The sequence below is a fragment of the Coturnix japonica genome, chromosome 4, assembly GCF_001577835.2.
Source record: "Coturnix japonica isolate 7356 chromosome 4, Coturnix japonica 2.1, whole genome shotgun sequence".
Lineage (NCBI taxonomy): Eukaryota > Metazoa > Chordata > Aves > Galliformes > Phasianidae > Coturnix > Coturnix japonica.
In genome coordinates, this window is record NC_029519.1 from 10,075,629 (window position 1) to 10,328,420 (window position 252,792).

General features: G+C 43.5%; 2 protein-coding genes and 3 long non-coding RNA genes across 9 annotated transcripts; 4 read left to right on the plus strand and 1 right to left on the minus strand.

Moving 5' to 3' along the window:
* Positions 1–17,707: 17,707 nt before the first annotated feature.
* LOC107312851 lies at positions 17,708–171,879 on the plus strand. Of its 2 annotated transcripts, none has more exons than XR_004306914.1 (7): positions 17,708–18,544; positions 20,365–20,463; positions 101,139–101,236; positions 102,190–102,274; positions 104,414–104,604; positions 124,531–125,001; positions 171,783–171,879. It is a non-coding gene; the product is annotated as an uncharacterized LOC107312851 (long non-coding RNA). The 2 variants fall into 2 exon arrangements; XR_004306915.1 differs by having other exon boundaries at positions 104,417–104,604.
* LOC107312850 (transcription factor SOX-3-like) lies at positions 35,351–38,972 on the plus strand. The gene has a single exon (XM_015860643.2). The coding sequence runs from the start codon at positions 37,303–37,305 to the stop codon at positions 38,251–38,253; it is 951 nt and encodes a 316-aa protein (XP_015716129.1). The 5' UTR covers positions 35,351–37,302; the 3' UTR covers positions 38,254–38,972.
* On the minus strand, positions 168,543–230,096 carry LOC107312849 (gamma-aminobutyric acid receptor subunit beta-4). 2 transcript variants are annotated; one of them, XM_015860642.2, is made up of 9 exons: positions 229,766–230,096; positions 226,141–226,229; positions 204,817–204,884; positions 188,735–188,955; positions 177,445–177,527; positions 172,883–173,020; positions 171,821–171,973; positions 169,767–170,011; positions 168,543–169,215 (listed from the first exon to the last, which is right to left on the minus strand). In XM_015860642.2, exons 1-9 carry the CDS (start codon positions 229,843–229,845, stop codon positions 168,838–168,840), a joined length of 1,455 nt encoding a protein of 484 aa, XP_015716128.1. In that variant the 5' UTR covers positions 229,846–230,096; the 3' UTR covers positions 168,543–168,837. The 2 variants fall into 2 exon arrangements, with proteins under 2 accessions (XP_015716128.1, XP_015716127.1); XM_015860641.2 differs by having other exon boundaries at positions 169,755–170,011.
* LOC107312852 lies at positions 171,904–219,600 on the plus strand. Of its 3 annotated transcripts, XR_001554655.2 has the most exons (5): positions 171,904–171,965; positions 172,110–172,320; positions 176,482–176,599; positions 195,610–195,717; positions 215,378–219,600. It is a non-coding gene; the product is annotated as an uncharacterized LOC107312852 (long non-coding RNA). The 3 variants fall into 3 exon arrangements; XR_004306917.1 differs by lacking the exon at positions 215,378–219,600 and having other exon boundaries at positions 195,610–197,061; XR_004306916.1 differs by lacking the exons at positions 195,610–195,717; positions 215,378–219,600 and adding an exon at positions 182,693–186,182.
* On the plus strand, positions 221,091–230,240 carry LOC107312853. The gene is made up of 2 exons (XR_001554656.2): positions 221,091–225,560; positions 230,091–230,240. It is a non-coding gene; the product is annotated as an uncharacterized LOC107312853 (long non-coding RNA).
* Positions 230,241–252,792: the final 22,552 nt, after the last annotated feature.

Genomic DNA, 252,792 nt, shown 5'->3' on the forward strand with positions numbered 1-252,792 from the left:
AATTTCAGGAGCAGGAAAGGAGCTGACTCATTGCTTTTCTTTACCTATTTCCCTTTCACTTGAAACTCCATAGACAACACACTGACCTTAGGACTTATTACTTGAGAAAAGCTGGTTAAAAATAAGGCAGCAGGAAGTTGGCAAGGTGAGGAGTTTCCATTTCCCAAACATTAAAGACATATCAATAACCAGATAGCTATTTTGAAACATTAGAGAAAAATATAACATGTTGTGACTGTTATATTCATATGTGGCTCTTGGATATGGCACTGGTCTGGGACATGGAGACAGACTTTGTTTCCTGTTTCACTTTGTGACTGCTGACAAACCCCTTCCCTCCTTGAGCTGATGCCCTATTTTTCCTGCCCTGCATAACCCGTAGACTCTTCCATAACAGTCTTTCTCCTGTTGTTCAATTGTATGGCATCATTCACGGTAGGATTTGGATTTTGGTAGAAGAATCTTTAGAAAAACAAACAACAACAACAAAACAAATCTATTGTAATACCACTAAGAAGAAGAAATAATAAGGGATACTTTGCTCCCTGGAACTAAAATAAGAGGTTGCTACAAATTCACTCCATTCAGATGTGTGTCCTTTGCAAATTGACAGAACACAAATAACATTTTTCCTGCTCCCTCTGACCTATTTTCTAATCTGCTTCTGCTTTCAGAAAAGACATAATAACTGTCTTATTTTTACTCACCTTCCTGACCTTGCTTCATCTGTGCTATGTCTTTTGTCCTCAACAGTCAGCTTTCATATTGAGAATGAGTCCTTAAAGAGAGGACATGTCCTGTATGTGTTGCTTTTTCATTTCAGGCTGTCAATTCTATGGGTTATCCCGTGTATGAGTGTATGCCTCCATCACCTTGTCTGTTAGAACAGTTAATTACTTTTTTTTTTATCAACAGACATCAGAAATATCAATATCAGTATTTATAGGACTTATATAATCTAATGCTTCTCTTAATTTTCACGATAGCTGTTAATTGTCACCAGACTACTCATCTTTTTGAAGATCATTTACTTTGATGAAAACATCAATATTACATGGCACTTTCCTAAGTACTGTGTGTCATTTTCCTCTAAAATATAACTTTAGATACAAGAACAACAATAAAATACATGGGATGATGATGGGTGAAAAAACTCTGAGAGTTTGAGGTGAACATCAGTGGTAAGACTTTGTCTGCCTTTGTGCAAAGGGAGGGATATGCCTTTGTGTTTTGTGTTCTATTAGTCCTATCTGACATAACTTCTGGAGGAAAAAAATTTTTTTTTCCAGATTTCTGCAACTTTTCTTCATTTTTTCTTAATATTATTGAATTCTAGAAAGATACTTATGGATATAGCAGTTGATTCCTTGCTTTGGAGCCAGAGCAAAAGGATATGGGGAGGCCAGAAAAGATTCTAACTTGAATTTTCTTATGAAAATTAGATCCCAAAGTATTCCAAACCTTCTGGCTGCAGGTCACTTCCCACAGTGGTGGTCTTTTCTTAAGCAAAAATAAGCAAAAGACAGAAATGTTGTAGCAGCATACACTGCAGAAGACAGAAAAGAGTTGATATTAAGATAATACTTATCTTCGTAACTATTTTAAAGCAATTTAAACATGGATGTCACTGTTTCTAAGGCTTTTCCAGTTACTGATTGTCTTTTGAGATCACGGTCTTAGTCCTCTAGAAAGTATGTATGAGTTTATTTCTGGTCAGGTCTAAAACTGTGAGTGTTACCTCCAAATAGCACAAGTCAGAAGTTTGCACACATGTGTGTGAGTTAGGCTTTATTTGAACCAAGAGATCAGGTAGATGAGTGTGTTGGTACTGGTGTTACTTGACATAGATTATAAAAGCACTAGAGAGCAATTAAGAGGAGATACCCTAGTTTTTACGGGAGACTTGAGGGAAATTGAAGAAATGTCACCAAAGTGAATTAATAGCTGCCTCGTCAGATGCAATACCATGTATTGCACTTAGATGAGGCACATTACTGCAGGTGACACTTGAAATTATTTATTTGTAGGCAAAAATTTAGGGAGTTTGGTGCTGTTCAGTCCTTACCAGCACTGATGCATTGCCTGTGCTATCTTCAAGTGGAAAGTTAATGGAACTAATGCATAATCCATGAAACCTTTGTACATCATTTCAGAAAGCTAGGCCATCAAAAAGTTCATGCTAAGTAGACTGCTCCATTCAACAACAAAGTCACATAAAGCAGCAACTATTCATTCAATACAAACACTTAAAACAGGGGTCAAAAGTGTTACAGAAATACATATTTTGCTACAAGCAACTATAGCCACGTTTTTCATCTTTCACCCAAACCTTTATCATCAGTGTGAGTACTATTTAGCTGTTATAGGAGATTGGCTCTTTCCTGATAATGTTTTTTTCAGCCTCTTTGCTGATGTCAAGAACACTAAGCTGCAATATCTCTCTATTGCAGCTTGGATGAGGTGAAAGACAATAAAAGCTTGGAGTCAACCACTTCTGGTGAAAAAGAAAAAAACCCAAAACATACACATTTAAATATTCTTTTATTTTAAAATGATCTGCACTGTATTAATCACCGTAGATGCTTCAATTTAACTTTCCATATATTTACAATAGCATTTTTATTTGACTTTCCCGCGCTATATCAAGTAAAAGGAAGGACTTACAAAAGGGCTAAATGACTCAGAGTCTCGGGGAGGTTTTGTTTCTAGGTTTGTAGGAAAGAAGAACTATGTCTAAGTAGAATGAAAAGCAATTATCTGAAATGCCGCTGCAAAATGAATCCTTCAGGTTCTCAGAGCATCTATCATTCTGGGAAACCCGGTGTTCCTACACAGAAGCTGAGCCATACTCTACTCTTAACACCCCATCGAGTAGACAGTTGGTCATTTGAAGTGTTCTGTTTGGGTAATGCCATCCTTTTGTTCCATTTTTTCACATGTAGTCTGGTACCTTTCCCCACAGTTTAACTGCAGAGAGAAATGAAGGGGATGCAGGCACTCCCACACTATAAAGATTTACAGAATGATTAGTCAACATCAATTGCTTTTCTGAATTAGGTATCAGCTTCTTTGATTTTGCCCTCAGTCATTCATGTTTTCTTAAAAAAGCTCAGCAGATATGAAAGAAAGGCCCATTTTCAAAGGCAGAAGTCAAGAAGGAAATAATAAAAAACATAATAATAAAAAAAATAATAACAATAATCATAGTTGGTTAAAATATTTTGCAGTCCTTAAGCTGCCATTCCCAATGCATTACCTAAGCTCTGGCCCTAGGTCAGTAATGCTTGAGAAGTCCTCACTTCGTTAGAGTCTGTGCTGTGCCCCGTATAAAAATGCTGGTGTTCCCAGTTCGGTGCTTAATGGACAGGTGTTTGCAGCACAAAACCCTCCATAACAATTGGCCCTAATTAGCACCTTTATCAGCAGCCTCCCCAGAGAGGCCAGAGAATGAACAGACTCGGAAACTGAGCCGCCAGCCCGGCTCATCGCTAGAGGTGAGCCCTGCAGGTCAAGGTTGAGGGGCAGTGTGAGGAAGATTTGCTGCTACAGCCCGGGTCTAGCTGTTCCATGAATAGAGGACTTCAGACTCAGAACTGTCAATCTGGCACCTTTCAAAAGCACTAAATTCACTTAATTAACAGACAGGGGGGGAAAAAAAGCCTTCCCTAGCAACTCTTGCATCAAATGGTACTTATGTTACCTTATATTCTGAGCACCTAACCCTATTAGCATTGCATTGTGTGTTTCCATTGGAGTGCCTTTATGTAGACACCAATCTTAACATATGCACTAATGTATACTGGGAGATTTAACAACATTTTAAATTAAACCGACATCATAAAGTACAATTTATGTCTTTTTAAATTTTATTTCCCATTAGCTGTTACACCCCAACATGCTATAATAGTTCCACAGAGGTTTTTTTTCCCCCATGTTAATATGATTTTTACATGCAATTAAAATTCCTTCTCTTTTGCATTTCGTGTTTTCATATTTTTTTTTCTTTTTCCTTCTTTATTTTCTTGTCATGACACAAGGCAGTGTTTTGCATTCCTGCTCATGATTTGTCAGTCTATTGTACATTAACACAGCACAAAAAAAAAGCCTATGCTTACCTTATTTTCAAGAGATATGGGATATGCTGATTTGTACAATTATGTAAAATTGAGATAGAAATGAACCATTTTTAACCATACACTGTATGTTACTGTGTGTAGTTGTGGCACTCAGAGAAATTACAGGGCTACCTTTATGGAAGTAGGGAGTTTCACTTCACAAATATAATATATCAGCTCTCTGTAGATAAATTGAGTTTTCCTAGTACAAAACTCTGATTTTTCCTTCTTGGTATATTTTTAAGTTCCTGTATTTATTCAAGTAGATCAGGAAAATGGTTCCCATGTGATAGTTTATTCTCCACTGTAGGATAGGTGATTATGATCTACATTAGCTCCCAGCTAGCCAAGGTGTACTCAGAAGTTTTGATTTTTCATGTTAGAACATCCTTTCACATCTCCATTTTTGTTTCACTTCTTAAAACTCTCCCTGGATGATCAAGACCATTCCAGGCATCCCAGAAATAACTGATGAGGTCTTTCTCAGCTGTCTGTGACCTTTATTATGTCACTTCTTTATTCTGCATCTCTTTCTCTGGACGTAATAATAATAATAATAATAATAAATGGTAATGCTCACTCACTCTGAAAGTTTTAGGTAAAAACTATTTGGAGTACACAAATAGTTTTATGAGGCTGGGTGGTAGGGACAGTAGGCATTCAATGAGGTAAGGTTTACTGTCTAACTACGTATCTTTGGCTTTTCCTGCTCTGGAGTCTCGGTTGGTTATTTTCTATTGGTAGTTCCATGGAGTAGAAACTCCCTTGCTATCTCTCAGTAGAGGCAGCCACAACAGAACCTGGGGTCAGTGGGCCCTTAGTGTTATATAATCCAAATTCATTCAGTAGAACAACGCAGTACATCAGATGAGATGTAACAGATTAGTTACCCATCTTTCTTTCTGAAAGGAATCCAAAAAGGCAGCTTACAAGTATATTGTAGCAGCAACTCAGATATGCTTCTCTGATTTACAGCAGATGAAGGAGGTTTTCCTCCAAAAGAGCGAGGTTATCTCCCAGATATGTGTGATAGTTTATCTTAAAGATTACAAAGTAATTCTTTCTCAGTGAAACTGTTTGCTTTTACAGCCAAAAAGCAATGTATTTTTTGCATTGTTGTCTTAGATCTTTCAAAAGTTATGTGATTATACTTGGGATAGGTAACAAGATATTTAGAAACGTGAGCTGGATTTGAATTCCAATTAGAGCAGTCCTCAATAAGAAACAGTAAAAAAAGGAGGAAGAGAAAACATGTAAGATGGCTAACAGGTCTACATGGAAGTTTCCTATACTTATGACTGCCTTTCAGCAAATAGTTTCTCTGTTCTCTGTTTCTGACACTATATGTAGCATTCTAATCCATCACAAATCAAGCAACATACTGGCTAAGGTCGGTGGATTAACACTAATACCCTGCATTCATCTGAAGTATTAGTATATAATTATTGATACGTCTACAAATGTGTTGGATATCTGTATTAATAACACTACAGCTGCAGTTCAGAGGGGACTTGTCAAGTGACAGCGGTCTTTCGTGTCCCCAGTAGTTGCCTGCACTGCAGCTAGAAATCCAGTGTGACTTCGTGACCAAACTGCTCTGGCTCAGGAGCAGGAAAATTGACTAAATGACTTGGAGATAAGTGAATGAAAAACAACTGGGCTAGAGGCTGCACATTGGTGCTCCATAAGGCCTTGTTCCCAAGACTTATTGTTTTTACCTTGTAATACTTAACAAATATCTGATTTGGGGGGGGGAGGGGGGAGGGTAGAAAACAAAATGAGGCACACTCATCTGACTTTGAAACAAACCCAGATATACCAGGAACTACTAATGAGTCAACTCAGGGACTTACCTTGACCAAATTAATCCCTCATGTTATTGATGTTAATGAACTGTCTCCATTTTTTCCCTTCAAAAGAATATTATATTAACTAATATATTTATTACTTTGGTGTAAAAGTTTATTTTTAAACAATGAAGAATGGCTTCAAACTACAGCACTGCACTGCCACTGTTACTACCCATCTCCTTCCCTGGGATTTCAACACAGGAGACATTACAGTACTAAGAACAAGATTGTTAGAAATAAACTGCCAAATTCCACTTAGTGAGTTTTGGTGTCTAATTCCTGAGATGATTCCAGTGCCTCTCAGTTTCAGTTGATGTTTCAGTGAATGGCTATCACCAGCTCATTCAGAAATTTGGCCTCGTTACCCCTTTATGTTCCAATTTCATAGCTGAGCATGTCAGCAATAAGTCTTTTGTCGCAGAACGGGGTGACAGCAACATTTACATTTGCAAGAGAATGATCAATGAACTCTGAGTGGCATGCGGCAGTTTCCCCAGAGCTCCCCATCGCAGGCACATTTCCAGGGGAGGCAGCCAGTCTACCTGTCTTCCCCAGCAGCAGCGAGAGGTATGCATGCCCTGCAGCAACAAGAGATTTCCTGCTGAGTCCGAGGACTTGTTCCTTTCAGGCACAGCAGGATTCCTCTGTTAAGGTCACAAGCAGGACTTCGGGAAGATATAGTTCTGCCTTCTAAGATCGGTCTTTTCTCAGCAAGTCTTAACTTCAGGTGCCCAGTGGCTGTTATCCCTCCTTGTTTCTATTTTTTGCCATCTATGTTGTGTTCAAATGGGGCATGGTGGGAGCCTCTGTTGCCCTGTTTCCTTGCCTCCATTCTTTATTCTGTTTACTTGCCTTTCACAGTTCTCTTTCTTTTCTCTTCAGTTCATGTTAGTGAACGATAGATGGTTCTTGGAGTGAAGGAGATAAGGCATGTAACTGAAAACACTGCTACCATGAGTTTAAAACATGACGACTACAAAACAGAACTAAATTTGCTGAAGACATGATGTAGTATCATTAAATATCTCAAAATGAGCAATTAGGCAGAGAAAGCGAAAAGCATTTTTGTGAGATACATGGAGGGAAGTTTATGAACACAACAAAGTAAAAACAATGGTGATGAAGTGTTTATACTTCACCAATATCTGAACCAAATGTATATTGATAGGAAAACTGGAGAATATTTTTGATTGCGCTACCTATTATCTAAGTAGCTGCAAAAAGTCATAAATGTTCAGCAACCATATTAGAGGTAATATGTACTTTTGTTTTAGGTTCTTTTCTAAATTGTGTTGCTATGGGCTAATTGAGAGCATTCTGGACTCAATACCATCAATCACTTCAAGCACATGAATTTTGGTTAATACTTTTCTTTGTTTTTAACTTAATTTGTACTTGATTTAAAGATTCTAAATCTAGGTAATGTAATAATTAAACAATAAGGCATAGATAAGTCGTTTTACTACTAGCATAAAATTTGTATGACTGACATAATTGTAGAGAATTGATCACTTGTATAAAACTGGGAATGATGAGGAAACACTCTTCTAGCTAAAAGCACAGTTCAAGCACTGAAGATCTTGAGAGCCAATCTTTGCTTGCTACATTTACTTGGTAAAGGCTGAGGGCATAGATGGTTAAATGAAGATACATAAATGGTTAACCCAGCTGTACAAGGCAGAGCATACTTTTATATCAAAACGAACCGTGGCTGGTTATCTGTATCAAAAGCTGACTGATTCCTCTCCGTGTTAGCTTCCCTAACTGTCAAAGACAGGTTACCTTCTAAGTCTGTTGCTTCATTCAGTACTGCAACTTTCAGTAAATTGGGAATACAGTTGATAGCACAGGATATGTGCATGTTTAATCGTATCTGTATGCTGCAACTTACAGAAAAAGGGGTTCTGATTTATCTCTCATAGAAGGATTAGCAGAATTCAACAGACCTGCATGTTGCTTTCAAGTGCAGTTCTCTTTCTTTAAAGCAGAGCAGAAAGTGAATGCAGTAACTGAATTTTGTAACTCTGGAAATTATTAGAACTTTTCTTTAAGCAGGGAAGTCTAAGAGTGACCAATAAAAGATTTTGGAAAGCGTCTGATCAGCTGAAATTACTTATAACTTTTGTACTGTAGAAACCCAAGAAATGAGATTTGATGCCCGCTGTGGTCTTCTCTAGGGATGAAATTGGATGCATTCTTTGATTAAATGGGCCCAAAAAGAAGAAAATATGTACGCAATTTTGATAAACAGCTTATTCTTAAGTCAGATTTGTGAATCTGAATTCACAACTGAAAACAAGGCCGCGCTGTGGGTGCGAAGATGAATATTTAACAGAAAGTCAAAAATAGCTTTCTGAAAATAAGAGAATGTTGAAGTTATGATGAACTTGCTCAAATTGCAAAATATCAGCAAGTCTTCTCTGCTGCAAACTGATCTAAAGCAGCTTTGCTGTTTCCCCAGCAACCTTAAGCAATGCTAACTTGTTTCTTTGGAAGTAAATTAAATGTGACTTTCAAGTAGTTCATTATTTCAGTAGCCACAATGCCCTTCGGAAGTAAGGACATTCGATAAATCATGTTAGGATTTGCTGCATTTCTGAAGGGAGGCAGATAAAGGAATTTTGCAAAAATAATTTTCAAATCTGGTAAATTTTTTAGAAATTACAAAAAAAAATAATTGTTTTTATTGGCCCAGGAAGAAATAATATTATGTTTTGGGTGTGTAAATAAAGATGAATGTTGTCTGGTGCTGCACTAAAAGCTAGCAGGACCTGAGATTTACATGCATATGTAAATCTGGTGCATGCTGGTTTGTGGCTCCTAAATACAGATCCACTTGGTTGTTTGAAACCTCTGCAAAAATGCTCTGATAGATGCAGTGTCCGCACTCAACCCAGGTTTTGCTCTGTCAATATACTTAGTAATCCCTGGGCTCTTCCTTCCCCCAGCCTGAATATGTCTCTCTACAGAAACTACAGTTTGCCTTGCACATCCACTTGAATTTCCTCATTAGCTGCCACTAATCTGTAATTGCTGAAAGTCAAGCTGGTGCATTTTTTATTTCAGATTTGAATGTGACTGAAGTTGTTTTGGTTCAGCCGTGGGTTCAGCAGAATTTGAGGACACTGATTCAGATTTAGGCTTAGGTTGGAAAAAAGGGTTCAAACTGGGTCTTGTTTGGCTTAAGTAGTTCACCTGTGCAGTGATGTTCAGGAAGGCAGTAGAATCATGGTAGAAGGAACTATCGTGGAACCCTCTGCTTTGGTACCTGATTTTAGTGCAATAGCAGGCTGTTAGAAACTAAACAGGCTTTTTGGTTTTGTTTTTGCCTTCAACAAATGTTTGTCCTTTGTCTTGGCTGTGCACATTTTGAGCTAAGATACCAGGTAAAAGTAAGTCTCATTCTGATATGCGGTAACTGAAGCACCAAGGCTGTGTTGCCACTTGACTGGTAAATTTGGCCATGGAAATGTCGATGGAAACAGGTTCTCTCTGAATGACACTGGCAGGTAGATGGCAGTGGAGCTGCCCTATTCCCTCCCTCAGTCCTACAGAAACCCCAAGTCTAGCAGTGTCCCAGAGTATGAATATTTTTTCATAGTGTTCTTATAAGTGATTGCTTGTGGCATCTTATAGTCTTATCTCAGCTTGTGCAGCTCCTCATGAATATTCTGTACATATGGAAGAGTTTTCTATATCATTGCCCATTAACAAGGAGGATAATCACTCATTCAGTTATCAAGAAGTCAGAGAAGGCCTTTCCTTGAGCCCTCGGTGCAAAGAATCATGGGAGATCAAAGGAGGTTAAATGTGGCTGACATTAGTATCATTACTTTTTTCTGTGTAATTATTGTATTATAATAAAGATGGTTTAAGATACGGAAAAGGCATATTGAAGCCTTTTAGAGCTAAAAGACCAAATTAGTGACTCTGCCTTTATGGGACAAAATGTGTATTTTGGCTGATACAAATAAATGAGTCTTCTTTCACTGAAAGTACAGTAAAGTCATAAGTGTACATATAATTCATATATATTTTTTTACTTTTTAATTGATTTTAAGGGAAAATGATCCAAAAGGGAAACAGAAGCTGTAATGTTGCATTGTTAATAAAAACAGCAACACTGAATTCTAAGTTGAAGCTGAAAAGTAGCTTTCACAATCTTTAGAGAATCTGAAACTTAATAATAAATTAATTTTTGGGGTTTCTTTTCTCTGCACTTTCTTGTCTATCTTTATCACAATTTAATCCTACTTGCAGTGAAAGAAGATGTATTCATGCGAATCAGAAAAAAAACTATTTTTATAAAAGAAGCATGTCCTGTCCAAATGGTATGAATGTGGCCTGTGAAACAGCTCCTTTACTCTTCTGTTTGTTCTAGAGGTTACCACCACTGCAGCAGAGCTGGTAAAGCTGGCTGCCCTAACCCACTAAGGGTTGTAATGCAAAATCAAATTTTCTTTAAATTCTGATTCCTGTCCCGCCAAGAAGAGCAATAGTATCTAGTACATAATTATCCTGTAGTTATTCTGCATTTATCTGCAGAAAAGATTTCCATCTTGTGCTTATTTTTGATTATTTTTTCTTTACTTGTGAATGGCTGGGTAGAAATTCAGGTTTTGAAGTACAGGGTTTGAACTCACTTTGCAGGATGTCCCTATTTCACAGTCCTTAAGAAATTGTCACAGCATTTTAATTTGGTCTCTTGCATTTGAAATAATTTTCCAGTTTACTTCAGAAGACAATAGGCTGCTGATTTCATGAGTCTCCTGCTGCAGCTGCCCACCGCCCACTGTTGCTATTTTTGAGAGCATTCTGTAGGGCACATAGGTTATGCCTGATTACAAGATGCGTGGATCCTGCTGGCAAGAGGCAAAGGGGAAAAGACAAGAGATGGATTGAATTTGCCAGAGTTGAATACTTCTAACATCTTAGAGCAATATACATACTATTTCACTCTACTTCATGTAAAGGCTTCATCTGGGAGAGACTAGTCATGTGTTGTCTTCTTTCCTTGACCCATGTAGGTTCAATAAACTCTAACTGCTCGTAGTCTCTATACACTGGCAGAGGGAATGGATTTTAGTTTTATATTTTGTTTCACTATACCCAAAATGCTTTATTAAGTTTATTGGATTTTCTAAATTTATTTATTCCTGAAATTTTTCTTCTGATTCAGAAATCACTGCTAATTTTGCTATTTTTTCTGCACATAATAATAAAGCAAAGCAACAACAAAAATCCTTCAGTAAGGTAGCAAGACCTTCGTAAGGTAACATTTAGTAAACAGGGAAGGAAAAAATACAAGACCACTGAAACTAGATGAGTCAAAAGTATCAGCTATGTCATCTCTTAGAAGTTCCAATCCAAGAGTTACTAAGACAAAAAAGAAAAATGTGAATATTTTCAAGGCTCTTGCTGTGTGAATCAGATTAACAATGATTTTCTCAAGTACGTTGTGTCAGGTGTCTGGTCAAAGGTGAAATGTTCTTGACTAGTAAAGTTACAATTTTCCATATATAAGACAATTTTGGAGAAACTGTGCTGCCTCTGAATCTATTCAGTCATCTCCCTTTTCAAATATCTGAGCAAATCATGCAAGAGCCAAATTTTACAGCAGATTGAGCACACCTGTGCAAACTGTTTATGTTATAAAAAATATACAAAAATCAGTTTTCAGAACTGTCTTCAATTTTGAGGCTCCAGGCATAGCTGATAGAAAACAGGACCCTTTAACTATGTAAGTAACCTTCATGTTTGGTTGTCATCTGCAGAGTTGTTATTGAAGAGGTTCTTTATAAAACCAGGAAAATGTGTACTATGTGTTTGTGAGCTGGTTAAGATTTCTGACTAGAAAACAGACATACCTGAACACGCAATTCTAGTTGGTAATGTAATGATGAGTAATGACTTTCCAATAATAATCATAATCATCATCAGATGTACACCTAACCCTAGAGGTCTTATAAAACCTTCATCAAAGCACTCTACTGTCAAAAGTGAAGCACAGGAGAGAGATTTTTTTCATTAATGTCGAATCTTTCCTGCATTTCTTCACTGTTCTCATTCTACACTCAGGATTGAACTACATTTCCCATCAAGCAACACAGTCTCCTCCCTGACTAAGGTAGGAGAGCAGGACAACAGTCACTGAAAAGGTTTTTTCTGTTCTTTTGTTAGAGGCTGGAATTTACTTTACAAACTCTCTTGAGCTTGACAATTTATTTTCTGCATTCCTTTATTACATATATATATATTTTTTTTTTTCCCAGCACTTCTGGGCAGCTGCACACAAACATCTATTAAACTAGATGAGCAGGACAAGGAAACAAAATGTGTGTAGCTTATTAATTCTGCCATTAATGTTAATGAGGACAAGTTGGTATGTTTCGTGGGAAGATAAGTGCCAGAAAGCATATCGTGACAATGTATGCAATGAGTTCTTCAGTAACTCTTCCATGGGAATTATATTTGGTCAAATATATGTTTATCACATTTAAAACACTGTCACGCAAAACTCCTGTTGCTAAAATAATCAAAGGCATCTGGCCTGTTTGAAGGATATACTAATTCCTCCAGTTTTAAATCTCATGTTGCATAGGAACCTTTGGAAAACAATATAATAAAATGAATATTTGTCAGTAACGATTGCAGGATTTGCTGAGTATCCATTAAATCATTTCTATTACCATTTCTGTAGCACCAATTGCTGTACTGTTGAGGTGCATTTTATTTTTACTTGAAACTTAAATTTACGTAGTCCAAACTATTTTTTCCCTGTTTTGTCATTATTTGTTTATTTCAATCCCATTCTACTTCTGCTGTACTTCTGTAACTTTTCAGTCTGCGAGCTGAGAAATATGTACAGCATTGTACAGATTCCTGTACTCACCTGCAGCAGGCAGCAACTTCCTGGGGAGCTTTACTTTTAAAAGTCAGTGGGGCTGTACTCATGTAAGTATTCCACGAAAGCAAGACAATCTGATGGAGTGGTCTTCTTCAAATTCTACTTCGAAACGTTAAAAGTTAAGAAACATAATTAAACTGCAACTGCATTAACATTTATATAAAATATAAACCAAGTGCTTATCCTGATTCACCAAACAAATTACAGTTTGAACATTATAGAAAAAAAATACCCAGCTACTTATCAACGGCACCATTTGAAATTATTGCTAGTACTACAACTCTAAATGCATAAGATGCCTTAAATACAAACCCTGAACATTTACATACTGATTTCATGAGCAAAGCAAAAGGTATTTGCCAGTAACAGTACAGGACTCAGCATTTTTATTGTCTGAGTAATCCTGGCTCGCTCTGATATGAAAATTCAATTATTTTAGAACTGGCCGTCTCATTAAATTTTGACAAGGAGCACAAGCTCAGTACCCGCTCTAGCTCTGAGAAGCTGTGGGTGCCTGACAGCTCCACGGTGAATTTTAAAATGTAGTATTTTTGCAGGACAAGATTATCTGACAATTTTATATTAAAAAAAGAAAAAATTAATCAAATACATTATAACAACCAACACTGGTAACTTGGCCTTTCCATAGATAGTTTTATGAAAATGCATTGCTAAAAAAAAAGACTCCAATGTTTATTACATCTTCTCCCAAAGCCCACCTCCGTGTCTTACACTCTGTAATTGTGCTAGAAGAAAATACTTGTGTCTTTATGTGAGCAGCGCTATTTAACCACTCATTGTTAGCGTTTTCTGCCCTTCTGCAATTGAAATGAGTTTGTAATGATTTTTATAAATATGATTTCTAAACCCAGAAAAATTTAGTTAATATATTTATATTTAGCACCTGCAAGGAATCTTTAGACAAAATATTTTTTCATCAGAATATTCCGGTTTGTTGAAACTAAAACTTTTCACATTTTGGTGATACTAACACTGGAAAAGGCTACTCAAGTTTAAGATGACTTATTAGAGAGCAACAGAGAGTCCCAAGACTGTTGGGCTATTTAAACTTTGAAACTGAACCACTTTTATGACCCAACTTTCACCACCTGGACAATGACAACCTGACTATGAGGCTCTTGCTTATTGTGTCATAGATTTCTCCTACTCTTTCCTGTTGGAAGTGCTGCACTCTTTATAGTCCACACAAAGCAGCCAACTGTGGATGGACACCATGTTAAAAACTGCACTGGGGATTACATTTGTGGGGGTGTAAATAATTACATCATCTTTTGGTGCAGAATTTTTCATGCTGTGCTTAGATCATTCTCTTTGAGTAGTAGTAGATTTATGCTCTAGTTAATATGGAAACAATATTTGATCAGTTTGAAAAGTAGTATTCCTGTAAGAAAGATGAAAGGATGCTGTTTCTTAGACTCTTAGTGACATGTTACTTACAGCACTCAGCTAAGGTATAGTGGGCTAGGAAAACTAAGATATGATCTAATTCTCTAGCATAAGTAAGCACCCTAATACCAGTGTTACTTCACAGTTCTGGAGTGTGCATTTTGTTTGTTTTATTTTTGGTTCAGTAGGATTTTTTGGGTATAGAGGTTTGAGTGGTCATTTGTAATTTGTTCTCTCCCAGTCTAGAGTGTGTAATCTGTGGATATTGAGCACAACCACTCTGGCTGCAACTTTGCAACCAATTCCTTATCCACCTACCCTTCAATTCCTTATCAACCTACCCTTCAAATTCATATCTCTCCAATTTAAATAAGGATGTGGTGTAGGACCACATCAAAAGCCTTGCAGAAGTCCAGATAGATGACATCTATCAGTCCTCCCTTGTCAACTAATGCAGTCAGTCCATCATAAAAGCCACAAGATGTGTCAGGTACGATCTGCTGTTGGTGAAGGAATGCTGGCTGTCTTGGATCACCTCCTCATCTTGCATGTGCTTTGACATAACTTCTAGGAGGACTGGCTCCATGATCTTCCCAGGCACAGGCATGAGGCTCACTACCTGTAGTTCACTGGATCTTCCTTTTTCCCTTTCTTAAAAATGGGAGTGATGTTTCCCTTTTTCCAGTGACTACAGACTTCACCTGACAGCTACCACTTTTCAAATATGATGGAGAGCAGTTTGGCAAACACACCAGCCTGTTCCTTCAGGACCTTGAGATAAATGTTATCCAGCCCCATAGATTTGTATACATTCAGTGTCTTGAGATGATCTTGGACTTCTCTTACAGTAGGAGGGATTTTTTCTCCTCAATCTTTGTCTAGTGATTCAGAGACATAACAGGTGTGAGAAGCCTGAGTGACAGTAAAGACTGAGGTAAACAGCTTTTTGAGTACCTCAGCCTTGTTCACAACTGTTTTGTGCTGTTTCTAACAGTTGTTTATACTGCTGTAAAAAAATAAAATTCAGTAGACCAAAAAGGCTGTAAACTGATTGCTGCTGATTGAAACTTGTGGCATGAGGAAGATAATCAATTGTTCTTCAAGGCCAACACAAACTTTCCACTTGATATCTACTGACAGTGTCTTGAGAACAGACAAAATGTAGTGTCGTATGTAGGCTAACAAGAGATAATTTCCTTCAAACATGTGAAAACTTGAGCAACAGAGGGCATCCTCACTCTGACAACCTCTAGAGGGAAATTATTCAAGGGGACCTTGTACAGCAGATAGCAGATACATTGGACTGTCCTACCTATTAGTTAGGGTCAGGGACATTTGAAATACAGGCTTCTTAGGGAAAAAAAAATATCAGACTGCTTTTCGCTGTATTTAATTAACTTATGTGAAGGTCATACATATCTCTATCTCTAAAATGCATAGCGTGTCAGTCATTTAAAAATCTGGATATTTTGCATTATCTTACTTCTACAGTCCAACTTTTTTATTCAAAGTTTCATTTTGGTGATCAAATTAAAGGGACGACAAGCTCCTTGTCCTTACAAGCTAAGCATTTTGTGTGTTACACTCAGATATACTCTGTGTGATATAAGATGAGACTTCATAATGGGATTCAATGCAGTTGAGTGCTAAATTATAGCAGGCTTATATCACAGAAAATTATAACAATGAGAGAAGAATTCATATCATGGCTTTAGTCAGAGAGGAAAATTAAGACTTTCCAATTAAAGTAGTAACCTAAAACTTTAAAATAATTTAAGCATTTACTGAATACATGTAATGTTCTGTACTTATCTGGAAGCAGAATTGGCAGTTGTTTGAAAGGATCCAAATGAAATGTGGACAAGGTGTATGTTATGTCCTCAGAACACAGATCTGTCATTTTCTTCATTGTTCACGAATACATTGGTATTGAATATCTCTTTCCCACAAATTCACAGGCTCCATGCAGGACTAGAGAGAAAAACAGTGTAATGTTATCGTTAAATTGATGTTGCATACAACTTTATGATAATCCTGACAACTACAGCTTGTGAATTTGCCAAGAGCAACCTAGTAAGTGATTTTCATAGATGAACACTGAACTATGAAGTAAAATAATCCTTTTCTTCAGGAGGACTAAAACTGCAATTTTCTTGTAGACGTAATTTACAGAATTATTACTGACAATTTTAGAATTCCACTGGGTGAAACACTGGGGGCTTGAGAACGGAATTTCTTGTGCTTTTAAGGACAGGCAAATTTTAAATGGACTGTGTCTATAGCGTCTTTCTAATAACACCGAAGGAATCTGACATGGAAAACTAGCGGTGGATTCTTTCCTTTATTCAAATGCTCCATCTGTTAACAAAAGCCAGGGTGTGCTGTGATTCATAACTTTTGATAAGGTATAAAAGGAGCTTAGTGCATATTCTGATTTCCTCTTGCATACCTTTGGAACACAGCATATAATGCGCTTTAAACAAAGCTTTTATACAAGTGCTACTTGAAAAAAAAGTTCTTGCCACAGCCAGTTAGCATGTTTCCTTTTGTTCCTTCAGATGTTTATGAAATTGTTTAGACTGCGAATCTCCTTGAAAAGGAATAATTTTAAGTGACCAGAAGGAAGAAAGACTTAAAATGAGATGATACTTTCTGGCTGCAAGTTGTTGTAGGATTCTCACAGGAATAAGAGGAAAAGCAATAGCGTTCAATATAGATGTCATACTCCTAGTGACAATCCTGTAGACTTACAAGCATGTGAACATCTCATCTGACATGAGTGTTAACTGAAATTGGTTGAAGCAAGTAAAATGAAGTAAATATATCTGTGCTACTTTGACTTGAATGCCCATTGGAAGGGTCCTTAAAGATCACTGAATTCCAACCCCAGTGATGTGGGCTGGCTGCCCCCCACCAGGTCATGCTGCCCTGGGCCCCATCCAACCTGGCCTTGAGTACCTCCAGGGATGGGACATTCACTATTTCTTTGGGCAGCCTGTGCTGGTATCTTACCACCCTCTGAGTAAAGAATTTGTTCCTAACATCTAACAAAAATGTGCCTTCTTTTCTTTTAAAGCCATTCTCCCTTTTCCTATCTCTTTTAGACTGTTTAGAAAGTGGGTCTCCCTCCTGCTTATAAGCTCTCTCCAAGTACTGGAATGTAGCAGTGAGGTTTCTCTGAAGCCTCTTCTTCTCCAGACTGAGCATCTTCAGCTACCTTAACCTATCTTCATAGGAGTGGTGCTCTGGCACTTTGATCATCTCTGTGGCCCTCCTGTGCACCCACTCCAAGAGCTCTACAACCTTCCCGTGTTACCCACAGCTGGAGGCCACACTGGCAAGGCCTGAAGCCATCTACCGGTCCTATAGAAATGTGTATTCAAACCCACTCTTCCCTGCTGCCTTGCAGTCTGTGCATAGTCATCTGTTGATCAGTCCCTGCATTAGCCATACTCACTGGCTCTGGAATGAGCAAGGCTGCGGGGGCAGACAGTGTTTGCAGACTCATCATCATAGACATAGTTGTATGATCTCTTTTAAATGAGTGAATAGAGGAGTAGGAGACAATAACAAAAATAGAAATATTTTTTTCATAAGAAGTATTTCACTTTAAACGGAAAAGATGACAGAAATGTACGATCTCCTCAGTGCAGCAGATGGATCTCTAATAGTTAATGAGATGAACTTTCAGTGATTTTTCAAATTCTGTAATTTACATTAGTGGATGCTGTATATGAACCATGGAAGTGTATGTTTCAGTGCCAGTGTTTAAAACTGCACCTAGACTTTAACAGACTAGGAGAAAAAAAAAGACCGTATTTTATTCTTCGTTTAAAAGGTGCAGAATTTTAGCTTTGTAAAGATTGGTTAATTGCCAAGTACAGGGGAATTAAAAATGAGAATTGCGTGTTTATTATCCATTTTTATGTTTTTTTTTCCTTTCTGAACCCAGACTCCAGGCCAGCCTCCCATCCAAGTTTTCCTTCATGCCTTATTGTCTATTCTGTTCAGCTATTTAAAAAATGTTGAATATCAACAATGGCTTTCAGTAGGGTATTGTCAACTTTTGTATGAAGCAATCTTGGTTGAATGAGAAGATCCCAGAGCTTATAGTTCTATCTACTGTGCTGCACTGGGTTTCTGCTTGAATGTGTGTGACTGATAACAGGACAAATTTCTACCTTCGTTATTACATTTCAGCTACATAATTCATTTGCCAAAATCTTTTAGGAAATATCTTTATAACACATTGCACGAGACATCAGGTAAGTGCTTGCAACATAAGAATACGTAAAGATCCAGCAAATGCCTTGTCAAATTTGTTTGTTAATTGTAGATGTGCTTCTACTAGGTTGTTTTGCAGACTTGTAGTGTTTCGTGGACTGCTGTGTGCCCTGAGACATTTCTAGCAGAGCATCTTCTTTCACATAAAGAAATTCATGCTGGATCTGCATTGCTTTTAAAGTCCAAAAGCAATATTCAGAAATAGCTGGGAAAAATGTTGCATATATGCAAATAGCTTCTGAATTTTTAAGTAACGGATGTTGCGAATGTTATTGTTAATATATGAGCTGGTTTGGGTCTAGAATTACAGCACTAAATGCTTTTAAAACATTTTTTTAACTCCTTGTTATTCTTCATTGTCTAATATGCTTTAATTTTGTATATGCGGTAAATGTAATTTAGCTTATATGCAGTCAGTCACGAACCTATCTTTAAATGAAAGATAATTTCCTAGGGGCTGTTTTCAGGAAATCTAAGAATTCCTCAACAGTATTCAGTTTATTCACACATTTCTCTTAACAGGTGGTAAAACAGGTAAAACATAAGAAAGAATTTTCACTTTTCATCTTATTTGTTTATAGCCAATGTCACTTTGAAAATAATTGAGAGAGATCACATCTCTAAACAGTTTGATTACTAAAATGACATGAAGAGATAGTGCTGTGTAACACCTGATCCTGCTGGAGTAACTGAAGAAAATCTCCATTGCAACAACTATTTTGTTGCAATTAAGAAAGCAGGATCTGGCCCATCATACTGTATAACAGATTAATCAGTGTATTCAACAAGTATCACATTTGATATTCTTTACTTAAAATTGTTTTGTTTTGTTTTGTTTTTCTGTAAAATAATAAGTGATCTGAGAAGCAGTGTTCATGGAACAAATTGACAGTACTGAGTATAAGAAAAGACATTACTTGTCAAAATGGGTACTGTAGCAATACCAGCTTTGTACATAAAAGAAAAAAAACTTAGATGTGGAGTATCCTTCTGGAGAGAATATCTAGCTACTCACACAGTATTATCAATTTCCCATTAATTCATTTGCTTGCCTCTTTGTCCCAGTTCCTGGGCTCTTTTCAATGCCTCTGTCCACATTGTTTGGATACTGTCAGCAGAAAAACAATGACCATCTTGCAATATATTTGTGTGTATATGTGCATATAATTGCAGCCTCTTCAGTAGGCACGTAAAGTAATACTTCTTAAGGGGTATTTACATAATTATATTCCTGTAAAATACACTGAAGATTTTTTTATTTCAAAAAGTATCTCAAAATCTACTTAAAAGTAAATTTATTTAAGCAGAAATTAAAACTTTGGAGGCAAAAACTGCCATTTTTACACCTGTCCTCTGATGCTGGGGTGACAATGGAATTTTTTGGAGCAGTGTACTAACAATACAAGTTTTCTTTCTCATTTGCTCATTGATACCAGGTTATGTTTGTAGTTTTAATAGTATTAAAGCATTATGCAGGTGCTATTCCATACTACAGTTAAACTGGCTACTTTAACTATGCTTCTCATGTAAGAGGATTTAATGAAAAATTCATTTAAACAAATTTACTTCTACCTGGAGATGTGAGAATTTGCATGACACTGATGGCATATGCAGTGTGATAGAGTCATTTATAGGACTGTTTTACACCATAAATTAGGAATCAACATCTTCCAGATTTTGCAGAGGAAAATGATTTAATTGCAGCTTCAAGTTTTGTTGTTTGAATGACTTGAACTGAGCTTTCCTTAGGAAAAAAACAAATATATTTGATTCTAATAACTGACTTTTCTTTTTATTTCAGTCTTCATCTTTAATTAAAGAAGATTAAAGACAAGAAAGCCTTAAAGAAATGTTTGATGGACATCTTGAGGAAGATATGAAAGCAGCAGTAAACAAAAAGGTACAGTGCCCATACAACTATCAGCGTTTTCGTACGCGAAGTATAAAACATTGCCTTTGCACAAATGCCCAACTAACAAGCTAATCTCGTTTATTGCAGAACTGTATTTCTAGAATTAATTGATTAAGATTTACAAGTTTTTGAGGCAATATCTTAGCACTTAATTAGCACTTTGAAGTCATTCTCATATTTATTGTGAAATATGGGTTTTCATTAGGTGGTTAGAAGAGAAGACTACAACCTCCCAGTGATATTTGTGATGCAGTTTTGATTCTTTGAATATTTATGATTTCTGCTGTTGAAAAATAATAGTCTCTTCAATGGCCTTCTGCTTTTACAGGACACTAGAACTTTACCAAGAGAGTAATATAGGTATTCTTGTTGGTTCCGCTTTACTCTGTACAGTATAAAATTAGGACAACTTTCTAGTCTGTTTTTTCACTGTTGTAAATCTTTTTTGCTGTGCAATGACAAGTTCATTCAATCTCTTTCCATAAAAAAGAAGAAAAGAAAGAAAAAAGTGCTTTATGCAGTAAATGAAGTTTAGGAGACATTCAAGTTTTAATTAGAAAGAGATTCTCTTGTTGTCTTTATCTGGAACCCTACATGAGACCAATGTTAGCTGTCCTGGCAATATAATCAAAGATTGTCCTTATTTAGACACTACACATATCTAGAAATGATCCTGTTTAAACTGTCTGTGTAGCCACAAATATTATAGAAGTTCATCTCTCTAAAGGCACATAATCCATGTTCCCAGTCTCTGCAGAGACAGGAAATGCTGTATGCTGTAAAATTCCTACTGCTTGCTGAGTAAGTCTCTTCAATAGTATTTGCAAGGAGCCCCAGCAGGGCTACTATGTCAGGGACAACTTCTGGTACACAATGCTGTGACATTTTACACAAGTTGAACCAAATGTTTTCTGTTTCTTTTTCTTCCAATTTCTGCACCCTTTGAAATAAATCCAGTACAGTGTTTATTTTCATCCCCACTAGGTGTGGCAAGCAGGACAACCTACCCACCACATTGTCCTTCTGATGTGGTTGGTCAAGGTTACTGTTTTGCTCTTCTGACACATTATCAATTATCCTGCCAACAGACTGATACTGGACCTGTAGTTTTCTTATAAAATAAAAAACTGAGTTTAATTAAACCATCAGTAACTTGGACCTAATTATTTCAGACAGTATTTAATTAATGTTTCATGGATACCTAATGTAATTAGGGTTCCTTTAATAAGACCTTCCGTGACATTAAAATATATGACCTTTATCTTTCTTATCTACCGTAGTCTGACAACTCAGATTTGTCATTTTCACTAAAAGGTATAGTTTGATTAAATAGAACAGAACGTAAATTAATCTAGCAAATTATACTTGTTTGTTTCTTTTTTTGCTTCTTAAAGACTAATAAGTTAAGTCTTTTAATTAGCAATGTCGGTACAAATGTTCATTCAAGCGTTTTACCTTTGTGGCTTTTTTTCAGTGTGTTTCTTTTGTATATCAATTTTTATGACAAAAGTAGATAACAACCAGACTTTATTAATCAATCTTTTAGATATGAAAACAGAGGTGCTTTTCTTTACAGTAGCAATGACTAGTAATTGTTTAAGACAGTTCTGCAAAGAACTTAACTTTTCTGGTAACAAACTTCCCCAAAATAAGCCTGTAGTTTGAATGGGAGTAAATGTCAGTGAAATTTTAGGTTGATACAAATATTACATGTTTGCTTTACTGACCTTCAGGTTCTCTCTTCTTGAGTTCTGTTACTTTCTGGTGTAGATCCCATGAAAGAGCAATTTGTCATCCACAAAACTTTTATCATATTCTCTTTCTCTAAGGAATATTATGAGCTTCCTTGGAATAACAGCCATCCAATCTTGTTTCTTCACTCCCCAAATAACTTTTATGTCTTACCTTCAAAATTAGAGTGGCTCTGCTGACATCACTTGTGCTTAAGTTCTATTTCTGAATAAGAACTTGCTAATGTGTGTAAATCTTAGGTAAGAGTTTTGATCAGTCACAGCACTGGCATTCATAATACCATTAATTCAAGTGAAGAGAATGATAGCTACCTCAAGGTATTAGACAAGCAGAGTAGAATCTGGCTATTTGATAAGCCAACATAATTATTCCATGTGCATCAGATTTATATGTAGAAAGTACAGCATTCTATAAAAGAAGTAGTTTCAATTTACATCTGTTTACATTTTGGTTATTTTGAGTGTTAGATCAATGGAACATGGATAGTTTCCAACAAGTGTGTGCCTTTAAAATAAAATAAAAAATAAAATTTCTTATTTTCATTTGTTCAGTTGAAGTTTTAGGTAAATTTGGAAGTAGAAAAACAATACAGATCTTAAAGTCATCAGTGAAATATGGTGTTCTTCTTTTATTACAACAAGAGGAAATCAAGCAGTGATCTGCAGAAGTTAAACTACTTATTTAGTATTTCGTTCCTCCTCTCAATAAAATCTGGAAGGAAAAAGAAACCTCTTGGTGCAGAATCTGTACAGGGGCATAAGTGGAATTATTTTGTTTTGTTTCCAGAGGAGAATGCAAAGAAATGAGCACTTTACTGACTCATACTTTTATTCTCTCCATAGCAGAGATATTGTCCAGAGAGACACCATATTAGACAAGCACTACAAAACAGATTTCAGAAATAGTCTTTGAGAAAAACTTCTTCTCTGCTTCACTTCATAGAAGGACACAAACACACACTGAATTCTAAGCCTGTGAACAGTGTCACCTGTGATGACATTCCCACACTTAAAATTTAGTATACACTGAAGGGCTCTGCAGGCAGCAAACAGGCTTAGAGAGCTACCTGATCTACCCATGGACTGCTGGGGTGATAAGGAAATAACAGGAAAGTGCAGTAGTTTTGGTAACCAAGGGTGGGAAAATAGTCTGAACACCTAAAGGAATAAAATTCCAAGTTAACTCTGGGTATCTCATTCCCTTGGATGAATTCCAATCTTCTGCCCTAGCTACCTGGGCACTTTGCAGTTTAATGTGTGTGTAACCCAGAATTTAACCCAAGGGTTGTCGAGCATGTTCTTCTTCACACTGAAATTAAAACTGTTATGTTTGGCACACAGTAACCCCTGATGTTATATATTAAATAAAATTATCATGTTAATGTAATAAGTCTCAATCAGTACTTATGTATTTTTGCTGATTGCAGACTGTGATAGATGTTGCTAATACAGCCACCAACCAGGACTCACGGTATTCAATTAAGATTTTTAAATGTCATAAAGACAGTGACCAAGATTCAACCCATTTGCATAAGTTCCCAGTATGGGAAGAAGATGTGAAAGGGTTAAGTTCAGAAATTTACCACTACACAAGCAGGCAGCTGCAGAACTCCACTCCCATCGCTGTAGTGAGTCTGTGCTGAGCAAAGCCTCCCGCTGAACAGTGTCTTAAGGATAGGAGAACAGAAAAAATATCTCCCCTAGCCCTTTTTGATTTACCCATCTTACAACCTTTTGCATTTGACGTTGTCCCAATCAGCTAATGACCCGAAGATTCTCTCCTTGCAATCACTTCTTTAATATTTTACATCACAAATCCTTAGAGTCACCACACAGTTAGATTTCTCCATTTTCTTCATTAACACGTTGAAATTTGAATTACAATGAACCTCTATGTGAATAGGAAAAAACCTAATCGATCCAGAGATATTCAAGTGAAATACGATTAATATAGAAAAATCTACTGGATAAAAAAATCTTGATCCAATCATGTAAAAATAAATTGATCTGATTACACAGATTACTGAGAACTGGTCACCTTGGCTACATTAGGGACTTCAAAAGCAAACACGAATCAGTGAATCATTTTAATCAAATTTAATTTAGATTATACACTTTCACATAAAATCTAATTTAGTTGGAATTACTCGGTCATGACTTGTCTGCTCCCTACAGGACAAGGTTAAAGAGATTACATTTGGGTTCATGTCAGCAGCATCTGCTAGTTAGCCCTCTGAATGCTGATTTAATGAGAGAGGTTATGCTTAGTCTCTCAGAAAGACTTCTGGTTTAGGCAGGTGCTTGAGATATGTTATTAATTTAGTGTGATACAAGCAATGATGTTATCGTACTTGCAAAAAACCTTGTATCATTATTTTCATTTGCACAAAATACCCTGGCATTTCCACGTCTGTTTAGCAGATTTTTGAGGGTTTTCCTCTGATCTGTCTTTAATATACTGCTTTTGAGAGATAGAAGATTCTATTAGAGAGAGAACAGACTCTTTAATATGAGCAATTATCTCAAGAGTTGTTTACAAGACGCAGTAAGTGAGCTTCAAGCCACAGTATGAATATACAGAGATCTAGAAGTTAGCAGCTTGATACGTAGGCAAATACTTACAGTCTTTCAGCTGTGCAGTATCTACTCCTGCAATTAGACCTTTCACAAGATCATCTTGCATGGTATCCTTCTTGCTCTGCAAACAGACTTTTTATTTCTACATATTTAACCTATGCAGAGCCAAATTTGGTCCTCATGCAGTGAACTACGCCAAGCGAGTTTCTAAGTTGAAAAAAGTAGGATGTGTGACAGAGTTTGATAATAATTGATAAAAAAAAAAAAGATATATAAGGGAGTTAAAGCCTTTGAGGGCAATCTCCATTCTGATGTAGCGCTACTTTACAGCAAAAACAGATTCTTGGTTGCTTTATTCTTCAACCCTGCCACAGAAAATAAGGTCAAAATAAATGTGAAAACCTGTTGCTCAGTTCCAATGACGTGGTGAATCACCACAGTTGTCAAAGCTATGTCCATGATCATCCAGGCTGAGATCAGTGCAGCGTGCAAAATGCAGTGTGCAGTAGGTGTGCTTGCTCAGGTATCTGCCGCTGCTGTAGATGTGCAGATATCAGAGAGAAAAATGGCTTCAGAAATTCCTCATGGAAAAGATTTCCATAAGGAAAGAAAGGACAGACTGAGCATCCATGGAGATGTGTTATCTTGACTGATTCCTTAACCCAGCAGGCAAACAGAGGACTTAGACAGCCTTAACTGTCCTAAAGAACCTCTCTGCATATCCAGGAGCCTTTCACTTTAAAATAGTTTTCTCCCCATACATAAAAAAGATGAGCTAGGAATTCATTTGGGGTAAATCAGCACCATTTCAATGAAATCAATAGAGTTGCATCAATTTTAGATGTACTGCATGTTTTCTGCTGTTTTTTTAAGCACTGTTTGTGGTTTCTCAGAAGAAAAAAAGTACCAGAACTATTAATCCCTGAAGTTCTGATAAAGAATTTTGAATAACAATTGAAATTCATTACAAAATTTCACTATTTCAATGCATAATTTTCCTGGTGGAGGGGCTTAAAACTCCTTCTGTAATTACCATAACAGCATAAGGGTAGAGCCATTAAAAAAATCTCTGGCAATTCTGTGTGATTCACGTTATTTATGAAGAATGCTGCAGACACAATGTTCCTTGCTGCACCGTCTGTTTCTGTCTCTCTACTCTTTCTCTTCCCCTAGGTATAAATGGTTAATTCTTATATATGTACTAGAGGGATTTACATCTCCAGAATTAATAAATCCACCCAGAGGAAGTAGCATTTGTATATGAAATCTACAATAATATCAAAGAAAACTGGGCAAAATTGAGAAAATGGAGACATACCTTATTGCAATTACCTTTTATTCTAGCATATTTTTCTTATTAACGGTGCAGACAAAAGGTAACCCTCCTATTTGATTTTAAATGAGCCTGATAGAAGGATCTCATCCACTTCATTTTCATATAAAATTGCACTGTGGAGCCTGATCTCCCTGCCTTTCCTCAGCCAGAATGCCTACTGCAGTCCCTGGAAATGGCTGTGTCAAGCTAACGGGGCTGGGAGATGGTATTTACACTTCTGCCCTCGTTAACCACTGTTATTCACTGTGTTGCACGTGGCATTCCCAAATGGCCTTTCAAAGAGGGAAATGTACAGGTAATGCACTGAACTTGGTTGGCCTTTGCTAAGAACAAATATAGGCACACCAGTGTTTTCTTTAAAACAGCGTGGTTCTGTCACAGTGACTAGATAAACAGGCCGGTTAAGCCTATGTGAATGTCCATTATTTTCTGAGATGTTACTAATGTTGAAATACCAAACATATTTTACATACAAATTACTGAATTAATTGTACGGGAGTTTCACATTCACAAAATGAGGGTACTGAAGTTCTCTGTTAGCATCCTAGAGATAGACAGCCAAATGTTTGGTAGGTGGAAATCTGTGAAGAACCAGCAAGTAGAACAGAACGTGATACTTCACGTAGAGCTTAGGTATAGCCAGAGGCAAAAGCTAGTGAGAATTTCTAATGAAATAATAAAGTCTGAATGTGAGAAATAGTTTACAGACATGTTACATAGGCTTACTTAGCTAACACAGCTATCTAGCTTGCACTGATGTTCTCATTATATGTGTGGAAACAAACTCCAACGTGGTTCTGTTTGTATAATCCTTACAGTAAGTCAATGCTGCTCTGAAATGTGCTTCTGTGCCCAGAGTTCAGCCAGGAGACGTTCAAACAGATAAAAAGGAAGCGAAATTTTGCCAATGTTATATTCTAAACTAAGGATCTGATTAATTGATAATCGTTTTTGACACATTCTATGTTTAAAAGATAAATTTCCATGTAAGAATATGGAGAACAAATTGTAATAGATAAAGCCAAAATACTGACCCAATACTAAGTTCAGAACTTCCTGATCTGAATTTCCTTCTATTAAATTACTAGACAATAACCCCCGCAATAAACACACAGCCGAATCCAAGATGTGCTACAGATGCCAAATAATCCTGATTAGTTCACACTCATGAAGGAAAAATTAATAGCACTGCCATTTATCAAAATTAAGGTTTTTTAGAAAGCTGGGAAAAAAAAGGGCTGAGTTTAATTACCCCTTTTAATTGGCTCGCTAGATAGTTATTATATTCCTGTGACTACAGAACAAGCACAGCCCTTTGCGTACAGTTTTTGTCAGAATTCTTCAGATGCACAAAAACGATTTTTCCTGCTATTGCATTCATTTTTATTTATAGACCTTTTTTTTTTTTTTTTTAATGCAAATACTGCAACCAAAAACAAATGCTGAGGAAGCTGGCTGGCTTGGCAATGGAGATGGAGTAGGAATGTAAAGGATTAGAGTGCTTAATGTACTGGAAAGAAGTTTATCAATACTGACAATTCTCACAGTGCTTAATCAAACATTTAAGACAAGTGGAGAAGCAGAGAGTAAAGACTTTGGGGCTTTGGAACAATACGTGCAAACAAACTTGTCTTGTCAGAACATGTCAGTGTGTGGAGGAATAAAGAAATGCCTATAATTTAGTTACTGTTTTCATATAGATAGCTCGTGGTTTTAGCTTGGTAGTTCGAGCACAGTGGCCTTACAATGACAGCAAGCAATTCCTGAGGGAAATGAAATATAACTTCTGCCGCCATATTTTAAATCAAAATTTACTGTTAAGTAACATTTAAAGCTTCAGGAGCTGTAAACTAAGGATGATTATGGATTATTTTGTTTTGTTTTGTTTTTCTTAAAGCAATTTATTAATTTATTTATATTATTGTTAACACATATTAAGGGGTATTAGGATCTGATCCTTCAGTAACATATCCTGTGTTATTGATCCTGGGCTTTCCTAGAGCTTGTCCCTGTGCTCAGACAAGGCTGGGTGGCAAATGCTGCTCCGCATGTGCCTGCAGGTTAATGTGAGTCTCAGACACCTGAAGCTCCTGTGCTAGATCTTCTTACCTAAGAGTCTGCAAATTCCCTGTATGTAATTTTGCTGTTGATTCAGGAGATCAAAATCCTGCCTAAAAGGCCTGACTTAAATCCTACTCTAGTTTTGAGTCAGATTAAATTCTGAGAAGATTAAATTCTGAGCATAAACAGAATGTGTATTTGAATTTTCTTGTTATTGCTACCAAACCTTGAAGATATACATCATAGTATAGGTATAGGTAGTTGTGTTTACACCAGCTCTTACAGCTTGGAATTTGATACTACTTCAGCTATGTCACAGTTGGACCTTGACAATACTCAAAACTGTCTAGAATACATAATGACTGTGTAGATGTAAGCTTAACTTGTGTGTATGTTTACCATGATCACATATGCAAACAGACAACTACTGTGATGGCAGTTCACATCTGCTAATGGTTCACACCCATCCACAGTCATAGTAATTTCACAAGCAGATTCCACACATTGTTGCATATGCACTCATGTCTTGAACACCCATTAGTCCTGTGCAAGTACTGCATCTATTACACCACTGTACTATAAAAAGTAACACCATTAAACATTCTTATTTCACAGAATTCATACCAAGACACTGACATTTGCTTCCTTCTGTTCTTTTTTTGTCTTTAATTTCTGTGTTAGGGAGTCCTATTTTTTCAGAGGGAGTATGTGAATGGACTTACCTATTGGTTTACATGGTTTTAAGCAGTTAGTTGAAGCCACTTATAAAGTCATACCGTAAATGTTAATCCCAGTGACTTCAGTTGTCATTTTTCTATCCATTTAAATAGAAGTATTTTGTATTTTTTTATGCTGTAAGTTGGAGGCACAAGAAAGTTGGTGATATAATGACATTTTAAAACTTACATCAACAGATGTTCACTGAAGGCTTTATGCCATACCATCTATGGTTTCAAAGTTGTATGTCTTTATCTGCCCTTTCCCCAGAGTCATAGGAGGGAATAATTCACCACACAACAGAGAGTGTGATCAGATCTCTATTTGATCAGTGCGTTACCTGTATCTGCCATCAACATCTTTTACGTTACATGACCTTGAAATACATAAGCTGTCTCCATCATGACTATGAAACAACTGATGGAGCAAAATGTGTGACCTGGCCTGATGCCAAACTGATAATGATTAAAAAACAGAATTTCAACAACCTTTCTTTTTGCAAACATATAGCTGGCCAAAAAGGCAGGGATGTTACTAGTAGAAGCATTTCAGCTCTATTCTACGCAATCAGCCCAAGGTCAGGTATTTCTTCAGGGTTTCTAAATAGTTGCTAATTGTCTAACTACCTCAATGGAATTGATCAAGTGTGTCCCTACAAAGAGATGGAATACAGCTCTGGAAATACACACAGTGGTAGCAGGGTCAGAAGCTGATCGATGGGAAGGAAAGAATGAATGTTATTTAACAGTGTGGGACTATGCTATTTAATATTGTGGGAATTTTTCTGGTTTATTTCTGAGTGTGGAAATGTTACTTTTTATGTGTGTGATGTTGACTCAGCAGTAAGGAAAAATGCCCTGTTGGTAACATTTTCAACTTGGAAGTCCTCTATTTTGCCACAGATTTAGTGGTATGAACAGAAACAAGACTTGAGAATCTACACTTTCTTGGCAGTTTAATTTGGAGGGCCCTTTATGTGTAAGGGAGATATATCACTGTAAATTTAAATATGTTCTATGGCTTATGATTAATTTTGAATAGGAAAAATAGCAACAATTTTCTCTTGCATGACAATGCTCCACCTGAAAGCGTGGAGCACCTGAGAAGCACCTGAGCACTGTGGGAAGCACAGAGTACCCTCTTCTGGGTTAGGAAATAATCAAATCAGTGAAAATGCACAGGTGCTGTAGGAGTTTTGATGAGGAGTAACATCTGGTTACTGTCCCCTCCCTCTTACTTTGACTGACCCATGAAAGTGTAGAGACGGAATGTAGACAGTAGTGTCGACAGGATAGGTAACACTTTCTCCACACTCTGGGTTCTTTTTTCTTAGCATTTGGTTTGGACTTTTTTCCAGTAAGTTACAAAATCTAGACCTGAATCTTCCCTCCCCAGAAATTCAGCTTTGTCATAGAGCACATAAAACATCCTACAGAGTGTATGGTCTCCTATGTGGCTTCTCTGCCACAGAGTTGATCCTTTAGAAGCCTTTTTCTTCCGTAGCATCTCCTGAATCACACAGCATCTTCTTTTTCAGCTGTACTTGCCCTACTAGTAGAGCTGTTATCTACAGAGTCAATGGAGATCTTGACCACAGCTTTGAGCATATTCTTATTTTTACATAGCTCTAACCAGTCATTGCGTCTGTAAGGCAGCAGTAGTTGGTGGAGAAGTTTGTTGGAGATTAGTCACAAGTCTTTGTGTTGTTCAGTGAGGGTGGTGATTGACCAGCTGTTGGGAGATACCTTCAATATCAAGTAACTGGCATAAGCTATTGTAGAAGTAGAGGATGAATGTTGGATGGGAGTTTAGATTGTGTAGTTATCTGTGACTCTTGCTAGATCAGAAATTGAGTTTGAGCCATTAAGACAGTCTGTATAATAACTAATTCTTCAGTGAATTCCATTTCTGTTACTTTGTACCTGTTGTATATGTATAGACATAGATATATAAACGCATTTGCTTTACGAAAGGTTTCTGAACCTTGACACTGAATGGAAAGCTGGTGTTCACCTTTCACATCAAAACCACAGACAAGTATGATTAATTTTTTGGATCAGAGAAAGCAATTTTTAATTGAACACTTACTTGTCTGTGGGTGAGAAAGGCAATTATAAAACATGCTATCACAGCAAAATCAATCTGTGTTAAATTTGGTCTTCCATTTAAGTGTATATGTTCAGTCTTTGAATTAACCATGGAGGCTTGTTTGTAAGCAAATAGTTTTTGGGGGGAGATAAATGGTAGAGAAAAGGAAGGAAGGGGAAAAGAAAGGAGGAGAAAGGGAAAAGGAGGAAAAAGAAATAAGAGGAAGAAACTCTGTGATTTTATGTTTTATTTCTAAGGAGATGTTTATAGTCCCACAGTTTAATATGAGAACAGGACTTGTTCATAATAAAGCTTTGTAGCTGTTACCTGTTCAAATAATCACAGAAAGGTTATTTCCATACAATGTAATGCATAGTCAATGAAAATTGGCTTCTATTTGCATCAAGAAGGTATGAGTAGGGAGAAGTTCTGGAGGATGAAAGGTGTGTTTCTGTGTTTTTTTCTAAGACTAATGGGAAAACATATGTTTTATATCGAAGGAAGAAAAACGGTGTTCAGAAAACCATATCCAAATGTGATATTTTGGAAGATAATACATTTTAAAGTTATTGAAGTTGTTGGTAAGTTTTAAAATGAAAGTAAATGTAGGATTGCTAAAATAAGCAGGATGCTTGTATTAAAAGGGTTACGGGGAGAACAAGTCTAAAATAATTGTTCATTCAGGGGTGTAATGAAAGAATGCACATTTCAATTCATGGGAAGTGAAATTAACTTTTCTGTAACCAAAATGCAGCGATGTTATTCAGCAGTTCATTTTCCTCAAGCTCTTCATTCTTGTTTTGTTTTCTGCAAGAAAAGAGGACAAGGATGTGATGCGTGTGCAGAACACATTAGTTGGTGTGCTGAAGAAACATCCAACTACCCAAATTAATGCTCCTTTATTTAATGCTTCTTTATCCATCTCGATAGCTTGTTAGACCTAGAGAACGCTATACTGGATGCTTTTGGTGTCATAAAATATACAGTGTTTGTTAACTGATCCTACCAAAATGAAAGGGAAATAGGAAGACTCTCCCCATCCCTGCTTCGGGCTTCTTGGTGCAACAGAGTTTATATTCCCTGTGTTTTTCCACTTTTCTTCTATGAAATGAACAGCTGTAATTGAAAAGCAAGAAGCTCCATGGTTTATAGAAATAGGTGTTGTTAAGAGCCTTAGCCATCTAATTTTCTTCCTATTGCAGGGCAGGCTTCCTATTGTCTGTCCTTTAGAGCTAATTTCTTTTCTGATCAAAAGGCCCACATCATTGAAAAGGTAGTAATGACTATTCATTTGGTTGAAACCTCCATTCTGCAGCCCATAGAGCTTTATTTAGAAACTGCTATTTATTTCTAAAAGGAAAACCTCATTTGTGTCCTCTATAATGTCAATTAAAGGAGAATATATTTTAATTATTTGTCCTGAAGAGAAACCTTTCAGGATCTCTATTTGCTGCGCCAGTGATACAGGCAGCAGTTTGAAACAATATGTGCCTGCAGAACTGTGTGTCAGAGAGGAGAAATAAGATGTGTTTTGATTTAATTTGCCACTAATTAATAGTTTATTTGCAGCTAATTAGCAAGTTCGAGTTTTGCAATTAATGTCACATTTCTAATATGACTCATAAACAAGACTCCCCGTCTTCATTGCCAGCAAATGAGTTGCGTTACGGAATCCAAACAGGAAACGGGAAGGATTCACCATGTTATCGATGGGTGAAAAATAGGTGATTGAGTGGGTTTGTTTTCATGGAGAATGAGTTCTGCGACAGCTGCGCTGTCACTGGAGAGTGGAGGAAAGGGTCGGTGAAGCGCCGCGAGTGGGGATATCCCAACCCCTGGGGCTGCTGGGGACATAAGCGGCAAAGGATGCTGTGTGGGCACCAGGGGCCGCTCTGCTCCGCCCCGCGCTGTGCCCGCACCCCTGGGGCTGGTTGGGACCGGGCAGGACACGGACGAGCTGCTGCGCTCGGGGCGAGATGTGGGACTGGGAACAGTGGGGGGAGCTGCGCAAAGTTCCTGCCGCCGTCTTTATTATCGGGTTTCTTGCTCGTTTTTTCTCTCGGTGTTCTCTTTTCTCGTTTCCGCGGGGTTCCACAGCGAGCCCGGGAGAGATGTCCTGTGCTGGTGGTCTCCTCTGCAGCTCTGTAAATTGGTAACTTGGAGATGAGGGGAACTTATTAGCAATCCCCCCTCCCCCGCCGCATCCTTCCCCTCCCGTAGAAGCCAACCCTATGAGGCGATTACCAGGAGGAGCTGTTTGTCAGAGGCTAATAAACAAATTCCTGGCGAACACCTGAATGAATGAGCGAGGGCCGGGAACAGCCCAATTAAGACACGGAGCTCCTGGTTGTTTTTGTGGCAGTGGAAACAATTCGGGCCAGAAAAGAGTCTATTCAGTGTCGCTCCGAGAGGTCTGTTTGCAGCCCGCTATTGTTGGTAGAAGCCAAATAACAGTTCAGCTGGGGGGAAGAAGTGATTAAAAACAACATTCACTGCTACCTCCTGAATGCGATGGGAGGCTCAATTCAAAGCAACTGGGCTGCACCCAAACGACTGCCCGAGTTTTACTCACTGCTCGTGAGATTTTTGTTTTGAAATGTTGCTGTTTTAAAAGATGTTATCAAAGGTGTTCCTTGTGCTTTGGGGCAGATGGGCAGCAGGGATGCTGCAATCACTGTAGTGTTCTGCAGAAGGTACAGGTGAAGCTGCAGAAGGGATTGGGGACCCATTCAGGAGTGTGGTGGTTTGTGCCCCCAGCTGAAATGAGAACTCAGTCCGAGGCAGCTTGAGGCTGGCTTGACGTGACACCATTGGTAGGGGAATAAAAACAATTCTGTCTCAACCTAGTGAGCTGCAGCACCAGCCCGATGTGACCCACTTGAGAGCTGTGTTACTATGTGGAAACTTTGGGGAAATCTTAAAACAGAGTCCAAGTGCAGAAATGTGTGAACCTTTCTTTTAAGTATCATGTGGCTATTTTCAGGGAATCATCCAAGCGAGGGTCAGGAAGAAGCAAACGAATGGGGCACAGCTCTGGGTCTGGGCACACTATGAAGGCTGAGCCCATTTGGGACTGATACTCGGGATCGGGGGGGATGTTTTAATACTGGGATTAAATGGGGCTTTTTTGGTGCACATCATCACTTTAAAAGCCAGCGATCTTCCCTTCCAAGAACCCCCCCTCCCCAAGTTCTACGGAGCTGCAATTAACAGATATTAATGGCTTTTGCTTATTAAGTGCTGATCACATATAAAGCAGATTGTCCCTTGTCAGCCATGCGCTTTCTCTCACGTCCAATTCGGAGTGTGCTGTAAATTCCTGCTTTTGCCTCACGCTCCTTTGTCCCCAAAAAGAGAAAAGAAATTAAAAACCAATACAGAACTGAGAGCTTTTTTGGCTGACAACAGTACTTCCGTACCTATGAATGCCTCCAGCTCCCACAGGGCACAGGGAGCTCTCAGCCCCGGATGGCTTTTCCTCATCCCAGCCACAGCCGATGAGGGAATTTAGGAAAATGGCTCCATCCAGACGTGGCGCTCCCCAGCCCCGTGCCGGGCGCTCGCTGCAGCCTCTTCTGCTTCTGCCCCTTCCCTGTTTGTCAGCAACTCACGGGCAGGACCGGGGACCAAGATGTGTCTGAGATCGGACCTTTTAAAGCATTCGGCAAGGCATTTTTTGTTAATAACAGCTTGAATAACGGGATTTGCCTCGCTTCCCTTTCCTTCCCAACTCTGCCTCAGGAGCGAACTGTAGCTTCCAAGTTAGGAGAGGATCCCTTGCCTTAGCAGAGGGATGCCGGCCGCGGAGCCACGGCTGAGCCTCACTTCGCTCTTCCGGGACCCGCGCCCCCTCCTCCCAAGCTCCGCTCCCCGGGGAATCCAGCCTCAAGTTCTCCCCCGGTACAATGCTTGGGAGGAACGCGGCTCCCCGGGACAGCACCACTCTGAGGGCAGCCTCTCTCGAGAGTTCAAATCATAGCAGAACCATTACCGAGAGGCAGAGGTTCCGAGCTGGGTGCCCTGCTCTCCCCCCCCCCCCCCCTCCCCCCCTCCTTCTTTTGCAAATAGAAAAAGTAGGTCTCATCAAAACCGCAGAGCTGTGAGAGCACTTCGTGCACCCGTGAAATCTGGAAATACCGACCTATACTTACACTTCTTATTCATCAGTGAGGAGATGTGTGATGTTTCAAGGGAAATACCGCCTGGCTTTCAATAACGTGGACTGTGAGATGCTAAATGATGTGTCCGCTGGGAGAAAAAAAAATAGAATACTTTCTAACAATGCAATTGACGCCTCAGGCCACGGGAAGACAAACTGAAAGACTAAATAAGAGTTTGAAGCTTGTACTATTTATTTAGATCACTGACAACGCTTGCAGGACTGTCGGCATGCCCCAGTTCTATACCGCACCGAGTTGTTCGTTTCATGTACGCGTGCTCGTTCGCTCCGACAAACGCTCGTATCGGAACATTTTAGAGCAGCCAGGACATAAATTAGTCCTTTTCCCACCCCTGCCTGGTAAGGTTTAACCCTGGACTTAGCGGTCACAATGCCTGGACGAGTCTGAACTTAAATAGAGCTCTTCAAAACTCTCCCGATGTGCCGCAGAAGTTCCTCCCGTGGCACGCTTTGCGCGACAGCGCCATAAGTAAAACCCGCTGTCTCCCTGCAAAGCGTTCGCTTCGTCCAACACTACTGAGCAACAAACCAAACAGGCGATGCTCCTGTCGCACCGTAGCTTGTCCAAGCGGCGTTATTTCCCCCACTGACTTTTTTTTTCAGATGATTTTGTCAGTAAGGAAACGCGGGCAAAATGAGCGACAACTTTGCACTGTAGTGTTCCGACCCACCCCGATAAAAACCCCACCCAGCACACCGGGTTGGTTCCCCCCTTCCAGCACCGCCGTTTGTTTGCAGCCTGCACGTTTCTCGTTCCCCCGCAGGACGCGGGGCTGTCGGCACCAACCTGGGCAGAGCCCCTGATTGCTTCCTCCGTGTCCTCCCCCCTCCCTGCCAATCAGCGCCGTAATCCTTAACGCTCTTCTCTTACCGAGGGCTGCCAAGATGCAGCTTCCCTTCTCGCCGGCCCCCCTAAGACGGGACGGGATGCCCAGGCTCCGCGCTCCCTGCCCAGTCCCGCGCCCCCGGGGCAATTAGATCGGAAAGAACCGGCGGTGATGGATGTCGCCGGTACCGGGCAGTCCCGTGAGGAGCTGGAGCGGGACACGGCCGGAGGACGAGGAAGGAGAAAGAGCACAGACAGGCTGTGTGCCTTCGGGAGCTCCCGACCCCGGCCGTGTTGGTGGGGGCGTTCGCGCCTCCGAGGGAGGAAGGGAAGGAAAGGGAAGGGGAGGGGAGGGACGGAAAGGAAAGGAAAGCCCGTGATTGACAGCTGCTGGGAGCTCCTCTCCGGTCACCCCAGCCTTCCCAAGTTTTCTTTCACACGGAGGGAACTTCGCTGTTGCCATGAAAACGGTTTTTACAAAGCACCATCCTCCCTTCCCCCCTCCCTCTGGGGCAGCCGAACGGAAAAAACTCAAGTGGCCGAGGTTCGGAGAGGGGCTGGGGAGCCGGGAGCGTCCTGCCGGCATCCAGCCCGGCCCAGCAACACGAAGGGGGGCACAGTGCTGCAGCGGGGCACCAGCCCGGCATCAGGGCGGAGCTTCAGGCAGCTGGTGCCGGCAGGGTAGGGCGGCTTCCCTACGCAGAAACAGCTTCGGAGGCTAAAGTTTAGTTCTCGTCCCCTTCATCCGCTGTGTGAGTTACAGGAACAGCTGTACAGGCGGCGGATCCAGCCGGAAACCTCAGATTTCTTTGTGCCCACCAAACTCGTTGCGGTCCTCCCCTCCGCTCCTCAACTCCCGGCTCCCAGCCCCGCCGGCAGCTGCACCATCCCCGCTCCGTGCCCGCTGCTGGTCCAGCACCTCGGGGGTTGCGGCAGGAGGGGCTCGGTCACAGCAGTCCCCAAACACCAACTTTTTGCCCATCCCCGTCCGCTCCAAACCGACCCATTACCGGCGTTGGGGCTGTCGGGAACCACTCGCTGATTGGCCGCCCTCCGCTCATTTATAGCCCGTCAATCAAATGCCCCCGGGAGAGGTGTACGCGTCGCTCAGCTCTGCCCGAGGGATCCTCTGCTGCACCTCGGGGAGCGGCACGGGAAAGCTCCTTCCTCCTCCTCCTCTTGCAGCCGCCGTCCGGACCGGTTCTTTCTTTCTTTCACTATTTTGAACTTCATTTCCTCGAGCTGTGCCCGCCCGTCTGCCACCCTGGCGCATCTCTTACCGGCCCCGGCCATGTACAGCATGCTGGAGACCGAGATCAAGACTCCGCAACCCACGCCGGGCAGCGCCGGGGGGAACCCGGCCCCGGGCAGCAACGGCAAAGGCGGTGGCGGAGCCGGCAGTGGAGCGGGGGCCGGGTCGGACCAGGACCGCGTGAAGCGCCCCATGAACGCCTTCATGGTGTGGTCGAGGGGGCAGCGGCGGAAGATGGCCCAGGAGAACCCCAAGATGCACAACTCGGAGATCAGCAAACGGCTCGGGGCCGAGTGGAAGCTGCTGAGCGAGGCGGAGAAGCGGCCCTTCATCGACGAGGCCAAGCGGCTGCGGGCCCTGCACATGAAGGAGCACCCGGATTATAAATACCGGCCCCGGAGGAAGACCAAGACCCTGCTGAAGAAGGACAAGTACTCGCTGCCAGGCAACCTGCTGGCCCCCGGAGGGGGCAACGCGGTGAGCAGTCCCGTCGGGGTGGGCCAGAGGATTGATACTTACGCCCATATGAACGGTTGGACCAACGGGGCTTACTCCCTAATGCAAGACCAGCTGGGCTACGGGCAGCACCCGGGCATGAACAGCCCGCAGCTGCAGCCCATGCACCGCTACGACATGCCGGGCCTGCAGTACAGCCCCATGATGTCCACGGCGCAGACCTATATGAACGCCGCCTCCACCTACAGCATGTCCCCCGCCGCCTACGGCCAGCAGCCCTCCACGGCCATGAGCCTGGGCTCCATGGGTTCGGTGGTGAAGTCCGAGCCCAGCTCGCCTCCGCCGGCCATCACCTCGCACTCGCAGAGGGCCTGCCTGGGAGACCTGCGGGATATGATCAGCATGTACCTGCCCCCGGGGGGCGACGCCACAGACCCTTCGGCCCTGCAGGGCAGCAGGTTGCACAGTGTGCACCAGCACTACCAGAGTGCCGGGACTGCCGTGAACGGCACCGTACCACTAACTCACATATGAACAAACTGGCCTCCTCCGGGCGGCTACTCATCGCAACCCCAGCACCGGGACGTGCGGCTCAACAGACTCGATATTAACTTGGGAGAAATTTTAAACAGCAAATCCGTTAGTTGTCTTCATTATTATTATTTTTTTTTCCATTTTCTTTTGTACAAAAATGATTTGGTCAATCTGTTCTTTTAACAGAGCACAACCGCCACCTAAAGCCCCCGGCAAGTTCTTAAACCACGGCGACTCTCCCGGTCTCCGCGGGGTTTGGGCTGGGCGTAGTTTTGTTCGCTTCCAAGTCTTAAAGACGGTGCATCTTCTCGTTCCATTTTGAGCGTTGCAATGACGAAACGAAAAACCGACCCGGCGGGTGTTGTTTTCAAACAGTTGTTCCGTTGTTTACATTTTCGTTGTGGTTACTGAAAGTGTTGTTCTTCCCACCTTGCCGAGTGCCGCTCAGTTTGTGGCCTCAGTTCGTAGAGTTTTTAACTTTTAGGGTTTTGTTCCTACGGAAAGGGGGCGGTGGGAGAGAGCTGTGCGGGTCGCGCAAACCCTTTCTTTTATTTATAGCAAGTTGTGTGTCTGGGTTTTTTCTTAAGCTGTAAACTTATGTAAATCGGTTTGTGAATTTTACTGTGAACGGTGTTTTGACATATCAGACGAAGAAACGTTTTATTATTATTTTTGTTTTGTTTTGTTTACCGAATTTCTTCCAAAAAAAAAAAAAAAAAAAAAAGTGATCGAAAATCCCCTTTCCTGTGCCTCGTTTTCTTCTATCTTTAAAACGAAGGGCGCTCCGTACGCTCTACACGGTGGTCGTGCGGGGGCAGCTCCGCCGCTCCCTGCGTCCCGTCCCGCACAGCCGGTTCCGAGGCCGTCGTTTAGCCGTGTAACTTCATTCCTTCTCGGAGCCCCCGGGCTGTTCCCGAAGGGACCGAGGAGCCGCTTTGCTCCCGCACGGCGGCCACTTGTTGCCGCTTCAACCGACGGGAGGGAAGGGCTGAAACTGCTCCTCGCTTCTTCTATTACGTTGTTTTGTTGGTTTTTTTTTTTTCCTCTGGAGGGTTTGTCCAGAAGCTCGAACTCATCTGAAATATTTACGAAAGTAAAACCCTCTGGGGAACTCTTAATTAGGCTCTATTAAAAATAAATGGTTACAGGAGTCCCCAGAGGAAATAAATAATTCAAACTTTTCGGTGTGTTTGACGAATGTGTTTTAAGTCTGGACAACTTTTTATTTTCCTAGAAGCCCACTTTATCGGAGTGCGTTGTTGAGGACCGGCCCCGCTCCCGTCGGGCCGCATCCTTCCCGCAGCGCTCCGTATCCCACCCGGCTCTGAGCACCGACGCTCGGGGTCACCGCATCGCAGCGCTTCCCCAAAGCGACAGCGCGTTTCGCGGCGCGACTCCCCCCAGTCCTTCTCCGTCTTTCTTTTCATTCGAATGATGGTTTCGCTGTTTGCATTTCTACGGAAGGGAAGGGAAACGGAGGGTGTTTTCGCTGTTTGCTTTGGTTTTGCTCCCAGGGCACCTCCAGCTGACGCTCACTGTCGGGAAGTTGAAGCCCTATCCTCCCTGCTTGCAGTCTCCCGGGCCGGGCAGGTCTCCCTGCCTCCCGCCGGCTAATCCACCTCGTTCTCCGGCAGAGGTCGGCCAGGTCCTTCGTCTGCCTCCTCGGAGCGAAAACCGAGTGTTCTTCAAGCCGTACACCCAGTCCCCGGTGTGCTGCCCGGCTCCCGGCCTCTTTGAAAAGGGCCGATGCGGGGACAGTTGTTGTGGGTCTGCAGCCTTGGGAGGAGACCCCGAGGCTGCCAGGTTGCTCTTCCTGCAATCCCAGCCCCTGTGCTCCCCACTCGGTGTGGTGCACTGAGGCACACCTGCCTCTCCACACAAGAGCAGCCGTGCAGGAATCCAGTGTGCCCAACACTCTGCTCAGCTCCTTCTTAGCATTGCTGGTTACATATCTGGCAAACTGAAGGCTGTGCTTCCTCGTGTTGGCTCTGCCAACCCTCAGGTAGGAGCGTGCCCTCTCTGTGAGAAGAAGCGGCCCTATACCCTGAGATCAGAGAGGAGAGATGGGATGAGATGGTGAGGGTGGTGCTGCTGTTCATGGAGCCGTGCAAGGGCAGCATCTCGGCACCGGCTGAAGTTCTTTCCCCAGAGCTCTCCCAACAGGCAGTGCCAGGGCAGCTCTGGGAGTGGAAGTGAGGCCATCCCATTCCAACAAACTGCTCTCCCTCAGCATTTCTAGAAAGTTGTGCAATGGAAGCACAAAAAGCCAGGGCTTCTGGGCAGGTGAACTGCTGCTGTCGCTGCTGCCTTCAGAGCTGAACTGCATTTGCATCACTCTAAGTAGTTGCTCTCTTCACCTGAGCTCCCTAGAAGTGGATTCTCTGTCACGAAGTGGGAGAAACAGCACTCTTCAGAAGGTTTGCAGCGTGTGAGTTCAAGTTATCCCTCTTTCTGTCAGGGCCTAAGGGCAGCTTCTCAACAAGTCCCTGAGGTGTCAAAGGAGATTCCTCTATTTACTGATGTATTCTCTCTGAGTTTACCTCGGTGTCTGGCATGCAGGTGCTTTTCCTGAGCTGTTAGTTTTAAGAGCCAAAGCCATCTTGCAACTTTCAGCACCCTGAGGCTGAACTTTATCATAATCCTCACATTGGTAGTTTGTGGGAAGTACTGGGAACAGGCGCACACCTCTGCCCAGAGAGAGACCTGCTGCAGGCTAAATCATGAACCCATCTGTGCTCACAGTCACAAGGACGGCTCCAAACACAAGTGCGTTTTCCATCAGGGAAACATCTGAAAGGTAACTTCTTTTCTGAGTCCACCACTATGTCCTTTGGGGAGCAAAGGCAGAAATGTGCTCTTTCTAAACTTAATGAAGGTATGCTTAGTCTGTACTGCTTTTGATTGCAAAATGTTTGGTTTATTCCCGATATGGTGGGCATGCATCCTGCATCTATTAAAGCCAAGAGCCTTTTGAGCAGCGCTTGTGAGGGATTTCACACTCCTGCTGGTGTGGAACGAAAGTGAAAGGAGCCATGTTGGTGTTGGGGAGGGCAGGTGAGGTGGCAGCAGCAGCAGCCAGGTGCCGTGCAAGAACCCTTCCCTCCCAAAGCCACAGAACCCAGAGCTGCCAGTGGGATGCCCAGCTGTTACATGTGCAAAATCAGAAGCAACTGTTTGCACAACTGAAGCACTGCAGCCTATTCTGGAACACCTAGAATAGATGCAAGTGCATTCCCTTATCCTTAGAAATACTGAACTGGCAGTGAAGCTTTAGTAATGTGTTAATTATGTTAACATTTAAGTGTAAGGACAATATTTAGGCTTTTGCATTCACACTTTTTAGAATGGAATAATGGGAGATCACACTTGGCGCTAGTGTTAGGCTGTTGTAAAAACAGCAGCTCTGGTTATACTATGGTGGTTCCTTCCTTTACCAAAGAGCATTAAAGATCATTTATCTCCACAGGAGTTGGTAAGTAAAAACATTTTAAATCGGACTTGAGAGGCATTCTGGTTGCAGCGTCAGTTTGAATAATCAGCAGAGGATTTTGCTTGTGAGAATATTTTTTAAACAATTATTTCTTTTTCTTTTCTTGCTATTAAAAGACATGAATTTTGAAAAGGCGTATGTCTGACACAAGCACTTTGTGAAAGCTCTGATGCATCAGCACTTCCCTATATCAAACGTGAGGCTAAGGTACACTTTCCAGGCACATTAGAAAGACAGTAACGTATCTAACCATCTCCCAGTGCTAATGGAAAGAATTATTTCACAGGAAGGAAGAAAGCTGAAAAGGTGAAGTAATGCTCAGGACTGGGTGCTGCTGCAGCAACCTGTATCTGCAAGTTAGAAGTTCTATGTGACTCCTTTTGTACTTACATAGAGCTCCTTCCTCTACTTACTGCAGTCGGCTCCAGGTGGTTTACGTGGTGCACTCAGATTCTTTCAGTGATAATCCTGAAGTAGCAGAAAGCAGAAATCTCAGAGAGAGATGTGGCACTTGGATTCATTTGCGTTACCATTTCTTAGGAAGGAGAGCTGTTACGGCAGTTCTACTTGCATTGGGTCATTTAGTGATTAGTGCAGATAAAGTATTCCAGAGTAGTTTTCTATTGTGACTTTTTATGGATGCCACTGGATGCGGTAATAACTGTGACACGGTGACTTTTAGTTCACAACAGAATATCCTCTGGATGAGGAATTAATTATTCTTTGCCATGAGTACCATTCCCAGTGAACTTCTTTGTGCTGCTGGTCGAGCAAATGGGCTTTCAGGTTTGCCTCCTTAAAAGACATTCTCAGAAGCTCTTTAGTCATTTTATACCTCAGTCTTCCAGTTTTTAAAATGAGATCTATGCTTGCTTGGTGTAGTAGGAGAGCACAACACTGTGAGTATGAAAAGTGTGTCACTGTGATTCCATACTTGAGTAATTCCACTCTTGAGATGTATCTTGGATTCAGAGATGTATCACCTCCATGTTACTTACATCTGTGTTATTTGCAGGATGTTCGTCTCCATGAGAAATCTTTTATTGCTGTTGTTAAGTTCAATTAACTCTTGTTTATCCCTGAGCACTTCAGTTGCACATTAGCTAAGAGGAATCACTCTGACCACGATCTGGTTTAAAAATGCTTGTGTTCCTGTAACAGAAATTTCAGATCCATCTCCACATGAAGCAGTTGTGGGGTTTGACACATCACTGCCCCAGAGCTGTTTGCTCATTTTCTCTCCTGGAAGTCTCTCCTGGAAATCACTACATCTTGTTCCATGTTTGGGCAGTCACAGTTCACACACTGATGGCTCAGCGCACTTACTTTGGTGGGGAGAAAAGAATCATGATACATAAACTAAAGCATAAGCTGCTCTGAAATGCAAACTGAGCCAAGTTCTCAGAGCACCAAACTGCTGTGTGTATGCTCCACATGCACAGCAGCCCAGAGCTTGAAATGTGTTAGGCATAAGGGGGGAACAGCTTAGGAATAAGAGGGAAATTAAGCAATGTTAATACCTCATGAGCTTCTGTCTTCCACTTATCTCTTCCGGGGCTTCTGATTGAGACTTCTAGACTTCTGCCCTCTGTGAGCTTTTTTCTTTGTCTCCTTGAAGAATATTATGCATTTTTTTTCTATATAGGCCACTGGAAATAGTAAAGTGGTGATTGCACCCAGCCCTCAGGATTTCCCCTTTGTACTACACTCAGCTTATTCATTTCATGCACCATCATTCACAGCTTGCTGCGCTGATTTCAAAGATTCTATTTGACACAAAGGGGAGAGACAGAACGTAGAGGTGGACGCAGTTTAGGTGCATCTGACGACCGTTCTTGAATATCATTTGCAAGGGAAGGAATCCTGAAAGTCAATGGGAACTCTGCCCATTCAGAGTTCAGATTCTGGCACTTGGCACTGATTTCATTTTCATTGTGGCTGCCGAGTCAGAAAAGCTTCTCCACCAAGTTAAGAAAAGGAATTTTAATCTAAATCACTCTTCTTTTTTAAAAACCTTTAAGATTCATCGAACGATTCACATTTTATAGACTGTAAACAGTACATATGTGATAGCAGCAGTTCCTTATAAAAAGTAAATTATACATTTATTATTGGGCAAATTTATACTGTTAAACAGGTGAACACTTGTGAAACAGTCATGGAAGTTTGATGAGCATAGCAGAGGTGGGACAGTAACAGGAACTGTCATGCTCTTAACGTGAAAGGAAGTGAAGGAGTTGAATGTGCTAAGTGGAAAACGTGTGTGCCAAGGTGATGCTGTGCATTCTCTCAGGCATCCAGCAGGTCTGCAGGATGCTGCAGTGAGGATTAGCCCTGTCTGCATTCCCTCGGGGAATGTCCTAAGTACAGCTCAGGGTATTTTTTTTTTTTCTGACTTAGTCTATTTTGCACAGAGCATGCAAAGTTATAACAAAAGGGTTTTTTAAACTATTTTTAAGGTAAGGATGCTAACTTCTTGGAAATATTTATTTATGTATTTATTTTTCAATGCATCTTCTACTCTTTTTCTCCCAATAGATTTCAGTCCATAATTGCATAGTGTGGGAATAATTCCAAGCTGTTTTGGTTTGAAAGTCCAGGGTAAGCAGGAATTGATAACTTCGGTTGAATTAATGAAGGAAATAAGGTTTATTCTGTTGCTTCTTCCTTAGACATCAGTATAACAAAAAAATTATTTAAAAAATTAGGCTGTGCTGTCAATGAAAGATCTCCTCAATATTAGTGGTTTGGCAGCTAGCAGGAAACTGTCATTCTGTGCACCTGACAGCTGTTCTGTTATCCTGTTGCTTGATGACTGATGAGCCAATTAACGATAGGAGGAGTTTGGTGAGCTACGCAGAGGAGAATGGCTCTGCCAAAATTAGTAAGATCATATGGATTTTTCTTTATGTAGAAACTTCTCCTACAAACGTTTTCTCTTTGTTTATTCCAAAGAGGATTAGAGTTTAAGTCAGCAACTTCAGGACACTGCTCTGGTACACACAGGCTTAAGGAATTTAGTTCATCCTACACTAAGGTTTCACCATTATATATAAATAATAAGGAAAGTCCCTTATTTTCTAGAAGAACTCCTGATCTCTAGTTTTCATCAAATTACACTTCCAGGCAGCTTTCTCCTCAGCAGTGTTGGCGACCCCTACCTGGGTACCAGCATTTCTGCAAAATGATTTCTCAGATGCTTTCTCCCATTTAGATGTAAAGACATAGCTGTAATTGTGATGTTAGGTGCTGAGCACCTCTGTACACTGTTTGGTATAGGACTTCTAGAGTAGAAAGAGGGACTGACTGAAAACAAAACTGAGAAGTGGTGTTGGGAAAGCATTGGCAGACATTTGATGCTAGGTCTGCTTCACTTTCAGTGCAAAATAGGTCCTTCTGTGCTTGGCCACTTATGGGCAAGGCAGTTTAGATTGAAAGTACAGCTAAGTGCAGACAGAGGTCCTGGATCTGGGTAGAAGCCAGAAGAGGAACTACTCAATATTGAAGTAAAGGCATAACCATCTTTGAAATTATTTTGTGGTTATAACACTTGATTCCCTGTCATGATTTGTGACAAGGAAGAAGGTGAACATGATCCGTGAGCAAGCAGCAGTCAATAACGAAGCAGCTTCCTTGGTGATTTTCAAAATGGAAACAGCTGAGATCACTACCAACCCATGTGAGAAGTTCCTAAGCAATAGCTGTTAAGAACAGCTGCTACCTGTGTGTTCTACAATTTCTGCTTTGGTTTACTGGCAGAAGTACTGGGGAGAGAAGGACAAAATGGGGCAGACCTTCTTCAGCAGGAGGAGAAAAAAAAGTCATAAGGAAATCGAAGTTATCACTACAGAGCTAAGATGCTCAGGTGGCAGGGGGAGGATTTAGGATTACCTTGTCCATATCATGAGAAAAAAGAATGCTTCCAAAGGGGAAACAGGTGTCTAATAAATAGCATCACAGATTTTGTTGCCAAAGTAACCCTTCAGTTCTTGATTTTAACACGTTTTAGACTGCAAACTTTTCAGAGGAGAAGGACTTGTTTTCTCCCAGCTTCTAAAGCATTAGATGTGATTCTGATAGTCACATTCATATATCTAAGTAGGTTTAATCACCGTTTGTGCCCGTCTTAATTCCAGCTCTGAAGACTGGAGGCCCAGAGGGAAGTGTGGGAAAGCAAATAGTAACCCACAGCATGGGAGGTAAGCGAAAGCAGTGGCTCTGTGAAATGCATTGTTCTGGCTAAAACAGGATCCTTTCTTTTAAGTCTTAAGTCTGTGTTCGTGCTCTGCAGTGGTGCATCTGGAAGGAAGGAACTAAAGACAATTGCAGTTTAAAACTACATTTCCATGGTTTAATCACAAATATCATTCTCTCCATATGTGACTGTGCACACAGAAAATGATACTGTATTAAACAGTACCAAGAGCTTTCTCTGAGTCTGTTTAGTGAAGGCTGGGCAGGGAGCTGAGATGTAAAAAGGTGAATGATACAACTACTAGAGATGGAAGGGGAAGACTTCAGATAATCAGGTGAAAGGAGTTTATCTCCTTGAAATATGAATGTTTCACTGTGGAGGATTATTTAAAATTGTGAAGAAAGAAATGCAATGTTATATTTTGTTTAAATGCACCTGAATGTTGCATTCTTGTGGTTACTTTTCAATATGCACATGACCAGAATCTTGCTTATCCTTACCTTGAGGTGAGAACACAGCACAAGAATCTGTTGTAGCTAATGAATGAAAAGGAACAATGAAGATCTACTGACAATTGTTCCCAAAATCTCAGTGTCAAGAAGAGGACAGGAGAACTCTGGGAGGGAGCTGGCTCAGATATGCTGAATTTTGATGAGTATTTCTCTAGGTTGTCTCCCATTCTGGTTGGCTGCATTATTATTTATTTCATCACTCAAATTGTGGTAGGTGCTGCTTGCCTTACAGTATGAATAACAATCTTCTGAGCTCAGTGGAGTTCACTTATGCAGTAGGAGAGAATAATTCACTCCAGAAGCTGCTGGGTAAGATTTAATAGTCTCAGCAATGTCATGAGGGTGCTAGGATAAAGAATCATAATGGTTTCTTCTGACCATAGCGTATATAAGTAAGTATATAGCGATAAGCTAGTATATAGCAGGACGGTATCCTGGCCTCAGTGATGTCAACAGAATCTGCCTGTGACGAGATGTGGTCTAATAGCTTAAGAAAGGCACAGCATGGAGCAGCATGACTGCAGCAGATGATGGGAGAGAACAGGCAAACTACAAAGAGAAGGTCCCGTGCTTACTCGAAGGTGTCATACAGCATACAAATATGAACATATCCCCTTTGGCACATGAAGTACTGGTAGATGACACATAAATGTACTACACGTTTTTATGTTCACTACTGATGAAGTATAAGCTACTTCATTTGCACCAAATTATGCAGAAAACAAGCATATTCAGTCAGGTCCCTGTGTTATTCTGCCATATTCCTACTGCTTTGATGGCATAATTCGTTTCATTGTTAAGCTGAGGAGGGACGTTAGAAAGAGTTCTCTGGTAAAAAGTGGCTAATCGTAAAGTAAACGTGTGGAACATGGATTCGAGCACATTCTCATTCCCTCAGTGTGGAGAAGTACATAATCTTAGATTGGGATGTGTGTCAGTAGGATCAGCCGCTAAATGTTTGGCAGTGTTGCTGTTTAAATGGCCTTAAGTACCTTTAACGTTTACAGGCTCCGGCGTGAGGAGGGAAAGGGAAGATAACACCTAGCTAGTGCTAATTATCCTGACGGCCGAATACCAAAGAACAAGTTAGGACTGCTTTGTCGAGGTGTCTCCAGAATCAGTCGGCTAGGAAACTAGTTTTATCACAAACTTAAGATGATGTAGGAATTGCCTTGTATACCAGATATCTTTGGGCTCCGTGGATCTGTGAATCTTCGCTGGCAGGTTGGGAAGGTGGCAGTTTTACTACACAATTATCCTGAGGAATCTTTGCCATGGCTGCGCTGGAGGCACTGTACAGGTACATGGTGCATATGCTTTTAATAAAAGAAAGCTAAATTGGCTAAATGGAAGGTGCCCTGTGACACGACCAGGAGAAATGGGTTCGATTTGAGCAGGATCTTAGCAAAGGAATGGCAGGAAAATAAAAGACAGGCAGACGAGTTCCTCTCCAGGAAAATGTTTCAGATGTTAAAGCAGGGCTGTATCAAACACTGTGAACTGCTACTGGATGAAGAGAGGCTGGTGTTTCTCGGATGTTCTCTGCATGTAATCAGTGCGAGTCAGCACAGGCTTGATCACTTTGACTTGTGCTTCCATTAAGTTTCTCTGTACTCTCTCACTGGTGAACTCAGGCTTTGCCTGAATTAGAGCACAAATGTAAAAGAATTGATTTGCTTTGAGTGAATTGTAAATATTCAGATACATCCCTGAATCTCATGGAAACCAGAAGCCCTACGCTGGGTATACTGGGACAGAACTTTTGGTTCGATGGTAATTCCCAGAGATTTTTGGTTGTTTTCTGAGTTAGATCTCAGGGCAGTTTATAAGGGAAATTGGTGCAACTCAGTTATAACCACAAAGACGGACACCTGGTGAGGCAGTGATAGGGGGAGTGGTCTTTTATCTCAGATGGATGCTCTGCCCACTGTTTGGAAGAGAAAAAAATCAGAGCTGGGCTTATTGCTTTGCTATGACTGTCTCCAGGATGGTTCCTCCACAAGAGATGTGACAACCTGAAGAAGAAATTGCTCCCGATATAATGTGTGTGCCTATGTTAACAATTGCTGGCCTTGGAGAGGGAAATGCAAACGTGCCAGCTCTTCAACCAGTGCCTACTAACTTAAACCTACTGTGTTTTCAGAGGGGTTATTTCTATGACAGATTTAATAACCTCACTGTGTCCAATGGAGTTTGTAGCTCCAGTAGAGGGAGAGTGAACTGATGCCATTTACTCCCATTTTTCCAAGTGTGGTCTGCCAAAGTGATGGGAGTATGTCTGAGCCACTCAGCACCAGATCAGCCTTCCCTGGAGGCTTTGTGCAATGGTTTTGGAGATCTGAAAGATGTGGGCTGCGCTGCATGCCCCACCTGCTGCTGATAACCCTCAGTGCGTTTGTAGTTTGCAGAGGGTGCTTCTTTTTGCAAGCTAGGTGGAAAGTCACAATCCATTTGATACAAAATCACCCTTCTTTCTCTCAGTAAGCAGTGTCACTTAAATGGCATAATTCCACTAAAAATAAAATCAGTGTCTATCGTGCTTTATTTGAACACAAAAGGCATCTTCTAATCTTCACATTTTGCAGTAAGATATAAGAAAGATTATGAGGAACTGAAGTCTACTGGTATTCTTACAAAATTTCTTTACCATGGGAATTTTAGGTAGTTCTAGTGTCAGAGCAGTTCTATGTCAGTTTAACTCGTAGCTGAGTTTGCTGCTGCTTTGCTGCACCCACTGAATCTACTAGCAGCTGCAAAATTCCTGGAGCTTGGCCTTTTCATGATTCAGTGACCATGTCATTGGCCATGGGATTTATTCAGCCTTTTCATTCTGTTTAACCCATCCGTACTGCATCCTACCAACATGTACTGGTTACGTTCTACGGCTTTATGCTGTGTGTTCTGAATTAACAGCTAACGGTTCAGATTCCACTTTCCTTGCATGTGCAACCAGGCAAAATACTGGCTGCCCAGTCGTTAGCATTGTTAAAGCTTTAAAGCACAGAGAACTGGGCCTTCCTAGGGGAAAAAAACATCAGATTTGTTTTCTGTGTCTGTTTTGGGTACAGCCCGGAGTCAACTGACATCAGACATTTCTGCAGGCCAGTTACCAAATGGACCATCAAGAATAGACACAAACGTGTGCATAGGGATGAACAGAGAGGGATGTACTCAAACTCCCTGCAAAACTTGTGACTCTATCATTTAGCAGCATCGACTGAGCGACTGCAAATGTAACAACTCCTGCGAGCCAATTCCCTTCTTTTTATCTGCCCTCTGGCTGGGAGCTGTGGGTGTGGGAGGAATGTGGGATAGGATGCTTATCTCTTCATCTCGTTTCTGCCGTGTTTTGAGTTGCTAACCAGAGCGGTGATGTGACTGAAGTCGTTTGGCAGGGAGAGGTCAGCTACTGGCTGATGGACACCCTCTGAAATGGAGGTGAAAATGCATTTTTTGTTGTTGTTGTTGTTTTCTTCCTAAAAACACGTGAAATAACTGCAATTCCCTATTTTCACATAATGGCACAACATCCTCATGGAAGCTGTGGGTCTTGGTTGGGAACATACCCAGAGCTTATCAGCTGTGCGAGAGCTGTTGCTGCCAGCGCTAATGGTCAAGATTTTGATCTCTGTTATACCCACTGGTGTGGAACAACTAGTTTTACAAAGGTGAGGCTGACATCCAAATTTCCTGTGGGTTTCACTGTCTCTTTCCAACGCTGATGGTGAGACAGGATTGCAGCTACGTCATCCAGCAGAACTCCGCAAAACCATCTGCAGTGTCTTTTACGAGTGAGAATTAAAGTTGTTGCGGGTTGTTTTGAAAGAGGGGAAAAAGAGAGTCTTTAAATACTGATTTTTTTTTAATTAAAAATAGAAATAGAAAGAAGTCTTACAGAAGTTGTGTTCCCTTCCTTAATTTAAATCAAGGTTGGCTTTTTTTCTTTTTTCTTTTTCCGTTTTTCTTTTCTTTTTTCTTTTTTCTTTTTTCTTTTTTCTTTTTTTCTTTTTTTCTTTTTTTCTTTTTTCTTTTTTTTTTCATTTTTTTTCTTTTCTTTTTTCTTTTTTCTTTTTTCCTTTTTCATTTTTTCTTTTTCCTTTTTCCTTTCCTCTTTTTTTTTTTTTTTTTTTTTTTTTTTTTTTTCCTGCAGTAGACATCTTCCTGTAAGTTGTTGCTCACTCAATAAGGAAGAGGTGAAATAGAATTATGCTGTTACCCCCCTAGAGAAGCACTGTCAGTGTCTGGTGGGCGGGTGTCTGTGGAGGGGTGAAGAGGAATTTTGCACAGGTCTTTAGTGAAAGGATGGTTAAACAGGATTGTAGCTCTGGCAGCAAGCAGGACTGTCTGTACAGAATGGAGTCTGCCACTTGCTGGTTCTTTTTGTATTTATTGTGTTTGCAGACATTGTGGATCCACAGTCTTTGGTGAAAAGAACACTTTTAACCCATCAGCCTTCATGATGGAGTTCTCACAACTGCTTGGTGCTTATGTATGAGACAGCTTTCCAGCCACCACGTTGTGCTGGGCACTTGGTGTGCTGGCCTACCTGATAAGCCTGGAATATTGTAATATAGGTCACGTGGAAGGGCTCATTTGAGTCCAGGCTGAATGCTTTTCTATAGATGTCTCATATATATATATATATATATATATATTTCATGCTTTAGAGCTGGGCAATTGATTGAGACCCAAATGAATTTAGGTACTCAAAAACTTTGTTTTCAAAAGCCTTTCCCTTGAGCCAGCTACACAGACGGCAACAGATCTGAATTAGAACAGTTGTTTGATGGCTTTCAGACTCAACATCAAGACTTCTGATTTCCTTTTCTTTTCAAGTTGAATATATATACATATTCTTCTCTACCTTCCTGATATTTGATGGATGCCAAGCATTTTCACACCAATCTCTATCATCTTGTCCCCAAAGAAAGAAGCCGCATTCTCCTAGGCTAAATTTTCCTCTTCCTTTTGGTTTCCTCTTCCACTTGCTTTCTGAGCTTATGTGCCAGGTCAAACAGTAATGAAATTAAAATACTGTGGGTTCTTTTGCAAGATTGCTGGCATCTACGTTGAAAACAACAACATGTGGCTGATTCATTTCAAAACTCTGATACAGATAGTAGTCTTAAGTATTAGAAAATATGTTAGGAAGGAGCTGCCAATAAATAAAACCCATTTGTCTTACAAAATATATTAAAGTCAAATTTTTAATTTCTTTTAATTTCCCTTCCTCTGGGCAGTAGTCTTTATGTGGAAAATGAATTTCAAATATTGCATTGAAAAATATCAAGGTGTTATTATGTTATGACAGTTTTAATGATTATAACAATTATATTTAATTTCACAAATATTGACCATATGCAGAGACTCCCTACATATGTATTGGGAGCAATATCTACAACAGGACAGGCAGGACAGGCCACCTTTCCTGTTCCTCCGCCTGAGGTTACTGAGTGTTGAGAGCTGCACTGCAGAAGGGATGTGCTCCACAACAGCTGCCATTCACAGCTTAGTTTATTAACATCAACCACCGCTATCCCACCTTACTGTTCACAGACCGGGATATTTACATAGTGTTTGGAAGAAGTGATCTCTGCTGCTCCCACTGCCAAATCCAATCAGAATTGGATGTCAGAGCCCTCAGGGATATACAGCACTTTTTCTAACTCCCAAACAAACAGTACAGGCTGTAACTCTTCAGATCTTATAGCAACACATAACATGAGGATGCAATTGTGTTGTTCTGAAATCACTCAGGAGAGGAGAGTTGGGTGCAGATCTTATTTATTTCATATCAGGCTTTGGACTGATCAATACAGATTTTTTTGGGTTGTGGTTTCCATGCCCTTGTGAGATGCTGTTGTCTTCTCCTTATCCATACACTTAGAAGCGTAAATCACAGTTTTATGATCTGGACACAAACGTTCCAGCTCTCAAAAGGAATTACAGGAAGGATCTGAATGAAGGGAGGCAGCCATGTGTTGATGTCTGTTTACATGAGGGAACAGAGGAGGGGATCTGCAGCGCCAATGGTGGACCAGCTTACCTATCCCAGTTGTCCACCCCACCCACGTTGCCCAGGCCACGTGATGAAGCTGTGATCTCTAAATTAGAAATGTGACAAACCTACTGTTGAGCCCTAAAGCAATCTTTAGTGTTACTGATATCAGTGATGGTCAGGAGCACCCTGACCTGTGAAGTCCCTGTGAAGTGTGCTGGCCAGGATGGGGGAGGTGGAAGGGAAGAAGAGAAGGTGATGAAGGCCAACCCAGTCTGGAGTTTGGGCAGGGACTGCATTCCTCTGCTCCCTTCCACCCAGGGGTGGAGCACAGATGGAAGCAGTGTGTATGCATTCATCTTCTATGTGATAAAAAGACGGTATCCAGGTAACCTGCAGTATGCTCCTCTGGCCTCTTCTCTGGTAAAACAACATCCACAGTTCTTCCTCTACCTGAGATTAATAAAAATACATCTGAGAATATGGAAAAGAGATGCTCAGGTTTGGACCACAAATGGCTTAACTTTGCCCTGAGATGCATCAGAAGAGGCCTCTGTGTGGTAGCCCAGACATTTGCAATGAGCTGCTTGGCACAGCTCCACACACTGGCGGTGACTGTGCTTCCTTGCAAAGGGGACAGCACCTTACCTAGTGGTGGATGTGATATAAAAATGTGATTTCATAGAGACATGTGGAGAAAAAAATCCAAACATCTCAGAAACGGTGTGATGTCCAAGATTGGCCAAGCCATGAGATTGATAAAAATGATAAGAAATTCTAGAGAGTAATATTGCTAAAAGTGATTTGGAGAAAAAAATATGGGTTTGTGTAGAAGCAAAGGCTCATGCTCTGCACTCTGGCTATAGGGCTGAAGTCAACCAGGAAGGGGGACAAATACCTCAACTCAATGCCTTTTGTACAATGTTAAGTTAGAGAAGAAGTTAATTTTAAGATTGACTGGAAATTCTAATATGGAAAAAACCTGAATGCATAGGTATAATTAGATTTCTGTTTTCCTGAGAAGGTAATTACAATTTTTTTATTTTTATTTTTTCCCCTCCTAGAGAATGTCATTGCATCTATGTAGGTAACATCACTTATTTTTCTGCTTTTCTCACTCTCTGTGCCTTGGTGAATTGCTTATTGCTTGGAAGCACTGCTTAGATGATAGGTATTACTTTAGCAGAGGTGTAAGTCACTGAGTACAACCAAGAGCTGCAGATATGGCCATGGGTTTTAGCAGGTACTTTTGTTGTTTGGTTGGATAATTTAATAACATCAGGATGTTTAGCTCCCAATTAGATTTTTAAATTAACTCTTCACTAAAGTGGGGGAAGGTGATAAGTATGTATTTCACTGTAACAAATATATGAGGGCTGCTACAAAAGTAATGACTCCTATTTTGTTTGTCCACCATGTCAGAAGTGGATTTTGATGGTGTGACAGTAGAAGTTGAACCTTCCCAACTGATACTTCATTACATTTTTTTTACCACGTGACAGATGGCAGCTGAGAACTTGCTCTATCAAATATTGTTATTGTGTTCTTTGTATCTTTTGTAGTTTCCATGGAAATAAATAGGAGGCATTACTTTCAGAGCTACTTGTGTAAATGGCTCCTCCCATTGTTTTAAAGCTTGTCTGTAGACTGTCTTGTCCAGTGGCTTGGAGAATAACTTCTCTGAGTGCTCATATTTTCAAAGGATTGGTAACCATACTTAAAATCTCTTTTCTCTATGACACAAACTTAGGTCTGTTTGGAAAGCAACAGCTTGGATAGATGGGACTGATTGAACAGGGACATAGGGGGAAAATAAATATTTTGTGGAGGATTCTGTAGAGCTGCCACTTCAGTATTTGTACAGTATATGTAACAGATAGTACAATGTCACCATGAAAAGCTTAGTTTTTACCTCAGTTTTCCAAGGATGAAGATTTTCTGACTTTGGATGCATACATTGAATTGGCATTTTTTTGCAGATCACGGGCACCTTTTTCTTATTTTTCCCCTCCTGTAAGTGAGGGAAAATCACTGGAAAAAAGCTTGATTTTTTTGAGGTCCTGAATAGAGATGTGCATAAATCAATCCAGAATATACTATGACTACTGAACTTGGAAATCATGTTTGCACATGTTGTGTGGTGTGAGTCCAAGCATAAAGGCATGGTGTATTTCTGCCTAACACTCTTGAATTCTGGGCTGGAATTTTGTTAATTATGTGTGATACTATGCTGCCCTAAAGTTCATGCCATGGCAGTGCTGGTAGTTCTTCTCAGAGAACATCACATCCAGTTTCTTTCCTACCTTGTGCTGTGTAGCCAAAGGTGACTATTTCCTTGTGCCACTGTATATTGTGCCACTCCAGAATACTAACTGGAGATTTCCTCTGTGCCATTTCATTTTTTGCAATCTACTTTTTAAAAGAAAGCTTAAGGAGTTTAGGGTTTCTCAGTTGTTGTCAGCTCATGATAGAGGAGATACGGTACCTTCAGTTCCTTTCCAGATAAACGAATAAGCACAGCGCACTTCCCCAGATGCATCATGTACAGGGATGATTTGTATCCAGATTTGTTCCAAATGATCAAAAAATAGCAGAAAGGGGAGCCCTCACCATAACTCCTCTGCTGCGATTCGCTCCACTCCTTCTCTGATCAGTTCAAAACTATGAAATACATTTTCTTCAGATTTTTTTTTAAAGGAAAGTTTTCGTGCAAACCACATCACAAGAAATGTCAGCCTGCAAAGTTTAGATAAGTCTCCAAAGCTAGCCATGAGAACACAGTGAGTAAATTCAGACTTCCCATTGTTACTGCTGGAGTACTTTAACACAGCATTTGAGTGCAGTGAAGGAAAATCAATTTGAAAGCCAGTTTAATCTTGAAATATTTTAAAAGTTCTTCCCCAAATGTCAGCACTGTGACAGGATTTTCTTGGCGAAGACAGAAAGTTGGGAAGTTCCCTTAGAAAAGGCAGATTGTCACTTGGTGCAGGGATAATACTCCAGGTGGGAACTCTGTCTGAAGCATACTGAATAGCATTGAAGGGTGTCTCAGGGCAACCACAGTTGGTAGATGAGTTATTAATGGCTCTTTTAGGGTTAGAAGTAGTGAGGTTCAGGAGAAAAGCATGTTGCCAATAATTTTAGAGCTATAATCTCTGTTTTTCCAGATACATTTATTATTTGTCATGGGGGGAAACCAGCTGGAACTGAGGCATCTTTTTGCACGCGTTTAGCTCTGATAATTTATTTTATGAAATGAGAGAATTGTGAGGTTGCATTATCGGCTTCACGGATTCCATATTGTGTCATTTATTGATTAGGTGCCATTGCTAATTCGTCATTTTTTTCATAATTTTGTCCTAAAGCATCACCGTTAGCCAAATTTGTCAACTGGACTCATGTGAGTAGACATGCTGTCAGGTCAGACATTTAGAAACAGAGTTGATGCACAGAATAAAGGTGTAATAATTGTTGGAATACACATTGCATTTTTCCACAGGGGAGATAGATAAACAGTCATACTGAAACATATCTGAGCCATTCTGAAAACCTGCTTTTTAAAGGACAATTGTGTATTACTGATGCCGTATAAATTATACAATTCACCATCTATTTCTGGGCCAAAATCATTTCAAACTCTTTGCTTCTCTGTCACACAGGAAATATATAGGGTGTGTGCAGAGGTGAGAATGGCCAGAATTCCTGTTAGGAATGTATTGAATATTTTATTGTTCTCTGGTTGATACAAGGTTGTTTGCTCACCTTGTAACCAGCCAGGACCCCTAAGCAATGCTGCACAAAGCAGAGGTATTTGCTTCATGTAAAAACTCTACTGGTACATAAAAGAGTGCATAGGGCTATTTAATTCAGCAAAGAAAAGCCTTTAAATGTTAGCTGCCTGTTGGAAACCTATGCATGGAACATTAGTATTGCATTTTGTTTTTTGTAATGCCATTTTGTTTGCTTTTTGGAGTCATGGAGAATTTTGGGAGACCTCACAGCAGTTTAGAAGACCAGATCCCATTTTTACCCCTTCCTGCTGCTTTGCCATGTGTTGCTTCTCTCTAGTAGGATGATTTTCTTTCTACTTTTTGTACCAGATAATACTAATTTCCTATAGCTTCAGTTATGTGGTGTTACTGGGATCAGTTAATACAGTCAAGCTTCTCATGGAGTAGTGCCTATGGAGTACAGACACAATGCACTGCTTGGAACCAGCATACTAGCTGGTAAGGAATTCTGTTTTCTGTATGGTCAACACAAGAGATACAAGTGCTCTGCCTCAGAAGAGCAAGTATTGTGCTCAGGTGAGAGATTTGACAAGGAGATTTTTATAGGGAAACACAGAAATGTTCTCAGCTGACTTCACTGAGTAACATGAACTTTCACTGGTGTCAGAAAAACTTTGCTCCTGTTAGGTTGGTGATACTATTGCGATTCCAGCAACAAAATCTATCCAGGAGCAGTCATGCTTTCATTTAGCCCATTTCCTGATATACTATTTCTCAGAAAATAGGTTACCTCTGCTTGCTTTCCATCCTCAGCTGTGCAATATGCATTACCCACACTGCCATCTTTATTGTGTAGAGCCCCTCAGAAGGGCTGCTGGGCAATGTGAAGCCTCTAAGACTAGCAAATACTTACTGAGATGGAGGGTTTCTTCCACAAATACTGTGCTGTCCCAACAGAATATGTTAAGGATGGTTTCCCTACTCTGTACCCAAATTAACCTTTAATAATCAATACATAGATGCTGTTATAACAGGAGGCTGGGAGAGCTTTGAGAGAAGTGGAGGTCTGTGCATTGCCTGTTCATCCTGCCCAAGTGCGGTCCTTGATTTCTGTCTTGAAGCTTCTACTTGGCTGGCAAGGAACTTTTTAACCAGACATTAAGATCCCAAGAGCTGATGAATTCTGGCAGGACAATGGCACTATTTCGCAAATTCTGCCTCTGTTGTAAAAATTTCTTCTACAGAGATAGCAAATGGCCACTGCTGCTTCTTCACACTTGATGACACCTGTAGACACTTATGTGCATTGACAGCTGAACTAATAGCTTTCTTCTAGCTTCCTCCCTTCTATTTGTTATTACTGAGCACATGGTTAATCATGGTTAATGGGAAGCATCAGCATCAGATTTGGCAGAGCCAGTTAGCTGCAGTTGAGAGAATCCCTCATTGACTTACCATTCCTTACCTAACAATTTATTTATTATTATTATTATTTTGTACAAGACAGGTTTTTATTTACAAAGCTATTAGACAAATGTTGTATTTATTGCAGTGAATAAAATCTGAGACACACTGTCATATAACGTGACCCTGTACAGGTTTTCCCCCTGTATTTCATGAGAAGCTGCTCAAACATTTGCAGAGAAGGAGGAGCAGTGAGGTGGACAGATTAGGACCTTTTTTGCATCCAGAGAACAAGATTGTATTGTGTGGCCGGGTCTTTGCTGATAACTCTGCAGCTGGTTCACAGTTAACAGCTTCATGGGTACAAACTATAGCAAATCAAAGAAAAACTATTTCCCTGTGAATATTGCTGCAGGAAGCTTTTCTTTGTTAAGCGAGAAAGAGCAATTGGGATGAGAAAAAAAAATAAAGGTTCTGTCATTCTAGGTCTTAGTCTGGTGTAGTGAGCTTTGCTGCCTCTGAGGGGAGGTGTTGTGGTGTGGGGTTGGCACATACCTCTCACCTGATGCTCCATTTTCTTTCCACCCCACCTGAATGTGCTCCTGGGGTGTTTCACAGCACCTGTTTGACAGCAGAAAAATCTGCAGAGAGGCCATCGTATAAACCACGGATTGACTGCATGAAAAATCTGACAGAATCGATTCTTCTTTAAGAAGAACAGCAGGAGTAGATTCACTATTCTAAAATGGATTCAAATGAAAACAGAAAAGTGTTTATCCTGCTATCACAGTAGTTGTGCTGGAGTAATTACATCATGTTTAGTTCCCAGTTATTCCAGAACAATATCACATGGCCATTTATTACCAAGGGATAGCAACACATGTATTCCAGAGGCTGGATTTGGAATTAAGCTATAGGCTCCAAGCTGAGCTGTATTTCCAGGGCTCGTGGCCACATGACCCACTGGGAAGGTTAGAATCACCCATCAGCCTCCTGCTTGCAGAGAGGGGCAGGCATCACCCACCAGCACAGAACCATATAGCTCTCTGTATACTTATAGCCAGCAATACCTACGTAGTTGTGAGTGGGCTGGGGGCAAGAGCTCCTCCAGTAGTTTGAATGGATCTGGGACTGGATGCATGCTCAGTCTTCACATACTCTGCTTCTGTCAAGCCTATTCAATTGGCTTCTGCCCAGTAGTATCAACCACTGGTGTTGTTCCTATCCTCTCTGATAGCTCATTGCTAGCTTGCATAGCTCCAGCTTATAAGAGCAGTTAAAAGCTGACATAGTGAATAAATCACTGCCTGTAATAATCAGCAATTTAGGTATTTGCCTCTATGAGAAGTGTTTGGCAGTCTTGTTTGTTAGGGGAAAAAAGACAAAGTGATAATTTCTGTAACTGGAAGTCTCTTTCCACTCAGCAAGAGGGGACTTTTACACTGAAGTCACAGTAATGTAATTCTCACAGCATCTTTTTATTCTGGTTTTAATTATTATTTAGATAAAATAATGCATAGCAGAGGAATCAAATTCAGTTTTTCTTTCTTTCTTCCTTCCTTCCTTTCTTCCTTTCTTCCTTTCTTCCTTTCTTTTCTTTACTTTTCTTTCTTTCTTTCTTTCTTTCTTTCTTTCTTTCTTTCTTTCTTTCTTTCTTTCTTTCTTTCTTTCTTTCTTTCTTTCTTTCTTTCTTTCTTTTTAGACAAGTCTCAGTAAAATGCAAATAGAAAATACTGGATGAGGAAACTTGGAAGTAAACATGCTGAGATGATGTGAAGCTTAATGCAAGGCAGAAAACAGTCAACAGTAATAAATGATTTAATAAGAACTATTAAATCTTAATCTAGTATTTGTACAGCCCCGTTGGCAAACATAATTTCTTTGGTACCTAATTGGAACATTCTGTGACTGTGAGGCAAAAATGGTGATCCAAACTCATACGTGTTCTGATAAATGGAGATATCATTAGCGATATGAAGTAGGTGATCACGACTTCTCTCTTTTTCATAAATTACACTAAATAACCATAATGCTGCAATTTAGTGGTCCAAAGTTCATCCTATTCAGCAGGCCATCCATAGTCAACAGTTTAAAGAAAGGGGACCTGCTGAGAAAATGATGGTCTAATCAGATGCCATAAAATCTGGCTGATCAGATGAGTCCCATTTTCTTTTTTTGTAAGGAGATCCTAATGAAGCAGTGCATTGAGGAGATTCTCAACTTTTGTTCCTCTGTTTCATTATTCAGGTTGACTGCACCAAGTCCTAAACTAAGCAAGTGGAGTCTAATCCTCGGGGCTGTTTGCATACATGCTGTGTTTTACAGGGGACTTATTAAATCCCACTTTGCTGGCTACCAAATTGTGTGCGTCTTATCTTCAATCCAAGTGATCAAAACACTGAAAGATGCATCAAATCAAACCGAGTCATCAAATAGGAATTTGCTGTTATTGCCTACTCCCTGCTTACTGACTAATTTACTAAGCACGGCAAAAATGAACAGCACTTCACACCACATGCTTCATGAATATCTGAAATGGTGCAGAGCAGATGGGATGCTCCATACGCATCGAGACACAGGTTAAACCTGCAAACTTTGGGGCTTTTCTTAGTTAAAAGTACAGACTGAAGTGTCATTTGCAGCAATGGCAGAGTACACCCATTCCTGTCCAGTTGTGGGTATGATGGTTTTGATTTGGCTACTAAAAGAGAGAGATCCCATTTCTGTAGAAAAAGACAGTGTACATCCAACCTGGCCTTGAGCACCTCCAGGGATGGGGCACCCACAGCTTTTTGGGCAGTAGTGCCAGGGCCTCACCATCCACTGAGTAAAAAACTTTCTACAAGCATCTCATCTAAATCTCCCCTCTTTTAGTTCAAAGCCATCCCCCCTTGTCCTATCTCATAAAAATGTCTGGCAGGCAGCAGCCTGATCAAAAGCTCAATGAAGTCAATATTGTCTAAGTATGAGCCTCGGGCCTGCCTCTGTAAAGTGATGAGCTCCTGCACTCACTGAGTGATGGGAACGGAAGCATCCAGCCCCCATGTACTATCTCAGTGAATCAGCACATGGGAAAAATACTGAAAGAAACCTCCAAAATTCACAGGAACTTGGTTTTTGGAGCAATGAGGTCTTCACAGTTTGTCAGAAGCGATGAATACAAGTCAGTGCTTTTTTTTCCTTCTTCTTCTGTACATAATAATATCAGTGCATGAAACTGAATAGCCAAGTGAACATAATAAATAACCAACAAGTTGCCCAGAGAGGTGATGGGTGCCCCATCCTTGGAGACACCCAAGGTCAGTCTGGACAGGGCTCTCAGCACACAAAGGAGCTGTAGGTGTCCCTGCTCATTATAAGGGGGTTGGAGTGATGGCCTTTAATGGTCCCCAGTGTGTTGCTTCCTCCTGACACTTGTAAGTGCCCTTACATAAATGCACACTAATTTGTTATGTAGCTAAAACTGGGTTCATTTCATCATGTTGGACTTTGGGTTGTCCTTCACAGGAGCACAGTAGTCATCGTCATCATCTTGTTTTGCAAACAGTTCCTGTGTGTGCTTTCACCATGTAATATGCCTTGCTTTGTTTTTTTATGCTGACCACTAGCAAGTTGAAATGCTGTTTGTCTTCTTAAACTGCTGTTCTAATGACTTTCATGACCGTCTTTTCCATATCTTCCTATGTAAGCAGTTGACCCCCTACATTTTTTCACCCCTCCTAAATTCAGCCAATCCCAAATATCTGCTTTTGTTCGGCATGCAATGCCCTCCCCATGCTGAGCTGCAGAGCTAGCTCAGAGGACAGTCTCCTAAACCCACTCATCCTCACCCAATGGCTCCAAAATTGCCAGCAGAAAATAGTCTGAAAGTACGATAGGGATCTCTGATAATTATCTTCCACAATTATGTCCTGGTTTTCAACCCACCCAGCCTCAGATGACCTGACTCTGTAGGAGCATACCTGTGTTTTATGGAAACTTACCCACATAAGTCTGTGGCTTTAATTTGTTACACGGTGTCTCAGTAGGTCCAGCTGTGCAGGTATGAGTGCATAAAGATTTATAACTCAGATTCATCAGCAAAGCTGCTTACAAGAGCACTTCCAGGCTGGTTGTAGGTTATGTGAAGTGAGCTCTGTTCGAGCTGTGGGAGCAAACCTGCCTGGCTCTGACTGCAGCATCTCCGGAAGCAAATGCATGTGGAGTGCTGCTGGGGCTGAGGGGGTGATGACCTCTGGCAGATGGTGTTGCAGAGGTGCTCGGGGGCAGATGAGCATAACCTTTTTCCATACAGTTGTGTGTAGAGTTTGCTTGTTTCACTTTACTTGTATATTTACCTATGAGAGTGTGATTATACCCAAATGATATCTGTTTCTGTTTAGTGTATTACTGCCACAGAAATGACTGCAACTGCACTCAATATGTCAGTATTGTGCAAATAGAGAAATTCTACATATACAGTTTATCCTGTAGAAGAAGCCAGAGATTACTAGTATCGTGAGACTGAAGCTTTTCTATTCTGCATTCTAGCCAGATTATGGAGTTTCTGGAGGCGGCTATAGACATTGCTGTAAAAAAAAGAACAAAAATAATAACCTTGGCTAATGAACTCTTTGCCTATGCACAATAAGACTATCTTCAACGATAAATAGCCTTAGAAAAGCACTTAAGTGAGAGGCTGTGTGCATATGACAGAGGGGAAAGATCTCATTTCTCTAATTACTGCTGTTTTCGGTAATGTGAATGATTCTTTTTTCTTTCCCCAGAGGAAAATGAAAGGGAAATGATCAACATCTGTATTCTGAGGGTGAAGGAGAACTCTGGTGTGCATTGTTCACTTTTTATATGTGACCCATCCAAGGCTCTAGCATATCGTATTTGGTAGAAACTTGCCCAGTAAAGCACTTTATTCATGTCTGTATTTTCCAATGCCTTCAGGCTGCTGGCCCACCAATCCCAGTAACACCACCATTGCATCACTCCTTTGAGGCCCCTTTTCATTTCAAAATCATAAAATGGACTATCTCCAAGCGGCTGAGGTGCTGCTCTTTCTGCTGACTGTGATTATACTCTGTATATGTAATATGTATTTGTAATGCTCTGAGGCAGTTTTGGCCATATTTCTCTGTGGTAGTTGTGGTCACCTGAAGTAGTTTCTAATCCCAGATTTGAAACTATCACAAATTGTTTTGTCACAGGTTGGGATCTCTCTTTGCTGCTTCATGATGTTAAAATATTTCACTTTTAGCAAGTCAGACTGTGCTTGCTGTGATTGTATCATCCCCTGTTTGTTCAACACCGCTCCCCTTGAATAAAGAAAATTATCCTAACAGTTTCCAGTGTTGAACGAACTGCTGATTAATGACTTTCAGTCTCTGGTTACACTGGACAGTGCTAGATTGGCTGATTTCACTCCTGCTTGCTTATCCTTTGTGTATGTTCCACCCTTTAATGTATGTATGTTGGCTGTGTCACTTGTAATAAGCCAAACACAGAGCTGTGAAAGGTAGAGCAGGGGCTCCCCAGCCGAACTACAGCTGAAACATGAGTCTGCCACAGCTGCCAGGGCTAAATGTTCCCCAGGATTGCCCTTTCCCTTTTCTCAAACCCTAAGTGTCTTAAACCAAGGAGCTGAAGAGATGTGTAAATGCCTGTCTGTGGTACAAGATGACCTAACGAGTGCCTCACAAGTCACTGAGAAAAAGACTTTCTGCTTTATTTTGGTTTGGTTTTGGGGTCGGGTGCTGCTGTGTTGCTCAGGCATCCAAACATAAATAGCTTAAGTGTGTTTGAGTTTAAAGACCTCTGTTGCAGGTTGTGCTGTTGACAGGTTGGAAATAACACATGAAAGATTACAAGTATAATTTCAAGTTAAAATGTTTACCAGGCTATTACGTTACACACTGGTTTGTTTTCTTAAGGAAAACAAAACCAAAACCCCCTGCACGCGTTCATCTTTCGGTAGGTCCAGGCTGATGCGATAGCTGCAATAGCGCTTGCTTGATGTTTGGGATTCCCTAATTTCCAAGGAAGAAAAGCTGATTATCCTCGGAGGCAGCCCTGCACAGAGCTGCAGACCCCCACAGCCTTCCGCTCCAGACTGGATCAATACAGAGAAGCGCTCTTTGATGGACTTTCAGGCCCTGTGATCTCCCAGCCCTGGGGGTTTAAAGGATGAGCATATCAATCCAGGACCACTGAACTGCATTTCCATTGCATGAAGGCTCCTCCTCCGGGCTTTGTCCGGACAAACTCGGCTCCTCCTACTTTTGTCACCGTTCTTTCATGCTTTGTTTAGCAAATACAAAAAAAAGCTTTGTTTGTTGCTGGGTCTTTCTTAAGCTTTGCATAAAACAGTTTAAAGTGCAGTAATGCTGTGTACCTGTGATCACCTTCAGGGTCAAAATCAGTTTACAACAGATTAACCCGTTTATTTTTTTTCCCCTCTTTTTCCTCTCCCTCTGTATTATGATTTGCTCGAATACAGGTTGTTTTTCTGCTGAGTGCTGCTTTCCTACTTTATTCCAAGGACTTTGCAAGAATTCCTAACTCCTCGGTTTTCCCTGGGAACAATCTTCTAGAAGACAGCACATGTGTGCTGCCTTTCTTTACTGCTGTTGTCCCGCTGTGTTTCAGCATACTGAGCAAGAAGAAAACTGGCCACACATAATTTGTAGAAGTCTGGTAGCACTGGTGCAATTATTTCACTTTCCTCATAGGTGGCATAAAAGTGTGTGTTGCTGTGTGATACATCCCTTCTGCACACTACATTGCTGTAGATTGCATCCAAATCCTGAAGTGAAAAACAGTGCTAGTTTTGCATCTTTAACAGTGCAGATCAATGCAGTAACACCCAGTGTGTAACTGATCATTATTTGTATTCTTTCAAACCATTGCTCATATGAAAGACCTGAGTCTACAGGAGATTAAAACAGTTACTTGTTTCAAAGTGGAAATAACAGTTCGAGTGTTGTTGTACTTACCCCTAAACCACAGCATGCCCACCCCTTAAAAATGCAGGTGTTGAATGGTTCCCCAGGTCACCAGAGAAGCAGAGGTCTAAAGAAATAATATTGTCAGGTATTCTCTTGCCATATAGCACTCAACCTCACCAGAGATGCTGGTGACAGCACATTAGATGAACTGTTAGAGTAATCGATCGCTCTGGAAGACTTTGCTGTCTATGTGAGTCCTCACATGTTGAACTCAAGCCACTTGTTTTACATTTTCTAAGAAAACAAAAGTTGCCCTCCCCCCCACCTCAGAATCCCCTCACCTTGCACTCCCTTTACTGCAAAGGGCAGAGGAACTACAGCTTTGTGCTTCTCTTTTCATCTTCTTGGATTATGATTTGCTGAGTAACTCTGACCCTAAAACACTGCAGTATCCCAATAATAAGGACAGAAAACCAGTGATTTGAGGAAACTTCTGCCAAGAGCCCTGCTTTCTGAGCATGCCAGTCAAGAACTGGGATGGACACTACAGATCTGTCTCAGCCAGGCCTCAGGCTATAGCAAGGCATGGAAAGAGCTCTTGTAGTCCTGATGGATGGGCTGATCCTAATGGACTCACTGTAGCACTTGGCTATTATTGATCCCTGTGCATGTTCGTCTGTCCTATTTCCCAGATCTGTACGAGCGTGAAGGAAATGTTTTGAAATAGGTCAGCTCTTCTTTCTCAGACTTGATGAGTTGAAGGTCCTCTGAGCTCAGGCTGCTCTCTGGTGATCAGAGTTCCTGCCCCAGGCACTCTCAGAGAGCTCAGGTACACTCTCAGCCCAACTGCAAGGTATGATCCTTATACCCTTCTTTCCTGTACTCAGCCCTACAACCCTGATGTGTATTGACTCAGTAGAGGCTGAAACCAATTTGCCAAAGGACAGTGAGCAGTTTTCTGTTTGCTGAACTGTCTTCTGAACATGAGGGTCATAACTTGAGCAGGTGATTGGTAAGACTTTGTGATAGGGAATAGGACCAGAGATACTGGGACCGCAGTACCAGTAAGGCTGTAGGTAGGCTCAGCCAACTTCTGTCCCTCTTATACATAATTATAATTCTCTGAGGTGTGAGGAAAGTGAGAGAACTGGTGAAACAAGACAATGCAAGCAACCACACACTAGATCAGTTTGCTGCCTCCTCTATGTCACATATTCACAGCATGGTTTCTTGGCTGACCTTGTGTTAAATCTAATCTGGCAGGGCTGAGGCTGTATTAAGTCAGGAGATCCCTCTGCTGCATATTTTAAGGAGAGGTACGTGTTCAGAGGTTAAGGTGAGGAGGCGTGGGACTGGGATAGGGCTGTATGCAGCCTTGTGCTCCTTTTGAACTCCTTGCTGCTACAGATGCCTACAACCATGGCAGCAAATTTCCCCTTTCCATCTGCCATGAGAGGTGTCCCATTCAATTGGGCTTGGCTCTGACCACGATGACCTATGCATTCCTGACCTCCCAACCATTCAGCGAGGCCACACATCCTGAAAATTTCAGCACAAAAGACAGCTATCAGCTCCCTTTGCTTAGCAACAGTCATTACCGTGAGCACATCAGCCTGATGTTCTCCACTGGGGGCTGACTCTAACGCAGAGTGCAGTTCAAGGTCTCTGCCTTAACACTCCTACATCCTTTGCAGCACTGGTTTGATCATTCCTTCAGGATAGCTCTTCTGCAAAGATACCGTGGTGAAATGTGAGGCGATAAGAATACCTCTGTGGAAGCAAGACAGGTTGAGCTCCTTGTCAGATGGAAATGGCATGGATCTTTCCCTGAGTTTTTCCTCTATATCTCTCTTTATTGCTCACATACATGCAAAAAACCACTTAGTCTGCCCCAGATATACCTCCAGTGAAAGAAAAGAAATTTAACTGGTTCAATTGTTTGAGTTAATAAGTGTTTCTAAAGCATTTGTATACATCTGTGATGGGGTAAAAAAGTGTCTTGACCTGCATAATCATTCATGATAGATGATGGTATCATGTAATCACAGAATCATAGAATTATTAAAGATGGAGAGACCGCCAAGATCACCTACTCCAGCCATAATATTCCTGCAAGATAAACATTTCTTCAACAATTATCTGCTAATGAAGTGCACATCATAAAATTCATACTACATTGATTGATAATAGTGTTTGAAGAGCAGAACTTGTCTTTTGTAAATCTAAAGACCAACTCATCCTGCTCCTTCTCTTTCTAGTAAGTCTTCCACTTTCTAAGAAATCAATTTGCACAAGTCCTGCAGGTGCCTCATCCACAGGAGCCTGAGGAGATTGTTATACAAACCAACACCATGTGTTAGGATCAATGTGTCAGGGGTGGTTTCTCTGGTCTTAACCATGTCAACTCTAAATCTTTGTTACACCATAGCCAAAGCACAGTAGTGGAAGGGCACCCTGCAGTCCGCATTCTGTCAGCAAGGGAGGGAGTTGTGCCAAGTGCTCAGCGGGAGCAGGTTATTGGGAAATGGGTTGTTGTGAATATTGTTCTGGAAAGGAAAGTCTGGCAAGCAAAACCCAAATAAGCAGAATTCATAGAGAGTAGCACACTCAGAAATAGTCATACTGTCTAAAGTGCAAGCTTTAATGTATGTTTTTTATTACTTATATTAACTTAGAAGAATTTCTTTAACTTCATAGGATATGGAGCTCCTGAAAATGAATATACCAGCAGTCGTTGTTATGCCAACAAATCCCTGCATCCCTAGACAAGTGATCTTTCAAGATCAAAGTTGGACTCTCAACTGGTCTGGATCCAGTATTTTAACTGGGAATTATTACTCAGTTCAAAAATCGTAGTGATGAGTTAATTCTATGGAATAAAAATAGATGAAAATAAAACATAGAAGGAAGTTCTTTTTACAGTAGGAAATGCAACATGACTACTGCAGTGAGTTTAGCTGCTCAAGGTCACATTTTAAGAAAATAGACATTACTTGTTTCAGTGTAGTTGGCTGCAATCGGAGAGGATATTTCCTAACAATCTTAAATTACTGAGGAATATCAGATAACCATTAGTGGCACTTGGACTTGCTAGTTTATGGCTATTAACTTCTCATCTTTCAATCACAGATACTACGTTTGAAGTCTTTCAGACTCATCCTGGTTGCAATTGTTAGTGGGAGCCCCCAGTTCAGTGTTTTTTTCCTCTTTAGTAAAGAAAAAAGATGGGAATAATTCACTATCTGTGACAAACTGTTAGAACACAATCAAACAATGATTTTTAATGATTGAAATCAAAGGAAAATGTGGTAGATGGAATACCAGTATACCAATTGATGGAATACAATGGCGTATCACTGCATCCTCAGAAGGAGTCAATTTCTTTTTCATAATTTGTGAATACTGCGCACTAAATAGGCAATATTTTGCATGGAACAGTCAGCAAATATTGGGAGAATACTCTGGCACTCATTCCTACTTTTCATTTCTTTCTCTTATAGCTTTAATATTGTGTTCCAGCAGTTTGTACAATGAAATCTAGAAATGAAACAGAAGTTTAAAAACACTAGAATTGTAGCCAAAAATTAATGCAGACGTGGATCAAAGAACTCTGCTTTCTCCTTTGCAAAAATGAGTTCAACATTGTGTAATTGTGTTCCTTCGGCACTGTAACAATTTTGGCACTGGTGAAGAGTCATTGTATACTGTTTGTGATAACTTATTTTTAATAAGTATCTTCTTAAAGCACCTGGCAACAGTGATTGCTAGAACTCCAGATGTCATGTATTTATTGTGAGATCAGACCTTCAAGAGTAATATCCGTATCTGGTATTTTGAGAAATTAGGTACATTTGATTGAACAGAAAAAACAGGTTTATTTTTGATTATAAATGTAATTATTCTTGTTATCTTATGTTTTAGGAAGTAGTACTGCTTTCAAGCTGTTCATTTTAATACAAGCAATCTCCTTTCTTCCTTATTAAGTGTACCTTGTACCATGGTTTGTTTCAGGTATTTAGTCCACTAGCTACCAGTTATTTTCTGACAGAATATTGATGAAAAGTATATGGCATAGACTGAGAACTGCTTATACAGCTGGGACTGTGAATTAATCCCTGCAATGAATTAATGTTATGTCCTACCCATTTTTCAGTGAGGGTATCCTGAAGAGCTGAACTTCAGCTTTGAGTCCTAGGACTTGCAAAGTCTCAGTCCTCTACCTCTGCCTTCATTTGTTAGCATTGTGATGGAAACCACCAGTAGGCCAAGATCATTCAGTGTTAATTTCTTACTCTGCGTACATTTAGAATGCATTTCAGCATACAATTTTAACACCATTGGTAGACTGACAATATTTTTTACCACTTAGATGGAGCTTTCTGTATGGAAGGGGTAGTGTCCTGATTATCCATCAGGATGAAGACTCTATCTTGTCAGAACCAGGTACTGTATAAATAAAATCAATAGCAACGTTTACAGGTTTGTTTTGTAGTCAAACAAGATGTGCAGACAGTTAAGCACTATCCAGCTTTCATTTCTGGTTATACTAGAGATAGTGATTCACAGTGACTACAGCTCTGACAAATGAGTTTCCAGAATTCAACCTGGCTTACCACAGGACTCTGTCCATCTCAGAAAAGCAGCTTACAAGTAGTTATTGCAAATTGGCTTGATGTTTTCTTATCCAGTGCATGCAACCTGCAGCTGTTTCAGTCTGGTTATTTAAAAAAATCTCAGTTCTGGCCAAACATGTGCAGTGAATCCCTCTTGCTTCAGCATTCTAAAAGGACTTTTTTTTTTTTTCATTCATTTTGTCTTTCAGACTTTTTACAGGAGGTTATATCTGTTAAGATTATTTTCTCCTCTGAAGCTGTCGTTGCTCTTTTCCTTCACAGGCTTATCTTGTGAAATACGAGTTTCCATGGAGATTTTATTTAAATAGCTCCCAGGTCCTATTTAATTCATAATTCAGAAATCTATAAACCACACCTCTCCTTTTTTTGTAAGTGTACAAGGACATTTTTGAAAGAGGGCATCATCCATTGGCTTGTCAGTCAATGGTATATTTGCAGACACTGGGACTTAGGTCTGACAGAGCAGAACCTCCTGTTGGGAGCGTACTTAGTTTGTTCATAAAACAGACAGAAGAGAGGGTGACCGACAACACCATGTTAGCCTCAAAACAGTTCATACAGTTTCAAAGCATTAAACATTCTTATTTTACCCCAAGATTTTTTCATACTTGAGTGATATATCACGTCTTAAAAATAAAATCCTTAACTTTCATCTGAATCAATAGATTTAAACAAGATTTAAACAAACATAAAGATGCCAAACAAAACAACATTCTGCATATTTCTGATGTTTCTAAGCAAGGTTTTGTTTTCAAGAAGTGTAGTAGAAATGCTAAGTGAGGACTTGAAGCTGTGTCATGGTGATTGAGCACCTGGTGGGAAGGCAGGGCCAACCCAGGGGAGTTCAGATGTATGTAATGAACCTGAGTGACCAGAAGGTGTGGAACCAGGATCCATCCCTTCTCAGACTTCATGTAAGGGTTGGCAGGGGAAGTAAGCATCTCTTGTTGGAGATCTCTGTGTATCTGAGACCTTCTGAAGGTAAGAGACTTCTTCCCTCTCTTTTTTTTTTTTTTTTTTTTTTTTTTTTGTGGCTGTTGTATTTGAACAAATTGTCATTTGCTGCAGTTTGGGACCTTGCTTCTCTGCTCTATTTTCTGTTGTGTTACAGTGTTGCAAGACAAATACTTTTTACTAATGTTAAGAATCAATAGTGGAAAGGTGTGCTAAACTAATGTGTGTTTTAGACACCTGTGCAGGCAGAAGCTAATTTTATAGAATAATAATTGACCATTTGATTATAACTCCTTTACTTTCATAGTTCATAGGTCTACACAGCGGTGGGTGATTATCCCACTACTACTACAGGGATGAAACTGAAGCTTATAGCAGATGTAGCAATATGGAATCTAGGTCCTTTCTTCCTTTGGATTGCCCTTTGCTAGATCACAGAATCAGAGGGTTGTGGAGAAGACCTCTAAGGTCACCAAGTCCCACCATCAACCCATCCCCATCATGCCCACTAACCATGTCGCTTGGCCCTACAACCCCACAGTTATTGAGCACCTCCAGGGATGGTGACTCCCTCTCACTTCCCTTGGTAACCTGTGCCACTGCCTCACAACTCTTTCTAAGAATAAATTTTCTTCTAATATCCAACCGGAACCTCTCCTAGTGCAAATTAAAGCCATTACCTTGTCACTGCTCTAGTCTCCTGTTAAACTGCTGCCTGTATCGTTTGGAGGGGGTGATGTTGAGAAATTAAGTCAATATAGAAGAAAAGTAAGAAAATAGTAGATGGGAAGCATATGCACAGCGTTACCTGATTGGGATTGGCTGAGCTTTAAGGTATATTATGACCTCAGCCATTCTACATTCTATGAAATAGAGAAGATAAGGGAATTGACAGGTAGTGCCTGTGATCACTGCAGTACACTGACTGCAGTTTGGCCGTTGTAAGGGAGCAAAGACTGTGCTCATGGATTGCTTTGATGGTCACAGGAAGTGCAGCCAGCTCTGGGGAAAACTGGGGAGTGTCAGCTGATGCTTAATACAGCCTGAAGACTAGTAGGTCTTTTTTGGCAGATATTAGGGAGAATACTGAGAAATCCTGCTAACAGATAAAACTGTATTCTTGGGCAATATTGTGCCACTTGGAGAGAAACATCTTTTCTGAGCTTAGAGGGTGTATTCTGAGTTACAAACATCTCTTTGAGATCACCTTAATCCCAGTATTGTTCATCAGAGCATACAATATCCTTCTTCAGTAAGATAAAAATAATCCTTTGTATTAAAATTTTTCTCATTCTTCTGGGACTGGAGGAGAGGAGAAATAAAACTGCATTTCAGTTGCACTGAGATATTATTCTAAACAATTGTGTGATGGGGAGATAGGAAGTGCCAGCTCAGTGCAGTCATTTGCTCCATCAGTTGAACAGTGGTCCCAAATGATGGCTAATCAGAGATAAGGCAGGCACCAGCAGTGCAGTTTCAGTATTGCAGCTCCAGCAGATTTGCAAGGGAAATTCAAACCAACAGGTGGTCTTTACCTTTGGCAGAAGGTCAAAAGAACATCACAAGTTTCTTGTCTCTTTATTTTATCTTCCAAAGGTAGAGGGAACTAGAGTGCATTTGTAGTGTTAACCCATTATATCCTTTATGACCTTACGATATTTACCAGTGTTAAAGTATTAACTGTGTTTTCACGGAACAAAATTCTACTTTGGAAGCCTGAGCTCCGTAATAAAGCTGAATATCTATTATTAGAATATTGCAGTGTTTTTAACATCTTTTGTAGAAAAGTGGGGTTTTTCTGAAAATCAATGAACGTTGCTCTTTACCTGTGTAATTTTACCTTCACTCATGTCTTGCTTATTGTACTAAGCAATGCTGGTAGTTGGGGTAAAATGCGATGGTCTGTCAGTACAGTCCTTAATGTTGGGTTACCTGGTACTGTGTGCAAAGGTTAGGATTTGTATCCAGATTTCTGTTCTACCTACCAGGAAGGGTTGGGGCTTGGAGCATTAAAGCAGCCCATTAGCAAAATCCTTGGATCATATCACATCAATTAGACTTTTCCAGTTTAAATGAATTCTACTAAGCTATCTTTGGTAGTAATACCAAAACATGCTTTGTTGGTGGCCTGTGAGAGAGAAGTTCTCACGCTGCCAAGTGGATACAGTTGATGTTGCAGCAAGACTGACTTGAAGAATTTCTTGAAATAATACTACTGGATAAAGCCATTGCAGGTACTTATTCCCAAGGGACAATTACAACTACTTTTGTGGCTGGTGTCTTTCTGTGTTGGAAGTGGTCTCTGATATGGGTTGATGGTGCCAAAATCCCCTGGTGTTTGGTCTGCCTCCTTCTGATTAGGTAGCAAGAGATGTGTGGGTGGTGAAGTGGTTGCAAGGACACTTCAAATTAATTATCAAAAATATAATGGAAAGGAAAATAATTGTATTATTCTTGGATGAGCTGGAGCCCTTCTTTATGGAAAATAATTTTGTGCTCATGAGCCAAACATTTTATTGAGTTTGCTTTTGAAAGTCCCCTTTCTTTTTTTCCTGTTGTGGTTCTGGGTTATTCATGGCACTGCTGCGCAGTTGGACCAGGGTGCCACAAAGTATTATTTAGAAGAAGAAGAAACAGGGTCAGGAGAGGCATATTGATGAGGAATATGGGATTACTTGTCCACTCTAACATACGTAATTGTAATAAATGAAACAGTTAAATTTGCTGTTTAAGAAATGCCGTGATTGTTAACTCAGCTGTTTATACAGCTATCTGACATTTACATCCTTTTACGTAGATAATTCTTCACTGAAGAGGAAAGCATTTTTAAATAGTAGGTTGAAAATTATCTGGAAGTTTGTTGCATTAGTTGATCCTTGGTGCATTTTTTCCTAGCTGAAGTGAAACAATCATTTTTAAGCAGATCTGTGTAGGATCTCTGAGCAGGGAAGATTGGCTTGAGCTCCAATTTATCAAATTAGAGCATAGCATGTAAATCTTCGGTCTGCATCTCTTGGCTTTTTTTTTTTTTTTTTTTTTTAAGGAAACGTAATCAAGGTAATTGGCGTTTAACAATCAGTTTTTAGGATCTTGACAGTTCTGCAATGTGGCTTCTGTCTTTGCTCTGGGAAAGCAAGACTGAGGAGGAAATGGGAGCTATCATGTCATGTGGATGAGTAACTGGCTCAGACAGAGCTGCTTTTGTATCAAGGCTTGAAGCCACACTGCTGTCTTATTACAGCCTGTGGCTATTGCAATAAAAAGCAGGTGCAGAAGAGAAATAAGGGAAATGGGAATCTTTCTGAAAATGGTTGGTTTTGTATGTTAGCACTGAGATTTTTAAAGCTAGCTTTAGACCTCTGAATATATTTGAATTAAAATCTCAGTAACAAAACTGACAGAATAGATTTTGTTTGTGACAGAATTGTATCTATCAGCAATCTCAGCATAAAACAGTTTTTTAGCAGTCACTGTTAGCCTTCTGTGTCACTATTAATCACACACAGGTAAATATTTTTAGCTCTTAGGAAGATGACTCGCCTGCCTGACCTGTTTGTGGCTACATGTGTTCTTTCAACTGAAAGAAAAATATCCAATGCCCATTTTAAATGCCTGGTGTGTATTAAAACATAGTTTATTTTTGAAGAGTAGAATAAAAACTGAGTTCAGAGTTCAACATATATAGGTAACTCCAAAAGTAATGCTTCCCATTTATTTCCATGGAAATTATAAGAGATATAAAGTGCAGGACAGCACTATTTGATAGTGCAGATTCTCAGCTATAAAACATTGTGGGTTTTTTGTTGTTGTTTTTACAGTCACCACAATTACCAATATATTGTTTTCCTCAACGATGTGCAAGAGCCTGCATGCTGTGCTTGCTCTAATCTGCACCAGCGAAGATGACCCACTGTTTCATAGCTGTTATGATGTGATTGCTAGAAAAATGTAGCCCATCTTTCAATGGCCTGAACAGATGGAAGCCAAAAAGTGCCAAATCCAGACTATATGGTGAATGTGGTAAGACAGTCCAGCTGAGACAGACCGTGTGCTCCATGGTCATTGAACTGACATGGAGCCTGGCATTTCTGTGTTACAAGAGAAAGGTTGTCACCCGCTCTGGCCTGACTCTGGGAGTATGAACCTTCAGCTTAGTCAGCATGGCAATGTGTTGGTCAAAGTTGATGGTTTGTATGGATCATCACCATTGTTTCCAACACGTTGAAGCTGACACTGAATTCTGTACAGAGTTCTCTGGTCATAATGAACTGATTCATGCATATGAGCTGATTGCAATGCTCTTCATTTTGTGTTGTGATAGCTGTACATGGCCATCCAGAACATGAATTACCTTTCTTACTGTTATTACCATGGCTGAAACACACTACTGACCACTTTTCTGTTCTACATTCACTGTTTGGTCTCAGTAAATGTTCAGCATGCATCAATAAATATCGGTGGGTGCTGCTTTTACTTCATGGAGAAATTCAATTCCTCCCCCTTTGCTTCATATGTGCTTCCAAGTCAGATGCCATTTTGTCAGACTGTCCCTCTTCAGCCATCTGTCACATGGCAACACATGTGAGGGGATATTGGTAGGAAAGTTCAACCTCTACTGTCATCCCATTAACTTCTGCCTCTGATGAGGTGGGACAACATAAGAAAACAGGAGGCATTACTTTCAGAATAGCCTTAATGTATCTGCCTATTCTCTTTACTATTTAACAGAACAAAAAAATCTCTAGGTGATTTCTCATTCGGTTCTTGTTTGCTGTTTGTTTCAAGTTCCCTTTATGTCTTTTTTACTCTGAGAAACAATAGAATTTCATAACTGGTGCCCCAATGAAGTTTTTCAGGCACTGGAGAAGTATGGATTTGCTGAACCTGTCCTGTGCTATCATATTGATGCATTTCCATTTTTCTCCTAGTCGTATAAGTTGCTGTTCAGGATTCATAACAGCACATTGACTGGTACTTCTTGACAAAGGACTTTAGATGTGGCAGCTTGTGGATCTTCAGAGAGGAACCTCCTAACTTCAGAACTTTTGAGTACACATGCATAACTTTGTTATAGATATCTGTTTAAAATTAGGACTTGTAAATGTGCTTGAGGTAGCTGATTAGCAGAGTCATCTTTTCTATATTTCCATAGTAATTGCACATAGCAGGAAATACATAGGGAGGTGGTAACTGTTTTGCTGAGTTGTCCCCTGACATTGGTAAACACAGTTCAGCTTTTCATCATTGGTTCTACAAAGGATTACATCGTCTTCATCATTAAGTTCTTCAGTGATGCTGATTTTTGGAAGCTTATCTCGTATAATGTGTGTTAATTTTCAAAGGTGTAATGATCAGAATGTAGGCATTTATTGAGAAGATATCACTGAATTACCCCAAATCAGGAAAAGTCAGTGCAAGTTTTTAGCTAAACATCCATTATATTTCTACATCTAGATTTCCATCTGTAGAACAGGGGTAGGCAATCCCATCCTCTGCACTGCTGAGGTGTTGGGTACTTGCTTTGAAAATATTTGACAGGTATAGCTGCAAGTCTTTCTGTTATGAATGCCAGGATGTCATGACTTGGTGTCTTTTATAGTGACAGATTGGGGCAAATAAATGAATGAATTTCTTAATTCTTTGCTTTTCTCTGGATATCTATGAATAAGCTTAAATTAGTTAAATTAAGAAAAATTCAGTTGTCTGCGATGGTAAGCTGTCTCAGCTGAGGTTATGCAAAAAAAGGGGTGTCTGATTCTAATACAGTAAACAGAAAAACCACGGGCCCTCTCATCTTCCCCATGGAGTGTTTAACAATGTCTCATTCTGAGTCTTTAGGTAGGAAAGGCACATAGCACTGTATTTGGAATGGCTTTACTCTGCAACACTGCTCTCCTTCCTTGCTTTTAAGATTCTATAAAGATTCGCTTTATTTATAAAATATATTTATATAAATATGTTATGGCAAGTTTGGGAAATAAGCTGAATTGCAGAAAATTTGTTAGAGAAAACTTGTCAACTTTTTTGTTACTGATTTGAAAAGCAATAATAACAAAACTACCTTGTTAGATCAACAGCAAATTATATATAACTACATGGAAATGCTTCATAGATTGTCTTTCCAAGGTACACCAACCTTTCAGGTACTATAGTTACGATTTGTTTTTTTTTCCATTGGATGAGTACGACTTCGTTTGCCTGCCGTGCATTCTTGAAATATCATGATGATGAAAGGAAACAAATGTGGCTTGCTATGGTTTCATTTACCTATCCTTTACATGTATGTGAGAATCTTGAAAGTTATTTTTGTCTTGGGTGTGAAAACTAGAGCAAGTTTGCCAATAGGTTAAATTGTGGTATGGAGAGAAGAGCACTGATTTTAAAGTATGCCCCAGTTTAGCTTGGGAATAGCTGCTGTGTATCAATTACATACTGAGTAGGAAGTTTTAAGACAAATGGTATTGCTAGAAATTCTGCCTGTCAAATTTGTTATAGTTTATTTAATTACAAGTATGAAGAAGAAACAACCTAGTAGCTTTTCACTGTCTCTCCCCCCTGGGGCAGATGGGTATTAAAGCCAATTCAGTCTGTTTCCTGATTGCTGCAGGCTACAGAAAATTGTTCCCCAGGGAAGAGAAGTAAATCAGTTATGATCTTTAGTCTCTCAGAGAGAGATTAGAGCCACCACACTGGTGAAACAGCAGTAGGTTTCCTCTGTGTAACTGATTTCACCTTTAATCCTACCATTGATTGAATATTGCTAAGAATGCTGCCATGCATTTTAAGGTCAAATCAATGATGAACACCCCAGGCAAGGGAAGGTATTTACACAGAAAGGTAAAGACGAGCCTCTAGCTTTACTATTTCAAAAAAGCAGTAAAACACCTACTTCGGGTTGTGTGGGGAGAAAAATTCTAGTTTCAGCCATCAACCTTTCCCAAGTTTTCTAAGGCTGCTTATTGCAGTGGTATCTGAACATGTTCCAGGTGATATGGAGCAGCAAAGTCTTTTATGGACATCATCAAGTCTTTCGCTCTGCTTACACTTCCAGGTAAAAGTCTTCCTTGATGTGAGACCTTTTTCCCTTATCTTCTGGTGTTGATTTCCATTTGGTATTAAGTGAGCATCAGGAAAAGGTACTATCATAATTGCAAGAGTTATTTTATGGCAGAAAGTGTTTTATAGAAGATTTAAAAAAATAATCTAAAAAGAAAAAGGATTGTGTCAGGTACTGCTGATTTCCCTTCCCTTTGCCTACCACTTTATTTACATAACACAGATAGGGTTTTTGTTATTGCAGTCTATTTTTTTTTTTTTTTTTTTAATTAGAAAAAGAGACTACTTTCATTTGCACTGAGTTGGAAAGCCTCAGGTTTGCCTGACAAGATAGCCTTGTGTGGTTGTATGCAGAATCTGTGTGTATTAAAGCTAGTGAAGATTACTTTGAGTAGCACTGCCATAGGCCATGAAAGAATAGAATTGATATAGCTGCAGGTGAGGTCTGGTACAAAACCATTCTTTTGTTTACTTTATATTGCTGTCCTAAAGGTTTTTCATTAAGAGCCTCATTTGTCTTCTAATATATTGTGCACCAACCCCTGGATGGACAGTCAGTATAAATCTTCTGCACTGTGTTAATGTACTGCATGTAGAGACATTGGTTTGACATCCTTACTGCAGGGTGCTTAGTCAAGTCTGCTGAGAATCCATAAGCCTAGCTGGCAGACATACATTTCACTTTTGTTATTCTTTTGGTATTTGTATTTCCATTTTTCACATCGTTTATTTCCATGCCTTCGTACTTGAAATGAACCTCCTTGATCTTCCATCACAGATATTTTCCTGTAGAACAAGGACCTATATTTGGATCCTGTGATGACTTCTGTCTCTGGGACTTGGGAAATCTGATCTGCTGGGTGACCATGGGCAAGCCACAGGTCTTCTGCATGTTCTCCTAAATGATGATGTATGCTGCTTACTAATACTGAAAGCTGCTGGGAGCAGAAATTCAGAGCCAGCTCTTAAGAGGAGTGGGAAGTATATATTAAAGACACATAAAACAGATCGGGACCCAGAAACACATGCAGCGTTACTAGGTGGACTGGTTAGGAAGAAGTGACTAGACACAACTGAAGTCCAAAAAATACTGCAAATGAGTCAGTCTTTATTTAAACCAGTTTTGTATTGCTCATTGGTTGGGTCACCGTCAGGCCTTGCTTCATGTGCTTACAGAATTTTTAGAACACTCTCAGCTGAATTAGGTATCCTATCTGTCTGTATCTTTCACCTATGACATATCTCACATAATTCTGCTTGATTCTATGTACCCTTTATCTGTGGGATATATACATGTCCTTTGCTGTCCTTATTGCTTCCATTGTTACTCTTTGCATTGTGGGGATCTTGTCGGCTACTTCCGTGTGTGGGAACAGGATTGCATTAACACTAACAGATCCAGCACTGGTGGTGCATGTTCAGCACTGGTCATACCTTGCTGACAGTTGTCTTGAGCAGGGCTTGTCCTAACCAAGTCAGCCAGGATCTGGTGACCTTTCTGGCTGCTCTCGCCCTGTTGAGCCCCGGCTATGATGGCCAACTAGCAGTTGACTTGAAGATCTGGGCCCATTTAAGATGTGCTACCAACACTTGTACTACTAGAGGAAGCTGGAGAGATGAGGACCAAGTGCATCATAAATGCAGTGATCAGCTGGTGTTTTGGGCTCCTCCAATACCCAGCAAAATTCAGAGCATTTACCTCTATCCATGGCAGCAGGTATTGCAATGACTCTAAAAAGAGGTGCAGAGAGGGCTGCTGTAGAGGTTTTGCTAACCAGCGCAGACCAGAAACAGATCCCTGGGCTCAGAGCAGGCTTTCTCTTCTGTAGAGTCAAAAGGCGGCCAACAAAGCTGGCATTAAAACTGACAGAAGCTCTTGGTAGCAGGAAAAAGCTCCTTCCTTCCTCCCCCTTGCACATTGGATTAGTTGGATTTGCCAGTTCACTTAGCCAAGTGAAAGCCTCAGTCCCTTCCCCCTTCTCCTGCCTCCTGCTGGGATGAGGGTTAAGGCAAAATCCCCTGCTTGCACCCCTGGCACCTCCTTCTCCAGTGCTCTGTGAGGGGCGACAGACAGGCTTGGGCGATACCTTGTCAAGGAGGACTTTGCAAAACTTTGCAGAGTAGCCTTTATTTAAAAAATAAAATAAAATTCCAGCAGTCACAATGGGAAGGGATGTGCTTTCCAGTTTTTACTTTCCTTGGTATTTTCCTGGCTTCCTCGTGCTTGTTCACACTCCCAGGCATTTCTCTGGTTTAGCCACAAGGTGCCATCAGTAGACACTTATACAACAGTTTTATGCCTGTAAAAAGTACGGGAAGGCAGCAAAACATTCCTAATGTTGTGTAAAGGGAAAGGCTAATTAATATAAACTGTGAGCAGATGGAGATTCAAATATAAAGCAAAACATGCAGGCAAAAGGTGACAGTGTACACGACTTAGGTGTAATTCTATTGTGTTGGCAACCTCCACAGATCAGATTTTATTTTACAAATAAATGTAATACTCAGTGTTTCTAATGATAATGGCATCAGGCAGTGCTTGTGATGCCGTGTGTCCCATTGTGTTTGCTGCTGTGAGAAGACAAATCAGAAAGCATAGCCCCTGCCTCTGAGCCTGCCCAGGCAGATAGGAGGGAGAGAGTACATGAACGGGAAATAACTGGGAGAAGGGGAGTGAGAATAGAAGTTATAGGAAGAGTAGAGTGACTTGAGCAATCTTCATGTTTCTCAGAGAGTATTTCCTGCTGGCCTTTTGTCTGGGCAGTATCGGATGGCTGTTTCACATAGGCAGATTTGGAGGAGAGATCTGATGAAGAAGGTAACAGTGACTGTACAGAGCAGCCTTGGAAGGAGGCATGCTTGAGGAGTAGCAAGAAGCAGAGGAGGCCCAGTACAAACTAGTAAGGCCAGCAGCAGACCTAGTGGGGACAGGTGTTGTTTACAGTGCAATCCAAGACCAATGTACTGTCAAGTGTGTGACACAGCTACAGGATGGACAGCTATTTTTTTTTTTTTTATTTATCAACAGGTTGAACTTTGGGAACCAGGATTTAAATGTTGGAAAAGCAATTCTTACTCCCTGAGAAGGCAGAGGACACTACAAAATGTAATAGTGTTTGCTGGGAACATTTTATTACCCATAGCAGTATGACTGGAGGGGGTCGGCTCCCACTAACTGGAAGGGAGTAGTGAGGATGCAAACAGGTAGCAGTGTGCATGGGAAGAGATTGGAACATAGCAGTGATTTGGGAGAAGCAGTGCAGAAAAGCAGAACCAGTGCTAGAGCAATGAAGTGAACAAGGGAGCCTGGGGAGGGTATGGGGCTATGGCTGAGAGTGAGGCACCTCTGTCTTCTTGGGTGTAAGGATTTGCTTCCTGACTGTGTTTCTGACTGCCTCTTATGCAGCATACTTTGTTTGCTGACTTTCTTTTTTTGGTTTCTTACAAATTGACCCATTTGCTTTACTCTGTATTTTTAATTCTCCGTTGCAGAATATCTGCACTTTGGGCTCATTTGGTAAATTAATATCAGTCTTTCATTAAGACTGCTATCAGTCCTTATTTTGCACTAAGTCTTGCCTACAGGTTTTTTCTTCCTCCCTCCCCCTCTCAATGACTAATAGATATCATTTCAACAGTTTGACTAACTGCCGTGTTATAGAAAAGGCAGTAATTTATACTGATGTAATGGCTGTGATAAAAATCATTTGTGTGCTGATTTTATAAATTAGGTAGGAAATGTGAGTGCCTCTGAAAAATGAAGTGCTACCACATGAATTCCAGTGTTGTTAATGCTTCATACCTTTCTGCTTCATTAAACCAATTTCACGGGGAGATGAGTTAGAGGAGGAAGCTGTGCTGCTTAAGGGATGCAACAATGGTTTATTGAAAGAAATGGGGATAAGATTAAATTAAGTGCTACTTGAGAAATATGGAAATACAAAAATATTCAAGCTTATAGATGGCGAATTCAAAAATATGATAAGTTAGCTCTTTCATACCCAAAGAACTGTCTCATCATAATTACACAAGCTGAATTCACAGGCTACTAATTAATATTGAAGAGTTTCTCAAACCACTCTTATAAATGAGTCAGAATGCCCTAGAACTAATTTATAACTATTTCCTTTTGGAAACCAAGACAACTTAAAATGCTGCTTTCAGTGCATTCCTATCTTGGCTGCTAAATCCTCTGAGATGATTTCTGCCATATACATATATATTTATTTATTATTTTGTGAATTTCATTTATCAGCTGAATTTAAAGGGAGGGGAGGAAGGAACCATAAGATTAAGAAGCCTTGAGGTCTGGTAAGATGCTTCTAATTTAGGACAGTGTTCCAAAGCAGCCTAAAATAACTGTTTTTTGGCCAGGTGTGAACTGAATTTAGCTGCATCAAAACCAATATGTTCCAGTTATATTTGCATGAGAGTTTTTTTCTCTGCTAGGATCTGTGGAATAAATCAGGAATGTAACTTAGGAAAGAGCACATTTGTGACCACAGAATGCCTTGAAGATCAGGTAGGATCTAACACTGGGAAGACAACTAATTCTTTTACCACTTCCATAAACTAGCCTGCAACTATTTTTTCCCTTTCCCTCCTCTTCCTCGAGGACTAGAAGTTTTCTTTCTCAAACGACTAAACCCTATTTGTTCTGTGGATGGTGGAACATGTAAATACAAAGGGAGTCATTCATTAAATAAGAGGCTTATGCATACACAAGTTTTAAAAAATGCATAGTTTGAAAGCACAACTGAGAGGCTGCTATTTTACCCCCGATTCACAATGAGAACTCTGTGTACAAGTGACCCAAGTACTGGGATTTGGTCCAGCTCTCAGATTAGCACAGAAAACACGTAGAGACACGGACGTCCCCCATCCCCCTCCCACTGGAGATAATAGGAGCTCATAAATGTGCTCATCGGGAATGTGTGTGGGATCTTATTGACAGAAGCATATGCATCACTACCTTCTGCTGGGAAAGACCACGTTTCTTCTCACGTATGATGTGTGCATCACCTAACATTAGCACTATTGCGCGATTGACACTTGCTATCCGTATGCTTTCACTTAAAATAAATCACTCTATGAAATAGGATAATGTGCCAGACAGCTTTAAGGCTGGATGTTGCCAAGTGCTCTCAATTCCCAATGAGAGGTAATCAGAGCTGAGGACACTTAGCCCTTCTCTGGATCCGTTCTAGCAGCAAGTATGTAATATTACAGAGCAGCTCATTTCAGCACTGGCACGGATCTTCCCAACAAAGTGCTGGGCACTGTCCAACCTTAGAGCTGCTGGGTGACTTTAGCAGGATTTGGCACCTTGTGGGATTGGGTTGTAAGATGTAATTAGTGATTCAACTCATCTCCAAGTGCAGTTCATACTATTTCCTTCTTCCTTTCTTAAAAAATCTGTTTGTTAAGGAAGGAAGGAAGAAATAAAATGGGAATAAAAGTGGAATTTCTTCCAGTGGAAGAATTCTGTGGAATTAAAACTGTTGTTACCACATGTGACAAAAAAATACAAACATGAAATTTGGAATTTAATGACATCTTCTGAAAACATACTTTCCTTTTAACTAATAGAGGCAACTTGTTTCAGTAATTTTCCAGGAAAAACAAACAGATGTAGGAAAGGAACCTGTACATTCCCAGTAGAATTTTCACTATAGATGTTATGGTTAAGAACTGTGCTTCGAACTAGCCTTACTTGCACAAGACCCACAAATTACCCATTCTGTGCTGTTCTCCCTTCCTGCTCTGCCAACAAATATTTTATCGTGCTGTAGAGATATGCAGTAATTTTCTAGGAGATTTAGTGAATTTTCAGGGGCTCAAGAATCAGATTTCTTTCTCTGTGTAAATTCATGTCATTCCCGTCTCTTTCCCCACAGCTATGCTCAGGCAGGAGCTGTGGCTTGGTGTGAGTTATGGCTGTGCTGTGCTGAGCCTGCTGGCTGTGGTTGCCCAGGTTGGCAGTGCCCCGATTTGCACCAGTGGGCACCTCTTGGTAGCAGTGGGAGCACTGCAAGTTCCTGGGAGAACTCAGGGGTATCCCAGGTCTGAGCTTGTTTTTAAGATTTTGCTTTCTTTCTCTCTTTGACCATGTATCCTATTTTTCTTCTTTCTCTCCTTTTTCTTTTTTGTTGATGGGGGGGTGGGATAATTTTTCTTCTTCTATTTTCTTGTTCTCATTCTTTTCTTAGTTGTTCACTTCCTGTTTGCTTTCTCATCTCTTCTACTCTGTCTTTATTGTGCACTGTTGACAGCATTTTGTCTTTGCACATGTTGCCTCACTGCAAGCACTGAGTGCAAACTGCTGGATACAAGAGACAAATTGCATCAAAGACCTAATGAGTAAAGGAGGCTGCTCATGATTGCTGAAGTATTTGCTCTAGTGAGACACTTTAAGAAAAAAAAAAAAAGATCTATGAAAAAGCTGTATGTTGTGCCTGTAGGCAGTCTCAAACATTTTTTAATATCAATATGCATTTTTGATCACTTCACTGAGATTAAAATAAAGAGTAGAGTTGGATTTACATGGCTATGAGGTCTTGGCACATGTTATAAAATACCTGACTATCTCTGAGTTAAGTGACAGAATGGGACAGTCTCATTTCTTACCATTTTTCCTGTCCCTAATTACGTTATATTATTAGCCTGATTGGTTTAATTCGAAGACTTCTTATAAAGCAAATCCTTTATGGGCAAATTGCAAGGCAGCTGTTGTTAGAAGCTACTTACAAGTGCGTAGACAAACTTTGCTGTGGAAATGTAATTAGTTTAGGTAAGAAACATCTTATGTTTACTTATGTATTTTAGGCTGTCTCTGTTTTTAGAGATTTAATGCTGTTGAGTAACTTCAGAACTACAGCTTTGTAAAGAAGTATGACATTTGCAGGATTTGAGGTACTTTTACAGTAACGATGAGATATATGTAAATCTTAAAAGTGCACTGACAGAGGAAATGTGTGATAAAATTGGATTAGCCTTATTTTTAAGGGCGGACTTTGAGAAAACGAGCATATTCTTGGTGATATAGTTATCTATTTCATTAACTGCTCCAGACCATGTCTGCATTACTGGACCTGATGGTGCAGCACTCTCACTGTGACACGCAGCCAGACATAAGTGCAGACTTTCACCAACGAAGGTGGGAAACAGGTGCATACAGTCTATCAAAAAGAGGCAAGTCAGAGTTTAGGAATCAGGGTGGGCAGAGATCCTGATGCTTGACCATCTGGACTTGCTTGGTCTCCCACAAGCTGTATGCTCATGCCCCCAAGTTTCCTTCTTGCTAAAGCCATGGCTTAGTGTAGGAAGGGACTGGAGTCCCCTTATCTTGCTCTGACTTGGCCATCCTCTCTTGTTCTCAGCTGCTCTCATCTCTGCTAAGGTAAAGAGTTTGTGCAAAGACACAAGTTCCAATGTTCTGCTCTCTTGCTCACCCCAGGCAGATAGCAGTTGACCTTTGTCATATTAATGATTTCCTGTCCTCACAGCTACACAGGAGGGGTTGATTTCTTTTGCAGATAGGAAAATACGAGGTTATGATGTATTCAGACCATGGGAAGTCCGGACACAATGAGTTGGTCCACTGCTTCATCTGTAGGTGAGCCTTGCTCCCCTATTTTGCAGAGTTCTGAAATGAAACTCTCTGAAGCACAGAATAAAAGTTTGATTAGTGATGTGACACTGCTCATCTGCTGGCATAAATATTTCTGCTTATTGAGGCTGGACACCTCATGCTGTACACAGCACTTTTTCTGGAATGTTTTATTCACTCACTGAACATTTTGAGCTTTGGAGGTGACTCATGACACAAATCCCAGTACATTTAACCTTTCTGACTTTAGAATGTGTGTTTCCACCATCAAACATTTGTTGGCATTTCCTGTTAGAAGAGCAACCTCTAAATGTGTAGACTCAGTGCCAGTGTCAGAACTGACTGGTGAAAATTCCTCTGTCTGCTATCAGCATGGGGCAGGTAGCCTTATTTTGCTACATCCCCTTTGAGATACAAGTTTGGACATTAGAAAGCAGCATCTTAAATTTTGGATTTACTCACACTTTATTGGACTTGACCAAGACGTTGTGCAGAAATAACCAGGATGTTAGCTTAGCCTTTTTCCCCCTTACTGAACTTGACCAGAGCTTGTCCTCAACCAACTTTAGTTGCTCATTGCCCACTTGTGTGCTCACAAGGCTGTTGTTCATTCGGTAGGTGGAATATTTACCTCAAAATGTTATCAGGTTGCAATAGTTTTTAAACAATGTGCTTGGTCCTACCCTCATTCCTAAGTTCTTTTCTGTTAGGGATGTGAGGAGAAATACTGCATTTAAATGCTACACATTTTGACTTAACAGCATTGGGCATCTTTTTGGTATGACATGTTGTAATGCCTGGAAATATGTTGCATAGAATAATGGATATGTATTTTAATCCTCTGTGGAAACATTCACAGAAAGTGTTTTAAGTTATTTCTAACATCCATCTTGCATTTCTGTGGAACTGTACATTTTCATTTCCTAAGACTTTCTAAATCAGACTGTAGTCTAGGTAACCTATTAGATAGACCCTGGCAAATGAGGTGCTTATGTTGGAAACAGTGCCAAAATATAACATCGGGAAGGTGTTGCTGTAATTAGTGTTTGTGCTGAGAGGGATAGAAAGGCATTCTTAGGTTTCTTTCTTTTTTTTTTTTTTTTTAAATGGATAAGAAATATAACAATATATTATCTCATGATAACATGATTCCAATGCAAATGGCAGAGACTGGTGGCTTATTAATAGGCCTCGTCTGTAGCAAGCCTCCTTTCCCCGCTTCAGTTTGAAATTGATTATTTTAATACAGAATTCCTGAATGAAAGAGGTTCTTGGCCTTTTCCTGGGCTGTTGAATAATGTATGTGGGAGAAAGCAAATAGAAGCAGAGGGTCTCAGCTGCCGGAACAATGGGCCGCGCACAGAGCTGAGGGGGCACATTAGTTTATCATTGCCTTGTCAATCCTCATAGGCTGGGAATCGTGGGATAGCCTGGAAAGAAGCAGCTGCTGAACGTGTGGTAAACTGACCGGGGCACTTTAGAGAGACGACTACATTTACACATCTGAAAACAAGATATTGATTTTTCTCTACAAAGCTGGAGAGAAATTGTCATCCTTCAAATATATCTGAACCACAGCTTATTTGCCAAACCACAACACTTTCTGGCTGTTCTGAGAGCCAGGAGAGCCCTTGTGATGGGGCTGGGTGTATTTAAACCTAGTCAGTACCAACTTTGCACTGATCTACCCTCTTCCTAATCCTTTTGGTGATTCACTGCACGTAAAATGTAAATGCAACCAAACTGGATTTGTAGACATTAATAAAAATATTTTCCCTACATTAGCATATTTTTGTAAGGCAAGAATATTTTTAAAGTTACATATTCCCTCTCTGTGGGCCAAACTGATCTTGAGAATACACTTGTGGGATAACCCTGGTATCATTGGCTCTGCTCTTTCTATTAGAAGTGGAATTCACTTCTGGATGCCTCTTAGGGTTTGTTTTAGCTCCTCAGGTGGGAGGATTCCTTCGTGGCTTTCAGATGTGATGAAAATAAGGAAGTGAAATGTTAAGCAGTGTGAACAAAGCCAGCTGATTAATTGAAGTGCAATTATTTTATCTACTAGATTTAAAGCAGAAGTGAGCACACATGTCCAGGTATGGCGATTGCTGTCTCAGAGAGATTCTGATTTCTCATTAGATTATTAGGATCCTGTTATGTGACTGTGGTCAGAATTGTTGACTGCTGGTTTAGCTCTCAGGAATCCCATTTATGGCTCAGGATTTTCTACAGTAGGTCAGCACAAGGCTGTATTCACAATGCCAATCACAGTGCATTGAGAAGTTCCAGTTGAAATGATACACCTTGTCAGAAGGAAAATATTTTTCATCTATAAAAGTCTACTTACAGATCCAGCTCCCCTATGGGTACAATGTGCCTGTTTGCTGTCCTTATCTGTACAGCATGGGTGACAGTTACAAATATGAAGATGATTCATGAGCTGCTTTCTTGGTCTTTCTGTCCAAAAAACCAGGCCTCTCAGCCCTTACTAGCAGGTGTAGTCAGTGCACTTTAGCATACAGTATCAGGGCCTAACAGATGCAAGTTGTAAAAGAAACAACTTAGTATCTTGATATTGAGGATAATCAACCGTAATCAAATGCACCTCCGTGAATAAGGCCCAGTGAAGACAACTACTTGCATGGTGTATTTTTCAGGCTGCAACAGTGTTTTCCATCTTGATAGATGTAGGAAATGAAGTTTCTTTTTGCTTTCCAATCTGGTACTGTGATGATAGGAGCAGAACTGGAATAGAATAAAATGGTTTTGCTGTATTTATTTAAAGTTGGGGTAAGCTTAAGAACCTAAGTTTAACTTGATTCCCAAATCTGTGAGCTCTATTACAAGGTATTACAAAATAGTTACTTAAACTTTAAGTCTAGGTCTGAGGAGATGAATAAATGCTCACATTTTCTAATATTCAGTGAATCCTATTAATCATAGCGAGAACTCAGTGAAAGCAGTTTCACTTACTCATGTTTGTACATAAAGTATATAGGCTTAGATAATTATTGTCTTAATTATTTCTGAATAAATAAGGCAGATTTTTGCATTCAAAACTTGATTGAAGTTAACCTTACACAGTACAGGCCCCTTCAGAGCTTTCAGGTTTCCCATAGTAAATTAGGAGCTTCTTGAGACACAGTACTTATGTTCTTGTCTTTTCCTGGCATCTCTGTACTCTGGTTTAAATTGGTCATTGTGAATAGTGTTTCTTTGTGAACAGTGTCCTTATGAGTAACCACATCTGTGAAATTGTTAGGTGAAAACTTAAAATCTGTGGTTAGAGAATCCTGACTAAGCAACTGGAAGAAAAAAGCTGAATGCCATCACCCAAAGAGGAAGTTCATCGCTTACTGGAACTCTGTGTTGTATTTGCTTTAAAGATCTTCTTGTAATGACAAAGAGCTCAAAGAATCTTACATTCCTTTCCCAGTGATTTCAGTGCAACTTGTGTCTAGGATGAGTCAGAAATGTTCCTCTTGAACTATGTCACAATATATAGAAAAGGTGTTAATGCAAATGAATGATCGCGCTGGTTTTGAGCAGCCCTGTTGTTAGAGTCCTGAGAAACCCAAATATCAAGGGAGCCTGGCACTGTTCGATGTGTGTAACTTGCAGTTGAGGCAAGATTGTTTCTGTATAAGAAACACTGAAATAAGTATTTGCATTACAAATAAAGAATTGATTATGAGGAACTGAATTCTGCATCATCAAGTAAATACAGCATCTCTAAACGGTTTATTTTGGATATGCTTCAGATGTTGGAAAAGTGTGTAGTTACAGAGCTATGAGGATAAAATCAGCAGACATCCAAATGCTAATTTGAAAGATGTCATCAAGTAATTCTCCTTAAATCTTTACAGACAAAGGCAACAACAATCTGTCTTAAGCCTAATTCTGTAAATATGGCAGTATGAAAACCCCTAATTAATGGAATTGATACAAATTGGTATTTTGTTTCGTAATTGTAAATGGAGTCCTTTAAATAACTTCCTACTTGGCAGATTGTTTTCTACCTCCCTTACATGGCTGGTCATCAAATAGTAAGATCAGGAAGCATATGTTAATCACTGCATGCACTGATGCCCTTATTCCTGGCAATGCTGAGCATCCAACAGAGCATATGACAAATACCATGGTTCAGAAGCAGAGGAGTATAAATGGAGAAGTAGAGATCATTAGAGGATGTAGTTTGAAACTCTCTCTTTATTAGCATACTCTTTTTGTATAATTCTATGGGAATGGGATTCAACCAACAATGCTACATTAAGAAAAACACAGGAACATGAATGATGCCTGTTTCTTGAGAATATATAGCTTTGACACTAAGAGAGGCAAATTAGTGTTCTTTACTATTCCTGGGTACTGTGATATGATGAGAGATCGCCAAACAGACTGAAGTAAACCTTAACTGAGCTGAGGAAATTCACTTCTATTGTCACCTCTGCTGGTTCACCTCCTCAGGGGAAGTAGTCACATCTTGATAACTTCTAGAGTACTACAGACATTTTAGAGTAACAAAATGCCATCAGGAATTCACAATGTAAAGCTCTGATCCTCATAGTTTTCTTTCTCTTTGCTTCTGCAAAAGTCTCTGTAAGTCTGAGCTGGAGTTAATAAGAATTGAGACCTAATTACAAACAATGTACAATGAGAGGGATGAACTTAATGAAGGCTGTTTTGCCAGGAACATTAAGACATTACTCCATATTATTTCATGCACAGTAAATAGAGCGCTGAAGCTCTTAAAGCATTGTGTTGGCAAGTAATGGTTATGCTTTCCTGACTTCTTTCTTATGGTTATTGTAGAAGGACCTTTCTTTTCCTTTCAGTCTAGTTCCAGTCTTGCTCATTGATGGAGACACCTTTGGTTCATAGCAGCTTGAGCTGTGCAGCTGAGGATGCTGTGCACGTAGAATGCAACTATTAAACACACTGTATTAATTAGTGTTGACAGCAATGCATTTGGAGGAGTTGCTCAGGATAAGATCATTGTTCCTACCCACTGGCAATTTGGAATGAGAATCTTCTTCCATATGATGTTTGTTTTTACCTTGTCTCTTAGTGCACAATCTCTGGCTAATTGCTGGAGCTCCTCCTGTTACTCTGCTGAGCACAAAGCACAGAGCTGTGCTAGAAACCAGGTGTTATATTTCTGCAAAGCTGTTTTTACAGTTTTACTCGTGGCAGAAGGGAAGAGGGAATTAGAAAGATGCATCAGCAGGGCACAGAGCTCAGGATTCAACCCCTGGTCCCCATTTTACAGCTTCTGCAGTGCTGGCAGGGACTACCCTACAGGCTTGCTTCAGTTAGGCAAGGCATCATCAGCCTTATGCCACTGGTTTCTCTAGCTGTAATTTAATACTCTTTGCCCAAATTAACAGAATCCCTGATGTATCTGGATAAAAATCCTGGAGATGAGTTACAGCACCATCAAGTGATAACCACAGACTTATAACTGCATCCTTAATCTCCCCCTGGGCAGGAAAACCCTTCACCCCTCTCCTGTCTTACAGATAAATGCAAGCAGCCTGCTGTTAGGGGGGTCACCACGGAGGAGCACCACCAGCTTTCTCCTTTCTGTGCTACCCAGCGAGGAGCTGCTCCCAGAGCTGCATTTCTCATGCTCCCCCTGGGGCTGGCTCTGCAGCGCTGCAGCTCCCGCAGCACTGCTCGCTCAGGACTGTTCCCACGCAGCTTCAACACGCGGCACCCTTCTTTATAACCTGTAATAGCACGTCCCGATTTTGGTTCACATTTCCATTCGCCAAGTTTACAAAGCATAATGCAAAGTTAAACATCAATTTGCCTTCACCTTCCAGCCCCTGTAATGTGCTGCTGTGCTCTGAGTCCTGCCTCAGTAACAAGGACTCTATTACAAGAAGAATATCAATATTAAAGTAATTTTCTCCATACATTTCCTTTTGTGCATGTGTGGTGTGAGGGAGAAGCAGGAAGTAATACCTGCATTTTCATTCAGAGTAAATGTTGTTTAAATTACTCATTCTGCTCCAGCAGCTAAATGCATTCCGTGTTCCCCTCAAATTTCCTATTAAAATATCCGCTGATTCATATTCTCCCATTTCAAAATGTTTTTGGAATATAGGAACAGTTGTAACATAGAACAGTCACGGTCTGGTTTTGTTTCTGTGGGTTTTGTAGAAACATTTTGATATTTCTCTGGGTCAGTGGCACTTGGTTGCACTCAGCTTTATAAAAGGTGATCTATCTACTTTTTGTTTTAGTGGACAGAAATAGTGATAACTCAGAGCTATCTCTGTAGTAGGAAAAAATAATTTCATTTTAACTTCTAACAATGAAACAATACAAAAAGTCATATAAAGCTGAGCTCTTGTTGTTGCCCTTAATATTTTTTTTGCACTAGTTGTACTCTGTCATTTTCTGTACATCTCTGGTGCCAACTGGATGCTCTTTGAACACACTGGTGAAAATGTAACTTTTTATTTAAGATATTAATGAATCAAATTCATTGCTTTGGTGTATTTGTTGCTATTTTAACCTACAGAAGCCAAAAACCTGAGATTTTTTCTCTTCCTGCCTATGATACTTGTCTCTAATACGGTTATCTCCTTAATCCGGTCTCCGCTTATTTGCTAACTGATAAGACTCAATGGTGTAGTTAGTTAAACATTTCACTTCCAACTGGTTTATTGTGATTTATTGACTTCTTGTTGTTCAGTGAAGATGCTGAAAAAGTTAGGTACAAATGCTGTCAAGCCTTCTGGAGCACAAGTTATATGAGGAGTGGCTGAGGGAGCTGGGATTATTTAGCCTGGAGAAGAGGAGATTCAGGAGAGACCTCATTGCACTCTATAACTTCCTGAAGGGAGGTTGTGATGAGGAGTAGTTTGGCCTCTTCTCCCAGGCAACAAACAGGACCCAAGGAAATAGCCACAAATTGTACCAGAAGAGGTTTAGATTAGGCATAAAAAAAAACTATTTCTCTCAGAGTGTGTCAGGCACTGGAATGGCTGCACAGGGAGGTGGTGGAGTCACCATCCTTGGCAGTGTTCAAGAGGTATCTGGATGAGGAGCTATGAGATCTGGTTTAATGGTTTGTGGTAGCAATGCTAATGGGAGGATGGTTGGACTAGATGATCTCATAGGTTCTCTCCAACCTTGTGATTCTGTGATTCAAGCAGTCAGTTGCTACTAGAGATTTTATTAATATTTGTACACTGTATTTTCTTGCTGTTTCACTTCTTTTCGCAGCCATCCTTGTTGAACCTCAAGGGTTGAAAAGAGCAATACACAGTAGCTGAGCACAAGGCTGGGTATGTTTGATTACACTGACAGCAGGACTGTGTGTGAATAGTGTTAGGGCTGAGAAGCAAACTAAGAGTGCACAGCGGTAATTCCTGCTACTACCTGTGATGTAGCTAAGCCATGGCAGTAGGTGCTTTATGGAAGATGCTCTGGAACCTTTACAGATGCTGACAGGGAAGTGTGGTGCAGATATCTGCTTGTGTGTCAGACCCTGCATCTCTCATTTTAATGGAGCAGTACTTGGGGGGGCTGATGTCCTGGATCAAAAGCAATGGTCACAGCCTATGCCTTATATACCGTGTTGATGCGAGCTCATTTATAAACACATGAGCTCCACAACTGTATTTGATAGACAAGGTATTTATTTCCTTTACTACCAATTACAGACCAGTGGATGTAGGAACAGAACAGACTTCTACTTTCTTCTGAGTTGTTATGGCATACAGGCAGGATAAAGAGGAGAGTTTGCTTATGCTGTCCCTTTGGATTTAGGCTAGTAAATGTTTTACTTTTCCCTTTGACTCACAGTGAAGTTAAGAAATGTAATTCTACTTAAATGTCATCTAATGGAGCGTTATCTGTATTTCTATGGGATATCTGCAGAAGCATCTTGCTGTCACACCTCTGGGTGGGCCTTCAGGCTTCATCTCAGCAAAGCATTTATCAGAAGTTCACCAGTTCTTTCCTTTCAAGATCAGGTATCTCCAGCTGAGAAGTGAAAACATTCCAATGTAAAATGCAAATAAAATACGTCTGTTATATTATTACTGCATAATTATACATTTTAGGCTTTGCTAAGTTTATCAGTCTGGTAACGTTTTTCTTGTACGAGATGGATTGAAATCAAAGGATGCTTAAGTTGAAGATAATCAAAGGTAACATCTTGTAAAATCTTTCTATGACAATAATGCATGGCCTTCACCCAGAAATTACGCTGCTTTCCTAAAACCCAATATTGTTACACTGACATGTTAAAGTCCAAATATGTCTCTGTAAGCATTCCTTGCACCCGTTCCTCTATGGAGAGAGCAATGAAGTGGTTGGTCTTTATGTTGGCGCTCTGCGAAAGAACATACCAGTTTGTCTATTTCCACAGATGATATCCCCAGTCAGAATTGAGTATACTGTTGTGACAGCTGTGAATGAAAAAGGCCTCTGTGTTAATTTGTCCAGACATTTATGTTATTGGCACGTATCTGTTATTACCTGTCTTAAGATCAAGAAGGACCACCCAGTCTGGAAGTCAGAAGGGCGAGATGCATGAAGGAATATTGGCTTCCTCTATTCTCCAGAGGTTTTAAGAAGTTTTTTAGGTCTGTTTGACTTTGCTTAGTTTTAGTTTATAATGAAATATGTCTTTTCTGTCTCTACTACATTAGGAAGCATGTGTTCTTCCTGGCAAATATGGATCTAGATTAGTGATGCTAATCTCCATTGACTTCATCTGGATGCTTAGTGCTCCTGAAACTTGGCCATCCCTGCCTTCAGACAGTGTTACTCTGGAGCTGATTCCACTTCACAGATAAGTGCGAACAGCAGAAAAGCAGAACATTAAAGATTGTATTATTATTATTATCATCATCATCATCATTTACTGCACAGTCCAAGGGCCGTGCAAGCCTTTCAGATGTACATGCAGCCAGCACTCTGCTCCTCTACTTTGCATCTTCTCTGCTCTACACCAAAGTATAAGCAATGTGGCATGACCTGTCATTAGTCAAACTTCTGTTGTCTGCTGACCTAGAAGAGTATTTAATGTACCCCAACAGTCTCTGGTCAAAAAGTGTGGAAATACAGGGGGAAAGCCAATGACAAAACTCAGTTCTCAGCCTTCCCTGAGGCAAGGAATCTGTACATTGATAAGGCAGTCCTATAAATGCAAATGTTTCATCTTGCTTATTCTTTCATCATTTCATAAAGTATGAACATTTCTGGCTTTTTTTTGTTAGGTGTTGCCTCCTATTTCCCCAGTTAACTGCCAGCTTGTCTAAAATGCTAAGATTTGCAGCTTAATCCACACAATTTGAACACAATATAGATACTCAATAAATGAAACAAGTGTAAGGCTAATATTTAGAATACTCCTATCTTAGCTCACTTTATGAACGATCTCTTGAGTAGAGGAGCAGGTCTTTATTTCTAGTTTCTTTACATTCTTTTTAGCTCACAGCCTAAAGCTTATTTTCTTTTCCCAACACTGCTAGAATTCAAGATGCATCTTTAATTGGTTTAATGGAGCCACAAGGCATTACATTAGACAGCTTTTTCCTAGTTCACAGAGGTCATATTGACATGTACCTCGTGGTATTTCCTTGTTTTCAAGATAAGATAAAACAAAGGGGAAGTGTTCAGTTCCAGGTGAGTGGGAGAGGGCACAAGAAATGAGGAGGAGATAAGACTGTTTGATGCAGGTGGGAATTTATCATGCAGTGTCTTTTTACACTCAGAGTGCAATTGCACAGGAGTCGATCTGCTTATAGAATTCCAGTCTTCCTATTTTAAGAATGTGAGCAAATAAGAGGCTGATATGATGGAGCAGTGATCAGTCGAATCAGTTGGCATCTTCTGTCAAATATCCTAAGGCTACAGTAGGTTTCATACAGGTCTTATTGATAGAGATGACATGATGCTGGACTAACTCCCAGTCACCTTTCATATTAGAATAGCAGAATATATGCAAAGCAAAGCTACTAGTGATTGGTTTTCAATCCTGTCCTCCTTGCACAGCCAAATATATTCTGCAGATGTAAAAATTTGGACTGAATTTTAATAACAGAATGCAACTCATTTTCAGCAAATAGATTTATAGATCTCTTCCTTTATCCAGTGAAGTGCTGTATGTATGTATAATTTCTATACAGCATTGGTCAATGGTTTATCAATAGTTGGCACTGTCTTGCAACTAGTTGATAGTGTCAGCTATGTAATATTCCCATGTTCCAGTTCTCCCCTTCCCACTGGATTTTGTTCATCTTGTGTAGGGATGAAAATGTTCTGCCAGTCTTCCATTTAGGTTTTTTTTTTTGTCAACTCACAGCTTTGAGGGAAAAACGAGTTCATGGTCAATAGTATGCACACTGTGGATGATCCTTAGAGTGGTTCCTAAAGGCTGACTATCTTGAGCATTATTTTTTTTCCCCAAATTTAGAGTCTAATCTTCAGCTAGTGTTGTAGATTTGAAGGTCAAGAAGCATCCAGCTCACTCAGCATAACTAGTCTACTCTTTTTTACTATTGATCATTCCCCCAGTCTGCATTCTTTCTCAGTAACATTTTTGTATTGCACCCAAATCATTAATAGAAAAGTTAAGTAGCACAGAACAGACCCTTAGGGACTGCACTTGGAACAGCTGTTAGACAAAGCTACTATTTATACATTTAGATTCCTATTATTTAACCAGATTTTAATTCACTTTATGTATGTAATTTAAGTTTTTTATTGGTCAGATTTATTAACCAAGATGTCAAGCATAAGCCACCACAGACATGCAAACACTTTGCATCAACCACCGGCACATACATTTTTCACTTTCAATCAATCTGACAGCATAATTTGTAGATAATCCAACACTGATTAGCTTTGGGGTGATGCCTTCCTTGTTACTACATCCTAAATTTAGTAGGTGTTCCAGTGTTTGGTAGAGAAGGCTCTTAGCAAGTCATGTTCAGCTTCCTGGAGTTCATGGAAAGGTCTCAAGCAGGAGGTGGGTGATGTCCATGAGCTGTAAAGGCAGAGCATGGGTCCTTTGTTGTTGCTGCCGTATTTCTTATTTGTCTTACTATTCCCATACATAACTAATGAAATTCTCAAAAGAATATCATTACAACCTGATCCATGTTCTTTCCTGGTAGGTTATTTTTAAATAGGTAGAAGAGCTAAAATGAGGATTGCACAGACAAACAGTGATTTTTTTTTGAGGTCTAATCATCATGTACTGCAAGAAAATAATATTACTTTTTGATGGTATGGTAATAGCTAATGCTGAAATGTGTTACTCTCTACAGGTAAAACATCTGTATTATCTTGATGCAGCACAATTATTTCCATGTTGTTAGATTATATCTGAATAGATACCCAGACTAGCTTTTGTTAAAGAAAGCACAAATCTGTGATGAATAATACCATGTGTATTTACTTTATGCACCTCTTTTCCTGCTTAAAATAAATAGTAAATTACTTTCAAAATGTCACAAAAAATGTTGCCCCTCAAGAAATATATCCCAGAACATCTCTGTCTTGTCACTGTGTTTAAATAAGAGGGAGAAATAATCATAGGTAGCAATTAATGTTGTGTACCCCCAGATTTTTCATCAACCAATCAACATTTTATGAAAACTTCTCGTATCTAAGCACACAGCTGAAAGATTGGTTAACCAGACCAAAGAAATTAACTTTCTTGTTTATTCCACGTGAGTCTTGAGCAAAATATTCTGGATTTATTATAAGTGTAATATTTTACTGGAAACAATTCTCATAAGGGATACGAACCCACTGTCTGGTACGGTAATGCCAGCTCAGAAACTGACTAGCTTATTCTTTAGACATTTAACTAACTCAGCTCATGTTATGAATAGCCACGCTTCTTCCTTACACCTCCAAGTCAACGGTCACCCTCTATCATATCACCATAATGGAAGCGTGCTAGTGGAATTTGACTCTGAGCATTAAGGGTTAAGCTTTCTGAAAAGTGCATTGTTTTAAGCTTCCCAGAGGGTGAGTCATCTCACAGCACATTGGATTGAGGTGCATCAGTCATCCAGCTTTATGTCTCCCAGTCATAAAGTCACCTAATCAGATGTGACTGACACTATTTGACATGACAAGTCACCCAGGAAAGTGCAAGAAAACAAAAAACATGTTTTTCTGAAAATTCTGGTTAAAGCTGCTGTCTTTTCCAATGCTTTGTTTTACACTGCACTGGGGAACATATGTTTTATAATGGGTAGGGAGAGTGAAGGATACATGAAAAGATTTTCTGATGTAGAAAAAATAGAAGCTATTGTCATCTTGGCAGAGTAAAACTTATACAAAAATGTTCTTGCAGTCTTTTCATTGCAGAAGCCTTTGGGAACATTATTTCTCTTTGGATTTGAGATGAAGAGGCACAGAACTCTCCGTGCTTTTGCAGTGCCAGGAGAAACACACGTGTGTATTTGCACAAAGGTTTCTGACAAGATCCACAAAGGGAATTAGACATTTAGGTGACTGTGTGGCACTGCATCACATATGCAGAAGATTTCTTTCACTTTTAAGTGTCCACACAAGACAGTTCTAGCAGAAGAATGCTGAAAAATATAAAGCCAGGAGATTCATAGAAGGAAAAAGGCTGTTCTTTATTTCTGGCTCGGTACCATGCTGAGAACATGATAAACAACATTTTCAAAAAGCTCCTAAAATTTCACTCTGGATGAAGTGCAGCCTTCTCCAACTCCTTTGCATGGGCACCTATGCACACAGACTGAAGCCTAAAAACATTCTAAATGCTGTTACACATGCTTACAGTAAGTGGACTCTTCAGCTCTCGTGAAGTACTGCATAATTGGAAACAGCTTACAAGTTTGTACCAAGGAGGGTTCTCTACTGCTTGGTTTTATGAAGCTGTTCTCTCTCTACCTCTCTCTCTCTCGTTCTTTTTTCAATGATAACCTCATTTAAAAATGGTTTTGTAAGAGTTGCCTAATTTTGACACTGTGAGAGTCCTGTAAAACAAATGCTTGCAAGGGGTCCATATGGATTCAAATGTTGAAAGATATTAGAATAAAAATTACCTGAAAAGTTTAGGCAGCTTGGCTCCTGACTATCCAAATTCTTGTGGTAGGCAATAATAAAAGAAATTGGAGGGTCTTACACTAAAAAATGCTCAGGTCTTAAGAAAATTATTCCACAATTAACAGATCAGGTCTGTATTTCTACTTGTCTTATTCCATGTAGTTTTATACCAAGAACTTGTAGGCTCTCAAAGGAGCAAAGCAGAAATCAGCTTATAGATGTGAAAATATAGAGGAACAATGTACAACGTGCAGAAGTTTCTGTGGCCAGGCAATGAAAAATCATCATTGGAAAAATCAGTTTATCTGTTTTGTTGTTGTGTTGCATAAATTTGGATACAGGGGCTTACCTGTAAGCCACTGCGCTGACAGTTTGTGTCCTCCAACATAAGATTCATGCTGTGATACATCAGCTCTGCAAGGAACAAGAAACTGAGCCCAGGTGAGGTATCAGCTTTCAAGAAGCTGGTTTTATTTTGCTTCTGCAGTATTTATCTACTGAGCTTGCTGTCAAGCGTAGGAAGAGAGACAGCTGTTTAAAATTAGAACGGTACACGTGTTAACAAGTAACTGTACATCCATGAGCAAGAGCATGGGAACGTGCTGGAGAACATCTGACTGCTTTAAGATGACTTTAATAACACTGGAAGTTGCTGATGTCTGAGAACCTGTGGTTTCTGGAGGTTGTGTGTTTTCCAGGCAAGGCTTTTTGGCTGCTGGCATGTAGGTAGAGATGCAGACAGGCACATTTCCCAGCTACATACCCAGCATACCCACCTGCTGGGTGGCTGGGAGGACAGGGAGCAGGCAGGGGTGGCAGCTGCCTTGTTGGCTGTGCTCTGGCTCTTCACGTCCCTACTTCCCCAATAGGCACTGCTGCAGAGTGTTCTGGCGCAGGAGTTTCTGTGGTGTGGGCTTTGTTCCCATACATAATGGAGCACTGGAAACATCCACTTCCCACAAGCTGCTGTTTCTGCATTCAGCCGAACAGCAGTGAGAGTTTTAAATCTGTGATGTGCCCCACCTGTGAGCAGGAGGAGAGCGGGGAGACAGCTGGGCAAAGCAGGGCTGGTGATCCTGAGGGTCATGGCATTTGTGCTGTCACCGTGAGAGGGACAAGCATCACCAACTCCTTCTCTTTGCACCACCCTGGCTGTGCTTGGCCACCTGCTGCATGGGGACCTCCCAGCCCACGAGGTGCCTTGGCCTTAGAAAGACCCTCAGCAGATTCATCTTCCCCCAGGGACTGGAAACCTGAGCCAAGAGCCTGCAGCTCCCACCGGGAAGCGTATCGCATTAGCCTGGGATGATCACCCAGCAGCCGTGTTTCCCTTGGGATCCCTTACAAGATACCATTTCAAACCTGTGATCACCTTCTCAGAGCCTGGGTATTGAGTGTCACCCACATCCTTTCTGCCCCTCTGTGTTTCCATACACCCCCCAGGAACATCAGTCTCCACTCTGATACTTCTTTTCTCATTTCCCTTTCCCCGTGCCCCTCTTTTCCCCTCCCAGCAGCCCCGTGTACCGATGAAGCTGTGTGCTCTGGGGCTGAGTTTGTTACTATCTGCATTCTATAAACCCCACTTCTCCAAAACTGTGGATTACTGAAGGCTGTTAAGTGTAAATGCATTACAGTTCCATGTGGTTTGTGAAGTTTGGCACATTTAAAGCTGCTTTTGGGGGGTTTCAGAGTATTTAAATAGAAAACATACAAATAAGGCTCTGTCAGATGGAAAATAAAAGAGATTTTGAAGAGGACAGTTGAAGCCCATTAGCAAGAATGAATCTCTTTTGCTTTTGTTTGAATCGTGTGGAGATTAAGACTTTATTTTAGACAAGTCCTTGACTACTCCCGAGAAGCGGCACAGTATCTAAAGGAGTCCTTCCCAAGTGTTGTGGTTACACCGCCTGTTACACTGACAAGAGGTTGCAGAAAATAATAAGGCAAAGCTCTATGTTGCTTCTTTCAATTTCCTTAAAATTCTGTCTGTCGTGTGGTATTTGTTGTTACAGTCTGGATGAATGAGGCTTATCTAGCAGAAGCACTTTTGAAGAGTTGAGTCCCAGCTTAACAGATTGAAACAGTGACCTTAATTATTCCGAAAAGTATGCAAATTGAATTATTTTTATCCTCCAAAAATAATAGACCTTTCTGAATTCATCTGTGTGAGTCCCTGTTTTCAGGGTGGATTGTTTAATTCCTGTTTACAAGTGTTTGGCTTTTGTTCCTGTGCTTTGCTGGAAAGCTCCACCCCCTCCCCCCCAGCCCCAACACACCACACATACACACACTCTCTTATTTCTTTCTTCCTTTCTCCCATCAGAAAGCATTGCTGCAACCTATTTGTTTGAACAATGGTGTTTTCCCTCAGTAAATAATCAGATGAGCTATTGGCTTCATAATCTTTACTTAAAAACAAAACTATCCACATGGGTGCACAGCATTGGGCTAATTAATTTCTGATAATTTGCAATGTTAACAGCCAGCTGCCAGGGGCTGGCGTGATTGTTAATCTGTGGAAGAAGCCATGGTGAAATGATTGGAGATCTGCTCCTGCTGGTTGCCAGATAAATTCCTCTTATGACAATGTCACTAGGTTAATTAATTCAATTAATGACTCCCAGTGCAATGTTTCTCTTTGTCTTTTTCATTTGCCACAGGCTGCTGAACAGGTACTCTTATGGATGTATTCTGAAGTTATGTCACAGATAAGGAATAATGCACCATTTTCATTTCTATTTCAGAAGTGTCTCAATTTTTAATGAAGTTTGGTAGTTGCTAATTCCACTAGAAATTAGTTTCCTTCCTGTTCTCCTTTTTCTTAAGCGTGAGCAAAGAAATTTCCATGGCTTTATTACACTCAGGAGGCACGTTTAGTTAACTTCAATATTAGATTTTTGGAAATCCATGTAATTTAAGAAACTCAGAATTAGGGTGGGACCTCACTCTTTTGATGCCGTGAACAAAACGTTTGCTTTGTCCTTGAGAAAAGGAATCGCCAAAGCAGATCAGACCTCAGATGTATGTGCCGTATCACCTCAGCTCCATTTTTTCTTCTTGACCATTAACTAAAGAGCAATCCAGAGGTAGAACTTCATGACACTCACATTTGCTCTCTTGGACTGCTTTTGCATCACTGTGCCTTAGAGTTCTGACAAATCATTTTGCAGTGATGCTGTACATTGAAGTCATCCTATGGTCCTCTGTCTTCAGCAACAAGGACAACAAGATGAGAGCTGAATGTTTATAAAATCCTTTGCTTATAGACTGTCCTTTTTCTTTTTTCTTTTTAATCAATATAGTGAATTTCCCAAGGAGTTGGTGCTGGAACTGAAAACCCATCAGCCACGGTCCTACATGTGTGAGAGCAAAACTCCCCTGGTATCCATCCCTATCTAAGGTTTGTCTCTGCTCTTCTCTATTTACTATATTTCCTATTCATAGTTTTAATTTGAATCGCCCCTCTTGAATATGAGTTGAAAGTATGCCTGAATGTGAATGCCAGATTTGAAGGGTAATGGAAACAAGTTGTAAACGCAATTCCACTGACAATCAGGTTCTACCCTCATAGCATTTCTGGGTTAGAACTAAGGTATGTAACATTAATTATGGTACATGAAAAAATCAAACTTAGAATTATTTTAATCATCTGGATGACTGATTCAAACCCAGTGAAGTCTTTAAAAGGCTTCACATGAAAGCTGAATTTTGCCCAGGGGCATGGCAGCAAATGAAAATACCTGGAGAAAAGATGTAGTGAGGTGTAATCTGAGCCACTGCCAGGAACAGCCTGATGGAGCTGCTATGTGTCCCTGTTCATTGCAGCAGAGTTGGACTAGGTGGCTTTTAAGGGTCCCTTCCAACTCAAACAGTTCTATGATTCCATGAGCTCCATTCCTGCTATTTGGGTTGCCCATCACCCTCCTGAGCTGTGGACACAAAGCACAGGCCCTCTCAACAGGTGGGCAGTGAGAGCTTGGCTGCATGGTGTGTGCAGTGCCCATTCTTTCCAACCCAAATGCACGCATGTGAGCAGCAGCTCAGGGAGATCAGGGGCAGCCCACAAGTTCACTGCTGTGCTCCGTGCAGTGCTGCATGGTGACAAAGCCTGCGGTTAAGTTTATGGCATCTTTTGACACTTGTTATCTAATGAAAAGGCTATTATCCCCCTAAGGGGGAAATCACCATGTGCTTTTCTTTAAATTCAATCCAAACATATACTTTTTAAATAGAAACACTCTGGTGTTTCATGTCGGGGCCCTTTAGCACAAGCAGCTGTCCAGGCAAACTATACACAAGAAGCTTAATTTGAGCTGTCATTTCCCTGCAGTAAATCCTTTCCTTTGTCTCTAGGAGCGGAGTGATACAAATCAGGATATGTAAATTCGAGCAATGGATCTTAATTATGAGCAGCAGGTGTCTGTGCAAGAGTGCTCAGGTGAGGGGGAGTGCAGCTACTGGGACTTTCTTGTTGTCGGTGTACAAAGGGAAGGCTACAAAGCTCCAATTAATTATCCACACTAATGAGCTCAGCGACCCAAGTGAAAGGAGAGTGCCTTGTCTGCTGCTCCAGTTTAGTCTTCTCAGCAGACAGTGGTTTAAAAACCAGTTATGCAGCTCAGCCTCCGAAGTGCCCCGACAGTCAGCAACAAGGATTAAATTACCATAATAAGCCCTGAGAAATCAATTTGTGGGAGTACAGGCTATGATGAATAAACCTGCTGGAGAAATGAATTGTCTGAGAAACATTTCCCTAAAACAACTTGACCAGAGGAGCATCTTCCCAGCTTGTTTGTAAATGTAGCTGCCTTTGAGGAGATAATGCTATTTACCTTCTGATGATTTAAAAATTGGCAATTATCATGCTTTTTTGTCAGTGCATCACTCATGGTACTCTCAGTGAAAGAATTAACGCCAACTAAGCTGGAGGAAGTAATTCATGCCTGATGAAGCAGATTGGTGTTGTACTGAAGTGTCTCTGCCTTGTGCCTGAACAGGCTTGGGCAAGGGCAGGTGGACGGGGCTGGTATCTGCTGATGCAGTCCACACTTTTTCTTCAGATACTCCTAATCTGAGAGTGTAACTTAGTTTCTATGACCATAGAAAGGACTTTTCTAGCCAGGACACAAGAGTGTTACCCATCCTTTTTGTTATTTATCTGCTTCCTAAGCAAAAATATAAAAGTGAATCATTCTTAAAGAATAACATCATTAAGGTTGGAAAGACCACTAAGATCATCTAGTCCAGCCATCAGCCCATGCCTGTGACTGCTCTAGACCACGTTTCTTCATACCAAATCAACCCTTTTCTTGAGCATCTCCAGGGATAGTGACTCACCTCCCTGGGCAGCCCGTGCCAAAGCATCACCACTCTTCCTGAGTAGAAATTTTTCCCGACATCCAACCTGAACCTCCCTGGTGCTACGTGAGCGCATCACCTCTCGTCCTTATTTGTCCACCTTGTGGTGGCTCTGACAAAGGACATACTACACTGAGACAGTTCAGCTTGCTGACCAACAGAAAGCTAAGCTAGAAAAAAATAGCAGGTGAGAGAGATCTTCCTTCCTTGTCCTCTGGTGATGCATCATTCCTTCTCCAGCCAGCAGAGATCTCATACTTCTCTAGGGGTGTCACAGTAATAATAGACAGGACCCACCAGTATGGATTGGTGTGTCACTGGCCAATCCACTGTAATCACATGTGTTCCTCTCGCACCTTGCTTCACTTAGTTTGGATATTAGGAAAGATTTATTCGCAGAAAGTGGTGGGGCAGTGGCACAGGCTTCCTAGGGAAGTGGGGAAGTCACCATCCCTGGAGGTGTTCAAGAACCATGGAGATCTGGCACTGAAGATCATGGGGTGTGTATGTGGGAATGGGGTGATGGTTGACTAGATGATCCTAGCAGTCTTTTCTGACCAGAATGATTCTATGATTCTCCTGCTCTGCAGAGATGGGCTGAGACCTTGGAGCATTCTGGGGATAAACTATTTTTGGGCCACTTATGGCTAGAAGCAAGTCTTCCCAACAGGTTTTATTAATTGGTATTTTTAGTTTGTTTGTTCTTTGTTTTTCCCCTCTAACTGTGACAATATCTGCGTGGACCTCGTTATGGGGTCATATAGGGCCTCATTAATTATTGTCCTTCACCTTGTGTGGCCCTTGAGGCTGGTGCAAAGTGGGTGTTAAACAACATCATTCTTATGTGGCAGAGTTTTACACCTCCTTGGTAAATGATTACTTGAGGTCCAGAGAAGTAAAGTGTCAGCTGCAATGCACGCACCTCTGTGTAGTTTTTCTCCAAATCTGGGGCACTCTAATTAGTAGAAACCAAAGCCCTTCCTCTGTTGGAATATGAAATAAAATAGTAATACTACTGCTAATAAAAATGCAAGACAAAATTTGTAACCATTGCAATAATGTGAAGGAAGGACATTTGCTCAGGTTATAGCACAGTAACAGATCGGGTGACCTCACAAGTCAAGCAGTGTATGTAGACAGATAATTGTTATACAAAATTGCTTTGCTTCTCCAGCTTTCCTGCTTACGGCAAAGCAATAACCACCTTTTTGTTTTTCAGTAGAAATCTTGGAGACATGTCTGCAAACTTAAGATTTTAACCTCCTATCCATTTGCAAATCTTTGGAAGCCAGGATTATTTCTGAATAAGGACTGAAGCACCTCCAGTTGTATAGAGGAAATGTTATCACGCAGCAGCGGACAAAACAGGCACGGTGCTTTACAACAGGATGCGTGAAGGAAGGCTCTGAGGTAGGAAGGATCAGCTGTTTATTTACATCCATTGTTTCCTTGTTTCCCACACAAATATATTCTGTGTTTAAAATTTATAAAGCTGGGAAAGCCCTTCTCACGCTGTTCTCTGTAAAATATTGCTCGCCGCATCTCTCTGAGGGGCTGCTGACAAATAGGCTCTTGTTGTCTAACTTTCTCTCTGCCGAGGTTAATGATTAAGTGGTTCAGAAAGTTAATTCCTGGAGATAGTGTTGTCTTTGGCTTGAACAGATGTTGGTAGTGCTTTAATGTGGTTATCAAACTCTGCTGCCCTTCATTCTTTGCTCTGCCTGGTCCTGGGCATTGTTCGCCAATGCATTCCAGGCCCCCTCTATGGAGATCCAGCAGAGCTGAACATACCATCATGCTGCTGCTGCTGCAGAGCGTCGCCTCTCCTGGGGTCACGCGGGATAATGCGATATATAGCACATAAACTGATAACGATGGGCTTGATCTTTAAAAGATCTGTAAATATTTGTGTATGCACAAAGATACAAAATGCCTTTCGAGGCTCTCATTGAATGATCTGCAAAGCTACTCGCGGGCTTTCTATGGGCAAATCTCTCAGTAGCCCCTATGGAACAGTGCACTGGGTGTAATCCCTGCCACTCCTCCCCTCAGCGCCTCATGGTGATATGAACCTCAAGGGTGTCTGCAGTAATCCCTTGTGTAATTTGTGCCTCTCTCAGCCTTCTACACCCGGGGTGGGACCAGTAGGTAATATTCTCAGTGCTTGAAGCTGTGCCATTCTGGCAGTTGCTGGATGTGTGTAGATGTCCTTCATTCCCGCATCCACTGTGTCATAACTACTCATCAGGTGGCGGAGGAGCGTTGTCAGGAGTGTCCTACCAGGTATCCTGGCACACACCTGCTGTCCTCCTACCTATTCCTATATGCTGCCCCACACCTGCTAGCAGAAAAGCTGCTCAAGTTAAAAGCATATGACTCTCCTGGATATCAGAATGATAGCACTTCAGTTATTTTATTGATTTTCTTTGCAAAATAATAATAATAATAATAATAATAATAATAAAAAAAAAAAACCAAACAATAATGACAAGTCAACATCTTGGAACTTTACCTGTTCATTACTGTCTGTGGAACTATAAACAGAGAGGAATTGTGGCTTTTTGCTTTTCTTTCCCCATGAGTTGAGACTAAGCTAAAACTGCTGGTACCTGTGTCCCTGCTGAGCCGTGCTGTGTGAGGAGCTCTGCTGTCAGGATGCTGTGTGCTCCCAATTGCTCACCAGTACTGAGCAGCACTGTGCTCCATGTTTAGGTTTCCCTGTTGTAAAGCAAAACTGTTGATCACAGCTTGAACCTCTGATTAACCATCTGAGACAAGCAATGAGTCAGCTGTGGGAGCACAGGTGAAGGTGATTCAGCTGTGCTCCTGGAAGGGGTGAAGCTTGACTCCACTTCTCCTAGATCCCATTTAAGAGCTGACTACCACTAAGGTAGTGTTTCTTTCTGGCGATTGCTTCTTCGTGGAGTTTTTGTGGTGAGCCTCAACACTTGTGAGCATCCATCTTGACTGAAAGCCTCAGCACTGGTGAGTCTTTTCTTAGATACCCTCTGGCTATTTATTCTGTAGTTACAACTATACACGCATACAGTTTGTTGTTTTAAAACTGCTGGAAGAGATGGGTGACATCACACACAATCTCAGGCAACACCTTATGGCTAGAGCCTTTACAAGAAATGCAGTATCTGCTTTTAGCTGGTTCTTATCCTGGCAGATTCAAACACAGTGTGTCCAGGGGCTGTTCTAGCTAATGCTCTTCTTCGGTGTTTCACCTGTGGGACAGAAATGAGTGACAACTGGCAAAGCCAGAAAAAGAGAAACCAGGAGTGTTTGCAGAGTGCTTCTCTGCAGAAGGAGCACCAGGTGCTTAGGTCCAGATACTTTTCATGAGCAGTGAATTTAGTTTTGGTGTCAGATGGTCTGTCCTCAGTAATAGTCCTTGCTCTCCCTGTTGCTTTAAAGAGTAATTTTTTTGGCTGCAGTTTAGTCGCAGTTAGCAGGAAGACCTGCTTGCATACATGTTACTTTTCACTTCTTTGCACTGGGTTGAGGTTGGATCCCACTTTTTAGAACAGAACCTTGCATAAATTTATCTGCTGTAGTTACATTGATGCCTCGTGTAGCAGAATTGGTCCCGCAGCACACAGCCCCACCAGCTGGGCCTTGGGATCACCTCAGCCTTCTTCTGCAGCTGCATCACTTCAGTCCACTTTTGTTGTCTTGTGATTGATGAGAAGCTCCCTCCCGCCCCGGCTTGCCTTTTCTCTGTCACTTACAAGCGATGAACTTGCAATCGCTGCTTTTGCTCCTTACTTAAGGTTCATTACATTTGCTCTCGGTGCTACGGGAGCCCGGGCACGGTTGGAGCCGGGCTCAGTGCTGCGCTCCTGCGGGCGCTCGGCAGAGGGAGCAGCGGGAGGTGCTCCTGTCCATGGCGCCTGGTTCATGAGTGCTGACGGCATCTATTTCTCCCTCCGGAGGTGGCTGCTTTGCAGATTTTTTTTCAGTGACTCACAGAAAAGTAACCCCGTGTCCCCACTGCCTGCCCACTGTTCTTCTTTGGCTGTGGTGTTTTGAAGCCACATCCTCAGCCGAAGCTTGCTCAGAGATGGCACAGCAAGGATAGTCCTGTTTCAGCTGCATGGGCACCATCATGACACAGGCAAATGTATGAACAGGGAATTAAAACAACAAGATGTGTGGAGGTGTGTCTGTGATATGCAGCAAACCATGGGCCAAGTCCCTTTAGATGAGTTGCTGCTGATCAGAAGTAGCTCTGAGCTGGTCTGTATCTTTAAATAATATTATCATTGCAAATATGGCGTCTATGATCAGTGGTTTCCCACAGTCAGGGAGAAGTGTTGTTTAGAAGTAAATACTTTGGTCATGATGGAGTTTGATGAAGGTGGTGTTCTGTTGGGTGCCAGGGCTGACGACAAGCTGCAACTTTGAGCTAGAGCTTGCCATAGATGAAGGAAGGTGTTAAAGTTGCGTCCTTAATGACTTGTATAAGAGTTGGTCAAAAGAAAGCTGAAATGCAATAATGCCATTTGGTGAATTTGCAGAATGGAGAAAAACAGATTTTCTTTATTTGAGGTGCTGTAATGAAACAATGAATTTTTTCACAGTTTTCCAGATGTTAAAAGCCAAGTAAATACCTGTTGTTGGACCCCTCTGGAAAGCCCCACTACTTCTTCAGATTGTGTGTGCTGTATCTGTACGTGCCTATCCCAACCTGTTTACCAACATGGGAAATAAGCCCCTCTGTGTGGTCATCCAGGCAGCCCTGTAGCTGAAGCTGCTGCTCTGAACACATATGGCTGTGAGCAGCAGTGAGATGGCTGAGCTATACTTCTAGGAGGTCATGGAACTGAGAAATGTGGGATTATTTCCTATCACAGGACATGGGGTCCCTTGGTGCTTCTGGAGGTCCTTTTCAGATCACTGTTCCTCATGATATCCAAGAGCAGGGAGTGCTGCCCTGTTATTTAAATGCCTGCTGCTCTCTAGAGGATGAAAATATTTGTGGTGTGAGAGCATGCCGCGGAGCTTCTGTTCTTTGTCCATGTTCCTGGGTGCGGTGTTTTTGCACTTTGAAACAATGAAAGTTCACAACAGAAATGTTCAATTAACTGTTAAACGCTCTCATCAATTCAGGGATCATTTCCAAATCTGATGGATGAGTTCAAAATATTCAATTCATTCTAACCATCAGGCGGAAAAACAATCGAACTCCTGAGGAGAAAAGAGCAGATAAATGCTGAAATGAACTTGCATATCTTTAAGAGGTACAGTGCATCAGAGACATTGAATTATGAACGTGAAAACTTCCCAAATGTGTTCTGTAAGTGGAATAATAATGGGCAATGTCTTAAGCTCAGCATTTTCTCCTTTAACTTTGTTTCAATCCAAGTGTAAAAGGCATGGCATTTGTGTACACATAGAGCATTGTACCATGTATGATGCCATTACTGGCCGTGATAAATACAAATAACAGGATATCTTTTGGATTTTTAATCTGTTCCATTTGTCACAGACACAACCAATGAATTCATACTGCTGAAACTTTTGAGAAGGCTTTGAATTGTTACAAGCAGAAAGAGTGGTGAGGCACTGTAATGTTCTGCCCAGGGAGGTGGTGGAGTCACCATCCCTGGAGGTGTTCAAGAAACCTTTAGATGTTGTAATGAGGGACATGGTTTAGTGGGGAAGTGTTGGTGGCAGGTGAACATACAGACTGGATGATCTTGAAGGTCTTTTCCAACCTTGGTGATTCTAAGTTACTGAAAAGCAAGGAAAAAAATGCACTTTCCTGTTTTAAAACAGTGTGATTCTGTTTTCTATCAGCAGTTCTCTTGAATTAACAGATTCTATATTATTAATATATAGAATATATTAAAATAGGCTTCATAACCTGGCAAAAAAGTGTCACGGAGTGCTGAATTCTGTTACAGTTTCCTGTAATTCTGCATTATGTGTTAATATGTCCAGTTTTATTTCCACTGTACTCAGTTTCTATTGGTTTCGATTTAAAATTGCAGTGTGAATATGAGCTATGATTTGTTTCAAAAACAAAGAAAAAACCCCCAGAAGGCCAACATCCAGTACACAGATAGCAATGGAATAGTTTTGCTGCCTTATTATCTTTACTTTCTCAGAATGCCCAAAGTTTCCATAGCTGAACTATTTCCTTTAATGTGGTGTGATGCCCAATATAAGCAGTCTACATGAGACGGAGTAGATGTCATTATGTTTGCTTAAATGATCATTTCAGTAATAGTAATTTTAATGAGAAATGTATCACAAGTGCTGAACAGATTGATGTGAAGACAGTGTTTATACTTTGCTTAGGATCATACACAAAAGCTCAGGAAGTTGGAAGAAAAGAAGTTATTCTTCCAGTTTTGTGGGTGGAGAAGCCTAAAATTAAGAGACCAAATGACATATCCAGGTTTACTTGGTAAGTGGGAAAGGAGTTGTGAATGGAGCCCACATTTAGTAAATCTCAGGGTGCAGTTTCATAGAGCAGTTCCCACAGAAAAGAGGAGATCTCATTTCCTCCTGTCTGCCAGTCCTGGTCCCTGTCAGACCATCCATGGAGCCATCTCGAGGGATCCAAGCAGCGATTCTTTCCTTAACCCTACAGTAAAATATGGATTGGGTTTCTCCTTACCAGCAAACTAGCGTAGAATAGAGAAGTTGTGGGTACTTGGAAATAACATAAATTGGCAGCAAATGTAATTTGTATTGCTTGTATTTATCACTTCCCATTGCTTGTCAATCAGTAAAATAAATTACTTCATCCACTGATCCAAATATAAGTACGAAAAATAAACAAATTAGCTGCCCTTTGCTTGGTCTTCACGGAATAAAAGTCTTCTGCTATTTACAGAGCCCGATGTTCCCATTTCCCTGGAAGCACTGGACTCTCTTTACTGGCCCGCTTATTAGTGACACTTACTGTTGGGAGATTGTAATGTTGCTGAAAGCACACAAAATACAATTCCTCCAGCCATTAATCCTTGTCTTGATGCTACTTTGCCAGCACAATGCCTCTCTCTTTTACCCCTGGCTTTTTTCTTTCTCTTGTTTCTTTTTCTATCCCCTCTATTTACCCCAGTGCAGCCACTCCACAAGGTAATTCCTTTTGAGGCAAGATTGCCCCAACCCAACTCCTATTTACACTGGCTGCAATTTTCAATTAAACACAAGAACTTAACTTTAGCGGAGGGCTCTATATAAGCCACAGGGTCCAGCTTTGGGGACTCAGATTTGCTTTCCCAGCTTGAGACTTTGAAGTCGGGAAGCATGAGAGAGCGCTTGGATGAGGTGGTAAAGTGTCTTTCAAATAAGAGCTTAAAGCAGAAAACATGTTAACCTAAGGGCTCCGGGGTTAGGGAAAAACAAAAGGTAGGAAAACAAATCTCTGAAAGAAATGATGTGTAGGTCTGGTATCCAGAAACATGATTTAAGACAAACGACTTGCTGAATTACCCTTTGTACAGTGTAATACCGTGAGACATAAAAACTGGACTTCTTTTAAAGAATATCTCTGAGATGTCCAGTCTAAACCAATTAGGCTTTGAGCAGGAGACTGTGAAATGCAGCTTAACATGCTGCTTTTAAGATTTAAAAAGCCCACTGCTGTAGTGAGAACAACTGTACACTTTTCCCTTTGTTAAATGAATGGGCCACACGAGAAATTATAAGCACACAACAGGAAGAATTTCAGTGTGTAAACCAATTCTCACTGCAGTTTCTCATTTAACTTTCTCTCTGTTGGAATAGCTTGGGTAGGCTGTGAATTATTTTCTGGCTACATGAAGTCCTGTGTATCCTACAGTGGTAAGAAACATTTTTGATCGTGTTAGTTCCCCTCTGCTGCAGCTGCACACAGGACACTCCTATGGAATCATTAAGATCTGAAAACACCACCTAAAAATCACCTAGTCCAACTGTACTGAAAGCAAATCAGACTTAGAAAGCTTAAAAGAGGGGGAAAAAATAGCACCCTACACATTGTCTGCTAATGAGGATTAAATCACATCATAACTAGTGAATTAGTGAATAAAAATATGAGCAGCACACAAACACGGTGTGCTGGTTGTGATGTAATTTTACTGCTGTTTTGAAGCATCCAAGAAAAATGGGTCTGAAAAGCCTTAAATCTGAATTAGCTTAACTGCTTTTGACAAGTTTACACATGAGAGACATCGAAACTGTGTGTACAACTTGCTGCTTGCAGTTTCCTCCTGGCTTCTATTGGTGAGATACTGGCCGGAGTTAAATCAATCCACCCTTTGCTGATTTCCAACATTAGACATGTCCCAACTTCTCTTTTTTATTTTTTAACCTTGCTTTCAGACTGACTTTCTCCCAATTGAAATTCAGTCCCTCAATAGTTGGTTTCTTTTTTTTTTTCCTTCCCCTTGCATCGATAAAAAAGGGTTTTCTTCACTCCCTCAATTTGATGTGACAGGGCCCTGACATGAATAATGGACGTATTTCTTTCACAGGCAAATCAACTTAATTTAGCATGCCTTTATACTTTCAATAGCAAAGCCACAAGCCTGTAAATTCCATGAGATCCTTTAGGTTTGCAGAAATCTTTAGAATTAGCAGAAAATGTATAAAGTAAACAGCACTTATTTTGTCAAAATACTTGAATAACTTTTATGCAGGAGTTAGAGATGAATATATCACTTCCTAATCAGATTGTGATTTACATGTAGTTGAGAATGGACTGCCTGGGCTCAGCCTGCTCTCTTGCTGAAGAAGAAATAGAGGTAGGGGGAAGAAATCATCACAAACCTTAAACAGAACTAAAATCCTAAACTTTCTTCCAAAGCTGGAGGAGAGAAATGGAATTAGGATATGAGGTTTGTGTAATAGAGGCAGTGTTAGGAGAATCCCGTTTCATCCCCATCTCCCTGAACAATTGCTCTAGGAGGGACACTGAGCATGAAGCAGTGAGCAGAATGAATTATTATTTATGAAAAACAATTCTTTATGAATAATCATTTGAGGGTAAGAGCTCAAAACAGTCCATCAGTGTTAGAAAATGACCTGTGTATGTGCAGCCATGGGCAGTGATTGGCATCGCTTTACAGAGGTGAAACGTAGTGACCTGCCTGGCTATGATGTCATCGCTTCAAGCAGCTCAATCCTCATCTGCATGACTCTGGGATGGGCACGTTAATGAGATGCTGCAAGATTTGCCTTCTGTTGAACAATCAACAAAACTCTTTGAAGCATCAGAGAACAACTTTGAATTTCTGCTTGGCTGTGTGGTTCCAGGATGTATCAGGCTATCCTGGTACCTCCGTGATGTGGTGACATACCATCAACCCAACACAATACCAGCAACTGCAGGGGTGAGCTCTGCTCGTTTCCTCACATGATTCCAAGAAGAAATGATGGTAGTAACTTTCTCAGCTGTCCCAGTTCATCACTAGACTTATTCCCTGGGCTAGCTGCTGGTAAAAAGCAGTCTGATGAGGCTGCTGAAGATAAGTAGAGATTAATTCTGCTGGTGTTACTTGGTATCATAACATCAAGCAGCTGTAACAGCTCATAATACCTTGATGGTGGTTATATTAGTGTGCTGTAAATAGGTTAGTTTGAGGGGTACAAACTCCATTGCTAGAAATCATTCTGTTTGCATAACAACCTGTTAAACAACTCTTCCATTTCCTGGTGGTTGTTTATTAAATAAATAAAATAGAAGCTTGTTTAAAAAAGGATCTTCTCAAAAGAAGTTCAGCTGAAGTCTAAGCGGTCGAACTGCCTAGGAGAAAAACAGCCCTTGCAGCTGCCCTCCTGCATTCAGCACTGCTTCACAAGATGAAATCAAGTTCCATAGCTAACGGGATCCCACATACCTCCAGGTCTGCCTGTAATAAGTAGTTAATCAGCCAATTAGGGGAACCAACAATTACAAATTGGGAAGAAGAGAGAAAGGAAAGAAGAAGGGGGGAGGGAGGGGGGAGAAGAAATGAGTATGAGTCAAGGTAGGTTGTAAGCCCTTTGAAAAGGTTTCTAACATTAACTCCTAAAGAATTATGTTCTACCATACCTTGACTGATTTGTTTTCCCCCCTTACTCCCCCTTCCCTTTTTCCTACTCGTTGGGTCAGTTAATTGGCTGATTAACTAGCAATTACCTCTGGGACCAGTTCTATATAGGGTCTCTTTTAATCTAGAATTTTATTGACAAAGGCACCCAAGCAAATTCATCTCTGGCATAAGCTTGCTGAAGTGAATGGGCTGACACCCAGGACAAAGTTGAGCCATTGTATTGTGGGCACTGTGTTTTTAAAGCATTTGATTAACTTGGGACTTTTAAAATTATATTCCCTTTGCTGCAAAATCTGTTCATTTTGGTTGGAACTGGGAACAAGAGCTTGCAAGCCAAGTCTGTCAGGGGGCTGATAACTGTCTGCAGTGGCAATGATTTCAGGCCCTGTATGTGTAGTGCTGGGACAGCAGAACAGGGTGACACCTCCTTTCTCTCTCTGGCTGCACTATTGCAGCCTCACTGACACAGACTGAAATGGGACTCTGTGAGTGGAAATCTTTCCTTCTTGCAAAAGCCTGAGTTGTCTGTGGCTGAAGGTCTGACTTCTCCCTTGGGCTGCCTTGCTTGGGAAGGCAGTGCTGAAGGGGATGGATGGATCTGACACGCTGTTACTGGGCAGTGGGGAAAGCACAATGCTGGAGGGGACAGAGGGCTGTTTTGGGAAAACTCAGAGCAAAAAGCCCACTCTGAACACTGGAGCCAAAAGGCAGGGATCAGCATGCTGAGGGAGCTGGCACCTGCCCTAGAACACTGGGAGCTGGCAGGAACACATCCCTCCCTGCATGAAAGGGGCTCTGTGTTTTACGGTTTCAAACAGTGCACAGGTTAAAAATAGGCTAGCCTGGGAATAGAGCAGTGTAAAGACAATAATATGTTTTAGGGAAGGGAGAGGCTATTCATTTCTCCATGATAAGTCAGGACAGAAAGCATTGCTTCTACTTTCTGAGCAAGCACAGGAGCAGCTTTAACAGCAGCTCTTCAGCTGTTGTCCTGTTTGTGGTGCTGCAAAGGCTGCAAGAAAGAGTGCGGGTGGGATGCAGTCATTTTGCAAACGCAGAAACAAGCAGCAGAGACGTTAGCCATAGAAGTGACACCAGCTGTTTTGTAGAGGTGTAGGGCAGAAGCGGGAGATGTGGCTGCATCCTGCTGCTCTGCAGTTGTGCCAGGATCAGTGTACATCTCCCATAGCCAGCTGGAAATATCACCACTTCTACCTGAAGGTCACCTGTGCTTGGGAGTTTGCTGTCAGGCTAATAGCTGTTATGCTGGGGGCATAATGTGAGTGTTCTCTCATTTCAAAATCTCCCAAGTTATCTTGTTATGGATTAAATTAAGTGTGCCCAGAACAGTTTGAGAAAACTCCAATAAACCATCCCACAAATCAAGCAAATGGAGCTAGAAACCTCAAATCCTTCTGTTGGATTTGAGCAGTGGTGGCTTGTGGATAAGGCAACAGCTGTCTGCAGGGGCTGCAAAGAGGATGTGGGGGGGTAGCTTCAATGTAGTCTAAATATTGCCATAACTGGTCTCCTTGCAAAAGAGACTTGCCTTGCTGAAAAACTCTGCTGTGCTAATGGTGATGAGAAACTTGTAATCCAATTGCCAGTGCTGGGGTTATCAGAGGATGATTCTCTCTTCTGGTGTCATTGAAAGAAGTTCAATCTCACACGGTATTTTTGAGCCTGAAGAAACATCTAATACCCAGCTTATCTTTTTATTAGTGGACTGATAAATTTCAAGAAAATATACAGTGTGTTAGAAGTGATACATAAGTTATTTATTACAGCTTTTGGAATTCCTCTTGTCATCTTGACAACTGTCTTTGTCATCATAGTGGAAAGGGGTGGCTGTTGTTCCTGAGGTTTGCATTAGAAATAAGGTGGCAGTTGCAGATTGTGGAACTGAGGTTTTGTTCATTGTGTTCTGGTTTTCTACTCCTGAGATATCTGAATCTTGTACTGCAGTCAGTGATTTCTTGTGTGGGGGAGAAGGAGAGGAGCATTTACTGGGTGCTGGGCTCCTGTATCTGCATGGGGTCAGCAGCAGTGAGGTGCTTGGTATGTGGTGTGGGATGGCAGGTTCCCTACAGTGCTCACCTGGGACCTAACTTTAGTTCACTGCTAAACATGCATTAGAATGTAGAGAGAATCAGCTTACAGTGTCAGACTTTCATGACAGATGTGAAAACCTTACAAACCAGGACAATAGAAAAGAGACAATTACTTTTTAGTCTATCGGTCAGTTCCCCCCCCTGGGCTGTGCCTTTGCTCCATGTCCCTTCTCCTGGGATGCTTTCCCTTCCCACCGACGCCAAAGATGACCACAGGAATGTGAACATGAGCAGAGCAATGATAACCTGTCACATTAAAAATATATATATTAAAAATACAAAAATCCTCTTCTCCTGTTTTCTGTCTCATGCCCCCATGTATCATTGTACTGAGTAGACAAGCCCACTATTACAATGTTGTCAGGGCCCTGCTAGTTTTCTAGTTCAAATCCTTGTTCATGCTGTTTGCTAAGTACTTGTTCACTGTGACAGCTTTCAGCCAAACAGAACACACTGAATGCTTCTTTCCAAACAGCTCTGTCCTGCTGGGCTTCAAGTGAAACAAGCCCTTCAGACTCCATCATGTGAACTTTTCATAAGGAACAATCTCCTTTAGACAATTCCTTTCAGAGATACTATCCGTGAAACTGGGACTTGGGGATGAGGTGACATCACAGCCTTCTTCCTCTGGCCAGGGTCATGGCCACCAAAGTTGTATTTGTCAGAAGGCCTCCACATGGCATGGTGCGTGATTTCCTTAATTGCCTCTTTTTTCCCCATTAAAAAAAATAAAAAATAATAAGAAAAAAAATCTACATCAACTTTTAAGTGGGTTTTAATATGTTTTCTGTTGAAAGAAAAGCACGTGCTTTCATGCAGATAGTCAAAGCCTCAGTTGTAAAATCAGCACTGATTAGTGGAAATGTAACTCACATGGAGCTAAATCTCACAGGCAGATGTACCAAAGCAGAAAGATCTCTGTTCTTTCTATTGCTGTCTGTATGTTGTGCCATTCCCCTCCAGCTCACTGTCAGTGCTCCTCTTAGTAAGAGTCATACACAGAATCAACAGGAGATTTGGTGAACCTGGCAAGGTGCGTATGTTCTCACCATCAAGTTAGCAATTAGTGGGGGCAAAATGGCCTGTGTTACAGAGCCTGGGAATGTGTAGTAGCTTATGTGCACTTCAGTGGCAAGGACTTAGCCTTGGGTCTCTTCCCACCCCATTGCTGAGAGACCTTAGGAAGATACTGCCACCTTTCCAGGAGGTGGAGGTTGATCCCAACCAGTCATGACACCAAGCATCTGCCATGCATGACCAGGGCAGAGACAGTAATATGGCAAAAGCACAAGACATGGTCATATGGAGTAAGCTGATGGAGAAGGAAGTTTGTAGAGGTATGATTTGGTGTGGTGTAGAACTTACAGTGTGCTTGTGGCAATGATGAATAGAGCATACATGTGGATTTGTGCTTCTTCCTCTTATTGGTTAAGATACAAAAAAGCCCTTGTGAATGACTTGACGTCCTGTAGTGATATTTGTTTGTTACTGGTATATTATTAAAGTATTGTCCTTCTGTACTGCTATATTAAAAATAATAATAATATTAAGATATCCTTAAAATGCATTGAGAAGGTGTTGGCCTGAGATATCTTAAATACCTACTGGAAAACAAATGCAAAGAAATGTCTTTCAGTCCCAAATGGTGCCTAGTTCTTCATGAAAACCAGTTCAGCTCCCAGTCATTGAAACTGGTAATGGTGAATACTGCTTTTCCCACCTTCCATGATGAAACACATTGCAGTTGTGAGCTCTAGAGAGCCTCTTTTCCATATCACTCATATATATGATGTTATTTTCCTGCAATGGATATAAATGCTAAGAGTTCCAAGAGAAAGGAGTCTGATGTGCCTGCGAGAATTGTCCATTAGAAGGAGTTCTGAAATCTCAGCACAGCTTGGTGTACTGGAGCATGACAGTTATGACACTTAGCTCACAGCTAAGGAGTTTGAAGCAGATATCAGCTCAGGGCTGCAAAAGATGTACACAAGCCCTCAGCTGTCTAAAGTTGTGCCTTAAGTGGGATGTCTTTGCTCCATGCTTCTATAAATGTTAGTGGGTGAGCAAGGCTTTCTTTATCTGGCTGACAGTCTTTCTGTGAGTCAAAGTGGTTTAGATCAAAATTTGGTCATCAATGTGTATTCTTTAGGGTATTTTGTGTACGTTTTGTAAGTTACCTGAGAAGTTTAGCATTTTTCAGCTCAGAAGGAGCAGTTTGGTTCTTCTGACTTGTAAGTTATCACCCATTTTCAGTCACATCATGGAACAGCCCCCATTGGTTTGAAGCTGACCAATAATTCAGTACTTTGATGGGAGATGGGCCTTACAAGGTTCAGCAATGACAGCTCTGTAGGAAAGTCCAGAGTATAGGTTTGCAGATGCTGTGGGTATGGGAACAGGCAAACCCTCGCTATCCTATAGCACATCCATACTGCTGCTTTTATTCCTCTCTCTAAGGGAGCTGGGCTGCCCCAGCTACACTGTTCTACATCAAACTAGTAAAAGATTGGAGCATGCTTGAGTAATTTCACACACCTGTGTAAATGAATGCACACGAGGGTTTTTACCATTGCTGTTCCCTATTGTGGAAGCTGTTCTTCACAGCTATGTGGTACCTTAACGAGATCGGTACCACCTGCAAATTCATGGCTATTCCCATACGCAAATAACGAAGGAAACTTTAAGGCCAATTTTTAAAGACACTGAACAGATAATTAGTGTTATATTATGTGAATTCCTCATTGATGGTGGATAGAGATCATCTTCACATTCAGTTGTTTATTTATGCTTTTTTTCACACCTCTGGATCAGAACGCTGTGCAATTGCCATTTAGGCTACTAGGAGCATTCCATGTGCCATAATTTCGCAGGACCTCATTAATAACAACCTCTTTCTGCATGTTCTTTGCTCTTTAAATTTATGTAAGTCCTTAAGTAAACACAGAGGAAAGGAGAATAAGACAAGGGATGAACTTCAGATAGAAGGGCTTGAATGTAGAGAGAATTAACTACAATCCCACATTGTATTTGTTTATGCTGCTTAGAGGAGTGTAACTTCTGTGCTTAACTATTTTCCTTCAGAAGTACATATCACAGATTTCAAGTGCAGGCTGTGATAAATGCCAACAAATGCTGTATTCATTCTGTTGTGGTTCTCTCCCATCCGCTCCTCTGCATTCTCCCCTCACTCTCATAAATGAGAAATGCACGTTTCCAAGTGGAGGGGGTGTGAGGGGGTACTGGGATTGAGCTCTTTCTATGCAACCCTTGCTTTTTCACGATTCATTAAACCTTTTCTCCCTCGCGTGTAATTGGACCCCTCTCATTTACATGCATGAGGGATGCATAATTCTGAAGGTGCCTTGGTCCAAAGAGGGGGGGACAGGAGGTTGGGAGATTGCCCCTGGGCTGGGATGCAAGAGACAAACTGGGTGAGAGAGAGTTGTGTAGCAGTGCTGAGTGTCTGGAGTGGGTGAGCTGGGCATGGTGTGCAGCTTGCAAGGCAGGTCTGTGCTCACCTTGGCTTCAGGATTTGAATGCTGGCCTTTGGACCTGAGACCCTCCTTCTTCTTTCCCTGAGCTGTGAAAAGTAGCTCTCGGTATTTGCTATTTTTTCCTCGCAATGCTGTCAGATTTAATAGCGTATTCCCTCCTGTTTGTGGTGGGGGAAAGCGTCTTGCCAGGAAGTGAAATATTGGAGTTGACTTTGTGCTGTGTTAAATTTTCTGAGCTTAGAAAGCTGTATCCCATGCAAGGCAGAACTCCTCACTGCCTTTACATCAGATCTGTGCTGCTCATCCTCACACAGCTCCTGAAGCTGTTGGGTCCTTGCTGGGCTCTGTGAAATACTGCCCTACTTTGTGTCTCCCAGCAGTGATTTATCAGTCACATGAGGACATACTCATGTTCATGATGAGCTAAATACTCAATAACAAAGCTTATTTTTAAGCTCTGGTTTTGAGTACCAGCTGCGTTTTCCGGCTGATGCTACAGGTAAAGTATTTCACATTTGGGGCGCGTGTGTTGCACGAGGATCCTCATGGAGCCATAGGGATTGGCTTCCAGAGAGAGCAGTTTCCTTTTATGTCTGGTGGCATGGAGATTTGTGATGGTCACACTTTGGTTATTTTCAAGAAAGGAAAAAAAGAATGAAATATTGCCCTGTAGTGCAGTGCATGGGCTTATGCCTGTTGTTAAGTGTTGAAACTCGATTTGGATTTTTTCTTTTTAATCTATTTTTTTTGCTAATTACTCTTTCTAAAGTGTGCACATCGGGTGGGAGAAAATACTTAGAAACTCTCAGGGTTGATGTTGATGGGAAAAGTTTTAAAGGCGTGAAATTAGAGAGAAAAGAAAAGTGCACATAAATATATTAATGAGTGTTTCTGCTAAGCTCTCACTTGATATGCTCGAGCCCATCTTTTAGCTTAACTTCTTTTTAGAAAGTTGAAAGAAGCTCGGAAATCCCCACAGAGAGCGGCCAGCCACACTTCTGCATCTCAATGCGTCCTTCTGCAGGAGCGCCTTTGATTTTAAATGGAAACGTTGTTGCTTTAATCGGGAGACAATCCTATATATTAGTTGAACTCGCCTATAATTGTAGGAGCTAAATGATACACAAAACTGGATACACATCATTGCAGGGCGATTAATGGGGAGGACTGAAAGCAAAAGTAAACACAAACCTTGCAAAATAAAAGAAGTTAAAAGATAAGTGTTAAGGACCTTTTTCCTTTTTTCTTTTTCTTTTTTTGGTGGGGGGGAGGGTGGGGGAGAATAAAACAAGATTTAGTAGCTTTCCACTTAATTTAAATGAAAAGAATTGCTACCTTACATATTGCACTGATAATGTGGGGGAGAGCGAAAACAAAACCCTCTTTGTGGCACTGACACCTCCTATAGTTGTTGTGAAGAAACTTTTCCCCTCGGTATCTGCTCACCAATTCTAATTAATGCTGCACATTCCTCCACTGAAATCATTTAATGCATAACAAGGGGGAGGGGAGCTAAAAAGGGAGAGAGAAGGGAGGGGGGGAGAGAGAGAGAGAGAGAGGAGAAATTCTCAATGCTCACGATTGCCCTGTTCGAATTATGGGAGTGAAAGCCCGGGCCCCCTAACCTACTGTCTATAAAGCAGAGCTTTGAAAGAGAGCTGCAACCTACAAAAGCTGTCAATCTTCCTTGCCCCGAAAGCCTGGGTTCACATGGCTTCAAGTGACAGCCCTCCTCCCCCGCACACAAAGCATCAATCTGGCTCTCCCCCGAGCACCCACAGCCCATTGTGCGGCCGCAGGTGCCTCACACAGCACCCACAGCCCCCAGCGCTGGCCCGGCACAAAGGCAAGGCAGTGAGGGTGCCAGCCCGCTCGCCACACTGATTCTTGCTGTTTTCAGCCTTCTTTTTTTTTGTGTGGGGTGTTTCTGCTTCAGAGCCTCCTTGGTGATTAGGGCCAGCTGGGGGGGTTGGCGCTGAGTTCCTGGCAGATTAAAGTGTCCCAGGTTCTCTGCAGAGCTTGGGTAATGTGCCTTGTTGCTTGGTGCCTTGGTTGCCTCTGTGTAAAATTGAGTGATGGTTTCTATCTTCTATCCACACCTTTTGCATTGAAACTGCACATCCGAGGAGATGGGGATGTGTTTGTGTGATGGACCATGCCCAGAACAGGGTGACACTTCTGGTTTATAATGAATTAGTGGTAGTGGTAATGAAGAGGGGAGATACAGATTAGATATTAGGAGGAAATTACTCAGATGGAGGTGAGGCCCTGGCATAGCTGCCCAGAGAGCTGTGGGTGCCCCATCCCTGGAAGTGCCCAAGGCCAGATGGGATGTGGCCCTGGGCAGCCTGAGCTGGTTAGTGGGCAGCCAGCCCATGGCAGGGCTTGGCACTGTTTGGGCTTAAGGTCCTTTCCAGCCCAACCACTCTGTGTCTCTATAATTCTATGCTGCGTCATATCCTGTAGTTCTATAAGTGGAACTACTTTATCTCATGCCATTTCCCATATCTGAATTGTGAATGACTTTTCCCTGATCAGAATTTATGGTATCAGGAGATTGCACAAAGAAATGGATATGGAGAAGAGGGGATATGGAGAAGAGGGATATGGATATGGAGAAGAGGGGGCTCATCCTTCCACCTGCCAATAGAAGTGCTGTGTAACTGGCTATTGCTGTTAATTCTTTTCTTACAGCCCAGCTCTTCTATTTTGATCTCCTTCAGCAGAAGTGCATTGTTTGGTGCAGGGCAAACCAAGAAGCCTTGAGCGTGCACAAGTTGCTCGATAACTGAGTTAGGATTTCATGAAATGAGCTTCTTTCAATTTCATTTTATGTATCATATATAAAAATCAAACAAGCAAACAAGCTCTTTCACCCATCATTTTTGTTCTTAAAGGTCTCAGCAAGTCTCCCTTCATCGCTGCAGTGACACAGCTATGTCACTTCAGAGCTGCACCCCAACCTGGGCTCTGTGGGCAGGATGCTGCAGCAGTGTAATTCCTGCAGCACAGAGCTGACTGCAGGCTAATTGCAGGAGGATTCCCTTTGCTTTTGGGGAGGTTTTGCTTCAGCGGCTGCAAATTAAAGTGACACTGCAATTGAAGTCAGCCCAATGAAATGATGCACTCAGTGCTTTGATCTTGGACCTTAGATTGCTTAATAATAATAATAATAATAATAATAATAATAATAATAAAGGAACTGCAGGCTAATTTGGTACTAAGCGTCAGTCAGAGATGGAAAATGTCAAAGCACAGAGCATGCTTGTAGACGTGCTGATAACGCCTGTAGGAGAAAGCAAGTAAGTAGAAACTATACGCTCTACTTTTCTGTGTTTCATTTCATATGGATGTTTTAAAGCAGCAACCAGAGCCAGGGCTGAGGGCATCATAGAAAGGTTGGGAAAGTCCTCTTAGATCACCCAGTTTAAAAAAAAAAAAAAAAAAAAAAAGGCAAGAAAAAACACTTCTTTGAGCTCATTTAAGGAGAAATCACAGCTGCAGAATGCCAGCGCTGTGGCAGTGAGGCACAAAGCTGAGTGTATGAAAGGAAGCAGTTTCATTGCTGTTGGCTTTCTCCCTGTTCAAATGACAGAGCACCTTCAGGCAGAATTTGAGCCTCCTCCTAAAATATATGAGAAAAGCAAATTCAAACTGGCATTGGCTTCTCATAGCAGTTTCTCACAGTATGTGATCAAATGATTGTGTCTTATGTTACCTGTGGTTTTCTTCTGTTACCTTCAAACCAGATAAAATGAGTGGGTTATCCAGAGCATCAGCACACAGGAAGGCTCAGCTGTTTCAGGTCTGGTTTCTTCTACAACTGATTCTTGCAGTTATCAGTAACAAAAACTGTCCAATTTCTGCTGTAGGTTCAAGTCATTAAATTAGAGGCTTATGGCAATTCTCATCTTTTTGGGAGTGTTGCTCTGCAGTAGCAGCTTTTGCTGCCTTCTCAGGGCTGAGTCCATTCCAGAGGGCCTTAAACTTATGCCATATGCAGGAAATGGCAGCCTAAATAAGGCACCTCTTACTGAAGGTAGCTGTCATCACTGAACAACAAATAAAAAGACATCTAGGGTAACAAATAATACTGAATAGGTGTGATCGTTTCTCCAAATATGTTACTGCTTTGAGCTCAGCAATCATTTTCCTACAGTAAGTGAGGGTGTATGAATTGAAACCTGGTTTCGCTTTGCCTTCCTTCTTAACTGTTTTGTCCTACCAATCTTAGCTACTCACTGCAGGTAACAGCCAAAAAAAGAGCTGCCAAGTGCTGTTATGTGTTTGGTTGATGCCCCTTAGATAATACACAGGGTGTGCTCTGATAGTCATAGAAATCCTTTGGAAGTCCAGAAGATCCTAAACTAGCTGTTTGAACAGAGGAGATGCGCTTAAAGATGTTTCCACTTTCGGGTTTGATTTTGCTTTCTATCTGCTTCTTTCCTGTTGTGCAGTAAGTGTGCTGGGGATTATGGGTGCTTTCTGCTATGTACTGCTGCAGATGGCAGCCCTGAGGCAGGACGTCTGAAGGGCAGGAGGCTGTGTGAGGACTCAAGTGTATGGCTGTGCCATGAGCACATGCCCATATGTGATTTGTCAGTGGAATGCTATGGCGAAGCTGCAATATTATCGTTAAACAAGTATAAAATAAAAACCAAATGAAGGGAGTAGTGGCTCATATATTTCAATTGGAGCCCAGTTCTAATGTACAAATTTATAGGAGGATCTGGAACACGCTGAGTGCCCAGTACGGTTTAACAGCTGGAAGCAGAAACTAGTTACATTCAGTGAAGGTGGATATCTTGCTTGGATGAGCTCGATAGACCATCAGTGTTTGGAATGCATCTCCATGATAGATAGATAGATTTAATGTCTGGGAAAAAAATAAAATTGTAATCAGCCTTTGCAGGAGGTTTGAACAGATCAGCTTAATGCTGTCCCTCAGAGCATAAGCTTCTATGAATGAAAGGTGGACAAATACAAGGTAATCAGCTGGTCATACCTGCACAAAACTGAGTATGGTTTTTCTTGATGAGTTCCAACTATGTATTCCATGTCTGTCACCAAATAATCTCCAATTGCTATTATTATTATTTTTTTCACCTGAAAAAATGACTCCAGCCTCCACCTGAGGAGTCACATAAAGGTTTCAGTTATCACAGGTCACCAGTCCCCCATGCTGGATGCTTGCAGTGATGCTTAAGGTGGTAACTGCTAATGACAACACAACGATCCCACATGCAGCTGCATTTTGTATTTATCCTCTGGTGCATTCATTTCTTTCTCTTTTCAGAGGAATGAAGAGGGCATTTCAGTTTACAGCAGGCAGCACAGCCAATATGTTGGCTGTAGCTGCCAAGCCCCAGACTTTTCAGGACACAGAATGCCTGAAGTTTACCCTTCTCATATCGCTGCCCAAAAGGCTCTGGGTGTCCAATACCCACTGCTAATCCTGCTTTTATTTTTCTCAGCTGAGACTTGGATCCAGTCTGTGGCTTCCGTAGGAATAACAGAACAGCAAGGGGCTCCTTGCTGCAGCTGGGAATGGAGGGAAACACTTTTGCCCAGGTTCTGGTGTTTAGCATGCACCCAGGGACCGCCTCTGTTGAATTAGCGTGGGGTGGTGGTTGGACTAGATGATCTTATTGGTCTTCCTTTCCAACCCTAAAAAGACTTTGGTTTTATCATTTGTAGGTGGGGAGCGCCACCTGCTGCGGGCAATGCACCGAGCGACCCTTCAACAACTGTTACATCGGCATCATAACTGCATTGATGGGAAATGAGTTACCAAAGTTGTGGTATTTTGTATCCTACGCCTTCCATCAGTCATTACAGAAGGTAAAAAGCAGCTGATCGCCACTGTCAGTCAGAAGAACATCTTAACTGATACCACCTGAAGATATTTTCTGTTTAAAAAGATAAATGGCAAAAGCTGATCTACTAAAATGATCTGTTTGGGAGTTGGGAACTCTTCACCAGCATGTGGCCTTGCAGACCAATTAGACCAATGACTGCCAGAGCTCTGTGGGCACTAATGGCCTTAAGCAGCCCCACCTGTGGCCATCAGCAGTTCTGCCCTAGAGATGCTCGCTGCTGCCTGTCTTCGTGTGAGGCTTATCAAAGTGCACTTTGTCTTTGGAACAGCACTGACTGAGCCAGCACAAGGTAAGGCACTATTTTCTGTGGGTTTTATGATATGGAGTTGCATTTGTTTGTACCCTTTTGGATTTCTTCCATCTGATGCAGGGCAGTACAGATATGTTTATCATGTTGTGATTCCTGGAAGTAGCGTTTATTGCTGAGTGCTTTGGGCTCTGACATGGATCTCCTTTCTTTTAAAAAAGCTGTTGTTTGAAGCTGTCTGGTTCTTTTGGAATTCCTTACCTATGTAGTAAGAAACCTTACATAAGATGTAAACTGAGTGAGGAAAAGCATTATGGTTCCATGCTGTGAGCATAGCACCTGGGCTTTTGAATCAGTTGTTTTATAGGGACACAGACACTGATTTGGAACAGATGGGTCTATGGTGTTGGAAGGGACTTCTGAAGGTCAACTCTCCCATTGCACACACAGCAGGTTTAGCTCTATCAGGTGACTCAGGGCCTCATGCCACTGAGCTTCCAGCTGTCTCATGCTATGAAACATTGGAGTCCTTTCTTTATGCTGTTGCAGCCATTGGGCTGTGTGAAGGTTAATGGGTTCTGCGTGATGTCTGGGCTATGTGATGGTGCAAAGTGAGTCTTTCTGCAAGAAGAAATAAAGCCATGTCCCTGTGTGGATGCTACAGAGGTGCTGCCATGTAGTGTCATGCCTTTCTCTTTACCATTCCAATTTTCTGATGGGGTCTAGGTTTGTGAGAGGTGAGAGTGGCTCTTGATCTGCAGATGAAAACAAGTCCCTTCCCTGTCTGTCTGCAGCAGATATACTAAGAGCAGGTCTTTGATTCTTCTGCCATCGTGTGGCTGACAGCAGGTCTTGTTATGCTGTGTGATAAGGGCTTGATTCCCTTATTAGTAACAGCTGAATGAATAAAAGATCTTCTAATAAGGAACATTACGAACATTCTTCCTTTCCTCAATCCTTTAGCAGGGAAAAGGAGATTTTCAACACATGAGCAGCTCTCCAATCCCTACTAGAGGAGAGGAGCAGTGGGAAGGGCTGCGCATCCCAGGGAGAATAATGTCAGGGTCCTGTCCCAACAAAAGTCTGGGGTGCAGGGCACACACTGGCTCACAGGGTCCTGCGTGTAAAAACAAGTGACTTGTTAGGCAAATGTGCCAGCCACAATTAGTGCTCAGCAGCACTGATTGCGAGAGAGAAGGGCTGCACCACCCTCCGTAGCCACTGCCCATGCCATTCAGCCCATTTCACTCCGTGTAGCCACTGTTGAGGCCACAATGGGAGACTAACACGGCAGTTTTTTGGAGGTGGGAACTGCAGGCTGTGCTCTCGGACCTCATCTGAGTTGAGGATCTGTTTCTAAGCTCCAAAAGATGGATTTGTATGGTTGAGTGATAGCTCCTTCCTCCTGCCACTCCTATAAGGAAGTGAAGCAGAGAGTCTTCAGTTTCCAATATTTATTCATATTGAAATGCTGATATTAATATTAATTTATGACAATGATGTGTGAATTTGCAAATAGAACCTCTTTAATACAGAAGTGATGAAAATAGTAACTCCAGCTGAAAAGAAGAACAGAGTAAGGTCATTCAAGAATGTAATTTGTAAAAGAAGTGGGAGGGAGGGAAGGAAACAGAGGGAAGATATTTCCTTCCCCAGATGTGATGCACAGAGAGGAGAGCAGAGGAGTGATGCAGCTGGGAGGGGAATGTGGTTGGCAGATGCCACCTCTTGAATCTGGCAGCACATCAGTGTGATCTTCCACCAAGGACCTGGGTGAAAAGCAGGGCATGAGCAGTGAGTGTGCTGAAGGCTGGGATTCCCCTACCCATAAACATTCACTTCTTTTTTTTATCTTTTTCTTAAAACAAAAGGCTCAGTTTCATCCAGAACAGCATAATGCCATAAAATCATAAAATACTTCAAGTTGGAAGGGATCCATAGGGATAATTGAGTCAAACTCCTGGTAATAATAATATTATAAGTCTTTAAATAGAAGAGATCTGTGATTACCTGAGAACAGAGAGTGACTTGAGGCCAGATTTTGGTCCTTTCTGTTCTGTGTAGCATGTTACACCATAGGTACAGGACAGTCTTACAGCAAGCTTTGCTGTCTCATTCTGGCAGAACAGGCTGCAGCTGCAGAGGGGGACACAAGCATGGATGCTCATGGCAGAACACAAGGACAGCTCATGCTTCTTTTTCCATGCTCTCAGCAGAGATCTGTGAGACATATCTTAAGAAATACAAGTACTGGGGAAGCATTTATGCCTACTAGCTGAATGGCAGCTTAAGAAATTCCTCCTATGTCCTAATGTGTTCAAAAGTTTTTATCTTCACGCTTCTCTACCTTGAAACTTTCCTGTCAGAAAAGGAAAAAAACAAACTAAACTAAAACAGCCCTGCTCCAGCTGGAACACCTCTCACCTAAGCCAGGTGCTTCTTCTAATTAATAATGTGTAGTGTGGGGGGGCACCTCTCACTGCTGTGAGCCCTGGGATATAGCCTAGATCCACAGGGTAAAATACAGGGAGTTTATGACATTATTTGCCCAGAGGGTTTGAGGATGCTTCATCCCTGGAGGTGTTCAACGCCAGGTTAGATGTGGCCATGGGTAGCCTGATCTGGTGCCTGATTTATTGGTTGGCAGCCCTGTTTCAGCATGGAGTTGTAAATAGATGCTCTTTGAGGTCCCTTCTAATTTAAGTCATTCTTAATGACACAGTGATTCTGTAGCTTACAACCAGCTGATGGTATCCTCATGCCAAGCTTTTGCCACATCTCCAGCCCTCTGCTGCTAATCAGTGCACGGTCTATATAAATGCACACCTGTTATAGGCACAAAACAAGCACTGCAGAGCTATATCTGTAAAAGCTTGTTCTCCTGTTGGAGAGTCACAACAGTGAGGTACAAGATGTGATGCCTGCCACTGTGTGCTGCTTTCCTTCACCCTCTCCCTTCTTCTCACAGCTAGGACATTACTTTCTCAGTAGACTGAATACACCTATTTTCCTCATGGCCAGAAACTGGGACATCTTGCATTTTCATGTTTAAGTTCAGGTACTTGTGGCACAAAAAGCCAGAGCTACTGCCCCCATTAGCCTTATGGAGTTATAGAATTGTTTGAGCTGGAAGGAACCCCTGGAGGCCATCACTCTACCTCCCCTGCAATGAGCAGGGACACCTACAGCTCCATCAGGTGTTCAGAACCAATCCAGCCTGACATTGAGTGTCTGCAGGGATGGAGCACCATCACCTCTCTGGGCAACCTGTGCCAGTGCCTCACCACCCTTATTGTGAAAAACTTCTTTATATCCAGTCTAAATCTCCCCTCTTTTACTTTGTATCCATTTCCCCTTGTCGTATCACAACTGACCCTGCTGAAAAGTTTATCCCTTTCTTTCTTAAAGCACGAGGCAGCACTTCTTAGTAATTCACCTACTCTAAACAAGGCTGTGTAATCTATTTCTGTGGCTTGATGAGGGATAGAGGGCACAGATAAGGGGTGAGTCTGGATTTCCTAACAGCAAATCCACAACACACCACAGAGCAGGCTGCCGTTCATCTGCTTACAGCAAAACTAAAGGAAAAAGAAAAAGCATACCCGCCCTCCTACCTCTGGGGCTCTGTCTTTATTTTAGCCATCAGTGCCTTTCCTTTGCTCACATACTGAGGTAACATTCAGGGCTGGATTCCATGGTCCCGAGGTCACCATGATTTAGCATACAGACTTAAATTACAGTAAGAGGACTCCAATTTACATAATGAAAACACAGGAAAGGGAAAAAAAAGACCGAATTGCCGAGTGATGAAGTCATTACAGCCCAATTGTAACAATCTGCTCTGATGCAGCACACAGAAAAAGACCCTGTGGTTCTAAAAGGCCCGTTTACTTATTAACCAAATGACTGCTGCCGGAAGGTGGGGATAATCCAACACCCAGCATCCACGTCCTGAAACAAATGGACATCTCTTTTCTGACTCTGGCTATTCCTAACCTCAGATGATTTCAAGGAATTGCAGCGTGGATTTCAAACTGCATTCGATGTATTACCTACATTGCTGCTGTCACGTTCCCTCAACTCTGACACATAGGATGTGTCTGCATGAACCACAGTGTCACTGTGGTGGATAAACCCAGTGTGGATGAGAGAGAACAGTCAGCAAGGATGAAACATTGCTCTGTTTTTCAATTGTAAAGGAAGTCTGGGGTGTTGGAGGGCTGTTTTTGTTAAAAGCTGTATAGTATGTCAGGGGGAAAAAAAGAAAAAAAGAAGAGAATGAGCCTTTTGCATGTGATTCGTGTCTAAAAACACCCACACAGCTCATCCCATTGACCTCAAAAGGCAGAAATGCTGCAGCAAGCCACTTCCAGAGAGGGAATTCATGGGCACGAAACCACAGCGAACAAAGAACTGATGAATTATCAGCTCTTCAGAGCTAATCTGCTCAGCAAATATTAATACAATTAGTCTTAATCCCCAAGTCTCATAGTTTTTAAGTTATGCTTCATTTTTTAAAGTATGGAAGCTTATCATCGGCTTCAGCTGGAAGGAAAAATGAGAAGAAATAGGTGAATCAAGAAACCTAGAAACCATTTCTTTTCTTGCCCTGTAAGCAGGCAGCAACTGGGCATGACCAGAATAGCAGAGATGACGTTTGACATGGCTCTCATCAGGCTGTTCCAGAAATACTGCTCTGCTGGCTCCCCAGCAGTGGGATGTGCTCAGGGCTGCCTGCCGCCATTCCCACCCACCATGCACTGAACAGGCAGGGTCAGAGGGGCTGTGCTTGTGCTCTGGGTGCTGCTCAGAGCTCCATACACCCCAGCCAGGTCAGCCAGCACCTAATCACCCCCTTGAGTGTGTTCATACATATGCTTGCTGTAGATGCACAGATGTGCTATTGGAGCAGGTACTGGGGAGCAGAAAGGATAATGGAATTCAGAATAATAATACAACAAAATGAAGTCCTTTGATAGACTGATAGACACTCTCCCCTCCCCCCCCCCCCCCAAGTTATCACAAGACATTTCAAAGGCTTCATTTTTGACACCTACTCATGGAAAAAAAACAATTTAAAAATAGCAGAATTTCCTTTGATACATAAAATCCGTCTCCTGCTCAGCAGCAGTGTTGAACAAACGCATTCTGCAGTGCTTTTCCTCTATTGTTTCGTCCCAGAGATGAGCTCAGCGCTGTCCCCTTTCCAGGTGATGGTTGTTACCAGTGAGAGGATGTGACAGGCAGTTTAGAAGTTTCCTTTTTTTGCCTACTCAAGAAAGAAGAGCTCGGAAGCTTGCAGCGGTGAAGTGATTTCTTGCCATTTCTCTCTTTGTGCTTAGCTGCAGGTTTCCACCTCTGGTCTGCAGCACCCCAGGGAAAATACATACTCCTTGTAAGCTGTCAAGACAAGGTAACTCACTGAAGGAAGTCATAATCAGGAGGCTTAAATTAGCTGTACGGAGGGCTGTGGCTTCACTGGAAAACACTTAGGTGCTGCATACTGATAGGAATTGAAAGCAGAGGGAGAAGACCTGGATGCTGTGGTTGGCAGAGAAGCAGCATTTCTTCCTCTTCCTCCTGTGACCTGGCAAAATGCTGTTCTTGTCTTTTAATTTATGCACATCTCCCATCTTTCTCCATTTTAACCAGAGCAGCACAGAGAATTTACTCTTTGCATTTTTTTTTTCTTCCTCCATTCCATTTGCCCCTTTCCTTTGCTCCAAAGGGCTTTCTTGCATGAAAGATGGCAGCCACCTGCTTCTATTGTGAGGCTGCAAATGCAAACAGCCACTCACTGAGCACAACCGCCGTTGGGCAGGAGAGGGCCCAGCTGGGACTGGGATCTACAAGTGGACTATTAGCAGCCAAGTAGTGGACTGAAGCTGGTTATTTTTATTGCTGCCCTGAGGAGATAGGTCAGACAAGGCAAAACATTAGTATAACCAGCAAAGTGTAAGCATCTGAAGGCTTCTGCAGGCTCTGAGATGCCCGCATGCTGCATTTTTGCACAGCGCTGGTTGGCAGCAAGATGTTTTTTTCATGATAGTGTTTGTAACAAGAAATGTATTGAAGGAAAAGCATGAAGTGCACTTGACTGATTTCTGACATCCCAGTTTTAAAAGCAAATTCTGCATTTTTCTTTGCTTGATAGGCTACAATTTGTCAATATTGACCTCATGCATGAGGTGGGATTGTGGCATGTGCTGAGCCCACAACTCCAGAACTGCCCAGAGATGCTCTGTACTACCCAGCTGTCCATCCTCTGCCAGAGAAACAGGAAAGAAGGTGGCCATGCTTCTCTTGTGCTGCTTTGGGCATCAGCAGCACCAACCAGCATTGCTGTTTGGCAGAGCTGGGCTGCCCTGTGGGGTGAGAACATATGACAGAGGCAGATGTTGCGATACAGAAATAGCCTTAAGCTGTGGATATGTCAGTGCAAAACCACCATGCCTGCTGCAGCCACTGCCCTCAGTCAGACACAGGCTGTGCTTTATTGTAGGAAGTGGGACAGTAGAGACAGAGCTGAACCCGCCTGCCTGAATTCTCCACATGCTGTTACGGCAGCTCTTCAGGCCGCAGCGACATCCCGCATAGTGCCAACGTGGCAGCTGAGTTCCCAGAATAGATGCACATAATTTTTTAAAAATCTGTTGTGATGTCAGAAAGCTTTCCCTTTTTAGCTCTTGCCTCATCTATCAGCTATAACTCGCTTATGGGTGCTGAGCCATGAATGTAGGCTAGCAGCTAACGGAGGCTCAGATTTACAAAACCATTTTGAAGAAGATCAGCGAGGGGGAGTCAGAATCTCCAAGGTGGCTTTAATTGTCGTAACCTCACAGCACGATGGGAACAGGAAAGTGTGATGAAAATACAACATAGGAAATGGCAATGCAGGGGTGCCATTCTGGCGTGCTTGCTATCCATCATCAGCAAAGAGCTAAGGCGTAGAGTAGACAAATGTTTTGTTTGGCCTATAAAAGTCAAAGGGCAGAACAGACAAAAGGATTTCTTCATTACCCCCAGAGCTCAGCACATCTCTCCCTACAGAAATAAGCACTTCTCAAAGCACTTATTTCTCTCTAAGATTGATAAACACAGCTTTGGGTGAAAGCTTCCTGTGGAGACACCTGAACCAACAATACACATCCAAAGTGGAACAAGAGATTGGATTCTGCCCTCTGGGACCTTCAGAGGCTGTGCCAATTGGGATGGCACTGACCATTCATCTTACCAGACAGAGCCTGCCTCGCTTCCAAACACCTATTCAACCAAAGCATTGAACATCTCTTTTGCCACTGCCAATGAATCAAAGACATCATAAAGTCCAAACAGCAACGTGGCTAAAAGGCTGCTACAGATGTTGTGTATCTAAAGCAGAACTGTTTGCTGTTCTTTCTTTCTGTGTAAATACTGCAAGGCAAGAAGAGTATGTGGTATATGTATGCGTGGCAGAAGTATAGGAGGAAAAAAAAGTTAAGTAGCAAATTCTGACACATGTTATGGAAAACTCCTTTACACAGTAAGCACTGTGCTGCATCAAAGCAAACAGTGAAGGTCAGAGTCACATGGGGGCTAGCATTTCAGATAGGACTGTTTTATTTCATTTGTTAAATTGATTTGTCAATGGCTGGTATTGATCATTTCCAGCTCCTTTTTTCCTTTTCAGCTGCATCTTCACTCCCTCGTATTTATAGTCAAAGACACATTTATTCTTCTACCACTTTAGCACCTTTAACAGCAAAACTCTTTCTGTCTGATCATCGTACTCCTTTCTTTCCATCTCTTTCCTTTTTTCCCCCTTTCTCCAAACAGTTGATGTTGCTGAGCTACTTCTGGCTCCTATTCCAGCCATATTTCCCTGGGATCCCTTTGTAAGAACACAGAGTCATGAATCAGCAACCTGCTGCACAATTACTTTCTTCTAGTTGCTATGATGCAATTAACCATCAAAAAAATGGTTTGATGTAAATTAATCTACACTTAATCAATCAACAGTGTATGCGTGTGTGATAGAACTTCTTGGAAGATTTCAATGGATAGCAGAGCTATCTTAATCCAGTGGTTTATTACTATTATTTTTAATAAGCAAAGGATATACATCTTAGAAATGCTCAGATATATAGCTAGATTGGCAGTCAGATTGAAAACCAAACATCAGTACATTTACTTATCTACTGCCCTTCAATATGAGCTTTGCCAATTGCAGATTAAACCAGTACAGAGATAAAGTCAAAGATGGCACGTTAGCACATCCAGAACCCCTGGGAATTTCCCTCTCTTCAATCCATCCCAAATTATTTTCCAGATAATTTATGGGATGTTCATAATTTGTTTGCTGCCTTCAAGCTACGTTTTGTAAGAGGCTGTAACACCAAGGGAACCATGGGTTGGAAAACAAGTGTGTGTAATCCCTTTCACATGAAGATTTGGTGTTGAGCTTATGGGAAGCCAATTGTTAATGGAAAAAATAATGCCAAATGAATCAGTGGGGGGGGAGAGGGGGGTGGAAGGAGATGGAATAATGAGTTGTGAGATTCTATCATGCAACCTTCTGAGATAGTGATTTCAGACTTCAGTTCTCCAGTTCTGCCACTAGAGGGTAATAAAAACTAAAATACTGGAATTCACGTGGCATTGACACCTCTGCCAACCTCAGCCGCGGGAGTGTCCCTGCACCGCAGCACCTGTAATAGGGCAGCATCATTCGGGGCCAAGATCAACTCAAGTTACCTTAGACAGAGCCAGAGCCTTGGCTGCAAGGCTCACTGCCAAGTTTGCCACCCGTTGGGAACCTCAAGGTGTTCTGACAAGGTCCACCTAAACACTGTTTTTTAAAACTCTAGATTCTCACAGGAAAGTACTAGATTTGGACACGAAAAGCCTAAAAAGCAGGAGAAGCTCAAAGCCACTTCACAACTCTTCTTTCATGACAATGTCACTGATAGAACAATTTCTTTAGCATTGACATCCAGGTGGATGCATCTGGTTTGTCTTCCTTACCCCAAAGCCACCATATGTAATTTCCACCAGCTATCCCCTGTAGCCTGTTCATAGGATTATTCTTCCCTTCACATACCTTTTGGCAGGGGGGATATTTGCCTTTCCTCCCAGGGAAGGTCTCCAGGAGTATGTAGCCATGGAGGACCTCCTTCTACTGCCACTTCCACAGCGATCACCATCTCCCTTTAGCAAGACTTGAGCACTCTGGAAAGAAACTCTTAAGCAGAAGATTTAAAACACTGAAATAAATGGGACTGCTTGAAGCGCCACGCTGCTTGGAAGGCGTCAGGAGCTAAATTATTCTGGAAGCATCGAACCATATGCTGTCAAGAATAATCCTATGTTGGCAACAAGAGGATGGACAAAACAGCCCGATAGATCCCTTCTTCCCATCTTAGCATCTATAATTTCTCTGTTAATGACTTGTAATCACAACCTACATGTCAGGGCACATTTTGATTCCTTGCTTGATAAAGCACTGAGGCCAGTAAGATCATTCAATTAACCGCATGGTCCAGTGCCTCCTCCAGCGCCAAAGCCTCCCATCCCACATCAGCCAGCACTGTCCTCACATGTTTCTGCAAGGGCCCAGGGGGAAAGGAGCAGAGCAGAGAGAAACAGTCATTCTCCTCATTTAAAAATATAAAACACATTCAGGACCGCATGCTATTGCATTGTAAATCTTATTTCCATAAAGCATCTCCGGGGCTAATTCACAAGACATTAATCATAATTCATCTTCTCCCAGCTGCTAACTCATCTTTATGGTTTTTAATAAATGATTGTGTGCGCATTTTCAAGAGACAAAACTGTGCCAACAAGAGCTGGTCTACTCAGTGCAGAGGTTTCTGTGGTTTGGATGAACAAAGGCCACCAAGCAGACTCCAGAGCCTGCACGGCAGGTCCTGGCCCCCAGCTGAGCCCTCACAGTGCCAATAAGGGTTACCTCACCGCCATTCAATGACGCCCTATGGTGATGAGGTTTGGCTAGGGAACAGGCAGTAATATATTTCCAGGTCACTTCCTTCAAGTGCCATCTGATTTATTCCCAGTCAGTTCATTGGCGTCGTTCAGTGGCAGAAGCTTTAATTATTCCTTTACATCTCATTTCAAACTCCAAGCACTGCCTTCCATCTCCCTCTTGCCTCTTGGACGCTGCTTCTTTTTGCCACACCTGTCAGAAAGATCATCTTTCCAAGAAAGGCCTCATTTCATCTCCATGTTGTGCCAAGCGGGTAAAGAGCTACCAGGAGCTCTGGGTTCTGTTGTTTTAAGAACCAGGATGCATGATTGTCCCCAACCAGAGAATGCAACATCATATCCAGAGAAAAGCTGCACCTCTTTAAAATGCTGCACATATAAGTTTTCCTTGGCAAGACAGCAAGTGACTCTTAGCTGAAGTGGTGAGGAGACTGACTGGGCAATGGTGTTTTGCATTACAAAGTCTGCTCAACACCCTCCTCCACTCACATCCCAGTGCACAGCCCCACTGAACATCCCATGGCCCTCAGCAGGTTGATCTCTTTGCTCCTTGAAAAAGCAGTCTCCCAAACTGCCAGGCTTGTGCTTCCCTATTAAATCAATGTGTTTTTCCTCTTGGCTGCCTTCCTATAACCAGCCAGGCAGCAGGCTTGCCCTCAGCCCCTTCTTCCTCAGGCTTTCTTTCTATATGTAAAGCCAGATTTGGAAGGATTGCGTTGTCTAACTCCACCCCCTAAATCAGCTTGCTGGCTAATCCTGTTTTAAGTGTACATGTTTAAGGGAACATCATCATGGCTGAAGAAGCCCCTCTCTTGCACCAATTAATTACCCAGAGTAATGTTAACAGCGACCTCAAACTCCAGGAGCCCAGGTATTGAGGGGAAAGCGTCAGAGGTTTTCGAAAAGCAGTTTTCTCTCTATTGTGAAGGCTGTAAGTATTAAAGACCGGGAGCCACATGCTTTCATCAGAAAGGGAACAGCTAAATGTCTTGGTACAATAAGGGGAAATTGTTTCAAACTAAAAGAGGGGAGATTTAGACTGGATATAAAGAAGTTTTTCACAATAAGGGTGGTGAAGTTGCCCACAGAGGTGGTGCTGACCCATCCCTGGAGACACTCAAGGTCAGGCTGGATGGGCTCTTGGCACCTGATGGAGCTGTGGATATCCCTGCTCATTGCAGGAGAGTTGCAGTGATGATCTTCAGGGGTCTTTTCCAACTCAAATGATTCTATTATGAAAATCAGCAAGTTTGCATCAATTTCTTCAACTTTGTCTTTAGAAAACAATGGAAATAAAAAATAAATGCACCCTTCTTATTAAATGTAGAGAAACCTGTATTCTTTTACAGGACACGATTAGTAGTAAGCTAAAGTAAGCACAAGTGGGACTGCATTAGATTTGGACAAAGCCATAGTGCGATGAGAAATGTGCCTTGGTATTTACTGGAGGAGTAAAGTCCTAAAAGCTTTGGAATAATTACTGGTGAGCAAATACAGGCTTTGTGTTTCAGCCTGTACAGCTTTCCTTGCAGTTTTTCCTTAAAGATCAGCTACTACTTCCTAATCTTGAATAGCTGTGCTATTAGTGCCCTTACCAACTACATTAATTCACCTTTCCTGGATGACCAGCAGCCACCCCCAGCTTCTCTTCCAGCTGCTGTGTCAATTTGGAGAACTCCAATAACTGGTATAAGGCTAATGGGGTTCTCTGCCTTGGTGCTGGCACAGGCAATGGACTTGGGAGTGCAGCCTCAATTCTTGCTCCCTCCTGCAGCTGTCTCCTCTGGAGAGCCTGCATTGTTACTCTCTTCCCTTCTCTTCACCTGCCCTTCTTCCTTCCTGGGAGCCCACAGAGGTGACAGCCCAATCCTGTCACTATTACAGATAAGCCACTCTCCAAAGAGAGGAGAACATTTTTCCATTATTAGAAGCCTCTCTCTGACTAATCCATTGCCCACCATGCTCCAGGCCTCATCCTTCCCTCTTTTTACATCTCAGCTTCATCTTTAACACCATAAAACAGTGTTCCAGGAATAGGTCATTAAAAGAGGAAAAACACAAGAGCATTCCACCTAGCACCCTGACCCTATAACAGCTTGCAGGTAACACAGAAGTAAAAAGTAACACAATGATAAAATAAATATCAGCAATTCCTGTTCCTCTCCCCTTTGTTTGTAAAAGATGGTGCTTTTGTTTTAGTATTTCTGTAGGTTCCCCACTGCCCCACGTAGCCTTTCACTATGAGAAAATCGACTCTCCACATCATTACCAGGCAACCTTGTTCACAGTCTGAATTTGTTTTCCACGTTTCACCTTGGAAATTACCACTCATATCACTGCTATTATCTGTGTGCTTCTTTTGCACCATAAAAAAACACACCAAGTGCTGTTAAGCCTGTTCCAGCAGTTATCTTCACATCTTCCACAGAATGGAGTGCCTGTACTTCACTCCCTGCCTCCACTGAAGGACCAATCCTCCTCCCAAAAAGCCTCAATGCACCACGTGGTTGGCAGCTAGCAGTAATATTTCAGAGCCCCATGGCAGCAGCTGCCCAGAACCACCATGAGCACTGTGAGCAGCTTAATTTGGTCATCTTGAATAATCTATTTGTTTTCTTAGCATTATGTGGTTTAAATTGATTTTGCTATTATTTTCAGCTCCACAGGAAGGAAAATTGGTAAATAACTTTTAAAAATCTTTTTATTTTTTTATTTTTTATATTGTGGCAATCATTAACTGTCATCAGACCATTGGACAATCAAACTGCCGCCAGCAGAGATCACTCTGTAGGAGGAAAAAGACCACAAACTCCACAGCACTTTCAGGCCAGGCTTAGGCAGTCGGCACGCGGTGAACACAGTAAAACCAGACAGTCCTCCCACTTCTGGCCCCACCCAACCATGTAAGTCTGGTTTTCCTCTGTGAAAAGAGGCATTATGGGTGGTGTGTCTGCAGCACATCCTTGCATCTCTGTTCAGATTCCAGGCACACACAGGACATAGCTCTGAACATGACCCATTCATCTTCTTCCAAGAGCCCAAGACCTGCCTGGCCATATCCTGTACCCAGGCACGTAGCAAGCTTCCCGTCCACTGCCCTGTTTGGTTATTGGTACCCACTTTCATCCCCTGAGAAACATGCATCTGGGAACTGCAGGAAAATCAAAGCCACCCCCAGTTGTGATCTTCATAGTCAAGACACTCAAATCCATCTTTCCTGTTCCCCAAATCACTTCTTACATTTTCTTCTCTGATTTTTCTTTTTCCATCTCTCCACCTACCTGAAATCCCAAGCAAAACTTCAGCAGCAATTCTGCATCTTCAGATCCTCATCTGAAATTCATCACCAAACTCTCATGCTCCAACTCAGCCTATAGCTAATAACGCAACACAGCATGCACATATCTGCTCTCCAAAGCCCACCATCAGCTTAACCCCCTCCTAAAGCATGCCCTTCCTGGTGGGCTTTGCTCCTTTAACTCTGTAGCTGTAGCAAGGTGCTGATAGAGCAGGGTGAGTAGCATTAGGGTGGTGGACAGCCATGTTGTAGGTGAGCATGAGGGGCTCCTCAAGCATGGTGGGGGGGCAATCACATCCCATCTCTTTTTTTCCTCCAAATCTGAGACTCTAGGAACTCAGGGGGAAGGAATTTAGAAATTTCCTATTTAGAAAGTATCGTTCATAAAGAAGCATGGCAGGTCTTGATGTTCCTCCACAAAGCATCGGCAGGTATGATACAATAAACCTCCTGGTGCTTGTTCCCAGAATTAACATAGTTGGAGGACTGGGACATAACTCTCCTAGCAACAAATATCTCTCTCCATATAGTAACTAATTTGTGCATTGTCAAAGCTACCTGCCATCTCCTGTCCTTAAGAAGCAATCCACCCTCCATTTTGCTTCAGCCAGTCTACCCGTTTCCTATCTCAGAACAGCACGCAGCCCTTCACTTGCGGTTGCAGTCTGCAGCACAGCTGAACCAAGGGCAGTGTTCTTCATTTCCCTGAAGACCGTATGAAGTCTTTAACCAGGCCAAATACTTTAAATAACCATTTGAAGACATGTTCCCATTCTGGGAATTCTTCAACACAAACAGATGGATTGATAGATGCAGTAGATTAGTTTGGGTACAATGTGATCCAATGTGATACTCAAGTGATTCAAGCAGGGGAACCACATGCAATGCGCTGCTTCAAGAAAAATAATATATTTTCTTGTCAAGAACATCACAACATTCTGATGCCAACCCTCCCCCCTGCATACGCTTCCCATAGAAATATGCCCTGCTGTCATCCATGGCCAGATGGTCACAAATCCTTTGGCGTTTCTCTAAGTGAACTTCATGGGGCAAATTTTATTTCTATCTACCCTGGATTGCAGTGATTCTGGGAGAGACTAAAGTGGAGCATCTTTAGTGAGGTCAGTGGAGGACTGACTGCACAACTGATCAAGGAGAGATTTGTAAGCCAGGCAGGAAAGAGAAGCAGCAGACATGAAGGTTTATGTTTATGTTGGTTGCTCCAAAATTAATGCCTCCTGCTTATTGCCATGGAAACTATAACAGATATAAAGAGCACAATTACACTGTTTGATGGAGCAAAACAATACCTTTCAACACAGTCACCGTCATTAGCTATGCATTTTCGTTTGTGGAACAAGAGCCTGCATGCTGCATTTGTAAAGGTCTGCACCAGTGGAAGTGACCCAATATTTCACAGCTGCTATGATAGAATCATTTCTGAAACACACTACCCACTGCCTCGCTGTGCTCACATCCACTCTTCGGTCTCCATAAACATTCACAAAGCTTCAATGAATGTCAATGAGTGCCATTTTTTCCACATGGAGGAATTCAATTCCACTCCCATGTCAAATAGTATTTGTCAGGCTGCCCCTCTGCTGCCATCTGTCACACAGCAACAAAATGTAATGGAATATTGGTGGTAAGGTTCAATCTCTATTGCCGTATTACCAACGCTGACATCTGACACTGCGGGCCAATGTAGTAAAATAGGAGGCATTACTTTCAGAGCAGCCGCTGTATGTCCAGTCAGGTTTCTAATGTCCCATGCACAGCAATTTAACTGATTTCATAAAGATGGAGGGGGTAAGACCTCACAGTCTATGTGCTTGACCATGAGCCTACAAGCAGCGATGGAAAACTGAGCTTCCAGGCTGCAGCTCAGCTCTGGTGAGAGCCTCTGGTAAACTCCTACAACTTTCAGTAACATGCATGGAGAAATCCAGAAACACCAGGCACTGTGTTGATGTAGCTTGATGGATTTGTCAAACACATTTTTGCAATTTTACTGTGTTTTTATGTAGTGCAGAATCATGAGCTTTTTCTGTGTTTGATACAGCTTTAATGTCTTCAATTGCTTATAATGGAAACCTGACCTTTAGCGTGCTGGTGCCGTATCGCAGCACATTGAGGCAGGGAGTTGGAGGCAGCATGTGCCAAGGTTAGTAAGAGAGCAGTTTGCCACAGTGGGAACAAACAGACCATGGCAAGGAGGTGGCTGCCTGGACACAGTGTGGGATAAACGTGTCTTGCTCTGCCTGGGAAATCAGATGCATGCTGGGTCGGAGGAAATGTATTTGCAGCTCTGTGGGTGAGATGCTAATCCCTTGGGTCCATTAGTTAGGGCTCTTCACAGCCTGGCTCTGTCCCAAGCCTTCCTGTCTCTTCCAGAGAGAGCAGCCCCGCACAGAGCATAACTCAGGGTTCAATCCCTCTTGGGAGGGATTTTTTCCTATTTGGCCTCTCCCTTTGCAGTGTGCAAGGGCTTCTTGGCCACTGATGTATTTGATGACTTAGTTGAAGAAACCTACTTTCCACCTGCCAACCTTCAGAATAGCCCCAGCTGGAGCATTTGTAACTTTTCCTCCTTAAGTAGGACTTTGTCTGACAGTAGCTGTGCTGAGAAGTGGAGAAGAGTGTGGGGCTGAACGTGCAGGGGGAGTAGAAGGAATAGCAGTGGCCAGCAGCTGCATCACAATGGTTGTTAGATTTTACATCAGCTGAACTGGAAATAGATACTGTCTGTGCTCACATCAACAGGGACTGTTAGATGGGGACAGCCAGTGATGCCCAGGAATAGCTTAGTGTTGGAGACTCCTTCCCATCACACAGAGCCTTTTGGCTGCTCCCAGCCAGGGACCATCTGTGGCCTTGTTAATACTGGGTGGAAAGCAGAAGAGGTGGAGGAGGCGTGGGTGCTCCCTGGCTACCAGTGCAGGAGCTGGGCCTGCAGGAACTCACACATGCTTGTTTGAAGCTTAGCCCTGGTTGTTGGACTTGGTGCAAGCAGCCTCAGACACCAGGTACACTGACAAGTGGGCTTTAATGATCCCCAGCAGGCAGCCTTGGCCCATCCAGGCCCCTGCAGCACAGCTAGGAAGATCAAAGCTGTCACATGCAAGTGCCAACCTGACTGATGGTGACATGGGGGAACAAGCACAATTAAACAGAAATTAAACAGAAGGTACAAGGCTCTGCAGAGGATCTGACCCACTCCCCTGACATCAGTGGGAATTCAGAGAGCACCTGCCATTGACCGATGTCATGTCCTGGGTTGGGAAAGATGAGGAGAACACAGGGAAGGAGCTGATCCCAGCCCACTGTGGTGCACTCTGAGCTCAGGTCTTTTCCAGCCCCTCATCAGGAACTTGAGAGGGGGATGGGGAATTTCCCTGTGGTGATCCCTTTTCTGATGCTGACTTTGTAACAGACGCTTATCATGAATTAATTATGCATTATTAGCATCCATTATTCATTTCTATTATGTGTACATACATGTGTGGCGCTGAATAATAAGGGAATTATGCCAAACAATGAAGTGGCCCTCCACCGAGAAGCAGCGTGGGTAGGAGGGAGTGTATCACAACGGAGGGGGTTTGCTGAGGGCCAGCATCAACTGGGGAAGGAGGCAAGCAGACTGTGTTGGCCGAAAGCCAGGGCAGAAGGCAAGGAGCTGGAAGAGATGGATGAATTACATCTGGGTGCACAGACTATTTCTCGTCTGAGTGGCTGAACATAAAGCAGTTCAGAGGAAATTTGGGTCAACATTTTTGGCAAAACAAAACAAGACCCTGAAGATCACGAAAGCCAAGAACCACTTAAGTGGAATAGAAACAGAAACTGAACAGGAATAGAAAAGTTCTGTTATCTGGTCCTGTTTGTAATCTTGGTCTAAATAAAATCTGTATCGGTTTTGAATTCTCAAAAAAGACCACTTCCAAACATTCCAGTCTGATGTCAAAACAACAACGTTTCAATGTGTCCTGCTTGCTTTCAGCTGAATCTGTTAGTGGGTTTGACTCAAATTCACACACAGGTTACACCAAATGCATTGTTTTTTCTCATAAATTTGGCATATTTGTTCTGATTATTCATGCCATGGTGAGGAGGGGAGAGGAAGGACTCAGTGCTCAGAGGATAAGGCACTGCCAAGGGATACACTCTGCACATAGAGCACCATTGCTGCAGCTGAACCAGAGGGAGGGAGCTCATGTTTTCAGAATCCATCTCAATTGATGGAGATAATTACAAGTGCCACATTCCCAATTTCTTCTTCCGGGAATTCTCTTCTTTAATAAACTCATTTTAACAAATTGATCACAGCCTCTCCGGTGCTCTGCACATATCAAAGCCATTTATAAGATTGAAGGGAACACTCTGGGTGAAAAATAGGAGCCGGTGCCAGAGATCTCAGTCTACCTTCAGCTGTAATAAAATTGAATTAACTCACTCTCCTCTCATGCCCACTATTTAATGTGGTCTAAGGTGTCTGCTTTTGAGCTTCAGTCAGTGCTGAATGCAGAGTCCAGAGATCTCAGAAGAGGCAAAGAGAAGTGGGACCTGCCCCATGGCAAGTGCAGAATTAATTATATAGTGCAGTCACCCACCCAGTGCATCATGGAAGCTTCCTGATTTCAATAGGCTGAGCACAGCGCTATGCAGTGCCTTTATGTACACCTGCTGGAGGGCTCTGCTAGAGGATTGCTTGGTTGGATCTTGGGTACTTCTGGTCCTGTCCAGTTCTCTTTTCTAGATGCTTAGTGGAGTGTTTGTGTAGCATAATTCTAGTGAAAATTAACAAGACAAAGAGTAACATGGAAGCATCTGACACACTGAAGATTTTGTGTTCTAAGCCCGTGTAATTGAACCATCTTCAAAAAGGAAATCTGCAAACATCTAAATGAACTCCGAACCTAAGCTTTTAAGTGCATTTCCTTAGACCTATGCCAATATTGTGAGGATGCCCTAATTTCCTACTGCAATTTAGTGTAAATCCATGTAGAAAACATTAAAATTAGCTATATCTTGCCTCCAAAATAAGCACTTCTTAACCCAAACTGAGAGACTATAGACAGCATTGTCCACTTGACCACCCATCTGGTTAAGGGATGCAAGCAAACCTTGAGCCAGGTGAATTGATTGCTGACCACATGAAAAGCTATGACTCACCCAGCTACGTAACCTGGCCCAGGCTCTTGTAGTAGCCCCTCAGCTGCTGACATGAAGCACAGTACAGAAATATGCAACCTACTGTTTCATACTTCCCTACAGGAAGATTGTCCTACATGGCAGCTGCTTTGGCAGTATGTTGGACTTGATCTATCCTAAGGTCCTTTCCATCCCCTCCGATAATGTAGCAGCTGAGATTTGCAATAAGAGCAATGAGTCTCAGGGAGAGAAGTCCATGGCCCAGAATGACACCTTCATCTGCTGTAGCTGCAGCTGTGTTTTGTCATAGTCATATCCCATGGGGAGGCCAAAATCACATTTCCCTAGGATGCAGGAGATGTTTTTTCTGCTGCTGGCATTCCCAGAGCAATGAGGCAGAGGTCCCACCTTCCCCTTGTGCTCTCCTAAAGCTGTGTCTTCCCTGTACCCTTTCTACAAAGGAGTGACTCCATCTGCACAGCAAGTTTCATCGGTTTTACATAACAGGAGGTTGCAGCCAGCACAGACACCTGCACAAACCCCACGTGGAGAGCCTGAAGCACCTTGTCCTGCTTCCCAGCAGTGGCATCACTACTCTCATAGGAAGCCCCAAGAAGGGGAACAGCAGCCTCAAATGTCCCCTTGCTGTCCTACCTCTCTTGGAGGCAAGGCTCACACCAACTCAACTATGGTGTCAGGAGAATCCATGAATGTCCCCTGCTAGGTGGCTAAAGCAAAGCCATGGACCTTGCAAGGGGCTTTGTAAGCTCCAGGAGTGTGAAACTACATTAATAAGCTGAGAGATGGATGCAGAGACAAGGCACAATGCCAGCCACCAGCTCCACAAGCCCCCAGCTGGCAGCAGCCCAGCACTGTGAGCAGGTGCAGGCAGACTGGGGACATGGGGAGCAGCGTGCATCCAGCAGCCCACCAAAGCTTATCAGCAAGATGCTTCTTGGGGCATCCCACTGAGACATCAGGCCTTTGTACAGACAGCAGCAGTGCTTTGCAGACCCAGGACTGCAGAACTGAGCTGCTGGCAGCTTGCTCATGCCCAAAGGGATTTTGCAAAGAGCTGGGTGGGTGGCTGGCAGCCTGGGAAAAGAGCCACTCAGAAGCAGAGGGAAATAATTTTTTCCAGTTCAGGTGTGATTTGGATGTTTCATATGGATTTTTGTTCATCCAAAATGGGGATGGAAATTTTAAGTAGGAAAAAAATTATATCCTAAAATAAACCAAATATATATATTTGAGCGGTGGAATATATTGTCCCTGTAATTCTTCTGTTTCTCCATTGATATTTTAAATGCCGTGTATTATGAGCTATGAGTTGAGATTCATTTATGGAAACACGCTTGGTGTTTTTATTTAGGGCATGGCTAAGTAGGTTTTTTATGCATATTTTTTGAAAATACATAATTTATCGAGACCTTCCCTCTCCCACATCTACTTTCAGCTTTACAAAAGGCTTTTCTTCTTTTGATTACTAAAAAAAGAAAGAAAAGGTTTTATGAAGCCATTCATAACCCCTCTCTGGGATCCTTGTAAAGCAAGGCCATGACTGCATTCATATACTCGGAGCTTATAAGCAGGAGGGAGAGCGACTTTTTACACAGTCTTAGAGTGATAGAACAAGGGGGAATTGCTTTAAACTAAAGAAGAGATTTAGGTTAGACACTAGGGAGAAATTCTTAACTCAGAGGGCAGGGAGGCCCTGACACTGCTGCCAGGGAGGTGTGGGTGCCTCATCCCTGAAGGCACCCAAGGCCAGGTGGGATGGGGTCCTGGGCAGCCCTGGGGGGCAGCCAGCCCATGGCAGGGCTTGGGACTAGATGGACTTTGAGGTCCCTTCCAACCTCAGCCATTCTGTTATTGTTCTTCCTGCTCTGTGTCTTCCTTCTCTGGCCCCAGAGGACTGGATGGGGATTGTCACCTTCCTGAGAAACCCCATGGGAACCTCCACCGAGGGTGAGCATGCAGCTGTGCCCCTTCCCTTCCAATCTTGGTGCTATTTCATTTTTGTCCAGAGAGACGGGACAGGGGGAATTTCATTGTGCTACTTGAAATGTATGCAGGCTCATCAGCAAAGAGAACATTGCTGTAGTCATTAAAAGCAAACAGAGCATGCTGACTCCCAGCATCAACCCTGCTGCAGAGTGAGAAGGTGAGAGCCAGCAGCTCTCTCAGAGATGCTGAGACTTATCCCAGGTGGGGACAGTGGGACTACTGTTTGATTAACCAAAGGCACTCACAGACCAGGCACTGGATAAGGAGCCCCCCCCTGACTCCAGCGAAGCAGGCCAGATGTCCTCAGCCTTGCCAACAGCAGAGAGTCAGAGTTTCCCCAAAGAAAAGCAAGCCTAGCAGCTGGTAGGCTCTCCTACACCCCTAGCTCCAGCTAACAGCCCTGTAGCAGAAGATCTGTTATGTCAGAGATAGAGCAAGGTTGCACTGTGGTGTTGCAGGGTCCCAAATTAGCAGTGTGTTAGCGACAAAGCACCAGCACCAAGCAGGGTCAAGTAAGAAAGGTCAAATCTATTATGACAACTTCTATTTTGGCTGAAAATATATCCGCCTTTAGCACTAAAAAGATGTTTCTCCCGGGGTTTGTGTTTTTGTGGCTTTTATGAGAGAAGCAGACCACCACTGTCTTGCTTTTCAGGAATATTTTTGGATTTTTACTGCTCCTAGGGTGTCCAACACTAAAAATAAAATATAGATTCTTGGTTGTTACTGCTGTCAAAAATAAACTAAATCCCCAAATGAATCCCATTAAGGGAGGTTTAAAGGTCAATTTAATGTCCCTGCAAGATGCAGCATTATGAGGAACCTGGCCTGGAGCTCTGCAGGGGGCTGGGAGGGCACAAGGCCCCCTCTCCCCACCAGCACACTGCCTTTCCCTTGTGCCCACCAGAGCTGAGAGCTACTTGTAGTAGGGAAGCAAGAGCAGCAGGGATGACAAATAACAAAGCGACATTTGAGAATGAGATGAGCACCTGGAGAAAAGCTGGTAGTAAGGAGGGACACAGTAGGGGAGAGGATCCATGGAAGCTGTGATGGGACATCCCAGGTTCTCCTGAATAATCTGTTACATGCAGTGAAACTCGTGATGATAATTCCAAGTCTTCAGTTTACATCCTTGAAGCCATCATCATAAGGCAGAAGGATAGGCTGTTTTTATTTCATTTTTTTAAGGGGGGTGCCTCAGATTAGAGCTGACACGAAAAGGATGAGCACTAAATCTGGGGCTAAATATTTCATTGCCACAGATGCTGGCATCAAGTTGGTTACAAAGAAACTCTTGAATTGTTTTCCTTTGTTGTTTTTTGCTTGTTTGCTTGGTTGGTTTGGTTTGCAGGCTTTGATGTTATTTATTTATTTCATTTTACACAACTTTCTGCTAAATATTAATTTGGATGAGGGAAAAATTTGGATGAGACCATGGACATCCAGATTTAGTGGTTGGCAGCCAGACTGTGGCAGGGGGTTGGAGATGGATGATCCTTAAGGTCCTCTCCAGCATAAGCCATTCAGTGATTCTGTGAAAAGATAACAGAGTTCAGCCGAATCAGCTTGGAACTGGAAGGTGCCAAGTTACAAGGAAGAGACTGATGAGATAAAACTTCATTGTTTCTGTCTTTCTTGCAATTTTCATGTATCAGCTGATCTGCCTCATGCAAAGATCAAGGACGACTTTGCCCTAATTCATGGTGAGAAAGATATTTTTTCTTCAAGAGATGGAGCTCAAATTTAGACAGAAGGGATTGTGAACAGGGTCATGGTGGGCCTTTCAGTTTGTCATCCCTGTCCATGACTTATATGGTTGATGTCAGAGAGCCTGTCCAGGACATGCTGGATTTCCACAGTTGTGCTCCTCTGTGCACTGCACCATACATAACATCTTGTTTCTGGTACAATCAGCAATGGGCAGCTAAGGAAAGAAATGATGTTAAGGAGCAACAGCTTCCTTTTGTTATGTTTCAGAGGTTCGCAATAAAACTTCACATGGGAAATCATGTTTTATGCTTCAATGCGGTGAGCAAAAGCATCCCATTTCCCTTTTCTGCCATTCAGGCTAAATTCGGCTCTCCCTGACACCGGTATCTTTGGAATACATCCACTGAATTTATCCTGCCTTTCCACAGTGGCATCTGGGAGCAAGATGTGGATCCTTATTTATTTATCAAGGCTTTATGCTTTTGAGACTCGCTATTGCAGGAGGAAACTTCCTCAACATTTTTTTTCTGTTCAGCTGCAGAGGATTCAGCACTGGGCATAAAAGCAGCAGCATCCAGAGGAACAGAGCCAATTAACAGAGAGAGGGCTGCAGCCGTCTGCACACCGCAGTCCTCCCATGCCAGCTTCCAAGAGAGCTGAGCAGGGTCTTTCCTGGCTGAGCAGCCTTTGACGTCGGCACTGATACTGAGGCAAGGGAGACACAGATGGATTAAAATAGCACAGCTTTTATCAGCTTTGCGCAAAATTCTGCTTCAATTTAAATTCATTTGTCAGGAGAACAAGGAAACTGACGTTTACTTTGAGCGGTTGTTCTCCCTGTTGGCTTCAGAGGAACCTCAGAGCCAGCAACAGCCAAGTCCAAGGCCTCACAATAGAGGCATCATTTGGCTCCTGGGCGTGCTCCCAACTTCTTTCTAAACAGAACCAAGTGCTGGTGCTCAAGCTGAATGAACCATTGGGCAGCAGTGAGACACAAGAGCCAACCCATCCTACTGCCCCAGTTACTGCTGAGTTAAGGAACCAGCCCACACAAGGAGAAGTCCTATGGGCCTGCTGTGGTTAGAAGATATTCACTGAGCCAGGAATTGCAATTCCACTTTCTCCTTCATTTTGGAAAAAGTTTTTTTCCTGACTTCTCCATCCCAAGTTGCAGCATCCCTGGCTCTAACTTTGCTCGTGGTTTCTGCAAACCCCTTGACTCTGACCTGATGGATATCAGGCTTTCACTGGCCCCGCTCTCTGCCATGCCAGAGTCACCTTGTTGGATTGCAGGTGCGCTCTGGATCTCAGTTCTCTACTGAAAAGTATAACCTCTTGTCCAAGTGCTGTGATGGGCATAAGCAGAAGGTGACTGAGGAGGAGCATTCAGCTGCCTTAAAGATGAATTCAGCAGATGGTGATGTATTTATGCAGCTCCTCATCAATCCTGGTCACAGCTTTCTGCAGAGCAGAGCTAACAGTGCAAATTTTGTGTCAGAATAGCTGCATTTGCCCATGGTGACACTTAACTCCTCTCTTAGTGTGTACCAGTGCTTCAGTGTCCTTGAATCCTGACCCCGCCACAGAGCTGGCTCCTACTGGGTGTTTATGCATGATCCAAAGTAGTGCTGAAGTGCACAGGGTGAAATGGCCCCACCGTTAACTGCAGTGAGTCCATGTTCAGAATTCTTCTCATACACCACCTAGCGCATAAGCAAGTCTCCAACTTATGTTCTTTTATGCGTTCATTCAGGTAACCCATGCAGGATTTTCCCCTTCCACACACAAGAAACACCATTGTGACTCCAGGCAATGTTGGTGTGTTAATGACTACCACATTTACTCCATGAATATCAGCCATGTGCTGCTAGTTGCTTGTATGAAAGTATACCTAGAAAGAGATCATTGTGATAGCTCTTTGGCTTCCCTTCTCCAAGAACTAGGAACATTCTAGATGAATTCATCTTGTTCAATTCAAACCCAGCGTTTTTGGACCAGAAAGAGACTGAAAAGTAACCAGAGGAGAGGAAATCAGGATGATTGCAGCCCTTTGGAAAGACATGTTTCCCCTGCAGGGAAAGTCAGAAAAGCATTGGAGGAATTGCCCACACAGTTTTGATTTGGCGTTTCTCACCTCTCTCCCCCATTTCAAATCCATGGGCCTGCCACACCTTCCACACTGGAAACAAAGCCTTAGAATAAATTAGAGCAGAAATGGAAAAGAAATCATACTGATCTCCCAATTAGCATGGAGTACTTAAGCAGTCAGATCTTTGCATTTTAATTGTAATCACTCCAAACACAAAAAGCTGAAGTGACAAACCCCACAGCTAATTCCTACTGATTAAGTCGCCCCTTAGTCCCGATTCCAACATTTTTGTGGTTTCTGCTTTAAATCCTTGGCCTCTGGACACAAGCAGCTGAAAAAGGCAGTGCATTATTTTTACTCTCTTTCACTCAACTAATTTTGCTTCACTGAATCCTGTCCCTGTGCCATGTTTGCATACCCTGGTTCTTTGCCCTGGCCTGACACATGCCCATGGACCTTGAGGTGCAGGGACAGCCCCAAGTGCTGGCAGTGTGGGACAAACAGCAGAGGAAAGCAAGGCTAGAGCCAACACAGGGTTCACAACATCATGAGACATGCAGGTGGGAACGGAGTTCTGCAAGTCCAGTACACCCCCAAAGCATGACTACCTGGGAAGTTAACTTAGATATTATGGGCTGTCCTGCCAAATAATAAATATTTCCAGGTGCAGAGACCCTACAGCCTACTTGCGACTATGTTCTGTTGAGTGAATGCTTTCTCAATGGGAATGTTTTCCTTTTATCTAATGGATTTTCCTCTGTTGCCATTCTGCCTCTCATCCTATTACTGTGAAAATTAATTAGGACCAAATTAAATCAGAGAGGGAGTATGCTGACCTAAGAAGAGCTCTCAATTCTCTGTGAAAAGCAGAGTACACAGCACAAACTCAGCTTCGAGCTGATGCAAACCAAGCCTTAGAGTCACGCTTCCTGAAGGTTTAGCCCAAGATCAAGTCGTGTGTGCTAATAGACATGATTCTCTGCTTCTCTGCAACATACCTCTCTACAGAATGGGCTCCTGTCCCCAGTATTCTAGGACAGGCACAGAGTTGGTCCTTGAGAGATAGTTGGTCATGATGGTGGTAGGCTAATGGTTGGACTGGATGTTCTTAAATGTCTGTTTCCAACCTTAATGATTCTATGATTCTGTGACTGAGAAGGAAAAGAACTGTGAAAAATGTGAAAGGTTATATTTATTAAAGAAGATAATAGAGAAGCAGATAGGAGGTGTAGATCTAATGAGACATTATATGGGAAATTCCTTCTGAAGTGGATGAGTTACCCCAGCGCTTCATGGCAGGATGCTGTTCTGGGTTACCCATGACCCCACTCATGGGCACAGGTTGCTGATGGATCCACGGCACTGAAAGTCCACATGAATTTAGCTGGCCTCTGTTATTTCTGTTCCTTCCGCACAGAAGCCAGCATGAAATGTCAAGTTGGTCTTTTGAGATTAGTGGCAATGAGGTGCTGTGATTGTTGTACAAAACTCAAAGAGTTTGCTTACTGTTGCTTTGTAAATAATCTCTTTTAATCGAAAGCAGGAGTGTTCTTTACCTAAGAGCAATTCTTGGAAGCAGAAATACAAGTAGATGTGAGGGCTTGGTTCTCATCAAGCACATCCCAATCCTCTCAGGTCTTGCAGCCAGGTGGAGAGGGCAAGTCAGCAAGTGAGAGAAAAGCAGGGTCTTGTCTCTGGGTATCACTGCCCCATAGAACAAGGGATGCACCGTGTTGCCTTGGCTCTGCCAGTTCACTTCTGTAGGTGCTCATCCTCACCCAGGATTATGTCTCACATATTTAAATATACATATGTAAATATGCATCTATTTCTGTAGAAGGGGTGGCTCAGACTCTTCTGTTTGTACATTGTGTTTAAGAATATGAAAGCCCAAAACTGTGGCTGATGCTGAAGTCTCATTTCTTTTTGTAAGCAGAGCTATGCATGCACAAGCACGCTATTTTGTTATTAATCAAATTAAAGAAATAATTCCCAGAGGTGGGGAAAAAAAGTATACGGCTTTACACTGAATCAGTTATTCCATACAGAAGGCTTCATTCTTTTTTTAGCCTTTTAGGAAAAAAATGGAGAAACTTACAAGTGGTAGACTGCACCACAGGTCTTTGCCAGGTCCTCTTCTGCATTTGTTGCAGGCTCAATATTGCCTTTACTATTCAATTGCATTATCTTCAAGGCCTTTTTGGCTGTGTGTTACAGGGGAATTCTTCACCTCACAGAACCTGATTAACTGTCATCAGCACCAAGCTCTTGCAGATCTACTCTCACTCTTCCTTTCTTCCTTTCTTCCTTTCTTCCTTTCTTCCTTTCTTCCTTTTCTTCTTTTCTTCCTTTCTTCCATCCTTCCCTTCTTCCTTCCCTTCTCTGCACCCTGCAGTACTTTTTCTTCTCTGATGACTATGCATCTTCTGTTTGTTTCATTCATACTCATAAAAGCCTTTCTCTTCTCTCATGTTTATATCTCTTCTGTGTTTTGTTGCTGTATAATGTATCCTGTCTTTCCCATTTCCCTTCTGGCTGAAAAGCTTGCTGAGGTTTCTCCCTCCTAAGGTTTCCCCTCCTCCTTGAAAGCTTGCACAAGTTCTGTGACTGCAAACTGCATCCCCCAGGAAGATGCACAGAACAGGAGGGGTTGCTGTCGTGGGACTGTGGGGCGAATCTCAGGTTAATTTGTGAAATTAACTTCAGGCTCAGCAGCAGTTGCTGCTGCTAGTACTTCAAGAGAGAGAAGTAAAATGCTGATGGTAACATCTGCCTCTGTGATTTACAAGAGGTATAGGAATGTCTAGAAAGCTCCAGAGAGCTGTACATGGTAGGGGATTTTCTTGTGAATGACTTTCTTTGAGGAAAAACTACATGGCACTACATGGGAAATTGCAAAAGAGTCCAACAGCAGTAAGAAGTTTCTTCTTTCTTTTGCCTAACTATATATTAACCCCCCATACATTATAAGCAATTTTGAGACAATGGTGATTGGAAGACATAATTAGAAGTAGAATCCTCTTCTGTAAAACACTGTTCACTCAACACAAACATCCGTGAAGATGCTTTTCACTATCCTTATTTCCACATAATCTCTGGAAAGTGGGTCAGTATCTGTGCAAATATATAGGAAAGTGAGAAGATGGGTGAAACATGCTCTTCTATTTTGTCCTTTCCGACACCTTTCTGTGGACAGCTCCCATAGATGCAGTACTCACACTGTTACAGTAGGTTGTTACAGGAGTATTTCCCTAACTCACGTAGCAGACACCTTATCCCATCTCTTTAGAAGTGCAGTGCTTCCACCTACTCCAGCTGGACAGTTCTACCAGTAAGTAAAATGGGCTGATGTGATCCACAAGCTGGATGATGTAACAAGGTTGGGTGTGGCTCTGGACAGCCTAGTGTAATGGTTGGCAAACCTGCCCATGGCAGGGGGTTGAGACTAGATAATCTTTTCAACCCAGGACATTCTATGATTCTATGGTGGCAGGCCTATCTCTTCTTCCCACACCATCACTGAAAGGGGAACAGACTCCTTTCTGCAGCACAGTCCTTAGAAACTCCCCAGTGAGACTAGAAATCCTCTTTGATTGTTATGCATCAGTGGATTCAGCACTGCACCAAGGAATCAGAGACCTGAACTCCATGTTTCTAATTTTCTTGTTTATACCATTCCTGGGTGCTCCCTCTTGCTCTGCTCACATACCTCCCAAGGCATTCACGTGATCCTGCAGTGTGAGTCATCACTGCTGTTTCATAACTTGAAGCCAGGTGGAAACTTTATCCAACAGAAACATAAAAATGCACAAGCATGCACTTCTCTGCCACCCTTACTTCCCCTGGATAAATTGCAGTCATTTCCTTGTTCAGTAAAGCTGAGCAGAAGCATTGTTCAGATATCTCAGATGAGAAACTTATGTTCTGTGGAATGTGTATTCTTGTGTACACATGGGTGTTACATTGCAGGGGAAAGAAGCTTGGGAGATTTGGGGATAGAATAGAATAGAATCGTTAAAGAAGAAAGACCTCTAAGATCTCCAAGTTCAACTGCCAACCCAACCCACATGCCCACTATACCATGTCCCTCAATGCCACATCAACCCTTTTCTTGAACACCACTGGAGATGGTGACTTCACTTCTTCCCTGAGTAGTCTGTTCCAGTGTATCACCACTCTTTCAGAGGAAAAATTTTTCCTAATAGCTAACCTGAGCCTCCCCTGGCTATAAAATAGAATGGAATAGAAAATAGAATAGTTCAGTTGGATGGAACTTTGAGACATCATTTAGTCCAAGTGTCTGACTGCGTTAGAGCTAACCAAAAGTTGAAGCACAATACTGAGGGCACTGTCTAAATGCCTCACAAACTCTGACAGTCATGGGCTTGTACCTCCAGGAACAGGTACAGAAATGCTTTTAGACACACAATCAATAATTATTAGTTATTTGCCTTTTCACTTCCTGTAAATTTTGATTTTGAGCTAAGACCTACTACATGGTTAATAAACATACAATGTCATATTTCATTAATTTATCTTCTAATAACAGGTTCCAACAGTGATATCTGTGAGAGCTCTTCTCTGCGACAGAAACTTACTTTTTGTTTTTAATTGCAAACACAGCCTTGGATGTATTCCCATGAATCGAAGAACATGTTGTTGTTTTTTTGAAGGACTTAGAACTAGGCTCATGATTAATTCACCAAATTAAATTAAACCAGTTGGCAACTCTGATTTAAAGTTGGCTCATTTTCACCCATCTGACTTCAAAATGGCAGAATGGATTTTTATCAAACTTCAGAAGAAAAAAGAAAGAGTTTGCCTTTGGGAAAAGGAACAGGGACCAGAAATAGAAATAGGAAACAGCAATAGTATTTGTGTATCCTCCTTGGCCATTCAGTGTTACATACAAGAACTGGTGGCTGATGACACTGCCTGAAGCTCCATAGCAGTGGTGGAATGCCACTGCCAGAGGATGAGATTCAGGTGCAGAAATGAGACACTGGAGCAATTCCAGCTCCAACAGGAGTGCAACTGGTGCAGCTCAGCAGTGCTAACTTTCTGACCCTCTCCTAAAATGAGGCTTCAGCTGTACACGCAGCTCTCATCTATAAACCCATAATGTTAACAAACCGGGCAGCAGCTCCTGTTGTGATCTTCACAGCTCCCCACGGAGGGTGCTTGACTGCATAGCAACTGAAAGATGAATCCAGTTGAAAATGTGCTTATCATTCACCAATAAACCCACAGAGTGAGAGAATATACAGTGTGAGGATGTGGGTGGGTGAGGACGGATCTACCCTGTGAGATCGGGTACATGGTTAGATGGGCCATCTCAAAGCAGTATCTCTGTGAGCTCTGCATCATGCTGTGAGGTGTTTTGTTCCAGACAACATGCTGATTTTCTTCTGCATGCAGCAAGTTAGGGTCATAGAATCCTAGAATTGTTTGAGTTGGAAGGGACTCCTGAAGGCAGTCCCTGAAACCCCCCTGCAATGAGCAGGGACACCTATGGCTCCATCAGGTGCTCAGAGCTCCATCCAGCCTGAACTTGAGTGTTTCCAGGGATGGGGCACCCACCAGCTCTCTGGGCAACCTGTGCCAGTGTCTCACCACTCTGACTGTAAAATCCTTCTTCCTTATATCCAGTCTAAATCTCCGCTCTTCTAGTTTGAAACCATCTCCCCTTATCTTATCACAACAGGCCCTGCTAAAGAGTCTGTCCTATTCTTTCTCATAGTCCCCATTTAGGTACTGCAAGTTCCTTCCTGGTGGTTTGTACAGCAGTGATTTTTAGACTAGGGGCATGAAAAATGCAGTCTTGTATCTGTTATATCTACTGATATTGCTTCTTATTTCAGTGAATTATTTTTCTAATTGGTCTTGCATGTTTACATGATAATGTCTCCTAGGAGAGAAGTATGAAGGATAAAGCTGAATTATTTCATTGTCACACACTGCAAGTACAGGGGAAAGGGGCAGGAAAACCTTTCTACTACATCTTGGGTACAGGCTGAAGTTAGGACCTTCCCTGATACAATGCAAGTAGCTTTATTATCCTGATTTAGGATCTGTAAGCACAGAACATGAATGGGAGTGGTATTTAACATCTAGTTTATCAGAGCAGAATTTTCATTCCTCAAACGGAGATGATCATTCAAAACCAGTGTCAAGAACAGCTTACGTAAATCATTTTTTAAACCAGGAGCTCCTCTGGAGAATTTTTCCAGCTACAGACCTTGCTATCAATATTTGTGTCTTTGTTATTGCAGTGCCAGACTCCTGCACTGTGCTTAGCATGATGTCAAAGCTTCAGACAACCCATCAGCCAAAGCTGGTACAGACCCTGACGTTGCACTTGGCAGCTGTGTGTTGCTGGGGAGTTCAGTCCTGCCAGCCATACTTACACTAGCTGCCTTGTTTAGGCTTTGTTTGTTTCTGGCCAAGATGCTAAACATCCCAAACCTACCTGTTTGTGAGGGAACAGGTTCCCATCTTCACAGAGATGCCTTCAGCCTTCCAGCAGACAAGCTGCAGGATGCCAAATTTCTATTGCCTTATGTTTGGAGCAGAGTGACAGAACTGGCTGTGGAAGGGTTTGTGAGCTATGTCATGGCTGTTTGTAACAGAGTGGCCCTGCTTGGGGGAAGAAGTCCACGTGAGGTATTCAAGGTTGAATTCTCGGGCTGATCCTGCATTTCCCATGGGCTTGTGAGAGCACATGGAACAGTAAATATTTAAACTGTTGACACAGTGCCCGATTTAGACAGCAGCTTCAGCCTCACCCTCGCTTGGAGAAGTGTATTGTCTGGGGGAATGTTGTGTGACCCGAACAGCCTGTGCGGAATGTTGAGACTCCTTCACCCTGTGCAGCCAGGCTGTGGCTGGGTAACCTCTGCTCTGTATGTCCAGGAAGAGTGTGATTTCCATTGGTTTCCCAGCACAGAGTCTATTAGATGAGACTTCACAATGCAACTGGCTGGACAACATTTGTGAATTTCTCTTGTTTGGTTGGTTTTTTTTGTTTTTGTTTTTTTTTTTCCATTCAAAAATTCCAAAGAAAGTGAAATTGCAGTAACTCCAATGAAATGCTTTTCGGCTGCTTTAAAAGTAAATACTGAAGTTTAATCGCTGTTTTGCTCTCGGTTTTTCTGAATTTCCCTCCTTCATTTCCCTGCCTGAAATTTTGCATTGCAAATTTTGTTGATAGGACTCAAAACATAATTTATTCTTGGACACGAATGCTCCAAAGATATATCAACAAAAACTAAAACCTTCTTGACACCGATGATTTCACATGCTCTAAGGAAAACAGTCTGAGATTTCTAAAACAACTCTCTTTTTAGACTCTCTTCTTTCTCCAGCTTAAGAGGGCATATGTTGACTTTAACGCATGGTAGCTGGCAGCGCTGTGTGCTGAGCTCTACCCTCTCGCCACCACCCAAACTTTCAGAGGTCAACTCACAGTTGTATTTCCTATAAATGTGTTCATGCCTTTTAAATCTTTGGATAATATTATATATTATGATGTTACTTAAGTCCCCAAAGCATTGAAAAGTCAGAGGAGCCTGGGTGTTTAAAACTTCTGAGCGTGTGGATCTCTGTCATTGTTTCAATGTTTAATAGCTCAGCACAATTAATGCTGCCATATGGCTCCTGTTATCAGCAGAAATTCTTTCAGTACCCTGTAACATATGTAGACATGTATTGAATTTAATGGGGTGTTTGACTGTTGCTGTACAGCTGCCTTATCTGAGCTTCCAGGAATGTTAGGTGTGACTGTGGACGTGGATTAATATAGTACAATTGCTAGAATTCTGATCTAGACAAAATATTATTCATAACAGAGTAGAGAATGGGTGTGTAGGGTGGTTGTGACCTGTGTCTGTGGTTATGAAGGGATTATTAGCATCTTCTGCTGAACCACGTCAGGAAGAAATCATTAAATGCTTTTCCCTGTTGCAGTGTGAGATCTTGCCATGGAAACCCAGGGTACCAATAGATTAAACAGAAGAGAACAGGGAAGCAAGGTGAGATTAACAGAACTAAAATCTCACTTCAAATTAAATGAGACAAGAAGATGAAGTAGTTTTTCCAGCAGCTAAATGTATGCGCTGTTATCTCTTTAATAAAATGAAGACAGGAGGAAAAAAGCATCACAGTCCTCTCCAAAGTGGTAGATTAGCAGGAACTGTAACTCACCACCACAGCTCTAAAAGATTTATGTTGTGCTGCTTCCCTCTTCTTCATTCTCCAATTGTTTAACCATTAACACTGCAGACACCGCCCACTTGCTATTTCTCTTTTAAATTGATCAAGTAGTTGGCTTTTATGTTTCTGATTGGGTGGGAAACTCCTCTAGGTTGAGCTATTATTTTGGTGAGCAAACTGAGGGAGGCTGAGCCCCTCAAAGTGTTTGGACCCTTGAGACTGAGGGCTGGTTGTTCAGCTTCAAAGAGCTTCAGTTTTAAGCAGGATGATGGGAAGGAAGTCCAAGAGGAGTGTCAGGGGCATAAGGACAGGTGAGGTGCAGCCTTTCAGCTCAGCAGGGCTTCGGGGATTTTGATTGTGAGGACTGCCCTAATGGCTTATGAGAGAGTTATGAGTTGAGTTGTCACACGTGAAGAAAGTAAGGTAATGATTTTATATTAGATATGGGCTTTGGACTCAGTGGGGAAAAAAAAAAAAAAAAAAGATCCAAAGGCAAAAGAGAAAGCCTTCTTTCTCGTTTCACCCATGATCATGGCTGACCACACATTCCCTCTTCCCCATCGAACCCCTCAGGGTTTCCACAGCCCTGAGTGACAAATTGTAGCATGTTGGTCTCTCTGCACATCCTTATCTGCACATCCAATTCTTCTGGTGACTTCAAGAGGCCAAATCTTTTAGCCTAAGATGTCTGAAGCTTAAGACTCAGCCTATTAACAGATTTCAGTGAAGTATCTCAATGCCTTGCATCAGTCAGTTCTGAAAACTATACTGCCTTAACTACTTTTGGTTAGCATGAAAAGATCCAGCAATACTTGAGTACTTAATTTGCTTGTGGAAATAAGACTTGAAAGCGTAGATTTTTTACTCCTTAAAATCAAAGTAAGTTACCGCATAGCAAAAAAATAAGACTCAAGATTTATTCTGTTTTCCCCCTTTGCGCTGGGCAATAGCATAGAGCTTGTGTGCATCCAATTCTTGGTACAAGGGAGCAGGATTCTTGGATACATAGAAAACTTTGCTTAAGTTGTAGCAAAGTCCTTCAGACACACATTTTAAATGGCATAATAAGAGTTCGGTTGTAAAGTTCAGGACAAGTCTGAGTGCTCTGGGTGGTAAATTCATTGGACTTAAGACAGTGCCTTAAAAATGGAAACCTCTTGTATTCAAACCAGCAGAGAAAAAGGTTCTCCTTTAAAGGTTGTATTTGTTATCTGTTACTCTTGTCCTGGGTAGGAAAAAAGAAAGCAAACCCAAAAGCCCAAGAAAGATTCCTAACCAATTGATAATGAACAACTTTCAAGTACATTTACGTGCACATACATTTGTTTGTCTGTTTGTTTGTTTAAAAAAAAAAAGAAATATTTTTAGTGTTTTGACACTTTTTCTTTCAAGAAAAAAAGAAGAAAGATAGAGAGAAAAGAAAAAAGAAAGAGAAGAAAGTAATGTACACGTTACATTATTTTGGCACTGGCATGGATCATGTTAAAAAACATTTGTTGTTAATATTTATGATGGTTTGTACAAAATTGTAAACTATTTTCAAGTTTGTTTTTACTTTTGTTCATCATCACCTTTCAAAAACTGTCACTGCAGGAACAGAAATACCCCAAACTAAACCCCAGAATGAAAGCAAGGCAACTCCCCTTGGCCCTGCCCATCCTTCCCCCTGCCTTCCTGCTCACTCTACCTAGAAGAAGACGGAAGGAGACAGTTTTTGAAAGCACCCAGCTTTAATTGGTGAGCACGCTTGTCCTGGAAGCCATCCCATGGCACAGAATGGGCTTCAGCTCCTTTCCATCTGGCACAGGATGGCTATGAGAGAGCAGAGACTGCCACCCACCAATCACACCTTCCCACCTCTAGAGTAGACAAAGATGGCTCTTTAGGTCATTTTATTTTATTTCTTTGTTGTTCCCCCCCCACCCCCCACCTTTTATTTTTCCTCCTCCCCCCGTTTTTTGTTTTTGTTTTTTTTTTACAAAAATTTCTACATCTAAATCACTTTGCTATAGAAACATTATTTTCTTTTTTTTTCTTTTTTTTCTTTTTTTTTTTTTTTTACATTAGTTAAAGCAGAACCTGCTTTTGTGAAAAAAGACAAGGATCAAGGTCTTATTTCATGCAGAAAATGCAAATTAAAGAACATAAAAAATGGGTGGTCTGTTCTTTTTTTTTTTTTTTTTTTTTGTTTTTTTTTTTTCCCTTCTGTTTGTTTTTGTAATGCTGTACAGGATGCAACGCAGCCACTCAAGAGTATGTCAAGATGGTTCACGGCTGTCCCTTTGATAATGTATATTGACATTGCCATTGATCTCCCTGTTCTGTTGTCACTGTTGTTCAGTTAGGATTTTGTTTGAAATTCTGGCCACATAAGACGTCCCCAGTTAGAGAAGATGTTGCCACTTCTTCATCACTGAAGGGAAGATAGATGAGTGCAGTTTGAGAGGATGATAGATTGGCATAAATGGTCTAGCCTTTCCTGGCCCAGACTTAGAGGTCTAATCTTGTTTGCGTTCATCCCTCTTAGCTTAACATCCCCGTGGGAAGCACATCATGAGTGGGCATTTGTTCTTCAGAAAACAGTTTCACCTCTGGAAGGGGATGTGATTTCACACAAAGACACAATATTATGACATGCCAGGCAATGGAGAGAAAAAATACTGTAGATTGGTCAAAGGTCATTCTAGAAGGTAGAATGTAAAGTACTTGCCTACAGGTGGTATTTTTCTGGTAACTCTTCAGTCTCTCTATTCTCAGATTTCCCATTTTCTTCTCTAGTACCTGGCTATTTGTCTTTCCAAGTGTTAGAAACTCTCCTCTGTGACATCTGCTGACCCTTTCTAGGATCTTGCTCATGGAGATCATCTCTTTTGGTCTGTCAAGCACATTGGCCCCAAACTGGTGAAGCTGTCAGAGCCAGTTATGGTTTTAAACAAATGAGTGGTCATCAGGACTGCTCCCCTGCTCAGAGATGAGCACAGGATTGGGCTTTGCTGGATTGAGGTACTGCATGGGTTTAGACCTACCCTGTTCCTCAATTTTGCCCTTTTCCTTTTTGCTTCAATGCTCCTGAAATGTGGGAAGCTGGAGGCTGGAGCAACCTCATTTCCCCCTTGCCAAGAACTTTCTTCAAAATCACCTACCTTTTAGCTGAACCTCAGATTTATGCCCAGTATCTCCCTGCGAAACACTCTGGGCCATATCTCCCCCATTTCTACTTCCATATTTCTGGGGCTTGAGTTAGGTGAGCTCTCTAACAGCCTGGAAGCTGCACAGCAAAAGACAAATTCCTGTTCAAAACACCCCTAGTAGGCACCCAGGTGGCCCTGTGGCGGGTGACACAATGCCCAGAACTTTGGGCCTGTTGTCCGCCATCCTTGAAGAAATAAATTAAGCTTTGCCAGCCAACAACAGCACAAGTTCTCTCACAAGGTGTACCTCCAATTTGGACTGACACCTGACATGTCATGATATTGTGTGGTAGTCACTGCTGCAGCGAGGAATCACCACTGGACCACACTGGGTCTCATTGGGAATGGTCATTACCTTGGCAAGGCTTGGTGCTGCAGCAGTGCAGGCCCCACAGCCTTGGGCACAGCCAGAGGGTAGTGATGAGAAAAGAAGGACCAACCTAGCACATAATTTCTTAGTGGAACACATAACAAGGAGAGAAATGCCTCTGCCAGCCTGAGAGAGTGCATTCCTCATGCTGAAAAACAGGACATTGCCTGTCTCACTCCCCAAACACCATCTGCATGACACCAAAGGCAATCCCGTTTTCCTCCCTTGCTGACCTGGCTTCTCCTAGCCTGATTGTCCCCAGATCCTCCTCATTTGGCTCAACAAGACTCGAGGCTGTTCTGCAAAGGGTGTTCTATGCAGCTGGGAGTTGGGAGCCACGTGACAAGATACCCAGAGAAGCACACTGCAGTCAAAGTCTCTGGCATTGGCAAGCTCTGGCTATCTCAGATGGGAGCAGGACAGTCCTTAGCATGGAGCTGGGATCAAGAGGTGTAGGATGGCAGATTCAGTGCCTCTAGAGTGAGATGATGATGGCGGACCTTCTTGGATGAAGCCATTTTTTCCCCCATGATTTTCTGCCGCAGAGCACACTGTGGTGCAGGAACTCATACTCACACAACTTCTTGCTTTGTCTCTGCAAAAAACTCCTGTTCTGTGTACCCACAAATCCTGCCTTTGCTGTTCACCAGCAGGAATGGCTGAGTCAGGGCTGTGTGGCCTGCGTCATGCTGACACACTCTAGCTGGAATGGCAGTCGCAGTGGAGAGAAGCCTTACTGTTGAATAATGGCCATTCCTAACAGAACTGAGACTTCCATATGGTCCACCTTCCATATAAATATTTTTCTTTTATCCTCGCTGCAATGAACAATACAACATTTATTGGCTGCAGAAACCACACTCTTCCCCACAGAGAAAGGACTGTCCTCTATTTTTCCAAAACACGAAGATAAAACAGACAAGCAGTTTCTCATCTTGTTTTTCACCCTTGGCATTCTTCCCAGCCCAGACAAAGATTGGTTATAATACAGAGGGTTACCTATAGGTCTCAGACCCACTACCATTATTGTCTATGGCATTCCACTATCACTCATTTCTGCTAACTGAATTTGCATGGAAACCAAACATCCCTTGGTCCAAAATCAGTCAATGCCATAAACTTAAGCCTGTTCATTTGCACTTCTGACCTTCTGTGCTTCTTCTGCTGCAGATTTTTTCTCTGCAAGTCCAGTGGCCACTAAAACAGATAGCTAAGCTTAACTCAAGGTCTCTGCTTTGCACTCTCTCTTCCAAATCCATCTTTCATCATCTCTTCCCAAACAGCCAGAAACTTGCAAACAAAGGTCTATTGAATTGCAAAGATTCTTAAGAGAAGTCTGTGAACATTGACGGCTTCCTTGATAACTCTTGTCAGCAGCTGGGCATTTCCTAGCACTTGTCACCCTAGACCAAATCACAAGGCAGAAAGCAGCATCAGCAACAGCAGTTTTGCAAGACTGTCCAGGCTCATACTGCCTTTACTCCACGTGCATTACTTCATTTATACAACTGATACCTGATATCATTTTCATCCCTTCACTACTACATCCCAGGATACAGTAAGGCATAGTACAGTTTGGCTCTCCAGGAAGAGGCCAAATGTGCAAGAGATTAGGGTCTAATACACAACCTCCTCTAATTGACCTCAGGGATGGTGGGATCAAACACTGAACAGTTACTTATACAGCGTAACTTCCACCTCTACCGCCCACCCCTTCTTTACTGCTCTTGGAGGTGGATCAGGGAACCAGCCCTAAGGTCACCAACTTGGTGGGCTGCACTTCAGTGCAGGCACAGGTTCACCCTCCAATCCCTGTGGGAAAATCTGGGAAATGGTATTGATGTATCAACCTGGAGGACAGTGCTTCTTTATTACGTTTGTCACCTTTCAGCTGTTCTTTACTTCTGAATGTACAGAACCATTTTTATTTGGTTTACATCAAGACATTAGAAATCAAACATTTATTTTAAAAACAAAAAAACAAAACAGAACAACAGCAACAAAAAACAAAACAAAACAAAAAAAAAAAAAAAAACCGCGAACCAACAAAAAACCTCAACAAAATCAACCAATCAAACAAACTAAAACCAAATGAAAAAGAATAAAAACCAAGCCCCAACGCTATATACATCTTCTCATTCCCAGTCTCCATTCCCTTCCCCCCCTCTCTCCCGCCCTTCCTCCCTCCCCCCCAGCATCTGCATTAGGTCCAACACATAGGTTTCACATCTCTCACCCAACCCATGCCCCCAACCCAGTCTCCATGACTTCTGCAGAGATATCCCACCCTGCTTGGTAAGCCCAGTCTCATCTCCAAGAAAGCGTTTGGTAACCTGCACAGCATTTCTTGCCTGGTTATTTCTTATCTCTGACATCAGGGTGAAGCCCAGCCATTGCCCCAGTTTGGGACAGTGGTAGCTCCTCTGCATATCCCAGCCCAGCTCCTGCAACATTGTCCAGATGCAAATGATTGTCCCTGCCTACAGGGACTAAGCTCATTCTGAAGGCAGAGCACCACGAGTCTCCCTCTTTTTCCCAGTTCCTGACCTCACCACCTCCCAGAGTCTGTGGTCTCTGGCCACCAGGGACTGCTGCCATGGCTGGGTTTCTTTGAGTGCTGCCTGCAGCTGCACCCAGCCCATCTGGCTCACTGCGGGTCCCCAGTTTCCAGTGCTCTAGACTTTTCAAACCTATTGTATTGCACGTATACTTCTACTAGTATCTCTCCTAATCATCTCTGAAGTTCTAGCTCATTCTACCTCATCCCATCCTCTCCACTAGGATTTCACTAACTACTGTCCTTTGGTCTGCACAGCTCCAGAGGTTTCACTTCGGCTTGATAACAGTTCAGAGATTTAAAACCCTTTCACTCTCTCCATAAAAAGGAAAACAAAACCAACTCCCTCCCCTACTCCTTATCTCCTCACGCCAGAGCCTCTGGAGCAGATCTGGTCAAACAAACTGGCCCAATCAGGCCCTCACACGGCTCTGTTTCTGGGAAGTGGATGTGCTGTCCATTGGACAGAGGAAGCGCCAAGCCTTGGCAGGTTCCCTGCTTATTTGCAAGACATAAGCTGCTGGAATGGTGTCAGATGTGCATGCAAGAAAGCTGGATGCCAATTAAGACCTATAGTCCTGTTTGTTTCATGCACTGTGAACTTATCCTATATACACTACGGGCTGGTTTATGCTTGAAGACATGAATATAAAGGTATACATTTTCCTTTTATCTTAGTAACCAAAGCTTTACTTTCACCCATGGAATAGCAGGGGTTTGCTACCAGGGCTTTTATTTTCCTGTTCTGCTCTTTCTCTCTTCAGTTCTCAATACTGAAGGTGAAGGGGGGATAGGAGGGGGACAGGTAGGATTACAGTCCCAAGGTCCTAGTTCCTAAAGGTCCCTGAGTGACAGCACTATACAGTATCAGAATATGAAGTGATAGGGTTGTGTTGGCCATTTATATCCTGAGAGAGATTTCACTTCTATTTCTCCTTTTCCTCCTCCACCTCCACACGCCTGTGTTAGGCTGTTACGCATGGGAAAGGTGCAAAACATTCTCCTCCAGCCCAGCCCCCTCAGGCTGCCTGGAGTTTCCCTCATGCTCAGCTTACATTCTCTGACAAAAAACACAAGACCCAACAAAAGGCAACCCTGTCTCAAGCAGCAAACAAAACGAGCTCCTTTCAGAATTGCCTCCTGCACCACTGTAGCAAAAGCCAGATGCAGCTCCATTTTGGAGTAGCACTCACACTTTTTCCTCTCCACTGCTCTCCCTTCATGAAGAGGAGATGGACAGCAGCATGCACACAAGCTACAGAGTGGAAATCTCCTCCGGCTTTCCAACAACATTATCTTTGTACCCACCCCATCAAAGGCTCATGTCTTTCCTTATGTTTGTGACGGCTTGAAACCTCTCAGCCTGGAGTTTGAGTAAAACTCTTTTTTTCTCCACTGTCTCCTTTCAGAATCACTGGACCCCAAAACAACCCTTGGATTTGTTGCCTTTCTTAGGGTGGACACGGATTGCTATGGAGGGGGAAAATGGAGGTGCCACCTCGGTCCTGGAGAAGGGCATTTCTAAAGGCCTCCAGCATTCTTCCCTCCCCCCCTGTCCAGGACCACATATTCTATTACTCATCTGACTTACAGGACTCGATTGTTCTCCATCCTGCCATGTCACCAGAAATTATAAGGCAGTTCCTGAACTGTGAGAAGTCCTGACCGCACACTCTTTGGCAAAGATTATTGTGTAGGACTGAAAAGTCCAGATGTCTGGATATACAAAGACAGACTCTATGAAATAAAACTGGCCTGGCAAGGACAGGTCAGAAACATTCAGAGAGAAATTAGGATGACTCCTGATAAGAAAGAGAACCCAGCCAACAGAGAACCGAGGCAATAGCAAAAGAGTCTGGCTCCAAATCCCAGCAGGTGAAGAAATGATCTGAGCAGTGCTTTTTCCCTGGAAAGCTTTTGGATTGTCGCTATGAAATTCTGGACTCAGTCTCTGATTGAAGACTTGAAAAGTAAAAACAGACCCTCCCCCGTGCCTGATCTCCAGCTGCTGGAGGCCCCAGGCTGTACCTGCTGTGCTGGACAGGGTTGGTCAGCAGCTGACAGGAACCCCTCTACAACCCCATGCAGGGCTCAATGCCCAAGCAGCAAAGAGCAGAGGTGGGCTTTTCATCATATCTGTGTGCTACTGCCTCTGCTGGCCCTTGGGAGCAGCTGAGGGCACTCTCAGGTGCCTAACTCCTACCACATATTGGTCAGGCTTCTACTACAGCTAGCAAATCACTGGGGTTCCTGAGTCATCTCCCTCAGCTTCATCATTTTTCTTACCACATGGCTATTTGTTCCCCCTCCAATCTTAACAGGCTTCTTACAACTGCCTTTTTTTTTTTTTTTCCTTCTGTCATTCAGGCCACCCTTTACATTGCAATCCCATATATAAAGGGTAAGTGTTTTGACACTGTATTTACTGACCCATCAGCAGGTTAGACTTCCCTGAAAGGCCAAACCTGCTGATAGGCAGCCTCCCTCTGGCACGCATATTACCACACTATACTGCTGATGTCATGAAATACAACCTTATGACTTCCATTACAACTTCTAAACGCCTTTTCCAAATTGAATCACACTAGAAAGTGTAACAGTCTCCTCACGACAACCTTTAACTTCCTGCACATCAGGCAGAAGAAACTACCTGATTTAGCACTAGTCCTACCACCCAGTTCTGTTCATTCTTCAAACTTACTGCTGTACAGATCCATGTAAGCAATGAACTGCAGCATCAAGAAAACCTGCTTTCAACAGCATCACTCCTGAATGTGGAAACCAGCAAGAAACTGTTCTGTAGGGCAGCTGGGAAGCTAAGCCTGATTTAACAATTGTGCTAACACCTTGGTGAGCCCAGTGAAGACTGGACTGAATGTGTGCATGCATGAACATGGGAGAGGGAGACAGAGACTGGGGATGAGTGAGAAGGATGGATGTTCTACTTTTATGCTTAGGAGTCTAGCAGTAGAAAATGCATAAAGCACATAACTGATATAAAAACAACAATACTTATCACTCTGATGAGCCCTGATCCTTCTTCCTCCAAGTCAAGGCAAAACTTTCTATGACTTCAGTATTACTAGTTCAGGCCTGTAGTAATTCACATTTTCTTAGCTCTGTACAGACGCAAATTAGTAAATGAAAAGATGTGCATTAGATGCACCTGTTCTGTGACAAACAGGAGTTTCCCTGGTCTCAGAGAATCACTTTGCTCTTCCAAACAATGGGAACTTAAGAAAAAGGAAGAGGACGCTAGCTGTAAAATAAAGGGGTGTTTGCATTCAAGGCAGTGTGTGTGTGGCTGGCATGTGAAAACCTCCATCAGGTAAGAAAAAAGTTCTCATAGTTATTCCATGAATGGCAGAATGACCCAAGGGTTAAAGTTTTGCACTTGTGAATTTATTATTTTCATGGCTTTTATTAACATTGTAAGGGAGATTATCAATCATCAGTGATTGCCCAAGTGGCCAATAATTCAGTGATTTATCTGAAAGTCACTGGCTCCTTTGGAAAAGGAGTACCCTTTTGTACCTTAATAATGTGCCTGCAGTTGGAAGCTACTACACACTTAAGGGCTTCCACAAGCACTGACAAGCTCAGCACTTTCACTGCAATCTTCATTCTGCCCAGTCTTTGAAGACCACTGTCTTCCAGAGGGACGATGCTCCATAGAACTCTACTGCATCCTTAGTTGCATCTTCTGCAGGAAGGGACACAAGGTGCTCTTCTCTGCGTGGTTTAACAGACATAAAGCAAGGCCATATAAAAGCAGAACATATTATAGGGTGGTAGATCGCCATTTGCTTCTGAAGCTCTTAGGAAATGGAATATTATTCTGGATATTTTCATCCTGAAATACAACAGTTTAAAAAACATCCACCCCTTCCTGCACCTTGCTGTAGGCTATGGTCATTTGGTGGGCTGGAGTGTGAAGTCCCTCGTTTGGCACAAAGAGTAGGTAGAGAGGGGAAATGGCTGAGTTTTCAGAGTCCTGTAACTGCCTTTCTCCCAAAACTCAGTAAGAAAGATGCAGGGTGGAAATGATTAGGAACAAGCCCTCATTTCAGGACTAAACCAGCTTAGATCCAATGCCAGCAGTAGACAATGGCATCATCCCATTGCTGATCCCCAAAACCCTCTCTCTCCTCAGCAAGTGTATTTGCACAATCTATTGTCCCCAGCCCTGTGTCTCTAGTACAAGCTAGGACTCCAAGTTCGCAAAGTTGCAATGAGCAAACAAAACCCTGCTATCCCCCCCAGAACATTGCCAGTTAAATGTCATCTGTGTTCTCTTTCTACAAAAGACATTACAAAACCCCCCTCCCCTGCTCCCCTCCCCAGAAAACATGCTTGCACACACACATCCATGTCCACACTTTCACACTCCCAGATGTGTCTCACATGCACACACTCATTCACACAGGAAAAACAGCTTGCAAACTCCTGAAGGTGGAAAAAGGCAACTTGCAAATGTGCCTTTGCTTTTGATAAGCTCCCTCCTCCCACCCCCCCATGCCCCACATTGCCCCTTCCCTCCCAAATAATTGCCCTGTCCTCCCCCCTTCCCAGCTCTTCCAAAATAAATATTCTTTTTATTAGTTGGTTTAAAAGATTCTTTTAGGCTTGTAAGCAAGAGAGAGGGAGAGAGAAAAAAGAAAAGAGAAATCTCATAGCATGAGAATGAAACCCCACTATCCCATGAATCCATGAAGGAATAGACATGAAGGAGTTGGGAACAGTGACAGAAGAAAGATTTAAAAAAATATAATAATACTGAGAAGAGAAAGATGAAATTATGAAGTTCAGTAGTGAAATGGAAGCGAGGATAGTGCATTAGTGAGCACAGCCAAAGATAACCTATCCACCCCCACCAGTTTTTAACTCAATTTCTTTATATCTCCCTCCCCCCCCCCCTGCCCCTTTTTAATACTTTTTTCCTTTTTTTTTGTTATTTTTCACTTTTTTTCTATCCTTTTTCTTTTTTTTTTCTCCTTTTTTTTTTTTTTTTTTTTTTTTTTTTTAAAACAATGGTTTAAGTCCTTCAGCAGGAAACCAAAATCAAGACAAACACACCCCTCCCTGAAATCACTCCCCTCCATATACCTTTCTTTCCCTTCCCACCCCCCCCAACACTCCGTGGTTCTATATGTGCTGAAAAGAGAAGAGTAAGCTTAGAATAATTCTAATGAACCAAAGGAATAAATGATAATGATAGTAAAGAGTAAAACCCAAACCCAAAAGACCACAACACTCCTGTGTTGTCATTGTCTGAGTGTCTGTCCCTATCTCTCTTGGAGGCTGCAGGCATCAATTTACATAGTACAACCAGTAAACAAGGTTGAAGAATCCAAAGGTGATTGGAAAAATGATTCTTGACCACTTGTCAATGGTGCTGACATCTGTTAGGTCTGGGATTTTGAGCTTCAGCTTGGATGACCGCCGACGGAGACGGCAGTTGGCACGGTTGCGGGCTGCGGCATGGTGGGTCAGTGGGACATGGCGGTCCAGGGTTGGGTGATGACCAAATCCATCCCGGGAGGCCAGCTGCTTGCGGAACTGAATTCCTGAGCCTTCAAAGGACATGACAGAGTTTCGAGAGTCGCCGACGCTGCTCATCATGTCCGTGGCCAACAGCTCGTTGTTCATATCCAGAGTGCTGAGGAGAATGTTACCATAAGGGTCAACCTAGAACGGGGGAGACAGAGAGAAAGCTAGCATGGATGTCTTGTGCACTGTGTGCACAGCTACACTACCAGGGATGGTTTTGAATTGCTTTCTGTATATTGATACTGGTCTTTGGGTTGTAAGTGGGCTCTGAACCTGGACTTCTGCATTTGCAAAGGTCACCCATTGATGTTGGTTGCCCACAGGCAGGAACCTGTGCTTTCAGCAAACTTGTGAGTGAATCAGTGTGTTTGTGCCAACAGGGTAGGACCAAAAGGCACAAAGGTACCTTAGGGGTACACCTGCCCTTGCAAGAGGATGGTCCTGATGAAACTGGCTTGAGGATAATGACCAAATGGTCAAGGAGAAAAATTCCCAGTAAACAATGGGAAGGGATCCTTCTTGGCATCTGTCTGCAAACTTCAGTAGATCTATGTTTATAAGACAAGGGAACTGAAGTTTCTTGTGGTGAAGAGATAGGCTGCTCCACAGCTCATCCAGGACTGAATGAACAGTGGAGAGTTTGAATTCTCCTGCCACAATGAAGGAAGGGGACAAACCTGCTCTCTCACCCTCTTTTCTTCATAACGATGGCGCTCATTGTTGGCCTTGCTGATCCGTTCACTCTGTTTCTTCTGCTGCCGGGGGCCTCGTCCAAAGAATATGTAGTTGACAAAAGCATATTCCAGGAGTGCCAGGAACACAAAGACAAAGCAGCCCATGAGGTAAACATCAATAGCCTTGACGTAAGGGATCTTAGGGAGAGTTTCTCGCAGGTGGGTGTTGATGGTAGTCATTGTGAGTACCGTGGTGACCCCTGTAAGAAGAGGGTACGTGTTCTGTTATCAAGGTGGGGTGGTTTCCTGACACTCCAGTCTCAGCTTCCCCATCCCTTCTCCCATCTGCACCGAACCTCAGAAGGGTTGGAAGAAGCAAAACTGGGAAGAAAATTTATTCTTTATTCTAAGATCAGCTGCCCATTGCATTTCCTCAAATGTCTTTCCTCCTCTTCTCTGTTGGCCACATTCCAGATGAAGTTCTTTGTTTTTAGCTCTCTTACTCTACATGACTTTAATTTGCTCTTCATTTTTTAGCCCTACCTCCACTGTGATTGCTCCCAAATTTGTCTGTGCATCCTGGAGTTGTGCTTGTCCTGTTTTCCCATCAACTTTATTGTTTCTAGTGTCATTCCCAACAAAAGGCTTAGAGAGCTAATAGTCTTCAGTTCACAGAAGAGCAGACAGAGGGAAGGTACAACAATAATTTTTGAATACCCAGAAGTCTGGTGCAAATTAAGGGGAAATAAAATGTTCTCCATTTCCACCAAAGACAGACAAATTGCAATAGAGATTTAGAATAGAGGAAAAGGGGGGACTTCTGATTTTATGAGCAGGCAAATCCAGAGGTAGAGTGGTTAGAGGAGGATGCATATTCTCCTTCTTTGAAGGTTTTTAGGAACAAGTTAGATGGAGAGCTGTCAGGAATGGCTCATTGAGAGCTGTTCCAGTTCTGATCTACAGTGTTTTTCTTCTGTTTTCTCCTTTGAATCCAGATGTCAGCTGAAAATCAACAGCTGTGCATCTCACATCCACCCTTCTGCTTATACTCTCCCTGTGAGAGTCTGCTATGTCTACTATGTTCAGCAATGTCTACTGTGATCTTTTTACTCTCACTAAGGATACTCTTGTCATTGCAACTTACCTTTTTAATTTACCATGTTCCTCTTTTCCCTTCTTTGCTACAGCCTCTCCAAACAAGCACAGACAAATCATTTATTTTATATGTCTGTGTACAAACCACCACTGTTCTGCTTTCTCCTAAAGCTAATTTAAGTTCCCAGCCTTCTCTGTATGACCCAGTCTTTACCTGAGCTCTGTTCCTTACCAGAGCCTTTTCCTACCAATGCTGAAATCTTCCTTCCTTGCCTCTCCTATTTCCTTTGAACTTCCTATCATGTTGCATAGCCCCATTCTGATATGTCAGCCACCCCACTTTTCTCCTGTTCCTTCTTCAAAATCCTCATCTGCAATCCACCCCCACTTCCCTTCTGTTGCTTAAAAGATCTCTTCTTTTCCTCTTGTAGGAAAACATCCCTATTTAGGGGAGCATATGTTTAAGAAAATCTTTTACTTTACTGTCCCACATTTGATTTGGTTATGAAGGTCTTCAGTCCCATCATCCAACTAACCTGCTTTTGGCACACCTATTAACCAAGAGATGCTCAGACTTATCTTCTTAAGAAAACAAGTACTAACTGGAGTTAGGGAGCTGGTGGGTTCATAGCATGTCATAGTCTCATGCATCTGAGAAGCTGTGACCATTTATACCTTTGGTATAGAGAAACAAATTTCCCACAGAAATCTATACTGTAATTTTACTGATTCAAATAATACAGACTCAAGATTGGAAGTTTATGGTATTTCCAGAGAAAGTAACGCTTCAGGCTAAAAACTTTCAGTTTGTTCTGTGAGGAAATGTCATTATTCTGGGATGACAAATTTGACAGAACTATCTGTCTTGTTTAGATGCTGCTTCATCAAGAAAAATATCTTTTCTTTCTTAAAACTGTCCTGTTTGGTCTCCCTCAGATCTCGTATTCTTCAGTGTATAATGAAAAGGTACCTACCCAGTGCCACTCGTGCAGCTGAAGCATCATAATTGATCCAGAAGGAAACCCAGGACAGAATAGTGATCAGAATAGAAGGCATGTAGGTCTGCAGAATGAAGTAACCAATGTTTCTCTTAATTCGGAAACTCAAAGATAAACGCAGGTATGAACCTGTCAATGAGATATTAAAGGGAGACGTCTGAGAGGAAGGCAAAGTTGTATTTATAGTAGGAGATTTTATTTGGAAAATGTTCTCAAGAGGCAGTGATAATGAGGAATCTCTTCTCTTTTTTTTTTTTTTCCTTAGATTTTACAGACTCATCAGAGAAGAGGGTCTCTTCAGAGTCTGCTCAATTGGCTCAGAATATTAGGAAGAAAGGAAGCTCTACACAAGTTACAGTATTATATCAGACATCATGGGAGAACATCTGTTCAGTACCCAGTTGAAACTGCCATTATGGTTTGTGTCAATAAGATGTGGGCTTGCACGGGAGACTCCAACCCTATATCTGGATGCAGTAAGATCATTTTCTATTGTTTCATGTGCTAGTTTTTCCTCCAAACAGCAATGAAGATATGAACAGTATTTTTCCCATGCTGTTCTAAAACTGGGTTATGGTCAGACTGGGCAAATTCATACACAAATGGAGTACCATTAGTTAATCTGTAGATTTTTTTTAAAGTTCCTTCTAATCTTTTAGGAAATCCAATGAGGATAGTGACAAGAAGAAGTACTTTTACAATTCTTCCACTGGAGCATGGTCATTTTGACAGGGACAAAGCAGCAACCCTCTCATTACTGTAAAACAAAGTCCAAGGCATTCCTCCTTTTCACCTCCTTCCCTAAGCAACACAGCAGACTGAAATATGAGTGTAATTGTGGGTTGGCAGCTAGGCTAACAAGAGAACAACAGTCTGTAATGATCATGGAGGAAGACTGGGGAATGGAGGTTATATTTTCTCATCACTGCGTACTATTTATGCAGTTTGAATGTAAATCTAAATCAGATGAGCATCCACATTGACCTAGATCAACAGAAGGTTTTTGAATCCCATCACATCTCTAGAGCAGAGACTCACCGGTGGTGAAGACCACTTCCCTGCTGACCAGTCTCTGCTCGATTATGGTGAACTGGGGCAATTCTAGCACTTCCATCCCTGTCACAGCAGAATCATTTCCTTGCCAGAAGAAGACAATGTCATCAACCGTGTAACCATCTGCAGAGGTGGAAAAGCACAGAGAGAAAACTAAGCTGACAAGCTGAAGCAAATGACTCCCTCATTTTCTCTAAGGTGATTTGGAAGAGGATCTGAAGGAAAGCCCACACCACCAAACAACAAGCACAGCCCCTCCTTGCTGACGTCATCTTTTTCAGCTGAGATGGGCTGTACATTCCCCAGGAGGAGAGGAAAAAATTGGTCAGAACTCCCCCTTCTGGCAAGGATTCAGGACAAAAAGGTGGGATATGGTCCATCAAGTCTTGACTCGTGCTGCATAATCTCCATGGCTAACATGACAGGGAGTTGTGCATCAGAAGCTGCTATCAAATGCACAAAACATTGCATTTTGCTTTTTAAAAGCTGCCTCCTTTTACCAGAAGGGGGAGATCACAATACATTCTGATGTGGACCAGGTAAACAGAACCCCCGAGTATTAAGGATTCCCAGAGAGAAAAAGATTTACAATGATGTGGAGAAGAAATCTGAGCATCAGTACATCTCCCTCTTTTAAACACACAATTTGGAAGCACACAGAGCCTCTGAGGCTGGGGGCTGCTTTTGCCAAGCTCTGTCTGGAAAGAGCACAGAGGGAAGAAGAAAGTAGGTGAAATCCAGCTGGTGACAAATGCTCATTCCTTATTTTTCACGGTAATGGATTTGTTCAGAGGTCAACTCAGCTGAGGGCACAGCCTTAAGCTTTTCAATCCCATACAATACAAGGTAGGCAGAGCTGCACAGGCTGCGGGTACTGAGAAGCCAGCAGCCATATCCCAGGTGTTTCAGCTTCATGTGGAACAAGGCCTGGATGATGAAAACATGCAGCACCTCTGACACTGGTGTGCTGATCACAATCCTGCCTGCTGCACTTGTGTACAAGGATTGATCTCCACTTGCAATTCAGTGCAAAGTGTGTTTTGCAGCACCACAACTGTTCCTGGACATGGGACAGCCTCTTATTCTAAGAAGAGCATGGAACTGCATGGGAACACATCTGTGCTCAGACAAGAACTGTGATATGCACAAGCTTTGGTACAGCACTGCAAAGCTTTATTCAGAGAATGATCTTCACCTATGGCCCCAAAAAGCCTGTGTTTACAACCTGCACTGCAGCACGGCAGTCAGCCTCAGCTATGAGCTCTGGCAGTAGAGGTGGTTGGCTAGCAAGGTCGACATCTGCTTCAAAGAGCCACCACTGAGGCCAGCACCAGTTTATTAGTGATGGCATGGGAACGAAGAGCTGTTGAATGTACCATAGAGGAGAAGGAATCATTCAAATTGGCCTCAAGGGCCAAGGATTCCCATTGCTTATGGCTGAACTTTTGAGGACAGTGTGATGCTGCAGCTCCTGGGTGGACAAAGTCCTGAGTAACCTGTTCTGGTCTCACAGCCAATGCTGCTTTGAGCTGGGGGCTGGACTATGACACCCTGAGGTCCCTTCCAAACTGCATTATTTGATGACTCTGTAGCCTCCAAGCCCACGTCCTGTGCTCTCAGTAATTACTGTGCTTATTCACTGATGCTAAAAAAGTGGAAGACTGTTACCAAGTGCTATACCAGATCTGCTTTGCTATAAATCAATCAAGCCAGGCCTCCATCTCCTCCCTGGTGGCAGCTTCTGCTCCATGGATGACTGTGGTAAAGCACTTGGACCCATGAGGTCAGGGAATCAGAAGGACCCTGAGGTGGCACAGGTTGCTGTGGTGCCTCATTACCCCACCTTTGTACACCTGTCCCAGAGCAAGGTGCTGACACCAAGCATGGAAAGCATTGCCCCCATGGCTCAGAGCCTCGCAGCTAACTGTGTGTATGAGCTTACATCTGAATCCATCAGGCTCAGAACCTCAGACACCAGTGGCCACTCTGTGGTTATGGAGCCCTTCCCACCCTCTGCAGAGGTGTACCCAGCCTGTAAACAAGTCACCTCTCCATCTCCCTTGCAGTAAACAAAGCAGGCTGAGCTATTTCAGTTCCTAACTGCAAAACATCTGCTCCAGCCCTTGAATGCTTTTTAGCATCTTTTTCTCAACCTCTTCTGATTTCTCAACTTCCTTTCTAAATTATGGAAACCAAAATTAGAAAGAGCCCCTTTCTCAGTCTCACCAGCGGCACATGCAGAGGCCAATCGATTCCCTGCTCTGAGTCACTGCTCCCCTGGTTTATATAACCAAGGCTTGCTCCAGCCCTCTGTGCCAGAGCGTTGCTACAAAGCCTCCAGCAGTGATCTCAGGGCTGTGATCCCTCCATCATCTTCTGTGGTCTGGGCTTGTGCAGGTCCCGTCCCTCAGTCTGGCAGCCTGGCTACTGCACCCAGCCACAGCCCTCTGCATTTAGCTGTATTCAGATGTACTCAGGATGGATGTATTCAAATTGGGATGTATTCAAATGTGCAGCGAGCAGGCCACGCAGACTGCTATCTTCATCATCCACAAATTTAACAGCAGTGACTTCAAATTTACTTCCTGATCAGCAATGAAAATGTCAAGTTACAGTAACTAATTTTAGGATACCTCGCAGTTAACTAGCTCTATCCTATTCATCCTATGACCTGCTGATACTGGGGACCAATCTTTTTTTCTGATGTTATTATGCAATAAGAAATCAAACGTTTTTCAAGAAGCCATTTTTTTCAAAGCGGTTCTAAAGGGAAAGGTTGCTCAGTCTAAAAATAAATGTTCCACTTTGATTTGCAGCTTTAGAAAAGAAAACCAAGTTTCCACTTTAATTTTAAAAAGCAAAACAACTTTCAGAAAGTCATTTCAACCTGAAATATCATGAAGTATTGATACAACATCTTAAGATGCCGGATGAATGGCCTGGTTGTTGCTGGCCTCATCACTTTTTTATTGAATGCTGGCACCCAATCAGGAGGGGGGGTCTAGAATGAGGGCTGGTTTGGGGGTAGGGGCTTAGATCACCAAGCAGTGTTAGCATGGGCTTATCCCCTGCAGGTAAGTTCGACATACTGCTATGGGAAGGAAACCCCAGCTGCACACTGCTGCTTTCTTCTCAGAAAGAACAGTGAGGCAGTGGCACAGGTTGCCCAGGGAGGTGGTGCAGTCACCATCTCTGGAGGAGCTCAGGAACTGTGGAGATGTACTGAGGGATGCAGTTAGTGGGCAATTGTATGGGAAACTGTTAATCACAGCCTGAACCTCTGATTAACCATCTGAGGCAAGTGTCAGGTCAGCTGTGGGAGCACAGGTGAAGGTAATTCATCTGTGTTCCCCAAAGAGGTGGAACTTGACTCCACCTCTCCTAGATTTCATTTAAGGGCTGACCACTAAGGCAGCATCTCTTTCTGGAGATCGCTCCTTTGTGGAGTTCTGGTAACTACTCTCAATGTTTTCCATCTGGACTGAAGGCCTCAGAGTTTATGACTCTGCAAACCCAACACTCCTGCACCACATTTTGGTGGGGTTTTCTGTTTGTGTTCATTCTGTTGTTTTTTTTTTCTTAAGCCAGGCATGAGAGGAGCGTTGTTCCAAAGTTCTGTGGATGAGGAAACAAACAAAATGGAGCCCTGTGGATTTCCAGTGTGAGTGAGTGTGAGAGACAAAGGCTCTTAGCAAGGAAACGGTGAGTCTCTTCATCTCAGCGTGTATCTTAGAAATACTGTAAGGAAATGTAACTTCAGCTAACAAATTGGCTTGACATGTCCCATTAAGAACAAAATTGCAAGACAGGGAACTGTGGGTAATTCTCTGCCTTCTGTTTTCTTGGTTGTACCATAAACTATTCTCAAAATATGAAGGAGTGCCAGAAATGGCATGCCATTAGTGCCTCCAGGAGGACCTCATTTACATCCTATTACCCTCTATGCCAAGAGCTGCTATCACTGCATATCCTGAGTGGGGCCAGGGCTGCCTGGCAGAGAAGTGGCTGGGGAGGCAGCGCCGTGCCTGCCGACTGCTGATGCCATGGGACCTCTCTTATGAAAAAAGCAATTCTCTGATAATCACCACTGAAGCTGCATCATCATTACTGTGAGATCTGCTGCTCTGGACCGCTCCTGTGGGGATACTGCAGTGCATTTTTATGAGGGAGTGCTGGACCTCCCTTGGCCAGAATGGTCAGGGAGGCTTTTCATGGGAGTTTAAGGAAAATCCAGGTGGGGAGGGGCTGTGGGCTCTGCTCCCACCTCCTGCAAAAAGCAAGCTCAGCCACCACTGAAGGCACTGTACTTCTTAGGGCTGAGATAACCTTCTCTACCCTCCCAAAAGTGAGAGTGATTTTAAGTGCCTAGCCTGCTGCCGGAGCTCCATTTTTCTGAGCATTTCACCCTGGGGATGGAGTTTGGATTAGGGAGCCCAGTCCTGCCCCAGGGGGCATCCTTGGGTAGAGGTGGCCTTAAAAGCCCTGGGAGGCAGCCCCAGGGTGGGAGGTCTTGGCCTGGGTGGGTCAGCATTGCATGGCATACGCACAGCTCTCAATCTCCAGCGTGCAGTTCTGCTGGTCCAGTGGGTACCTCCGCAGGTCCATCATGCAGGCGGCTGTGGTGGTGATCCTGAAAGAAGATGGAAGGGAAAAAAAAATAACAATAATGATTATTTTTTTTAAAAAAAGGAGAAATGAAAGGCAGATGTGAAAGTCAGGCAGCATTTGGGGCCGCTGTTTCCCTGGAAACCAGGGAGAGCCACGGTGGGAGGGTGAAGGGAGGTGTGCGGGGGGCTGGATGCAGCTCACCCTCAACTGCATGGCTTACACCCTCTGTGACTCACGTCAGCAAGGCAGTATCTCTATTAGCAGGGTGAGAAGGGATTGGTGTTCCTCCTCTGTCTCTTCAGGAGAAAGACAAAGAAACTGGGAGTAGGCAGAGCTATGAACAGAGTGGGGAGAGGAGAGAGATGTCAGCTTGTGAAAGAGAGGCTGAGGGTGAGGGCACATATCCATAGAACAGAAAAAAATTGATTGCATTGTCCTGCAGTGACCTCTTTCCTCCCAAATTGCCCCAAGAACCCCACTGCAGCCCTCACTTATCTGTGCCCCTCCATCGCACTCACTGCCCTCCTTGTCCTGCATTGTGTGCTGGTGGCTCCACTAACAGATTCACTCCTATGCAAGAGATTCCATGGTTGAGATTCACCTGACACATATGTACATGTATGCATTCCCTAGGAAAACAAATATAGGGAGAGAAAGAGGGCTGGGGTTGTTTTAGAAGTGTCAGTGCCACATGGTACATGTGGAGGGTTCACATGTTTGTGTGTGTGTGTGTGTGTTCGGTGGTGCACACAAAGGACCATTGCTCTCTGGGTTGGGGCATTTTGCAGTGGGGCAGGTGGGGTGCAGGCACAAAGCAGGGAGAGAGCAATTCAGCCACTAACAGCCAGCCCTGAATTTAGCAGGCTGCCCCCATTTCTTAAATCTATTGCTCCCCTCACCCATTAATGCAGTTGTCTTCCTGTGCAGTGTATGTGTGCAGAGTGCTGAAAAGGGGGGAGAGACTGGTGCATTCCCTTCCCCCCCCCTTCAACCCCCCTTCTTTTTTTTCAATTAACCATCTGGAAGGCATTAATCAAGCTACACAGTTTTTACTATGTAGGCATAACCAGTGAACTGTTAACGAGAAAGCTTTATCTTCTGAGCCCTGTGGATGGGGAGAGAGAGAAAGGGAGGGGGGGGGGGGGGGGAAGAAAAAAGAAAGGGTGAGATGGCGAACCAGCAAAAAAAGAAAAAAAAAAACACCAAAAAAAGAAGCAAAAAAGGAAAAGCATCAATGAAAGAAGAAAGAGAGCAGAAAGGGGGTGTGAGGACAGAAAATCAGAGGGGGCGGTGGGGAGAAGGTGGGTGTGGGCACCCGTGGGGAGAGCACAGTTCTAGGGGTACAGGGGTGGGGGCTGAGCAGGGCGGGCGTGTGGCCCCGCAGAGCTGCTGGCTCTTTAAGAAATCTCGTGTGCTAAATTTATCTCTCTGCTGTCTGTGAAGACTGTTTGTAGGAGATGAAGCCTTGAGGAGAGCCTTTGCCACTGCCTGCCGTGCTATAAATAGATCCGAAGAGACGAAGGGAATTTATATATATCCTCGCTGGGTCTAGATACAACACTGCAACTGCCCTCTCTCAGAGCAGGGGGCCCAAGTGAGCTCTTAACCCTTTTATCTGTAATGCATTTGAGGTGGAGGAGAAAGCACAGAGGGGAGGAAGGGTGACAGGACAGGAGCCACTTACAGAGGTGATCACTGCGGCTTTGGGACCGCACTTATGGCTTTTGCAGCCAACGCATTTGGCCCCTCTGGGTGGATGAATGGAAACACAGAGCCTCTCCCAACCCAGCCCCAGAGCAGGGTGGGCAGCACAGGGTGCTATGGCGTGGGAGCAGACCCAGAGTATACCTGGGGAGTGCACCTTGTGGGGAGAGCCCCCTGCAGCAGGTGCAGTCCATCCTGGCCAGCACCGAGACCAAACAGTCACGAATGGGTATGACTCATCCCCCTGTGCAACACACGGCATATACTGTATATATTATACTGCACCCGTGGGAAATAGCAGCTACAAATGCGCTCTCCTATTTTCCCTAATGTGTGAGATGCAAAAGGAAAAAAAGGAAAGAAAAAAAAAAAAAGTATTAAATGAAAATTTTCCACCCCATTTGTGCCACCCCACGGGCTAAAACCTTTCCACAGTGTCCATCCCAAAACTGCGGCCCAGCTGGCTCACTTGGTCACACGAAAGACATCCAAGGGAAGCCTCTTATGCTTTGAGAGGGACCGGCTCGCCTCTCAGCAGGATTTGCTTGTCACCTGCAGTGCTGGTTGGAAATGCAGAGCACGACACAGTGAGCTATGGCCACTGCATGCCATGCGCCAAACCCTGCTCGCACTAACAGCCAGCATAAATCCAGAGCCACTCCAATGATTTTTGCAAGATCACACCAATTTACATCAGCAGAGATTTACATCAGGGCAGGATTTAGCCCTGTAGATTTGAAAGAAGAGAACTTCAGGACAGACAGGACAAAAAGGAGAGAAATGAGAAAAAGAGGACATTAGTCCTCAAAAATGAGATAACAGTTTTTCTTTCCCTCAAATTAAAGGCTGGGCAACCTCAGGGACTTCTGGATATGGGCTCCTGCAGCATGATTAGACGTGGGGGCACTGGGCAGCTGACATTGGGCACTAGGTCCTATCCTGAGGCTTCCTATAACTTGATAAACCTTTTTGGGATATAGAAAGTAACAACATCAAGGTGTTGGTAAGGCATTGGAACAGGCTGCCCAGGGAAGTGGTAGAATCACCATCCCTGGAGGTAGGTGCTCAAGAAAAGGGTCAGTGTGGCACAAAGGTACATGGTTAGTGGGTACAGTGGTGATGGGTTGATGGTTGGACTAGGTTACCTTTTATGGTCTTTTCCAACCTTACTTACTATTGCTGGACTCAGCACCTACCACTGTTGGCAGAATACCCACCTGTGGCCTTTCTCCCTGCCCCACCATTCACTCACTTCTAGAGGAAGCCACCAAGGGGTTTTTGCACCTCCTTAGGTGCAAAAGGTTGGACCTGGCAAAGGGGTGAGAAGCTTTCCACCCTTCATAGCTAAAGGGGGACAGGAGTAAAACTCAGGCATCCCAGTGACCTTGTGGGGTCACTGTGCATCTCCTGTCTGTTCTTGAAGGCCACAGTATCAGTCTCTGCCTCATACTTTCATGATTTTAAACATATTACCTCGATACATTGGCTGCTGTGTAAAGAGATGTGCCACAGGAGGTGGCATAGAGAGAACTGGCCAGAGGCAGCTAGGGGGTGTTCCGTGTTCTGGGTGTCTCCACAGAGTCAATGGGCAATAAAGGAGGGGGGAGATTAAGAGCTGTGAAAGTGAGGAGAGGACAAAAGGGTGATGAAGATGTGATGATGAGGGAGACAGGAGTGGAGAAGAGAGATGGGAGAGTAAATAGTGCAGGACAGAATGCTGCTAGGGTAAGGGAGCAGCAGAGAGGGCTCAGGAGAAGCAAGGAGATGAAGTAGCCTGGGGATGGGGAGCTGGACAAGAATGAGAACTTAAAAGAGAAAGCAGGGGAGTGGTTACTTGCTCCATGCAAAAGGAGGTGAGGAGACGGAAAACAAACCATCTCCCTGCACACAGCTCGAGATAGAGTGCATTGCCCATAGAGACGTGAACAAAGGAGAAGGGAGCATTGAACGCGGGGCCACAGGGGATGCTGGAGAATGATGCCACCTTCCCCATGGCACTGGCACAAAGTGATGGCACCAGGCCAGGCTGTGTCTTCTCCCTCCCTCCCTCCCACTCCTCCTCTCTTGCTTCGCTACCCTCCCTCCCCTTTTAAATTCAGAAATTGGTGTGGTGTGAAATCTCATCTGCTTTGATGGCGATTCACAGAGACACTGCCCATCGGAGGGGAGCGGCTCGCCTGCTCTTCACATGATGTGCTCAATGATGCAGCCAAGCCTGGCCAGCACCATCCACCTCCTCATTCCATCTCTGCCCCCTCTGTCTGCCTCCAAGTCAGCCCCCTCACACCACCACCTTCTCACCTCCCTCCCCACAAAGAAGATATGTCCTTGCCCTTGCTCTAATCACTGCTCCTCAGGTCTGTGGGCAGCTGTGCTATCTAGCAGCCAAGTCCTTGCTGCCCTGCTAGTGCGCTGCACAGCTGGCAGGCAAACACAGTTCATCCGGGGGGAGGCAGAGCTATAGAGAAACTACTGTATACCACAGAAAAGGAAAAGGGAAAGGAAAAAAAAGGACATGCATTCATGAGATGTCAAGCAGTCCTGGCAGGCTGTGGGCTGACGGACATCCCCCTTCTCTGCTAGCACCAGCAGATCCAAGCAGAAGCTGAGGTAGCACAGATACCTAACTCTGGAGAGCATCCTTCTGCCCCAGGGGAGGAATGGATCATTTCAAGAAGAGCAGCCAAAAGCTCAAAGTCATACCAGGCAAGTGCTAGGTCTCCATTTGTTATGATGAGGAAGTGATGCCCACCTGGAGTTTGTACTGACCAAGCAGATTCTGGCACAGAAAGGGCAGTGCAGCCTCATTGTGCTGCCCCTCCACCACTGCCTGCCCTATGACATGAACACGGGGGTGTCCCCCCATTGCTGAGGCTCAGTCAGAGGGAGTGCTCAGTCTTCGGCTTATCATAAGTCCTCCACAAGTTCTCCAGTTTGAAAACCATCAGACATTTCATTCCCTCTCTGATCCTCTTCATCGCTGTTTACTTATTAATGGCTTCTTCTGTCTTATTTAGAATGATTATATAAGTTCAAGACAGCATAGAGCTCTGACCTGCTATTAAAACCTACCATGGTTGACCCTGTCTCCTCCATCTCCCTCTTACTCCACTGCCTGCCTCCACATTAGCTCCCCTTCAGCTCCTGCCTGAGCCTCATCTCCCTGTACCAAACTCTGAGAGCCTTCAGCCACCAGCCCATCCTCCAGGTAATTTCCAGGTTTCTAGAGGACTGAATTCATCAGCTACAAGTGTAAAGGGCAAAAAATGACTTCCCCAAAATATCACCTGGTTTCAAAATGAGTAGGTCCAGGCTCTGGAAGAAGGACTGGGAGCGAGAAAGGGGAAGACTCTCTTCTTTGAGGAGCTCCTGAAGCAAGCAGGGTCCCGTTCCCCTTAAGCTCATCCTTAAAAAGTAAACTCTATGCATCATATATATGTGTACACCATGAAACTAAATGTGCCTGGGACTGGTTTTTTCTAGGGCTACTGTCGACCGGTATGGAACCGCCTGTGCCTACACTTCGATTCTTGCCCTCCAGAGAAAGGATCTGGCTGCATGCAGAATGAGAGAATAGGCACCAGCCTCTTCTGGGCTCTAACTGGGAAATATCCAGGAGACTGCTTGTGGACACAGAAAACAATCTGGCAGAGTGGATTACCCCCATCTGGTGCCCCTATCCAGTTTTTAAGTTGCTGGTTGCAACTTTCTGGATTTCACAGTACTGGAGACGTTGAAGATGTTGCTGTCCATCAGCAGTACAGCCCCTGAAGCTGAATTAGTGGCAATGAGAAGGTGTGGAAACCACTTGAGTTCTGCAGGGCACGTGCAGAGCCCCCATGGGGCAAGTTAGACTTGTACAGGAATTCCGGTGACTAAGAGAAGAGAAAGGCAAAATTGCTGTTTTGCTGAATGAGGGGAAAAAAATAATGAAATTGAATTTTCACTCTGCACATTCTCAAAGTCAGTCATAAAATCATGCTGGCAAATGTCACCTTCTGCCTGGCAGTAAGCACAAACTTCGAAGGGCCTGGAGGGATTTACAAACCCGTGGTGAATTCTGCCATTCTTTCAACACAGTCTGATCTTTGCAGACTCCCAGAGGTCATGTTAGAACCAAGAGCAAGGCAAGGATATGGAATATTTCCCTCTTGTGTCTGTGTGCCTAAAACCAACTCCATAAGCCTTGGCACAATCCTGCTAAGGTCACTCTGTTTCCAAAAGCATCTGTGCTTGCATAGGCTTCCTTTGATAAATAACACCATGTGCTGCATTCCGATTAGATGGAGAGAAAAAAAGCTCTCCTAAACTTGTACTTCACCCATGGAATGAGCCCTTCTCCCACTCCCAAACAAAGCACCGTACCAGATACTACAGAGTCACAGAATATCCTGACTTGTAAGGAACCCACAGGGATCAGTAAGTCCAATTCCTGGCTCCAAAACCAAATATGTCCCAGCAGAAACCAGGACATCGTCTGGGAGAAAACTGCTCAGTAGTCTCAGCGCTGCAAAAGAGCTCCTCAGTTATAACCTGTCAGGCCTCTGCTTCATAGGGAACCAGATAACACCTATGGAGAGAGAAAGGACATGGCTGCAAACAGCAAGCCTCAAGTGTGACGTGAGCAGAAGAATCCTTTCTGTCAACTGAAGAACCAAAAAGACCAGGAATACGGAGAATGCAGCACAGACAGAGCTGGGCACTGGTCAAGAGCTGGGCTGGTGATGGGAGCTCTGAAGAAGACCCCAAGGAAAGGTGCAATGGAACCCAAACCATGGGCAGCAGAAAGAGCAGCCTCAAGTGGCACCATGCAGCAGCATCCCTGGTGGTGTCTGTGCAAGAGATGGGGATGCTGGGCCAACCTCAGCTACTCTGCTGCACAAGATGAGCTGGAAGAAGTGTGTGAGCGCTGCCTGGCCCAGCAGCAAGCACAGTGCCAGGAGTGGGTTGGCTCACTGCAGCACAAGGCCTGCCCTTCCCTGGGAGAGATGGGAACGCAGTCTTGTGAAAGCATAAAGCAAGAGCTGCCAAAATAGGTACACCTGGATTCACTCAGGTGTAAACTGCGAATGTGGAGCTGTTTGAAGTATAATGACTCTCATCTTTGCTTCAAGCCCTGAACGGACGTTTACACCAAGGGGGACAGTGGAGGTCTGCAGTCCATTGGGCTCAGCACTTTGCAATGCCTCAGCTCCCCTGTATCCAAACTGCCTCATCTCCAACACTCCTCACTGCAGCGACTTTCATGGACAGCGATATTAATAAAAAAAAAAGCAAAGCAAAACACACGTACACCCCACCACTACCACCTTCGCAGGAGGAGATCCCTCATCCTCCCTGTACAGGATTTAGTCTGTGTCATCAAATTCCTCTGCAGCTCCCAGTTGCTCAATTCACATCTCCCAGGCTCTTTGCCAGCCCGGTGCTGTCCTGCCTGCTGTCTGCTCTGCTTCATGCCACTGCCCACTGTCCCAGCAAGCACAGGCCTTCAGCCCCAGCCCCTCCAAAGCACCTGCTCTGCTGGAATTTGGTATTTCCCCTTAATTGGAATGCAATCCAAGAGCTTCTATATTTCCCTGAAAGACGTTTTTAAGCTGGTTTCAAACACGATTTCGCCTTGCCGTGTGAGAATTTCAGCGTCGTTACAGTTGTTTCTATTTTTAGGCATCTGAAAACAGATAGGAAAATACTGATGACATCAGCATCTAAAGAGCGTCGACTACTGAATGTTTCGTTACCAAATGGAAGCTGCATGGGCTGGAGATAGAAATCTCACACCGTTACATGTAGCTTCAAGATGTGATAATGCAGAGCTTATTGAATACAACAGCAGAGGCTGAACAGAGGTCCAGAGAAATGGTTTGATGGTCCCCAATTTTTTGTTTGTTTGTTTAGAATTGGATGAAGCCGGCGCAGTTTCTGACAAAAAGCCATTAGGAGGAAAAAATGCATTAAATCCAGCCAGTTCTATCCAGCTCCTCCTCACTGTTTTATTCACCTCTCTCCGTGACACCAACAAACTGCTTTGTCTTGGCGGGCAGTTCCCTCAAGCCTCGCTTCGTACTGCAGACCTAACATGTTGTTTTAGCACTTTCCCGCTGTGTGCCCCAGGTGACTGCCTGCACTTCATGGGCTTTTGTAACCCCTGCAAGATATGGAGGTGCCAAAGGAGCCCAGGCACAATCCCACTGCTTCACGCTTCCTAAAACCCTACTGGCTTTGTACCCTCCCACAGCAGACCTCAGCCGCTAGGAGCATCCCTTGGGTTGGATCTGGGTTCCAGAACCCGGGATCTGGGCCACCTGCTAGCTTGGGAGGATGGAGCTGGGAAATACCCGTGGCAGCCCCGCATAGCCTCCCAGCACAGCCCATGGCTGTTTATGCATTCCCTTTGTCAGAGACCTGGCAACCAGCTTTTAATCCTAGCCCAGTGTGAATTAATTTTGGAGTAAGCTTTTGTATCGAGCGTTTTCCTAAGATGTAGCTGTATTACATCTGCTGCTCTCCCTTCATCCACTAATTCGCTAATTCTATCAAAAACAAGCATATGCTTTTCTGACACACAGCTTCCACAATGAAACAGAGCAGTGGAATAAAGGGCTTCATTTACTCATGGAAACGACTTATCTGAGGCTTGATCTTGTCCTCACTGAGGTCAGAAACAAAATACCCATTGACTTCCACGTGAGCTAACTTGGACCTTGTGGTCTGCTCTGGGGTTTGAGCCTGATCCTGCCTGAATGCTCGCTGGAGCTGGGGCTGCCAGGGTGTCATCCTCTCCGCTCTCTGACATCAGAGACTGCTGGAAAGAAAAATGACTGTTGTGCCACAAATAGCACGATTGAGTCACTTTGCTACAGGATCAGCTCAAAGGAGGGGAAAGCGGCTGGTGAGAAGGTAGAAGGAGCAGAGCTTTGCTATCTGGCTTGGGCAAAAACAAACAAGAGGGCCGACAAAGGTTAAAAAACAAAAAAAGAACCAACAGAAATTGCCTTCTTCAGCTTTCTTCTATCTGAGCAACTCCATTTTAAAATCCATCCAAAAATGCAAGACAAGACAAGACCGGGCTTCACCCTACAAGAAGGACCTGCACTTCCCTTACTGTTTGCAGAGCAAGTGTAGGTGCACGTGTACAAAGATGAAGGGAGCACAGGTGAATGCTCAGCTTGTTTTCTTACCTGCTTACACCTGCTGTGCACATGGCTTTGTATTTTTGAATGCGTCCACAATTCTTTGCACCTGCAAAACTGCACCTAGCGCTTCTGTGGTCAGCAAAACCACAGGTGCAGGAGGCAGTCCAGACTCTAAGCTCTAAAGGAAACACTTTCTGTACCACTATGAATTTTGAGGGACTTCAGGCATTCAGGGCACCTGGTTTGTCCCCCTGCACCCCGGTGCCTGCAGGGCATTAAAAGAGAGCCACCCTGCCCAGAAACACAGCCCAGGAATAGCAGTTGCAATTGCTTGCTGCTTCATTTTTGCAGTTGCAGTTTTCTCCAGGGGCAAGAAAGCAGCTTCCAGGAAAACCAGCCAAAAGATAAAACAACACAGGCAGCTCTTACTATGGCCCTGGAAATAACAGGGGCAAACAGCTGTCATTTTCTTTCTTTTGGCCTGGATGCAGTTTTCCTCAGCTCGCCCATTTACGCAGGCACTGGGAGGGAGCGGAGCTCCTCTAGCCATGCTGCAGGGTCCTGCAGGAGAACAAGGGCAGGAACAGTGCTAGATGTGCTCACGTAGCATTCTTGCCCTGAAAATCCTCCATGGGCTTCCACTGCTCTTCACCTGTGCAGCAGGGTTCACAGTGTTCGCTCTTGGAGCTGATTAAATGGCAGCTGATAAAAATATACTAGATACCAGCATCTCTGCTTCTTTTGCTGTGCAGGTGCATGCTAAGGTCTCCTACCAGCCTGAGGGAGGCAGCTCTGCACTCAGGTGGGCTGGTTCAACAGCTCCAGCTTCACAGAACTTTATGCCCCCTCCTTCACAACAGGACAGGTTTTCTGCTCCTACATACGCTGAATTAAAGCATCTTCTTGCCCAGCCCAGCCTTCATACTTTGTTTAACACAATGGAGAAATCTGGGGTAGCCAGCTGGGTGAAGATTACAATCTTTTTGGTGAGTGAGTAAAGTTCAGAGCAGTAGCAGCCAAGCAACATCACTAGCACAAGGTCAAGAGATGGATGCTCCTGGGAAAGGAGAGGTGGAATTGGTGGAGGCTCACAGTCGACCTTATTCCATCTTTTGTTGTATCAGAAGAGCAAGAAGCATCCTCTATTCAGAAGGACAATTAAGTACAAACATCACAAGACCTATTCCAGCCTTCTCCTTACCACCAGTAGCCACTGCTTCTCTTTTGGCTTTTGGCATAGGGAAACACTGGGTACAATCACCCCATTGTCCCTAGCAGAACAATGCTCTGCCTTGCTGTGCCCACACTCAGCCCCTCTCTCCCAGAAGCAGCCCTGCTACTTAAAAAGGAGGAAATCATCATAAAAAGTCAGACTTTGCCACAAAGCACAAGGCATCAGAAGAGCTGATACTGTAAATGGGAAGGGTGGGTGTACCCTTTTTGAAAGAGAAAGGTCTTTCCTCCCCCTCTGCTGCACTGGGATGTAAGCCCAGAGCTGCTATCACAATCATTTGTGAATGTGGAGGCAGGTCTAAAAGCCAGCTGTGAATTTTGGTAGTCAAAAAGGGAAAAAAAAAAACAACAACCACACACAACACAAGAAAAAAAAACACCCACAAAAAAACCTGAGGCGAACAGCTCAAAGCAGACAAACACAGGGTTGGGGAAATCATTGCCTAGATCTCAGCTACAGCATCCAAAACTGTGCTGTACTTCTACTTACAGCTGCAGACTTCTCTTTTAGCCCCTATCTGCCCTGCCATCTCCACAGATCCAGGTAACACAGCAAGCCAGACTTTGCCACCTTCACAGCACTCAGAGTACCTTCAGATTCTGTGGACTGCCAACACAAATCTGTTCCAGACACCACAAGAAGCCTCCTTGCTGGGGACCATTCCCCTACTAAACATCAACTTTCAAAGCTCAGTCATCAAAATTGCTCTGATAAAGACACAAGACTTTTTTTTTTAATGGTCCAAAATCATTTCTTATATTTCATGGTCAAAAATGACTGGATTCAAATGCTATAGAAGTTAGATACCGGAGTAATGAATTCTTATCTCCCTAAGCCAAACGTAAAGAAAATTATAGGCAACTGAAAATGGGTGTTTCAAATGGAAGTGAATGCACTGTATGCCAATAACCTGAAAAGCACAGAACCAGCTCTTCTCATCTCCAACACCTGTCTATAGCAGTAGAGGGAACTTTGGCAGTCTGAATTTAACAACAATTTCCAGCCTGGAGAAAGATGCTTAAACACGTGCAGCACCTGAGCATGGCTTGGGTCCCTGTCTGTGCCTTAAGAAAATATCAGAACATCATTCAAATGGAGGAAAATTTATATGAGAAGTCATTCACAAACATCACCAACAAGAATCCCTCTCACACCTACCTCAGGCCGTACAGGACTGTCCCATCAGGATGGAGCCGAATCATGCGATTCTTCACCGTCACCCCATGCAGAAAGGACTTCTTGTCATTCAGGAAATAGGTGTCAGGCACCCATAGCTGATCAGCCACTCGATTGTCCAGGGTCAGGTTGAGAGGAAGGTCATTATATGCCAGGCGTTTGTCTCGCCAGCTCTGCTGGAAGTACATGGTGATGGTGTAGTCCTAGGAGAGAAACACAAAGGGACATAACTCAGACCCTCTCTGCAGCCACTGCAGAGACATCTGGTGGGTCTCCACCTTTGCTGGCACCCAGATGCTTCTTTCTGAACCACCACCAGCTGGGGAGGGCTATGTTTTCTTCTGGAAAAATGGAAACAAGGCAGTTGCTAAAAGCCACTTCTAGTCTGAGCAGAAAATCAGGATGTTCCCAAGGGCACATGGAAAATCTCACCTCCAGGCCAAGGATCCAAAGTCAACCCAGGCCAGCCGTGACAAGCTATTAGCGCCTGCCTTGTTGTATGAGCAGAGTTGGGAGCTCATCGTGATTCTCAGCGAGGGACATATGTGGAGGAAATCTGTCACCAGTGAAGCATGATCGACTGGGTAAGGGGCAGTGCCCTAACCATCCCCAGTCACTGCAGAGCTCTACATATCTCCTGCTCCTTTCCACTCCACTTTCCACTGAAGCTTAAAACAGCAGCTAAGTCAAGATCTTTCTAAAGGGCAGGGAGAGATGTTTTGTGGCCCATAGCTGTAGCCTTGCAGAAACAACTTGAGATGCTCTACAGTAACTGTATGTTCTGGAGAGACCCAGAGGCCCCAAATCAGTTTATTCACCAAGACATACACAGCACTGCAGCACTGTGCTGGAAGAATAATTATTTCCTTTCAGATAAATGAGTGGTATGGGAAGGGGTCTTGTACAAGATGACAAAATATTCTCTAAACAGCTCTTAAATAAGCCAGGAGCCAGATTTTTATGGGTAAACAGCTAACAAGATGTAGATTAGGAAGTGGGCAGGGGAAACCACGTGCACAATCTTACAGAAACCAGTAACTTTTCACAAGTCCTTAAATAAAAAGCATTCTGCAAATGCATGCAAATGAACTGTTGGGGTCAGAGAGATGTTTCTTCCTATGCAGATACTACGGCACCACAGGAGCCCCCTGGACCATGCAGGTTCACTTGAGGGGCATTTCTCCTGTGCAGGGGAAGGCTGGTGAGGACCTTGCTTCTGCACTAACATCTGGCCTTAGTGCAGAGGCATCCTACCTGCTCCCACTTAGTTTACTCAAAGCGAGGTTTGATTAGCACCTCTGAAACAAGCTCCAATAATCCCCCTGCATAGGCATGCCAAGGTTTAAGTGCCTAACTCTGATTCTGAAATCTAGGCACATGCACATCTGAAAGGTCATGGAGCAAATCTGTGGCACTTGCTGGTTACAAAAGCTGTTTCTGTCACCTTTGTATTGTACTGAAAAGAACAAACAAACAAACAAAGAAACAAACAAAAAAAATAGTGCCAGCTTTCTGTCAAAAAAAAAAATTGTTTTGCTATGATTTTTAAAGGACTGAATTCTTGCTTCCCAGTTCAGCCTTCATTCTGATTTTGGTTAAGGACCCTGCTAAAAGAAAATGTTTTCCCTGCTTACCTCTTCCAGAGAGTGAGGAAAGGCACTACCTGTGCTGGAGGGAGTGTGCACCTGCCAGACCTCATCACTTACTGCAGGACCCCTGTGCTGCCCACCCTACCTCACAAAGTGGACCTCACAGCCCAGATGTACTTGGCATTGCAGCTCCATCCAGCCCCTCGCAAAACCAAGGTGGCACCTGAGCTTTCTGAAAGCTGCTCAGCATGACCATCCACTTGGGACCCCCTTCACTTCCCTCCACCCACTCTGCTCTGCCCAGCAGCTCCCAGTGAGCTGTCAGCCCTGAGCCCCTTTGCAGAGGCTTTGCTCTCTTCTGCTCCTGCTACCCATGTGATGCATGCACAAAGCAGAGGTGAGAGAAGCTCATGGAGATGGCAAACACTCCAGAGCTGCATCCCTGAAAAGAGGGCATCACACGTTGAGGCCAGCAAAAGTCCCAGAGAATGAAGAGGAGCTTATCTGGAGGCCTCACATGTTAAAATGACAGTGCATCCTACCAGCTAATGAGGACAGGACTGTTAGTGTACATCTCCAAACAACAGAATGGGACTGATAGCTCATCCTTTCTGATACAGCAGAGACCTCAAACCAAAGACAGTGTAAGTGGACTTGAACAATGAAAGGCTGGAATGTGGACATGAGGGGCATGGATGGAGAAAGGTATCTCCTGCAGAACACCAGAGAGGACAAATGCAGAGCGACACATGTGAGGGTCTCCCAGCTTCCCCAGTTAACAAGTAATTGTAATCCTCTGCTACTTCAGCTTACAGTTTCACCTTCATCTGTAAACATAATGGTTATTGAGCAGTATAAAAATAACTAAATGCACCAAAAAAAAAGAAAAGAAAAAGAAGCAGTAGAAAGGCTCTGATAGAAGAAGGAAGCAGCAAGGGAGGAAAAATATTGCACAGATTAAATACTAAATACTAAGCAGAGACTTAAGATGACAGTGTCTGATTTTCTGCAGTGTACAAGAACATGCTGAAGGCAAAGTAATGAAAACAACTTTCCACAGAAGTGATGGAACTTGTTACAAAAGCACGAGGTCAGGTGCTTAACAGCATTTTGGAAGGCTCAGGCATGATGTGGAGAAGACAGTCCTCCAGGTTATAAAAGGGAGGGACTAACATACCAGGAAGGGAGAACAGCCCAAGGATGCAGAGCATCCTGCTGGAAGGCAGAAGCTCCAGCTCCCAACAGACAGACACCAGAAGCATCCCTCCTGGGCAGGCTGCTCATAAACACTCAGCACAGCTCCTGGCAGATGTGGATCATTGGAAGGTTGAATCTGATTGGTTTCCTCTGTGCTGTGACCTATACAGTCCCCAGTACAAAACCTGACCAGAGGCAGAAGTGTGCATTCTTGTTGCAGGCTACAGTAGATTCAAAAGCCGGAGTTAGAAACTCAAGGAATACTACATGCAAAAGAGTCAAATCTTTGCTTAGAATACAGTATTTCTGGCAGCGTGGATGTCTCCTGTGCCTAGCCCATGTCTCCAGTACCTTTCTTATAAATGGAGAGAGCTTTTAAAGTGAAGGCAACAATTCCAGACAGCTCGTGAAGCTCATTTCACCAAGACCTTGAGAGGTGCTGGAAGAAATGAGGGAAATAAAGGCCATTTTACAACTTACTCCACCACTAGATGTGCCACTTAATTTTGTCCCCTAGTTCTTCCCCCACCCCTAACTTTGACAAAACACCTCCCTTTGGAGAAGTGACCAAATAAAAGTCCTACCCCATGTAAGCAAATGACATATGGTCTCCTTGTTCAAGATCATAAAAGAACATTAGGAAAGCCAAGATGCTTCAGAAAGAGAGAGAAAAATGGAACATCTGACTTAGTAAAAACCGAGCTGCCACTGCCAGAGACTAATGAACAGTTTGTTGGCTTCAGCTTCTTTGATGATTAAACACCAGCTCCTGTTCCCGTCATTCCTGGGAGAGAAATTAAAGGACAAAGTAGTCCTCCAGTATGTTTTATTTTAAGGAGAGGGCAGGGAAAATAAGAATTATTTTTGAGGGAAGGAGACAATGTGCCTACAATCTTTTGCAACGAAACAGAGCAGTGTAAAATGCACAAGAAAATATATGAAGGACAGGTCAAGATGGCCACAGTTCTTAGCAAGCTTGTTTAAGAAAGCTCCTTTGCCCTCACAATGGATTGTCCATTTCCATGCAGATAAGACAAATCAGTGTGTTCCAGATCTTAAAAAGCACCAGTTAATCTGGCATTAGTAAAGACATGATAGCAATCTTTCTTTCTCCAAGACAGCCCAAAGTCTGTCTTAGACTCTCACCTTTGCCTAGGGCAGGAGGCAGCAGCTCTCGTACTTACTGTGCTTTTCATGGGGAGAGAATTCTGCCAACATTCTGCTTTTAATTTATCTTCTCGTGCAAGCCAGTGCCCAATTTACAAGTCTGAAGTTCTGCATGACAACTGCTATACATAAAGTGACAACTATTGTAGATATTGTCCTCCTTCTTGTTCTTCAGCGTAGCAGAAGTGAAATCCAGAATCTCTTTCCATCTACCTTAATTTTGAATAACCAGATATCCCCAGATTTGGGTGACAGGAGAACCACGTTGTACCTGCAATATCTTTGTCAATAATGCAAGGGAACAAATGTGACTGCTTCTAGGACAGGCTTTGTGCACCTCTGTGCAGCAGGTCTTTGTGATCTTGAACTCATTTTTCTTAGGACCTTGGAAGAACTTTGCATGGAGATGTTTCCCCTCACCAATCTGATCTACTTTTGTAGTAATTTGCATGTGTTTAATTGCTGAATGCACGTCCAGAAACTGGGACATATCAGCTGTATCCTCAACAACTAGGGGTGTGCAAGTGAAGTGTCATCTTGTTGCCCTATTTCTCTCCTGCCATACTCCATCTCTATAGCATCTGTACTGGTGCTAGTCCTGCATTATGTTGCCATGCTAAGTACTTGTACTTTGCACACCCACAACAAACCATAGAACAGCACTAGTGGCTGCATCCCATTTCTTCGCCCATCTCCCAGCTTCCCCCAGCCCATCTATTTGTCTTTACTGCCTCACAGCATATTACCAGTGCCCTGCTGCATACACACATGGTCATATCTAACATACAGCCATTAAAACTCAAAAATATGCGTTTAATAATCATTTGTATCCAATTAAACATGGAACAACTAGCCTATTAAGCTAAATTGAATTTGAGTGAGACGTTAAAACAGCGACTAGTAAAGATACCAGTTTCTAAAGCCCTCAGAAAGCTGAGGGGAGAACACTGGGCCATGCCAAAGGAAAAGTGAAGCTGGAAGACCAATGACATTCCCTAGACGATTTCAAAGGTGCTTCACAGCTTCTGCGTGCATCTTCAGACAATTTTCATTTTACAGTGACTTTCTTACCTCTTGGTTGCTGAGAGTTGCTCAATTCAAGTGGTCAACACTCATTATGCTTTCTAGCAGGAACAACACGGTAGCAGAAAAATGCAATTTCACTAAAACATTCCCAGAACTCTTCATTCCTCTGGGCTATTATTTTTTAAGAATTAGTATTATTTTTTAATGAAATGTTCTCTTCATCGTCTTGTCAAGAGGTTTACTGGACAGCAATCTAGCTGAACCATACTCCAGACAGGAGAGTTTCTGAAGCCCTCCAAATAGACACTGACTGCCAGACACTATTGGAAGAGAAGGGAGGAATGGCAAGGAGAAAAGGATACTTCTAAATCCTTCAAGGGACTTAGAAGCCCACTGGGGTTAGGTACTCTAGAAAATACTTCTGTGTCTCTCTTTCAGCTCAGTCAATGCTATTCTGTAGGAGACTTTGGGCACTTTAATCTATATCCCATTCTCTCTTACCCATAAAATGGAGACAGTGATGCTAACTTGCCTCTGCGTTGGCAGTTTGGGATTCTACATCTCTAGGCAAATGCTAAGTGTGCAATACACAGAAACTACTTTATTATTTTATCCTTGGGAAAATAAAACTTTAAACAGAGTTTATAATTCTCTTTGGCATTCAAGACCATCAGTGTATCTTAGAGCTGCATGGATAGGGAACCGTGGCATGAATGAAGCAATACTACTACTTACTACTACTACTATGGCAAAATAAAATATTGTACACACAGTTCTGAGCACCAAACCTTGGCTCTTTCTGCATTATCAAGGCATGCTATGCTTGAAAGTCAGTTTTAGCTTAGAGAAAGAAGAGTTGTTATTCCATGGTCAAAATAAATAAATAAATAAAAATGCTGCAAAGATTTACTTCCATGGAGGAAGCTGGAGGCAAACAAATCCTTTAAATGATGTAAGGCAACTAACATGTCCTGGGTGGAATAATTGCCACCACTTGGCTGGCAACTCAGTTGGTGTAGAGTGGCTTGACCAAAAGTTTACAAGGTAGAGCTAATTTCCTTTAGAAACCACAAGAGTTTGATCATGTAGAAATGATAACTGGGACTAGACAGAGATGATGTGGAATCAGGCACAGAAGATGCAGAACATTTTTCTGGCAACATGGCACAGTTAAGCCAAGCAGGGGGATATCCTAAAGGGAGAGGATGGCAGCCTGTGATCTGAAAATCAAGGCTTGCTTTTCAACAAGCTGTAAGGGAAACTGTTGGTCACAGCCTGAACCTCTGATTAACCAATTGAGGCAAATGATGAGTCAGCTGTGGGAGCACAGGTGAAGGTAGTTCAGCTGTGCTCCTGGAAGGGGTAGAGCTTGACTCCACCTCTCCTAGAACCCATTTAAGGGCTGACCACCACTAAGGTAGCATCTCTTTCTGGAGATCATTCCTTTGTGGATTTCTTGTGGTGAGTTTTGATATTGGTGAGCACCCATCTTGACTGAAGGCTTTGGAGTTAGTGAGTTTTTTCCTTTGATGCCCTCTGGCTTTCTATTTCTAAGTATACATTACTATACTTGTATTATTCCAACTATATGCAGGCCCATGAAAACTTTTGTGAATTACTGCACTCAGAAACCACAGGACTTTTGTACACATGGGCCCATTTCTATATCTGATGTGACAGATTCTACACAAGTGCTCTGACTAGCTCTATCTGTAACTTCTATGCTTGCAGATTATGTTGGGGGGGGGGGGGGGGGGGGGGAGGAAACTGAGTCACGGTGGGGGGGAAGAGCAGAGAACTGTACAGTCATTCTGGGACAAAGTAAAGTAGAATTATACCAACTGATAATCCACTATTGGTAACATCTACCATCTACAGGGCTGACCAGATGGGGCATCATGCTTCCATGCTTCCTCTGATTCCAGTCATGCCCTTGATTGTGCCTGGGCGAAGCCAAAGAAGCTAGACTGAGCAGCAGCACACAAGGTATGGCCTATGCTATCATTCTCCCACTTTAGCAATCCAAGTCCTAGCTGTAGGAGCATAAATCTGATGGATGGGTGCAGTGTAGTTAACTGACGATAGCCTTCAAAATGAAGCTTATGAAACACTCCTGATCCTGCTGAACGAGTCAAGTTTATTACAGGATGCATGAGGCAAAAAACAGATTTCAGCAGGCTGTAGAGGTCCACAAGCAAGCAGACTTGGACTTCACGGCCAACTGGATGGCAAAGAACAAGCTGCAGTCCTTGTCCATGCTGAATGAGTGCTCTCTGCAGTACCAGGACCAACAGTCCTGGAGCCAAGGAGCTCTATTTGCAGAGCTGGCTGAAAGTTGTTGGCAGGGAGCCCATGTGAGCTCGGTAAATAAAGTATCCAGATAATAAAAATACCCAAAGGCACTGTTTAATTTTTCTGAGGGTTCTGATACAGCCAGCAATATTGCGAGGGAGCAGAAATCTTGCAGACAGGAACATGGACACAGGGCAAAGCTGACCTTCCAGAAGAATGGAACAAAAGACACCTAATAGATATGATGGTGCTCAGCCTAGATTCCCACACTCATTTACAAGGAAGAAGATTAGCATTCAGGAACTAGACTGATATTCAGGAGAACCGGGATCATACTGGAGCTGGTGTGTTGTAGACCTTCAAGTGTGCTTGAACCTCAGTTGAAAACCTGATGAACAAAAGGGTCAGTACTTTGTGTATCCATGACCTAGGAATGCAGAGTGCGTGGGAAGGAAGATGAAAGGCACAAACTGTTTTCTTCTGCAGTCGCGATGATGTAAAAGGAGATCCTGTGGCAGCAGGTTGCAGCAGTGGAAGAGGGAGATGAAGTCCAGCTTGCAAGATGTAAACATGTTTGGCTTTGCATTCTTCTTTACTAGAGGCTTAGGTGGGAGCTCACAAGAGCCCTGTAAAGAAGGGGGTGAGGGATGTCTAAGAGTACACATCCCAGCGTGGTGGCCCACTGCTCCATGGCAGGTGGAAGGCAGACACTTCCATGTGCCCTGCAGGCAGTGGTGTGGAAGGCAGCAGGGGCTGTAGGATCCTGCCTCAATTCTTTCCTTGTCAGTTTTCTGTCTGGAGATGCCCCAAGAGTGTGCTTGTGCCAGGGCAGCAGAGACTGCCTGCATTTCATCCCACATGCATGCACTACCTCCTTCCCCATAACAACCCTTTTCATCTGACTTGAAGGCCTTTCTAGATCTACAAACAGCTCAGCAGATCCTTTCCCTTTCACCATCATTTTTCTTTGAATGTTCATTTTTCTCTGTAGCCTAGCAACTCCGCACAGACTCAGAATATTAACAGCTCCTGTCCCCACACACAATCTTCTCCAGAGGCCTGAAAAATGTGATAGCAGAAAGGCTGAGAGTGGTAGGAGTGAGCACGAGAGATGTAGAGAGCGTGCAGGGAACCTATATCAGCATTCAGAAACAGCAAAGCTATTCAGCTGTCGTATCTGCCACCTTCACTCAACATGTACATAACATATAGAGCTATATATAGCCCTATTTATTTACATATTCAAATAGCAACCTGACATGCACGCCCTTGTATTCAGAGCTAGGTTCTATATTGAGGTGCTGGCACTCTTACGCACGTACATTCCACTGCTGTGTGCTATAAATATATATGTGACAAGATGTCAGCAGGTCAGATCCTCAAGATCTAATATGGTTTTCAATCAACCAGATGAAGCTTTCACTTGTAGGAAGATACTTCTGCCATAATCTTCTCCAGTGCTACAGCATTTCTATTGAAGCAGGTGGCTATTTAGAACATTGTTCTCAAATACAGCTTTTTAAAGACATGTATATACGTAAATATATATATATATACATATATAAAGTCTGTGGGAGTTCTGCCTGTAATATAAAAAACAAAGCAGGAAAAAAATCAGCCGGGACAGTTTTCTGCAGTAACAATTCTAACTACTACAGGAAAGACACGGTGCACACTGAAGTGGTTCATACCACTGCCATACAACGCTGACATGTTCAGATCTAAAGATAACTTGGCTTTTTCAGGAACAGATGGAGCACTGCAATACACAGCACTGTTGAGCTGAAAGCGTGCTGCAAACCATATAGCCGTGGACTCTTGTCCTCTCCAATATGACTTCTTTCCTGCTGTGGGGTGGAGTCATCTATGAAACGCAGAGTGAACATAAGTCTCTTCAGTGAGAGTACAGAATATTCTCATGAGGGAAATCACCCATTGAGCCAGGCATCTGAACTCGTTCTCAGTCCTGGAAGTGGGGTTGACTAAGCCCTGCTAGGGTTTGGACTTGTGATCCTGGAGGACTTGCAGAGCTGCTCCTTAGGAAAAAGACACAGTGGAAAGATACTTAATGGGGATGTGTAAATGCTTATACTCAATAAGCAGCACCACCATGTCTTATTTGTGCTGCAAAATCCTGGATTTGGTCTAGGAATCAGCCAGTCCATCTAACTGCTTGTCCATATCCAAGCTATTCCAGTTGCACAGATAACAGGCTTCCTGCATACCCTCCCATTAATTTATCCTGCGAATGCTACAGGATTTCGAGGAGGAAATCAGCATGGTAGAATAGAAAGCCTCAGGGGGGAAGAGTCATACTCTAGCTCAGCAGCTCCCAGTTTTTCTTCAGCTAAGAGCTTTTTTCAGCAAGGCCTCCACAGCTCGTTATCAATTGATCTATGTCCATGGTAAAATCATGCAATTCAGCCAACAAAAAATATTTCATTCCAGAACATCATTAATGACAAAGACATTAGAGCCTTTCAGCACAAACACAGGGGACTCCTTTATAGGGGATGCTATCAAGCTTTCCCCCACTCATATGAGGACAGATCCAGGCAGGACTGCTGCTTTACCAGTCTGCCCTCTGCTACACACCTCAAGTCTATGGGACCTCCATCTCAGAAGGAGTTTCTGGCTCCTTGTGCAGGTCCTAGCTATCTTCCGGCTATTGTATTTGAAGCAACGATATGGTGATCTTTGTGTTGTTACTTAGCAACTTGAATCTAAGATGTAGTGAATTCACTGGGCTGTCTCTACAGGTAGCCAATATCAAGGCCAAAGACGTAGGGAGAATTCTGTCCTTGGAATGGGATAATTCTCAAAATATTATAGAAGATAGATTTTTCCCTTCTACGAGTTGCCATAAATACAGTAAATATTGACATATGAGTCACACTGACCTATTTTCCAGTTTTTCACTCAGGCCAGTCTCTATGTAACTAATTCCATAACCAAGAATGTGGTGTACATCAGGATCCTTCACAATGGTTTGCTTTTTTCTTAGCTACTTTGTGCAAGATCACCACCCTGTTGTGGAAGGATCATGTTTTGGGGAAGGGATGGGAGCACTGCTTGATTGAATTTCAGCAGCCACTCCCAAATCTCATCACACAGAAGTTCCCTGAGACCTGATGCTTTATTTGTCTCCATGCAGTACCTTAGTCTAAGGGCTACCCAAAAGTACTTGGGGGTACTAGTGGATAGCAAGCTGGATGTGCAATGTGCCCTCATGGACTAGAAAACCAGCCTTACCCTGGGCTGCATTGAAAGCACTGATGGCAGCCTGCAGAGGATACTGCTCACAGCTATAGAGCAGGACCTTCCATCTCATTCCCTGTTAACTCTCTCCTTCAGGAAAATACCATATGATATGTACAGAACTGCCACTGTTTGATTTTCCAAGCAAGCAGCCACCCAATGCATTACAGCCCCGCACGCAAGTGACAATTGCCGCATGACCTAAGTGGTACTGAGGCAATCTTTGGCAGAGGAAGGCACAGACCATTGCCAGCTCTGAAGAAACCTACCATCTCAGCCACATGCTTGCAATATCACAGTTTAAATCACAGTGTACAGAATCCCCCTAGCACATGAAATAAAGCACAACTCCTATTTGTCCATGCCACCATAAAATCTAGGTACATCAGAGCTGTACCATTCTTATTATGCTACACTTTAAGAATGTGGCCCTTCTTCAGCACCAAGGCAATCTCTACTACCTGCAACACTACTACTGTAGGAGCCTACAGCAAATCCAACAAGACTACAGCCCCTGCAGTACTATTACACACTCACAGCCAATTTGGTGTCAATCCTTCCAGTCCTACCAAGTCTATTCATCTACGCCACCTTCAATCACCAACTATGTTCAGCACACAGCAGAATCACCCATGTATTAATGTGTGTGGGTTATATTGATACGGGATTCAGCTAGGCAATGCATGTACATACTGCAGTGAAAACAGGACTACAAAGTCTGATCAGGACAGATTCCTCTACAGAATTCTTCCACAAAGGCTATTTCAGACATTCCTGATAGTTGAAATCTTTGACATAGTGGAAAGAATGATGCACCCCGGATGGTGTCATAACAGGTTGTATGATGGTCTTGTCTGGATAAGAACACCCTTACACACCTGTAGTGGACTTGCAAGCTCATTGGTTTCTAGGGACATACATTACATCCCTCTTGAACAGGGATAACTTATTTTCCTAACAAGATAATCTGGTTTCTTAGATTTCAATCAAACTTCAAGAAATTAAGAGGCATCGTGTCTGCTATTTTCCTGTAATCCCCAAGTGATCAGTCAAGTGCTGGCGCTCCCATCAGGCAGCAGCGTGGTGAGAGGTGATGATAGAGGACTAGGGAACAGGAGGCAATGAAGTGAAATATCGAGGTTAGCTTTGCCAAGCATCCTGCACCAACCACTAACCTGTCTGCACTGCGGACTGCTGCCCAGCAAGATGTATCACCAGTCCCACAAATATCACTGCTTTAACACCTTGTATATCCCTGCAAACAGTTCTTTATGGAAGGCTTGCTTCTTACAGTAGCCCTCTACAATAATCCTCTTGTAACTTTTCAACTTGTCACCAGGTTTATAAAACTTTAAAGCTAGTGCTATAACAAACTGAAACAATGTTATTGCAGATGTAGGAGAGCATCTCGGGATGAATAAATTATAGGAGCCACAAAGAAATCACGACGACAGCGGCTGCATGCTCCCAGTTGCTTATGGTGAGCAGAGACACAGGGAGAGCAGGCTCGGGAATGCACAGATCATAGGGCAGGGAAATTGAAGCCTTATGAAGGGTAACCATCTCTTCTTCTAAATGCATACAATGCTTCTGGTTGTTTTACTTATTGAAGCAGTTCGTGAATGCCTGAAGGGAGTCTGAACTGTTTGGTATTGGAAGAATACATCCTTGAAGATTAGTGAGGCAAGGCTGTAGGTGGAAATAGAAGCCTCCACTCCCACCCTGCAAAAAGTGTCCAGATTGGGCCAGTTCTCAGCTGTCTGCTGGAAGGGCATGTAGGGAAGACTTCCAGCTCCTTTAGTAGTTGGTGCTGGATACCATCAGAGCTGGATCCAGCCAAGTAGGTTGGCTGAGAGAGACCACTAAAATGATGACGACTTTGGGCAACATTGCCGGCACATGCTACAAGGACTGTGCATTTTTCTGGCTGTACAGTGACTTGAGTTCCAGGCTGACAGCACCCTTTACTCTCCTGGTTCCATCCTTCTGTTCTTAGCAGATCCACTGAGCTACAAAACGTCATTACGAAGATGTTTCTCTTTTCAGAATGCCTTTAAAACCCCAACTTGCAAATTCATACAGGATCTGAGAGTTCTCCAGCCAGGCCTTTCATCTTCATGGATCAGCACTTCCCAGAGGGTCTGCCACTCAAATGTGCCCTCCTCAGTACCTGCTTGGCCTGGCCCCTGCCACCTTTTCCCAAGCATTTCAATTGATGTCACTGATCTTGGCTCAGCAAATAATCCTTTTAATCAATGACAAGAACAGAGGCTGCAGCTCAGCATTGCTTAGCAGAGCTAAGAGGAGTACACAGTAATAAAGCATTACTTGAGCAAGTGAGCTTGAAAATACGGCTGACCACACACAGGCAGCAGCTGTGGTGAATGAGATGTCATTTTTTAAAGTAAGGACAATAGTTTTGGTCCCTCATGATTAGGAGATCATTACAAAGCTAGCAGTGCACCTAGGAGCCTCTTTCAACCCAGCATGACTCTATCTGCACTGTACCATGTCATGGCATCAGGGCATGGCCCTCAAGAAGATAAGATGCTTTGCCTTTGTATGACAAGGAACCAGGAGACACTGAGCTTGTACAGGCTACCACAATGCAATCTGTGCATCGGTTGTCTGGGAACTTCCAGTGTAAAGACATGGTTGTGTTGTCTTTGCGTAGCCCTGCAGGCTCCAGGATTGAAATGTCATCACAAAATCATTTCAGCAATACCATTCTCATGGGAGAGGAGGCAAAGTGTGCCACTTAAATCGTGGGTGGAGCTGCATTCCTCCAAAGCACCACATCCAGCCAAACTCCTGTGGAAAACAACTTCTTGAATCACGCCATGGCCAGGCACTGGCAGCACTTGCTCCCCACCATCGTGGTGTCAGTAAATGCCAAGAGTCCCAAGGATAGGCATGGGAGAGCTGGGGGTTCTCCTCAGCCCAACCCATTGTTCCAGAAAGGATGTCTGAGGATTAATTAATTATCCTACAAGGGGCAGTAAGTAATAACACTCCTTGTGGAACAATAGAAGCTATTTGGTTACCATGACAACTCAGCTCCACTTGTGTGCCTTTAATTTATTCATTGCACAGTCCCTTCCCCAATCATACACAACGCCAAAAAATGCCTTGTTTTTCTTGCCAGTCACCATACCCAGAGTAGGGGTAAGACACAGCCCTTTCCTGGGGGCATCTGCCACCCAGAATGATGCACATAAATCTCTTCTGCTTGGAAAATTGCATCCCATGAGATTCTGCTCCCTGTAGGTTTGATTTTGATTCTCATCTTTTAACCCTTTTTGAAGCTGCCTCGCTACATTTCTTATAGATCTTGATCTTGAGTGGGTTCTCCTGCAAACATATGCAGGAAGGATGACCAGGTGTTTGTGCTTGTCAGCCTCTATGGAGAGCCAGGAGAGATGATCAGATCAGCAGCAACAACAGGAGTGTGGCATAGGCAGTGCCTTGTGCTCACTCTTGTTGCAGCCATGCCATGATTACAAAAACACTCAGTATCCATTAGTAGTGCTGCCCACTTTCTCTAAGACCCAGAGCAATGTGTAGATGAAGGTAGGTGCAGGTTCAGTATGCTCTCCACCACACTCCACAGAGGTTTCTCTACAATCTCAATCATACACTTTTGCCCCAGCAGCCCTTCTGTTCACTGGAATGGGAAGAGCATTGCTCTCACAAGGAAAGCACTAAGTGTTGCTAAGAGAATGGCTGCTAACGCAGGATACAGCATGCCTGACTACAGCAGGTGTATGGCAAAAGACCTGAGAGGGCTTTACAGCCCATGGACACACCTCCAGCAGGAGCTTCATCTTGAACCTGCAGCATTTAGCTCTCTTCTGATATCTATACAGGAAGATCAGGGTAATTGTAGCATATAAATCCTTTACTTCCTGCAATTACGTTTGTGTAATCTGGGGTCTTATACAACATCTCCAGACCCCAGATTTTTCATCCTGACTTTAGCAAGGAAGGTGACAGCTGCCACATAGGAAAATTCAGGTCCAACTTGAGACTGGGGGAGGAGGTGACTTAAAGTTAAGCTCTGTCCTGGCAGGCAAGATAGATGGAACTGGGTTAAGCCATCTGCCTTTTCTAAGTTGAGCTTAACCTCAAGCACAGTTACCCAGTGCAATGGGAACTGAGGGCTTAATCTGAATTTTTGTATGTACGTTCTGCTCAGTGTCACTATTAACACCGAGGTGTAACATGCCATATAGAGAATGATAGTAAAGGTTGGGCTAAAGAAAACAGGTCAGGGGAGTCCAGAATCAGATAAATAGGACAGGAGCATTGGGAGACCAAGATTTTAACAGACTTGAACAGCAAGAGCTCTAAGCTGGCCTAGGATTCTCCTGCATGGGTTGGGACTGAGGAATAGGATGGCTTCTGCCAAATGGTCCCCATCCATCCTCATGGCAAGCAGAGGGACTTGGAGGAAAAGCCTCTGGGCAGGAGGGAGGAAAGTAGGTCTAGGTGACAGATCAGTGCAATGCAATGGGGTGAAATCTGTTATCTGAGCAGAGAACATTTTTCTTCAGTGATAGGAAAAACTCCAGCCTATAAATGCCACTCCAAGCAAGCAGATTGCCCTGAGATGCCTCCTTTCCCAGTACAGATCTCCAAAGAAATGCCAAATTACCACCAGCAAGCATAACAAAGCCACTGCCTGTTTTTCAACTTTGCAGTCACAGGTTGACTGTAAAGCTACTCCTGTTTTGTGCCACTGGAAAAATACAAGCATCTGCTTTGAAGGAATAAGCATTAATGGCTGGAGGAGACAACCAGCACAAAATAGTAAGAAATGATTATCTGCTCTGGATAAGTTGTAACTAGCTCCAGAGATGCCAGCTGAGTCTCTCCATCCACACACTGACAGATGACACTCAGGATGCTCCTCTGAGCTAGTGGATTCTAACCTTACTTGGACTTATCAGGAAGCAAACTACAGTCCTTCAATCACATCACAAATATAGAGACAGGCATGTACCAGAGGGCCGTCATGCCAGCCTTGTTTTTCAAGGGCTTAATTTCAGAATTGTTTTGGTCTGGAGCTGGGCTGTGGGGCCAGTTGTGACACAGGCCAATTAGTGGGTGGAAAGAGCAAGGCTCAGACAGAAACCAGTATGCTGAGAAAGAAATTGGGAGACCTCATTTTGTACAGCCCAGTGATGTGCTGAACTTTCTTTTTTATCACAGCGCACACGAAGAAATCATGCTTGAACTCCTTATGCTTTAGTGATGAAGAACTGTCTCAAGTCAGAGTACAATATCTCCCACAGTCCTATGCCCAGTGAGAAAAAAAACCCACACATTTTGTATCAAAAAATTACCACTTTTCCTCCAACTACTTCCCAACAGTTTCAGGGAAGATCTGCAGGAGGAACTTAAGGAACTTAAGGAAGCCTGGGCACCCTGAAAGCTCAGGTGACTCCAAGGAGACACTGTCTAGGATACACATCTCAACCAGGAAAAGAGAAAACATTTTATTAGCCTTTTGTTTGTTTTTCATCCCAAACTCACCATGTTGACTTCAGAGATCTGGTCAATGCTGGAGATATGGATGCTCATTCCCACTGTGACAGGGTTACCTGAAACACAAACAGACTGGGTTAGGACCATATCCAGGCTCTCTCCTTCTGCCTGCTATTACAGCATTGACTAGAAATGCATGGATATGACTTGAAGCAGCCTCACATTCCGCAATATCCAGAATTTCAAAGTCACATGTGCTCAGATTATTGGAGAAGAATAGATTTGTCTAACTCCCAGCTTGATTCTTTAATTCTTGGAAGTTAATCACTCCCCCTAGTTATGCAATTATCTATGGTCGTCATTCCAAATAACACCTTCAGAAACATCAGCAGGCTCTCAGTGGACTTGCAGAAGGTATTGCTGATTGACCATACACAGAACATAGCAATCAAACCCATACAACATATAGGCAGGAAAAATACTCCAGCTCACTTCTCCATTCTCCTGCCAGCTCTGCTGTACCAAACAAAGCCCAGATGAGTTTTAATACTCAAGATACCAGACAACGGAAACAGATCCATTAAGTAAGAAACCAGCATTTCTACTGTGGCTTTTCAGAGAAGCAAAGAGTAGTGCTGGGATTAGAGAACAAATTCCCCATTTTACCATTGGCATGAGGGTACACTATCCCTCACTTAAGCTGTGTAAAATGATTTGCAGAGAGATACACATCTGCTGCTAAAACTAGCACAAGGTCTACCTATGGCAGCTAGGGATGGGATTTCTGAGAGCCACCACTCCCCCATCATTCCCACTGCTCCACAGTCAAACTCAATCCCACTGCAGTTAACACCCCTCTTCTCATATGTGCCAGGTAGAAAATGCTTCTTTGCAGTGTAGTACAAGAAAGGGAAAGGCAAGCAGCTCTGCCACTCAAGGTATTAACTCTTCCATGGACTCATTAGTAGATCTAAGAGCTGAAATATTTACAGATAATCATGAAATGGCTTAGAAAGTAATTAGGAGATTGGGGTAGAGGGGAGAACCACACAACTGGAAATGAAGTGATTTTTTAATTATATGTTTCCAGAAGTAGGGAAGTAGTGTCATTAGGGCTGCCTTGTGATTGGGTGTACTGTTAACCAAGACCCTCTGCTGCAAATTAAGCAGTATTATCTTTTAATGGAATATGAACAACACTGAAAACATCAGAATCAACAACTGTAATTAGACCCTGCTAAGCAAATCCCCTGAAAGAGGCAATGCTTTCCTGCAGCACTCCTGGCTCACTGTCAGTTGTGCTGGGGACAGGATGCTCAGGAGACCTTGCTCAGCATCCAGAAATCCCCATGCCAGGCAGGCTCCCTGTATCCTTGTATTGCTCTGCTCATCTATCACAAGGGAACCAGGTGGGAAAATAACCACAAGTCACTATGTGACAGCCAACCTCCTCACGTCCTGCACCAGTAAAACTCTTCAGGAAGTCTCACTTCAAGTCTTTTTTTCTGCAATCAGAACCTTGTAGTGATAGCAGCCATAGCAGGAAGTGTCACTGCCCCGAAGACCTTACTGACTAATTGGCTGCAAGAGGAAAGATGGGGTCGTGTCAGGGCTGCAGCAGAGCTGGGGAGAAGCCAGCTCCTGACTCCTGAGCCCCACTGCATGCCAGTGTTTTTTTCCTCCAAGAGATGCCCTTCTGTCTTCTTTGCTTCTAGTTTGTCAGCACTGGTGAATGTGGTACTGTGGTTGGGGTGTCCTTTCCTTCCTTGGTGCAAAGGGAAAAAAAAAAAGCTTTTCTTCACCCCTGCTGTGCAAGAGACCCACTGAAACAACTGGCCTGGGTGGCACTGACAGCGGTGATATGCAAATATTTGTCAAATGCAGAGACTATCCAATCTAATCTATCTGTCTAGACATTTGTGCTGTGTTCATCACCATGGTATCTGAGTGCCTGGGGTCATGCAGTGACTCAGTGTCAGAGCTGTGGATAAGATCCAGACCTTCCAACTCCCAGCTCCAAGACAACTGCTGGAGCAGAGATTGGTCGCGCTGCTCCCCATCAGTCTGTGCTCACCCGCACCCAGTGCTTGTGCCCAGTCAGCAATGTTCCCAATGGCCACCCTGGGCACTGCCAAGACCTCTACACAACATCCATCACAGCAAGTGGGAGGCTCCACAAGCTACTTCCATCCCCTGGGGTGTGGATCTCTCAAACCACTCCAGAGATGAAGGTATGCAAAGTCCTATACCGGATCTACTCTTGGCTTGATTGCCGGGAAGCCATTTCACCTCCATTCGAATTTGAAGACTGCCCTTCCACTTCTTCAGGACAGCACACATGCATACACAACCAGCAGAAAATATTCGCCCTACCTCTTACCACAGCCTGGAGAGAAACTAGACCGGCTGCTGTCCAACATTCAGGCTGTAAGTAGTACACAGAATAAACAAAGGACATCAATTCTGCCAATGTTAATAGCTTCAGGCAAGAGGGAAACAAAAAGTAGGGTATTTAAAATACAGGATAACGTCATCTGTTTGTTCAAAAGGCAGAGCTCTGCATCTGCAGATATGAAAAGATGCAAAAGAAAACCTGATATTAAAGATTTATGCTTTTATCTGCAAACTAGACCTTCACCCCATAGAGAAAATGCTTATGCCTTGGAAAGGATTGTAGGCAAGTTCACAAGTGAGGGAGTGTGAGAAACTCTGCCACTTCCACCAGTGAGCAGCACTGTCACGCATCTCCATTTCTCACCACCACTGGAGAAGTCACCAACATTCTGTCCTCAAAGCAGTTTGACGTCTCTGAAAAGTGTTCTCAAGGGAAGTTGGAAGGAAAGCAGACAAAAGAGTTATAATAAAATCAGTCCTTTTTCTGCAAGTGATACTTGTCAAATACAAAAACAGCCAAGGTAGAGAACAAGTTGTGCTAATCTGCAATATTTTCCCAGCAACCAGTTATTACTTTCACATTTTATTTTATAATGTTTCAAAGCCCCAGAACCCAGCATTGTGTTGCTACAGAAGCCATCCCTATGGCACAACTGCAGAGGAAAAGATCATGTTTCCAAGCCTGTCTGCTTTCACTGCAGCCAGGGGTGATGGCAGCCTGGATCAAGGCATTTCTTCCAGCTTTCAGCCTTGTAGCTCAGCTGCAGGAGGAAGCAAAATCTATAGCACAAAATATAGTGTATGTAATGTGCCTCCAAACGCAAGATGGTTCACACTGCCCTTTCTTCACTCCTTGCCCAGAAAGCTAAACTAGAGCAAGTTTGGATTTCTCTGCCATTAAATTTCCAATTACAATATAGAAACAGTCAAAGACCCAAGAACAGTGGGCAGACAAATAGAACTTATATTTTTGTCCACTAAAGCCACATCACTTTTATAAACTACAGCCAGTGCTTTGAGAAGCCTGGTTCATGCATCTCTGAGCATGTGAACCTGGCAATGCTGGCACAGCAAAGGCTTGCAGTTGCTAAGGGACAGGCTTCAGCCTCAAGTCTACCCTCCAGCCCAAACTACAGGAACAAAGGGTTGACAAGGATCTTGGGAGGTTGCACAGCCCGTATCCTTCACAGAAGCAGACTCAAGTAGACTTAAAACCTCTTTAGGGGAGGCTTTCTTTAAAATCACCACTATCAGAAATTCCCTCGCTCCCCTGGACAATCTCCTCCATTTGACTGCACTGAGAAAGCTTTACTTGAATATCCAAATAAAACCTTCTCTGCAGTGCAACTGTAGTTGATTGTGTCTCATCATCTCCCACCCTCCCCCCCCACCAATGATAGTGAAAGAATAAATCAATCATCCTTCTTTGACAACAGCTTTTATGTACTGAGAAACCATGACATCCTTCTCCCTCCCCCACTAATACTGTCTTTCCTAGATTAAATGCACCTGAGTTCTCCAACCTCTCCTTGGAGGTCATGTTTTCTAAAGCTCTAACAATTAGTGCTGTTCTCCTCTGGCCTTTTGCCAATTTGTCTACATCTCTATTTTAAAGGATGGTAGCCAGACTCTGAAGTAAACACGACATGTCATCAGCATGGAGGGGAGAAAAAACAACAACCTTCAATGTATAGCATTCTCCTAAACCACTTCGGGTGTATTGCTGCCCAGAAACCACTCCAAACCCACTGCTCCCATCCTGAGACCTGTTCACTTTAGTAGGAATTCAGAGATACTAAAGCCCTGTGCTTAACATTCAAGTGCATCATATGTGGAAGAGAGATAATTTAGCACCGTCTTTTGGCCAAGAGTGAGGCTCATCCAAAACAGCTCTATGCACGACTCCCAGTGTTCCCTGCTTGCACAGTGCCTGTGTCATTATCAGATTCCAGGATTGCCTTGCTGAGTGGTGCTGTTGATACCTTGGAAGGAAGGGAAGCCTCCAGAGGGACCTGGACAAGCTGGAGAAGTGGGGCCATGAAAACCTAATGAGGTTCAGCAAGGCCAAGTGCAGGGTGCTACACTTGGATTGGGGCAATCCCTGCTATTTATACAAACTGGGGGGAAGATCTCTTTGAGAGCAGCCCTGTGGAAAAGAACTTGCTCTGTCCATGCATGCTTTCCAGAAACCAGAGGACAGTAGTGGCACTAGAGCCCAGAAGCAGATAGTCCCAGACAAGGTTGCCCTGTACTGGCTGGCATGTTTCTGCAAAAGCAGGGCAATAGAGGCAGACATGGAGAGAGCAGGGTTCCTTGTTAGATGCTGCTATGGGACTGCAGTGCCTTACTTGCATTTTCCAATAATTCTTCTTCTCCCACCTCCCTCCCATCTCCCACCTCCAATTAGAATATTCTCAGGCTTGCCAAAGGCAAGACCAGCACACAGATTAATTTCACTCCCAGGACTTTTTCCTTCAATATGACTCCCACTTTGCTGAATGCAGGAGAACAGTTTGGTATCTACTTGCTCTTTCTGCAGGAAAAGGCTTGGCCAAGCTACTGCCCCTGCTTTGTTCTCTGCGCTGGACCTCAGGGCAGCCAGGCTTTATGTTTACAACTTAAAACCGTAGCCCACGTCACTGCTACGTGCAGTGAGGAGCTGGTTATACAAGGCTGACAGACACTGTTAGTTAGAAGAGATAGCAGGTAATCAGTGGCACAGAATGGACCAGGGCTTGCTGCCTGGGTCCAGCCATGCAGGCTCCCAAGAAATCCCATTCTGTCCTATCCAGAAAAGCTTTCAGCCCAAAGACTATTCCACAGTATCTTCCCAGAAGATAATTTAGAGTCACGTGTAGTGCCTGAACACTCTCTTTCACCGCAGGGAAGTCACCCATAGTTACCATTAGCACCAGGGGAATAAAAGTATTCCTGTTTTATCCCTCCACAACATGCTGTTGAATCTCAAGGCTCTGCTATAGCAGTTAATGGGAGAATATCCAGAAGACCACTGAATCATTGGAAAGGACCCTTAAAGACCATCCAGTCCAACTCCCCTGCAATGAGCAGGGACATCTATGGTTCTATCAGGTGCTTAGAGTCCCATCCAGCCTGACCTTGAGTGTCTTCAGTGATGGGGCACCCACTACCTCTCCAGGCAGCACCCTTACTATAAACAACTTCTTCCTTATATACTTCCTTATGTAAGTATATATAAATATATAAGGAAAGATCCTTATGAGAACAGGCTAAGAGAGCTGGGACTCTTCAGCCTGGAGAAGAGAAGGCTCCAGGTAGACTTTATAGCAGCCTTCCAGTACCTGAAGGAGCCTACAGGAAAGCTGGGGAGGGACTTTTTATAAGGTCAGGTAGCGGCAGGACAAGGGAAAATCACTTTAAACTGGCGGAAGGTGGATTTAAATGAGATATTAAGAAGACATTTTTTACTGTGAGGGTGGCGAGACACTTGGAACAGGTTGCCCAGAGAGCTGTGGATGTCCCCCTCCCTGGAAGGACTCAAAGCCAAGCTGGATGGAGTTTTGAGCAACCTGGTCTAGAGGGAGGCATCCCTGCCTATAGCTGGGGATTGTAACTAGATGATCTTAAAGGTCTTTTCCAACCCAAACTATTCTATGATTCATTACACATTAATCCTGCTGGATGAGCAAGGAAAGTTGATCACATATCATGAAAGCACAAACGTTTTGGGAGCAGCTTTCATCCAGCATCTCTGATTTGTGGTGACATCTGGAAGTGCCAAGATCAGCAGGGTCTCTTAAGCACCTACTTCAACTTTTCCAAAAAAAAAATCGAGGTTTAAATACCAACTAAACATCCTCCAAACATTTCTCTTTTTTTAATTCTTACTTCTATGACTCACTGTTGACCTCTCCCCCCAACCACATCCGATAGCTGCGCAGTGAGCTTGGCAGGACCAGCATAACGGCCAGAGCTATCACGCATCCAAAGGCTGATATCAAAACTCTCCTGCTGCTCCTAGCAGGTCACTCCTTGATATCCATTGGCTGTACAGGAGAAAACTGTACCATGACAACAGCCTTTTAGCCAGCTTTGTAGTTTCCCAGAGAGATGGTCTCATGGCAGGTTAACAGCTGCTACATTCACTGCACTGCTGGGAAATGGAGAGGCAGTGGGACTTGTGCTATGGAATCTCCTTGCTTCACATGAATAAAGAGTGGTAGTTTGGAGCTGGAAGTCAGAGCCCTGGTGTCCAAAACATATAGAACTATCCATGCCTGCTGCTTCCCTATGGATTTTGTCTTTGTAGGAGACAGGTTTGCCTCCAAGTAAGCACTGAAGCTGATCTTTTAGCAAAGAGCCAAAAGATGCAGCACTTGCAAAGTACGCATATCTGACCACTCAGGTACTATCCCATGATGCTCTCTGCAGACATACCAGTTAATCTCGATAATAGCTACCACATTTCCAGTATGTTGTCAAATGAAACTGTCCCTGCAGATGTGAGTGGAGAGAATATTTTCTCAAACAAGCTGTGCCTGCTTGTGAGCCAGAGCTGAGGGATCCTTCTGGAGGAACAATACTTTCCCAGTGCTGATGTAACCCTCAGTCTGTGACTGTTCTAGGGAAAGCAGAGAGCTAAGGAGCACAATCGAGCACAATCTGTGAGGCACAGTGGATTACCTAATCTATCTCATGGGTATTTTTAATGGATTAGTAGGTATTAGAGTGGGATATTGCAAATATCCCATGGAAATTTGGAAGTGAGAGACAACAATCAACCGGCTGCAAAAACAGTGTAAAGGTTGTCCCAGAGGTATCGAAGGATTACAGAGCAAGCTAAATCAAGGCTGACTTTAAAGGATGTTGCTAGACAGCTTCCCAAGCTGAATAAAAACAAGATCTCAATGTACAGGCTTAAAAATGGAACAAGAGAGTAGACATCAACCTTACAACACTTGTACAACTGATGGACTCAGCAAAGCACCTGCACATGCACACAGGGCTTTCAGCATTAAGAAGAATCACCTACTTCTCAGAATATTATCTGGTTTTGGGAGAGACTTGGCCCAACATTCAGGAGACATTTTTAAAGCTACTTCTCCCTCACTGAGGAGGGCAGCCTTCCAAAGCCAGGCTTATCTCTTGCCTGAGTGATACGTGCTTGGTAAGATCACAGAAAACTGAAGGGAAAATAAGTTTTCAGGTTTATCATAAACTATATATCTGTCCTCATTTACAGCCCTACACAGCTGAATCACCTTACTAGATCTGATAGTTAACAACCTAACATCATTGGACAGGGGGGTTGTGGAGTCTCCTTCTCTGGAGATATTCAAGACCTACCTGGATGCCTACCTGTGCAGCCTGGTGTAGGGAACCCACTTTGTCAGGGGGGTTGGACTTGATGATCTCTGGAAGTCCCTTCCAACCCCTATGATTCTGTGATTCTGTGATCATTAATGGGACTGAAGCAATAAACTCTTAAAGAGCAACCTGACTAAGAACACCAGTTCCCACACCCAGCCCAAACCACAGCAAGTTTACGTTGCAGGGATGCCACAGACATTGGTTTCTTTGTTAGGCTGAGTGCAGAAAACAGATCCAGCCATCAGGAGATGAGGGTGCAGAACTCAGTCACCTATCCTCCGTGTCCAGGCCACATACATTCAGACAGATTCCTGGCTCAGACAGATCCCTGTAGAATGCAATTCTACAGAGTAAATGCTTTGTTTGAAGGATTTTTCTTTTACATCCTTCCTGCAGAGCAGGGTGCTCCTGTAAAACATTATAGTTCCCTGCAGTTATACTAAGCTGGCTCTAGAAAAAGCAGAGGTACTGAATTTCCCAGAGTCCTCCAGCTCTTAAACCCCTCCAAAAGTGGTAGTGGGAAGGCAACCGAGCTTTCCAAACAAGTATTTGTCGTAGACTGACAGCAGATCAACTGAAGCCGGGTATTTTTCTTCCAGCAGCAAGTACCATCAGACCCACACTGATTAGCCACCTCCACATTTCTCCACCTGATAAAACTCCCTCCCACCTCTGCTAAGATGCTGGCAGGCAAGTGCATCTCCCTGCAGACCTGCACAGCAGCTGGGCATGGCTCTATTCACCTGGGAAAGCTGGGAAGGACTCAGGAGGAATCCATCCTTTCTGCTTTTGCTCAGGCCCTCGTTGCTCTATCTACACTTCAAGCTGGGGAACCCCTTGTGCTCTCAGAGCCATCATCTTCCTCCTGCTTCCAGAGCTACCCAATCCCCAGCGTAGGCTGGGAAACCTTTGGTTCCCATTTCCTAGCCCACTACTAGTTACTTGGCTTTCCAGCGCTTGCAGACTAGAGTTTAGAAAGCATCATTCACAGACATTTAGTATTTTGACCCACACAAGAGGGAGCAGAGTGCTTATCCACTGGTTTCAAGTCTAGTATTGGATGCCCCACACCATGACTCTCCTGCAGCAGCCTAACAGGCAGGAATAGAGCAAACCACTGGGAAGACCACAGCACCAAACAACTGTCCTCCCACCCACAGCCGGAAGGGGTGCTATAAGTGGGGTATCCCACCCCACCTCCTCCCATTGGGTAAGGCTGCCATAGTGGCACAAAGTTGAGGCCATTTAGCCATTTAGCAATCATACCAACCAGCAGCTGTAGAAACCTCTCATACATTGCCCATTAGTCTGTCTCATATCCATCTGACCTCTCAGAGCACAAAGGTCCTGATCCACCTTTTCAGCGCTGGGCTTTTGTTAATGAATGTCTCCTACATGGAAGATGGTTGCTTTTGTGATGCCCATGGAAACATCATCCTCTAAACAACTACCGACCTGGGCTGTATGGGAGTATGTGACCTCTCCAGGAAAATGCTCTCATACATTACCAAATCCTGAGCCATCTAATCCCCTTAGCTGAAAATGAGCCGAACCAAATTAATTTAAATGGGTTAACACAAGCTTCTCCATTCATATCAAATCCATTACTCTGTCTTGGAAGTATTTGTAAAAACAACAAAATATCTGGACTTGACATTTTTATCAAAATAACAAGAAGAAGGTGTTTTCCTTTTCTCCTTATTTTCAGTCATTAATGAGTTAGTCACACTTCCTCATCATTATTATAGACTTGTGTCTTTAAATGATACCACAGTCTCTAATTTCTGGGTGAATACAATAGGATGTACACAGCATGGGGAGAAAAAGAAAAGAAATACAATGGCCAGGTCAGGACACATCAGGCTTATGCAAAGAGCAAACTCAGGGCCGAGACCTCCAGTGGCAGCAGCGACAGCCCTGCTGTGCCCAATGCCATACCTATTGGTAGGTGACTTCTCGGTGGTGCTTCATTCCGCAACATGATGCAAATTCAGTGGCTGGGGTGCCCATGAGAGAGATGGCCATTCCTTCCTTGTTACCTTTGTCAAGTCTGGAGATACAGCTTTTCTCAGTGCCCCAGTGCTCATCCTTCCCAATACACTGTTATTAGGGCTTTCACTAATGATGACTTCAGGCACTGTCCACCACCACCCCTCTGTATAACACACCTGCTCCCTTCTCTCCCCTACCTTCCTGGGTATGTAGATAATCTCAGAGGTAGAGCTCTGGGGTCACACAGTGCTCAAGGCCTATGCTCAGTGGAGGTCAGGATGATTTTCAGCCAGAGAAAAAAGCAGTGAGTCAGGCCCAAAATACAACAGAATTCACATTGAAATCCTGAGCCTGAGTTAGAAATCATGAGAAGTAGAGCACACACAAACAAGCCTCCCTCTTTCCAAATGTTAGATATGGAATTGTATTGCTTTTATCTCCTGGTTTCTCCATTAGTTGGATATGCTTTGTTCAGGTTCTGCTTTTTCTCCAGCATGAAGACAGAGAAATTCTTAATAACATAGCTGATGAGTGAGAACTGAAATACTGCTATAGGAAAAAGATCCAAGTTTATAAGTCGGTCAGTTTTAAAAGACTGATGCCCTGGTGTTTCCAGCATTCTGCTAATTATCATTTTGCAAAACTGCCTTGGAGATTCATCAGGAGCAAAGTTCCTAGGCCACCCCTTACCCCAGCACGTCTTGTTGAGAGATACGACTGCCATTTGTTCAGCAAAATAATTGCTTTCACTCAGGATTCATGGATGAGCAAATCTTGCAGAGCTTTTACATATATATTCATCTCCATCAATTCATCAACATAATAATCATGCATTATTAACTTGAGTACTCATCAGGTTTTTTTTTTCCTCCAGTTCCAAATCCTAGCAAAGAGCAAGTGTGCAACAGAGAAAAAAAAACATGTAGAAGAGCTTCTGATGAATGTTCTAATTTTGAAATGAAAGGAGAATAAGAAGAAAAACTCAGATCATCACATACCCTCTCCTTCTCTTCTAAAAATGTCCTGCCAACCCAGGACCCTTCCCAGAAGCCAGCAGGCTGGGCATTCCTACAGACCTAACACACAGCCTGTTTGCCATGCGGAGCTTCCTCTCCCCATCTGGAGAAGGTTTCTTTCTTCATGTGACAATGTTCCACCAGCAAGGTCCAGAATAGAAACTAGGAGGCCTCCTATCCTAGAAGGAAGCCTCTGGTGTTGAAGCTTTGGCAGCTGTGTTCCCTGCTGAGCTGCTCAGTGCAGAACCACAGTGTCTGCTGGACCTGCCTTCACCCAAAACACAAACTACTCCAAACCTGGAAAAGACTTCTGCTGTGGTTTCACTAATGCAAAACTGTTTAAAGAAAGAAGTCTGCAGGTGGGTTGCCTGGTTGAATCACAGAATCATTAAGTTTGGAAAAGACCACTAAGACCATCTAGACAAACCATCAGCTCATCATTGTCATGGCAATCTGTAATGCAGCCAACATGTAAGAAAAGAGCAAGAGAGCAAGAAGATCATCAGGAAGATGTCTGGTAGCTCTAAGGAGATGTGTTTAGAAAGATCTCTGGATGAAGAAACCTTTCATAGCTGCACAGCACTGCTGCAGTTATGACCCATAGAAGGGGAAAAGACAATCTAGGGTTCTTTCCTCCCAGCTGCCTGATGAGCCTTGATTCTAAACACTGGCACTGAATGATAAACTGTCATAGGAACTGGATAAGATGAAGTACTTCTGGGTTGTCATTCTTGGTAGAATTTGGTCTGTGTAACAGACAAAAGCCTACTGCTGCTTTTAAAGGCCTAGATAACCCTGCTGGCTCAGAGCACTGATACTTGCTATGGGCAGGGAATGGCAGGGTGTCTGCTCCTGCTGGCACTGATGGTTATTACAGAAGCACACGAACAGCAGAGGCTGGAACTAGTGCAAAATCTGGGACACCCTTCCCAATTTCTCTAGCATATGGCATGATCATACCACATTTTCCAAATATTCAGCCAATGACTGTTCAAAACCTTGTATTTTCTGCAAAGGCCGTGGGGAATACTCTCCTGTTCTGTCTACCAGGAGGGGAACTATTTGTGAACAAAATTAATACCCACTGCATGTCAGATCCTTTCCTGTGGCCCTTCCATTTCTCTGCAGCAAGAGAAGGGCACACATACCCACTCCCTCTGCTCCCTCTGCAGGTTTTGCAGGCTATTTGATGACCAGGCAGTGGACCAGAGCACTTACAAGTGTTTGGGTCTGCTCTTGTGAACAAAGAGCAACAGAAGGAAGCAGATCTTCCCAGTTCCATGCCTTGCTCTGCCACAGGTTTTGCTGTGCCACCCCCAAGAGGCTGCCACCTCTTGGTGTCTGTAGATGTACAGTGGGGCTAGCAGAAACCTATCAGCCCACAGGTGGTGGGGAAAACCTTTTAGTCAATGTTTGTACAGCACAGAAACCTTGCTGCTATCTGTCACACAGAGACCATAATACTACCTGAGAACAAATTATATTCATGCATAATCAAAATCACATTCAGCTCAGCCCCGATTCAAGAATCCTTTTTGGCTGGTTGTGATGTCCAGAGCAGAGAGAGCACAGCTTGATTTCCAGAGCCCAGGCTGAGCTGGCAGAGCTGGCAGGTAGAAATATCTTGTTTTGACTGGTAAACTGAGCAAATTTGACATGGAAACCACTGAGGGAGAATAAATATGGAACAACAAGATGTAATTTTTACAGAGGCTCTTTTCCAACCATAACCGTACTCCGAGCCATCCCAGACTTGAACTAAGAGGTCCTGAGGTCTGGGGAAGGAAATTCAAGCCATGGTAGGTTTGGCTGAGGCTCACCCCTGTCACAAGCGCAGACATCTTTAAGTGCACAATTACTTAACGGCACTATTCCTTCAGGACTACAAAGAGCAGAAGAAATAGAAAGGAACAGAAAAGGGGGGGAGGGAAGATCAGAGAAGAAAAAGAGTTTTTAGCTCTGACACAGAACCAAGAATAAATGCCAGAATCAGAAGAATAGCCTATAGGAATTGTACGATCAGTGTTCTCCAAAGCTGCCTGAAATTCATACCCAGCTCAAAGCAAATAGCGGTGCTCCTACAGCCTGGGAAGAAGGGCTGACTGAGCCAAGCTCAGCTGCTTTCCATTTAATGGGAACAGGATCTGTCACTGGATCAACAGAACACCTGTTTATTGGACAGATCTGTTCATGCTGTGGGGCTCCACCATCCAGCATTCCTCCCTTTCTCACATACATGATGTGAATTCCTTTAATGGGTTTTATGCCATCATTAAGCACATCATTTTCCCTGTCCATGTTTCTAGCGATGTTTTTAACAAGTGCATGATATTTCACAGGAAATATCAAGATATAAATAGACACTTAACAAACCCCACCAAGGGCTATCTGCAAGAATGGATCTTAGTCTTCCACACCAAGTGCTGTCACTATGGCTGAAGAACTGTTACATCAGTTCAGCCTGACACTTCAGTAGCCTTCTGCTTATTTATTTTTGAAGCAGACATAGGTGAGAAAACTGATGTGCACACACAACCTGTGTTTTATGTTTTGTGCTCTATGGGTTAAGAACATTCTTCTGCTTCATTGGGATGCTGGAATTCTTAAGAAATGAACAACACGTATATGTAAACTGCCCTGATAAACAGCTCTAGGGCTGTGTATTTTGAGTAATCAAAAGGACTTGTACTAATGAGTTTTGCACTCTTTTTGCATTTTGCTTGTGGTGACACTCCCTAGAAGGCACGAACTGTCTCAGAAATGGTTGGGTGTTACATTGATATTAATCAAGGTTGAAGATGAGTCCAGGTCAGATGGCAAACATCCTCCAGACTTGCTACAAACAACAACCTGCTTTTGATTAGTTAATTAATTAAGAACCATTGAAATTTTTATGCCAATCAGTAACTTGAATACATTGTAATCTGTAATAAAAGAGGGGAAAAAGAAGTGACTGAGAGAAGAGGCAGAATTCCTGGAATTAATGTAAAAAGGATGATGACATCTTTCTTTTAGAGACAGAGAGATCTCAGAACCCTTCACCAGCTCTGGCGGCTGTGTCAGGGGTGGGATGGAGTGGCACAGAAAGACTGCACCAGCCAATGGGGACAAGGAAGGAGGAGGGCAACTGAACGCAATAATCCTACATGGAATTTGTCACAGACAGAAGAATCAACGTCTGTTGCTTTGAAAGTATAGTGGTTTCATGGATGACAGTAAGCCCTTATGTCTTTCAGTGAATACTGAATCCAGCAAATAACACTCGGTGATACCGAGCACTTCTCTAGGGCAGTCATTCAGATTGCTCAGGCACCCAAATCCAACATTACTTTGCACTGAGAGTCAGGGGAACCCATCTCCATTGCTGTCTTTGTCACACCACCGAGAGCTTCCTATCAGTGAAGGGTCTTCCAGGGCCACAGACGGATGCACAGATATGTTCAACATGCAAAAAGGAGTTTGCAAGATACGCCACATTGGAGGATGGGACTAAAAATTCTCAAATATTACTGCACCCCCCCCAAAAAAATATGGATGAAATATGAGTGGAATCATGCCCACTGCTGAATGGAAGTTAGACAGGCAGTTCTTAATTAGAGAGTCCACAGGATTCTTGTTCATTCCTCTTCCTTGTTCGGTAGAGGATGGATTTGCTCTAAGGATGACGCAGGATTATATACAGGAGGACAGCGTTGTCAGTGGGGTCCCTGGCTGCTTTGCTGAAAATCTGATAGCCATGCAGTGAGTGAGGGGGAGGGCTCCTGGAAAGGAAAGCTGTTTGCATCGCTGTGTCCTGTTCTCCAGTGCTGGATGTATCACAGTCCTATACCCAGATCTTAAAGGTTTTCATGAACCTTGCCTGTCTACTATGGCATGGGGCTGAATACTTGCAGCCGTGGCTGATACCAGTAGGCACCATGCTTTGAACATGTTACCTGCTCTATGCAGCACTGCTAAGCATTCCGTAAAATCAGGTGGTTTGGCTGGGTACCCCACAGCAGAGGCTACTTTTGACTCCTCAGAGGGGAAGTGTGAGGATATTCACACTCTTCTTACATTTTTGACAGCAATTAGTTCTGTAGGAGCATATTTCAATATGGAGCAGTCAAGAAAGCCTAAGCATAAGCTGGTGTTTGCATGCTTAGTCCGAGGCTTTGCACCAGATATGCAGCTCACCAACCCCTTCTGGCACAATCTGTCCTAATCATTTGCCTTGACCAGTTCGCATGTTCATGCCCACTGTCATTCTGACAGCCTTGCTCCCCTTTTGAGTGAGGGGAACATGAAGGAGCACCTCCACATGTAACAGCATCATCCCCCAGGTGTTCTGTGAAGGTGTGCATGAGGAAGCAGTTATTGGAGGTCTACTCCAGATGCACCCTCACAAGAACAAATGCAAAGCCAGGGAGCAACTTTGATTGTGGCTTTTCTGAAGTCCCAAATGTTTGACTTTACAGCCTCAAAGTCCTTTTCACAGTATGTATTTCCTATAAAAAGAGCAAAGTGAAAAAAAAATAGAAGTCCCATCATGTGGCAAGGTGTTAACATCTACATATGTCCCAAGAAAGACTGGATTCTTTCATTTCCTGCCACTTTGGCTAATGAAGTAAGACACAACAGCAGGAGGTTGTCATCTTCTTTCTGGATTAGCCCTAGAGAGGATGTGACCCATGGTCTGGAGCCAGAAGTCACATATATGGGGGAGGAAGCAGGGGCTGAGCAGCTGCAGCCAGTTTACCAACCAAGGATACACTTTTCTCAACAGCCTTTCCTTAGGAAGCAGAATGGAACGACTGGTAGACCTAGTGGCATATCCACCTTTGCTTTGACCCTGGATGGCATGAGGGTTTGCTAATTTTTCCATACCTCTCTTTCTTCCAATTTCTCCTTTCCTCCTATTCAGCCCCCTGTTCTCAAACCCAGAGCTGCTCCTCATGGGTACAGGGGAGGAAGGGTGATATCTGCCACCGCAGTCAAGCTGTGATGTGTAGCAGGTTAACATGTGTTCAGCTCTGACAGCCTCTCCTGTGGACAATGAAGGATGGCTGTGGATAAAAGGGTGCCATCCTGCTGGGACCCAACTCTCTGCTCCAAAGCATGCAAACGTGTTGGGTAAAGGCACATCAGAAGCACTGAGGAAACTGAATCTGGCCATTCGGAGAATTTAACATTTTTGCCACAGAAAGGGAAGAGAAAAGAGATGCAATGCTGAAGACTAAGCCCTGGAAGGGCAGGATTGCAACTCCATCTTGTAGGGTGCCCTCTGCCTCCCTGCCACGCTGGGATGGATGGAGGTGGTGGCACTGAGATGCTGGTGTCACCATGCTGGGGTGGTGTTGGCCCTGGGCAGCAGCTGTGTGTGCACCAGGGCCAGCCCTGCTACGGTGCTGCCTGCTTCACCCCCAACATTTTGCAAGAGGGAAGAAAACCTATCACATATGTGCCTCACCTTGTTCTCAGATATATCTGAATCATTTTGCCCCAAATTTCCCATCTTTCCTCAGAAAAGTGAAAGCAAGCTAGCTGCATGGAAAAAAAAACAAAAAACTAAACAAAACACAACAGGAGCACAGTGGCCAAGCCTTATACAGAGCAGAAAACAGGGACATGTCCAGGGAGCCTTAGCACTATGCAACACTGCCAGCCCTGCCTACATAAGGCACCAAATTCCCATTCCTTTCAGTACAGTGCCACTGGGACCAATTGTTTCTCAGCCATGCTGGGCTGGGGGGCCAGGACTCAGCCCCGCCACCTCCTGCTGCATTGGTGCCAGCCAACACCGCCACTCCTGCCAGCCCTGCTGCTTTCTGAGCCATGAACTACTGACAGTTCTTCACTGCAACACTTTATGCATCAGCAATCGTTTGTCTTCACAGTTCTGGATTTTAAGCCATGTTGTTACACAGGGAATGGCTGAGGATTTTGTCCCCAGGCCCACTGAACTTGGGGTGGCCCTGAGGCAGAAGTGCTGCAGAACAAGAAAGGCATGGGGGAGGTTGGGACCACAGGAGGGTGCAGGTATGATGGAGCAGAGAGGGATGAGGGCAGATAGAGCAAGGAGGAGAAGCAGGGAGAGCAGCTTAAGGAGGGGTTCATGTCTTAAAGGTGAGGGGTGAGATGGAGCAAGGTTGATGGAAGCAGGGAAGCCAGGTCCGTGCTGCACAGCAGATGAGGAACAGAGCTAAGAGCCCTAAGCCCAGGTTCATTTGGATCCAAGACCCCCTACGCCCTAATTCTTCTTCAAGAAATCTGAATACAAACTGGAGTGCGGAGAGCAGCTGAACCCACATGGAAATATAGGAAACATGGAAGCATATGCCATCCATTTTCACCACACATTTTCAGGCACCATGCACATCACCCAGGAGCAACACTAGGAACCCTACATTTCTAGGTAGGCAAGGGACAAGAAGCAGGGAACAACAACCCCTTATTTTTTGACTAAGATCTGTAAAAGATCCCAAGCAGGGTCCTCTTTCCATTGGCTCCTTGGAAGAAGAGAAAGTCTTGCGAAGTTTCAGGTTTGAAATTTTGCACCAACAGAGAGCAGCTGAGTCACTGAGCTCAAGAGGGATCCTCCTGCCATTCCTTTACTGGCTTCTCTACCCTGGGGCAAGATAGTCTTCATTTACTTTGTCTTGGTTGTTTTTTGTTTTTTTGTATCTTTCTTTCTTTCTTTTTTTTCCCCTCCTCTGGTACTAATGCTTCTGAAAGCGAGTGCCTAAGAGCACTTACAAGAACCAGGGTACTGCTCTGAAAACTCTCTCTCTTCCCCACTCGTAGCTTTGTGATGCTTCCCAGAACAGATCTGCAGCATCCTCCAGTTCTATATAGGGTATATCCTAGATATATACATATAGCTATATCCAGTTTGCCGTTCCATTGCCTGGCTTGCATCCCACCCAAATAGAGACATGGAACTCTGTGCCATTGATCCCCCAGAATAGGGCCAATTGGATCTCTGCCACTGCCATTTGGTCTCCCCATAAGCTGCCCAGCTTCCCCAGAGCTGAGCAGGCTCCCCAGCACCATCCTAAAAAGCTCCTTTCCTCCCTTCCACTGCCTTTCTTGCAGTACCAAGGCAGAGATCTCCACTTCAGAAGACTGGCTTAATCTTTATCTTGCCACGCAGATATTTCCTCCAAACCTGTTCCAGATCCTCACCCCTTAAAACTGTGCTGTGATGACGTCCTGCCCTTCATTCATGCTGAGCCCATGAAAACTGAGCATTGCTGTCCCTGCATTTGTGACACTGTCCCACATCTCCTTGACCTGGCATGCTCAACTAGGGTTTGGAGGACAGTATCTGGAAAGTAAGAAGGAATGGCCAGGGCTCACCAGGTCAGTGCACCCCAAGGATAGATGTACCTGCTGTCCGTGCAGCATCCACTTCAATATCACCCACTCCACTCCACTTCTCCTGGTTTCTGACTCCCTCGGGCAGCCTCTGCTGACCCAGAATGGCTTTCTGGAGGAGGTACTCCCAGACTTTTCCGTCATCCCCACATGGCTCCAACTTTCCCCCCTTTTTCCCACATTTTCTGCTGTTCAGCTCAGCTCCCAGGTGAACATGTCACACTCGGTGCCTCCGCATCACCCCTGAGAGCCGACCTGCTCATCGGCCTAATGGGTTTCCAGGGGGTGGGGGAGAGAGGAGGAGAGTGAGTGGCTGACGCTTCTCAGCCACTCAGCTCTGCCCAGAGCTAACGAGGCATCTCAAAATTAAAAAGTGAACTGCAATCCCCAGCAGGCCTGTCCTCCTTTTGGCATTAGCCAGAGTTCTCATTCTCTTTCAAAAGAAAGAAAAAAAATAGAGAGGACTGGGGAACCGTGAGTTGCATTTGGAGCTGTTGATGTACCACATCCCATGTGCAGTGGGGGTGCTGGGACAAGGAGGTCTTTGGTGCTGCTGGAAATCCTTTCTTCTCCAGGGGAAGGAGGGAAGCAGCATTCTTCACTTTGAGGCCAGCAAGCTGATTTCTGCACTGTTCTGCCTCAAAACTGAGCTTAGCGCTATGGATGAACCAGGGTCAAATCATGGTTGTGGATAGACTAATGGACAAAGGGTGTGAGGGTGAAAGCGGGGAGTGTGTTCCTTTATGCTAGAAGGGGAGAGGAGCTGAGGAGCTGCTTTGCTCCCATTTCCCTGTCCAGCCAGAGACTTTGGTCACAGCTATGCCAGCCACAAGACAGCCTTGTGCTGTTTCTCCTGGGCCATATCTCCAACCAGGACGTACCATTCCACCAAGATGCCATTTTGGCCATTCATAGCTCACTCTGATTGATCTTCTCAGAATGAGGGGCCAAGTGGGTAAAGAGTAATCACCTTCCCAAGTAAAGATGGCTTACACCCATCTTGCCCAGCATCCAAGGCATGGGCACTGTCCTGGAGAACAGACCAGTCCTCAGGTCTCCTGAGACCAGAAGCCACTACAGGTTAGATGAGTCTTGTTGTGATCTCTCTAGATTTATCCTAGCAATGGATGTGCCCCAAAATCTCAGACAACTGGTGAGTTCTGGGGACAGCAATGGTGCAAGGAGACTTCCACCATTTTTCCTTGGATGTACAAAGCTTATGACATCCAGTTTTCAGACCTACCTCTCAACCCATCTTTCTCTTACTTATAGAAGGATTTTTTTCTACACAGAAGCTTATCCTCAATAGCAGAGGGACAGACATGCAGAAAGTTAGGGTGTCTCTGCACACTGAGCACCAAAGGCACAGTAATGGGTACTACCAGAGGGGGCTTTGCTCTCCCAAGCAGAGAGAAGGGCATGAGAGGTTGAAAGGCAGCAGTGAGCTGAGTACCAGAATTATGTCTACTGCTTTCTTTCTCTTACTCAGCTTGAGTGAGGAAAATGCATTTTGTACTTTGGGAATTCAAGGTAAAATCAAATAAACTGCAAAAATATCCATTTTATAGTCAGAAAGGAGGCACTGCATGCTCATCCCAGCCCATGCACCACACAGACCTTGCAGTTCTAGTAGCAGCACCTGGACTGAAGGATGGGATGGTGTGTCCCAGGGATGAGCTGGGTGTCCCAGGGACCTGGGGGGAGCAGGACCTCCACAGTTCCCCACACCCCTCTGCTCTGTTACCCCATGCAGCCAGGTCACCTGCTGTTTTACTTTATCATAATGATCTCAGCTTAGGAGATGGTTTTCCTCACTGTTTTTATGTCATCTCTGCAGTTCTCTCCTCCTCATAAAATGTGACTGCACCAATTCCTCTGATTGGGGCAGGTCAGCTAATAGGGGCATTTCACATTTCCCAGGTAGACCTTTAAAACAATCCAGCCATATCTCACATCTAAAGGAGAGGAGGGGGAGGGAGGAATCCTGCTGTCTTGCATGCACTCACAAAGTCGTGCCCCACCACACTGAAGTGACACCCAACTGCACTGTGGAGGAACAAGCATTGCCCCATCCTACAGCCCCCACTAGGCAAGGGCCAGCAGTAGCTCGTGCTGCCCTCATGTCCCCAAGGCAACTTCAAAACCTAAAGAAATCCAAAGCAACATTCCCCTACCCACGGTTTCAAGGAGATTTGGATCAAGCACTTTGGGAGAAAATTCTTCCCTTACCCTCCACTGAACTGATTCTGGCATCTCTAGCCCTCAAAAGCCCATAAATGAATCTGCTTCCCAGCAGTTGTCTGGAGAACATCTGACCTCTTTGGGCTGAAGCTCCCCCAGTCCCACACTCCTCCTTCTGGGGAGGAACTGGCATTGCCCAGAGAAGACTGAAAACTGCCAAGCATTGCAGGTGAAGCCAGGAGTGCTCCAACCCCCCCACCTTACTGGGATGTTCTCTGACCACACAGTCAGTGGTGGGATCTCCAGCACCCACAGCTTTACAATAGATAGACCTCAGCAGTGCCCTGCACTATGACAATACCCAAGGATTATTTCATACTTCATCTCCACCAAGGTGACAAAGAGCAAACCCTTTCCATTCTCCTTTGCGTTCACAGAATAGAAAAGGAATTCGCAGATCCTTCCATCTCCTACTGAACAACAGTGAGGTCAGAGGCTCTTCAGGTAATATTTTATCCCATATTTTCATTAAGGGGTACAGACCAAGTGACAGCCTTGGCAGTGGACATCCCAGTCCTCTGCAGGGAAAGCAGCTATAAAATCTGGCACTAGGAGCAGCATAAGTTATGGAGATATGAACTGTGGTCCATGAGGGAGGAAAGTTCAAGGTAGGGAAAATCCAGAGTGTCTCAGCAAAATGTCCTCAGAAACATCCTACCATGAACAATCCCCCACCTATCTGAAGACATTGCAAAGACATTCAGGATAGAGTTTATCTTTTTTTCTACATTTCTCATCTCCAGTGGCACTCATCAGCCTTGGACCTGGACCAAGAGAGTTGGCCTGTGCCCTGCAGAGCTCAGTGCTCAGTTGAGCCAGGGGCCAAAGCAGGCACTGGGGAGGCAAAGGAGACAGGGATGTGGAAGGACAAGGAAGAGCAGGGAGGGCAGAGTGGGAGGAGAGGAGGAGGGAAACCATGGAGAAGAAAACGTGAAGAAGGAGGCAGGAGGGAGCATGTTGCAGGGTGATGAATGGCGCAGGCAGGATCCCGTGCTCCGCTCCCCACAATTAGCTGTCACCATACCTCCAAAGTCAGGCCTGAGGCGGACGTCATAGCCCTTCAGCAGTTTGTCCACAATTTCTTTCACCACAGAAATATTCCCAGTGGATGGGCTGAAATAAAAAGGAGAAAATCCTCGTCATCCGTTGTGCACGGGGATCCCAACCAGCCGGCTCCATCACAGCATCCCTCTTATCCCACAGCATCCCACAGGACCCCTTACATCCCACAGGATCCCTTGCACCCCTCAGTACCACTCAACCTGCACTGCATCCCTGTGAATGGTTGCACCCCAGCCATCCCATAGCCTGGTACACCCTGACCACCAACCCGCCTTTCTGGGCACCTTCCCCCAGTTTCACACTGCACAGCATGGTCTGCCATGCACTGATGTCCCTACTGCACACCTGTCCCCCAACACACAGCCTGCACTGCCACAACCCAGTGCAAGCTCTGCTTCCCTGTGCACCCAGATATGTCTTCATGCTATTAAAGCACAGGAAAAAGCAGTGTCATAACACACAGCCAATCTTTGCCATGTAAAAATTCATTTTCTGCCACTCAGCATCACCATGGCTTCTTAGCAACGTGAATCAAGAGGCAGAGATGGGAGGCAGGGTCCATATTGTGCTATGTGTGCCAGGGCACGGTGCCTTGCCCTCTGGCCCCCTGACTGTCATCCAGGGCTGCCCCTGCTTCAGCAGTTTCAGGCCCCCCAGCCATCTCAGTGAGAATGGTGCTCTCTCTAAAAGCAGCCTGTGAGGCAAAGCAAAACCAAAGGCAGGAGACCAGAATGCAGAAGATACTAAAAATATTGAGCCTATTTTATGCTGTGGGGCATAGAGGTTCTGTCGCCTGGAACTCAGCCCCTGTAGTACCCTCCACCCCCTGCTCTGCATGAGAAATAGGGTCCCTGGTGATAACAAGTGCTGCTCCTTGCAGTCACCCACCAGAACAGCATGTCTCCCTGTCAGCACTGCCTCCCACATCCATCTAAGTCAAAGGAAAGCCGCACCATAGCACTACCTCTGCCAGCCAGCTTGCGCCTCACTGGACATCACTGTCTGTCCTGACACATCCGTGTGGCTGCACACACACACACACACAGGGCAGGCTCTATGGGGCATGCATGGCCTCCTCCATGGGCACACAGACATGCAGTCACATCAAAGCACTGGAGCTCAAGGCTACAGCTGTGACAGATGTGCACAAATGCATGGATGTGTGTGACGACATCCAGGTCTACATGGTGGGAATGACAGGTTCTCTGTTGGGTTGTGAGGACAAGCTGGGGTGTGGATATAATTTATGCGGGTATAGAGAAGCAGGAATTGATGGGTGCCATGGGATGGGGACAGGTTCTCTGTACAGGAGTGGGTGGAGGCATGTGGGACTAGCAGGACTGGGTGTGCAGTGAGGCTGTGAACGTGCAGGGTTCTATCAGCCAGATAGTGATGTGCAGTGTGAGCCAGCACACCTCTCTGGCCCAGCTTTGGTGCAGGCACAAACCCTTCAGCACTTGTACCAGGATTGTGACTGAGCTGCAATCCTGACTGGGCACCTTACAAAGAGATATCCTTGGAGAGCAGTTTTCATCACTGTAAAAAGGCCAGAGAGGTGCATGCAGGTGGATGTTTTCACAGCAGTGTGCCTATGCCTGCGAAGGTGCTCACACCTGTGGATTTCTGTGCAGGTATGCAAGTTTTTGCTGTGCACCTTTGAATATATATTCACTCTGTTAGTGTTCCTCAGCATTTTTCATTTCTAGATAGTCACTGCTGGGCACAAAGATTTTTACGTTCATAGATCTCCATATTCAACATATAGACACAGTACACATTTCTCAGGGGGACAGGTACTTCTGCCTCACACAGGACATGAGCTCAGGGAACTGATATCTCTTTGATATGGACAAAGAAACCAAAGCAGAAACAGCAGCCAGTGTGCCAGGGGCCATGAGGTAAGGGGCAGAGGGGAGAAAGGGATAGAGGGACTTGCTCCTTCCCATCAGTTGCCCCCATGAAGGCAAAACCTGGCTCTGTGATCAAGGGCACGATTTCTTGTCTCTCAATGCTCTTTTTGATCCCAAAAGCCACTTCCCTCATGCTGAGCAGGCAAGTTGTGCATTTGCCCAGCTGTGGGCGAGCAGCTGCATGTCAGAGCTATTCCTGGCAAATGTGGGTCTGCATCCGCCGAGGGAGCACATCCATCCAGCCTGAGCTGAATTTATGAATACCATGTCCCTGGCTGTGTGGGTGTGCATGTGCTTTACATACACACGCACACTTGCAGCCAAACATCCACATATATGCGCACTGTGCTGTTGGAAAGGATGAGTGGGAGTAGCTGTAGGCATGTGCACATGGGAGAGGGGTTTGTCCCCATGATGTGCAGAGATGTGCATTGAGACAGGAGGTGAATGTCTGTCTGGGACATAAGCAGAAGAAATATGCAAATAGATACACAGGCAAGGACATGGCTGAGCACAGGCTGCTGATGTGAGCACCGCTCTCTACACATTTGCTTCTAAGCATGTCTGTGTGTGTGTGTCCATACACATTAGAATCATGAACAAATAGTGTGCAGAAGGTGGGCACGATTCTGCGCATGTGCATGCTTATAACTATGGGAACATAAATCTTTGTATATACAGATATGCCAGCCTGTGCAGGGAGCTGCATATGTGCGATGGGAACGCTCTGTTAGCATGCATGGCTGAGCATCGTAATGCCTCAGCTCCCACCCCACCACCACACAGGTACAAACCCACCTGCCCGCATCTGGCAGAAGAAGGGTGAGGAGGAGCAGTCAGAGGGCTCCTGTGTATGCAGGCAGCAGCAATGCCTGTGTCAGAGCAAACAGGTGTGCTCTATATACACCTTGTCCAGGCTGGATGGGTGCCTGTGCCTCTGGCTTCTGGGATTGCTCAGAGTGCTCAAGGCATGCACCAGGAATAGCTGCAGCCTGGGCATGCAGGGAAGCAGTGCAAACATTGACATGGCTACACACAGAGCAGGTAAACCGCGCTGTGCTGTCAGCGTGTTGCCATGCACATGTGTGCAGCCAATCAGCACAGATGGATGCGTGCATGCAGGGCTGTATCTGAGCCGGTTGCACCCCCAGATGATTATGTGGCATGCCATAAATCTGCGTGTAGGCACAGACGTAGGCATCGCCTCCTGTGCACTGCGGAGCTGGGCTCTGCTAACAGCACAGCACGCCTGGATGTGATGTGACTGCGTGTGCACCGTGTGTGTGCAACACAGGCATGGCCAAAGCAGCCCTGTACTGGGTGCGTATGCACACAGCTCGGCTCCCACGGACACCATGTTTCCCAGCAAAACGCTTCATTTTGTTGTTTCCCCCCCAGGTTGAGCAGGAAGGGGAGGGAGGAGGGGGGGGGGTGAACGTGCTGCAAGTGGGCTGCGAGGTGGGCTCAGTCTGCAGCACATCGCATGTATGAGCATCCCTCCTCCCCCTGACATGACACAGGCTTGGGGAATAACAACAACAGGCGGCGGGGGAAGCAATTTGGGGAAAGGACCCCCTCCCCTTTCCCACACGCAGATCGATGGAGAAAATCCCAAAGAAAACAAACAAGCCCTGTATCAGCCCCCAAGTCCCTGCAGCCTGGGATCGCAATCCTTACCTTTGCGCACAGCAGGCGACACAAAGAGCTGCTAAAGCAGAGACAATTCCACTCAATCTGTCTGCCTGAAATGTCCACATTTCCACAAAGACGAAGGATGATAAAAAAATCTTTGGAGGGGAGGGGAAAGAAGGATGGATCTCCTGAAATCCCCCTCCAAAGAAAGGGGGGGAGGGAAAAAAGAAACCGACCCCCCCCCCAGTCAGTGATTTCCCGGAGAAAAAGAATAATGAGAAAAACTAAAAAACGTGGGGGAAAAATATCCCCCCCCCCTCCCCCCCTTCCTTCAGTGCCAGTCAAAGAATTCGTTTCTTCTTCCTTTCAGCATCCTCTCAACAAGAGACATCCTCTGGCAATGGAGAAAATCCCAAGAGAAAGAAAAATAAAATGCCCCGAAATGAGCTTAGCAAAATGTGATATCGAATCTCACAGGTACGTGGAGGAGAAGGAGAAGAAGGAGGAAAAAAAAAAAAAAGAAAAAAAAAAAAAAGAAAAAAAGAAGAACTCAGTGTCCCTTGAGCACTCCACTTGGATTATTTTTCCTCCTGCTCTTTTGCCATCCGGTTCTGCAGATGTTGCATGGCTCCTGCTACCCACCTTCAGAGAAGAGGAGGAGGAGAAAGAGAGTGGTGTGTGTGTCTGTGTGCGTGTGTGTGTGTGTGTGTGAGGGGGGAGGTGTGAGTTATCGAGCAATACAATTTTATTCTGGATTTTATCTACCTGCTCCCCCCTCCCTCTTTATTTTCCGAGGGGGAAGAAGGGGAAGCAGTGCCACCCCACTGTGCTGTTATTCTATTTTATGGCAAGCTCAGGCTCATCACTTGCATGGTTCGGGGCTTCTCTGAAAGGGTTAAAAGAAAAAAAAATAAAAAGAAGAAGAAAAAAAAGGAGGAAAAAGGGAAAAACAAATGCAGCCCGGTAAATAAATAAATGCATATATGCATGTGTAAAAAAGAAATAAATCCCTGTCTGTGGAAGGAGCCACTCTCTGAGGGAGGCTGGATGTCTCCCTAGTGCTGTTGCCGCAGCTCCTGTGGAGTTTTGCTGCTCATTGCAAAGTCACAAGAGGAGGGGAGGAGAGAAGGAGTTTGGGGATGGGGAGAGGGACTCTCCAGGCAAACTGCGATCCTGACGTCATGGCTGACAGCATTAACCCCTGCCGGCTTGCAGAGGGGAAGATTTAGCTCATTCCTGGAGAGATGGGAGCAAGGGAGAAGATGGAGTGGGATTGAGGGGGATGTGCCTGGACAAAGGTGGCTGAGCTGCAGGAGCTGTTGGTTGCCGTGGTTGTCTGGAATGGTGTGATCAGCAAAGGCTGAACTTCTTCCTCCAGCCACAGTGATAAAGGAGAAGGTGATCTGCTGGAAGTCCTTCCATGCCACAGAGCAGAAAGCGGCCTGTTGGTCTCCTGGGGAGCTGGGGAATACCTTCTGATGTCTGGTAGGGCTCAGGGCCTTTCCAGGCCAGGGAAGCCCAGGTCAGTGGGGATGTGCAACTTTCCCCAGGGAATGTAGTCCTATGGGCATAACAAAGTTTGGGGAAAGGGAGCCAAAACTGCCAGAAATGCTGCTGAGTATCAGCTACTGATGCTATAGTTTTGCCCACTGAAATGGTAACAGTCACTGAAATCTTCAGTCACAATCTCCCGTGTATCGGCTTCTGATCTTTATCTTAAAAAAGTAATATAATTAAGGAGCTCTGCCTCTCTAGATCAGGCACAGAGTGATGGATTTCCATGGAGGAATTTTTCCTAGGAAGGAGAGCCACAGTGGCACTGTAAGCACAGAGCAGGGGCAGTAGCCCTGGGAGGAACCATCCGAGCTCACTCACCAGCACCATCCGGGCAGGGGATGCAGGGGGGGAGCAGACCTTGAAGCAAGGTTTTCCCTTCCTTTTGCACCCCACTGGCAGCTGTCACACAGGTGTGGTATTAACCCCATCCACTGCAGCAGCAGTGTGTTTCTGAAGCACTTCTTCTGAATTAAGCTGGATACCAGAGAGTAGCTCCCAGGAGAGACGAGAAGCCTCTGCCTCTCTCAAAGCTCTGGGCACCAAGGGCCCCATTTAGCCCCACCCTGGGCCGTTCCACTCCTTCCTTCTCTGGTCCATTAGCAGTGTTCCATCCCACCAAATGTGATTGCATGTTACTGGCAAAAAGGTAAGTAGAAGGCAAATGTCAGGGGCACACATGGAGGGGAAAAATTATGCTCACAAATGGTGACATTTGTGCTTGCAAGTTCACCCAGTCGGGAGCAGAAACCGTATCACATGAATTATCTGACCATTCAGCCACAACATGGAGCTAGGGAAAGCCAATTGCTTAGCAGCAAATGCATTCAAAGACACCATTGTGTGCTCTTGAATAATCTACCTGAAGCCATGTTCACAAATAAGTGACTGCTCTGGAATTAGTCACCCATCTCTGCTGAGTCTCATTAAGGCTGATGCACATTCAATACACGAAGATGCTTGCTGAGGAGTTTGTTTCTTCCTCTCCAGAAGATAGGCAGCTTCGAGACCCTCAGAAACCCACTCCCTCCCCTCCTCATAAGGGAGCACTATGACAAAAGTCTCTACAGTACATGGCTTCTGGTCTATAGCTACCATGGTGCACGGTGTCCAATGGTTCAGCACTTGCTAGGTGTTCATCTGTGTACTACCTCCATCTTTGGGTTCATGACATGGAAGGAGAAATCAGTGCTGTCCTGAGGGGTCTGTACAAGTAAAGGAGCCAAGCAATGAATCAGGTTGCATCTACCTTTCTGTAAAAACAGGGAAAGAAAGAGAAAGCAGGTCTTTGCTAGCACCAGGGCATGTTTCAGACCTCTTCTTCAAGCACATGGATGCATCGAGCAAATGGAGCTTGGATAGATATTTCTGTAGAAAGTATCCTACATCAGTAAATACCATAATTAGAACTAGCACTAGGGAGCATCCAAAATAAATCTCTACCAGTACCACTTAGCGGTGTCACCTCTGGCCCTGAAGAGCTGTTGTGGCAGGAGGAATGAGAAGCTCTTTCCCTTGCCATCACAGTTTTCAGCTAAGTGCCACTTCTCCACAGGCCTTGCCACAAAGTGGAAAATCTTACTGGTCTCCATGTACTGCTGACAGGAGGTGACAGGGCTGGCTCTTCTGTCAAACCAGCAACTCCCTGAAGAACATGGTTATTCTTCCAAAGCATGAAAAAATAATCATCAACAACAGCAATAAAAAAACAACAAACAAAACCAGTTAATAACAACAACAACAAAGAAAACAAGGAACAAAACAAAAAGCAAAGCAAACTGAACACTAAACCAGAAGTGCTACTGATCCTCCTGCACAGAAGATGAAAAACATCCCGCAAATAAACGAAGTGTACCTCATGATGTGGAAACAGGGAAGGGTAGAGGTAAGAGAATGTTTCCTGCCTTGTGTAGGACATAGCCTTTTCTTCCTGCACTTGCTGCAGCTGCACTTAGGCCTGTTCTCACCAAGACAGAAACCTTTGTCAGTTACATCTTGTGGGTTCCTAGTAGAAGAGCTTTTCTTCAAGACCTTCCACAGGACAAAGTTTCTACTAGCAATTACAGCACCATATAATCACCTTTGGGCATCAGCCCTGGATGAGAAGATCACACGTAGTGATGTAGCTGACAGACACCAACAATTGCTTAAACACTTGGGAGCATCATTTTTTGGCAACTCTATGTTCTTTAAGGCACAAATCCCTCCTCACATCAGCCCCAGGAGCATGGCCACACCGTATGCTAGATGCTGTATATCTCTAAGGAAATATCCCAAAGGCATATTCTGTATCCAGGGACCCCCATCTTTGCTGAGTTAAAGATCCTTCATCTTGCACTTCTGCAAGATAGTGCAGAATTCTCAAGTGCGAGCGGAAATGTTTGCTATTTTTAGGAGCTGTGAATGGGTGAACTGGTGAGTGCAGCTTTGCATACAGCAATGCATCTTGCCTGTGCTCAAATCTCTTTTACCAGAGGATGGAAAGTGGTAGGAAAGCAGAACGAATTCTCAATGGAGAATTCTCAGGCACTGCCTCCCATTTCAGCCATCCTTTATTGCAAACCTGCAGTCCACTTTGAGCTTTCAATCATCTGGAAAGTGGTACAGACAAGTGAATGTCCTTCAATTATGGCTGCCAAAGTGCTGGGATAGTTGTAGTTATTGAGAAGCTTTAGCTCCTACATCTATGTTGAAAGAACAGCCTTATGCACGGCAGACTCCCCATGCCACAGCCTCTCCTGCCATGCAAACATCTGCAGAGTGACAGTGCTAAGGCCTGCTCCATGGTAAAGGCCTACTCAGGTTTGAAATCAAAGGCCCCATGTTTAATTTCTCTTCACATTTCCATGACTGCAGTTAGGAGCAGTAGTGATGCCCTTGGGGACACATTTCCAATGGTGTTACAGCTGGCATTGTGAAGGGCCCAAGGCAAGGACAAGGAGCTCCAGCCCCTGCAGACAGTTAAGAAATGCCAAAAAAACATCGCCAAACCTATTATTGCTATGGGTGGAGAACTGCTGTGTATGTCTCCCACAAGGATTACCAGTTTTGGGTGCTGTGGCACCCCTCAGTGTTATGGGTGTTCCTTCCCATTTAAGCTGACAATTCCCCTTCTGAATCAAACCCCCCAGCTGCAGTCCTGGGGAGACAGCAGAAAGTATTGGGAGCAATGGAGAAGAGGACTGCAAGGATCCCTCAATAAGTTTTTTGGGAGGATGAGTTGATCTGCCTGAGGGTGGTGGAGTCACCATCCCTGGAGGTCATCAAGAAAGGGGCAGACGTGACACTGAGGGATGTAGCATAATGGGCATGGTGGGGATGAGTTGACAGTTGGACTAGATGATCTTAGTGGTCTTTTCCAAGTTTAATGACTCTATGATTCCATGATCTAGATTTGCCCCTGAACTCTGCAGAGAGAGCTGGATGGCTTCAGCACCTTTTTCCCCCTCTATCCACGCCAATTTCTTCTTTTAAGGTCAGTTGAGCACCATCACCAAGGAGGAAGGAGAAGACAACAAAGCCAGAACCTGGGCACTGCAGGAGCAGGGAGTTTCTGGAGCAAACCTTGAAGCTGACTCCTCCAAATTATACATTGATGGGCTGAAGCCTGGGCAATAGAAGAGATCATTCCTGTGTATTGCAGGTGTAGTGGAAATGCTGTCATTGCTTGAAGCAGTGATTGAGCACCTGGTGGGAAAACAAAGCCAACCCAGGGGAGCTCAGGTGCATGCAATGTACCTGAGTGACCAGAAGGGGTGGAGCCAGGATCCACCCCTTCCCAAACCTCATTTAAGGGCTGGCAAGGGAAGTAAGCACTTCTTGTTGAAGATCTCTTTGTTTCTGAGACCTTCTAAAGGTAAGTAGCTTTTTCCCTGTTTTTTTTTTTTTTTTTTCTTTTTTTCTCCTTTTCTTTTTTGTGGCTGTTGTATTTGAACATATTGTCATTTGCTGTTGCTTAGGACTTTGCTGCTTAGCTGTCATTGCTGTGCTTTCCATTGTGTTACAGCAGGGTGCCTATTTCTTTCATTAGCCTGATGTTGATCAAGTCCATGTATCCTTCAGCCCAGGCACATAGGACTCTGTATTTTGTTCCATGATAGAGCTTGTGATGGTTCCCTTCAGGGGCAGTGACCCAGTGGCTGGAGTCACCTCAGCCAGGAGATCCTGTTTATTCTTGCACCAATGAAATGCTCTCTAGCTCTTATGTGTTCAGTCATTTCCAATGCTAGAGCCCACACTGGGACTCAGGCTCCAGAAAGGGCTGGCTGGGCCACCAGCTTGATGTTTGTTTGTAAGTACTGACTGTATGTACAGGGTTTGTAGGGGTCATCCAGGCTCAATTGTGCTCTGGAAATAACAGGAAAAGATAACATGTGTTGTCACAGTGTGGAGGACAGTGGTGAGTGATATAACAAAGGGAATGCGTGGAAGGTGCTTGAGTAAAAGCCCTACTGAAGGGAGCATCACAAAGACTGAGAGCTTCAGAATGTCAGCTAAATTCATAGTTTCCTGGTTGAAAGATGAGATACTGGTGTCGCACGCATCAAGGTGCCTATCTTGCCTTTCTAATCTGAGCAGAGATAAGAGATAACGTAAAACTGCTTTCAAACTTTTTAAGACTGTGGAAGGAACAACCCTACTCCTTTGTGTGTCGTAAATATCTGTTTTTATTTTTCAAGTGGGAAATGGAGGCAGATATGCGTTTCCTCCATGACTGCTTTTGACTGGAATGGGGAATTTGTAAAAATGTTCTCACTGGGCACATGATGTGTGTGCTCCTCGTTAACTTAGTGTTTTATGTGAGATAATATTCATATGTGCTTTCCCATGGCCTTCAGCTGCTCTAGTGGTTCTAAGGGGCTTTTTCTGATGGCTCTAAAACAGGTGGCTGAGAGTGAGTGACTTTTACGACCTGAGAAGGGTGATAATGGTGCCAGAACTTGCTCTCAGGAGTGTTATATTGCTGTCATGAAATGCAATTTGTACATTATAGGATGGAAGACAGTGCAACATGTATCTTGGTCCTGAAATAGGACTGACAGTCCATCAGCCTGTTGACAGCTAATAAGCTCTGGTCATGCCTCAACTTCTAAGTCATTCGAGCGTTCACTTTGCAAACATAAAAGCAACACTCCTGTGCATGTGTACAAAGCTCCATATCTATGTGTTAGGCATGCCTCTGCTGTGGAAAACAACTTAGATGGGTGCTGTGTTCACTCTCATACTGGTGAGAAACAGCCCTGAGTAGAGCTAGATTATTCTGGATTTGCACCAGGCACAGCAAACAGTGACAGCTGGGGCACCTCACTGTCTTGGCTGCACCAAACCAATGTCTATGAGGTTCCTCTCTGGATGAGCAAGAAGAGAATCCCCTGTATACACACTTCATTTTGGAGATTTGAGAGTGAGATGTGTGTGACGCTGTGTTGCCTGGCAACAGGATGGGAGTGATGGAGCACAGGGCAGATCTTCTTGGGGGCTGTGCTGGAGAGGAGCATCTCCAGCCTGCACATATGGCAGAGGGAAGGGGTGAGTGCTCTAGCAAAGAGGAATGTGCTTGGAGCAAGGTAGAGACACATTAGTGTGGGAAGGACCATGAGGGAGATAAAAGTCCAATCAAGGAGGAAAACAGGGAAGACAGAAAGGGAGAAGTGGAAGAGGTGCTGAGCTATGAGGTTTCATGGCCGTCACCTTCCAGGGAGTGGCTGTATTTTCTCTTCAGATGTGTTGTGGCTTCAATCTGAAGAACAGCAGAAATAAGCAGTTTTCCTCTGAGTTGTGCCTGTTCTTCTCTAAGGAAGTCATATATTCCTGATGCTCTTGTAATCCCTGGATACTCTACACAAGTTTCAAAGTTGATTGCAGTGACTTTTTTCTGAGTGATGAGTATCCTCACAATGCTTCACTGGGAATAACAGCACCTCTCTGACCAGTCCCACAAGGGGTCCCAGTCCAGCAGCCCTGAGGGACCACACTCAGACTAACAGATCAGTTTGGTCATCGTGGCATGAATCTGTCCTTCATTTCCTTTGCTTTAAATTGCTTTGAAATTACAATTGGAAAAAGAGAATTTTGTAGGATTAGGGGAAACAGACATGAAAAGCAATTAGTTTCCATCCACAAGAATTGCTCTTGGTCTGTGTATCCCCTTTCAAACCCACAGGTCTCCCTGAATCTCTGTCCTCCCATATGCACCCACAAGGACTTTCAGGTGTGCTCTCTGCATGTGGACAGGAGAGGACTCTGTGCCCTGGCTGGGTTACAGCTGAGGGAGGCATTCAGGTCATCAGTAGCTCTTGGGGAAGACCCAGCGAGACCACTTCTCCTCACTGTTGGGGCTGTGCCAGCTCATCTCTCCCTGGGAATTCTTCCAGGCAAGTCCCTCCTGTACCACCACTGACACTGCCAGGCAGAATACTCTGGGTTTCCCTATCTGGAGCACAGTATTGTGAGTCCTGGCTGGTGACCTCCACCCCCAAAGAAAATTCTGGGAATGCTGTATTGTCCTGTGCATGTGTATTCCATATTTCCTGCTTTTATTTCAGTCCATTTGCAGCACTGATTTGGGCAGGAGATAGAGCTCAGCCCTCTGCATCTGCCTCCTGCTGCCATGCAGGGTAGTCCCACTCACAAGGATGTCAGCTGACCCTCTGGCTGCTCACTGCCTTCCCCTTTTGCTTTTATCCCAATAAGAACACCATCTTGCAGTGTTCTCAGGAGGAGGCATTCATCCACTCTGCCTCTGGGACACATAAAACAAGCTATAGTGTTTGCACTCACACAGCGAGCCAGTAGCAGGGATGCAATTGACTGTGGTTTCCCTGTACTCTGGTCTGCAGTCTTAATAATTAAGGTAAACCTTTTAGCTCAGTTCTTTCCATCTTGATACTTCTCCATCCTGACTGAAAGCAGCTTTGTAACAGGACTGCAGCCTGGCAGGGAATTCAAAAACTTGTACCTGATTTATCTCTTCTTAGGAAGAAGAGCAAAACTACTTTTCCTGACTACAGCTACTTCTGAGATGTGCAGGATAAAGTTTTGTTTTGCCTTACTCATCACTTCCAGTATCATACAATACTATATTTAAGCTGACAGAGGGGCTGTGACACGTATGTGACACAAAACCTATGCATGGCTGCCATGCAGGGCACAGCATGGAGGAGCTGTGAATCCTTTCTCAGCCTTCCTCCTGCCAGGTCTCTCACCCCACTGTCCTTTTCTTGGGTAGGAAAATCTTTTCCTAGGAAGATCTGTCTATCATGGCAGTGATAGCAGGAACATCTGATTTCCACCAGCGAACACCTCCTGCTGCAGCTTACACCAAGGTGTGTGCAAAGGCAACACTTGAATAGTGTGTTACTCTTGCTTTGTGCTGGTGCCAGCTGCTGCAGAAGGCAGCAGAAAGTGAGTTGAAGGTAGAACAAGAGCTTTGGGAAAGCTATTGACTTAAATTTAGGCTGTACCTCATGTGTTTTGAGCAAAGCCATGGTAGAAGGGCACAAGTGGATTTTTTTTTAGTGTACGCCTGTTCTTTCTCCACCAAGGTGGAGAATTACTATGGAAAGGATTATTTCTATTCAGCTTCCAAATTGAAGCTTTCATTGCTTACCAAATCTATTGGGGGGGAAATGTTTCCATCTAAAGGAAGCCCATGGGGAAAATTAAGTTTTCCAAGGAAACTGCAGGGGAACAGGAGAACAAAGCGGCTGGAAATGGAGCTGAAAAATGTTCCTGTGATGCTGTTGGACTACGAACCTCCTCTGGGAGGGAAAGGCAATTTCCCTATGTGAATGGGAACAACAGTGGCTGCAGTGCTCACCATATTTGATGTACATGTAGGCAGGGAGCAGCCTGAGTGAGCAGGAATGCAGGCTGTGCTGGGACCAAGTAATAGCTGGGTTGTCAGTGGGTGACCACACTGGGCTCTAACTGGTTTGTGCTCCCATAAGCTGGTGTTTGAACCTGAGCTCTCTGTTTGTAGAAACTTCACCTTTCCCTTTTATTTCTTTCTGGCCCTCATTTTAAAATCAAAGGGCTGTAGGAGGTGGCCCAGGTTCACAAATCCTACCAGGTTCACAGCTGAAACAGAACCCAGACCTCCCTCTTTTCCCTCCTTCCCTTTCCCCTTTCAGACCTGCTGCCAGCTTGCTGTACCTATTTGCATATCCAGAGCGCCATTTCTCTTCTCTGTCAGTTTGGTGCACCTTCAGCCTTCCCTCTTCCACCCCTAGGACCTCTTCAGAGCCAGTAGCCCAGCACTGCCCACACTGAGGTGATGTAACCTGTTATTTCTGCTACTTCTTTCTTCCAACCTCTGCTGCCTAAAGCCAGGGCCACTTTTTTTTCCATATTTAGAGAGAGCAAATCACTTTGTTAATGTAACCTTAAGTGATGACTGAGCTGGGTGTGTGTCCTCCCCAGGCACAGAGGGCTTGGCCAATAAATTATCTAGTCTGCCAACCCATCCCCACCATGCCCACTAACCCACGTCCCCTTGTGCCACATCTGTGTTTCCTGAATGCCTCCAGTGTCATTGACTCCACCACCCTGAGCAGCCTGTTTCAATGCTTTACCACTCTTTTAGAGAGTATTTTTTTGACATCCAATCTGAGCCTCCCTGGTGTCACTTCAGGCCATCACCTCTTTGTTCTATCACTAGTTACCTGGAAAAAGAGACAACCCTCACCTTGCTACAACCTCCTTTCAGGTAGTTGTACAGAGCAATAAGGTCTACCCTGAACACTGCTGACAAGGGAGCTCTGGAGACCATGCAGTGCAGCCTCCCATTCCCTTGCAAGTAATCCATGCGTTGTAACAATCAGATAAAGCCCTGATCTAAGGGGATTCACATTTCCTCAGCTGAGTGCTGTCAGCCAGTGTGCTCTCAGCTTCTATCATAAGTCCTATGACCCCTCCCCAAATTGTCACAAGGATGTCCTGGAGTGTGGGGAGTAAGCGACAGAGCCACTGCTTCCCCTTCCTCAGCTCCCTATAGGAGGGTGCTATCTCCTGATGCAGGCTAGGTCTACAGCTGCAGTGCTTCCACTAGCACCTTCACACTGCTGGAGAGAAGCAAAGATCATCAAACTTTGTTTCCTGAGTGGACCTGCAGGACCAGTTTTGACAAGTTTTAAACATGCTCTAAAAGATCTCAGGTTGGCACAGGGCTCCTCAGCTGCCCTGCACTGTGGGCTCCCTCTACCCCAGTCCTGCCCAATCTCTCCAGCTCTGCCCACTCCACAGCAGCAGTGAGTGCAGGGAGGCAGTGTGATGTTTCAGGGAGCAAAGAATTGTTTGCTTTGCTATATCTAATTCGCAGTGGAAGTGCAGGGGTCAGGAGAAGGCTGTTTATCATGCTAAGCTGTCCTGATTAAGTCAAGCACTGATGATGACATCTTAAAGGAGCAGACGAGAGGTAGATCAGGTAGGACTGGAAGGTCTGGGGAAAAACAACCCCAAAATGCCCTGGTCAGCATCATTTAGGCATGTTGCCAGCCTGTGATCCCCAGGAAAGCAGAGCATTCTTTCACGATGCAGGGATGACAGCATCTGTTGGCAAGGCAACATGGGATGCTGCAGTGGGGATGGCCGGGCAGGAGTTTGCAGTCGGCAGAACAGGAAAATGTTTGATAGATTAAAAAACCACCAGCAGCACGCCATCGTCCTCCCTCACTCACTCCACCTTGTGCTGCCAAGTTGAATAACTATGTTATTGTGGTGGGAGAAAAACAGCATAATCTGAGCCCTGGCTGTCAGGGAGGGGGAAGAGAGAGTGTTGTTTTCTTCTGATATCCCCCCCTTTTCCTTCCTAGCACCTTTCTTGGGGAAGCAAAGACAAGCAGTGACCAAGGATCTGGGGTACAAGTGGGAGACCTAGGCTCTGTTTGGGCTGTGGTATTCCATAGATCTCATCATCACCCTTGGCCAAACCTTCACTGCTTCCACGCAGCACCTCTGAAGTACTGGTGAGGACACCAGGGTTTTCTGTGCAATTGGCAGTTGCAGGGCTCCCTACTCCCACTCTGGATATGATGTGACTAAAAGGGGTTTGCTCATGCACTCTCCAAGTATCTCAAAGGGGTGTTCTACTTTCTCCTTGTCCAGGACCCCACATTGGTCCAGGTTGCCCTTCAGGTCACTTGCTAGAGTTTAGTGAGGTTTCCCTCCAGCTTCTGAGCACCAACTGACTTTCTGAATAGCTCTGCAAGGCTTTTCTTCACACCTGCACTTTGCATACTGCTGCTTCCTGAACCACAACAGCATAAACCAAGAGATGACAAAAGGAAAATTCATCTGTGACAGCAAAAAAAAAAATACCCCACGATCTCAGGACACAGCAGCCTCTGGGGAGTTTTGTCTCATGATGTTGCACCTGTGCCAGGATCCTGAGTGCACCAACCAGCTTCACCTGGGACATCCTCCACCCACTCACACCACCCATAGGGCCGTGGCTCCATTTAAGTTCAGGCTCATGCACCCACCCTTTGCTTTGGGCTGTGCTGTAGCTACCTTTGAATATATCCCTTAGTACTTAGATGTGCTTTGCAATCTTGTCTCTAGCTGGGCATTCTGGTTCTCATTTGTGACTGTAGGTGGGGCTGTGCTCAGGTATGATGGGGTTGTACACTCTGGTCTGTTTGGTTCTGGTCTTCTTCCTTCTTGTGGGGCAGTTCTACTCTTTCTGCTTCCTTGATACTGAGTGGGGCAGCCTGCATCCAAGAAGAAAGTTGAGTACCAGGAGTATAATAAGGTGCTTAGCTGAGTCCCGTGCATCCCACGTTCTCTTTGTAGTTGGGCAGAGCCTTCCATGGGGGCTAGATAGGGCAGGAGACTATTATTTCCTAAACAACCTTAAGGTAATAAATTAAGGGCTTTCACTTAAAATGAGGTGCTATGCAAGAAGCAGGTGTCCCAAGGTCACTCAGGAAGTCTGTGTCAGTGAAAATCAGTGGGTAGTTGTTAAGATTCAGGTTGTATTTAAGATAGGGTTTTAGGCTGTAAAATGTTGTGCTCTGGTGTGGTGCAGTGTGATCTTGAATGTGTGTGTGGTGTCACAGCTCCTGTTTTACAATGAGGAAAGTCATAAGGGCTGGGCTGTGGGAAGCACAAAGAACAAGGCTTGCATCTCCAGAGCTGCTTTGCTTGCCCCCGTTGTGCATGCGGGAGCACGACGGCTTTGCATGACTGCTCGGTGAGGGCTGGGGCTGTCCTAGCTGCAGGATGGGATGCTTTGGCTCTCGCTGGAGGCTGAGCATCCAGCACGGCATGGGGAGAGAATGCTGCTTCTCCAGAGGGGAGCATCGGTGGGTGAGGCTACTGTTTACCGTGCACGAGGGGAGAATTCCACTCCAGCAGCTTATCGCCGGCAGTGGGTGGCAGAGGGAATCCCTTTGCAGGAGGAGCACGGCTGAGCCCAGCTCCTGGCAGAGGAATCTCCCACGGGCCGGTGAGCTGCGCCCTGCCCTCCCCTCTCTCTGGAGGAGCCTTTGAGCATCCTCTCCTCTGTTCTTTTCCATCTCCCCCAGCACAGCCACCTCCCTCTCCTGCATTTCTTCTGCCTCACTCCACACCGCTCTGCAGCTTTCTCTGCTCAAAATAATTTCTGCTCAGGGAATTCCTCTCCCTCCCTCTCCGCTCTCCTGCAGTATTTCTCTCTGGCCTTTGCCCTGGGATATGTAGCTGAGCATTAGCACAAACATCATCTCTCGCTGGTGATCTGGAGCAGACAAGATGACTTTAAAGCCCAATGAAAAAGCCTTCCTGCGGAAACATCTTGTTGCAAAAGCAGGGCATTAGCGAGAGAAGGCTTTGCTCTCCAGGTGGGGTGTTTGCTGAGGAATTATTTTAAGCACCGGTCGTCTCGGCAAAGTGCTGCATTCACCCAGGGTGCTCACAGCCTGAGCAGGAGCAAACCCCTGGCCTGGCATCGGCATCCCTGGGCACTGCTGCCAGCATCCATCTCCCAGTGCTGCCACTGGGCGGTGCCACCTCCAGCAACGCGCCGTGATACGGTGGGGCAGCCACCCCGAAACCGCAGCAAAATCTGCAATTAATCACCGGCTGATCCCAATCAGGGCATTTACTGATTGTAAACGCTGTGGTTTTTTTTTGTGGGAGGTCTCACAGGTTGGATTTGTTTTGTCTCTGTGGTGGGACTGTGGAGTAGGGAGGAGACCTGGGTCTGGGTGGGGGTCTGTCTGCGGTCTGTTCTCATTCGATGCTGTTCCTTGTTTCTGCTTTTCATTTTGGACTTCTTTCATCTGCTGATCCTTTGTGGTTCCCCTGCTAAGTGCAGACGGGACCTGAGCAATTACTGCCTTACGACATGGGTTATGTCTGAGGTAAACCTATTTCTTCACCAAGCTCTAGAGGCAGAATTGTTAGGGGGCTGTGCGTGCCACAGTGTATTTGCAGCAGCTGCTGATGAGAAATTTCTTGAAGTAAGAGAAGAAAGCAGTGTCTGTAACCTTCCTTTTAAAATAGAACAGTCCAACCTGAGTGCGTGATGGGGTTAGAGGAGCTATTTTTAGCAAAATGCTTCAGGTGAGTTGGAACTTTCCCCTTTGCCTGTGTCTTCAAAGCACGGCTTCCAGCCTGGAGAAACAAGGCCAATAAGGTTCTGGTTCTTTTCAGCTCTCCTGGCGCTGAGTTTACTGTCTGACATGTTGCTGAAAATTTGGGCATGGTCTTTCAGCTGCAGCCTGAATTGCTCTGTGTCACAGTGCTAAGTACTGAAATGAAGAGAATTATCATGGGTATGCAAGGTTTGCCAACCTTGTGGTCTTTCCTTGAAAACAAGCTAGGATGTGTTAGCAGCTGCTCTTCAAGGTTTCTAAGGAGAGTGACCTGCGTGAGTTTAATATATTGCAAAGGGAGGAGATGTTAACGCAGTAAATGCCACAGAGATGCAGGGTGTGCCCTAAACCTGCTGGGCTAAAGCACGGGGGGTGGTTTCTATCCAGCTGGTGCTCCCAACTATGGAGAGAAGCTGTGCTGATAAAGGACCATGATCTCAAAATGCACTGGACAGCATTGAGTTGTGTAGCTTTCTGTAAAAGATGCTTTCCCCCGGTGACTGACAGACCAGCCCCCTGGGAAAAGTCCTGTCTAACCCAGTTTGATACCCTGCGCTTAACACAATGGATCTCCTTGCTTTCCCACAAATCCTCACTTACAGCAAACTCCCTTGGCACATTCCTGGGTCAGACATATATATTGCAAAAAGTCATGCTGCCATGCTTTCATTGGGCTGCTCTTTAAGCTGGCACAGAGAAGAGCTGCCATGCAGTTTGCATTCAGTTAGTAAATATTCATGCTGACTTTCTTAAGGCGAGTGATGTGTTCCTATGTTGGTAGCTAGTCTGGTATAAGAAGTGTTTAGCAGCTCACCCCTTAATAAAGGTGAGAAGCTTGAGCTCTTGGTGCTTGAGGACAGAAGGACTAATTAAGTAAGTTCTCTATAGGGGATACTTAAGTTTTGGATGATTGACGTTCCTCAGCTGTGAGCTCAATAACTTTATGTGGATGAAGGCAGAAGCTCCTATGCAACCACCTAAATAAGGAATGCAGTTGCAGGGAGTGTAATATTTAATTATCCTTGCCATTAAAAATGTTGTATTTGACTTTTTTGTTTTGTTTTCTTTGCTGTTTCAAACCACAAAAGTCACTATTTTATGGTAGAAATGAGGCAAGCAAGACTTGTTCAGCCATGGGGAGGACAAGGGGTGAAACTAAGTCAACTTTACTGCTGAATGTAGAGCTTTGTATTTGAAGCTTAGCTTTAAGCAAAGGTGAGTGCTTGTGGTCCAGCACAGTGCCAGGTGTAGGAGTTGCTTAGCTGGGAAAGCAGGTCTTTAACTCATGGGAGTGTTTATTTGGCATTTAAGCTCTCCTTATCAGCTACCAGTGAGGATGTCCTGTGTTGGACCTGAAGTCCAGGGGATTACAAATGATCCTGAGGGAGACTGAGGGTGAATGCCAAGTAGTCTGTGCTGTCAGTGTGATGGGATATTACAAATGCAGCTTATCCTCACTCTGACTGTCTGGGGCATGATGGGTCAGGTAAGCACAAAGGGGCTGAGGAAATCTGTAGCTAAAGCTTTAACCAGAAGGCAGATGCTAACTGTCAGGGCTGCCACAGAAACAGGTCCTGACCTGTAGCAATCCTGGGGCCTGTTTGCAGTGTCTTTGTCCCAGCTGGGCTGGTTCTGTGCTGCCAGAGCCTCCTGGGGCTGCAAAATAAGGCAGGAGGAACTGTGCTGCTTATGTTAAAGGCAGCCCCTCTACACTGCCTGCTGGGGTACAACAAAGCTCTCTGAACTGGTCTCTGTGCCAGGGCAAAAGTGATGCTGCTTGGAGCTTTCCTTAGCCAAGAACCAGGCTCCAACGTGAGCACTACAGCATCTCCCTTCTGTATGCCATTACAATAAATGTATGCTTATTCAGGGTTTGTCTGCTGCTCTGCCTGAATGCAGTGGTTAGAGCTGAGAGACAATGTGCTACCCTCCATGCCTTGTGTCAGCATTTGGTTTTGAGGGGTCACTTAAAATATAGCTTCAGTTCATCTTATTGTGCTGGCTGTTCTGTGCCAGGGAATGCTGGGGGGCTGCGCATCTTCCTATGAGTCTCCAAGTTAAACCTTCAGTCTTTGTGGAGCGCTGATAGTTGGACACCAGACCATGAGACTGTGGTGCAAATTGGATGAGAAGCTTCTCCAGCTCGACAGCAGAGGTACCATTGAGGTAAGGATCCTAGACCAGTAGGGTCAAAGGAGACTCCTCCTGAATGCACTGTTCCTCTGCAACATGTCTGTGGGATGCTTCTGCAGGAGGTAAGGACAGGAGCTCATGTAGGACTTTTGGAACATGGAACTGAAAAGACTTAGATAGCTGGTAACTGGATCAGAAAAGGCTTTCCTTTATCAGATCAACTTCTGCTTCTTTCTCTCCTCTTTCCTGTTCAGTATAGAGCACACTAGCAATGACTGAAATGTGGCTCTTTAGCTGAAGAACTTGATTTGCTGTTAAAAAGGACTCTGAGGGGAATGTAGACCTCTTTCACCTTTTTCTCCCCTAAATACCTGTCCCTGGTCTGGAGGAGTTATGATGGCAAGTTCTATGTGAAGCTGCTACAGACTCATGACAGGTTTCTTGGCCCTTCTTTGCAACTCATCTCTTTCTGCCTCTGCAGAAACCACTGCTAACTGAAACCCATCAAAGACTTCAGTGAACCAAAAAAAAAAAGGTGGGCTCATCTGGTGAGATGCTGTTGCATCTCTCTGTATATAAAGGTGTGTAATGAAGACGATTTATATACCACTATCACACCTGGTAACATATAAAGACATTTAACACAGGAGAAACCGCCCACTCCATGGGGATTGAGGACTCTGTTTGGCAAAGTTAGTGCTCTGCCATAAAATGAAGAGATCAGCTATGCTTGTTGGAGCCAACAATCCTCTGTTCTATTTAACCCAGCAGTTTTCACACTGTGAGAGTAAGTATGCTTTTATATCTCATTTCTGAGCTGGGTGCCCTGTTGTACTGTAGCTGTGACAGAGGTGATACATTTCCCATTAACACCTTTACAGGCTGCTTAGTGCATCTAGGGCTTCTGGAGGGTGGGAGAGAGGGAGGTAGCAAAAGCCACTCTGGAACCCGAAGCCTCTGGCTGTAGCTTATAACCAAGCTCTTCTCCCAGCCCTCGTGGCCTGTCTTCCTTCTGACCTTGCAGGTAGTGCAGGAGAGTGAGAAGTTGAGTTTACTCTTGGTCTTTGGGTAGTGAGGTGCTAATAAGATGGAGAAGAGGAGGCACAGGCTGCACAGAGAGGTGAGGGTGTCAGTGTTCCTGGAGGTGCTCAGGAAACATGTGACTGTGGTACTGAGGGATGTGGCAATGGGTTGGCAGTTGAGCTTGGTGATCTTAGTGGTCTTTTCCAACTCCAAGTGGAAGCTGTCAGGGTAGTGTGAGCAGACCTAGAGCATGGAGACCTGCTGGTGGCTGCTGCCCACAGGGTGTTGAGCAGCAGAGGAGATAGGCATCACTCCCTTCTTCTTCATCCCTAGGGCATGGCAGGTTCAGAGCAGATGTGAAGGAGAGGTGAGGCAGTAGGGTATGGAAGTCCTTGTGAATGGGGTGCTGCCCAGATGCATGCTGCAAACAGCAGCGTGTGTCCTGGCTGACAAGGAATTGCTATTAGAGAAGCGGGATTTGGGGTATGGGGTAGAAATGGGGGGAATGCTGGCCGTTTCATTTCAGGTTAATGAAAATATGATTAACAGTTGTAATTAACGGATGAAATAGTGTCTAGTTCTCTGCCCCCTCCTGATGATTTATGAGATGCAGAGGTTGCCTGTGACCATGGTTTCTGCTTATGGCAGCACTTTGTGGTGTCTCAAATTTTCTACCTTAAAATACTCTCCAGGCATAAGTTGCTGTGGTTTTAACTCCTGAGATGTGTGTGGGGATGTGCTGCACTCCCAGCGTAACTGCTTCTGATCCCAGTCCTGTTGTTGGGAGGCTCAACAGTAGAAGCTGTGTGTGTGTGTGTGCTGAGGGAAGAGCTGAGAAAGGGTGTCAATCTGACAGAGAAGCTTCTCAACATCAAAGTTGAGGGAAACTCAGCCTTGATCTTAGCTGGCTGAGGGGCTGAGCACCTGGGAGTGCCACAGGAGATGCCTTTCAGCCTTAAATGTATATTTAAATATCTAGGTGCACTTGTGCAAATGTGAGATCTGTACTTAGGGAAGAAAGAAACAAAAAAGCACTCTGTGCACAACCTCCTAGCATGAACAGGACAACTGCATGACTAACAGACAACTTCCTTTGGTGTATTCAAGTATGAGGGCAGCATTTGTCCCTACAATGGAGACAGATGGCACTTCTGGTGTGCGTGCTCAAGGCAGATAAGAAAGCGATCCTCTGTCCCATCTGATCAGCTATTGCTTTCCTTAGAGTCATTGCTGGGGACGTGCTTTTGGCTGTAGATGGGAAGAACAGGTGAGCTTTGTCTTGTTTGTCTGATTGCATATGCGTGATCTAAAAAAAAGTGACTATCCATTTCTCTAAGGATACCTGATGAGCATTAAAAATACAATTGCAAGAATAATCAGGTCAGACTTCAAACAAATGCAGGGAAGCAGATCTGTTGAAGAAAGAGATGCCTTGTTATGTCATTTTCTCTGAACAGTTAGTTCTTAAAGGCTGATCTTTCTCTTGGAGATCAAACTGAGGTTCTTCAGCCCAGGGATGGAACCCGGTGCTCTTGCCTACAGGCTGTGGGCAGCTAAGAAGTCCTAATATGAAAGATAAGAAATGAAACAAACAATCAAAAGAAACAACAAAGAGGTGTCTCTTCTAGAGCTTGCAGCAGTGTAGAGCATGGCAGGAGCAGATTTCTAGGGTTTATGTGTGTGCGGACATATGGTTAGGGAGCACAGTGGGCTGCAGGAACTGCCCTAAGGTCAGTGAATTGATCTGCAGGCTGTGGGGTTCTGACAGCTTTGGGAGACCCCTGGTTTGTGGCTATTTGTAGCCCTTGGAAAGCCGTGAGGCTGTTGCTGTGAGCCCATGGTATCACAGAATGTCAGGGATTGGAAGGGACCTCAAAAGATCATTTAGTCCAACCCCCCTGCCATGGCATAAGTTGTTCTACCACCTTTCCAGGACTCAGGATCCACCCCTTCCAGACCTCTTTTAAGGGCTGGCAGTGAAGGTGAGGGTGTCTTGCTGCGTAGGCAAGAAACTTCTGTAGGTCTGTGGTTGCTGAGTTAAGAGGGCTGGCCAAGAGGTTCTCTTGGCTTTGGCCCTAGTGCTGATGGGTAGGTTGACAGACTGTGGTCTGCCGTTAGTGCAGTAAGTGCCTGGGTTAGTGGAGCCTGTAGTTTAAACCCTGACTCTCCCTGGGGGAGGGAAAAAAAAACCACAACAAAACAACAACTTGAATAACTGACCATAGTTCACTTGTGTTCTTGTTGTTTTGTTTTTAAGTCCAGATGCAAAGCTATCATCTCATGGTCACTTTCCCTACAAGAGGGACGCTTTCATGCATCAATGGGATGCTAATGCTTGAGTAAGCCTGTGTTTAAAGTGGAAGTTCATCAGGGAGAGCGGAGATCTCCCATGGACATTTCCAGCTATAAGAAATGCACTCGCTGACCTGAATGGTTGTGACACGTATGCCGGTGATATTTGTCTATAGCCTCTCTTAGCATATCAGCATCTGTAATGGCTGTCAGAGTGCTGTGTCTGTGGAGGGGTCTCTGAAGACAGAAGCTTCCATCTAACAGAAAGACTTGGGTTTTGCTGGAGTCTGGAGAGCAAGCAGTTCTCAAACCACTCCTTCCTCAGCAATCAGCTGCCAGTGTTGGGCAGTGATTCCCAGTGGGCGCTTTGTACGCCCAGCTCATCGCTGCTTTTGCTTTGCAATACACATCTGGCAGCCTGTTATCATCACTGGAGCATCCCGAGGGCTTTGATGCGGCCGCAGCTGCGGCGCTTCCCTCGTGCGGCTGGCAGAGGGCAGCAGAACTCCGCTTTGCAGAGTTCCTCCACTGTGTTCATATTGTGCATCCCTCCAGGTTTCTTCCCTAGGCAAGCCTGCAAGCAGCACTGCGGCTTTCTGGGCGTGGGCATAGGTTCCTAGTTATAGGGGAGGACTGTGGCTGGAGCCCGAGCAAAGGAGGGAAGAGAGCAGAAGGCAGATAGACGGGAAAAACTCGCTGCTGTGGTGAAGGGAGATGGAGCACCCCCTAATGAGTTGTTCCGTCCCCGTGAGCTGTTTGACACCCTTTCTCGGCCCCAGGGTGGTGCACAAAGGAGCCTTGGGCTTGGTTCTGCATAGAGCTTTATCTCTCTCCGGAGCAGTTGACTCCAGCCCTGCATTGATTTCCATTTGAGTCAGGCACTTCTTAAAAGCCCCAGTGGGAGGTTGCACAGCATCTGTGTTTCTGACGTTTCCAGAGAGAGCATCTTGCCAAGTATCTCGGTGTGTCAATAGCTGAGGGAATCCCTCGGTAACCTCCTTTATGTGGATGCGTCTCTTCAGGTCCCCTGAAATAGGGCACTCTGGTGCCAGACATTCCCACAGGAACAGCAGCCCTGTTTGGAAAGAGGCCATCACACTGCACGGCCACTCTGGATGTGGCTCTCATTACCTTTGCATTTTAGGAAGGCTCTTTGCACACAGTATGTGTTTAACCCCCTCTAAAGTTCCTCCTGCAGATGGTGTCGTTCCCTGACCCCATCCTCCTGGCTGACATGGGGCTGCTCCTTGCAGCACATCTATCCATGTGCAGCACTGCCTTGTTCTTGGGGCTCAGAGCTTTCTGTGAAGGTGAAGGCAGCTTTACCATCTCCATACAGCACATTACTTAATTCTGTAATGTTGTACAGTGATGTGATTATCAGCCCAAGTTAAAAATACTCTTAGCAGCAAGCACTAAGCCCTCTTCTTCAGGGGAACGTCTTGGCAGAGGAGCTGAAGCAGTTTTAAATAGGTGGCTTCATGGTGAGAAATAACCTTTCTCTGAATTGTCTCATCTGTTTTCACCTGACAAAACTTCCATTGTTCTGGTTTAATTTTTTGTCTCTCTCTTGGGGAGACTTAGCAGGCCTTATCAGCTTCCTCAGCGATGGAAAGCCCACATCACTTTGCGAGGTAAAATGAGAGCGGAGAAAGAGATTAAGGCAGAAGCTACTAAAGAATATTCTGACTTCTTTCTGGTTCAGGTGGAAAAGGAAAGATGAAAAGGAAGAAATTTGCCTCTGAAAACTTTCTTAACGCTGTTCCATCTGGGAGAGGGTTTAAAGTAGGAATGCAAGTCCTTAAACAAAAGTTTGAGTTCTTAAAAACTTGTATTTCTGAAGTCATGGAGATGTTACTTCTAAAAGGTGATCTAATTTGATCTCAACAGGCTGCCAGCAACCCATCCTTGTATCTGGTTCCTGCTAGCAGGGCAGTGCTGGAGCCCAGTGCAGCTGATGCACGGTAAGGTCTGTTTGTTTCCCAACAGAGGTACCATCATACAGCTGCAAACCACTGCCCAGTGTCTGTGGTGAGAGCTGAAGGGTATATCCATGTTAGGGAGGTTTAGCAATGATTGGTGAGCATGCCTTGGATGGCTTTTAGGATGGCTGGAGCTTGATAGCTTTTCTTTCATGTATGCTTTCCTACCAAGAGATAGAAACCTCTCCCCTGCCCCCTTCCCTTAGCACACTGTACGTATGGTACAGTGGAGTATTCTTTCACAGCTTTGCTTCACAGCTGCAGTGTTTAGTGAATGAAGTACTGTCTCTTCAAACAGCCTTCTCGAGAAGCCATGCTTCTTTGTGAGCAGCCAAGCTATTTTGCAAGCCTGGTCTTCTTTATCTTGATTTCACTGGTCTTCCTGGCCCAACTTTTTTTTCCATAGTTTCACTTCTAGCCTTCTGTTCTTTGAGCAAGGCCTCAGTATTTTGTATGCTGATGTTAATGAAATGTTTGGGCCAAGAAGCCTAATCTTTGGGAGCTGGAGGAAGAAAATTAAACCCACATCTCCTTACCTTATAATCTATCCCATACTGTGCATTTGCATCAGTATATCCCAATTATCTGACATCCCCGTAGATCTTCTTTGAAGCAGCTCTGCCTCATTGAATGCTCATGATACCTGGTGCTTGCGTTCAACGTGGCTCTTCAGTCTTTCTTTTTTTGCCCATTGTAGCTTCTGCTCCTTTGCCTATTCAGGTGCTGCACAGTAGTACTCATCACCATTGTATCAGACTGATTCACACATGGTAATGAACTTAATTTCACACCACCACTACAGGGAGTCAGGTTATTTTTATCTTACATTAGCAAAAATTGACATGCAGTGCTTAAAGAAAAAAGAAGCAGTGAATAGTTTTGGCTGTCAAACTGAAGATATATAGGGTTGAGATTTTTGGAATACTTTATCCCCAGAGATAGTGGCTGCCCAGCACACCTGTAAGGCAGACCCAAGACATCTGTAAAACAGGATCTACTGCACTTCATTGTGCTAATTTAGTCAGGGCTGGATACATCTGGCTGGGAGATGGGAAAGAAGTTGCTGCAGTGACTTTTCCTGCTGCAGCTCCTGGCACCTTGGCTGGCATCAGATCCGCAATCCTCTGAGCAAGGTCTGCTGGGTTCCTGGCAAAGCACATGTCCATGTACCCTGTAAGCTGACTGCAGCCTCCTGGAATTAGTAAAGCTTTTGTTTCTTGCCTTTCTGATCACCTCTGCAACTGGAAACTTTCAGGTTTTCATCAAAATCTTGGTGTTTTGGATGTGAAGAAATTTCTGCTTATGAAAGAAAACGTCTTCCTGAAAACCTCTGGTTGGAGACCTTTCATATTTGCTGCAGAGCATGTGCTTTCCTAAACACAATCTCCACATGCTCCCTCCAGCCAAGTTAAACTGTCAGGGGGTTGCATACTTGATGCCTGATGCTTCCCACTGGTTGCTTCTCCTTTTGTCCAAGGAATAAAACAAAGTAATCTGATTAAGTAGGATGGGA

Coding starts and splice junctions, on each gene's coding strand:
- LOC107312849 (XM_015860641.2), bottom strand. CDS start 229,845: ATGTGGACATTTCAGGCAGACAGATTGAGTGGAATTGTCTCTGCTTTA. Junction 188,956..204,816: donor AGATCTCTGAAGTCAACATG/GTGAGTTTGGGA, acceptor TTTCTCTCCTAG/GACTACACCATCACCATGTA. Junction 170,012..171,820: donor AGCTGCACGAGTGGCACTGG/GTAGGTACCTTT, acceptor CTCTTCTTACAG/GGGTCACCACGGTACTCACA.
- LOC107312850 (XM_015860643.2), top strand. CDS start 37,303: ATGTACAGCATGCTGGAGACCGAGATCAAGACTCCGCAACCCACGCCG.